This window comes from Girardinichthys multiradiatus, chromosome 20 (genome assembly GCF_021462225.1).
Source record: "Girardinichthys multiradiatus isolate DD_20200921_A chromosome 20, DD_fGirMul_XY1, whole genome shotgun sequence".
NCBI classification, from domain to species: domain Eukaryota; kingdom Metazoa; phylum Chordata; class Actinopteri; order Cyprinodontiformes; family Goodeidae; genus Girardinichthys; species Girardinichthys multiradiatus.
The window spans coordinates 221,133-446,150 of record NC_061812.1 but is presented as its reverse complement, the minus strand read 5'-3'; the positions used below and the strand labels follow the sequence as shown (position 1 = coordinate 446,150).

At 43.6% G+C, this 225,018-nt stretch overlaps 14 protein-coding genes and 4 long non-coding RNA genes across 46 annotated transcripts; 10 read left to right on the top strand and 8 right to left on the bottom strand.

Annotated features, from left to right (window-relative positions):
* Positions 1–1,272: 1,272 nt before the first annotated feature.
* On the bottom strand, positions 1,273–1,679 carry LOC124856605. The gene is made up of 3 exons (XR_007035377.1): positions 1,667–1,679; positions 1,482–1,532; positions 1,273–1,396 (listed from the first exon to the last, which is right to left on the bottom strand). It is a non-coding gene; the product is annotated as an uncharacterized LOC124856605 (long non-coding RNA).
* A 14,518-nt stretch (positions 1,680–16,197) lies between these two features.
* On the bottom strand, positions 16,198–41,509 carry LOC124857529 (protein FAM107B-like). Of its 4 annotated transcripts, none has more exons than XR_007035619.1 (6): positions 39,643–41,509; positions 25,869–25,944; positions 18,712–18,916; positions 17,636–17,795; positions 16,763–17,259; positions 16,198–16,663 (listed from the first exon to the last, which is right to left on the bottom strand). XR_007035619.1 is itself a non-coding variant. In XM_047348827.1 (6 exons), exons 1-5 carry the CDS (start codon positions 39,664–39,666, stop codon positions 17,435–17,437), a joined length of 537 nt encoding a protein of 178 aa, XP_047204783.1. In that variant the 5' UTR covers positions 39,667–41,509; the 3' UTR covers positions 16,198–17,259; positions 17,402–17,434. The 4 variants fall into 4 exon arrangements, 3 of the variants coding, with proteins under 3 accessions (XP_047204783.1, XP_047204781.1, XP_047204782.1); XM_047348827.1 differs by adding an exon at positions 17,402–17,506 and having other exon boundaries at positions 16,198–17,259; XM_047348825.1 differs by having other exon boundaries at positions 16,198–17,259.
* An 11,248-nt stretch (positions 41,510–52,757) lies between these two features.
* mkrn2 (makorin, ring finger protein, 2) lies at positions 52,758–57,616 on the bottom strand. 4 transcript variants are annotated; one of them, XM_047348623.1, is made up of 10 exons: positions 57,488–57,616; positions 56,564–56,692; positions 56,264–56,373; positions 55,819–55,977; positions 55,576–55,739; positions 55,425–55,490; positions 55,209–55,357; positions 53,391–53,501; positions 53,170–53,314; positions 52,758–53,088 (listed from the first exon to the last, which is right to left on the bottom strand). In XM_047348623.1, the coding sequence occupies exons 1-10, from the start codon at positions 57,511–57,513 to the stop codon at positions 52,921–52,923; spliced, it is 1,227 nt and encodes a 408-aa protein (XP_047204579.1). In that variant the 5' UTR covers positions 57,514–57,616; the 3' UTR covers positions 52,758–52,920. The 4 variants fall into 4 exon arrangements, with proteins under 4 accessions (XP_047204579.1, XP_047204581.1, XP_047204577.1 ...); XM_047348625.1 differs by having other exon boundaries at positions 55,819–55,953; XM_047348621.1 differs by lacking the exon at positions 57,488–57,616 and adding an exon at positions 56,858–56,953.
* On the top strand, positions 56,954–63,437 carry LOC124857385 (MKRN2 opposite strand protein-like). Of its 10 annotated transcripts, none has more exons than XM_047348628.1 (5): positions 56,954–57,345; positions 59,478–59,639; positions 59,953–60,002; positions 60,123–60,268; positions 62,907–63,437. In XM_047348628.1, the coding sequence occupies exons 1-5, from the start codon at positions 57,246–57,248 to the stop codon at positions 63,154–63,156; spliced, it is 708 nt and encodes a 235-aa protein (XP_047204584.1). In that variant the 5' UTR covers positions 56,954–57,245; the 3' UTR covers positions 63,157–63,437. The 10 variants fall into 10 exon arrangements, with proteins under 10 accessions (XP_047204584.1, XP_047204582.1, XP_047204590.1 ...); XM_047348626.1 differs by having other exon boundaries at positions 56,958–57,345; positions 59,325–59,639; XM_047348634.1 differs by having other exon boundaries at positions 56,964–57,345; positions 59,478–59,614; positions 60,100–60,268.
* Positions 63,438–68,248: 4,811 nt separating this feature from the next.
* tsen2 (TSEN2 tRNA splicing endonuclease subunit) lies at positions 68,249–75,542 on the top strand. 3 transcript variants are annotated; one of them, XM_047346898.1, is made up of 12 exons: positions 68,256–68,557; positions 70,586–70,652; positions 70,737–70,776; positions 70,857–71,105; positions 71,178–71,331; positions 71,408–71,482; positions 71,569–71,619; positions 71,701–71,845; positions 72,054–72,090; positions 72,618–72,729; positions 72,807–72,896; positions 74,960–75,542. In XM_047346898.1, exons 1-12 carry the CDS (start codon positions 68,387–68,389, stop codon positions 75,017–75,019), a joined length of 1,251 nt encoding a protein of 416 aa, XP_047202854.1. In that variant the 5' UTR covers positions 68,256–68,386; the 3' UTR covers positions 75,020–75,542. The 3 variants fall into 3 exon arrangements, with proteins under 3 accessions (XP_047202857.1, XP_047202856.1, XP_047202854.1); XM_047346900.1 differs by lacking the exon at positions 72,807–72,896 and having other exon boundaries at positions 68,250–68,557; XM_047346901.1 differs by lacking the exons at positions 72,618–72,729; positions 72,807–72,896 and having other exon boundaries at positions 68,249–68,557; positions 71,701–71,798.
* A 216-nt stretch (positions 75,543–75,758) lies between these two features.
* Positions 75,759–92,740, top strand: LOC124856472 (RNA-binding protein 39-like). 3 transcript variants are annotated; one of them, XM_047346895.1, is made up of 15 exons: positions 75,759–75,912; positions 80,985–81,042; positions 81,199–81,248; positions 81,673–81,849; positions 82,213–82,266; positions 82,337–82,454; positions 82,918–83,070; positions 83,197–83,340; positions 83,445–83,510; positions 83,678–83,882; positions 83,968–84,054; positions 86,840–86,951; positions 88,252–88,357; positions 90,821–90,899; positions 90,979–92,740. In XM_047346895.1, exons 2-15 carry the CDS (start codon positions 80,989–80,991, stop codon positions 91,080–91,082), a joined length of 1,509 nt encoding a protein of 502 aa, XP_047202851.1. In that variant the 5' UTR covers positions 75,759–75,912; positions 80,985–80,988; the 3' UTR covers positions 91,083–92,740. The 3 variants fall into 3 exon arrangements, with proteins under 3 accessions (XP_047202851.1, XP_047202853.1, XP_047202852.1); XM_047346897.1 differs by lacking the exon at positions 75,759–75,912 and adding an exon at positions 80,253–80,271; XM_047346896.1 differs by lacking the exon at positions 75,759–75,912 and adding an exon at positions 80,797–80,877.
* A 9,238-nt stretch (positions 92,741–101,978) lies between these two features.
* Positions 101,979–109,416, bottom strand: LOC124857292 (pyruvate dehydrogenase [acetyl-transferring]-phosphatase 1, mitochondrial-like). 4 transcript variants are annotated; one of them, XM_047348502.1, is made up of 6 exons: positions 107,206–109,416; positions 106,724–107,140; positions 105,826–105,926; positions 104,213–104,781; positions 103,144–103,363; positions 101,979–103,002 (listed from the first exon to the last, which is right to left on the bottom strand). In XM_047348502.1, exons 1-6 carry the CDS (start codon positions 107,395–107,397, stop codon positions 102,981–102,983), a joined length of 1,521 nt encoding a protein of 506 aa, XP_047204458.1. In that variant the 5' UTR covers positions 107,398–109,416; the 3' UTR covers positions 101,979–102,980. The 4 variants fall into 4 exon arrangements, with proteins under 4 accessions (XP_047204458.1, XP_047204456.1, XP_047204457.1 ...); XM_047348500.1 differs by having other exon boundaries at positions 101,979–103,363; positions 107,206–107,412; positions 108,344–109,416; XM_047348501.1 differs by having other exon boundaries at positions 101,979–103,363; positions 107,206–108,546; positions 108,659–109,416.
* On the top strand, positions 103,387–106,666 carry LOC124857294. Of its 3 annotated transcripts, XR_007035562.1 has the most exons (4): positions 103,387–104,008; positions 105,329–105,531; positions 105,824–106,048; positions 106,157–106,666. It is a non-coding gene; the product is annotated as an uncharacterized LOC124857294 (long non-coding RNA). The 3 variants fall into 3 exon arrangements; XR_007035561.1 differs by lacking the exon at positions 105,329–105,531 and having other exon boundaries at positions 103,395–104,008; XR_007035560.1 differs by lacking the exon at positions 103,387–104,008 and having other exon boundaries at positions 104,905–105,531.
* Positions 109,417–109,563: 147 nt separating the features above from the next.
* isy1 (ISY1 splicing factor homolog) lies at positions 109,564–113,883 on the top strand. The gene is made up of 11 exons (XM_047348504.1): positions 109,564–109,700; positions 109,987–110,009; positions 110,507–110,558; positions 110,650–110,715; positions 110,866–110,908; positions 110,990–111,102; positions 111,283–111,400; positions 111,468–111,590; positions 113,249–113,358; positions 113,481–113,570; positions 113,690–113,883. The coding sequence occupies exons 1-11, from the start codon at positions 109,698–109,700 to the stop codon at positions 113,795–113,797; spliced, it is 849 nt and encodes a 282-aa protein (XP_047204460.1). The 5' UTR covers positions 109,564–109,697; the 3' UTR covers positions 113,798–113,883.
* Positions 113,884–117,763: 3,880 nt separating this feature from the next.
* On the top strand, positions 117,764–124,957 carry LOC124857383 (trichohyalin-like). The gene has a single exon (XM_047348620.1). It carries the CDS (start codon positions 117,764–117,766, stop codon positions 124,955–124,957), a length of 7,194 nt encoding a protein of 2,397 aa, XP_047204576.1.
* On the top strand, positions 124,621–134,224 carry zgc:77375 (uncharacterized protein LOC402927 homolog). The gene is made up of 9 exons (XM_047348244.1): positions 124,621–125,387; positions 125,684–125,875; positions 125,979–126,091; positions 126,311–126,404; positions 127,130–127,163; positions 127,701–127,875; positions 127,959–128,135; positions 128,773–128,941; positions 133,719–134,224. Exons 1-9 carry the CDS (start codon positions 125,331–125,333, stop codon positions 133,899–133,901), a joined length of 1,194 nt encoding a protein of 397 aa, XP_047204200.1. The 5' UTR covers positions 124,621–125,330; the 3' UTR covers positions 133,902–134,224.
* Positions 134,225–141,396: 7,172 nt separating this feature from the next.
* Positions 141,397–147,607, bottom strand: LOC124857260. Its single transcript, XR_007035552.1, has 3 exons — positions 147,321–147,607; positions 146,228–146,320; positions 141,397–144,352 (listed from the first exon to the last, which is right to left on the bottom strand). It is a non-coding gene; the product is annotated as an uncharacterized LOC124857260 (long non-coding RNA).
* Positions 147,608–148,938: 1,331 nt separating this feature from the next.
* LOC124857395 lies at positions 148,939–154,745 on the bottom strand. Its single transcript, XR_007035581.1, has 3 exons — positions 153,519–154,745; positions 149,906–149,983; positions 148,939–148,978 (listed from the first exon to the last, which is right to left on the bottom strand). It is a non-coding gene; the product is annotated as an uncharacterized LOC124857395 (long non-coding RNA).
* A 4,580-nt stretch (positions 154,746–159,325) lies between these two features.
* pcif1 (phosphorylated CTD interacting factor 1) lies at positions 159,326–180,606 on the top strand. 3 transcript variants are annotated; one of them, XM_047347394.1, is made up of 16 exons: positions 159,326–159,902; positions 163,706–163,860; positions 164,002–164,126; positions 169,788–169,913; positions 169,990–170,123; positions 170,197–170,351; positions 170,441–170,588; positions 170,923–171,006; positions 171,096–171,195; positions 171,564–171,723; positions 171,803–171,972; positions 173,140–173,226; positions 173,312–173,496; positions 177,816–177,909; positions 178,020–178,195; positions 178,793–180,606. In XM_047347394.1, the coding sequence occupies exons 2-16, from the start codon at positions 163,734–163,736 to the stop codon at positions 179,115–179,117; spliced, it is 2,196 nt and encodes a 731-aa protein (XP_047203350.1). In that variant the 5' UTR covers positions 159,326–159,902; positions 163,706–163,733; the 3' UTR covers positions 179,118–180,606. The 3 variants fall into 3 exon arrangements, with proteins under 3 accessions (XP_047203350.1, XP_047203351.1, XP_047203349.1); XM_047347395.1 differs by having other exon boundaries at positions 159,326–160,036; XM_047347393.1 differs by having other exon boundaries at positions 159,326–160,535.
* A 3,285-nt stretch (positions 180,607–183,891) lies between these two features.
* On the top strand, positions 183,892–195,163 carry LOC124856287 (deoxynucleotidyltransferase terminal-interacting protein 1). Its single transcript, XM_047346599.1, has 13 exons — positions 183,892–184,247; positions 188,224–188,294; positions 188,389–188,485; positions 188,972–189,070; positions 189,150–189,209; positions 189,287–189,343; positions 189,623–189,678; positions 189,755–189,797; positions 189,994–190,052; positions 190,324–190,384; positions 190,481–190,552; positions 192,183–192,238; positions 194,942–195,163. The coding sequence occupies exons 1-13, from the start codon at positions 184,173–184,175 to the stop codon at positions 195,048–195,050; spliced, it is 915 nt and encodes a 304-aa protein (XP_047202555.1). The 5' UTR covers positions 183,892–184,172; the 3' UTR covers positions 195,051–195,163.
* Positions 195,164–205,417: 10,254 nt separating this feature from the next.
* On the bottom strand, positions 205,418–207,630 carry polr2j (RNA polymerase II subunit J). Its single transcript, XM_047347850.1, has 3 exons — positions 207,377–207,630; positions 205,677–205,785; positions 205,418–205,596 (listed from the first exon to the last, which is right to left on the bottom strand). The coding sequence occupies exons 1-3, from the start codon at positions 207,517–207,519 to the stop codon at positions 205,495–205,497; spliced, it is 354 nt and encodes a 117-aa protein (XP_047203806.1). The 5' UTR covers positions 207,520–207,630; the 3' UTR covers positions 205,418–205,494.
* Positions 207,631–208,057: 427 nt separating this feature from the next.
* On the top strand, positions 208,058–213,642 carry ube2c (ubiquitin-conjugating enzyme E2C). Of its 3 annotated transcripts, none has more exons than XM_047347846.1 (7): positions 208,058–208,218; positions 208,525–208,644; positions 209,297–209,324; positions 211,257–211,343; positions 211,430–211,634; positions 211,704–211,763; positions 213,518–213,642. In XM_047347846.1, exons 2-7 carry the CDS (start codon positions 208,538–208,540, stop codon positions 213,553–213,555), a joined length of 525 nt encoding a protein of 174 aa, XP_047203802.1. In that variant the 5' UTR covers positions 208,058–208,218; positions 208,525–208,537; the 3' UTR covers positions 213,556–213,642. The 3 variants fall into 3 exon arrangements, with proteins under 3 accessions (XP_047203802.1, XP_047203804.1, XP_047203805.1); XM_047347848.1 differs by having other exon boundaries at positions 208,060–208,218; positions 208,522–208,644; XM_047347849.1 differs by lacking the exon at positions 208,058–208,218 and adding an exon at positions 208,296–208,447.
* Positions 213,643–214,534: 892 nt separating this feature from the next.
* zgc:109913 (regulator of G-protein signaling 9-binding protein) lies at positions 214,535–216,954 on the bottom strand. The gene is made up of 4 exons (XM_047348706.1): positions 216,611–216,954; positions 216,326–216,529; positions 215,945–216,087; positions 214,535–215,875 (listed from the first exon to the last, which is right to left on the bottom strand). Exons 1-4 carry the CDS (start codon positions 216,813–216,815, stop codon positions 215,687–215,689), a joined length of 741 nt encoding a protein of 246 aa, XP_047204662.1. The 5' UTR covers positions 216,816–216,954; the 3' UTR covers positions 214,535–215,686.
* Positions 216,955–225,018: the final 8,064 nt, after the last annotated feature.

Below are 225,018 nucleotides of genomic sequence, written 5' to 3'. Positions count from 1 at the left end.
ATGTGGGCAGGGGGGGTGTGTCCAAGGGGCGTAACAGTGGATGTTGATTGGTTGTCGTCATTAGGGGCGATACCTTAAATGAGTCAATTAAAACACAGGGGTGTGTTTAAGGGTGTTACGGGGAAGGCCTTAAATGAGCCAATTAAAACACACAGGGGTGTGTTTAAGGGTGTTATTAATAATCTGTATGTTTTTTTCAGGCGTTAATACATCTAAAAAACAAAACAACAAAAAAAAAAGACATGCATCCTTTTATATTTTTAAAGGTATAATCAACTTAATGTTGACCTATCACATGAAATCCTAATAAAGGAACTGTGTAACCTGACAGAATTGTAAGTTAATTTTTGCTTTACAGCAGGACCTATTTGTTGAATATATGAGCCAGTCTAAATCCGTTCAAAATAGAAAAGACCTAAAAAAGTAAATAAAAAAAAATTGTGCTTCACTACATCGATGGAACGAGAAAAACCTTCAGCTTCTGCGTCAACATACTGGAAAAGCAGCTGAAAATAGGTAAGACGAATATCAGATTAACAGAAAAAAAAAAAGAACATCAGTATACTGTTTCCAAGTTACAAATTGACTAGCAATGATGTGTTTGTTTTTGAATCATGAGAGACTCCATTTTAGGAAAAAGGAATGATAATTTTAGTTACCTGTAGCTTTTCTAAAAAACATTTTTACTTTTTCATCTTAGAGTTACAGGGGGTTACAACTGTTAGGGGCGATGTCAGGAAGGGGCAGTTACGTCTGTTTCTTAGATAACATATCACCTTTGAACTCAAGAAGGGTTTTGGTCTTAAAAACATAGGCAGCTGAAATAGGTAAGACGAATATCAGATTAACAGAAAAAAAAAAGAACATCAGTATACTGTTTCCAAGTTACAAATTGACTACCAATGATGTGTTTGTTTTTTGAATCATGAGAGACTCCATTTTAGGAAAAAGGAATGATAATTTTAGTTACCTGTAGCTTTTCTAAAAAACATTTTTACTTTTTCATCTTAGAGTTACAGGGGGTTACAACTGTTAGGGGCGATGTCAGGAAGGGGCAGTTACGTCTGTTTCTTAGATAACATATCACCTTTGAACTCAAGAAGGGTTTTGGTCTTAAAAACATAGTCTTTGCAGTTGAGATAACACTGTCATGTTCTGGTATAAAATACTGTGTGTAAATGTTGGGGGCTCTGTTTCACTGGCTAACCTCAGTGTCAGGGTCTTCAAATTCAAGAAAAACTCGCAACTACATCTGAACTTTCTTCTAACACAGAAAGTTCAGATGTAGTTGCGAGTTTTTCTTGTTTGGAGATAATTCGCCTTCTCAATTTAGAGTGTCTATTCCAGCCGCTAAATCCTCCAACTTGATCATTCGGGTTTACCTCTCTCATCAAATCTATAAATTGAAACATTGTCAAGGGTTAACTATAATATATATATATATATATATATATATATTATTGAATTTAACATTTACTTACCATAATCTGATTGTGTCAAGATGAAATCATCAAGGTCATCAGCGGTGGGTTCTATGACAAAGAAACAAAAAAAAAAATATATATATATATATATATATATATATATATATATATATAAACAATATATATAAACAAAAAATTGAGAACATTCACATGCATTTAATGATACTTACTTACTTACTTACGTTTTAAGATGTCATTGTGCTTTTGTGAATTATCAGAAGAAGAAGCCACAATTTCCGGGTTTCCTGAAATATTTACCGACATTTTTTCTTGTCAGTACTGGTATTTTTCAATGTAACAAGTGTTATGGTTCAAAGACATTCAGCATTTGAAGACCCTGACACTGAGGTTAGCCAGTGAAACAGAGCCCCCAACATTTACACACAGTATTTTATACCAGAACATGACAGTGTTATCTCAACTGCAAAGACTATGTTTTTAAGACCAAAACCCTTCTTGAGTTCAAAGGTGATATGTTATCTAAGAAACAGACGTAACTGCCCCTTCCTGACATCGCCCCTAACAGTTGTAACCCCCTGTAACTCTAAGATGAAAAAGTAAAAATGTTTTTTAGAAAAGCTACAGGTAACTTAAATTATCATTCCTTTTTCCTAAAATGGAGTCTCTCATGATTCAAAAACAAACACATCATTGCTAGTCAATTTGTAACTTGGAAACAGTATACTGATGTTCTTTTTTTTTTTCTGTTAATCTGATATTCGTCTTACCTATTTTCAGCTGCTTTTCCAGTATGTTGACGCAGAAGCTGAAGGTTTTTCTCGTTCCATCGATGTAGTGAAGCACAATTTTTTTTTATTTACTTTTTTAGGTCTTTTCTATTTTGAACGGATTTAGACTGGCTCATATATTCAACAAATAGGTCCTGCTGTAAAGCAAAAATTAACTTACAATTCTGTCAGGTTACACAGTTCCTTTATTAGGATTTCATGTGATAGGTCAACATTAAGTTGATTATACCTTTAAAAATATAAAAGGATGCATGTCTTTTTTTTTTGTTGTTTTGTTTTTTAGATGTATTAACGCCTGAAAAAAACATACAGATTATTAATAACACCCTTAAACACACCCCTGTGTGTTTTAATTGGCTCATTTAAGGCCTTCCCCGTAACACCCTTAAACACACCCCTGTGTTTTAATTGACTCATTTAAGGTATCGCCCCTAATGACGACAACCAATCAACATCCACTGTTACGCCCCTTGGACACACCCCCCCTGCCCACATGGCAACCACATGGCGCCCATATGCCCCTCACCGGAAGTCCCGCCCTCACCGGAAGTCCCGCCCACCTGTCAAAATGTTTGATGGAAGGGTGCACTTAAATTCTCTCCCATGCTGCCTTGGTCCTCCTCAGGGGTGTCAGTATGGGCTGTCGTGCCCAATGTCCAGACTGACCGCAGTTGTAGCACACATCTCCCAGTGCCCTGCTGGCTCCACCCCGTCCTCTGGGTGCCCCACACCATCCACCATTGACCAACTGACCACCAACATGCCATCCGCCGACCGGGGCCTCTATACCTGTAATTATAAAAATAGATAGGGTGGAGGAAGGAGTAACCCAATCGAATTGAGGGACTGCAACGGGGGCGGATACTGATTTCTTATGGCCTTCCCTAGGGCTGATGACACACCCCTGACATTACAAACCCCAGGGGTGTGTCATCAGGATCCTTACTGCAATCAGCATTCTGTTCTATCTCCCTAACCACGAGGGACGCACACATCGTCCCAAAATTGCTCTAATGTCAACCAAGGCCAGTGTCATGCCAATAGGTGGCAACTTATCCACTAATGCCTGTACAAAGGGACATATTTTGTCATTCCAACTGATGAGGTCAACAACGGACATTGAAATCTGGATGGACCGCTCTGGCTACAAGTTGTTATGGTGTGTGTTCTTCCAGAATCTTGGAATGTAAATTTAAGAGAAAACAGATATCTATTCCACAACACCACCTACACTATTAGCAGGCAAAAGGAGAATAAATATAGATCTCCTTACCTTTTGTTTTGGGTCGACCCTGTGGTGTTGTAGAACGACGTCCACCTCGTAGTCAATTAATTATCCTTTAGTTAGTGCCAAATCCCTCTCCTTTTTTGCATTTTTTTTTCCTTTCAAACAAAACCACTTGCGAACACTATCTGTCTTGTTCTTTCCATCTTATGACAATTACTATGCTTTTTTCTAAAAGATATATTTAATGCGTTATCTCAGTCACTCACTCATTCAGTTCTGACCAACCTCCAAGACACCAGAACACATTCAACCCCCAAAAGCCTGTTTTTAGTGGCCAGTGTGTGTGTGTGTCTCACAGCTTATGGACTTAAACTATAAATCTTGTCTAATATTTGCCGGAGTGTTGTGTGTCCAGCTCATGCACTTTTCTAACCCTAACAAGTCTGTTGTTGGTTATTTCTCCAACTTAACAGCTCATGACCGGTCTTACAGTTATAATAACTGCTGTTCACAGCTCTTTAAGAAAAACATGTCAAACTCACAGAACTTTCTATATCTTACGGTGTTATCAGAATCAGAATCAGAAAAGCTTTATTGCCAAGTACATTTTTGGACATACAAGGAATTTGTTTTGGCGTAGTCGGTGCAATACAATACAAATTAAACAGTATAAACATATCTACAATATAATATAAATATATGTGCACAGTTTTAAGTGAGTGAGAGTAAATGTAGAGCAGTATAAGATGCAAGAGCAATACAACAGTGCAGGTGATCATTGTGCAAGTAAAGCAGGAGTCCAAGCTGAGCGTTAATGTAACTCATAGAGTTACAGGTTACAGGTGTCCTGTCAGCAAAAAAGGGGGGGTGTGGGGGAAAGGGGGAATGTCAGGGTGGTTTCCGGGCTTTGTTAACAAGGCTGGTGGCAGATGGGAAAAAACTGTTCTTGTGGCGTGAGGTTTTGGTCCGGATGGACCGCAGCCTCCTGCCAGAGGGGAGAGTCTCAAAGAGTCTGTGACCAGGGTGGGAGGGATCAGCCAGAATCTTCCCTGCCCGCTTCAGGGTCCTGGAGGTGTACAGTTCCTGGAGCGACAGTAGACTGCAGCCAATCACCTTCTCAGCAGACCGAATGACACGCTGCAGCCTGCCTTTATCCTTGGCTGTAGCAGCGGCGTACCAGATGGTGATGGAGGAGGTGAGGATGGACTCGATGATGGCTGTGTAGAAGTGCACCATCATAGTCTTTGGCAGGTTGAATTTCTTCAGCTGCCGCAGGAAGAACATCCTCTGCTGGGCTTTCTTGATGAGGGAGCTGATGTTTGGCTCCCACTTGAGATCCTGGGAGATGATGGTTCCCAGGAAGCGGAAAGATTCCACAGTGTCAATTGTGGAGTCACAGAGGGTGATGGGGGCAGGTGGGGCTGGGTTCTGCCTGAAGTCCACAACCATCTCCACTGTGTTTAGAGCGTTGAGCTCAAGGTTGTTCTGGCTGCACCAGTCCAACAGATGGTCCACCTCCCATCTGTACGCGGACTCGTCACTATCAGAGATGAGTCCGATCAGGGTGGTGTCGTCCGCAAACTTCAGAAGCTTGACAGACTGGTGACTGGAGGTGCAGCTGTTGGTGTACAGGGAGAAGAGCAGAGGAGAGAGAACACAGCCTTGGGGGGAACCGGTGCTGATGGTCAGGGAGTCAGAGACGTGCTTCCCCAGCCTCACGCGCTGCTTCCTGTCAGACAGGAAGTCAATGATCCACCTGCAGGTGGAGTCGGGCACACTCAGCTGGGAGAGCTTCTCCTGTAGCAGAACTGGGACGATGGTGTTGAAGGCAGAGCTGAAATCCACAAACAGGATCCTGGCGTAGGTTCCTGTGGAGTCCAGGTGCCGGAGGATGAAGTGAAGGGCTAGGTTGACTGCATCATCTACAGACCTGTTGGCTCTGTAGGCAAACTGCAGGGGGTCCAGGAGGGGGTCGGTGATGTCTTTTAGGTGTGAGAGCACAAGGCGCTCAAAGGACTTCATCACCACAGAGGTCAGGGCGACGGGTCTGAAGTCATTAAGCCCTGTGGTCCTTGGCTTCTTGGGAACAGGGACGATGGTGGAGGACTTGAAGCAGGCTGGCACATGACATGTCTTCAGTGAGGTGTTAAAAATGTCTGTGAAGACTGGAGACAGCTGATCAGCGCAGTGCTTCAGGCTGGCTGGTGAGACAGAATCCGGACCGGGGGTTCTGTCTCCTGAAGAGTTTGTTGACGTCCCTCTCCTGGATGGAAAGAGCCGTCCTCGGCGTGGGTAGGGGACTGGTGGGGGAGAACTTCAGGGTGGGGGTTGGAGGTGCCAAGGCCCCTCTTGAGGTTGGAGAGATGGGGGTGGTGGATTGTAGCTGCAGCTGTTGGGGGGCGTCGTGGGGGATGGTTGCAGGACTGTCCCTTTGTCTTTCAAAGCGGCAGTAGAACTCGTTCAGGTCGTTGGCGAGGCGTCGGTCGTTGATGGAGTGGGGGGCTTTCGGCTTGTAGTTGGTGATTTGCTTGAGCCCTTTCCAGACAGACGCAGAGTCGTTGGCTGAGAACTGATTTTGGAGCTTCTCAGAGTACAGTCGTTTGGCCTCTTTCACTGCCTTGCCAAACTTGTACTTTGCCTCTCTGTATATGTCTTTGTCCCCACTCCTGAAGGCCTCTTCCTTATCCAGTCTTAACCTTCTGAGTTTAGCTGTGAACCAGGGTTTGTCATTGTTGTAACTCACCCTGGTGCATGATGGTACACAGCTGTCCTCACAGAAGCTGATGTAGGAAGTCACAGCCTCTGTGTACTCGTCCAGACTGTTGGTAGTAGTCCTGAACACATCCCAGTCTGTACAGCCTAAACACGCCTGGAGATTCTCCACAGCCTCACTGCTCCACTTCCTTGTCGTCCTCACAACAGGTTTGCAGAGCTTTAGTTTCTGCCTGTATGCAGGAATCAGGTGGACCATGATGTGGTCGGATTGGCCCAGTGCAGCACGTGGGACGGCGTGATAAGCGTCTCTGATGGTGATGTAACAGTGATCCAGAATGTTGTCCTCTCTGGTCGGACATTTTATAAACTGTCTATATTTGAGGAGTTCGTGGGTCAGATTATCTTTGTTAAAGTCGTCAACGACGATTACTAAGGAGTCCGGGTTGGTCCGCTCCACACTCAGTATCTGGTCGGCAAGCATGCGCTGTGCGACCTGCACGTTAGCTTGCGGCGGGATGTAAACACCGACCAGGATGAACGAAGCGAACTCACGGGGGGAATAGAAAGGCTTACAGTTTATGATGAAGGATTCCAGGTCTGGAGAACAGTGCTGCTGAATCACTGTCACGTCGTTGCACCAACCACTGTTGAGGTAAAAACAGATTCCTCCACCTTTCGCTTTGCCGGAGGGTTCCGTGTCTCTGTCCGCTCTGTAGAGCTGGAATCCTGCCAGCTGTAGCGCAGAGTCCGGTATTAATCCACACAGCCACGTCTCCATGAAGCACAAAACTGCCGATGAATAAAAGTCCCTGTTTTTCCCCAACAGCAGTTGTAGTTCCTCCATTTTGTTGGGAAGTGAGCGCACGTTAGAGAGAAATATAACAGGTAACGGTGTTCGTAGTCCATGCTGGTGAAGACGTACCAGCACCCCAGCCCGTTTCCCTCTCTTCCGGCGTTTCACCGCGTGAACAAAGGTGAGCGCACCTTTAACCAGGATGTCCAAAAATTCCAGAGCAGTAGGCAGAAAAGTGGGAAATAACTCCTCTGGTGTAGTAGCCCTGATGTTCATGAGTTCTTCTCTGGTGAGAGAGCTCCGGGTACCATCACAGAAGACCGTTTTAAAGCAAAAAACAAAACAAAACAATGCGCACCAACACGCCGAGGCGACCATCTGCGGCGCCATCTTGTTATTTCCACCGCTTATATTGTTCCTTCTAAGTTTATGTGTTTATAATCTGAATTTTCACAGAGAAATATTTCGCTACTCATCAAAAGCAGCAATCAGCAGTCTATCCGTAAGATTTCCAGATAGAAAACTGCATTCAGTCACCTACTTATGAGAAAGCTGCTCTCCACAGCTGCTTCTCCAGTGATACACAAATTTTCACTCACTCCGCCTATTAATGTCTGTAGATTATTTCCTCTGCACACAGTTCATGAGTTTTTTACCAAAAAGCCTGGTCTTGCTGAATTTTAGGTCAGCTCACAGTTCATCACTTCACAGGACTTATTCTCAGACTATGTGTTTGTGCTTTTATTACGTCTGTAATCCGGTTTTACTGAGGCAGAACTCACGTAAAACATTCACACCCAAGTGTTTGTGTCTGATCTCAGTGTATTTACTTTTCTATAGAATTTGAGGTTTCTCAATTCCTCAGGCCTCAAACCTAGCTAACAGTAGACCTCCGTCGAGGACATACTCTGAACCGCCACGTTCGAGAAACTACTATACTTTCCACACAATACCACCACTAAGTCTTGTAATTCTCTTAAAACCACATCTTATTCACCAGTTTAAATCCTAGTCAACTTTTATGACAATCATTTTCTTAAGTTTTGGCTGACTCAGACTTACTTAGACATCAGACACAATATTAATTTAGCCTATCGAAAATCCAAAAGCAGAGTTTTGATTAAACAGGTTCTGCTTACCTGTTTTGTAGTTTTGGCTAGCCCTTGTCTGATGCCTGTTGGTCCTCGTCAGTGGTCCGAATTTCTTTCGCCTGTTGTTCCAAATCCCGGATGAGCCCCCAATTGTTGAAGCCGTCTCAGCTTCCCCGGGTCCGTTGATTTGGGTACAGGTTTCAAAGAGTGAAATAAACACAAGTACAATCTACTTATGTTCGCCTCTGCAGAGTGAGAGATGGAGACTCCAGCCAAGTATCTGTGAGCCCAACTCTGATCAACTCTTGCTTCCAGCTGGTTTTATTCAGTCTCAAGGGTGTGTTCAACATACCCTTCACTCCTTAAGGTTGACCCCCCTATTTCCACACATTCCAGTTACACACATAGATAGTTTATATTCTACAATTCCCCTTTTGAACTCTCATAAAAGAGTTCACAATCAAAAATGTCCTTCTAAAAATAAGTTGAAATTCTCGCTTGCATCACTGAAATGATGAAGCTGCGAACTCGTGGCTTGTCCAAAGTCCTGTGGTTTCAGACATCTGTTAACTCCAAACCGTTCAAGCCGATGAAGTCCTTCCAGCCAGTTTTTCCACTTCTGGACCATATCATGTGGAAAAGGACCATCCCAGCCAACATGTCTTATGCTTAGATCTTGTAGAATCCCCTTTGCGACCAAGGCAACTGGTGCCAAAAATCCAAGAGGATTGTAGATGGAACTTATGATGGACAAGACTCCTTGTCTTGTCAAAGGTCTATCTTTGAGGATGATCTTAAATTTCAGCAGGTCTGATTGTACACACCACTGTACTCCACAGGTAGATCATCATTATCCATATCCAGGTTCTTCACCTCAATGGATCTTTCATGCTGTGGTATTGCAGTAAGAACACTGCGTCGGTTACTTATCCATTTGAGAAGTTGAAATCCACCTTTCCAGCACAAAGCACGAAGTCCTTGATATAATGACACAGCTTCCTCTTCTGTACTCACAGAGACCAAACAGTCATCCACATAAAAGTTGTGAAGCACAGCATCTATGACATTTGGTGTAAATAGCTGTTGATTGTCCTCTGCACACCTTCTCAGTGCAAAACATGCAGAGTTTGGAGACGATGTAGCTCCAAAAAGGTGTGCAACCATTCGGTACTCCACCAGATGCTGCTCATACTCTCCATTTGGCCACCAGAGAAATCTCAACAGATCAGTCAATTGGTGGTACTTGGACCTGATGAAACATAGCCTCAATGTCCGCTGTGATAACAGCAGGTTCCTTTCTAAATCTGGTGATGACACCAACCAATGAACTGGTGAGGTTTGGACCTTGTAAGAGTTGAGTGTTTAAAGATTTTCCTCCAAATGTTGCACCACAATCAAACACGACTCTTATCTTTTTCTTATGAGGATGACATACTCCATGGTGTGGTATATATAAACCGTCCCGTCACACCATTCAAGATTTTCAACTGAGACTCTCTCAGCATAGCCCTTGGAAATTATATCATTCATGAAGTTGGTATAGTCAGAAAGAAATTGATGATTTTTGGTAAACTTCCTTCTGAGATTCAAAACAAGCTGTTCAGACACTTTCCTATTGTTGGACATTTTCAGATCTTTGTGTCTCAGAGTTAAAGCAATGGTGTAATGTCCATCTTTCAACTTAATTGATTCTGTAACCAGCTCCATGAACTGATTATCTTCTCTGGACCATCCAGGTTGTTCATCTTGAGAACATTCAGGAAAATCGACCTTCAGTTGTTGTTGCCACAAATTCTCAAGTTTTGACACAGAAATTCTGTCAACAGTAACAGTGGATTGTAGCTCTCTTGTGTCGACATCACAGTTCCCTCTAAGAGGTCCATTCACTGTCCATCCAGGAATAGTCTTAACTGCGTAAGGGCCTTCTTTTTGACTTCAGATGACATCCCATGGCTCCAGCGCTTTAGGCACATTGGTCCCAAAGAGCAAATCAACTTCTGAATTGATTTCAGTTATCTTCAAATTTTTCAGATGTGGCCATCTTTCGAGGTCTTCTTTGTGGGGGATGTTGCTGTAATGAACAGGCATGCTTCTCTGTGTGAATAAGTCAGGTAATTCACAAAAATGTCTTCATTCAGCCCAGCAATCTCCAAATTTGACACAATGTTGCTTCCAACCACCTTTTCTTGGCCCATCGTCCGTAAAAGGATGCTTGTATGTCTCCCAGTGACATATAATCTATTCATTAGTTCTTCAGTACAGAATGATGCAGAGCTTCCAGGATCTAAAAAAGCATATGTTATTGTCTTCTGGCTCTGTGTAGACTTCACTCTGACTGGTAAAATAGAGAGAGTACAGCCATGCTCACCGGCCCCAGTTAGACCACTGGATTAAGCAAAAAGGGAGGCACTTCCACCTGTTGTCTCCACTTCCTTCTTCTTATGGACTGGACCAGTTTCCTTTTCTTTGGAGAAGACATAAAGCATGGTGGGATGTCTAAGGTTACACACTTTACAGTAATGTCGCCTTTTACAGTCTTTGCTGATTTGCCCAGTGCATAAACAGCCAAAAACATAACTCATTTTCTTTCAGAAATGTCAATTTCTCCCCACGTGTCCTCCTTTCCAGTAGAGGGCATGTGTCCAAGGAATGTCCAGCTCCACAAAATAAACAACTCTTTATAACAGCTGTCTCCTGTCCTTTCTTTCTTCTGTCTATCTCCAACAATAGTAGCAAAACTCAGTCAGTCAGTCATTTTCTACCGCTTATTCCATAGTGGGTCACGGGGGAGCTGGTGCCTATCTCCAGCAGTCTATGGGCGAGAGGCAGGGTACACCCTGGACAGGTTGCCAGTCCATCGCAGGGCAACACACAAACAACCAAGCACACACTCATTCATACACCTAAGGGCAATTTAGAGAGACCAATTAACCTAACAGGCATGTCTTTGGACTGTGGGAGGAAGCCAGAGTACCCGGTGAGAACCCACGCATGCACGGGGAGAACATGCAAACTCCATGCAGAAAGACCCCTGGTTGGGAATTGAACCCAGGATCTTCTTGCTGCAAGGCAACAGTGCTACCAACTGCACCACCGTGCAGCCCCCAGTAGCAAAACTACTTCCTTTTATCTTTAATCGCTGCTGTGATTGATAAATTCCAACATCCTTCTTTGGTCTAGATAAAGAGTCTTGAACATCACCAAAAAGTGGATCACTGGTGATCATCACTTGCCTTTCTACAAACCGAACAATGTCACTGAAAGTTACTCTTCTTTTGAACTTCTCCTGTAAATCACACACATCATTTCTCCATCTGTCCCGCAGTTTAAAGGGCAGTTTTTTGATGATTGTTTGCATATTGGCAGAAACATCCATCTCATGCATACAGCCATTGTTTTCCATCACATTACAGCATTCCCTGAGCAAAAAGCTGAATGCTTGTAAAGCAGGCCATGACAAGACTTTATTCATGTATGCAGCAATTATCTTCAATAAACAACCAAAATGTTCATGAAGTAAAGATTTAGCTGTAGCATATCCATTATCACTAGGCATATGAACACAACTTCTTACTAGGTCATGAGGCTGACCTCTAGTGTATTGCTCCAAGAAGTATAAACAATCTTTGGCAATGTGCGCCTTTGTTTCAATGCTGTGTTCAAACGCTGTCATGAATGTCTTGAATTGGAGTGGATCACCATCGAATATTGGTATGTCCCTTTTTGGCAGAAAAAATAAAGATTGTTGATTTACAAGCAAGCTCGTAATTTCATTCTGCCTTTCCAACACACTTAACAGTTGTTTATTTTCATCAGCTGACAATGAATTTTTATGATGTGATGGTTGTGCATGTATTTGATGAAACATTTGTTGAGTTGGAACTTCAACTTGCGTTGTTTTTATCTTCACCTGGTCAAACAAAATCCAGACACATTGACTAACTTTTGTATCTTTAGGTCGTGCACCCAAATAAGAATAGGACTGAAAGGTTGGAGCTTTGCTATGACAGTCAGTTCTAGCTGCTGTAGGTACAAATGTATCTGCTTCAACATTTGAGATCTTTTATTTTCATGCTCAAAATATGAATTCATGCCATCAGACCTAATCTGTTCAGCACTAATTACTTGAGAACAGACAGAGCTCTGGAACACTTTAACTTTAGCCATCGAGGCTGCAATTTCAATCTCCAAATCCAGTTCTTTCTTTCTCCTGATCTGTTCTTTCTGCTCCTCTGAAGCATGTTTTTGTTTCAACAGCTTGTGTCGTTCCTTTAATGCAGCTATATCTGCTTCTGCTTTAACACGAGCTGAAGATGTAGAATACAGAGAGGACTTAATTCTTGATGAACGACTTCCTCTAGACCTTTTGCTGTCAACATTAGAAACACTGTCACTTGGCTTAACATCATCCTCAACATCACCATTTTCATCACACTCTAAATGCTGAAAAACTAAAGGTGCATTAATCTCTTTATTCACACAGGGTTCAAAACTGGTCAATTGAACCTGATCTAAAACAACTTCTTCACCTGTTTGAGCTGCATTATTGAGTTGTCCTGCACCTGAAAGCCATGTTTCAACTTCTTGAATAAATTCAGAATTATATTTACACAGGCTTGAAAACCACGTGTTTTGTTTTTCTTGTTCTTCAACAGGACACAGTGGAATAAACTCATACAGCTGTTTTGCATTCTCAAGCAATAATTTTAAATCATCACAATGAGACTGAACACTCTCCAGATTTCCCTCATTTTTCATAAGCTCTTTAATAATGTTTATTTCTCCTTTGATTTTATGAACCCTTGATTTGAGATCCATTTCAAGCTTCTCAATTTTATTTTGTAATCTTTAACAGTTCATTTTGATTGCCTTTTTTCATCTTTACCGCTTACAACGGAACTTGATTTAGATCCAGCTGACTCTATTTTCCGTTGTTTGTCTTTAACAATTCCTCTTCAGACTCAGTGCGTGTGTATTTGTCCATACCTCAGTTCCAGCGGACTTGATTGAGCTGCAGTGAATGAATCTCATTCAACTAACTGATGACGCTCCGCTCGATGCGTCATTACCGTTTCCAAACTGTTCCAAGCAGAAGCGAAGAATCCAGACTTGCCTTTGCAATAAGCCGCTCATTCATCATCTTGGGTGATGGTTTTAAAGAATTGTCCTTTTAGTTGTGATTATCTTGTAATCAGAAGAAAGGAGTGTAATGGAAAATTCTTTTTAAAATGCTCTGACCTCTGTGTTTTATTACTCAGAGGTGACTTTTCCTTTACCTCTCTCACCTATGACCTCTCTGGGTTCTAAATTCATTATCAGGGGTTTTATGGTTAACACTTCCTGAAGTGTGGTATCTCAAGGGATGGTAGATGGGTGCCCTCATAAATAACTTTGTTACCTCTGACCCGGGGTGGGGTCTAGGGGCTATATTTCCAAACTCTTTTTAAGTTGAGGTAACACCCACATACTGTTTAAATACTGTCTGTAAATTCTGTTCGGGGCTCTGCTTCACTGACTAAGCTCAGTGACAAGGTCTTCAAATGCTGATATGCCTTTGAATAAATTTATAAAGACAAAGTCCGGTCTTTTATCTTGTTAATGAGTTGTCTTCTCTCCCACTTTGATAAGAAAATCCACAACAAGAGCCAAACAGATTGGAGATTGAAGAAGAACATTTTACATATTCTTTTAATTTTGAAAGAAATTTAACAAAAAACTATTAAAAAGTTAATTATTAAGAATATTCTTGTCAAAGAACAAAATGTCATAAACAATTATATCATTGACTTTACAAATCTCTTTATATTAGTCATTATTCCAACCAAGGACTACCTCCGTTTCAACGTTATTCATCAAAAATATGGTATTGAATCCAATTAACAAAATCCATTCTTTCTCTGGGCATCTGGATTGATGCTAAATCTAAAACAAAACGAGCTCCTAGTTGTACATACCTATAATCAATAATCAAAGCAGTATTGAAAACATCCCAGTAAGGAATGAGGTAAAATACTTTGGAAATAACTAAAAATAGTAATGCAAATCACAATGGGTCAAAATCAGCTGTTCCTTGAGGCGCTGTCCGCCTGTTAACATAATGACAGACTGAGAGTGCCCCCTGCTGCTGGCTCATCGCTGGAACAAAAGCTGATTTTGACACAAAAACATTGAGAAAAGTTAGATTATTGTCAGATATACTTCCCTGACTTGTTTTGTATATTATACTTGACATTTCTAAGATTAAGTTAAAAAAAAAGAAAGAAATCTGCCTTCCTGAACAGTCTGGGTCAACTTCCTGTAGTCTAGGTCTACTTCCTATACAGTCTGGGTCAACTTCCTGTAGTCTGGGGGTATGTCCCAATTCAGGGGCTGGATCCTTGTGGGCTGAGTCCTTCGTCGGTCGCTAAAACCACGGAGGCCGGAAGTGAGCAGCTGCGAATTGGGACGGTCTAGCCTCACCGCCGGAAATGCTGGCAAGGCAACCCGGCAGTTACTACAGCAGGAGTGGAAAACTGTTGGAGCACGTTTGAAATTAAGTGATGTCTTGATAAATCAAGCAAATATTTCACGTCTACACAGTTATATTCCCGCACTAAAAACATTGTAGAAGTTCATTTTGCTGCTATGGTCCGCCATGGCTGCCCCTGCTTGACCAATCCGCTTCAACCCGTAATGAATCATTGGAAATGATGGACTGCGAAGGATACTCACAACCTATCCTTCAAATCGGGCAAAAGAAGGACACATTTGTCTGCTGCATTTGAAGGAGTCTCGGAAGGACATATGAATTGGGATAACCTTTGTCGCCGCACTGTGACGTAAACGGCCTACGAATACGGCATTCGAAGGATCCAGCCCCTGAATTGGGACATACCCTTTGTCTACTTCCTGTACAGTCTGGGTCTACTTCCTGTAGTCTGGGTCTACTTCCTGTACAGTCTGGGTCTACTTCCTGTACAGTCTGGGTCTACTTCCTGTACAGTCTGGGTCTACGTCCTTTTAGTCTGGGACTACTTCCTGTACAGTCTGGGTCTACTTCCTTTTAGTCTGGGACTACTTCCTGTAGAGTCTGGATCAAGTTCCTGTAGTCTAGGTCTACTTCCTGTACAGTCTAGGTCTACTTCCTGTACAGTCCGGGTCAAGTTCCTGTAGTCTAGGTCTACTTCCTGTACAGTCTGGGTCTACTTCCTTTTAGTCTGGGACTACTTCCTGTAGAGTCTGGATCAAGTTCCTGTAGTCTAGGTCTACTTCCTGTACAGTCTGGGTCTACTTCCTGTAGTCTGGGTCTTCTTCCTGTACAGTCTGGGTCTACTTCTTGTAGTCTGGGACTACTTCCTGTACAGTCTGGGTCAAGTTCCTGTAGTCTAGGTCTACTTCCTATAGTCTGGGACTACTTCCTGTAGAGTCTGGATCAAGTTCCTGTAGTCTAGGTCTACTTCCTGTACAGTCTGGGTCTACTTCCTGTAGTCTAGGTCTACTTCCTATAGTCTGGGACTACTTCCTGTAGAGTCTGGATCAAGTTCCTCTAGTCTAGGTCTACTTCCTGTACAGTCTGGGTCTACTTCCTGTAGTCTAGGTCTACTTCCTATAGTCTGGGACTACTTCCTGTAGAGTCTGGATCAAGTTCCTGTAGTCTAGGTCTACTTCCTGTACAGTCTGGGTCTACTTCTTGTAGTCTGGGACTACTTCCTGTACAGTCTGGGTCAAGTTCCTGTAGTCTAGGTCTACTTCCTATAGTCTGGGACTACTTCCTGTAGAGTCTGGATCAAGTTCTTGTAGTCTAGGTCTACTTCCTGTACAGTCTGGGTCTACTTCTTGTAGTCTGGGACTACTTCCTGTACAGTCTGGGTCAAGTTCCTGTAGTCTAGGTCTACTTCCTGTACAGTCTGGGTCAAGTTCCTGTAGTCTAGGTCTACTTCCTATAGTCTGGGACTACTTCCTGTAGAGTCTGGATCAAGTTCTTGTAGTCTAGGTCTACTTCCTGTACAGTCTGGGTCTACTTCTTGTAGTCTGGGACTACTTCCTGTACAGTCTGGGTCTACTTCCTGTCATCTTTTTGCGGTGTCTGAAAAAAGAAATAATTCGGACTGAAAGTGATTACAGCTTTTTATAAATGAAAACTTTCCGAACTCTGTCAGCAGCTTTAATAAAGATTTATTCAGGCATAACCTTAGTTAACAAAACCCTACTTTATATAATCTGAACACAATGTAACACACCTGTTAATCCTGCTGTACCGATGGTGCTCAGAGAAATGAAAGATCTGTGGAAAAACTCTGCAGATGTTCTCAGTCTAACAGGAAGGTTCTTGTCTCCACATTGAGCAGATCCCAGTTTCCTCAGGTCTCTTTAAGTTCATACACCCTCAACACAACACTGGAGATCCCAGCAGGCTGCTGCTGAGCGGACCAGATGTTAGCAGCTGTTCCTACAGGAACATAAATCTGATTTCTATTAAAGTCCCAGAACTTAGCTCTAAAGCATAGATCTCACATGATTACATGTTTAAAAATGTCTCTGTATCATTTAACAGCTGATTAACTCCTTTGATTTGAACATGTTTCTCGTTCTGCAGCAGGAGCCTCTACACAGAAGACAGGTTCCTGTTAGAAAAGGCACAAAGAAGAAGAAGTGTACTGATCAGAGGAGCAGAAGAACAACCTGCTGACGCTGTTTGATGATGTCAGTTTCAGGCGAAATACCTGAGGATCATCCTGACCAATAAGAGCAGATTTTCTGTCCACCTGATCAAAGTAGGAGGAACTATAAAACATCAAGTTGATGAAGAACAGCATTCAGGTCCATCATCCTCCTCCTCAGGTGGTTCTACCTGCTTACCCAGGTGCTGCTGTCTACAAGCTGACCATTAGGTGGCAGCAGCTGTCTTACACTGAAATCATCATCATGATTAGGAAACATTAGCATTAATCAGTTTTTCTATCAGAGCTGATTGATCAGTGATCAATGTGAGAAAGTTTCACAGCTGCTGCTGTCGCTTTCCTCCCAGAGTCTTAATAGGGACACTCTGCTTATGTCCTCAGAGCATCCTGTCCTCATTTTGTCCTTTGGACACTTTGTGTCTCCATCTCTACACCTCCTCGTCTGCATGGAAGGACGTCCGTCTCAGATTTTCTCTAACTTTAACAAACTCTGGAGCTCTCAGGTTCTCCTCCTGCTGCTGTTCCTGTTGACGGTCCAGCTGTGGACAGAGACAAAGGGACAGACAGGGAGTGAAGTCATCATAAACTGTCGTCTGTTAGGTGTCCCGGTACCTTCAGAATGAATTTCAGATAATTTCTCAGTTTATAAAACTGATATCACTCTATGTCCAAATTATTCACCAGAGCTCTTTGTCTCTGAACACGACAGCAGGTTCAAACTGATCCAGATGGTCTGAACCTGATCATCCAGTCAATGTTCCAGATCTGCATTAGCTTCCCTGCAGACTGATGACATTTTCAAATTCATGACACATCTTTTATTTATCTTCTATCTGAGATTTATGACTGAACTGAAGCAGGGCTCCTGTGCTCTCCTTCACAACTGGTCCAGTTCCCCTGGTTCTGAGCTCTCACCTCCTCCAGCTTCATGTGTCTCTTCAGCAGCTCGGCTTCCAGAGGGGAAATCTTCCTGCGAGCTTCTTCTTCCTGTTTCCTCTGTCGGATCAACTGATCCCTTTTCCTGGACTCCAGAACCCTCTGCAGCTCCGGTTTGGTCTCCACACCGCTGCCCCCGCTGCACAGAACACACACATCAGGTATGTTAGGGATATTTTGTGTTAAAGTTAATGTTTGAACCAGCAGGTTTTTCTTTACTGCAGTGTGAGGACATGATCACATGATCTGCTTAGTGATCCAGCTGCTCTATAATTGGTTAATAGTAATCAGACAGATTAGTGACTGGTTGTAGATCATACTGAGTCTGTGTGTGGTGCAGCTGCAGCCTGTTCTGAATAAACTTCATGTGGGACAGTTTGGGTCAGGGTAGCCGTCTGAATAGGAGCTCTACTCTGCTTTGTTTCTGAGAGGAGGTGAAAACTTTCCCACAAGCCTCAAACGTCTGTTGCTTAGCAACGACACTTACCAACAGCCTGAACAGAAAGAAAACAACAAAAACTCTCACTATGTGTCAGAGCTGCTCCCTGATTGGTCAGCTGCTGTCAGGTGGAGAATAATCAAAACCAATCAGTAGATTCCATCTGCAAAATTCTGACCCAGTTGGTTCTGGTCCCAGTCAGAGTTCCAGGCCTCCTACATGTTTTGTATCTGAAACTTCTAAGCATTTCCAGATTGTTTGATGATTTTCAGCCAGGTTTCACCTACAAAAACTGGTAAGTCCCCAAAATATCCCCAGTCATGAATAAAATGAGGTAAAGCAGCAGGGAACATGAGTCCAACCAGTTTGTACCTGCTGGTCTCACCTGAGTAACAGGGTCTATGAATATGTGCAGGGGCAACTTGGTCATACATCCGCTTGAAGCCTCCTTGTGTTGGATGCAGAAGAACCCGAAGCTGATTCTGTCTGAGGTGACAGTTAAACCCCACCTCTCCTTGCCTCTTTGTTACCACAACAATATGTCCTCTTGAAGACATGTTATTTCTGTTGCTAACTGTCCAACCCTGTCCCCTGCTTAGGATGGAGAACATCTTACCGTCTGCAGCTGCTCAGCAGCTCCCTGTGAAGCTCCTGGTGGCTTCTAGAAGCTTTGATGGGATTCACCAGCTTCTTGGGCTTGATCAGGTCCTCATCCTCATCTCCGTCCATATAATCGGGTGGGGGGATGTAGCTGGACGCCGGGGACGGCCTCCTATGGATATCATCGCAACGATGCCGCTGCAGGTCAGAGTTTGTTGAGGCTAAGAACACATGAAGAACATACAGTTGGACATCAGACATTCAGATATTTAATAAGGTGAGTTTTTCTGTCGGTCTCTTTGCTCCTGTCTCATTTATCAGCTTCTGACTGTCTCTGCAGGTCTACATCTTTCTGTCTTTGTGTGTGTCCTTCTGTCTCAGAGGAAGGGCAGCAGCTCCTTAGACACCTGATATTTTTCCTCAGATATTCTGGGAGACACAGATCAGATGTCCTCATTTGTCCAGAAACAAAGCTGCAACCAGAGACCAACATGCACGCTCTGAAGTTCCTCTCAGAAATGGAGACTGATATCAGCACTGATTTTCATGAGGGTCAGGATCCAGTTCAGCAGAGGTTCTGTTTCTGGATGGACAGGAAGCAAGCAGCCAGCCAACACTTCTGCACCTCTGATGATTTCAGGAAGCATCTCCATGATTTCTAAATATTCAAAACATTTAAATTCTCTGATATGAATTTAGTAAAGATGTAAAGAGAGAGGTTCTGATATTCCATCAGAGCTGAGCCTCTCCTAATCAGTACCTCTGACAGGTCTTAGATGTATAACTGATCCATGTCTTATGAAAACAGTGTGAAGTTTCTGTCTTAGCTTCTATGTAAGTAGATGCTCAGACTACAGCTCGGAAGGAAACATGAGTCTCTGAGACCAAGGAGCGCTGCAGGTTTAAACAGTTTCTTCACCTGCAGACAGTGCTCAGGGAATAAACCAACTCACAGACCCAGTTTTTTACATCCCAGAATGTAAAAGAACCAGAGAGCTGCAGGTCTGAACTGCTCCTGCAGCTTCTTCACTTGCCAGAGAACTCACAATAAGCACTCAGTTACATCCTGAACATCAGGACCCTGGAGAGCTGAAGGTTCAGTCCTGCAGCTTCTGAGGAGACTTACATAGAGTGGACTCCATCAGACTAACAGAACCTTAACAGAACACAGACCTCCCAGTTCATTAGAACCCTGCAGCATTGTATCCTCAAAGGTAACATCTCAGGTCCACCCCCAGGAGCTTCCATCTGGACCACTGAGGATGTTCAGGAGGTTTCAGATACACACGTTCGTGATGATCTGCGCGCACGGATTGCAGAAACGGAGCGCACAGTTTAGTAAAGCATGAGCACGGATTTCCACCTGCTTTGATTTTATTTACCCGCTGTTGGGACCACAGCCATGGATACAACATGAAAGATGCAGTACAAACGTTTCTGGAACTTTCAAAATGAATTGCATTTAACCTACTTCCAGCACATTTGGAAAAGTGGGGGTAGCAGCGGGACTTCCCATGATGCCATTGGCTGTATAAAAGCACTCCCTTTCCAATGGTCCTTTCTTTTCCACCTGGACTCCGTGTGAGGCTGGCAGGAGAGGCAGCGCGCTAATGTCTCTTTGCTGGCAAACAGACATAAACTCTTCAAACTGGATCCAAGGGTGTCATACGATCACGCGATCATATGGACAAGTTAAGTACGAGTGAATCACTGTTTGTGTTCCCGGTATTCATTCATAAAAAGGGGAAATTAATGTATAAGCATTGCTTTACTTTGTCTCTGAGGCCTGCAGAAGCAAACTGTGTTCCAGAGAATCTCCTGCAGAGACGTTGTCTCTACGAAGCAGAGTGGAGCGGTTTTCCCGGTCTGAGAGGAGGACAACAGGAGCCGCATCACCATGGTAACGTGCAGTTTGGGCGGCCCAATAGAGCGGCCGCCCAATCACTGCTCCGGAGGTTAGCTGGAAGCTAACACTCTGTTCACAGAGGTTTCTTCAAACTTCGTCATCGCCCAGACAACTCCTCAGCATGGTTCATACGAGGTTAGGGTTTGGGCAGAAAGATTTAGATTGAAATGATCTGAACGTTTTTCATTTTATGAAGTTTGGTTTTGTTTGTGTTGAACTCAGCTATCTTAGTGCTAGCAGGTTATCTGCAGCACACGAGTTCAGGTTGTGTTCTGTGTTGGTATGTTTTTAAAGTTACAAACTTTATTTAAAGGGTGATTTTAAACACAGAAGATTGATCAAAACGTGCCGTCCGCGCTTATACATTTTAACCATTTTATTAACGGTATTTTTTAAAGGTGTGTGTTTGATTCTGGTGGTAAGCTATCAGCTTCTTTTGTTAGCTTTCACTGCTAACAGCTAATGAAACACCATTAAGCCCCATTTCTCCAGAAAGATTTAGTTCTTTTCCAAAGTATTTCCTTGAATATTTGACCATTTCCTTAATAATATTTCTTTAAATATTATTTGAATAAATAAAAGCAACTAATGAGGCACCGTTGAGAATTAGTCATCCAGAAGGTTGGTTTTATTCAGCAAATCATTCTTTAAAACATTCTTTTATTAAAATAATATTTTATCTGATCTTACATTGTGAATGGTTGTCTAAACGTTTGCTGATTATTTTCTAAGTTGGTTCCAAGACTAACTTAACTTCATTTCCAGATTCTTCAAGATAATCCTTGGTGCTCAAACATAAACATTGCATGGTAATGTTGCATCACTCTTTTGGTCATAATTATCAATCATCTTTAATCAACTTGTTTATATTGTACATAGTCCATTAGTCTTCGTTATTCTTTAATTCTGCTTGATAGTTTAGTTGGATTGTTTTAGCATAGTAAAGAGTTTGTTGATTGAAATATGATTGACATTGAGTTGACTTATTTTTGTTAATAAATTCTTGTATTTTAAGAAATTGTGTGAATTTATTCCATATGTGTGCAGAGTTTATGCTGTTCAATAATGTCAGAGCTCGTCTCACACCTTTCTATTTTGTCCTAATACCATCACCTTACTGGGCTGGTATTCACAGGACAACCCTGAACAGACCCAAATATTATTTGATAAAATATTAAAATATTAATATTAAAATATTAATATTAAATATTAAATAATATTTTCAGATTCATGGTCACAACACCGCTGACACTTGCCAGGCCCCGTAGAATCTTCTGATCTTCTTATATCAGACAGATCTCCAGCTTTGTCAAGCTCTTCTGGGAATGTGTGGAGGACACGTAAACCACCTCTGAGTGCAGTATTGGCAAAATACCGGCTGCAAATGGCAATTAGCATTAGCTTGAGCTAGCTATTTATCACCTCTGCCAGTGACGTCAGTGATGCAATGCATGCTGGGAGGCGTAGTAAGAGCTTGTTTCCTGTCAAAATGGACGATGGCCGAACACCTACATTAATTCTAAGTAATATGAAGTGAGAGTGGACTCCATCAGAACCCCTCAGTCAGAACGTTTCAGTCAGAACTTCTGAGCCAGTTGTGCTCGGTCAGAACCCCTCAGTCAGAGTTTCTCATGCAGAACCTCTCAGCCAGAACTTGCATCAACATCAATCAATCAGCTTCACCAGGTCCTCCCACAGACTGAAGACCATCTGACTCAATGCAGCCAATAACAACATAATATTTGAGGATTATGGCGTCCCCTACTGGTGTCCGTCACACAAATTGTGTCTGTGTTACTGCAGCACAACCTACGGTTGCAGTTCCACAGGGTTCTGTTCTTAATGAGAGCTGATAGAATAAAGCTATACTGCAGAAACGTTTTACGGAAAAAAAATAACCCGAGTTATGACCCAGAGTTTTATGTGGTTCTAAACATTACAAACAAACTTGTTCAACTTGAAGACCAAAGTCAAAGAAAGCTCCACCCTCAGCACTGACTGTTTGTACCCAAACTCTGACAAGTTAATGAATCACAGCTGACCCAACCTGTCTGGGTCGGGTCACTTGTTGACTAGTTCTGATTGAAAAAAATCCATTTACTTCCCAGAACTGTTCAGTCTGAGGACTTCTGAAGAACCATTCTACAAGAACCAGACCACCACAGAACACAAGACCAGTAGAAAACACCAGACCAGAACCAGAACAGCACAGAACCAGAAAAATGCAGAATGTAAACAAGAAAAAGACAAAACTATCAGCACATTTATGACCAAACCAGAATTCTGTAACCAGAGAGTAATGGACCAGTTTTGAGACCAGAATCAAACCAGTTTAAAACTACAATTCTTAAACTAAACCACCAGACTGTTACCAGACTGGGATTAGACTGGGATCAAATGGGAATCACACTGGGACCAGACTGGGATCAGACCGGGATAAACTGGGACCAGACAGGGACCAGACTGAGATCAGTCTGGTCCTAAACTGTTACCAGACTGGGATCAAACTGGGATTAGACTGGGATCAGATGGGGATCACACTGGGACCAGATTGAGGTCAAACTGTTACCAGACTGGGATCAAACTGGGACCAGACAGGGACCAGACTGAGTTCAGTCTGATTCTAGACTGTTACCAGACTGGGATGAGACTGGGATTAGACTGGGATCAAATGGGAATCACACTGGGACCAGATTGAGGTCAAACTGGGACCAGACTGGGATTAGACTGGGATCAGACCGGGATAAACTGGGACCAGACAGGGACCAGACTGAGTTCAGTCTGGTTCTAGACTGTTACCAGACTGGGATCAGAATAGGATAGACTGGGATTAGATTGGGACCAGACCATGATTAGACTGGGACCAAATTGGGCTCAGACTAGGACCAGACTTGTCTTAGACTGAGACCAGACTGCCACTAGACTTGGACTGTCCCATCAGAATACGTCCATATTGCTGAATTGTTCTACATTTTCCATATTTAATCCCTGATTGGACGTCCCATTGCGAACACTGCGTCCAGCTCTTACTTTTTCTGCTGCAGAAGAGCTTCCTTCTGAGGTTCTCTGGGTTTCTCTGAGGTTTGACACCTTCAGGTTCTGACTCACATCCTGAATAAGTCGCTGCATTAAAACCTGAAGCAGATCTTTGCTGTCAGGACCAAAGATGAATGGTTTAGTTCTGTTCCTGCAGGTGAAAAGAACTGGACTTTATTCTGTTAGTTATTTAAATTAGTTTAGCTTCAGAACCACAATCGGTAGAAGACAGAAAACAACAGGAATTTTGCTTTGTCTCAGACTCTAACTGGAGACAACATGTAAAGGAACATGAGATCAGGAGGATCACAGTCCGCCTTACCAGACTTCACCATCGCTTCCCTGCCTGTGTGGGCCTGTGGGGTGCTGTTAGTTGTTCTCCACTCCATGAACCTGGTTCTTTCCTGGTTGTGATGGACTCTAGTCCTGCTGTTTTTCGGTCTGTGGTAATCTTCATCCTCTCTGCATCAGCAGCAGCAGCAGCTCCTCCTCATTCAGTCATGCTGAGCATAAAGCAGCAGTCACATGATCCTCTGAGCTCCTCCTCCTCATCATCTTCCTCCTCCTCCTCCTCATGGAGCAGCATCTCTCAAGCTTTTCCCACGCTGCTCCCCTTCTTTCAGCTGCTTTCATTGACATGAAACATAAAACTAAATAACAAGGTAGGATCCAAGGCTGAAGGTGCAGATTAAAGTGGTTCAGGTTCTGATCCAGAATCCATGTGAGTGAATTCCAGAAGCAGAGTTCCTGTCTGAAGCCCATTCCATATGTTCCCCTGTTGTGGAGTTGTGTTTATGCCTGATCCGAGTCCAGCAGCAGGATTATATTCTTAGAGGATCATCACCATCACAGAGCTGCCCAGAACCTCAGGAAGCAGAAAATGATCCAGATCTTCTCATTAACTGATCACTTCTCTGCTGGCAGCATGGTAAAGGGTTACCATGGAAACACAAAGCATCCCTGTGAAATGGTTCGTGACAGCTTCAGAAACATTGAGCTGCAGAACCTCTGAATGTTTCTGGTTTACATCCACAGCACCTTAAAGAAGTATTCACACCCCTTTAAGTTCCCCACAATTTTTGCAGTTCCAGCAGTGATGTTCTACACCACTGTGAAGGAACTTAATTATGTGGTTCTATTTGTATTCGGCCCACCTGAGTCAGAACAGGTCTGGACTTTGACTAGACCATTCTAACACATAAATCTGCTCTAAATTAAACCGTCCATTGTATCTCTGGCTGGATGTTCAGGGCGGTTGTCCTGCTTGAAAGTGAACCTCCACCCCAGTCTCAGGTCTTCTGCAGCCTTTAACTTCCATAATTGTCCTGAATTTAGCTCCATCCATCTTCACATCAACTCTGACCATCTTCTCTTTCCCTGCTGAAGAACACTTCCCCACATGACGCTGTGTTCAGAGTGATTTGCAGTTTTGGTTGTCTTCTGAATGTAAATCAAAACTTTCAGCTTTAGTCTCCTCTGAGCAGAGCACCTCCTTCCACGTGTTTACTGCTTTTCCTTCATGGCTTAGTAAAAGGTGTAGAGCTCCCCAAAGGAGAGCAAGAAGAGTAGGAACCACACCAAGTAGGAACCACAGTAAGTAGGAACCGAACACTGGTGGAACTACCCACCATAAAGCTTTCTATGTCTTCAAGAGAAGTGATGAAACATCTTATTACTTCAATTAAAATCATCCAGGAAACATCTAACCTCTCTTCATACATGGAAAATGAAGTGAAATCTGCTTCTTCCAAAATTAAAGCCTCTACTTGTAGCAACAAGGAGCTAGATCAGCAGGTACCTGAACACACCTGGGTTCAAAGCTGTGATGTCATTGGTGGGTGTGTCTTATTTAAACAGTCAGTGACCCGGCTGGACATGTATCTGCATTTGTTCTACAGTTCTGGATCACAACCATCAGTCTGAAGGTTTCGTCCAGATCATAACCTCTGTGGGCCTTATTCTCAGATAAAGTTCTGGTATTACAGTCAAAGAAAGGAAAATCTAAGATATGTTTGGAATGGGTTAAAAAATCCCAGAATTTTGACTGGGTCCAATCTGTTTATGGTTTACCGTTCCTCAGCACAGATCTTTTCCCCTATAAGAACCTCTGAGGATGGTTCAGCTTGAATTTTTTGACCGGGCCTGGAGGCTACTGTTAGAGCACATCTGTTACATCCTGTCCTGAACCGGGTTCTCTCTGCAGGACAGGAACCTGAAAGGGACAAACCTACCTCTGCCATTCGGCTGCTTTCTGTTCTTCACACACTCCTGCTTGGATAGAGGCTCGTGGTCGATGCTGTACGACTTCTGGAAGATAAAAGAAGAAGAAGAAAAGTCAGAAAATTAGATACAACATGGAATAAAACTGGATCAGAAACCATCAAGGCCCAGATGGACCAGGAACCACCATAGAGTCTATTCAGGCCCAGATGGATCAGGTACTGCCAGAGAGTCCAGGGCCCCGTTTCAGAAAGAGGGGTTAACATTTCCTGAGTAGACCTACTCTGCTCTGTGATACTCAGGGTTTTGGTTTCAGAACAGGTGGTAACATTTAGGTTTCTGAACTCCGAGTCAAGATAACCCTGAGTTCAGCACAAGCGAGTAAATAGGAAGCCCTTATCAATGGATGTCAGATAATATGATTCACCATGGCAATGGGAGGAAATAAGGACCCTAGAAGTGTGTATTTCTCTCTGATGGAATTAGAAATATTATTGACATATGGAGAACATCAGCACATATTTCAAAAGAAATGCAATATTGTTGTTGCTGCAAAAAAGCTAGAGTTAGCGTGGCAGAGACCAAGTCAATGAGTGAGTGTGATTTGATGGAGAATTAAAGTTGTATCCTCGATACTACACTTATTCAACGTCCAAATATAATAAACTGTGTGTGTGTGTGTGTGTGTGCAATAAATGTGTGTCTGGGTGCAGCCCAGCAGGCACAAAATGGACATGGCAGCAAATCAAGATGAAATATAAAAACCCAGTTAAATCAGCTCAGGTCCAGTTAGAAGCTATTGTTCTGTTTAGCCTTTACCAGCTGAATTACACAGCATTCACTGGATATGTCCAACATGTGTGTGTAAGAAGTTAAAGGCTGACTCATGACTTAATATGAAAAATAGTAGACATGCAACTGAAACTGAGATATTTTCTGTCCCTAAAGCTCCCTGTGAAACAGCTGTACAAGGTGTACTTTCAAGAAAACTTAGAAACATGTGGAATTAAAACGGAAGACCTAAAAATGCAGCTGCAGAAAACACAAAACAACTGCTGGAGCATCAGTTAAATGTGAGTGAAATGACCACAGAGGTGGAGGATTTTATTTGTTTGAACAAAATATCAACAACTGCTGGATTTACACTGGCAGGCAATAAAGAACGTTTAGTGAAATGAAAGGACTCACTGGTCAAAAGTTTTAGATACACTTTCTAACATATTGGGTCTCTTTATTTCTTGACTATATACATTGTAGATTCTCACCAAAGGCAACAAAACTATGAATGAAGACATGGAATTATGTAGTAAACTAAAAGTGTGAAATAACTAAACATTTTCATATTTTAGATTCTTCCAAATAGCCTCCCTTTGCTCTGATGACTGCTTTGCTCTTTTGGCGTTCTCTCCATGAGCTTCATGAAGTGGTCACCTGAAATGGTTTCACAAAGAGTCCTGAAACAACTTCCCAGATGTTCCTTGACATCTTAATATTTCAGTCATCACAGGAAGGGGCGGCTACTCTACGGAATCTAAAATATTAAACATAATTGAACTTATTTTACAATTTTTTGTTTGCTACAAAATTCCATGTGTGTTCATCCATTGTTTTGATGCCTTCAATGAGAATCTACGCACAATGTAGTCATGAACATAAAGAAAAGCATTAAATGAGAAAGAGATTCTAAATCCTTTGCCCAGTAATATATTTTTATCTAGCTATATTGTGGGTCTGTGATTGGGGGACACCATAAATCTGTACAGCAGAGTTCAGATTGGAAGCTACTTATAAATGTCAAAGCCACAAAGATCTACCGTCAGACGGGTGGAGGGGGTATAGGAGTGCTGGAGGCTTCTGTTAAAAATAAAATGTAACTAAGTTGAAGCTATTTGTGCCTGATGATAATAAAATAAAACAGAATTACATTACAATCGCTGTTGGAGATTGAACCTCAATGGCCAATCTGGCAGGCAGAGACATGAACCACTCTGCTAAGGAGGACATCTGATTTCACTGACTGTGACTGATATCATGGGAACCTCTGCTGTACAGGAACAGGTCCAGTGTAATTAACATTCCTGAGAGCACCACATACAGTTGCCTTTGAAGGATTTTCTGCACATACATTAGACATTTTTAATCTGTCCCTGCAGTTTTCCACTGTCCCTGTCTGCCTTAAGTCCTCCATCATCGTGCCTGTACCAAAGAGATCTGCTGTGACTGACTTGAATGATTACCGCCCAGTCGCACTAACCCGATTCATAATGAAATGCTTTGAGAAGATCATCCTGAAGCACATCAAGGATAGCCTTCCTGCTGGCCTGGACAAGCATCAGTTTGCCTATAGGAGGAACCGGTCCACAGAGGATGCTGTCTCCATTGCACTACATACAGCCCTGACACAGCTGCAGCATCCTGACACTGTGTAAATTGAGTCCAGGTTTGGTAACTGACCCCCCACAATCCACTGGGCAGTTTTCATCACCCGGGCCAAGTCATTTCTATCCTGGACTGTGCAGTGGCCGTACCACACGGTCATACTGAGGCAGAGGATGCTCTCAATCACAGCTATATATAAATATTTGAGCATCTGAGCAACAGGTCCAATCCTTTTCAGTTTCCTGAGGAAGAAGAGTCTTTGTTGGGCTTTCCTCATCAGAAAAGAGGTGTTCAGTGACCAGGTCAGGTCAGAGGTGATGTGGATACCCAGGAAGTTGATATTGTCCACACGCTCCACTATCTCCCCTTGAATGGTAATAGGTGCGTGCACTGTCTTTCTGGGACCTCCTATAATCCACTATGACCTCCTTGGTCTTACTGGTGTTGAGCACCAGGTTGTTCAATGAACACCACTGGGACAGGTGCTGGATCTCCTCTCTGTAGAAGGTCTCATCATTGTTCGTTATCAGACCCACTACGGTGGTATCATCAGCAAACATTAGGACCCTGTTAGAGGTGTGGATGGCTGTGCAGTCGAGGGTGAACAGTGTGAAGAGAGCTGGACTAAGCACACAACCCTGTGGTGTGCCTGTATTGAGGACCAGTGTGGACGATGTTCGGTTCCCTATTCTCACCACCTGAGGTCGCTTGGTGAGAAAGTCCCAGATCCAAACACACATTGATGATGAAAGTCCCAGGTCATGTGGCTTCACTATCAGCTTCTCCGGGATAATGGTATTAAATGCTGAACTGAAGTCGACGAATAACATCCTAAGTGTCAGGATGCTGCAGCTGTGTCAGGGCTGTATGTAGTGCAATGGAGACAGCATCCTCTGTGGACCGGTTCCTCCTATAGGCAAACTGATGCTTGTCCAGGCCAGCAGGAAGGCTATCCTTGATGTGCTTCAGGATGATCCTCTCAAAGCATTTCATTATGAATCGGGTTAGTGCGACTGGGCGGTAATCATTCAAGTCAGTCACAGCAGATCTCTTTGGTACAGGCACGATGATGGAGGACTTAAGGCAGACAGGGACAGTGGAAAACTGCAGGGACAGATTAAAAATGTCTAATGTATGTGCAGAAAATCCTTCAAAGGCAACTGTATGTGGTGCTCTCAGGAATGTTAATTACACTGGACCTGTTCCTGTACAGCAGAGGTTCCCATGATATCAGTCACAGTCAGTGAAATCAGATGTCCTCCTTAGCAGAGTGGTTCATGTCTCTGCCTGCCAGATTGGCCATTGAGGTTCAATCTCCAACAGCGATTGTAATGTAATTCTGTTTTATTTTATTATCATCAGGCACAAATAGCTTCAACTTAGTTACATTTTATTTTTAACAGAAGCCTCCAGCACTCCTATACCCCCTCCACCCGTCTGACGGTAGATCTTTGTGGCTTTTACATTTATAAGTAGCTTCCAATCTGAACTCTGCTGTACAGATTTATGGTGTCCCCCAATCACAGACCCACAATATAGCTACAGGGGTTGGACAATGAAACTGAAACAGCTGTTTAGTGTGGGAGGTTTCATGGCTAAATTGGACCAGCCTGGTAGCCAGTCTTCATTGATTGCACATTGCACCAGTAAGAGCAGAGTGTGAACGTTCAATTAGCAGGGTAAGAGCACAGTTTTGCTCAAAATATTGAAATGCACACAACATTATGGGTGACATACCAGAGTTCAAAAGAGGACAAATTGTTGGTGCACGTCTTGCTGGCTCATCTGTGACCAAGACAGCAAGTCTTTGTGATGTATCAAGAGCCACGGTATCCAGGGTAATGTCAGCATACCACCAAGAAGGACGAACCACATCCAACAGGATTAACTGTGGACGCAAGAGGAAGCTGTCTGAAAGGGATGTTCGGGTGCTAACCCGGATTGTATCCAAAAAACATAAAACCACGGCTGCCCAAATCACGGCAGAATTAAATGTGCACCTCAACTCTCCTGTTTCCACCAGAACTGTCCATCAGGAGCTCCACAGGGTCAATATACACGGTCGGGCTGCTATAGCCAAACCTTTGGTCACTCATGCCAATGCCAAACGTCGGTTTCAATGGTGCAAGGAGCGCAAATCTTGGGCTGTGGACAATGTGAAACATGTATTGTTCTCTGATGAGTCCACCTTTACTGTTTTCCCCACATCCTGGAGAGTTACGGTGTGGAGAAGCCCCAAAGAAGCGTACCACCCAGACTGTTGCATGCCCAGAGTGAAGCATGGGGGTGGATCAGTGATGGTTTGGGCTGCCATATCATGGCATTCCCTTGGCCCAATACTTGTGCTAGATGGGCGCGTCACTGCCAAGGACTACCGAACCATTCTTGAGGACCATGTGCATCCAATGGTTCAAACATTGTATCCTGAAGGCGGTGCCGTGTATCAGGATGACAATGCACCAATACACACAGCAAGACTGGTGAAAGATTGGTTTGATGAACATGAAAGTGAAGTTGAACATCTCCCATGGCCTGCACAGTCACCAGATCTAAATATTATTGAGCCACTTTGGGGTGTTTTGGAGGAGCGAGTCAGGAAACGTTTTCCTCCACCAGTATCACGTAGTGACCTGGCCACTAACCTGCAAGAAGAATGGCTTAAAATCCCTCTGACCACTGTGCAGGACTTGTATATGTCATTCCCAAGATTAATTGATGCTGTATTGGCTGCAAAAGGAGGCCCTACACCATACTAATAAATTACTGTGGTCTAAAACCAGGTGTTTCAGTTTCATTGTCCAACCCCTATAGATAAAAATACATTACTGGTCAAAAGATTTAGAATCGCTTTCTCATTTAATGCTTTTCTTTATGTTCATGACTACATTGTGCGTAGATTCTCATTGAAGGCATCAAAACAATGGATGAACACACATGGAATTTTGTAGCAAACAAAAAATTGTAAAATAAGTTCAATTATGTTTAATATTTTAGATTCCGTAGAGTAGCCGCCCCTTCCTGTGATGACTGAAATATTAAGATGTCAAGGAACATCTTGGAAGTTGTTTCAGGACTCTTTGTGAAACCATTTCAGGTGACCACTTCAGGAAGCTCATGGAGAGAACGCCAAAAGAGCAAAGCAGTCATCAGAGCAAAGGGAGGCTATTTGGAAGAATCTAAAATATGAAAATGTTTAGTTATTTCACATTTTTAGTTTACTACATAATTCCATGTCTTCATTCATAGTTTTGTTGCCTTTGGTGAGAATCTACAATGTATATAGTCAAGAAATAAAGAGACCCAATATGTTAGAAAGTGTATCTAAAACTTTTGACCAGTGAGTCCTTTCATTTCACTAAACGTTCTTTATTGCCTGCCAGTGTAAATCCAGCAGTTGTTGATATTTTGTTCAAACAAATAAAATCCTCCACCTCTGTGGTCATTTCACTCACATTTAACTGATGCTCCAGCAGTTGTTTTGTGTTTTCTGCAGCTGCATTTTTAGGTCTTCCGTTTTAATTCCACATGTTTCTAAGTTTTCTTGAAAGTACACCTTGTACAGCTGTTTCACAGGGAGCTTTAGGGACAGAAAATATCTCAGTTTCAGTTGCATGTCTACTATTTTTCATATTAAGTCATGAGTCAGCCTTTAACTTCTTACACACACATGTTGGACATATCCAGTGAATGCTGTGTAATTCAGCTGGTAAAGGCTAAACAGAACAATAGCTTCTAACTGGACCTGAGCTGATTTAACTGGGTTTTTATATTTCATCTTGATTTGCTGCCATGTCCATTTTGTGCCTGCTGGGCTGCACCCAGACACACATTTATTGCACACACACACACACACACACAGTTTATTACTTTTGGACGTTGAATAAGTGTAGTATCGAGGATACAACTTTAATTCTCCATCAAATCACACTCACTCATTGACTTGGTCTCAATGTAATGCCATCCAGGTTAAATGATTGACTAACCAGTTTCTTTTTTAAAGACTCCGGTCCAAAGACGACAACTTCTGTCTTGTCTGAATTTAGAAGCAGAAGATTTAAAGTCATCCAAGTTTTTATATCTCCAAGACATGCTTGTTGTCTATCTAACTGGTTGGGCTCATCAGGATTTATGGATAAGTAAAGCTGAGTATCATCAGTGTAACAGTGAAAATTTATCCTATCCTGCCTGATAATTTGACCTATTGGAAGCATATATTGTGATAGAAATTCTTTCAGTAGGCATTCCACAGAGTATGACCTTTGGTTTACCTCACTCCAGTGAACATCTGTATTAGAGGAGGAAGCTGTAAAAGCCATTATCAGAAGTTTAATGGTTAAGGGCATTTGTTACGGTGATGCCTCGGGGAGAGTAGATGGTTGGTCCTAGGTGACCTTGTCACCTATGAACCCGAGAAGGGTCTAGGGTCGTAAAACACAGACTCCTTGAAGTTGAGATAACACTGTCATTTTCTGGTATAAATACTGTGTGTAAATGGTGTTCGGGGCTCTGTTCAACTGACTTGCTTGGTGACAGAGTCATTCAAACGCTGATGCCTTTGAATAAAACTTATAAAAACAAAGTCCGGATTTTTTCTTCTTGTGAGTCAACTTCTCTCCACTTTGATAAGAAAATTCCACAACAATTTTGGCGTCACGAACAGGATCTAACGTGCCAGAGGAGACCGCAGGGGGGGGGGGGGCACGGACGCCTGGCCAGCCTGGAGACGTTGTCCTCAGTCCACCTACATATTACAGTAGTGGAGTCCGGGTGCCCGCCTGCGGCTTCTGGCCGATTGGATCCGAACTAATTGTCTACAAATATATCTGGGTGAGAAGTTGCTCTGTATGATATAATGTATATTATTTTTTATTACACATTAACCATGATCTCCTAATTAATTAATTAAGTTCTGGAGTTGCGAGAGGGAGGACATCAGTAAAGAGAATTGGCCCAAGTACTGAACCCTGTGGTACTCCACAATTAACCCTGGAGTTTAAAGATGATTTATCATTTACATGAACAAACTGGAATCTGTCAGACAGATAAGATTTAAACCAGCCTAGCGCTGTTCCCCTGATCCCTACAGCATATTCCAGCCTTTTTAGGAGAATATTATGGTCGACTGGATCAAATGCAGCACTGAGATCTAACAGAACCAGAACAGACACAAGTCCATTATCTGAGGTCATAAGAATATCATTAGTGACTTTCAGCAGAGCTGTTTCAGTGCTATGATGAGCTCTGAAACCTGACTGAAACTCTTCAAACAGGTCATTGCTGTGTAAATGTTCACACATTTGAGTTGCAACTATTTTCTCAAGTATTTTAGGTAAGAATGGAAGATTGGATATAGGTCTGTAATTTATCAAGTCATCTCGATCAAGCGAAGGTTTTTTATGTAAAGATTTAATTACAGCTACCTTAAAAGCCTGTGGTTCTGATCCATTTACTAAGGATAGATGAATCATATCTAAAATGGGGCTGGTAATCAGAGGGAACACTTCCTTAAATAATTTGGTTTGGTTTGGGTCTAACATACAAGTTGAAGGTTTAGATGAAGCTAATATTTCTGATAACTCAGGAAGCTCCACAGGATCAAAACAGTCCAAACACAGATCAGGTTCTACAGTTATTTCCAATGTTGTCTCACTTGCTGAGGATGAAGTAATCATCTTTGAGAGTATGTCAAAGATTTTATTTTTAATAGAATTAATTTTATTTAAGAAGAATCTCATAAAGTCATGACTGCTAAGAGCTAAGGGAATGGATGGCTCAACAGAGCTATGACTCTGTGTAAGTTTAGCAACTGTACTAAAGAGAAACCTAGGATTATTCTTGTTCTCTTCTATTAATGATGAGAAATAAGCTGTTCTAGCTTGGTGAAGTGTCTTTTTATACAAGAGTAGGCTATTTTACCAGATTAAGTAGGAATCCTCTAGGTGTGTAGAGCGCCATTTTCTCTCCAATTTTAACATTAATAACACTATGAACAAGAGAATCAATTTGTGAAGGGGAAGTAATAAAATTATTGCCCTCCACTGTGTTTTTCGTTGATAATGAGGAAATTAAAAGTGGAACAGATTCTTTAAAGGTTGTTACAGCATCGCCTGATAATGATCTACTATAATGAAATTTTCTTTCAGGTGTGGAGTACTCGTTTAATTAAACTCAAAGGTTATTAAGAAATGGTCAGACAGGACAGAGTTATGAGAAAATATTGTCATGTCTTTACACTCAATGCCATATGTCAGCACAAGGTCCAGAGAATGAAGACAAAGGTGGGTAGGTTTGTTAATGTTTTGATCAAAGCCAATTGAGTCTAAGATAGCATTAAACGCTATATTTAGGCTATCACTTTCAGCGTCTACATGAATGTTAAAATCCCCCACTATAATAACTTTATCTGTATTTAACACTAAATCAGATAAAAGGTCTGAAAACCGATCTAAAAATTGCGAGCAAGGGCCTGGTGGACGGTACAAAACAACAAACAGAAGAGGTTTTAGTGTTTTGCAATTTGGATGAGGAAAACTAAGGATTAAATATTCAAAAGAGTTGTAGCTATTGATTGGTCTGGGACTAATCAATAAATCGGACTGAAAGATGGTTGCTACTCCTCCTCCTCGCTCAGTATTTTCAGGAATGTGAAAATTTAAATAATTAGTAGGAGTTGACTCATTTATAGTAACATAATCCTCTTGCTGCAGCCAGGTTTCTGTGAGGCAAAATAAATCAATCTGATTGTCACAAATCAGGTCACTAACTAACAAAGTCTTTGAAGCCACATTTAATTGTTTTATTTTTCTTTTTAGTCTGAGTTGTGTTTATTTTTATGAGATTTTCATGATTTCCTCCATTTAGATTATTTTTTAATCTATTCAATTTTGGTCGTGGGCGAGACACTGTCTTAATAGGGTAATGGGTGGGTAGCAGTACAGAAGCTGCAGAGAGGAGTGTTAAACTACGACCCTGCTTCCTGGTCTGAACCCTGGGTTGTCAGAGGTTTGAAGAACTAATAAATTCGGCCAGATTCCTAGAAAGAAGAGGTGCTTCATCCAAAGTGGGATGGATGCCGTGTCTCTGGATCAGACCAGGTTTTCCCCAAAATGTTCACCAGTTATCAATGGAATGAGTGGTCCTAGGAAGCTTCACTGTGTTTCCTGATTGGAGCAGCAGCAGGGACAGGCTGGAGGGGAAAACCAGCGCACTCTGATCAGCTGTGAGTGACTGTATTGTTATGTGAGAACAGGAGACAGTAATATGATAATGTCAGGCAACTGCTCGATGGAGCTGGATTAAACTGTGTCACCAAAGCCCCTTTTGCACCGAAAACCATGGGATTTGCCTTACCCGGGTAATATGAATCCCAGGAAATTCTGCACTTTCTGTTTCCATTGATCAGGAAGACCAAGGACCATTTATTTAAATCTGCCTGATGACGTCTAGGGAAGTTGTGAAGAAAACTGCACCACACTTTATTTCTCAATATATAAACTTTAATGAATAAATTAAAACAACATCAAGCTGTTTGTATTGTAACATCTCAGTTGTTTCAAACATTTCTTCTCCCATGTTGCTGCAGACGAGTCGCTAATGGAGGCGGACCGAATTCGGAACCCAACCCCTAGTGTTACTAAACTAAACTGAAAACACAAATCCAAGCTGAAGAACCTTGACAGAACAGAAAGAGGAAACAAACATCCACAAGAACAGATAATGGGGCACAGAGGAACTGCAGAACGCTGACTGACAATAATCAGGTGTATCGTCAGGTGGAACTCCTGCGGAGCTAAACTGTGACTACAGGAGTTTGGCCCAGTTCAAAACAAGGTTCAAAGCTTTAACAAACTGGGAGGAAGAGTAGAAACCCCCAAAACCAGAGAAGTATAAACCCTCTGAAACAGCAGGATGTTAGAAGAGCTTCAGTTGGTTTCAGGATTAGTTCCCATTAAGGTGAAAGTCTGACATAGCTGCTAATTCCAGAAGATGAAGAACCAAACTGTAACCAGTTAGATGGGAAGAATCAGCATTCATCTCCAAACCAAGGTTGTGCAGACCTGGACCTTTAGGTAACACAATCATGAATACTTCAGATGTATTTCAGCTTCAGCACACTGGATTTAAACCATTAACACATTTCTGCTGAGCTTCGAGATGAGCTGAGGAGCAGATTCAACCATCTAAATCAGGTCTGTTGGAGCAGAGACACACAGGATCCACCTGAGGACCAGAAACAAGAAACACTGCTGTACACAGCATCTGTCTCACACCCAATGGGAAGCAGGAGGAGGAGGTCTACAGACAGTGGGGTACTTGTCACCATGCTGCAGCCTGATGAAATCGCTCCTAGCAACCAACAAAGGTCTATTCATGCAGATAGGGATGGGAGGAGGAGAGAGAGCTTGCTGGCCTAGAGTCAGACATAGAGATCAAGCTCTCAGAGCTGAACCATCAGACACCTTGAGATCTGTAAACCTCAACAGAAATTCATTATTTTAAGATGTTTCAGTTTTTCTGCTGAAAAACAGCTAAAACATCTCACCAGTTTCAGTGGTTTATTTCTTCACACACATGATGTTCTCCCAGATGCAATGTTATCAGCAGCAGTTCCCTGCATTTGAGGTAACCATTGCTAACAGATGAACATCTGCTCCTCTGTTGTGGCCACCAGGCAGATGGTCAGACTGACGGAGCCCAACATGAAACTAGACTGAAAATTAGTTCAAATAAGCACAAAAGATGTTGTGTTGTAATCCGAATGGTTCTGTGTCTGACCCAGAGTGAGCTAAGGCTGCAGTTTGTGTATCTGCAGAAGCCGGAAGTCTGAGCTGATAACAGCCTGACCCCTGCTGGACAAACCGCAGCATTACATCACTGCTGAGATTTATAGTTTCTGCTTCATGCAGACGAAGATCACCAAAATCACTTTAAAATATGGAAACATCAGGGTTTCATCCACAATGAACCCCTCTAAACTTATTTCCATCCAAACTGATGCAAGGTGGAATATCAGATTGGCTCAGAACCTCCACTGGGTCTCTGTGAGACCTGAACCCTGACTCCTCGTCACAGTCTGGACCGCCTCGGCTGGTTCTGTATTTTTAGCTGCAGGATTTTCTCAGCTCCTCCTAATCTGCTGCCAATCGTCACACAGACTTGAGGTTTCCAAGCAGGCGTGTTCCAGTGACCTGTGCCCCATCTGATCCTGGATCAGATCCCGTCTTCTCCAAGTTATGTAAACTCAGCTGGATATCAGGCCCGGAGCTCAGTTCACGAAGTTTTCTCAACGAGCAGGATCTGAGCTCTGATTGGTGGAACAGAGACACTGAGGCTCCACATTTAGCTCCTCTCTTTGATCTGATCTGGTGTTGGCCCATACTGGTTCTGAGCGACCTACACATTAACAGACCCGTTCGACCGACCATCTTAACTGTTTAACTGGAACCAGTTTGATCGAGAAACAATGCCTTGTAGTCATCTCCTGAGTTTCATCTAAAGGGGTTTCCACAGCGCCACCTGCTGTTTTTTCAACATCATGAATACGTCGCGGCTTCTGTGTGTTCTGGTTTTTTCAGACTGCAGGTTCTGCAATAAAAGACCCAATAAACCTGGCACATGGTCCATTTCAGCTTGTGCCTTCAGGTGGTAGTTACCTGCAGCCACCACCTCTAGCTACCTGGGTGGGATATACCTCTTTATAAAGCCGTCAGTCTGTTATTCCTGCTGTCGCTGACCTCTGACTCTGGAACATTCCTGCAGCTGATGAGAACACTGATCTAAAAATATTCAGAGTCCATGTGATCCCGTGTTACAGCTGCTCCACCTCTGTCTGTGCTCCTGTCAACTGCTTGCTCCCATGGAAACAACTACGCCCTGCTGGACAGGTGTGTCGCTCCTCATACTTCAAATATTTGGTCATGCTCGGGTTTCTGAGGGGAACACAAATTCTGCAGGCTGTTCAAGAATTTTACTGATGCCCAGAAGGAAAACTCAGACAGAAACACGATCCACTGGATCCGGCTGGACCCCCGCCCCCCAAGAGATGGTAAACACAGTCCTTTGATCAGTTTCAGATACAAGGCCCAGATCAGACTTGGGTTTTGGTTCTTCAGACCTTTAGTTCCGCGCAGATTAAACGTATTCAGTCAGTCTTCAACCCAGTCACAGCGTCCTCTACTGTCTGATTATCACTGAGGAAAGGTGCTACCAGCTTTGGGTCTTTTTAGTTCTTCTGCCTGGTTATTGATGTAACCATGACAACAAGAGTCACCTGGATGCAACCAGGTGCTTTCAGGAGGACTTGTACCTTCGCTTAGAACTTAATAAACTGGGTTCAGGGAACAGAACTTTTCAGACTCCATTTTATCCCAAAGATCTGATAGTTCCACGTGTTCCCAACAGAACCCTTGGTTCTCAGGCCACAGGTTTACTGGTGATTGCTAGAGTTTCATCCAGATGGAAAGCATCAGGTTCCAAGCTCCTGGTATTAGGGAGCTGTTGGATGGAGGGGCTGTGTCTGTAGTTCTGCTGCTGCAAGTTCAGGTTGCTGGAGGACAGACTGACCACCTTCTTCTGCACATGGTTCTGAACTGCGGCTCTGATTGTGAAAACCCACCATGTGGAACCTCAGAGACATCAGGATCTGTGACGTCAGACCAGGAAGCTCAAGCTAGATGTTTTATTTGTAACCATTCAGGCCACTGGTTGATGTGGAGATGTTTACTGGAGCACGCGATGAACCTCAATGACTGATAGATTCTGTTTGTGGAGCTCAGCATGATGAAGGACAAACAGCTTCATCTACAACAGGTACCAGAGCCTCTGGTTCTGTGGCTGCTGGTTTAAACCCGTGCGGAAGAACTGGCAGGATGTACCCCCTGGGTGAAATGGTGCAAACACGTGTTTAGAACCTATAAGACTGATGAAGAAAAGTCAAATCAGCCTGCATAGGCACATTCATGTCCAACCATATAGTACTGAGAATTATGGGAAACGTAGTCATTTTGTTTCCAATAATGCTCCTGTTTAATGGTTGGCCCCTCCAGGCTTCCACACATCAAGCTGAATAAGGAACGTTATATTTCTGTCTACTGTGACGGATCATCACAGTTTTTTATTTGGTCTCTGTGATCTGAGAACTCAAACTGGACAGAACCGTGTTCCTGCAGTCCTGATGGAGCTGATTTCATGCAGAAATAACCTGATTATGTGCTCGGTTCAGCAGGCTGCCTCACAGTAGAAACTGACAGACTGTTAATCAGATTCCTGATCTGTGCCGTGATCCACCTGAAGAGCCAAAGTTCAGTGTTTGGTTCAGATTCTACAGGCTGTAAATATTTGCTTAAAACAGAATCATGGACCAGCCTTAGACTGTTCAACAGAGAACCCTGAACAAGCCACACTCACCTTCTTTCCATAAGAAGCTCCCATTATTCCCACTGCAGCTACGTTTCCCAGCAGGAGTGACCTCCTCCTCTGATCCTTTCTTCTTATCTGCCTCTCTGCTCTGCAGCCTGGCAGACAAAGCTCTGGGTTCTGTTAGCTCCCCACTGAGTGAGGGGGCCCGCTGATCTTCATCTCAACAAGCAGCCGGGCTGAGCAGAGAGAGTGTGACTGTGAGGAGAAACAGGAGGAGGAGCAGGAGGCGCCCAGCCACCTGTTCCTGTCTGACTCTCAGCTGTGAGGAGTTAAGGTGCTCTGACCGGATTACAGTAATCACAGAAGACTGGAAGCCAGAGAGCAGAAACCTTCTTCACAAACACATTCCTGAAGGATTTTCATGCAGTTGCTCAGACCTTATCCAACCAGGATGAGGACAACTCCCATTGTTCCAGTTGACCCCGGACAAATCCTCCACTGGTTCCAAAGGACGGTCTTATTCCAACCTGGGAAACTGATCCGCTTCTCCTGGTCCAACGATTTGAACCAGCCCTGGTCTCTCCTGAGACGGGTTCATGCTGCTCATACTGGTAACCAGTGGCTGTAATTCTTCATGATGGCTCTGACTCCAATCAAGTCTGGGTTTCACCTTCATTAATGATTCTTGGTCTCCTGGATGTTTGATGTGTTTCTCACCTGGTTTAAAGAGGATGAAGAACCAACAGGTTCCTGCGAAACTGGGCCATCTGAACATAACGGAGGCCTGAAAGACCAAGTATTACTGCAGAGACTAACTTCGGTTCATGCAACCTGATCAGATCTTCAGGAACCAGAGGGTCGGTATTCCTGCAACCCAACAGGGGGCCTTATCCTGCTGGAAGAAGCCGTCAGAAAATTCTGGCTCAGTGACTGGACTCTGTCAGGAACCATGTTCAGGTAGGGGCTCCATGACAAAAACTGACACCTACAAGAATGTCGGACCTGAGGTCTCCCAGCAGAACTTTATCTAAACTGCCCTCACTGGATCACCTTGATGCCATTGTGCATCCTGGTGCCATGTCTTCTTTGGGAAACAGACGGACCGAGGGCCAATATCCATCAGACAAGGACACCTTCTTCCTTCGGTTCATCGCTCTGTGGTCCAGTTCTGATATTCCTACTGTAGGAGCTTTGGATAGTGGTCCCAGCTCAGCATAGACCATCTGAGCAGTTTGCAGGCCCAAACACAACAAATGTTTTGACATTTTTCCAAGACATTCCAGGGAAATATCTTCTCAGGAGACTCCAGGGTCTAGTTGGAGGCCTTCCTATGTCTGAAACGTCTGGTGGTTCTCAGAAGCAAGACTCTTAAATCCCCATTCTGTTCCTCAGGGAAGATCCAGGAGCCTCTTGGTTCTTTTTTTCTGTAGTTATGATCTGGTTGCTCTTATCCAAACAGTTCAGAACCATACAATGGGTTGCACCATTGCTCTCTGCTGTTGCTCTGTACTTCCTCAGGATGGAGTGAAGTTTCCTCAAACAGAAAACCCATTAATGACTTATGTTCTATTAAAACGTGATCTGTCTCTGCAAAAGAACCGGAGTGATGTGGAATGGACTCAGTTGGATTATTTTCTGTATCTCTGCAGCAGAACCTGGCCCGTCTCTGGCTGATTTCTGCTTGGAAACGAGGAAGGCTTCCGAACGTGGACCAGTAGCTGCAGTTTCTACAGAAGGGTCCTCAGGTTTAGCATCAACAGAATGGAGGGAGATGAATCACACCTGCATGTGTGCCTTCCTCCCTCCCTGTTGGTTGGAGTAAGGGGGAGTCAGGTTTAGCCTAAACTGGCTCAGTTATGGTTGAGGTGCAAACACACCCTCCATTTCTGCTACCTGTATGACCCCTTCTCTTTTCCAATGGTTATAATCAGTCTGACAGAGAGAGGTATACCCAATCCTTGTGGTTTTTAGTATAACAATGACCATCAGTGGGACCCTTTGTGAGGTTCCTTGAGACGACATTGTTGTAAATAAGCGCCGTTTAACTAAATAATCTGAACTGAAACTATCTATGTAGTTATGCTGCTATAGGCTTAGGCTGCTGGAGGACATAATGACCACTTTCACCCTCTTCGCTACATTCTCACACTACTCTCCAATTTTGCATTATTTGCTGTTATTTCAGCTTTTAACTTTGTTCTCTCTTTTCACTTCCTAGAAGCTACACCTGGCCTGGCTCTGTGTCTACCTGTGACACCTTTCTGGAGAGGGGCATCATCCGAGCTTCTGCTGGCAACAACTTAATGCTCACCTTCTACAGATGATCCACATGGCCCTGTCTTTCAGTGTTTAACCCTTTCTCTCTCCTAGACATGGCTACTGACTGAGCTTCTACTGTAACTAACTCTATGTGCTCTCTTTCAGACTCTAACCTTGAAAACTGGCTCAGAGTTTATCTGTTCTTTCTTTCTAGATGAAACGACTAAAGGAGCTACATCCATTAACATTTACTTTTCCTTCCCATAGAAAGTACTCCTGGATCAGTGCTTCTTTGTTCTCTTTGTGTCTCTGCTCTGTTCTCTCAAACCTCCAGTCGGTCGTGGCAGATGGCCGCTCACACTGAGCCTGGTTCTGGTTCTGCTGGAGGTTTCTTCCTGTTAAAAGGGAGTTTTTCCTCTCCACTGTCGCTACATGCATGCTCAGTATGAGGGATTGCTGCAAAGTCAACACCAGTGACTGTCCACTGTCTCTACATGCTCATCCAGGAGGAGTGAATGCTGCAAGTCACTGACTGGATGCAATCTGCTGGGTTTCCTTAGATAGAAAAACTTTTTATCCAATTTGAATAAATAACTGAATCTGACTGAACTGTTCAATGGTTACGATTAATTGGAATGTATGAACCTGACTGTTGTGAAGAACCTTGAGACGACATGTGTTGTGAATTGGTGCTATATAAATAAACTGAATTGAATTGAATTGAATGGAATTGAATGTGTGCTAAACTGCAAACCTTAGTGGACTGTAATGATGGCAAACTGGGTTCTGATTTATATCCCCAGTTCCAGTGAAGACGGTATGTTTTGTAAAACCAGAATTCAGTGACCTGCTAATCCTGTTCAACCTAAATGCAACTAAATCCACTACAAACACAAGATATTTAATGTTCAAACTAATAAACTTTATTGTTTTATTGCAAATATTCCCTTGTCTTAATTCCGCATATCTTAATTCTGTATTATTTATCTTAAAGTATGCTGTGCTAAAACTGGATCATCTGTGTTGTCATGGGAACGTTCAGTTTACAATTCACCACAGTCATCATAATCATTTTAATATTTATAAAGCGCTTCACAAACCAAGGAGTCATACAGGTGAATAACTGATAAAATAGAAATAAAAACAATTTAATACCAAAACCATAAGCAATAAAAGGCACAAAAGCCAACAGGACTGGCCTAATGCTCGTGCTCTCTGGAATTAAAAGCTAGGTTAAAAAGATGAGTTTTTAAAAGAGATTTAAAATCATTTAAAGGTCCAGCAGACTTCACAGAAAGAGGGAGACTTCCAGAACCTCCCCTGGTCACGAGCCGTGTCCAGAGAACATCTAGCTGGTCTCCAGACCTTAGAGATCTACTGGGGACATGTGGTAAAAACACATCATCAGACTCTGCATGCTCTATTAGTTCCTATAGGTGCATTTTGGTAGGACAGAGTCCTCCTTAGTGTCACTCTTTAAAGCGCCAGGGTTGACGTAAAGTCAGAGCAGCTCAGTTCTGTTAACAACACGACGTCTTATCCAGATCCATTTTATATCAGGAGACATTATTCTCCACGGTGGTGATTTTAAGCAGACTGAAGGGGAATATTTGGACATATGCGACCTGAGGAGTGATGCTGTGGGCCCTAAAAGCTTTTATAAGGCTGTAAACACAACTCTGCTTCAATGGAAGCAGCTATTCTGATCTGCACCTCATTAAATGACAGAGTATCGTAACCGTACGTGAAAATATTAATCTGAACAATGATCTTGTTGTTCCACTAAACCATGAAGTAATGCCTTCCTCCATCTTTAAATGTAGCACCTTCCAGGACCTGCCGCTCAGTAAATGCCTCCACTACAGCCAAACCATCTGTTCTCTGATAGGATGGTTACAGTAGGGATTGACATGACATTGACCAATGGTCTGAGAGGAAGAAAGTTCTGGTCAGAATCCGTACTCAAAGCTGAAACTTACCCGTTAGTTGGGAAACTTGAGCTCAGAGTTTTACTCGTAGTTTTTAGCTTTGTATCTATAAACACAGCTTCACAAAGAAAATGTGCAACTTGTGTAATTATTTTTTACAAATCTGCACAAAGCTGAAATTACCAGCGTTGTTTTTACAAAACTTTTGTTATTAAAGTTTCTATTATTAGTTTAGAACACAAACAAAAATAGAACATAACTAAAACATAACATCCAGGTCAGTGCACATGAAAAATAATACAAAAGAACTTTCAATGACGATTTGTACAAACATCCTCATCAGCAACAAAGACCTTCACAATGAACAAAAGTAGCCATTCACCAGTGTTTCCCAAGACGGCGGTCCATTAATGGTATTTAGTTGTCCCAGTGCAATAAGAGAGAAAACAGTCCCAGGACTTCTTGAGGTTTTCATGTCATTATTCAGCTTGGCCAGCATTTGTTCATATGACACTATTTCCAACATTAATTCAAACCAGCTTTTAATATTTGTGGCAGAGGCGGGTTTCTGTAGTCTGAAGACTACTCTGGCAGCCGCAACCATCCCCACCTGCATCACTGTGCTTTGGTGTTTGGATATATTAGGCATCGTTTGATCCCCTAATAAGCATAGTCTTGGTGACACAGGTATCCCCACACCAGCCATTTCCCAATAAGTCACAGTACTGTTTTACAGAAAGGAAAATGTCTTTAAATTCCCAAATTGCATGTATAAAGGTTCCTGGTTGTGTTTTACATTTCCAGCAAAGGTTATTGGTAAGTAGACCCATTCTATGAAGCCTAGATGGGGTCAAATAAAATCTATGCAATATCTTATAGTTTTAATTTCCCTTTAGACTCTTTAATATGGGCTGCACGGTGGCACAGTTGGTAGCACTGTTGCCTTGCAGCAAGAAGGTCCTGGGTTCAATTCCCAACCAGGGGTCTTTCTGCATGGAGTTTGCATGTTCTCCCTGTGCATGTGTGGGTTCTCACCGGGTACTCCAGCTTCCTCCCACAGTCCAAAGACATGACTGTTAGGTTAATTGGTCAATCTAAATTGCCCTTAGGTGAATGAATGAGTGTGTGCATGGTTGTTTGTGTGTTGCCCTGCAATGGACTGGTGACCTGTCCAGGGTGTACCCTGCCTCTCGCCCATAGACTGCTGGAGATAGGCACCAGCTCCCCTGTGACCCACTATGGAATAAGCGGTAGAAAATGACTGACTGACTGACTCTTTAATATATTTCCCATTATTTAATAGTATTCTCAGCCACTCATCATTAATAGTACACCCTCTGCCAGACAGTCCTCAGACCATTACATAAATCCTTTGGCATGCTGTTAAACAACTTATAAAATGTGGATGTTTTGTATTTGATTCGAGATGAGTCCATAGATTCCTGTATTTGGTTACCCATATGTATGAAATTATCTTTAACAATACAGTTTCTAATCTGTAGCTACAGTCATGGCCCTAAATGTTGGCACCCCTGAAATTCTTCAAGATAATAAAGTATTTCTCACAGAAAACGATGACAGTAACACATTTTTATTCCCTTTATGCGTTTTGACACTAACCCTAAAAAGGGAGGAAAAAGGGCAAATTGGACAGAATGTCACACCAAACTCCACAAATGGGCTGGACAAAATTATTGGCACCCTTTCAAAATTGTGGATAAATAAGATTGTTTCAAGCATGTGATGCTCCTTTAAACTTACCTGGGGCAAGTAACAGGTGTGGGCAATATAAAAATCATACCTGAAAGCAGATAAAAAGGAGAGAAGTTCACTTAGTCTTTGCATTGTGGGTCTGTGTGTGCCACACTAAGCGTGGACAACAGAAGAGAACTGTCTGAGGACTTGAGAACCAAAATCATGGAAAAAAAAAAACAAACTCAAGGTTACAGGTCCATCTCCAGGGATCTAGATTTGCCTTTGTCCACAGCGCAAAGAAGTTTGCTGCCCATTTCACTGTAGCTAATCTCCCTGGGCGTGGACGGAAGATAAAAATTGATGAAAGGTGTCAACGCCGGATAGTCTGGATGGTGGATAAGCAGCTCGAAACAAGTTCCAAAGATATTCAAGCTGTCCTGCAGGCTCAGGGAGCATCAGTGTCAGAACAAACTATCCGTCGACATTTAAATGAAATGAAACATTATGGCAGGAGACCCAGGAGGACCCCGCTGCTGACGCAGAGACATAAAAAAGCAAGACTACATTTTGCCAAAATGAACTTGAATAAGCCAAAGTCCTTCTGGGAAAACAACTTGTGGACAGATGAGACCAAGAAAGAGCTTTTTGGTAAAGCACATTATTCTACTGTTTACTGAAAACAGAATGAGGCCTAAAAAGAAAAGAACACAATACCTACAGTAAAATATGGTGGAGGTTCAATGATGTTTTGGGGTTGTTTTGCTGCCTCTGGCACTGGATGCCTTGAATGTGTGCAAGGCATCACGAAATCTGAGGATTACCAACGGATTTTGGGTCGCACTGTACAGCCCAGTGTCACAAAAGTGGGTTTGCGTCCGAGATCTTGGGTCTTCCAACAGGACAATGACCCCAAACATACGTCAAAAAGCACCCAGAAATGATGGCAACCAAGCGCTGGAAAGCTCTGAAGTGACCAGCAATGAGTCCAGATCTAAATCCCACTGAACACCTGTGGAGAGATCTTAAAATTGCTGTTGGGAAAATGTGCCCTTCCAGTAAGAGAGACCTGGAGCAGTTTGCAAAGGAAGAGATGTCCAACTTTCCGGCTGAGAGGTGTAAGAAGCTTATTGATGGTTATAGGAAGCGACTGATTTCAGTTATTTTTTCCAAAGGGTGTGCAACCAAATATTAAGTTAAGGGGGCCAATAATTTTGTCCAGCCCATTTGTTTGGTATGACATTCTGTCCAATTTGCTTTTTTCTTCCCTTTTTTGGTTTAGTTTATATACACACAAAGGGAATAAACATGTGTATAGCAAAACACGTGTTACTGTAATAATTTTCTGTGAGAAAAACTTCACTTTCTTGAAAAATTTCAGGGGTGCCAAAATTTAGAGCGATGACTGTATTTCCAGAAATCTGTTTTCTTAACATTATATCTGAGAATAAATTTTGAGAAAGACAGATAAACTCCATCTGTGTATAAATGACCTACATTATGTATTCCCTTCATCAGCCACTGTTTCCAGTAAACAGTTTTTTTACCGACACGGATAGAGGGATTAAACCATAGTGAGGAATACAGCTGTTTAAGATGAGATATCCTCCAGATCTTGTGCACCTCCCACCATACTGGTTTGGAGTGAGCTAATACTGGGTTTGTGAAGAGAGGTTGTCTGTTATCTACTGAACCATGAGAAAGGATGTCCATTGGTCTGAAAGGACTCACTATTTCTTCCTCAATGTTCATCCAGCTCAGCTTTGTTTCTTCCTTTCCACAGTATTTGACCAACCTGGACATTTCAATGCAAGATTGTATAATCTTACATTAGGGAGGACCATGCCCCCCATTTTCCTTGCACACCACATTTTCTTCATGCCAATTCTAGGTTTCTTTTTGTCCCAAAGGAAATCTTTAACACAAATTTCATATCGTTTGTAAACTTGGAGTGGGATTTCAACAGGCACCATCGAGGATACAAAATTAAACCATGGGGCTACCACCATTTTTATTACATTCACTTTTCCCCATAAAGAAAGCTTTGATTTTTCCAATTTGGCAAGATTTGTTTTTATCTTCAGTCAGTCATTTTCTACCGCTTATTCCATAGTGGGTCGCGGGGGGAGCTGGTGCCTATCTCCATGGTGGCGCAGTTGGTAGCACTGTTGCCTTGCAGCAAGAAGGTCCTGGGTTCGATTCCCAGCCTGGGGTCTTTCTGCATGGAGTTTGCATGTTCTCCCCGTGCATGCGTGGGTTCTCACCGGGTACTCCGGCTTCCTCCCACAGTCCAAAGACATGCCTGTTAGGTTAATTGGTAACTCTAAATTGACCTTAGGTGTATGAATGAGTGTGTGCATGGTTGTTTGTGTGTTGCCCTGTGATGGACTGGCGATCTGTCCAGGGTGTACCCCGCCTCTCGCCCATAGACTGCTGGAGATAGGCACCAGCTCCCCTGTGACCCACTATGGAATAAGCGGTAGAAAATGACTGACTGTTTTTATCTTCTGGAGAAGCGGTTCTATATTCAGGGGCATTATTTCTTCTAAATTCAAATGGAGTTGTATACCCAAATATTTCATACCTGAGGGCACCCATTTAAAACTAAATGGTGCGATATCTTTGGAGCTACATGTGTTGGATATTGGCATACAATCAGACTTGTTCCAATTGATCTTATATCCTGAAAATTTCGAATATTTTCCAGCACATTGTAACAGTGCTGGTATCGAGGAAATTGGATCTACTATAACAGCTAAGATGTCGTCCGCATACATGAGTAGTTTGTGCTCTCTTCTTGCTGCATGTATCCCTTTAATTCTTGGGTCGTCTCTTACTGCAACTGCTAATGGTTCCACAGCCAACGTAAAAAGTAGAAGAGTTGAAAAAAATTGGACTACCGACCATTTGTCATAACTGCTGCTCTTGGTTTAGAGTATAATATTTCCGCTCCACTTGGTCGAAGGCTTTCTCAGCATCTAGAGAGAAAGCTGCAACGGGGACTGATTACAGTGGTTCATGTGTGTTAGATGAGCAAGTATGGAAGTAAAATAGTCTCATTAGAATCAGACATTTTTTAGACATTGAATTTATAACACTGAATTTTTATCCTGTGCAATTATGTATGTGAATTTTTTTTGTACTTAAAATTAGCCAGCAAAAATTCACCTGCAAATGTGTTGACCTTCTCTCGATCGAGTTGAGCGTCTTCTAGCCAATCAGATTAAGTTTATTTGATCAGGTGACACACCATTGCCTTGGGCAGAGGAGAGTCTCTAAACAGTTTGCTGGATAGTGACTTAAATAAGATCAGTGATGAGATTTTTATGCCAAAAATATATTATTAGAAAACGCCAGGTAATTAACACCCATTTGAATCTCATCACTGATCTTATTTAAGTCACTATCCAGCAAACTGTTTAGAGACTCTCCTCTGCCCAAGGCAATGGTGTGTCACCTGATCAAATAAACTTAATCTGATTGGCTAGAAGACGCTCAACTCGATCGAGAGAAGGTCAACACATTTGCAGGTGAATTTTTGCTGGCTAATTTTAAGTACAAAAAAAATTCACATACATAATTGCACAGGATAAAAATTCAGTGTTATAAATTCAATGTCTAAAAAATGTCTGATTCTAATGAGACTATTTTACTTCCATAAGCAAGCCTCTGCAGATCTGCTCTTAATGAAGCCTACCCGATCTTCTTCTATTGTGTCTGGGAGTACCTTTTTTAATTGCGATGCTCTTGTCTTTGTTAGTATTTTACAGTCTACTCCTATCAGACGGATGGGCCTAAAGTTGGATGGATCTGAAACATCTCGTCTTTTTTTTAAAAATAAGTGAGATCAGAGCTTCATTAAAAGTACGCAGTAGAGAGCCTGATTCAAAAGCTTCTCTGTATACATCATGCAGCATTGGGACAAAGATGTCCATGTGCTTTTTATAATATTTAACTGGGAAGCCGTCCAGGCCTGATGACTTCCCAGTCTTCATAGACAAGATGATAGCTTTGATTTCCTCCAATGTGATAGGAGAATCCACCTTATAGATAGTAGGCAACTTCAGGGATGATAAAAAGGCATTTATTTCTTAAATGTCAGGGGTATCAGTAGATGTAGTTTTTTAGAAAACTCTTCAAAGATCTTATTTATATCTTTTGCCGAAGTGAATGTCTTACCATCTTTTATAATTAGTGGAATATTAGTGGAGTTTTCCTGTGTTTTAAGTCGTCTCACTAAAAAACTACCATTTTTTTATTCCCTCTCATAACATTTGAAATTGAGTCTGAATAAGGCATATTCAGCTTTATTATATAGATCATGTAACTGATATTTGACATTAAAAAATGTTTGATATAAACGATTCAAATAGTTTTTTGCTATTTTCTTTCTAGAGCACTAATTTCTTCCTCCAATTTGTTTCTTTCATGTTTTCTTTTTTCATTTTCGATGCATAAGCAATGAATTTTCCTCTTATGTATGATTTTGACGCTTCCCACACAGAGGCTATGTTATCTGTGGAACCAGTTTTAACTTAATAAAGATGTTCCAAAATAGAGTTACCAAATGCCTCATTTTGAAGTAACAGTATTAAATCTCCAGCGTACTTTCCGTTCTTTTTCTACATTGAAATCGACATGTAACTCCACTGTGCCATAGTCACCTATAATTGTTTCTATTTTGCAACCTCTTACTGACTCCACTAACTTATTACAAACTAATAAAACGTCTAGGATATATCTTGTGGCCGTGTGAGTAAAAAGTATATTCTCTCTCCCATGGATTGTTAATCTCCATATATCTACTAGATTGCAGACGTCTTTAGGTGATGTCCTCCATTGGGTGTGGGCTTATCAATGAATCTATTCATGACATGACCTGTTTTAAATCACCTCCCAGAATAATCTAACCTTCTGTATTACCCAACAAACTATTGATTTCATGAAGTAAGTCAGGTTCTTTCTGTTTAGGTGCATATATATCGCATGGGACATTATGAATCGTCCTTACTTATCATTTTGTTGTTTAAGCAATACAAAACTTCTATTCATACGGACAAGGATCAATACACCGTTTTGTTTGCTTGAATAGGAGCTGTGGTATACTTTGTCCACCCGATCTCTTTTAAATTTTGATGCTGTTATATGCAATTCTTGAATGAAAGTAATAATACACGGTGCAACTTAATCTGCCACTTACTAAAGTATACTTCAGTATAATCGTGACCTATAACACTTGTTAACTTTAATCAAACTCACCTGGTGGAAAAAAACAACATAAAACTAAACCTGGCAACAGGGAACATTTTGCCGTCTTTTAGTCCTTTTCTTAACTTGGTCCGTGAGATGCATTGAATATTGTCCTCAGGCAGCACAATGACCTAACTTCTTAAGTACAGAACCGACATGAGTTTTATCTTCTGTTCTTTGATTAATATACACCTCATATAATGACGCTTGTCCTCTACTTAGCTTGTTGCAAGAATTTCTCAGCCTCCGCGTTGTCTTGTATCGTCTTCCTCTCCCCCTTCCATGTGAAGATGAGCATTGCCGGGAACACCAGCCGGTGTTTCGCCTCCATCACCCGTAGGCGTTCCTTTGCAGCGTTGAAAGCTCTCCTCTTCTCCACAAGCTCCCTTGACGGGTCCTCGAAAAGAGGGAGTTTGCAGCCTTCCCACTCCAACCCACGTTCCTCTTTGACCATGTGCAGCACCTTGTCCCGAGCTGACGAGTGCAAAAACCGTATCAAGATGATTCAAGATGGTTTGTTCACATCTGGCTTGGGCACTAGCGAGCAGTGGGCCTGTTCCACTTCCAACTTGCTGCCTGCGAGGCCGAATCCTTGAGAAATGATCCTCTCCACGTTGCCTCTTTCTTCCTTGCCTTCTTTCAGCCCCACCATTCTAACATTATTCCTCCAACTTTGGTTCTGCAAGTTCTCCACCCGTTCCCAAAGTGTCACCAGTTTCTTGTTACATTTCTCCATCTGAGCACTTACATCTTCAACATTGGACACTCGCTGTTCCACTTCACCCAGCCTTATTTGAATATTTGCCACTGAGTCTTTAAGCTCTTTATTTGTCTCCTTGATCGAGACGACATCTACCACCACAACTTCTAACGCCGCGCTCATTTTTGTTATTTCTTCCATTAGGCTGAGATCTGTATGTTTCTCGTTTGTATCGCTTGGATCCCTCAGAGGGCTAGTAGAGACGCTTTCAAGTGTTAGGCTGGTCCTCGTTGCTAGCTTACTTCTTGTTGCTGCACCTTTGAAAAAGTTTAGCTTTAAATGCAGTAGAGATATTTATACTAAACAAACTCAGGTGTATATTCCAGATATAAATGAAAATAAAGGTAACTGGTTCCTGGAGCTCTCCTAGCTTGCTGCCATCTTCCTTGGCGGTCCCACATGACTCCCTCGTTTTTACGAAACTTTATTCACAACTACGCAGTCTGGTTTACAAGCACAAAATATTTATGAGTGGAATTTGTGCCCATAAAGATGTCCTGTTTGGTTTCCCTACAGAATGATCCTTCCAGATTTAGTGTTTGTTGCTCAGGTTGGAGTTTGAGATCTTTGAGAAGTTTAGAAATGGGGGTGTTGGGGGGGGGGGGGTAGGGGCGTGGGTAATGGACTGAACTTATATAGTACTCCACTCCATCCACCATTCAAAGTGCTTTACACTAGTCACAAATGCACACACATTTATACACCAGTATCCAGATAAGTATGCAAGTGCCTTGCCTAGGGCACATCAACATATAGCAGGAGAAAGCTGGATTTGAACCAACAACTTTAGTATTGCAAGACAAAGCCCAGTTCCCATGGTGGAAAATGCTGTTGTTGGGATACGGGTTAGGTTTAGGCATGTATTAGTAATGGATAGGTTTAGGGTTAGGGTTAGGCCATATAACTAAACGAAAAATGAATGGAAGTCACTGCAAAGTCCCCATAGGGATAGAAAAACCTGAGCTTCGTGTATGTGGGATTGTATAGCCATTGTTATGAGGACCAAAACATGACATCAGACCAACGCTTTCTGGCCAAATTAGCAGTTGTCAGGACATTTTGCCATGTCTTCACAATGCTAATTGTGTTAATGCTTAGGCCTAGGTCTAAGGTGTGAATTAAGTTTAGGGTTAGTTTAGGTTAGGTTGGGGCAAAAGGATCAATACAAAACGAACGCAACGTCCTCAATATATATATATATATATATATATATATATATATCAATATGTGTGTATGTGTGTGTAGCTCAGGTGTGTAAATAAACTCAGACCAGCTCAGCTTTTAATGGTCTCCGCTTTACTTTATACAGCATAAATAAAACCTCTGCTCCGTCTCAAACCTGCTCAGAGGTCACAAGGTCAAATCAGGAACAAACATGGCTGCCTGGCCCAGCCCGCACACAGGTTACCATGGAGACAGTAGGACGTGGCCATGTTTTTACTCCCCTGGGTTGGGCGGGGCCTCGGCTTCCTCGCCGCTCGGCGCTGACATCTGCATAAAGAGCTCTCGCAGCTCCGTAATGTCATCATCCAGGGTCAGCAGGGGCGGCGCCGAGCGCTGCTCGCGCTCTTCGATGAAGTCCCACAGACGGACACTGTTCATGAACTGAGCATAGAGAACAAAGGGTCAGAAACCACAAACCCCTCCAGCTCGTAGACACAACTAGCAATGGTAGCAGGTCCTGACCCGGACATTTCCCTCAGAGCTTAGCTGTTTCCGAGGCCGGTCCGGTTCCGCTCGTGTTCCATCTGGGAAGGCATGAAGATACAGACAGTTTCCTCCAAAGGGGCATGATCCGCGGCCCTCATCAAAGTACTTACAGGCCTTCTTACTGTGGACACAGGAATAGATTAAAGCTGCAATCCCATTGGCTGAGAGCAGGGGGCGGAGCTCAGACAGTCTCTTACCTGACACCTGACTTAAAGAGCTCGATCAGGTGATCCTTCTCTCCCTGATCCTCCACCCAGTACACCGAGGGGATGACGAACTCAGAGATGATCCTACATTCTGGACATGATCTGACACACAAGGAGAGACGGTCAGACCCAAAACATTGAGACCACCTAACAGAACCTTCACAGAACACCAGCAAAACACCTGAGCAGATCCTTTGACAGAACGTTTGCATAACCCCTTGACGTACCATCTACAAGAACCCGTGGGGTGGACTGGGGAGAAAAGGTGGCCTGGGTGTTCCTGGCAGACTGGCCCACTTTCAACTGCTGGGTTGAAATTTTAATGAAACATATTGATCTATAATTATATATACACACATAGTTACAATGCTAATGAGTTTATTCTCCGATGGCCAATAGGATTTATAGCAACAAAATATAAGCATTCATATTTAGTCTCAACCATAGCAAAGCCTTTCAACAGAATAACTTCCAAACATAACAAGTTGACAGAATAAAGGAGAAAAACTGGTTCAGTGTGACCTCTGCTCCACCATCATTAATCATCTCATTCTCCAGCATCTTCAGTACATCTGGCTTTCAGACGTGGAAAGAGTACAAATAAAAGTCAAGTTACCAGTGTAAAATGTTATTTAATCAAAGTAAAAAGTACCTCATCAAAGGTTTACTTGAAGTAAAAGTTATTTTTTTATGAGCAGAAGAAAGTTCCTCTCAAGCATTTCATTAAGGAAAAGATGAGATATCGGTCTTATTTTTAATTAAAGGAGCACCTTTTTAAACGAAAATGCAACAGATAAATGTATTTCTTCTGTCAGCCGCTATCTTTATGGTTCTCTGCAGCTGATCATCTCCTCCCTCTCAGCACCTTCTATGTGTCACCAAACCATCTGCACCCTTCACTACATCGATGAAGCTTCTCTGTGGTCTAGAACATAAACCAGATACTGTTCACTAATTGACTCCTACCTTTATTATCTCTCACCTTTACATTTCCTAGTTTGCTTTCGCTGCTCCATCTTCACATCTAACAGGATTTATTTGCTTATAGCAACATTAATAAGTCCCATTGATTGTGGCGAGCTAGAGCCACAGCACCACTACTGGGCCGAGGCGTTTCTGACTCATGACTGCTGAGCAATGAGCTCCTCTGAGGGTTTTGTTTTCGTAGGCCGGACTTGATGGGACCAGTTTTTCTGATTTCTGCTGCTCACTGCGAGCCGGCCGGCCCGGGAGCGCTCATTCATGTGTTTCCAGGTCCACTCCATGGCCGCGCGCTGAGCAGACCAGCCTAACTGGAGGGAGGAGAGGTAGTGAAGGTGCCGAGGCTTCGTGGCGCCACAAAACAAGAGCGTGCTGCGAGACTACAGGACCCAGCGCCATAGCACCTTCACGGGCTGAACCACCGGCCCACTAACCCGCAGGGGAAATCCCTGGCAGTCCCATAGGCCGGTCCACCCTTAAAGAACCCCATCAAAACATTTTTACAGAACCCCCAACAGAACTTACAACACCTCTACAAAATCCTTTCCAATAGAACCTCTACTGAGCCCCCCCGCCCAACCAAATCCAACAGAACCTCTACCTTCCCACAAAACTTCAACAGAATTTCCTCCAACAGAACTCATACAGAACCTACCAACAGAACTGAGAAAAATCCTTGACAGAACCTCTACAGAACCCCCTCACAGAAGATGTGCCGAAACCCCGACAGAACCTCCAAAGAAGCCTTTTTTCTCAGCTCTATTTTCCCCTCCTACGTGGTCTGAGATTCTGGTCCCAGACCCGTCTCCCAGGGTGGATCGAACTCACTTGATGATCTTGTTGCAGAAGGTTCTGGTTCCACGCCACTGTCTGATGCAGCTGAGACAGAAGATGTGGCAGCAGGAGGACAGGATGCCGAACCTTCGCTCCGACGGGACGGCCTTCTGGACCACAACCTCCATGCAGATGGAGCACACCTGGACAAGAAGGACAGTCAGGACGGCAATCGTCATGGTAACCAGCTCAGAGACTTACCACACCCACCTTGTTCTGGCTGAGCTGAGCTGCAAATGCCTTCTCCATGTCGGCCTCAAACGCCAGCAGACACATCTGAACACAGAAACACGGGCACACGGTGTTAGGTTCAGAACCATTCTGGACTCTGCGTTAACAGAACTCGGTCTTATTTACACACCTTCTCATGAGCTCTCCTCTGCTCAGGATCATGGGGGTGGAGCACCTGCAGCCCGCACACCTCACACAGGTCACCATGGAGATATGTGCAACTGTCTCCATAGTAACAGTGTCCGGCGACGGCATACGGACAGAGTTGATAGGCTCCACCCACAGCGTGAGGCTCTGCAAGGACAGGCAAACAGGAAGTCATCACATCTTAATGAGAACACCAGCAAATCAGACGGCTGTGTTCAGCACAGACCTGGTTCTGGAGCTGAACCATCCAACCCGGTTCTGATAGCATCCACGTAGGACTGTGGAGCTGCTGCTGCTCCCTCTGGTACCACCAAGTTCAAACTGTCCGACGGGCCCCCGAATGCCCGGTCACTGCCCAGAACTGAGGAACAGGAATGGGTTGTGGCTGTGTCACATGATCAGGTTCTATGTTAGTGTGCCGAAGGAACCAACTGAAACTGGACCGTGAGGTTCTAACAGCAACCAGGCTCAGCAGGGAAACTATGCTGACACACCCAGAGAGTAAACCTGAAGCAGCTCGCTGAGCACTTAGGTGTGGCTGGTTCTTCTGTCAGGTGTACCAGCAGCTTGTTGTAGTTCCCTGTGGATCCAGGTACAAGGCCCGCCCACCCAACATGCTGCGCTCACCTGGTCCACCTAGGCACAACTTTCCTTAATAGTGTGTTAATTACCTCTGTCCCTCAGGACCAACGTCTTCTTCCCTTCATCTCTGACCCCTCTGCCAACACCTGACAGGTCCTCTGAAGCTCCTCCTCTGGATGAAGGTTTCACGTGATCATATCTGTACACACAGCACACACCAGTCAACACTAACGGTGATGCAGGTGTTTTATTTACCTGCCAGGTTTAAACGTTAAAAGCCTGCCCTGTCAAGCTGACTGTTACCTGTTCGATAGGTGCCAGTGTTAGCTAGAGTGTTGGCTGTCAGGTGATGTTCCACCTGACAGGTAGAAGGTGGAGGGGTGCCTCACCTGCAGCGCTCTCCGTAGGCACACACTCCTCTCTGGTAGTACTTGCAGATGGTGGAGGGTTTGCTGTTGTTCAGGTCATGAGAGAACAGACAGTGGCTGCCCTCTCTGCAGACGCCATGGAGAAAATACCTGAAACACAGCACACCTGGAGACATGACTCGTCTGACATTCACCTGTTCAGTTTACTCAGGTGGGTTTGACCTGAGGTTTATGATCATCTCCTAGGAAGGTTGTGAATTATTTCTGCTCCTTTAACACATCCAGTTACCTTGATCCTCTAGAATTGATCTATACCTGAAGTTTTCACTTTCCAGAAAAATTCCTACAGATGTTTCATCTGGAGTTTTCCAGATGAAACATCTGCTCTTCATCTGTCTCTGTGCTAGGCTCCATCAGGACCAGATCAGGTCCAGATCAGGTCCCGGTCCTCTGAAGGAGCAGGGAAGGGTTCCAGCATCGGAGGTACCATCAAGCTTTGATGCGACTCAGGAGAATCAGAGTTCGGTTGGACTAAGAACGTCCTGGTTCTGATTTGTGGAAACACTTTCAATGTATGTGTACGGATGACGTCAATATGACTCTGACTCATTGGGCAGCAGAGGTTCGGACTGAAGTTGACCTGTTTGCAGTTATATTGGACCGAACCGGGTGAGATGAGGCAGGACTTCGCAGCACCGACCTGATGACAGCGTGCCCTGCCCGAAGCTACTGTTTCCATGGTAACGCCAGGACTGGACCACCTAACTGTTCGATCAGGCGGTTATCAGCGCGTGCTCGCACAGGTGAGCTTCCCTAGCAGCATATCTGTGACCTAGCGGAGCTAGCTAAAAACATTAGCTTTACGGCAGCGCGTGCCTGTCGGACGGACAGGTGAGGACAGGTGAGGACAGGTGAGGCACAGAGACACAGTAAGAGCGCGCTTACCTGCAAGTCACCTGTCTGGTGCTCATCTTCGCCGCGGACTCAGCTGCCGGAAGTCTCCTGCTGGTGTTCCTCTCTAAGGGCTCCCAGTGTGAGCACCAAACACAGCAGAAAGGTTCTGCAGCTCCAGAAAACAGCGCCACCCTGCGAAACCTCTGAGCCCAAACTGGGTTCTGATCTGGTTCTGGTCCTGTGGTTTTATATTTTTCTGTGTTGTAATGTATGAGAAGATTATTTTAATTATCCCAAAAGGACTTCTTTTCCTTTTATCCCTGACTCTCAGCAGTCGGACTGTCTGTGGTTCGGACCCAAATCCTGATCTGTGGGTTACTGTCATCGTGTCTCCTCACCGCAGTGAGGTTGGTTTTAGGTCGGATAATTTCGCCTCTCTCATGACCCCGCTCAGCTTTTCACCTGGCTGACTTTCACCTGTTCAGGGTTAGAATTACCGATTAGTGTTCCTAGAGTTCTGTGTGTTCCGGCTCTGGTTGGTTCTGCCCCAGCATTTGCAACATCTCCTCCAGGTCCTTTCGGACCAGAGGAACCTGAATAGCTATATTTCTGAGGTCAGAAGCGGTTTCATGTTTTTCAGGCATCATCAGTTTAACTGATGGTAAAATGTATTTGTATAAAAGTGACAGAAAAACGGATTAATTTCATAATAAACATATTGATAGACCATTCATGGATAAATATAATCTATCCAAATCCTGCTTTTTCTAACAGGGGGGCTGGTTCCCATCTCCAGCAGCTCTCCTGTCCATCACAGGACAGACAACAATGCACACAGGTGGACCTAACAGTCATTTTTTTGGACTGGGGGAGGAAGCAGGAGTACCAAGAGAGAAGCCACGGGGAGAACATGTAAACCACATGCATAAAGACCCCAGCTGGGATTCAAACCGAGGACTTCTTGCTGTGCTAATCATTGCGCTACATCAGTCCACCGGTCAAGCTTTCAGCCCTTTTTTCTCTTTGAACAAACATTTGAATCATTTAAAATAAGAAAACATGATTTATTTTCTGCTGATTGAAGAGCTGAAGAAGCCTTTAGGATGAGATGTGAAATGTCTTCTGGAAGCAACAGTTGCCTTCTACTGAAGCTCTAAGGATTGTTATGTCCTAGATGAATCTACAACAGTGTCAGCTTCCTGCTGTTTAAATGATGGCTGATCTGAGAGTTTTCAGTTCCTGCTTTGCTGCAGGAGGTTTAACAGATATTTGAAGATCTGTGTAGAACAGTCTGAACCACCTGTGAATCAGATCTCTGGCTGTAGGCTCAGGGTATTTCCTGGAAGCCCGTTCGGGTGTGCAGCTCACCTGCAGACAACGAGGATCATTTTAACTGTCGCTCTGACAATAAAATCTGAGATGATGAAAGACTAAGGAGGACACGGTGACATGTGTCCCCAGGTAAGGTCTGTCTTCGTCAGACTCACCTGAGCTCACTGATCAGATCTCTGTCTGATAGGTGAGATGGAAAAAATTCTGTGTGAGCCAATCAGGAGGCAGCTGCAGGACGCTCGTTAGTCTTTGTTTTCTAAGGCTTAGGTTTCAGGTCAGAGTTTTTCTGGTTCTTTGCATCAGAACCAGCACATATAAAACCCAATCTTCAGTCCTCAGGGTATTTCTAAATTTGAACAGGCTCAATTAGCTGGACTTCTTTATTTTGCTGAACACTTCCTGCTCTACCCTGGTTTCTATAACAATGCTGCATACACAGTCCAAAGGTCATCTGCTCCGACTGACTCAGCTCCAGGTGAAACAGGTCACATGACCACCTGTCACACAGCATAACACCTGATAGGCTAAAGCTAGGGTCTGTGATATCATCTTATAGGCTGTAACCAGGCAACCAGGAGAGGAGGAGGAGAGAAGAAACTAAAGAGAGGAGGAGGAACTCGAGTTAGACAGACTGACAGAGGAGATGGAGCAGAACGTCATCCACCTGAACCACTGTCAGAAGGAGATCTTCTGTTTCGCTGTTCCTCAGGTGTGTCCAAGCTGTGGGGAAGAGCTAAAGGGCCGCAGACTCCAAGAAGCGCCGGTGAGCCTGCCGTCCCCATTCACAGATGGACACAAGACCTCCTGCTGCCTGCTAGTGGCTCCTGCACACAACAACCAGGACAGGTAACAGCAGAGCACCTCTGCACAGGTACAGTCTGGTCAGCCTGCAGTCGCATGGTTCATTCCGCCAACTCTCTAGTTTTCCTGACTAAGTCCCAGTAGAACCAGTGTCAGCTTGGGTTGTGGAGGCAAGGGGTTGGAGGGTGATGAAGTTTCCTGTTAACGGTTTTATAACACCAGAAAGAATTGCCTGCTGGTTAGACACCTGAGCTCTTTACCTGAAAACATGACATTCTGCAGCAGGACACCATTTCTATGAGGGCAGGTCAGGAAACCAGTTTGAAGCAAGTATGAGCCAGTCTGACAGCAGTCTAACCAGTGTGTCCTATTCTGTCCCTCAGAGACTTCAGTGGGACGTCAGATCTGCACACTGGCATCTCCAACACTAAAGGTATGAACATGAGATACGAGCCGGGTCAAGATGAGGAGGCCTTCATGTCACTGGTCTGTGTCTCACCTGGGTCTGTCTCACCTGTATATTTATACAGGTGTTGTTTATAACTACACTCAGGATGGTGTGCAGCGAGATCAAAGTGGGTGGGGCCACTGTGTCAGCATCCCCCTAGTCCGACCCGACACGTTCCACATGTTGGCTCAATGGGACCAGTACCTGGAGCAGTTCTCTGAGGGATCCACATGGGATCCTGTGTGGCACAAGTATGTTCCACCTGATCCTCCAAATACACCTAAAGTACCTGTCGTCCTCTCTGACCCACCTGTTGTCCTCCCTGTCCCACCTTTCGTCCTCTCTGATTCACCAGTCGTCCTCTCCGACCCACTTGTCTTCCTCTCTGATTCACCTGTCTTCCTCTCTGACGCACCTGTCTTCCTCTCTGACCCACCTGTCTTCCTCTCTGACTCACCCGTCGTCCTCTATGACTCACCTGTCATCCTCTCTGACTCACCTGTCGTCCTCTCTGACCCACCTGTCTTCCTCTCTGATTCACCAGTCGTCCTCTATGACTCACCTGTCATCCTCTCTGACTCACCTGTCGTCCTCTCTGACCCACCTGTCTTCCTCTCTGATTCACCAATCTTCCTCTCTGACTCACCTGTCTTCCTCTCTAACTCACCCGTCGTCCTCTCTGATTCACCAATCTTCCTCTCCGACCCACTTGTCTTCCTCTCTGATTCACCTGTCTTCCTCTCTGACCCACCTGTCTTCCTCTCTGACTCACCTGTCTTCCTCTCTGACTCACCCGTCGTCCTCTATGACTCACCTGTCATCCTCTCTGACTCACCTGTCTTCCTCTATGACCCACCTGTCTTCCTCTCTGACTCACCTGTCGTCCTCTCTGACCCACCTGTCTTCCTCTCTGATTCACCAGTCGTCCTCTCTGACTCACCTGTCGTCCTCTCTGACTCACCCGTCATCCTCTATGACCCACCTGTCTTCCTCTCTGACTCACCTGTCATCCTCTCTGACCCACCTGTCTTCCTCTCTGATTCACCAGTCGTCCTCTCTGACCCACCTGTTGTCCTCTCTGACTCACCCGTCATCCTCTCTGACCCACCTGTCTTCCTCTCTGACTCACCTGTCATCCTCTCTGACCTACCTGTCTTCCTCTCTGACCCACCTGTCTTCCTCTCTGACCCACCTGTCTTCCTCTCTGACTCACCCGTCATCCTCTCTGACCCACCTGTCTTCCTCTCTGATTCACCTGTCATCCTCTCTGACTCACCTGTCTTCCTCTATGACCCACCTGTCTTCCTCTCTGACTCACCTGTCGTCCTCTCTGACCCACCTGTCTTCCTCTCTGATTCACCAGTCGTCCTCTCTGACTCACCTGTCGTCCTCTCTGACTCACCCGTCATCCTCTATGACCCACCTGTCTTCCTCTCTGACTCACCTGTCATCCTCTCTGACCCACCTGTCTTCCTCTCTGATTCACCAGTCGTCCTCTCTGACCCACCTGTTGTCCTCTCTGACTCACCCGTCATCCTCTCTGACCCACCTGTCTTCCTCTCTGACTCACCTGTCATCCTCTCTGACCTACCTGTCTTCCTCTCTGACCCACCTGTCTTCCTCTCTGACCCACCTGTCTTCCTCTCTGACTCACCCGTCATCCTCTCTGACCCACCTGTCTTCCTCTCTGACTCACCTGTCTTCCTCTCTGACCCACCCGTCATCCTACCTGACCCACCTGTCTTCCTCTCTGATTCACCAGTCGTCCTCTCCGACCCACCTGTCTTCCTCTCTGACCTACCCGTCTTCCTCTCTGACCCACCTGTCTTCCTCTCTGACTCACCCGTCGTCCTCTCTGATTCACCAGTCATCCTCTCTGACCTACCCGTCTTCCTCTCTGACCCACCTGTCTTCCTCTCTGACCCACCTGTCTTCCTCTCTGACTCACCTGTCTTCCTCTCTGACCCACCCGTCATCCTACCTGACCCACCTGTCTTCCTCTCTGATTCACCAGTCGTCCTCTCCGACCCACCTGTCTTCCTCTCTGACCTACCCGTCATCCTCTCTGACCCACCTGTCTTCCTCTCTGACTCACCTGTCTTCCTCTCTGACCCACCCGTCATCCTACCTGACCCACCTGTCTTCCTCTCTGATTCACCAGTCGTCCTCTCCGACCCACCTGTCTTCCTCTCTGACCTACCCGTCTTCCTCTCTGACCCACCTGTCTTCCTCTCTGACTCACCCGTCGTCCTCTCTGATTCACCAGTCATCCTCTCTGACCTACCCGTCTTCCTCTCTGACCCACCTGTCTTCCTCTCTGACCCACCTGTCTTCCTCTCTGACCCACCTGTCTTCCTCTCTGACTCACCTGTCTTCCTCTCTGACCCACCCGTCATCCTACCTGACCCACCTGTCTTCCTCTCTGATTCACCAGTCGTCCTCTCCGACCCACCTGTCTTCCTCTCTGACCTACCCGTCTTCCTCTCTGACCCACCTGTCTTCCTCTCTGACTCACCTGTCTTCCTCTCTGACCCACCCGTCATCCTACCTGACCCACCTGTCTTCCTCTCTGATTCACCAGTCGTCCTCTCCGACCCACCTGTCTTCCTCTCTGACCTACCCGTCTTCCTCTCTGACCCACCTGTCTTCCTCTCTGACTCACCCGTCGTCCTCTCTGATTCACCAGTCATCCTCTCTGACCTACCCGTCTTCCTCTCTGACCCACCTGTCTTCCTCTCTGACCTACCCGTCTTCCTCTCTGACCCACCTGTCTTCCTCTCTGACCCACCTGTCTTCCTCTCTGACCCACCTGTCTTCCTCTCTGACCCACCTGTCTTCCTCTCTGACTCACCAGTCGTCCTCACTAACCCACGTGTCTGTGTGTTTCAGGTTCCATGAGGATGATCACAACTGCTTCAGCTTCTGTCTTCAGTTTCTAAACAGCATCTTGGCCATGGAGGGTCGGAGCCTTTTGAGCCGAGAAGACTTTACCCGCAGCTTCATCCTGCCGAGGATGAGGAGGGTGTCCAAATACACCACGCTTATCCGGCACCTCCAGAAACACCAGTACTATATGGTGGACAGACAGGAGACAGAGACACAGGGAGAGAGACAGGACAAGTCAGCGCTCACAAGTTAAAACAGTATCACCTCAATTTTAACCATGCTTTCCTTTAACTTGAACCTGGTTAACCACAAATAAAGCAGTCTAACTAAAGTTAAACCACCCATACTACTTGTTAAACCAGTCTCAGTAACCAGTTACAGCAATTCTACCATTCAAGCCAGCTTTAGAAGCCTTACCAGAAAACCAATTTAACCACTGTAACCACAATCACCTCATCTGTTCGATCCAACCTGGTGTATTTATTTGTTTGTAAATAAAGAGGAATCAATAAAAATTTTCACTGGTCTGTCTGAGACTCGCCTGAGACTCGTCTATCTAAGACTTGTCTGTCTGAGACTCGTCTATCTGAGACTTGTCTATCTAAGACTTGTCTGTCTGAGACTCGTCTATCTAAGACTTGTCTGTCTGAGACTCGTCTATCTGAGACTCGTCTATCTAAGACTTGTCTGTCTGAGACTCGTCTATCTAAGACTTGTCTGTCTGAGACTCGTCTATCTAAGACTTGTCTGTCTGAGACTCAAGCGGTGGGTCTAAAGTGGTTGCAGAAACCACAACTGGTCACAGATTTCTGGATTGGTGGTCAGTGCAGACAGCTGGAGAGACTGGGAGAGGGAAATTTCAGGTGTGTGATTTCTATTTCTACTGGTTGCTGATTTGTTGGATTTCACTTGTGATATTTTGGTTCTGGGTAAACAGATTAATAAATTGATTGTTTGCTGGATTTAGTGAGGAGAAGAAAGCAGGAGATCCTCTAACGATCTCCTGCCTGCTTCTTCTAAATCCAAGCGACATGGAGTCAGCAGAAGGAGGAGGAGGAATGTAATGGTGGTCATTTGGAAGTAAATGAGGGGGAACACGTGGGGAAAGATAGTAAACTTCCTAGAATTCGTGAAAGGAAGAGGAAGAGGCGAGATGATTAGAGTTTGGAAGGAACCAACAATTAAGGCCGTCAGGAGGAAGTTATATAAAAAACATGTTGAATATTGTAGTAAGATTTCAGATGAAAAAGCAATAAAGAAACTGAAATTAAATATGCTAGATTGTTGAGAAATGGGAATTCACTGGTTGGTTGTAACGCAGAGGTTTAGCTATAAGAGTTGGAGCGAGGAAAAATGAAGGGTGCAAAGGAGTCATTGCAGAAAGTATAGACGGAAACCATGGCAGAGTATCAAGAGATTCCAAGAGATTTGTTCTTTGGGCTTATTAGATTCAACGTGAGGCAGTTTGGATCAAAGCCAATGATGTTTCAGCTGTCAGAAGTTTGGTCACATTACTAAAAGGTGGAAAAGAAAGACAGTATGTGCTCAGTGTGCCGGAGAACATGAGTATAGGAACTGGGGAGTTAGAGTCAAGATAATTTGGTAGAAGACTAACCCTAACCCGATGAAGAACATCATGTTGCATCTTGGAGATGTGAAGTATTGAAGAAACAGAGGCAGGTTATGGAAAAAAGTCACTTATTCACACAAAATGAAAATGATCTAACACAGGAAACAGAGTGACAAGTCATTGGAAGGGAAAGATCATTTAATCTCAAAGTGATTAAAAGAAAGATGGAGGGGGTCCCTTCTGACCACCTTCATGGAGATGAAACATTACCTCATCTCTACCTCGTGTCGGTAAGTCTGGTTCTGTTATTTAGATAGTCCCCTTACCTGAACCTAAGAGGCTCAGAGCCAGGGTCAACACAAGCTCTCTCTTAGAGACACTTTCTTCACTGTGTTGAAGACAGTTTCTGGATCAAAGCATGTTAGATGCTGCTGAGAGCTCCAGGAAGTAGTACCATGGTGGAGTTGTACATGCAAACATGGAGTTAAAGGAAAAAAATAAAGCTTTCAAATTGGTCAAAAGGTCTCATAATTATCAAAATATAATTGAGTACAAAAAAGCTCAAGCAAAAGTTGGACACTTGATAAAACAGGCAGAAGGAGCCTTGAAGGGATTGTTGTAGCACAGCAGCACTGAAACAGCAGGGATTCATGGATGGATTAAGGTAATGGGATCACCCTGTACTTAGTATAGAAAATCCAGGTGCAGTGACTAAGAATGAAAAGGCCAGATTACTAGTGAATGCCTCTGCTGTGATGCATAGTCCAAATAATTTGTGAGATGAAGCTACAAAAGGTAGAGAGAGGACTTAAGGAGGAAATGTTGTAAATAGAAAAGATCGAAAAGAATGATCCATTCTCAGTCAGAGAGATGAAAAGGGCTAGAGGCAAACATGGAATATGTAACATTATGTTGAATCATTTAAATGATGAAGCATTAAATGTTGCTATTAAATACACAAGGTCTGAGAGGAAAAGCATCCTCCAACTAGTTGGAAGGAAGAAATTAAAGGTGGAAAATTCCAGTAATCGTGAAAATGATAGGCTTTGACTTCTCATGTATGTAAACTGATGGAAAGAATGGGGAGTGAGAGATTAATGCAGCTTTTAGGAGCAAGACATGTAATAGCGTGTTGGCAGAGGAACTATGTGAGGAAGTTCAGGTCAACAAAAACACTGTTGAATGGGGTGAGAAAGGATAAATAAATAATTTGATAAGTTTTGGGAACTTATTCTTTGAGGATAATGAGGCTTTATAGAAATGAGGGGAACATATATTTCATATAGTTAAACTTCAAGATGAGTTTAAATTTTCAGCTGAGAAAATTAAAGCTTATCACAAATAAGAAAATATGCTAAACAGAAATTACGTGTGTATGAAAATGTTTAGAGAGGGATGAATGTTTTCATTTTATGGGAATATATTTTGATAAAAAGTCTACCATGGAAACATCATACAGGTAATACTATAGAGGAAAGTAAAAATATTATGAGGTGTTTGGCAGGAATCAAATAGGGCCACATTTCTATTCCATTAAGTATATTTCTGTCTCATTAATTGGGTCAAGACTAGATTCTAGGTGTATAATGTACAGCTGAGCTACTCAATGCAGCTTCAAGACTTTGTTTGGGAGCCGTTAAAACAGCTCCAATCTGTGCACAAGTTGCGTCCGGAGAAATCAGTTAATGGTCAATTATTGGCTTTATTGGAAATGTCATAATGGGACACATCTAGTCAGGAGAGTGTTAAGAGACTGTTAGGAGAGAGGAAGAGAATCAGATCGGATGGATCGGTGGTAACATGGCTAGAGGTTTATATGTCAAGGCCTTTAAGACCTACATGGACTTTTGGAGCTTTTAAGAAAAGAAACCAAACTACTGGTACTTGCCAAGAGTTGTATAATCATATCAAGAACAAATACAGTGATTATTTACCTGCAGATTTTTACAGATGGTTCAAATGATCCAAATACAGAAGCTAGCAGTGCAGCAGGCATGGCTCCAAGATTTAATGTTAAGTTTGAAAAAGAACCTTTAATTATCTGCAGTAGAACTGTGTGCGGTATTATTGGCGTTAGAATGGTCAGAAAAGTAGTGATTCGTTATCAACATGACTAAACAGTATTAAACCAGCTGAAATGATCAGAATGTTTAGGGAAATCATTTTACTCGTCTAAGGCTATAATCATGTGGATCCCTGCAGATGTGGGAATAATGGAAGAGCTGATGAGATGGCAAAATGTTGAAGGAAAGTTCAACCTGTCTGAATCTGTGGGTAACAGTGTAGTTAGGGGGCAAAGCATAAAGCTTCACAAGGAGGACATCTACATCCATCATAAGGCTGATAATACAAGGAGCAGAAGAACCAACAGCACAAAAGATTTTATAACTGGTCCCTGCAGCTTGAACGGACCTTCTAGATTATGAGGAAGCATTCTACTGGTCTTTATAATCAGTGTAGTGTTGATGTATTATTATAAAGCTCAAGGAACGTTTGTGAGATCAAGGGTCAGATGTACAGAAGAAGGAGACAAGAACATCTGTGGTCTGGAAACAAGAAAACAAGACAAAAAGAACCATAAATCCTTGTTGTTCCATCAACAAGAGTGATATGGTAAGATATCAGTGAGTGTGGTCTTAAAGTTATGGATTTAGATTGCATTAATGGAGCATTAAAAATTAACTGATTAATATCCTGAATCAAACATCATAGTTCATCTTTTTTCACCAGAGGGTGGCCTAAACCTGCTGCACATCTCTGACTTTGATGTAAGTAAGTTCCTTGTTAGATTGTCACAGTTCCATAAACTTATATTGTTATATTGGAAAATGATATACACACACAATTTCTTACTGCAATCCACAGTAATTGGCAAAATAGAAATGTATTACAATGCAACAAATCCTTATTTTTCAAGGACTGGTTTGAAAGAAATATTTGGTCCATTTAATGAATGATGGAGATGATTTACTGGATTATCAGTTTTTGCAACAAATACAAATTCAACCCTCCTGTTTTAGACTTTTATCATTTGATTAATGTGCTTCCCCAAAATGTTTAATTTCTGACTAGAAACATAATGGCCTACCATACCATACAACCACAGTTACCACATTATCCATTCAGGGGGTTCAGGTTTTACACAAAAAGTGTAATAACTTCTTTACTAGAAAATGTTTAACTGATCATTTATTTCCTGAGCAACAAAAAAATGATGATATCCCAAATAAATTAGATAATTTGATCCATGTATTTAACTTTCCATATAGCTCCTAAAGCAAACACACTTCAAAATTATAACTGACATATATTCATCTAAAGATTTACTTAGATAACAATTTAATATTGATGACAACACTTGCATGTTTTGGAAAAATGATATTGAAACATCTACTCTTATTTTGTTAAAAACCTCTGGAGTGATTTACAGACATGGTTGACCAGTAAATTTCAATTATTACCAATTTCTCTTCCCAGAAACGACACGACCTTTGGATTGTTACAAAAAACAAAGATGAAAAACTCTGTATTAATATTGTCTTGTGTTTTACCCACAGGAACAAAGTACAGAAATGTCCCCCTAACGTCATTCATTTGAAAAATGACCTTTACCTGAATGTAAAGGTCAATGTTTCCCATGACTGATGAACTTTGACCTCCTTGCACTGTTTATTTTTTGTTTGTTGGTATTTTGTTTCTTTTGCTTATATTTTTTAATTGCCCTGCTTCTCCTTAGGATGTGTGATGACTTTTATCTGTTTATTATAGAGACTGGGGGAGGAACTGATGACACACTGACGTTTCCAGCCGGATACAAACTCTGTGGCACCGCTTAGCTAACCACAGCAATTAAACTTCAGTCTTGATCCAACTCTGTCCGTCTGGACCTCATAGGCCGCCCGGAACCGGCAGCATGCAGGCGGAGTTCCGGCCACCCCGGAGGAGAACCCGGGTTTATGAGGACTACGAGGCTCCACTACCGTTAATCCGGAACCAGCAGGAGAGGAAGCATTACCGAGGAGAGCTGATCCACCAGCAGGTTCTGGTCTGCCATCCAGACCACATCCAGAGCATCTACAACCAGGTCTGAGTTGGTCCTGATCCAGTAAAACCGGGTCCGAGTTGGTTCTGATCCAGTAAAGTATAGGGTTAGGGTATTGTCTGCCTGCTTCACTGCTTTGAAACAGTGATTCCCAGATATTGGACCTGATCTTAACCATTGATGATGAATGATTCTTATTTCCTGCTGATTAAAAGCAGCTCAGCAGCTCCTAGCGCTGCAGGAACATCCTGAGAAACCAATCGGTCTCATCACATCCAAACCTTCTACTGATAATGAAGATTAAAGGTGAAGCAGGAGAACCCCTCTGGTTCTAACAGAACTATTCATGTTAGAATAAAGCACAGATCATTAAGGGATTTCTCCATCATCCTCCATGAAGTGACTGTAATCCAGTGGATCCATTTCATCCAGATTATGGATCTGTTGTCATCTCTGCTGATCAATAAATAAATAAGTGCAATAAGTCTGAGAGTTAAAGTCTCAGATGATATAAAATCATTTCTAGATGTGTGGAAAACTGCAGTCAGCCCATTTGGACCAGGATCTCCAGCCATCTTCAATCACATTGGACTCACAGTTGTCTTTAAAAACTGACCCAATATTATCTATAATATATTATTGTGATGAATTTAATGTTGACTGATATGTTTTCTGTTTATTTCTAACTCTGTAACAACTGTAAAATATTCCCTTCTGTAGATCTACACATCATAGAAGTGCCCAACCGTAAATCTGTTCTGGACTTTCAACAACTGTTTGGTTTCGTCCAATAAAGCTGTAGAACCTGGACACTTGTCCTCCTGATGTCCATTGAATTGTTGGACCAGATCTCCAGCCTGCCTTTCATCAGTATTAAGGCTGAAGTTACCATCTGTCACTAGATGATCAGTCTGATGCAAATCAGTAAACATTTATTAATATTATAGATTATTCTTCCAGGTTCAGAACCACTGCTGGTCCAAAGACCCGATTAATCTGACAGGACAGCAGAGTGACTTGTATCAGGACTGAACTGCACTTACTCTCCTTCACTGATTTGTCCACAAGGTGGCAGCAGCGTCACAACTGCAATAATGAGACTTCTAACATTTAAAGAAGCAAAAGGTGAACCAGAATAAAAGGCCTAGTTGGTTCTGTTCACCCGTTCCAGCAGGTACCGTTTATCCTGACTCTTGTTCTTTTTTCCTCCCTTCTTTTTGAAATGCGTCTCCTTTAGTCAGCAGAAATGTGGCGACCAGAAGCAGCTCTCTAATACATCTTCTCACCAGCATTCTGGACCTGGAAAATCTTGGACCAAAGTTTTCCTCTCCAGAACATCTCATCTTGTTAGATCTTCAGTAAACAGGATTTGCTCAACTTCACACATCAGTGATTTCTTGGTCTTCTTTGACTGACTAATCCTGCAGCATCTGACCAGCTATCTTCTGTTTGTAACCTTTGACCTTTGTGAGGCTGGCGATCATGGCTATATTTCCAGTTAGCTTGACATGTAGCTCCACCACCTTGTCACCTTGTTACTCATGTCTTGCATGAAGCGCTTGAAGAGCAGCCAGCGTGTCAGTAGCAGAAGGATTTTGAATGTTCTCCTTCGGATGGAGTGAGAGGAGGAATCTCTCTCCTACCGTCAGTGTTTTTTTTTCCTCCTTCACCGTTGTCCGTCTCTGATGCACAGTCTTCCCGATCGGATGACACAGAGGAATTCTCATTAGTTTTTAGTTTTCTTTCTTTCTTTCTGTTGTCCTTCCACATAATTAGCTGGAGGACTTGCGTTCTGAGGGTGGAAAGACCTTACAAATATCTGTAGAGGAACGCTACACCAGAACTTCTACAACCCGGGACTTCATGCTCGGACGTTCTGGGAGGAGGAAAGATTGTACAGGCAGTTTAATCTGCTGTTGTTCAGCATCTGTAGCTATGGTAACCCGGCAGGTTAGACCCCGGAGCAGCAAGTGGAGGTGGTCAACAATCCAGCATCCTGGTCTGCAGCAAGTTTGAACTGGTTTTTGCCCTGAGTATTGTCTCGCAGGCTAAATGGGATTGTCATTTCAGGGTTATTTTGGAAAAGGAGTTCTGTCCAGAGCCCGACCGAACCACAGCATCTCTGATCAATGGGAGCGTGAGTTTCCACCTGCACAATGACATCATCTTCAGTCCAGTCCGTGCTGCTCAGTGTTGTCACCTGACCCTGTTTTTGTTACAGAACACAAAGGATTGCTTCTACCTGTTGTCTCTCAGTCCAGGTAAGTGACATCACATCCTGTCTGCTTACACAGTGACATCACCTCCCGTTGGGATGATGTCACATGTTTGACCCTCACAGGTATGTAGAGCTGCTCAGGTGGGCGGAGGCGGATCTTTCCTCTCAGGGATTGGATGAAGAGGCTGTCAGTCAGACGCTGCTCGCTCTGACTGAGACAGTGGAGGATGTGAGGAGGGAGGAGGGAGGAGGAGAGGAGGCGGAGAAGGTGAATGGACCTAAAGAAGAGGTGCCAGGGGGAGGAGCCTGTGTCCAAATGAAGAGGCCGGGGGCGGAGTCAGAAGCACAGCCAGAGGCTAAGAGAAGTTGCAGGTAGAGTGGATCAATTCAGAACTCTGGTTCTGATGAAGAACCAAACTGAACCTGTTTTTTGTCAACATTCAGGCCCGCCCCACAGAACCTGAACCTTGAGTCTGGCTCAGAACTGGCCTCTGATTCCAGCTCAGACTCTGGCCCTGATCCAGCCTCTGACTCTGATCCTGGTTCTGGTCTTCTTGTTCCAAGTCCTGGTTATGTTCTGGTGGATTCTGGGAGTCAGGTGGGTCCTCACCTGAAACAGCTGCTGTTGTTTCTGAGCTGTTGTGATTTATTTGTTGTTGTTTCTTTGTTTACAGGAAGGAGGCGGAGTCAAGGAGGTGAGGCGGAGTCCTCTGGCTCTCACAGAGTACCTGCAGCTCAGCCTGGAGGAGGTAACACACCTGAGTCAGGACAGTTACTCTGGTTTCTTCTTACCTGCCTGTCTAGTTACCTGTCTGTTGACCTGTCTGATCTACAGGCCTTCTTCCTCGTCTACAGCCTCGGCGTCCTGTCTGTCTACCTGCAGCAGGTGAGTATGTCTCATCTGAATGTCTGATGCGTTGTTTCGAATGTGACTTCATCCTCTATGTCCTGTCCTCTGATTGGTCAGGAGCCCCTGTCTGTCGTTGAGGTGTGGAGGAAGTTCCGTTCGCTCCGTCCCAACTTTATCAGCTCGTATTGTGCATACCATCACTTCCGCAGCAAGGGGTGGGTCCCTAAAGGAGGAGGCGGGGCCAAGTACGGCGTTGATCTCAGTAAGACAAAAAGATCCAGTGAACTGTGACCTGTCAGTCAGTGTGCAGGTTAAAATGTGGAGCGTGCATCAGACTGGATCAGCAAATCAAACTGGTTACAGACCCTGAGAACAATCAGAACCAGTTTTAACCAGAATGTTTTTCAGTTCTCCCAGTGTTCTACTAGTTCTACTAGTCAGGTTTCTTCTCCCTTCTGGTTCTGTTTCAGTGCTCTACAGGAAGGGACCGCCTTTCTACCACGCCAGGTAACACACACACACCTTCCCCCTGTTGCTAGGTCACCTCTCTGTTTCCAGGTGAAGGTCAGACATATTCTACAGCAAAAGAGAACTTCGTTCTGTCTACCAGAACCATTCTGTTCTTGCAGCTCTGGGTTGGGGGTTCTTGCAGCTTGTTCTTGACGCAGAATCTGGACAGAACTTTTTTTATGAGTGGTTTCTGATAACGGTTATATACAAATACTACAGTAGGAATGACCTATAAGAACTTCCCAGATGTTCTGCACGTGAGTTCTTGTGAAGAATGAAAAGACAGAACTTTATGTTCTGTTAGAGTATGTTTTGGCCTTTAATCTGGGTCGGGGTCTTTACCTTTTCACTAACACATCCCTAACTTTAACTTCTCCTAGTCCAGCTCCTAGCATCTTCCCGTCTTCTCTTCGAAAGGAATGTTCTACAACCCCCATCTCTGTCCAGAACCAGTTGTCTTCTTGATGTTTGGGTCAACAAAGCTGTCTGCTGTTTCTCAGTTTGTCCCTGTCCTCTTCCCGTAGTTATTCGGTGGTTGTGGAGAGGACTGATGAAACATTGGGGGGCGCAGCACTGCGTCCATTTTCCTGGCGTTCTTTGGCGACTCTCAGCAGGATCACAGCCAGTGTCTCCAAGGTAACAGCTCCTCCTGTTGCTGCTACCTGATGCTGCTCTTCATCTCTTTGTGATAATGGACCCTGATTGGTTCTCAGGAGCTGATGTTGTGTTACATCATCTACCCAGCTGACCAGTCAGAGAATGACCTGGATTCACCTGTGTGCCTGAGCAGACTGAAGGTCCAGGTAACTACTTGTCGGAACACCGTGACCCATCACCATGGTTACAAACTGTAATAAACTACCAGCAAGCTCATATTTCTGGTTCAGTCCTGTTGAAGATCCCATTTTAACCATGGAGTCGCTGACTTTATTGAGTACTTCCCTCCTTTGCCAGAGGGAAGCAGGAGGCCATGCGTCCTCTAAGCTGCAGGAGTTTCATGTTCAGCTGATGTTGAGCTGTGTCTGAAGAAAGAGAGCCAGATGACTGAGCTAACAGACTCCAGAACCGTTGGCTAGTTCTTGTCTGTGAATCTCCAGCCATTGTTTGTTCCTCAATCTCTTGATCGGCGATCGTCCTAGCAGCTGCAGCTTGCTCCAGAGCCGGGGCTGCATGACTGTTTGCCAGAAGACGAGTCCTGTGGAGGGAGGGCAGCAGCACAGCGGAGAGCAAGGAGGATGGACCTGTAAGGTGTGCTCGTTAAATTTTCGGGCTAAGTCCACATTTTTCTCAGAAGTCCCAACTGCAGCTTTAAAGTGAAGCATGTGCAGTGCTCACACGAGCCCGCTGCTGAGATCTTGGAGACACACAATTGTGGCGTTGGTTAACCGTGACGCTGACTGACTGGGTAGCCATGAGTAGGGACACTGGGCTTTCACTTTCACCATAGATGTACAGGACTGTGCCACAGTTTTAGGCAGGTGTGATAAATGCTGTAAACAAATAATGCTTTGAGAAATATAAATGATGATTGATTATTTTTATCAATCTACAAAATGTTAAGTAAGTGAACCCAAACATAAAGCCAATGTCATGAAGAACTATCTTCAGCGTAAAGAAGAACAAGACTTACTGGAAATGATGGTTTGGCCCCACAGAGCCCTGATCTCAACATCATGGAGTGTCTGGGATGACATGAAGAGACAGAAGGATGTGAGGAAGCCTCCATCCACAGAAGATCTGTGGTTAGTTCTCCTACCAGCCGAGTTCCTTCACAAACTGTGTCCAGGTCTACCTAGAAGAACTGATGCTGTTTTGAAGGCAAAGGATGGTCACACCAAAGATGGATATGATTTAGATTTCTATTTTGTTCATTCACTGCATTTTGTTGATTGATGAAAATAAATGATTAATATTTCCATTTGTGAAAGATACTTTGTTTACAGCATTTTTTCACACCTGCCTAAAACTTTTGCACAGTACTGTATAACTACAACGCTCCCAAACATCGACACACCGACCCAACAAAATCTTACAGACTGGTTAGCAGGTGATGTGTTTAGTTTTAGGGTAGCTTGACTTGGCGTGGTGGCTAATTGCTAATCTAGTGCTGCTTGTTGACAGTCTAGTTCCTTATCGCCTCACTGTGTGATGGTGGAGTGGAAATGTGTAGCGCAGTGGCGAATGCAGTGAGGAGAGTAAGTACATCTGACTGTCATGGCTTCTTTAAACCCCGACCAAAATAGTCAATCCGACCAATCATGTCTTTCCCAATCTCCTCCCACATGGGCATGCAGAGACCCCCTTCTCCCTTTCTCTGCTCTTTTCTCTCCAATATAATCAAATGTTTGTGAAGGTGGGAAAAATGTTGGGATAAACACGCCGACTGACCCTTACGGACCGGTTAACATGGAAACTGACACTATGAACAGGTTACCATGGCAACTTGGTGGACACGGAGACCCATCAGTACACGTTGCTATGGTCACTACAGGACAGGTTACTATGGCAGCAAACTGAAGAGATCAGTGAGGTGCTGTAGTTTTTATCTCCAACCAGATTCTGACCTTAGAGGAGAACTTGGAACTCGAGGAACTTCTCTGTCAGCTGTCTGGATCACAGGTTTATATTGACAAGTGTCAGCCAAATACTGTAAAAACCACTCAATCACGTGATCAGTCGTGTGGAGAATTTATTCATCTTCTCTAATCATCATCAGTGCTCCTTGTAATGACCTGCAGGGCCTCCTGCTGGTGGAACTCCATACATCAGGGAGTTGGTTTTTTATTAAACATCAACCTGTATATGGATTGATTGATTGGTTGATTGATGAATTGAAGTCTATTTATAATGTTTTGTTTCTCTACAGGAACTGATTGTCAGCAGGTGGGTTTCCTCCCAAGAGCGAGCAGAGCAGGATGACATCTGATTGGCTGACAGGAGAGGCAGTTTGGTCTTTGGTTCGTTGGATGAAGAAAATGTGTTTCTGAGGACAAGAGTAGAGTGTGCAAAGGAGCTATTTCATGTAAAGGTGATGGGGATGATTCAGCAGAGGTCAGCATCAGAACTCTTCCTGATCTTCATGTCGGTGTGTTTGAATATGCCTCCTCTGAAGGTAACGCCTTCTAAAAACCCTCCTGATGATCACACCGCCATCAACCTGAGAACTTGTACCCAAACCAGGACCACATCCATATATGTTCTATTCTCACAGAACCTGTGTTCAGGAATCCAACTGGAGGAAATCAGTTCTCACCTGGTGGTTTCTTCAACAAAACACATAATGTTCTGTTTCCTCAATAAACCTCTGGATGCCTCAGCTGTGTAGCTGTCTGTACATGTGGTTACCATGGTTACAGCTGGTACTCTGTCAGTAAAAGGTTCAAGTTCATTATAAAAATGTTTAACATGTCTCATCATCTCTAAAAAGGAATAAAACCAGTTCAGCTTCAGTTTATGTCCTGTTGCCTTTGAGGTTAGAAATGACCTGAATTCGTAAAGTAAAAACGGAACCTTAAAAAGGGCCGATATTCTCCTACCAGAACTACACAGAGATGGTTCGAAGAAGTGAACCTCTTAATGTCTCACTTACAAACCTATATCTGAGTTATTGATCAATCTTAACTCTTTATAGAGACTCATAGCTGATATCAGGAAGTGAATTCAAATCTCGCATTATAGAAGTCTCGCGATAACTCAAGCGGTTGCCATTTAAAGCAGCAGTAGCGAGGCGCGATTCGCGCGAACCCCGGACAGAGGAGAGGAACTATTACTGGGATAAACGACAGCCGTTCACAGCCCACTGAGCTGCTCTACATCCAGGTAAACCTTCACCCTGCTGCCATTAAGAGCCACCGTCCTGCCGCGGAACATCCGCCGGGAGCGGAACCATGCTAGAGGCCTGCCTCGCTGTTTGTTAGCTGCTAGCTGCGGAGCCCTACAGCTTCTGATCTGGCTGAGCATGCGCGCAGCCCGGACGGAGCAGCACAACAGCCCGTGGCTGTTAACGGCTAACAGCTAGCTGGGGCAGATCATAGGGTGACTTCCAGATCAGAGTCCCGAGTCCTGATCTGGTCGGATCCCTTAAAAATGAACCCTCTCTGTCTGCTCATCCCGAACGTTTAAGCACTGGGATTCAGAACATCGAAAGTCTTGAAAGAACAGACAGAAAAGGTATCCAGTTAACGGTAGTTCATATCTTCCAGTTTGGTCCTGAAGCAGCACCAGTTTATGAGTCTGAGTGTTTAGATGAAGGTAAAAACATTAAACAGGAAGTTTACCAGCAGCCGCCCTCCAAAGTAGGCTCATTTCAAGTGCTTGCCTCCATGATCTGCTTCTTCCAGCCATGATTCATCTCACAGGACCATAGATAAGGGTTGGGGCATAGGAGCTCAGCTCATTCTTCACCACCACATACCTCCAAGCTCCGACCTGAAGCAGTTTATCTTTAGTCATGTCTGCGTTATTAAAGGGCTGATGGCTCAGTTCTCAGTAGAATCCCGTTAGGATGATCAGAGTCCAACAGAGGCTCAATAAGTCCACAGGTTTTAGCTTCCCTGAACTGCAGATTCATCCGAACAGGAAGTCCGAGATCTTCCTGTGTTACTTTCTCAAGTATAATTGGGTAAGTTGATTTAGATCCGGGAATTAGAAATGATCTTCCTCTTGGCTTCCAGTTTAGAAACCCGCCTGAATTCAGTGGCGGCATGTAATCCCCACAGTTTAATGAAAATCCCTCATTTATTATGCCAACACAACATGGACCACAGGTGTCCTGGACCCAGAGCAGAACCTCAGACTGAGCAGCAGAATATGTCATCAACCTGCACTTTAATTCTGATCCAGGATGTTCTAATCAGCTCATGGATCTGAAAGCAGTTTGGTTATAGATTATTGCTTCTCTCTAAATACTCATCCAGAAGTCATCTTTATTAAAACCTGAACTCTTGTTTTAATTTATTGCTGTTTCTTCTGATCAAAGTGCCCAGAGGAGTTTGATGAGAACTCATATGGTTCTGATTATTCAGCTAATTAAATATGATGAGTGTTTACAGCTGAAAATGGTGCAGCAGCTCGGCAGGTGTTACTGCTTCTTCCTGGTAATTCTGCTCTACCTGGACATGGGAACATAAAGCCTTTCTGTCCGAAAAACACCAAAGTTCAACATCTACTTCGTACACTGAAGGTATTGTGCGTGTTGGCAATCATCAGCACGCAAATGTTTGGTATCTGTCTGAACGCGTGGGAACGCTCGGCTCCGTTTCCCACGGATGAATACGCTCCACCCGCTGGGTACGTGGAGTCCGTCCGTTCTGGTAATCGTGTTTTGGATCAAGGAAAAGCGGTTGTCCTGTGTGTGGACAGAGGACGCCGCTGACACGTAATACATCCAAACGAGGACGTGTAATTTTTTCCTGCATGTTTCTCCTACTTTGTGGAGACGTACAAGTAAACCCCAGACCTGTAGCTCCACTGAAACATCAGGTAGGCATCGCTGTGCCACCTTCATCCCCTGATGCCTTTCCACCAGGAACACAAGGTCACATTAAGACAAACAGTTTGGCCAAATCACAAACATTCATCCTTCCTGCGATCTGCAACCACTCTACAGACCACCGTGACTCTGAAACAAAAAGAGACTAAATTATTTCAAACGGTAAATCACGTCCTTGGCATCCTTCGGAGGACACATAATCACACGGATCAGTTATATCTAAGCCTGAACTAATAGAGCATTTACTAACGGACTCAAATCTGGACCGTCTTTGCCTCACAGAAACATGGCTACGTCCCACAACTCCGTTATCTGTGTTTATTGTTCCTGGATATGAAACATATAGACGTGATAGAAGGAGAAGAGGGGTTTCATTTATTTGAAAGAGAAAGTAATGACATTTATATAAAAAACGATGTATTAGAATGTGTAGCATTTCTTGTGAAATGTCATTTGTTGTAATTGCTATCTATTGCACCCCAAACGCCACAAATACATTTTATTCAGAGTTATTTAAAATGTTTGAAGGAAAAGAGGTTGTACTTATGGGCGATTTTAATGTAAATTGGCTTGACAAATAATAAATCAACCAACCAGAATAACAAAAACTACTCAAACACTTATAGACCTTGTCTTTAAAAACAAACCAGAAAGAATAGGGAAAACATATAATTTAGTAACAGGATTATCAGACCATAGTTTCACACTAATTGCAAGAAAGTTAAATAAAAACAGATTTAGGGACCAAAATCAACCAAAAAAGAACCAAGAGATATCATTTATCTCAAAGAAGGATTTATCTCTATTGGAAAATGACATACAGCAAATTAACTGGAATAAAATAACAGAAAATCAATCATGTGAACAAGCCTGCAATGATCTAATATCAGCTATGAGAAATATTTTATTAAAGCATTTACCATGGTTTAATGCTGAACTCTGGGAATTAATAAAGAAAAGAGATGCAAAAAAGTTGTTCAAAACCAGATTAACAACTGATTATTTGATATATCGGAGTTAGAGAAATAAGGCCATAACATTGCTTAGAAAAACAAAGGCAAACTTTTTCCTCAACTTAATTAAAGATACAAAAGGAAATAGCAAATTGTTATGGAAAAATATTGATAAATTACTTAGAAAAAAGAAAAACAACAGCTATGACATACAGGTCAAAATAAATGACAATATTGAAAATGATACTGAAACCTTAGCAATATATTTTAATGAATATTTTATTAATTCTGTTGAGAAGCCGGCCCAGTTGTTCCCGACACATCACTCATTATTCTGTGATACATCCACCTTTAATCTGACACCTGTTAACAACGCAAAGGTGGAAAAGATTATTGGGCAACTTAATAATAGCAAAGCTAAAGACCTGCGTGGGTTGGATAGTGTGTTTCTAAAAACCCATTCAGAAAGTCCGATCCCAGTCCTGACAAAAATAATAAATTGGTCCATTAGAGATGGTATATTTCCTGATGCATTAAAATCTGGCGTTGTTATACCTGTATATAAGTCCGGAGACAAACGAGAGGTTACTAACTATCGGCCCATTACCATCCTCCCAACCATCTCCAAAGTCTACGGAAAGGTTGTGGCAGAGCAACTAATCCAACATCTTGAAACCAATGCTTATTTAAATCCTTTGCAATTTGGTTTTAGGAAAAAATATTCAACAGAGACTGATTGCTCCTACTTCCTTGAAGAAATGAAATCAAACCTAGACCAAGGAGGAGTAGTGGGAGCTGTCTTCCTAGACTTACGAAAGGCTTTTGATACTGTTTCCCACAGTATTTTATTAAGCAAACTATCAAACTATGGACTGTCCAACCAGACAATAAACTGGATAACATCACACCCGAGTGGCAGAAAACGATGTGTTCGAGTAAATCACACACTGTCCACCCTTAAAAATTGCACCATGGGAGTCCCACAGGGCTCTGTATTAGGGCCACTGTTTTTTAGTTTATACATCAACGATCTCCCCTTGGTATGTGACATCAACATCATCATGTATGCGGACGACACTGTTCTGTTCACTCATGGAAAAAATATAAGTGAAGTGGCTGAAAGATTAACGGGAATTAAAAAAAGTTTCTGCCTGGTTAAAAAGTTGTTGTCTCACCTTAAATGTAGAAAAGACTGCTGCAATATATTTTACAAATAGACATAAATCTTTAGATTATCCAGACATTTATTTAAATGGGAAAAAAATAATAAATGTTAACAGCTTCACTTATTTAGGTGTTACTCTGGATAAAACCTTGACTTTTAAAAATCATGTAAAACAATTTGTGCAACTCTTTCAAATTTACTCTGGCAAATTTTAGGTTCATCTGAGGATCCCTTAAAGGATTGAAGCATCACATATGTATTTAAATTCCATGATTTTTTCACGTATTCTGTATTGTGTGACTAGCTGGTCACAGGTATGCAAAACTGTCTTAAAGCCTCTTCAATCAACCTTCAAAAGTGCAATAAAAATTCCTGACAAGAAATGTAGACAGTATCACCACTGTCATATTCTTTCCAAATACAATTTTTAAAATTTTAACAAACTTTTTATGCAGGCAAACCTTTGCTTACTTTTTAAAATGATTCATGGTATTATTGCTCCTCCTCTATGAAGGTTTGTCACACTGAGCTCAGAAAAACAACTAGAGTAACAAGGGCGACCTCTAGAGGTGAGTGCAGCATTCCAAAATCTACCTTCTCTGTTGTTGCCATGACTCAGTGGAATACATTATAACATGTACAAGTTTCTCAATGTTTGCACGTTTGACAAAGAAATGGCTTTAATCAAGGCAGGTCTGCACTCATTAGTGATGAATGTGTTTAAATGAAAGTATAGTTGGTTTATTTGAAAGTATGTGAGAGTGTGAAAGTGTATGAACAAATAGGTATGTTTATTGTATAGGTGGAAGCGTGTGATAGAGAAATGATAAATCCCTGGAAGTCTTTAATAACTGGTGTAACTGAGGGCCGAGGTTTGTTACGATTGTATTGTATTAGTTTATGTTCACTGGTTCTCTTCTCTCATACATTTTCATTAAAAAAAACCAAAAAAAACCAGTTAGTTTTGATTAATATCAACCCTTTTAAGGGACTACAGGTGGAAATTAGCATCTTTTGCTATAACCTGGCACCATGCATATTTCCTGTTTTTAGGTACTGTCCCTGTACAAATTAAAAATCAATCAATCAAAATGTGACAGGATGGAAGAAGTGAGACTTCTTTGGTGCTTCAGGATTCAGCTGCTGAGGCAGAATAATCTTCTGTGTCTATAAAGGTGTGTGTCAGCTGACTGACTGATGGAGGTCGGTACTTGGACTGACCTATGAAACGTCTCAACTGCTCTGTGTGTGTGTGTGTGTGTGTGTGTGTGTGTGTGTGTAGCGACATGATGGCAGACGACCTGGACATCGAGGCGATGCTGGAGGCTCCGTACAGGAAGGTGAGACTCCTCCTTCCTCAGACACACCTTGCAGGACCACTTATCAGCCATCGGCTCCTCAGGTGTAAACTTCTGCAGGTGTGGAGTCGGGAGCTGATTCTGGTTCTGCTGCCACAGAGTGAAATTTATCAACAGCTGATGTTTTCTGTCTGTCAGGGGGACAGCAAGATCCAGAGCCCTGATGGACAGGAGGAGCACAGCAAGAGGTAACACCAGCTGTCCACCTGTGTGTCCAGATGTTTCTGCTAAGGAACAGACCTAGAACCAGTTTATTGGATTTAATGGAATAACAAGAGTTCTAATTAAAGTGATCCAGTGTCAACTGAGTCAGGTCCAGGTAGACTCTGAAACGGGTCTCTAACTATGAGTTGAAACTGAAGGAGCACTCCGATAGTTTCTGTTAAGCATGATGTCTAACAGAACTCAGTTAGGTTCTGCTGAGCTGCAGCTGAGCCACAGAACCATCTGCAGGTAACACATTTCAGGGTAACCTGCTGCATCAGTCAATCTAACCGTAATCTAGTTAGAACCACATTGTTCATTAACGCAAAGGTTCCTCTGGGTTCTGAGTAAATCCTGGCATGATGTCATATATTACCCCGATCTGATTGGCTGCCACCTGTCTGACAGGAAGAGACGCAGCCGGAGTCACAGCAGAGACAGGAAGCGCAGCCGCAGTCGGGAAAAGAAGAGAAGCCGGAGTCGTGATCGCAAACGCAGCCGCAGCCGAGACAGACGCAGGAGTCGCAGCCGGGAGCGCAGACGCAGCCGAGAGCGGGGAGGGCGCTACAAAGACCACCACAAGCAGTGAGTCACCGTCATGTTTGCAGTAATGTCTCCTAATGATCTAAATGGAAGTGATGATTGAAGACAGTGATGTCACTTCCTGGTTTATTTCATCATGGTTTCCTAAACGTGCTCATGAAGGAGAACAAACCTGCTCAGGATGTTCCTTTGGCTTCTGTTAAGAATAATGAGGTGACGTTAGAGCAAGCCGGAAGAAGAACAGAACCTGAGAACTAATCCAAGAAGATTTGTTGTCCGTCAGGAAATCCTCTCAAAACCTGTTCCTGATCAATGTCAGATGGTTCCTGATGTTTTATAGGTTCCTCAGCATCAGTCGATCCTTGTGAGCTGCAGCAGAAACCTGACTGACTGTTTGTGTTTCAGCCGCAGACGATCGAGGAGTAAGAGTCCAATCAAGAAGGAGAAAAGCCCTGCCAGGTGAGACTGGTGAATGGATGGGTGTCTCCTTGTTCACAGTCTGCTTAAACTCTGCTGTTGTTTTCTGCAGGCTGCCTTTAGATAACCTGACTCCAGAGGAGCGGGATGCTCGGACCGTGTTCTGCATGCAGCTTGCAGCCCGGATACGCCCACGGGACCTGGAGGAGTTCTTCTCTGCTGTGGGAAAGGTATGTCTGTCAGGTTGATGTCAGCTGGTCAGGAAACACATCACAGGGCTGCTGCCAAAGCTAAGGGTACTACTGGTGTCAGATCTTCAGAAGGCTGGATGGTTTCAGCACACTGCATCTACCTCCTGAACAGACCTACTGCTGTATTCACTGGCCCTCAGAAATCCAGGTGTTCCAGAAAGTTTCCATCCACCCTGAGCTTTGTTGGTGTACAGAACTAGAACAGTTTGATGGTAGGAGAACAGAGGGAGGGAATGTCTCTGAGACTCTGAAGGTACTGATCAGTTTCCTCTTTATAGTTAACATCTGCAGCAGGCAAACTCTGACCTCCTACCGTCCCATCGCTCCCACGCAGTGGGACAGCATCAAGTCCTGTAGAATTTGTGTGTATTGGGCTTCAGTTGACTGAGCGGTACAGGTGTTAGGTTACCATGGTCACGCATGCCTCGGCCCTTCCCCACAGGTTCGGGACGTGAGGATGATCTCTGACAGGAACTCGCGCAGGTCAAAGGGCATCGCCTACATTGAGTTTGTGGAAGCCAGCTCAGTTCCTCTGGCCATCGGCCTGACGGGACAACGGCTGCTGGGAGTTCCCATCATCGTTCAGGCCTCCCAGGTACTCGCATGTCACCTGTTCAGACACATGGGTGTTCACGTTAACGCAAGCCGACTTCAGAACCCCAGAAACGGACTACTGTGGCAGATTGAACAGGTGTGTGTGTGTGTGTGTGTGTGCGTGCAGGCAGAGAAGAACCGAGCTGCTGCTGCAGCTGCAGCCAACAACCTTCAGAAGGGGACGTTTGGACCAATGAGGCTGTATGTCGGCTCACTGCACTTCAATATCACTGAGGAGATGCTGCGAGGGATCTTCGAACCATTTGGACGGGTGGGACACACACACACACACACACACACACACACACAGTGATAAACACCTCCATCCAGATGGGAACCCCCTTTTATTTCTGATGGCTGGTTTCTTTTGGTCAGATTGAAAATATTCAGCTGATGATGGACAACGAGACGGGGAGATCTAAAGGCTACGGCTTCATCACTGTGAGTTTCTCCTTATCATCAATCAGTCCGATCAGTTTGTTTTCTCCTGATCGATAGAACATCAGAACCATGTGACAGGAGCCTGACTGTGTGACATCTTCAGCCTGTTAACATCAGCCACCAGTGGAGCAGGTGGAGTGCATCACAGATGTGTTTTCTGGTGTCAGTTTGCAGACGCAGAATGTGCTAAGAAAGCTCTGGAGCAGCTCAACGGCTTCGAGCTGGCGGGTCGGCCCATGAAGGTGGGTCATGTGACCGAGCGGACCGACGCCTCCATGGCTTCGTCCTTCCTGGACAACGATGAGCTAGAACGGTCAGGGGTCGACCTGGGAACCACAGGGAGACTGCAGCTGATGGCCCGGCTTGCTGAAGGTGAGGCCACGTCTCTTGTCACACCTGATGTGAATCTTGACAAGATCAGCTCTCACCTTGAACGTTCACCTATGTGTTTGTACAGGTACAGGTCTGCAGATCCCTCCTGCTGCTCAGCAGGCTCTACAGATGAGCGGAGCGATTGCTATTGGAGCGCTGGCTGCTGTGTCAGGTAACAAACCATCATCATCAGACAGTGACATCACCTCAGGTGGATAGGTCTCCATCCTGCAGCTCATACATAAAACGTTAATCTGTGAAAATATGCCGACGTCGGTTCAGGTGATCTGCAGGCGTTTTGATCAGGGTGAGTTTATTTGTGTGGAACATTTCAGTAACAAGACACCTCAAGTAGCTTCACATGAATAAAACGTAAGAGAAGAAAAATACATGGAGGAAAGTCCAGAGCAGAGGCAAGTAATAAAAAGATGGACCACAGAATAAAATGAATTAGTTTAAATAGAATAAAGAATCAAAGCAACTCTAAACTAATTGGTTTTAACCTTCATTTAAAAGAACCCAGAGATTCAGCATCTCTGCAGGTTTCTGGAAGTTTGTTCCAGTTTAGTGGAGCAGAAGAACTGAATGCTGCTTCTCCATGTTTGGTTCTGAGGATGCAGAGTAGGGCTGACACGATTCCTCAAATACCTCGCGTACCTCGATGGATTTGGCACATCATAACAGCGCATCCTCGATGCTGCAACACCTCCGCAGGAAACATCCGCTGCATACATCCAGCTCACCTGCAGGTTTATTTTCCCTTTGAATCGGATCGTTGGAGCCGCTTCTGACATGTTTTATACGTACAAGGAAAGACATGTTGGCTAACGTCATGTACTCGCTGGTTAAGAAGAGTAACGACATTATTCGCTGTCTGGCAAGAAGAAAGAACATGAAGCACTGCTGCTAGTAGTACTGAAGTAGTATTGAAGATAAAAGCACAGCGAGTTTGAGCTAAAAACCCTTTATTTGTTGATGTGCTTCAGCCTCATTTATGAGATATTTATTGCTGGTTAGTTATTAGTATGGTTTTCCTTTTTTATGGCTGGCACCAAACTTCTGCTTTGGAAGCCGTCATTTGTCTTTATTTTCTATTAGTATTTTTTTACAGCTTGCCGTCAAAATGTAATTTTTGCAAACACTGGACCAACATAATAATAATATAGTCTTAATTAAAACATGAATAAACGTTAAACGCTATTTACAATAACTCAACAAAATTCTGTTCTTTGTAGCCAAATTTCTAAACTCACCTAATTGCTAACATTACAAAGATTTACAAAGATCACATTTACTTTTATAATCTGTAAAAACTCTATGCAAGATTTAGATTGTTTTGTAATGCTAAAATACTTTTATTTAATGCAACTTTGAACCTCACATTTATACATAAAAAAATCAAGTAATTGAAGATTAAAATGCATTTATCACTTATGAACTTTTACTGCAGTAGCGTCATCAGTCGAGGTAAAATTCAATAAATGTACAAGTTTTATCATACTTTAAACTTAAAGTGTCTGTAAAAGGCAGCCAGTGTTTACTAATATGCCTCAATATTTTTTAAGTTAATGTGAAATGTTTTATTTCTTATCTGTTTTTGCACTTTAGAACAAGATTTTGTCATATTTTAGACTTGAAACTAAAAGGTGATGTTTGAATCTTGTTGCATTTTAAGTAATAAATGTTATTTCAAAATGAATTAAATTTTTACTTCATTTTCTATTTCATATATTTCTACTATCTAAAGTTGCTACAGCAAAACAGAATTTTTATTCGATTACTCAATCGTCAGAATTATCGATAGAATACTCGATTACTAAAATAATTGTTTACAACAGACCTAATGCAGAGTAGACTGGAACCAGAAGACCCGACTGGTCTGGAAGGTTGATACAACATCAATAGATCTTTAATGTATTTTGCAGCTTAGACATTCAGTGACTTAGAAACTAACAGAAGTATTTTAAAGTCTCTTCTCTGAGGTCCAGGGACCCAGTGGAAGGACTTTAGAACTGGGCTGATGTTCTCTGCTTTCTAGGTTCTAGTGAGGACTAGGCAGCAGCTCCTGGATCAGCTGCAGCTGTCTGATGGAGCTTTTAGGCAGACCTGTGGAGAACCTGTTGCAGTGATCAGTTCACTAAAGATGAACGCATGGATGAGTTTCTCCAGATCCTGCTGAGACATTAGTCCTTTAATCCTGGAGATGCTCTTCAGGTGATAGAAGGCCGACCTTGTTACTGTCTTTATGTTGTCCTGGAGGTTCTGGTCTGAGTCCATCACTACACCCAGATTTCAGCCCTGGTCCGTGGTTTCTAGCTTTAGAAACTGAAGCGGTGTTCTGACTCCTGATCGCTCCTCCTTTGGTCCAAAAATAATGCCTTCAGTCTAACCAACGTTTGAATGGGTTCATAGTCATCTGGTGACGTTGTAATGTAGGGCTGTGTTTTTTGCGTAATTATGGTAACTCTAATATTTTTTGTTTATTATGATCTGAGCTGGGGGGAGCTTGCAAATATTCAATAGGAGGGGTCCCAGGATGGAACCTTGGGGAACCCCACATGTGATTTTTGTTAGCTGTGATGTAAAGTTACCTATTGTTCCTGTCCTTCAAGTAAGACTCAAACCAGCCAAGTGCTGTACCAGAAAGCCCGGCCCAGTTCTCCAGGTGCACCAGTAATATACCATGGTCAACGGTGTCGATCATGGCCCAATAATACCAGAACTGTGGTTCTGCCGAAGTCCGCATTTATGCAGATGTCACTGAACATCTTGATAAGATTGGTCTGGATGCTGTGGTGAGCAGGAAGTCTGGCTGGAGGACATCAAGGCACCTGGTCGTTGTTAGGAAGGTATTTAACTGTTGAAACGGTAATCTGCAGGCGGCCAGATCAGGTGATCTGCAAGTGTTTTACCTGTCAAGGTGTCTCCTCTGATTTTTTTACCTGTTTGTTTTCCAGCTGCCATGAATCCAAGTCTCAACATGAACATGAACACTCCAGCTATGAATCTTCCGTCTCAGCCGCTCGCCACTCACTGCTTCCAGCTGTCCAACATGTTCAACCCCAACAGGTGAGCTCACACACCTGATGATCACCTCTGTAGCCTTATGGTTCTCTGTGTCTGCTATATGTATTACACATAATGTGAACATTGCTGAGCATGTATTGATGATCTGAGGGTTCTTGTCATCTTCCTAAATGGCCGCCATCATTATTGTTCTGCATGGGGTGGCAGGAGAAGCAGAGAGGAGAGACGCTGCTGTCTGGATGGTGAAGCTCCAAAGTTTGCCTGAAGAACATTTTGGGGTTTATGAGGAAGTTCTTGTCTCATTTATGGCAATAAGGAGGACCAGGACATTAATGTCCAGAACGGTGAAGTTAGTTTTAGGTTGGATGTTGGATCTTCGTGCTCCATGGATTCAGCGGGTCTTCCTCCAGTTTGATCCGATGCAGACAGTCTGATTACAGGCAGCTGCTCTCTGCCTGCTCCCTCCTCCTGCAGATGCTGGTTCTCTGAAGAACCGTCAATAGATGTCAGAACCAAACCCGCTGTTTCATGGTGGTTTGTGCGTTTGATCAGCTGGTTTATGACGTTATTAACTACAGCGCCCCCTACCTGCATGTCATTCAGAAAGCTGATGTGTCCTTGTTCTTTTCTTTCAGCCTTCAGGCTGGTTTATGATTAGTAAATAGTTCAATTATATTTGGGTTTGACCCGCTCCGGCCATTGTGGTCCTTAATATTATTGTAGTCGCTCTTGAGTTTTATTATCTTCTCCCTGAACGACCTCTTGGAAAACCTTCTCATTCCTCCTGGTCCCATCAGTGGTCAGCAGTCTGTTCACGTCACATGTGGTGGAGTGGAGCTGGGCTAAGTGGCGCCAGTGGAAAAGTCATATAATGTCCGTCCGGTCCTTTTTCTGCAATAAAGGAATGAGTTAAACATGGTGGACCACATGTTGCAGAGAAGGTTTGTGACCGAGGTCAGACCAAGGAGGATTGGTGCCGGTCATAAGCACAGCTGTTACCACTCTGTAACATAAGGAACAAATATATCTGATCTAAAGCTTTTGAACTGGACCTGAGGATTTGTTTAAGCTTTATACCAACAGTAAGCTACGTCCAGAGTCTGGAGGAGGTTCTTCTCCTCAGCCTTTTAGGAAGCTGAAGTTATGAGTCAGGACAGCTCAAACACTGAAACACAACCTGTGGTTTCTACAGTGTTGGTCCAGTCTGACCCGGACTCACCGTCACTGACCTGTTGCTGTGAATGGTTTCAGCTCAGAGCTGACAGGAAGTGATGACGATGAACCCTGAACACTGTGTTCCAGCTGGGTGTGTGTGTGTGACAGTGTGTGTGTTGTGTTTCAGTGAGAACGCTCCAGGCTGGGAGCTCGACATCCAGCACGATGTCATTGAAGAGTGCAACAAACACGGAGGAGTCGTCCACATCTACGTTGACAAGAACTCACCTGAGGTACACCTCTGCCCTCTGACCCGTATCGGCTTTGTCTCATAAATATTGGCCATAGTGTTGATGACAGGTTGACCTTGGAAACCAACAGCAGTCTGTTGGTTTGTCATAAAAGAAGCGGTAAAGTTTACGTTCAGTTATTTTAGAACAACCTTTTTAATGTACAAGATAATAATCAATAACAATACATAATAATGGTAATAGGCGGCTGACGGGTACCGTGAGGCCAACGTGCTGCGGCCCGAGTTGTGGCAGAGACAAAAACTCGGGCCTGGGAGGAGTTCGATGAGGCCATGGAGAAGGACTACCGGTTGGCCCCGAAGCGATTCTGGCAAACCGTCCGGCGCCTCAGGAGGGGGAAGCAGTGCTTCACCAACACTGTTTATAGTGTGAGGGGGGGACTGCTGACCTCGACTGAGGACATTATCAGGCGGTGGAAGGAGTACTTCGAGGATCTCCTCAATCCTGCCATCACGCATTCCCTGGTGGAAACAGAGGCTGGGGACTCGGGGTTGGACTCTTTCATCACCCAGGCTGAAGTCACCGAGGTGGTTAAAAAGCTCCGTGGTGGCAGGGCTTCGGGGGTGGATGAGATCCGCCCTGTGTACCTCAAGTCTCTGGATGTTGTAGGGCTGTCATGGTTGACACGCCTCTTCAACATCGCGTGGCGGTCGGGGACAGTGCCTTTGGATTGGCAGACTGGGGTGGTGGTCCCCCTTTATAAGAAGGGTGACCGGAGGGTGTGTTCCAACTACAGGGGGATCACACTCCTCAGCCTCCCTGGTAAGGCCTACACCAGGGTATTGGAGAGGAGAGTCCGACCGATAGTCGAATCTCGGCTTCAGGAGGAACAGTGTGGTTTTCGTCCCGGCCGTGGAACACTGGACCAGCTCTATACCCTCTACAGGGTACTCGAGGGTTCATGGGAGTTTGTCAACCGGTTCACATGTGTTTTGTGGACCTGGAGAAAGCATTCGACTGTGTCCCTCGTGATGCCCTGTGGGGGGTGCTCCAGGAGTATGGAGTCGGGGGCCCTTTATTAGGGGCCATCCGGTCCCTGTACGAGCGGAGCAGGAGTTTGGTCTGCATTGCCGGCACTAAGTCGGACCTGTTCCCAGTGCATGTTGGACTCCAGCAGGGCTGCCCTTTGTCACCGGTCCTGTTCATAACTTTTATGGACAGGATTTCTAGGTGCAGCCAAGGGCCAAAGGGGGTCTGGTTTGGGGACCAGTGGATTTTGTCTCTTCTTTTTGCAGATGACGTGGTCCTGCTGGCCCCCTCTAGCCAAGACCTACAGCATGCACTGGGGCGGTTCTCAGCCGAGTGTGAAGCGGCTGGGATGAGGATCAGCTCCTCCAAGTCCGAGGCCATGGTTCTCGACCGGAAAAGGGTGGCTTGTCCTCTTCAGGTTGGAGGGGAGTTCCTGCCTCAAGTGGAGGAGTTTAAGTATCTCGGGGTCTTGTTCACGAGTGAAGGAAGAATGGAGCAGGAGATCGACAGACGGATCGGTGCGGCTGCCACAGTAATGGGGGCGCTGTGCCGGTCCGTTGTGGTGAAGAGAGAGCTGAGCCGAAAAGCAAAGCTCTCGATTTACCGGTCGGTCTACGTTCCTACCCTCACCTATGGACATGAAGTTTGGGTCATGACCGAAAGAACAAGATCCCGGATACAAGCGGCTGAAATGAGCTTCCTCCGTAGGGTGGCCGGGCACTCCCTTAGAGATAGGGTGAGGAGCTCGGAGTAGAGCTGCTGCTCCTCCTCATTGAGAGGAGCCAGTTGAGGTGGCTCGGGCATCTAGACTGGATGCCTCCTGGACGCCTTCCTCAGGAGGTGTTCCAGGTACGTCCCACCGGGAGGAGGCCCAGGGGACGGCCCAGGACACGCTGGAGGGACTATGTCTCTCAGCTGGCCTGGGAACGCCTTGGGCTCCCCCTGGAGGAGCTGGAGGAGGTGTCTGGGGAGAGGGACGTCTGGGCGTCTCTGCTGAGTCTGCTGCCCCCGCGACCCGGTCCTGGATAAGCGGTAGACGACGAGTACGAATAATGATAATAAATAATAATGACAAAGTAAGTATTGGTCTCATTTACTGAACCCAGCTTGGTAGTAATGAGGGAAATCGTGTTTATTAATCTTGGTCACGGTGTCAACATAAAATGTTTCTGTTTGTGTATTTTATGAAAAAGGCAACGGCATCAAATTCATCTTTGCAGTATTATGTTTATATTCATTAACTATCTAATGTTAAACGGATGAGCCTTGTGCTCCTTAGCCTCTCAATACCACAGCAGAACCAGAACAGAACTGTCATCGGCGATGACACAGTTCTCCGATCCGGATCATCTCTTTAGTCCCCTGAAAACTGTCAGGCCCAAATCGGACCCATTCAGAGTTTTACGTCCTGTCAGAACCAGGCGTAGTGATACATTGTGTTAGTGTTGAGGATTTTTGACCTCTTACGTCTTTCAGGGGAATGTTTATGTGAAGTGCCCGTCCATCCCGTCTGCCATGGCTGCTGTTAACGCTCTGCACGGGAGATACTTTGGAGGTAAGATTTGCTGTCACATGACTGCTGCGGACCAATCAGAGAGAAGCTCTGACTAATCTGATCTCACCTGTGTTTTTAGGTAAAATGATCACGGCGGCGTACGTCCCCCTGCCTACTTACCACAGCCTGTTCCCAGAGTCTGTCACTGCCACGCAGCTGCTGGTTCCACCCCTGAGGCGGTGATCAACAACACTGCCTTCTGATTGGGCACTGGACATTAGATCCCGCCCTCTTTTTTAAATCCTAAGCTCCCATTGGACCAGTTATACTACAGCAGAGGGTGCTCTGTGTTGATTTTTTTTTTTTTTTTTTTTTTTTTTGGACATAAACAACTGGCTCTCCTCCTATTGGCTGCTTCCAAACACTGGTCACATGATCATGTAATGCAACACCATCTACTTCCTGATTCCTTAGTTTCATTGGTGTGAACTCCATGTGACCCCACCCCTCCAACTATTAGCTCTGTGAGCTTTGTGGGGGCATAGCAACAAGAAGCTGTCAGCTGATTGGTTGGCCTGAAGCTGTTTAATATTTAAGTGTTTTTCTAAAGCAAATTTGATTTTGTAAAGTTATTGATTAAAAATTATTTTCATGTCGCTCTGAAATATCGCAGCTTGTTTTTCTGGCTCTCGATTGGCTGGAAGCTGGTTACCTGGCGACACCATGAGCTGTAAGCTGTCTGAGCAGCAGATCAACTCTATGAACAGCTTCACAATGAAACATCTGGGGGGGGGGGGGTTAAACTTGCTGATCCATTTCAAGTCACATCAACTTCATGTTAAAAACAGCTTGACTGAAAGACTCGACCAGCTGGAGGAGCTGTAGATGTTTGGTCTCCAGAACGAAACAGAATTTTGAGCAGGATGTAAAATTTCCAGCTGAATCTTCTTACCACAGTGGATCAGGATGATCACTGAACAGAACTGCTCCTCTGACATAAGAAATGGTGTCTGGGTCCTCCCAGTCGGGACAGGTCCAACACCTGGCCGTCCAGGTGATGTGCTGATGTACCTTAAACAGACATTTAATTTCTGAGGGAAACGCATGATCTGATCAGAACCTCCACTTCAATGTGGATGGACCAGAATGAGACAGAAAATTATTTGTCCGAGATGGGAACTCTGCAGCAGCTGGAGGAAGAACCAAATATGGCTGCTGCTTCATTTCATACCTCAATAGCGGACCTATTAGCTTAGGAAATCACAAAGCTATTCTGGCTTGATAGTCAGCTGGTACAAACTGGCATCAGAACCATAATTAATGAGAATAGCCGTAAGTACAAAGTTTTCAGACAATATACAGTTCAATAAAAGTTTAAGCTTTTTTCTTTACCCTTTTTCCCCATAATTCACTGAGATGCAAGAACCAGCTGCTACACCATGTTAAGTAGAGCTACATCTCAAAAAGTTAGAACATTGTGGAAAAAGTTTGAAGTTTTGTGTCTCTTATTTCGGAAAGTAAAACTCATGTAGACTCATTTTTGGTTTTTTTTTTGGTTTTTTTGTAATTTTGATGATTATGGATCACAGAGAATAAAAACCCAACATTCAGTGTTTCAGAAAAATCATGTTAGACTGCTGTCCAGAAGACAACCAAGAGCCCCTTTTCCACTGAAAGCCTCAGTATTTGTTTTACCTGGGAAATAACAGGAATCATGGGGAATTCTGTACTTTCTGTTTCCATTGCTCAGGAAGGCCACGGCCCATTTCTTTAAATCAGGCTAATGACGTCTGGGGAGGTTGCAAGAAAAGCTGCAATACACCTTCAGTCCAGCAGATGGCATTACTCCTTGACTGTTTAAAAGACTGTTAGCTAATAAATCTTTTTTTCTTTCAACTGAAGAACTTATTTTTATTTTATTATCATCAGGTAAACACATATAAGACAACTACAGAAAATGTTTTTAGTAAAAAGTTTGTTAGAATAAAAAAAACTGATGGTCAGTCCAGATTATCATCATAAGCAAATATTTGTATAAAGTAGAAGATGCGTAGACAGTGAAGCAGACGATGGAAGGATACAAGGATGAAGAGGACCACTGAGCTTCTGGGAAACTGCATCCAAACCTGGAACTGTGGTCTCTCCTGCTGCAGAGTATTCTGCAAAAAACTATTGAATATAATAAATAGTTCACACTCCACTAAGTTAGGTTTACATGAAAAGACAGTCTTAGGGAAATGCATATTTTGTTTGTACAAGGAAAATTTAAAGAGCTCTGATCAGCGGTACTGCATTATTATCTGTCAGAACTGTGGTGAAACAGTTAATAATTAATGCCAACAACAACTTAAAATGCCCCAAATTTCCAGGGAAAAATATTCCATTTTATTTTCTGGTACTTGCGATTATTCACCACATTCCTACTAAACCCTTGATATTCACTTTTAGCCGCCACAAACGGATAACAGGTAGTGGGAAATCCCAGCGCCGGGCGAGATCAGGCAGTGGTTAGTGGGTAAGTCCCAGTCCAGCCACCTGGTTAGCTTAGCTTTACTTTAGTTTATCTTAGTTTAGCTTAATTTAGCTTAGCTTAGGTTAGCTTTAGTTTAGTTTAGCTTAGCTTAGGTTAGCTTTAGTTTAGCTTAGCTTCTTCGTTTACCTTAATTTAGATTTAGTTTAGCTTAGTTTATCTTAACTTAGCTTAGTTTAGCTTAGCAGCCAGACCAGCCTGTAAGCAGAGCTCTGCTGCTCTGAAAAATCCAAAATAACATTTGAGTGTAGGCTCATTCTGGATGAACTGACTGTACAGATGAAGTTTTGAGGTCTACTTTCTTGCTTAAACACATCTTAAAATTACTTTTTGTGACAAATTAATGGTATAAAAAAAATTCATTTGTTTAGTAATCTGCCATTAATGAAGCTGCTTGTGCCAAGCCTCACACACAACCTTTAATCTTTTAACAAATCCTGGAGAAAGCTGAAAAGACCATCTTCAGAGTTGGATCATTTACCTGTGAAAGTAAAGCCCCAGGAAAGTGAAATTACCCGGGGGAAATTTGTATCGATACGAGACCTGGGCTTTACAAAGCCTGCGGCTTTCTACAGGCATTGGAAAAGACGTTATTGAGAGGATGGTCAAGCAAAATCCATTTAAGACTTAGGAGGAGCTTCACAAGGAGTGGACCGAGCCTGGAGTAAGTGCATCCAGAACCACTATGCACAGACATATCCTACACATTGGCTACGAGCATCTTACCTGGGCTGAGTAGAAACTGAACCAGACTGTTACTCAGTGGTCCAAAGTCCTCTTTTCAGATTAAAGTAAATACAGCATTTCATTTGGAAATCAAGGTTCCAAACTCTGGAGGAAGAGTGGAGAGCCCCAGAATCCACAATGCTTATGGTCCAGTGTGAAGTTTCCACTGTTAGTAATAGTTTGGGGTGTCATGACATCTGCTGGCTCTGGTCCACTGGGTTTTCAGAAGTCTACAGTCAACGCAGCCATCTACCAGGACATTTTAGTTCACTTCATGCTTCCTTCTGCTGACCAGCTTTATGGAGATGCTGATTTCATTTTCCAGCCCACACTGCCAGAAGCTGGTCCAATGACCATGGTGATACTATGCTTGATTGACCAGCAAACTGGGCTGACCAGAACCCCACAGAGAATCTATGGAGTGTTGTCCAGAAGAAGATGAGACACCAGAAACAACAATGCAGGTGACCTGAAGGCCAATATTAAAGCAACCTGGGCTTCCTGAACACCTCAGCAGAATCACAGGCTGATCTCCTCCATTCCACACCGCATTGATACAGTAATTAATGCAATAACAATAATAATTGGAATCCTGAAATTGTTTTGTTTAAAATATTCTTTTTATTGGTCTGATGTAATATTCTGAGGTTCTGAGAGTCTGAATTTTGGGTTTTTATTCTCTGTAAGCCAGAATCATCAAAATAATTAGATTTAAAGCTTGAAATATTTCAGTTTCAGTCTCTGAAATGACAAAGAATCTTTAACTTTGTCACGATATTCTAATGGTTGTCTGGTCTGAGATGGAAGCAGTGGAGTCATCAACCAGTGAAAGGTTGAGATGGCCTGAAGCCTACAATTAGACCGTCTGTAAATTAGAAACATTAGAAACATGAAAAGGAAACAACCACAGAATGTGATGATATGATGAAGGCACCTCTGAGCAGAGGAGGGTGTTGGACTGTCACAGTGAGGTGATGAAGAGGTTTCCTCTGAAGGAAATGTTCCTGCAGCCCGAAGCTGGATTGATTAAAGCTGGTGCTCTTCAGGTTTACATGACTCAGAACTATGGTCCACCATGGCTTGAAGAGGTAGACCCTGAACGCTACCTGGAGGTTAGAAACACCATGTGACCATGGCTGACTGAGAAGGTGTTCCACTCCTACATAACTTTATAAGCTGGGGCAGCTTAGAAGGCCTCAGCCACTACGGACACCACAGCTCTGATCCAGGTCACTCAAAGGTTCAGCAACGTTATGGGGGAGAAACTCTGAAAGTTCACCTTGATTCTGAAAACAATCCCCACAGCAGTCCAAGTGTATCTCTACGGCGAGGCTGAGAAGACATTAGAACGAATGACTGGGGTCATGGATGATATGGAGAACCGAAGTAGATGAGACAACATTCACAGGGTATGGAAGGAAAACATGTTTCAAGGGATGGGATTGTTCCTGGATGGTGAACACATTTTTCTAGAAAGCAGCTATGGCCCTGACACATATGACGGCTTATTGTACTCCAGGTTATTGGCTAATATCTCTTCTATTCTGGGAAGGGATTTTAATTGTGTTTTGGCTCCAGTAAATAATCATAGCCCATCCAGTGCCCTACCTACCTATTCCTAAGAAATGAAAGACTTTTTCTGCTGTGTCCATCATTCCTTCTCAAGAACTGATTATAATATTTGCTTCAAAAGTAACTGTGGACAGGGCTAATGCCTGCTCTATTAACACGTGTTCCCTCTCAAAGCTTTCATCAGTTACTATCGCACTTTTACCACCTTCTTATGACCCCACATCCAGACGCTGGTGTCTAAATCCCTGTCTCCTTAGTAATCCTACATTCATAAAATATGTTGTAAAACAATTGGAACTGTTTATTTTTTATTAACAGCAGGAAGCAGGTAAAGATTTTTTGAGGGATGCCGTTAGATCAAACACAGCTTCAAAGAAAAGGTGTGCAATAGCGGACTTCATGCTCGGGCCAGAGGATGTACAGGGCTTGATGCCGTCTCTTACGGACAGAGCTGGCAAAGAACGTTTTGAAACTAAAATCATACGTAAAATAATGAAGGATTTTAATCAGGAACTCATCAGAGTCCCAGAACATCTCAGAACCAAGGAGACAGTTTCTTGGTGGAACAAACCTTCCCAGATTTTCTGAAGAATATAGAGAAGACTTGTGTAGACGGTGTACAGGGCAGGAGGTCCTGGAGCCCATCGAATGAGTGGGGAGGCTTCTGATCCTGATGGGTTTGGCCCTGAGAAGATAGCTGCAGTGACTCACCTGTCATCAGGAGAAGTAAAATACTATCAATGATGAGAGAAAATCAATCTGTCCACATGACTGTTCTATAAACTGGTTTCCTGAATGATTTCAACATTTCTTTGGTCAAATTGCAGCATTTACGCTGATCCAAACACATGGTAAAAAGTCAAGGTGAGGCAGTGATTAGCTGTGCCTCACCACAGATGGCGCTGTGGCACACGCTGACTGATGCAGGCTGTTGGAGCATGCCCCCTGCTGTCTCCCTTTCTATCAGCAACATACATGCTGGATTACACATGTACTAAACATGCTGACGTTCCACAGTCTGTCATATATTTAATGAATGTGTGACATATTTGATCTTTCTAATCGACCATTAATGAAAATGGACAGGGTGAAGCAAGGAGTACCGTGCTGCACTGATAGGGGGCAGTGCTGAGCCCCGTAGGCACAGAAGGCTAACAGCGTGTCGCTACGCAGAGGTCAGGTGTGTCAGGTTACAAGTCGTATTTAAATTAGGTCCCACTAAATAGAAGTTTACTTCTCAGAGCTGGAAAAGGATTTTTCTAAACTGGATCTTCAGTTGAAACAGGTTTTAGAGAGAGGAAGACCAACTGGAGCTGGAGGATCTGCTTCAAACTAGTGGGAGAAAGGAAGCCTGCTCTGGTCAACTAGAGGGGTCCACCTGAAACCAGTGTGGAGTTCACGGGTTTGACTTGGCTCTGGATGGGCAACACAGACTGAACATCAGTGGGAAGGTCAGGGAGAACCAGGAGATTTTAAAAGACTTGATTAATGCAGCCTGCTTCCAGAAGATCATACACTATTTCCAGTTTGCATAAAATAAGATCAACCAAAATAAAGAAGTCATTTTAAATAATCACATTTGACCTTAAATAAAACCTTCTTTTGTTGTTCTTGCAGTGGTTTTGTTGAACAGTATGGAGTCTATTAAAGCTTAATTAAAAACTTTTTAAATAATTAAATGTTTCAATTAAGTTCAAAATTTAAATATATGCCTTTATTTTGGGTTCATTGTACATCCGACTCCAGACGAGTTTGTGCCTCACCAGTCTTGAACCCCATTGCGCGTCATTGGATAGCAGGGTCGGTGGTGGGACCTCTTACTGAGACGCTTGTGAAAGAAACATTAAATCTGGCCCACATCTATCCGATTATAGAGAAAGAGGAGCCCTCAGATCAGTGTGCATCTTACAGGCCGATCGGCTCCTAGCTAAGAGGTCGGAGGAAGTGCTGCCTGTTCAGGTTGCGTCATATCACACAGGGTTTGTTAAAAATAGATGTTCTCATTCTTGTGTTCGGAGACTGCTGAATGTAATACATTTCTCTAGTAGTACAAGGCCCTTGCTGTTAGATTAGACGCTGAGAAAGGATTTCATAGTGTATAATGGGAGAACCTCTCTGATGTTCTCTCTAGGTTTGACTCAGGCCCGAGTTTTATTGGATCGACTAAACTTCTTACAGATCCCCTAATGCTAGACCTCATGGCTCTACATCTGACACCTTTGCCTTGAGAAGGGGTACATGCCAGGTACATGGGCTGCTCCTTCTCACCATTATTATTTGCGCTTGCATTGGACCCTTAGCCGACACAATTAGGAGCCATCAGATGTTTCATTGGGTGACAAGGAATAAAAAATTAGGCTTTATGCCGAAGATGTTTTGGTGTTTATTACTAACTCAGAGTCATTAGTCCATTTGGTCAAAGTTCGGGTTACAAAATAAATCATAGTAAGTCAGAGGCCTTGTCACTGGGAAGCTTTGGGGACCGGGCAACCCTGGGTCATTTCTGTTGTGACTATGAATCTGAGATTATTTAATATTAATATTTTAATATTTTATCAAATGATATTTGGGTCTGTTAAGGATTGTCCTGTGAATACCAGCCCAGTAAGGCGATGGTATTAGGACAAAATAGAAAGGTGTGAGATGAGCTCTGACATTATTGAACAGTATAAACTCTGCACATATATGGAATAAATTCACACAATTTATTAAAATACAAGAATTTATTAACAAAAATAAGTCAACTCAAAGTCAAACATATTTCAATCAACAAACTCTTTACTTTGCTAAAACAATCCAACTAAACTACCAAGCAGAATGAAAGAATAATGAAGACTAATGGACTATGTACAATATAAACTAGTTGATTAAAGATGATTGATAATTATGACCAAAAGAGTGATGCAACATTACCATGCAATGTTTATGTTTGAGAACCAAGGATTATCTTGAAGAATCTGGAAATGAAGTTAAGTTAGTCTTGGAACCAACTTAGACAATAATCAGCAACCGTTTAGACAACCATTCACAATGTAAGATCAGATCAAATATTATTTTAATAAAATAATGTTTTAAATAATGATTTGCTGAATAAAACCAACCTTCTGGATGAATAATTCTCAACGGTGTCTCATTAGCTGCCTTTATTTATTGAAATAATATTTAAAGAAATATTAAGGAAATATTTGCTATGAATCAGAAAAAGGCGGACCCAAGATTCAGCCAGACACAGTACTGAAAGTTTAAAAGGTTTATTCAGCCACAGGAAAACATCACTCAGGTAAAACTCCTCACAGCTTCCAAGAATCACTGAGGCAGAAAGAGGGATTAGTGACTTGTAGTCTCTCCAGATTTTGCAGGGATCAGAAAAGTCATTAACCTGCTTTTGTCTTGAGTGGAACTTGAAACCCAGAGGGGAAACCTCAGTGGGCGGCAGGCGGTGATCTCCACAGCACAGGTAAGAAGTGACTCCAGGCTGAATAATCTGAGGGCTAGGCTGGCTCAATAATCCAAGGACAGAAACAGGGTCAATGATTGGAACAAGAGGCGTCAGGCAAGGGGCAGGCAGAGGCATAAACCAGATGCAGGAAACAAGGTCGACAACCAAAATCCAAATAGTCCGACAGGGAGCAGTCAGAGGCATAAATCCAAAAGGCAAGGCAAGGTCAAGAACAATGATCAGACAGGAAGGAACGCTGGATATCTACTCACAAGATGGCTTTCAAAAATCTGGCACCGTCTGCTTGTCAGAGTCAGTATATATCAGGGAAGAAGACAGGTGCTTGGCTTTCCACAGATTGCACTACACTGCAGCAGCCACCAGGGGCATCTAATCTGCTGATTGCAGACAGAGAGACGGTAGAGCAGACATACCAGAATCATAACAGTTTGTAAAGAGCCAAATCTTTCTGGAGAAATGGGGCTTAATGGTGTTTACTTAGTTATCAGATTTAGTGAAATAATGTTTAGGGAAATATTATTTACTGGATTGAAAACTAAACCTTTCTGTTAAATGTTCCCTAGCAACAAGCACATGTTCTTAGCTGTTAACAGTTGAAGCTAACAAAAGAAGCTAATAGCTTAGCACCCGAATCAAACACATACCTTTAAAATACCAGGGTTAATAAAAGGGTTAAAATGCAGAAGCGCGGACGGCGCGTTATGATCAATCTTCTGTGTTTAAAATCACCCTTTAAATAAAGTTTGTCTTAACTTTAAAAACATACAAACACAAAACTGAGCACATGTGCTGCAGATAGCCAGTGTCGAGGTAGGAAAACTTTACTGGCCGTCAGTTAACTCTTACATTACTCCTCACCTCTCATCGACTCTTTTTATTTGGCACCCCAAAGGACAATCCTCAGTCAGAGATCAGTTGTACGTTTCCACAAGTTTATTAAAACCAATCTGAATTCATGCAGTACACATACACAATCAATCTGTCTGTGGATGTCTCCCCAGCAACAGTATCAAAGAAACAGAGATACATTTCATCATTTAATAAAGAATTGTTTCCCACACGTCTTCAGAAAGTTTCAGGGTGGAATAGTTATCAGAAGTTTCGGTCAGCACAGAGAGGAGTAGCATGCCTCCCCAGTTCACTGCCGGCTTCTCACGATACAGACAGAAAACACCTGCAACCTTTAACCTGGAATAATAAACACTCATTGTTATAATACTAGAGGCTACTGTTAAGGTTTTTTTAACTATCAAAAGCATAACTAAAAACTCCTAATAAAAATCAATCTTTAAACAGCAAAGTCCCAAATATATCTTAGCTTTAGCTACTAATGATAAGCCATTTATATTTCCACACCTGCTAGCACTAAAATAGCTGAGTTTCACACAAATAAAACCAAACTTCATAAAATGAAAAACATTTAGATCATTTCAATTTAAATCTTTCCCAGTGGGCCCACCACCTGCAGGGGGAACCGTGAGGGACCGGTGCAAAGAGGATGAGAGGGTCGCATCCCTGCGCCTTCGGGTTGGGGATAGGTCTCTGACTGTCGTCTCGGCCTACGGGCCGAGTGGTAGTGCAGAGTACCCAGCCTTCTTGGCGTCCCTGTCGGGGGTGCTGGATAGTGCCCCTCCTGGGGACTCCATTATTCTGCTGGGGGACTTCAACGCCCACGTGGAAAACGACAGTGACACCTGTAGAGGCGTGATCGGGAGGAATGGCCTCCCCGATCTGAATCCGAGTGGTGTTTTCTTATTGGACTTCTGTGCTAGTCATGGATTGTCCATAACGAACACCATGTTCAAACATAAGGGGCCCTAGGCAGGAGGTTGATGATCCACTTTGTTGTCATATCATCAGACCTTTGGCCGCTTCGAGTAAGAAGAAGGGCTGAGCGGTCCACTGATCACCACCTGGTGGTGAGTTGGATCCGCTGGAGGAGGAGAAAGCCGGACAGACTTGGCAGGCCCAAGCGCATGGTGAGGGTCTGCTGGGAACGTCTGGCAGAGCCCTTGGCCAGGGATGTATTCAACTCCCACCTCCGGGAGAGCTTCGACCAGATCCCGGGGGATGTTGGAGACATAGAGTCCGAGTGGACCATGTTCTCCGCATCCATTGTCGATGCTACTGCCCACAGCTGCGGCCGTAAGGTCTGCGGTGCCTGTCGTGGTGGCAATTCCAGAACCCGGTGGTGGACACCGGCAGTAAGGGATGCTGTCAAGCTGAAGAAGGAGTCCTATCGGCTGTTGTTGGCTTGTGGGACTCCTGAGGCGGCTGACGGGTACCGTGAGGCCAAGCGTGCCGCGGCCTGGGCTGTGGCCCAGGCAAAAACTCTTATGACATCCTTGGATCCAGTTTGAAGAGTTTGTCTGTTTGCCAGCTAAGACACATTAGCACGCTGGGTCTCTCTATCCAGGTCCCTGTGTGATCCGCGTAGAAGAGTCAGGATGTAGCAAGAACGGTGCTTTTATTTGGACAGTGACATCACAGGAAGTCCCCGGTTACCCTGTTTCCTGGCTGTGCCGGAAGTAGGTTAATGCAATTTATTTTGAAAGTTCCAGGAAAGTTTGTACTGGCCTTTCACGTTGTAACCATGGCTGTGGTCTCAACATTTCTCTGTCAGATGGTCACCTTCCAGCTTTACTTACCTTGGCATCAAAGAGCCGGATAAAGTCAGCTTAACACCGATCCTCGCAGCAGTTAAGAGATCTTAGATGGTGGTTACTTTCCCCCCTGTCATTGATGGTTGGATTAGATTAATAAAAACAAATATCCCCAGAATATTAGATCCAACGTTATATGGCATGGAAAGAGATCCAGACTCAATATGAAAACTTTACAATTACCAAAATGAATTGAAAATAATGCCTTTAATCTGCAGTTTGTTTCACACAGCAAGTTGTTTTTATTCCACTAGAGGGAGCAAGAGTGCCAACCTACCTACCTTAAAGGGAACCTATCATGCAAATTCACTTTTTGATCATTTTTATTCTTCCATTTGGGTCTCTAATGCTTCTACAAACAATCCAAACGCAAAAAAAAACCCCGTTCAGCCATTCCTGGCTATAAATGAAGGTTTTATGTTTCAAAAGCTGTGTAATTGTGACGTCACATTTACACCGGCAACCAGCATCGTTGCCTGAGTCCCACCCCTGACTAGCAGCTGAAGCGGAGCTCCACCCACTTGATTTCCAGTAGAGGACCACGTCTCGCCGGCTGGTTTTACCTTAGATGTTCTGTTGTTGGCTGCAAAGACCCACATGTGTCCATGCACGTTCTGTCGGATAACAGAGATTCATTCATTCATTTTATTTTAAGGCCAATGTTTCAGTCACATTGTTGAAGACAGAACTGGTTTGAAACCTCACATCAGAACATGTCAGGATTTTATAAGTTTCATTTTCACATGTACAAAAGGGGAAACTGAGGAGGAGAAATCTCATTATCAGAGGATTGTATGCGAAAGGTGTACTTAACATGTTTTGTGTAGGCCATAGACCTATCACAAATGTTCTAAAGTATACAGGTCACCTTTGAAGTTATGATCAGATACTAAATGCTGATGGTTCTGGTTTACTTCTTTAAAAAAAAAACTTTAGAACTTCTGTGTCTCTGACAAGTCTGTATCATGAAACTGTGGAAGACTTCAGAACCAGAGTTAGTGGACTGAATGAACCAGATCGCCTCCGGCCCAGAATAAGTCTCAGGCACAAAAACTGGGTTTTCCTTCATAATCCATGGAGCAGTTTCTCTCTCTACCCATTCACTCACTGGTACCAAGACTGCTGGGATTCCTCTGCCTGCTTCAGGATGGCCCACAGATTTAGTATGTAGATGTGACCAGTCCAGTTCATCAGAATGAGGCGAGTTCAGTTCTATAAACAGCAACAGGAAGCTTTATTGAACTTCAGTAGATGGACTTTGGACAACCTGCTGTTGAGTGACAGGTGACATCTTGCAGGTGACATCAGAGCTCATTTAGGTGGATAACTGTGATCGTGATGTCATCACGGTACCTGCGTACAAGATTTGCAGGCAGACTCAGCATCCTGGCCAGGCGGTTTGGGGCCACGGATCCATACCCGTCATCCCCCAGTGCATGGCGTAGCAGGTGGGTGGCGGCATTATGGTCCTCCAGGACCGCCTTGACACGGCCTCTCCTTTCCAGCAGGAGGCGCTGCAGGTTGCCCAGGGTTGTGTTAGCGCTGGGAATGATGGGCCTCTGCTGCAGAAGACCTGAAAAAGACCAGAACCAAAGCTCTTTAGCTCATGGCCAAATGAAGCTTTCTTTGGCTTCAATCAAAACAGGTTTATTACTCAACACTTTTTAACACAGTCCTCTTTAGTGGCATCAGTAGGCTGGAGGTGTGAAGAGCAGCTTCATTATGACCACCCAATAGACAGAGTTGAGTGGACAGCTTCTGTTTAATAATTATGTGGCAGCTCTGTCTGATGTAGGTCTGTCATTGTGGCGCTTAATGTTGTTGATCCATGGTGAGGTCTCCCTGGGAGGAGGTCTGTGCTGTGAGGTCCCTGCCTCCATGTACTTATCTAACTACCAGTGGTCAGGTATCTCCACCGCTATGTATCACACAGTAACGCTTATGTATGTTTTTCACCTATGGGAAGAAGTTCTTATGAACTAGTTAAATAAATATATAATACATATGTTTTTCTGTTTGCTTTTTATTTAGAAATGGTAAATGGCCTGCACTTGTTTGGTGCTTTATCTAGTCCGAGGACCTCAGAGCGCATCAGTCATCCACTGACAGTGGATCAAGGACACAATGACTGAGACAGTCAGAGCAGGGGTTTGAACCAGCAACCCAGCAATTACAGGACGAATCCCCACCACCGCCACCACTTTCAACCCACAAAGAGGTAATCTATAGCTGCATAAATTACCACCTGCTTTGAAGTTGGAAGCTAATTAGCTGCTTTAGAACCGATGATTTTCCTTTGTCTGCTACTCTAGTCACTCAGTGTTAAATGCAGAATTAAACTGTAGAGAGAAAATAGGTTTTCATATTTATGACGATAGATCACTCTGAACACTAAAATCAACCAGTCCAGATGTTTCCTGACCTGCCTGATGTTCTCCAACCATCTGGATGACCGTCTGTCGGTGCATCAGCTCCCACAGTCCATCTGTTGCCAGAACCAGGAACTTGTCTGCAGGTCTGATGATGTGTCGAGTGACCTCAGGCCGGGCGCTTAGATAGGGTGGGGTCAGGTAATGAGGTGGCAGTGTCCGCACCGACTCACTAACAGCAGACAGAATGTCCAGACGCGTGTCGTAGAGTCGATTCAGCATCTCTGCACTCCATTTGAAGCGAACATCTCCAAATGCCCTGAAGGGCAGTAGCAGACCCAGCAGCCGGTCATGACGAACCACTGTCCTCCTCTCTGAAGCCGGGTGCTCCCCCAGAATCCTCTGCAGCTCTTCAGGGTTCTGAGCATTGTGGTCGTTGGTGAGGTTGAGCGCCGACCAGCGCCCGTCCTGTTCCTGGACACCAAGGACAGCCCGACTGTCACCCAGGTTGGCCACATGCAGGACGCCGTTGGAGATGTGGATAACACAAGCAGTGGAGCCTGACAGTGCCACTCGGAGAGGAGAGGACTGAGATAAGCCCTCCACAGGGATAGATACCCGTCTGTGGACGAACAGAAGAAAAGTTGTTAACGTGATGGAAAAAAATTTAGTTGGGCTTGTTTTCTATTTCTAAAGAAGAACCCAAAAGCTGGGCTGCAGAACCCTGGGAGGACCTGATTAGTAGACAGTAGGTACTCTGATGTACGTTCCTTGTTGACAGGTCTATCCAAAGCAACAAGAAGGAGCGACAGTCAGTGCCTTGCAGGAAAGCCTCGGCTTGAGCTGCATCTCAAATGTTATCAGGAGCAAAGCATTGGTTGAACTGTGGTCTGAAGCAGCATTAACCGAATATTTTCTATTTTTGTCCATTTTTTTTAACGGTAAAAAACAATCTGAAGGCCATCTGTCATTTTGATAGATTGCAATTCACACGCCTGACCACTTCGTGGCGTGTTAGCATATTAATTAGCTGTTTGCTACTGCAGGGGCACTGCAGCGGAGTGATTGCCGGGATCAGGAAACCCCTCGTTTGGAGAGTCTTGCTGACTTCTGATCAGTTCATTTGAGAAATTTCAGAACTTTGACTGAAGTGGCCCTTGTATTTCCAGTCTCTAGGGTGGCAGCAGAGTGCATTCAGGCTCCACAACCACATCAAAACAGTCATGAGATGTCGTCTGTCCGAGGCAAAAGTCCAAAACCTCATGACAACCTCTGCAGCAATCCCCCTCCAGACAAGCGGCTACATAATTCAGGTCCATGGGGAGCAGGAAGAAGTTGTGAGACTGTGCGTTCAGGTCACAGCAGGTCGACTGTTAGTATTTTAAATGCAATCATTTAATTTCATTGTTTATATGTAGTTACTGGGACCACAGTCAGTGTTTTTTGTCACTGCGGAGAAAAACTTAGATGCATTTATCTGGTTGATGTGGAATCTCTGTTCAGCTTGGTCTGACTGAATATGAATTAAAATGAATGAAAATAAATGCTATTGAATGTTTAATTATTATCACTTTGAAAAACAAAGTGACATTTACTGATCTTCTAGAGCTGTTGTTCATTGATGTAGGACATAACCAAGTCTCTGATGATTCTGTGACTAACAGACCTGGGTGAAGACAAGGACAGGTGGACCTGGGCCTCCACCGACATGTCGTAGTCTAAACGTTGGAACGCATCCATCAGCGCTGATGTCACTCTGCCATCATCCTGCAGTCAGTCAGAGGGAATACAGGAAATCATGTCATCACACATGAAACCTGACTGAAACGGCGGAGCCTGACTAAGGTCTGGTGCAGCTGATGGGTAATAAGGAGTCCTGCTGCTCTCAGGTTAGGAATAGGATTATCTGTCGGGATCAGATTGACTGCTCTGGACTGATATTTGTTGTCACGGCATTGGCCCTTAACCTTTAATCCAATTACCTGTTTCTCCTTCAGGCACTATTAAACTCGAAGAAAACTACGCTTTTCCTTTCTCCATGCTGAACCAGACGCAGTGTCATGAGTAACCAGGAAGGACATTATGGATAAACTGAGAGCAACGTCAGATTAGTTCAAAGCTGTAGTGAGAGTAAATGAGGTGAAAGATGTAACAGGTACTGCCATCTAGTGTTCATCTCAGGACCAGCAACCATCTCACATAACTAACTACGTATATACAAACTGTCTGGACCAGCAGGTAACCTTACCTTTACATGCAAAAGAGGTAGGTTTAGGTCCAAGGTTGTGACAGCAAGCCAATCTGATTCATCTGTCTTTATTCACCTTTCACCATTCCTTAGCCACTTTTTATCTGTCCTTATTTATCTTTAAGGTGTCCTTAATCACCTTTCCTCAGCTTTCACTGCTCCTGATTCATCTATGGTCGGGCAACTTCCACCTGTCCTTTTTCCATTTTCACCTTTCCTGAATCATCTTTCACATTCGTGACCAGCAGCCAGTTCTTGCTGTATAAAGAATGATCTAACAACTCAAACTCTGTGCTGTATCTGTTAACCAGATTACCTCCTTGTCCTCCTCTTCATCTTCATTCAGCCTCTCCTGCCAGTAGTTTCTGAAGCTGTGGAAGGAGATGGTGCCCCCATCAGGACAGCTGTGATGATCCTGAGGGTGTTTATGCCATTCCAGTAGGGGTGGTACTGCCCGGTCCTCCTCCACGGCACGGTCCAGTTCCTGCAGCATCCTCAACGGCAGCATGGCCACGGTGATGTAGTAGAAGAGTCTCTGGCTGATGGCCTGAGCACACGATGGACCTGCGTGACCATCAAACACACCAAAAAGAACCCCACCTCGACCCAGCAGGCAGGTGGCGCTGCTCCGACGATCCTCGCTGGGATGGTTGGATGGAAGTGTGTTGCTATGGAAACCCAGGACGCCATGGGAGGCAGGGCCTCTGGGGAGGGTGTGGCTGTGTTCATTGGCCTGGTAAGAGATGACCAACGTGAACAAATCTGCAGAAGGATCTCTGAATGTTGTAACTTTCTCACCTTTAAGGTTCTATTAGTCTGAGTTAAACTCAGCTGCCCCGTCTCCTGCCCTGCCTGGTGCCACCTGCTCCAGCTGCCTGCTGGGTAATGCAATCTAGAAAGTTCAGACAGAGGTGGAGGGGAGGCCAGATAGCGAGATTGTTGGATCTCCAACCAACAGGGTCCAATTAGGGTACCTTTTCTTCTCAGCATAATTGGTTACAGAACCTGCAGCAGCAGCACAGGAAGAACCTTGAGAAGAATTAGGATGAAGATAAGCTGGTGGTGCACAGGAGGAGAATTTTGTCTGAGGGCTTTGAACCAATTTTACCGTAGCTTCCTCCAATTAGAACCTAATTCAGGTGGAATCGGTTTGGATGAGTTGATGGTCATGACGACTTTACTAAGATTACAACCAAATAAGAATGCTAGCTAACTCAATTTTTATTTTTGTTTGTCTGTAACTTAAGGTACTGCCACCTTGTGGTTACAGCAATACATTACAGGTTATAAAAAATAAGTCAGTTTTTGATCAAGTAAAATCACAACTGCATGAAATTCAAAAATCAAATCTCGTTTCTAGCCCCAGGTTCCGTCTACACGACCTCCTCCTTTCACCTGAACAGCATCACCAACATCATGGACATGCTGTTCCAGAACGAAACCTGAAAAAAAGTCAATGTATTTAATTCTTATTATATTTCTCTATAAGGACAGATTACCAAACATGTTCCCCTGCACCTTTTTACAGGTAACTCTGAGGCTGCTTGTTCCTCAGCTTTTACTGTCCTTCTTACAAACCGGTCCACTGACTAACGACACAAGCCGATCCAAAACATTTAGCTGATACTCGGATCCAAACTGCGGACCAGCTTTATTCAGAACCTATACCAGTTTAAAGAATAGATTCCCAGTAGGACTAGTGTCAGTGTGAGTTAATGGTATCATGATGTTGCAAGTATTCTACGAAGGTAGAGCCCCCTCCCCCGAGGTGGAAAAAAAAATATATATATATATATACAAGAATATTTACAGGTTGTTCCAGTATTGCATATGATTTTGCTATATAAGCAGGCCAGGAACAGACTGATTTTACTGAAGTGGACAGGGATGAGACACAGCAAGAACAGAGTCACCTAGGTTTATGAGAGACATTTACCAATGTTCTGATAGATCCTCCTGGGTCGACTCCTCTGCTGGCCAAATTCAGTGGATCAAAACAAGACAGAGAGGCTGAACTGAAGTGAACTCATGAGGGTCGGACCTTATACGGTTGGCCTCTCTATTTCCTTCTGTTGCCTCTGTGGTCTTCTCCACAAGGAGCCTTTGAGGAGCTGGGTCCTACCAGGAGAATTTTCACGCCTGGACAGGTACAAGTCGGGCCTTTAGGATCTTCTAGCTGTCTCCTTTTGGCTGTGATGCACAGTTTAGTCTCCACCTGTTGATGGAGTTGTGTAGGCAGTTCTTTACTCACCGGTGTTACACTTAGATCTGTTCAGACTGTATTTGAAGATCAGCCACTTCCTCAAACAGAATCTCTTGTTTTCATGCTTGAATCCTCCGTCAGAGTCCAAATCAGAACAGGAGCTCCCAGTGACTGTGGTTACAGGTTACTTCCTGCTTCCTACAGATGGCTAGGTAACCTTCGACAGCGTTTATCTCAGTAATCAGTCACCCATAAACCATCTGTAGATTTACTCAGACAGCAGAACATCTCTCTGTTCAGCCACTTGGGTGATGAAATCTGGTGTAAACCTGAAGACTTCAATCTGTCACTGAGTCTGTCCAGGTCTTTGTCATGTTGACATAAGAAACTTGATTCATACTGACGCTTCAGGTCAAAGGTCTTCTATTTGTAGATCAATAAAGGTGACCGTGTCAGTGTGGTCCAACTGAACCTTATCCAGGTCAGCAGAAAGGTTCTGAGCAGTTCAGGTTTACATTAGTCCATGTCAGGTCTGAACTAATCCAAGTCAGAGATTCTAATGAGGTTTAAGCTACTGGTTCAATCCATGTGGAGTTCCTACCAGTCCACCTTCCCACAGGTGATCCCAAGCCTCTGTTCAGAGCTTCAACGGGTGTGTCTGATCCAGAGATACACACTTTGGATGGAACAGCTCTTCTGACAGAATTTATTAGTTCTCCTAAACTCTGGCAACCAGGGTCCAGACCAGTTAGCATGGTCATAGTGCAACTTCTGTACTGTTACCCACCAATTACCCCATGGTTGCTCAATTATTTTTAAACTTTTAAAGATTTATTTGAACCATGTTTTATAACCCTAACCCTATACTGAAAATGGATAAGAAAGTAGATTGTGCAAAGAAACACGATTTTCTATTTGATTTGATTTGATTTTGTGTGAAATAGCCTGCAGTAGATTATTTGTCCGGTAGGAGGCAGTGTTACATGTGAGCAGGCCGGAAACGGAAGTAGCAGCAGTGTTACTTGGTGGGGCAGCGTGTGTTGCTTTGTTGTTTTAGCTCCATCATCGCTGGAAAAGAGCTGCAGACATGGTGAGACTTTCAGATGTTTCTGACTTGCTGTAGGCTGTTATGCTGGTTCCGGACAGGCCCATTTATTGTTTAGATAGGAACCGGTTCTGTTCCAGAGAATCTTAGAGAGTCTGGTGTGAAGCTGCTGCACTGGGAGTAAGCCAGTTAAACTGGTGTTAAAATGATGTTTAATGAGCTTTTCCCTCAGTCCGGTGCAGCAGCCTCGCACACTGATTGGTCAACTGATCGGAACCAATCACATGTACGGATGAAGTGGGTAATCGGTGTGTTCTGGTTCTGTCTGCAGGCGAGGAACGCCGAGAAGGCCATGTGAGTATTTGTTCCAGTCTAGTCCACCATTAGGCACCTGCTCAGGTGTTCCTGCTCACCTGCTCAGGTGTTCCTGCTCACCTGCTCAGGTGTTCCTGCTCACCTGCTCAGGTGTTCCTGCTCACCTGCTCAGGTGTTCCTGCTCACCTGCTCTGGTGTTCCTGCTCACCTGCTCTGGTGTTCCTGCTCACCTGCTCAGGTGTTCCTGCTCACCTGCTCAGGTGTTTGTCAGACTTCACAGCAGCTGATCACGTGATCAAGTAGCTGATTCTGACAGCAGAGAGCTTTTATTGAACTGGATCGGATGAGGAATGCTCCTGAAGAACAGTTCAGAACATTAAATCAGTTCTCTGAAGACCAACACAGTTCCAGCTGGATCGGACCGTTGTCAGAACACCTGAACTCACCTGACCTGAACATCCTCTGAGTTTCTGCTGTTCTGTTAGAATAAACTCTGCTTCCCATGGGTTACCATCTCCCTCTACTTTGTCTTTCAGGACAGCTCTGGCCCGCTTCAGGCAGGCTCAGCTGGAGGAGGGGAAAGTCAAGGTCCGGTTCTGCTTGGTTCTTTAAACTGTATGTATCTGACCCATCTGTCTGGGTGTGAACCTGTCTGTGTCTTTGACCCGTCTCTCTGCAGGAGAGGAGACCTTTTTTGGCCTCAGAGTGCAGCGAGCTTCCTAAAGCTGAAAAATGGAGACGACAGGTACCAACAGAACACCCTGTAGTACTCTGTAGTATCTTGTAGTGCCCTATCTTACCCTCTAACACTCTTAGGTTCTGTTATACTTTGTTGTACCCTGTAGCTCCAGGAAGTGCTCTGTGGTATCAGTACCCAAAATGCTTTCTGTTTCAGATTATCAGTGAGATCTCAAAGAAGGTCGCTCAGATCCAGAACGGTGAGTTCAGGCCCGGTTTACTTTTTCTGACACGCTGTCACCCTCTCTGACCCGTCTCTCTCCCTCTGACCCGTCTTCCAGCCGGCCTCGGGGAGTTCCGGATTCGGGATCTTAATGATGAGATCAATAAGCTGCTCAGGGAGAAAGGTCACTGGGAGGTTCGGATCAAAGAGCTTGGAGGACCTGACTACCGGGTAATCAATAACTAATAACTGACTCTTCATAATTGATGGTTACCATGGAGACCAGGCACCTGCTTGAGCTGGTAACCAGTATGTCTGCCACATTGATTTGGGCGGTGCTGTCTCACCCTACATCACATGTCATCCTGCCTTTACTGATGGGTCCAGTCTGATCGACTGTGTCTGTTGCAGCGTTTCGGTCCGAAGATGTTGGACCACGAGGGGAAAGAGGTTCCGGGGAACCGGGGATATAAGTACTTTGGAGCAGCAAGAGACCTGCCTGGAGTCAGGGAGCTGTTCGAGAAAGATCGTATGTACCTTTTTGTTTCCATGGTAACTCTCAGATAATTGGTTCTGACTGCTCATGTGATCCACAGCTACCCCAGCACAAAGGAAGACAAGAGGGGAACTAATGAAGGATGTGGACGCAGAGTACTATGGCTACAGAGATGAAGACGACGGCGTGCTGCTTCCTCTGGAGGCGCAGTACGAGAAGGAAGGTGAGTTCCCACCTGAACCTCGGCATTTTTCATACTTTGTCGCCTGACAACCTAGAATTAAAATGGATTATTTGGGAGTTTGCAGCGTCTCATTAACTGGACATTCCTACAACTTCGAACATGTTCTTTAATTGTGAAGCAAAGAACAAATAGGATAAAAAACAGAAAACGTCAGGGTGCATAACTGTTCACCCCCTAAAGTCAGTACTGTAGAGCAATTCCAGCTGTTAGTCTCTGGATCAGCCTCTATGAGCTCGCCTCGTCTTCCCACTGGGATTTCTGCCCATTCCTGAAGGAAAAACTGCTCCAGCTCCTTCATGTTGGATGATCTTCAAGTCTAACCATAGATTCTCTATTAGACTGAGGTCTGGACTTTGACTAGGTCATTTCAAGGTTTCCCTTTGAACCTCGCTTTAACAGTACGCTTCGGGTCATTGTCCAGCTGGAAGGAGAACCTCCGACCCAGTCTCAGATCACAGGCTGACTGGCAGGTTTTGCTCCAGAACATCCCTGTATATAGCACCATCCATCTTTCTCTGGACTCGGACCAGTTTCCCAGTCATATCCCCACAGCATGAAGCTGCCACCACCATGCTTCACTGTATGGGATGGTGTTGCTGGGGTGATGGGATGTGTTGGGTTTGGGCCAGATAGTCTCATCTGACCAGAGCTCCTTCCTCCTGGGGAGTCGCCTACGTGCCTTTTGGCAAACTCAAAACCTGCCTTCTTATTTTTAAGTGAAGACTTGCCCGGTCTGCGAGTTCTGGTGGGTGGCCTTCTCTTGGCAGGTTTGTTGCGGTACCATGTGCTTTCCATTTGAAGATGATGGTTCTCATGGAGCTCCAGAGGAATATCAAAGATCTGCATGTTTTTTTTAATAACCCCACCAATTGAATTGTTTGGCCACCATGATGTATCCTTCATTTGACATATAAAAAGAGAAGCCTTCAGAGAACACCTTCCCCACTGTCAGACGTGGTGGAAACCTAATCACTTCAGGTACACTTGGCTGTGGGCACCAGTGGACATTTCAGCATGACTACGAAACAAAACAGCAAAGTTGGTGAAGAAAGAGTTGGCGGACAGAAATATTTACGTGTTGCAGCGGCCTGAGAGGCCGTGGAGGGAGCTAAAGATCAGGGTGATGGCAAGGAGAGCCTCCGACCTATAAGAGTCGGAGCACATCGTTGAAGATCAATGAATTGGAAAAAAGCTGGTCGGCAATTATAGGAAGCGTCTGATTGTGGTAAAAGCCAAAAAAGGCTTTTCTATTGAGCATTGAGAGCGTGTGAATAATTTGGTTCAAATGTAAATAACAGCTGAGAAACTATTTTTTTTCCCACAATGATGCTTCTTCATCATCTTATCTTCTGGGAGACACCCGGGTTTTTCCCAATCAGGAAAAAACAATAAAGGTAACTTCAAGTCAAAATGTGCCAGGGGTATGAATACTTTCAGGCTTCACTCATTTGACCCCAGTGAAGGTCATCACATAAAATAAGATTAAACACATTTAAATCACAGGTTGGGATGTAAGAAAACCAGGGGGTGAATACTTTTGTAATGGTGTGTGTGTGTGTGTGTGTGTGTGTGTGTGTGTGTGTGTGTGTGTGTGTGTGTGTGTGTGTGTGTGTGTGTGTGTGTGTGTGTGTGTGTAGCCGTGTTGGAGGCGGTGCAGAAGTGGAAGACAGAGAAGGGGTCTCGTCTGCAGCAGCAGCAACAGGAGGAGGAAGAGGAGGAGAGCATCTACACCGTCCACAACGAGGAGGTAAACTTCAACTGACCCGACCCCAGCCTCCCGGAATGGACCTGTGGTTCTGACAGGAGGTTCTTCTGCCTGTCTTTTGGTTCTGGAAGATACAGATGTGTTTGTTTTCTTTCACTGGTCAGGTTGAGGATGAGGACAGTCGGGAGGAGATGGAGGGAGAGGAGGGAGGAGTCGGCTTCATCGCTCATGTTCCGGTTCCGTCTCAGAGAGAGGTGAGACTCAGTTCTCCTCCTGTTCCAGCATGATGTAATCACAGGTTCTGAACTGGGTTTTAATGAGAATCCAGACACTAGTTCTGAATCTCCTCTGATCCAACCCGTCTGTCTCTCAGGTGGAAGAGGCTCTGGTCCGGAGGAAGAAGATGGAGTTGTTGCAGCGTTACGCCAGCGAGACTCTTCAGGCTCAGAGTCAAGAAGCCAGAACTCTGCTGGGTATCTGATCCGGCTGGTTCTGTCCCGTCTGTGTAAATAACAGTTGTTGTTTTCAGGTTTTTCTATGTTTTTCTCATTAAATCTTTGAAGCTCAGCTCTTTGTCTCTTTGTTTGTTGGGTTCTGATTTGATGATGAATCTAAACTTGGGTCCGCTGGTGGACAGAACCTGCTGATCCAAACATGCCTGAGAGAGGTGCCTTTTGACCTGATGTTTTTTTTTTATTTACTGAAACAGTTCAGGAACATAACTAGAAGTTGCTGGTACGTCCTGGTGACCTCCTGATGGATCTGAGCCTCCTCATCTGGTTCCTTACGTGGTGCCCAAGGTACTTATTCAGGTTCTTCCTCAGGGGGTTCCTCAGATGGACCTTTTTATGTCATGAGGGTTAACCTTTAACCTTTGAACAGCTTCACACACCTGGATGTCAGATGTTCCTTTTCTGGATCCAATATTAGCTCCTACTCCTCAAAAGAACCTGATCCAATGGACTAGTCTCACTCACCACTACAGAACCTAAAGTCTCACTCCCTCCTCTGTGGTCTTCTGACCACTTATAAGACGCTTCTGGAGAGATATCCGTTCTCTCGTTGCAGTTTTAACTGACCGGGACGATCATGTGGTTCTGATTTGGACTCGGTGGTGGAATAGACTTGCTCTCATATTGGACTTTGGGAGAACATGTGTGTTAGAATCTGTCCCAGCAACAGGTCACAGGTCACCAAATCGGTCTAGTCCTGATCTGCATTTAGGACAGAATTAAAACTGAATATTTTCAAAGCAAAACAAAAGATCAAATCTGAACTGGAGAAGAAATTGTCCACAAACCAACCTGGTTCGGAATGGACCAGGACCAGAATCTACGCAGCTGCTCCTTGAATGTGTCTCATTCCTGTCATCGTTCTGATATCTGTGACTTTAGGGACAAAGACAACTTTCCAACATCAACCTTCAGGACGGCTTCACCCTGTAAAGCTGAACAGCTACTGTGGTCCAGATGTGGAGGTTCAGTGAAATTTGGTGCCGATGAGCTGAGTTCTGTGTTTCATTATAATAAGTCTCTAGAACCACATGTTCCCCCTACCTGGAAAGATGCTGCTGATGTTCCTGTCCTGTTGGTGGTTCAGACCAGAAGCTCTAATCCCAGACTTTTGGGCCCCATACCGTCTCCATCCAGACCTCCTAGAGGAGTGGAGGCAACACTGCTAGACCTGCTTTTTCAACACTTGGATGTTAATGGGACACATGCCAAGGTTTTATCTGCTGATGAGACCACTTATCAACCCTACATGAACCACAGTTTGGTTTCATTAACAGTCTCCTGGGTTGGATGCTGGAGGTTTTAATTAACGGCACACAGAGAGGCAGAGCAACAGTTGTTTCTGGTACACCTCAGGGCTGTGTGCTGTCACCTATACAGTTCACTATACTAACGTGTGTCAGAGCAGACATGAAAACAGATTCATCATAAAGTATGCTGATGATTTCACCTTCAGGAGAATGAAAGCAGCCATGGTCTGGTGACCAATGACCTCACTCCATGGTGGGAGGAGACTTACCTCCAGCTGAACGTTGATGAGACCAAAGACATGATCACTGATTTTAGTAGGAAACATCACAAGCATGAAGTCACTTTGTTTAAAGGTCAGGACGTTAAGAGTGTGCAACCTACCCAATGTTGTAGATGATAAACTGAACTTTGCAGCCAGCTGTGAGGCAGTGTCCAAAAAGGCTCATCAGCGCCTCTTCTGCTCACACATTAAAACTACAACTCCCATCCCCTCTAAATAAAACTACAACTCCCATCCCCATCCATAAATGTAAAACCAGATTTACTAAAACCAGCTGGTGGTGAAATAATTTTAAATGGATTTTATATTTTATTTAACTTTAGTATTTATTATACAATAATTTTTAGTCATATTTTATTTAGTTGTTACTTGTTTTTACCAAAGTCTTGTTTTATTATTTTTCTTTTTCTAGATTCATTTATTAGTTGGTCTTGATTATTACGGCTTGCCCTCCTCTTCTCTGTCCTTTGATTTGAGCATTTTGAGTACTACTATATTTTCTGGTTCTGGTTCTGGTTCTGTTGAGATTTTTTTCTCTCCAGTATCTGTGTGTGCATGTGTGTATTTCAAACCCTACAAAACAAATTTACCTTCCGGTATAAATAAAGGAACCTTGAATCTTTAATTGCACCCACCAACTCTTCCTCCTTTCGTCTTGTTCCAACTGAGAACTTAACTGTTGTCTATATCAGTTCAATCCATTTATTGGGGCTCTATGTGACGGACCAACACAAAGTACTGCAGAACCAGGATGTGGAAGGAAAATTATTCACAGTGTTCAACTTTTTTACAGTAAAGATCTGAAAAGTGTGGCAAGCTGGCGTTCCAGGACCTTACAATAACATCATGGAGCACAAAAACTTACCGGTGTCTAGAGAAGATCGATACCATTTAGGCTAAAATCCAGAATAAGGACATGTGATTGCTCCTCTGGTTCTGATACCCTTTTCCTACCAATCAAAGGCCGCTGTGTCAGACAACTCTGGATCCCACCCAGCACCAACCACAGTTGGTACTGTCCAACTGCTATGCATCTCCTTCAGAGGATGACCCAGGACATGAGGTATCTCCGTCCCAGGAGCCATTCCCCAGATCAACACAGAGAGACGAACCAAATACAACATCGTCCAGCTTCAGGGCCGTGATCCGTGTCCCGTCACATGCTTCTGCTTTGAGAAGCACTGAGGCCTTCGGGTGACCCGAGTCTGCTCAGAACCTCACCAACAACAGAATACTCAGCCCACTTCGGAGCTTAAATAGAAAATATAGACGTAATTTATCTCCATGCCAACATAGAAACCTAATGACCTCAGAGTCGCTGTTGGCAGGTTGGTTGATGCTGACCTGCTCATCAGAACCTTTTCTCCATCTTTTAGATCCAAACATCCTTTATTAAAATGTGTTCAACTCTTTTAAACATGAACTCTTGTCTTCAGACGGGCCTTTCCCTGCTGCCTCCATGTTTAATCCTTTTAGGCCCGTTTATAAGCTGCTGTTTTAAGTCCAGCTTAGAGAAGCTGGTTCTGAATCAACTAAATTCTAGAGTCGTTCTAGGTAAACACCATCTGGTTTTAGATCCAATCACAGTTCAGAAACATAACTTGGATCAGAACAAACCTTCAGTACTGGTATTACTGGGCATCAGCGCAGCTTTCAATACAGTTGACCAAACCGTCCTACCCGATGGGCTCAGACAGACTGGACTTTCTGCAACCGTCCTGAAATGGTCCAGCTCACATCTCTCTCAGTACAGGAAACTGTCCATCAGAATTTTATGATTCAAACTACGGTGTTCCACAAAAACACTGCTCTGAGATCCATCTGGGACCAGAATGCTCAGGAAGAACCAGTGAAAGGACAGAACCAGAACACTGAGATGATGGCCACATCTGAATCTGCTGTCACCGAGTTCTGCTGGGCTTTGACCCAACAGAAGAGCGTCTCTGTCCTCGTCTTGTTGTGTGAGTGTGGTTGCTGATTGGTTGATTAGAGACACCACTCTGCAGCACGTGATTGGCTGATTAACGACTGCATGTTGCACGTGTCATCATGTGAGGAGAGAACTGCAGTCAGCTACATTGAATCTACAGCTCAGCTCCAGGTTCTGTTCAACGCTCTGAGTTCTGCTCCTGCCTTGGCAGAGTTCTGATTTTGAACCCACTTCTCTTAGAGACCTCTGTCCCAGTTTGTTGCTACAGGCTCAGAACAGGTTATTTAGGTTCTGTTTCCAAACTGAAACCTCATACTTACCTCATCTTTTTGTTACCATAAGGACAGAACCAGAACCCTGAGAAGACTGCCCCATAGTGAGAGGACAGAGACATGACTGTGGTAATGTCTGGAGATGTTTAACACCACCCTGCAGGCTCTGATTTATACAAACTACAAACAAAATAAGAACAAGATGTCTCCGAAAATCTCTGAAGCTCAGGAACGTCGGTCTCAAGCTGACGAACGTCTGTCTGAAACTGAGGAACGTCGGTCTGAAGCTGAGGAACATCGGTCTGAAACTGAGGAACGTCGGTCTGAAGCTGAGGAACGTCGGTCTCAAGCTGACGAACGTCGGTCTGAAACTGAGGAACGTCGGTCTCAGGCTGACAAACGTCGGTCTGAAACTGAGGAACGTCGGTCTGAAGCTGAGGAACGTCGGTCTCAGGCTGACGAACGTCGGTCTCAGGCCGAGGAACGTCGGTCTGAAGCTGAGGAACGTCGGTCTCAAGCTGACGAACGTCGGTCTGAAACTGAGGAACGTCGGTCTCAGGCTGACGAACGTCGGTCTCAAGCTGACGAACGTCGGTCTGAAACTGAGGAACGTCGGTCTGAAGCTGAGGAACGTCGGTCTGAAGCTGAGGAACGTCGGTCTCAAGCTGACGAACGTCGGTCTGAAACTGAGGAACGTCGGTCTGAAGCTGAGGAACGTCAGTCTCAGGCTGAGGAACGTCGGTCTCAGGCTGAAAAATGTCGGTCTCAGGCTGACGAACGTCGGTCTCAGGCTGAGGAAAGTCGGTCTGAAGCTGAGGAACGTCGGTCTCAGGCTGAGGAAAGTCGGTCTGAAGCTGAGGAACGTCGGTCTCAAGCTGAGGAACGTCGGTCTCAAGCTGACGAACGTCGGTCTGAAACTGAGGAACGTCGGTCTCAGGCTGACGAACGTCGGTCTCAAGCTGACGAACGTCGGTCTGAAACTGAGGAACGTCGGTCTGAAGTTGAGGAACGTCGGTCTGAAGCTGAGGAAAGTCGGTCTGAAACTGAGGAACATCGGTCTGAAGCTGAGGAACGTCGGTCTCAGGCCGAGGAACGTCGGTCTGAAGCTGAGGAATGTCGGTCTGAAACTGAGGAACGTCGGTCTGAAGTTGAGGAACGTCGGTCTGAAGCTGAGGAACCTCAGTCTCAGGCTGAGGAACGTCAGTCTCAGGCTGAGGAACGTCAGTCTCAGGCTGACGAACGTCGGTCTCAGGCTGAGGAAAGTCGGTCTGAAACTGAGGAACATCGGTCTGAAGCTGAGGAACGTCGGTCTCAGGCCGAGGAACGTCGGTCTGAAGCTGAGGAATGTCGGTCTGAAACTGAGGAACGTCGGTCTGAAGCTGAGGAACGTCGGTCTCAAGCTGACGAACGTCGGTCTGAAACTGAGGAACGTCGGTCTCAGGCTGACAAACGTCGGTCTGAAACTGAGGAACGTCGGTCTGAAGCTGAGGAACGTCGGTCTCAGGCTGAGGAACGTCGGTCTGAAACTGAGGAACGTCGGTCTGAAGCTGAGGAACGTCGGTCTCAGGCCGAGGAACGTCGGTCTCAAGCTGAGGAACGTCGGTCTGAAACTGAGGAACGTCGGTCTCAAGCTGAGGAACGTCGGTCTGAAGCTGAGGAACGTCGGTCTCAAGCTGACGAACGTCGGTCTGAAACTGAGGAACGTCGGTCTCAGGCTGAGGAACGTTGGTCTGAAGCTGAGGAACGTCGGTCTCAGGCTGAGGAACGTCGGTGTAAAGCTGAGGAACGTCGGTCTAAACCTGAGGAACATCAGTCTCAGTCTGACAAACGTCGGTCTAAAGCTGAGGAACCTCAGTCTCAGGCTGAGGAACGTCAGTCTCAGGCTGAGGAACGTCGGTCTCAGTCTGACGGACGTCGGTCTGAAACTGAGGAACGTCGGTCTCAGGCCAAGGAACGTTGGTCTAAAGCTGAGAAACATCAGTCTCAGGCTGAGGAATGTCGGTCTCAGGCTGAGGAACGTCAGTCTAAAGCTGAGGAACCTCAGTCTCAGGCTGAGGAACGTCGGTCTCAGGCTGAGGAACATCAGTCTCAGGCTGAGGAACGTCGGTCTCAGGCTGAGGAACGTCGGTCTCAGGCTGAGGAACGTCGGTCTGAAACTGAGGAACGTCGGTCTCAGGCTGAGGAACGTCGGTCTGAAGCTGAGGAACGTCGGTCTAAAGCTGAGGAACCTCAGTCTCAGGCTGAGGAACGTCAGTCTCAGGCTGAGGAACGTCAGTCTCAGGCTGAGGAACATCTGTCTCAGGCTGAGGAACGTCGGTCTCAGGCTGAGGAACGTCGGTCTCAGGCTGAGGAACGTCGGTGTAAAGCTGAGGAACGTCGGTCTAAAGCTGAGGAACATCAGTCTCAGTCTGACAAACGTCGGTCTAAAGCTGAGGAACCTCAGTCTCAGGCTGAGGAACGTCAGTCTCAGGCTGAGGAACGTCGGTCTCAGGCTGAGGAACGTCGGTCTCTGTCTGACGAACGTCGGTCTGAAACTGAGGAACATCAGTCTCAGTCTGACGAACGTCGGTCTGAAACTGAGGAACGTTGGTCTCAGGCTGAGGAACGTCAGTCTCAGGCTGAGGAACGTCGGTCTCAGGCTGAGGAACGTCGGTCTCTGTCTGACGAACGTCGGTCTGAAACTGAGGAACATCAGTCTCAGGCTGAGGAAAGTCGGTCTCAGGCTGAGGAATGTCGGTCTCAGGCTGACGAACGTCGGTCTCAGGCTGAGGAAAGTCGGTCTGAAGCTGAGGAACGTCGGTCTCAGGCTGAGGAAAGTCGATCTGAAGCTGAGGAACGTCGGTCTCAAGCTGAGGAACGTCGGTCTCAAGCTGACGAACGTCGGTCTGAATCTGAGGAACGTCGGTCTCAGGCTGACGAACGTCGGTCTCAAGCTGACGAACGTCGGTCTGAAACTGAGGAACGTCGGTCTGAAGTTGAGGAACGTCGGTCTCAGGCTGAGGAAAGTCGGTCTGAAACTGAGGAACATCGGTCTGAAGCTGAGGAACGTCGGTCTCAGGCCGAGGAACGTCGGTCTGAAGCTGAGGAATGTCGGTCTGAAACTGAGGAACGTCGGTCTGAAGTTGAGGAACGTCGGTCTGAAGCTGAGGAACCTCAGTCTCAGGCTGAGGAACGTCAGTCTCAGGCTGAGGAACGTCAGTCTCAGGCTGACGAACGTCGGTCTCAGGCTGACGAACGTCGGTCTGAAACTGAGGAACATCGGTCTGAAGCTGAGGAACGTCGGTCTCAGGCCGAGGAACGTCGGTCTGAAGCTGAGGAATGTCGGTCTGAAACTGAGGAACGTCGGTCTGAAGCTGAGGAACGTCGGTCTCAAGCTGACGAACGTCGGTCTGAAACTGAGGAACGTCGGTCTCAGGCTGACAAACGTCGGTCTGAAACTGAGGAACGTCGGTCTGAAGCTGAGGAACGTCGGTCTCAGGCTGACGAACGTCGGTCTGAAACTGAGGAACGTCGGTCTGAAGCTGAGGAACGTCGGTCTCAGGCCGAGGAACGTCGGTCTCAAGCTGACGAACGTCGGTGTGAAACTGAGGAACGTCGGTCTGAAGCTGAGGAACGTCGGTCTGAAGCTGAGGAACGTCGGTCTCAAGCTGACGAACGTCGGTCTGAAACTGAGGAACGTCGGTCTCAGGCTGAGGAACGTGGGTCTGAAGCTGAGGAACGTCGGTCTCAGGCTGAGGAACGTCGGTGTAAAGCTGAGGAACGTCGGTCTAAACCTGAGGAACATCAGTCTCAGTCTGACAAACGTCGGTCTAAAGCTGAGGAACCTCAGTCTCAGGCTGAGGAACGTCGGTCTCAGGCTGAGGAACGTCGGTCTCAGTCTGACGGACGTCGGTCTGAAACTGAGGAACGTCGGTCTCAGGCCAAGGAACGTTGGTCTAAAGCTGAGAAACATCAGTCTCAGGCTGAGGAATGTCGGTCTCAGGCTGAGGAACGTCAGTCTAAAGCTGAGGAACCTCAGTCTCAGGCTGAGGAACGTCGGTCTAAAGCTGAGGAACATCAGTCTCAGGCTGAGGAACGTCGGTCTCAGGCTGAGGAACGTCGGTCTCAGGCTGAGGAACGTCGGTCTGAAGCTGAGGAACGTCGGTCTCAGGCTGAGGAACGTCGGTGTAAAGCTGAGGAACGTCGGTCTAAAGCTGAGGAACCTCAGTCTCAGGCTGAGGAACGTCAGTCTCAGGCTGAGGAACGTCAGTCTCAGGCTGAGGAACATCAGTCTCAGGCTGAGGAACGTCGGTCTCAGGCTGAGGAACGTCGGTCTCAGGCTGAGGAACGTCGGTGTAAAGCTGAGGAACGTCGGTCTAAAGCTGAGGAACATCAGTCTCAGTCTGACAAACGTCGGTCTAAAGCTGAGGAACCTCAGTCTCAGGCTGAGGAACGTCAGTCTCAGGCTGAGGAACGTCGGTCTCAGGCTGAGGAACGTCGGTCTCTGTCTGACGAACGTCGGTCTGAAACTGAGGAACATCAGTCTCAGTCTGACGAACGTCGGTCTGAAACTGAGGAACGTTGGTCTCAGGCTGAGGAACGTCAGTCTCAGGCTGAGGAACGTCGGTCTCAGGCTGAGGAACGTCGGTCTCAGGCTGACGAACGTCGGTCTGAAACTGAGGAACATCAGTCTCAGTCTGACGAACGTCGGTCTAAAGCTGAGGAACATCAGTCTCAGTCTGACAAACGTCGGTCTAAAGCTGAGGAACCTCAGTCTCAGGCTGAGGAACGTCAGTCTCAGGCTGAGGAACGTCGGTCTCAGGCTGAGGAACGTCGGTCTCAGTCTGACGAACGTCGGTCTGAAACTGAGGAACGTTGGTCTCAGGCTGAGGAACGTCGGTCTAAATCTGAGGAACATCAGTCTCAGGCTGAGGAACGTCGGTCTCAGGCTGAGGAACGTCGGTCTAAAGCTGAGGAACATCAGTCTCAGTCTGACAAACGTCGGTCTAATGCTGAGGAACGTCGGTCTAAAGCTGAGGAACGTCAGTCTCAGGCTGAGGAACATCAGTCTCAGGCTGAGGAACGTCGGTCTCAGGCTGAGGAACGTCGGTCTCAGGCTGAGGAACATCAGTCTCAGGCTGAGGAACATCAGTCTCAGGCTGAGGAACGTCGGTCTCAGGCTGAGGAACATCAGTCTCAGGCTGAGGAACATCGGTCTCAAAATGAAGAACGTCGGTCTCAGGCTGAGGAACGTCGGTCTCAGGCTGAGGAACGTCGGTGTAAAGCTGAGGATCGTCGGTCTAAAGCTGAGGAACATCAGTCTCAGTCTGACAAACGTCGGTCTAAAGCTGAGGAACCTCAGTCTCAGGCTGAGGAACGTCAGTCTCAGGCTGAGGAACGTCGGTCTCAGTCTGACGAACGTCGGTCTGAAACTGAGGAACATCAGTCTCAGTCTGACGAACGTCGGTCTAAAGCTGAGGAACGTCAGTCTCAGGCTGAGGAACGTCGGTCTCAGGCTGAGGAACGTCGGTCTCAGGCTGAGGAACGTCGGTCTGAAACTGAGGAACATCAGTCTCAGTCTGACGAACGTCGGTCTGAAACTGAGGAACGTTGGTCTCAGGCTGAGGAACGTCAGTCTCAGGCTGAGGAACGTCGGTCTCAGGCTGAGGAACGTCGGTCTCTGTCTGACGAACGTCGGTCTGAAACTGAGGAACATCAGTCTCAGTCTGACGAACGTCGGTCTAAAGCTGAGGAACATCAGTCTCAGTCTGACAAACGTCGGTCTAAAGCTGAGGAACCTCAGTCTCAGGCTGAGGAACGTCAGTCTCAGGCTGAGGAACGTCGGTCTCAGGCTGAGGAACGTCGGTCTCAGTCTGACGAACGTCGGTCTGAAACTGAGGAACGTTGGTCTCAGGCTGAGGAACGTCGGTCTAAATCTGAGGAACATCAGTCTCAGGCTGAGGAACGTCGGTCTCAGGCTGAGGAACGTCGGTCTAAAGCTGAGGAACATCAGTCTCAGTCTGACAAACGTCGGTCTAAAGCTGAGGAACGTCGGTCTAAAGCTGAGGAACGTCAGTCTCAGGCTGAGGAACATCAGTCTCAGGCTGAGGAACGTCGGTCTCAGGCTGAGGAACATCAGTCTCAGGCTGAGGAACATCAGTCTCAGGCTGAGGAACGTCGGTCTCAGGCTGAGGAACATCAGTCTCAGGCTGAGGAACATCGGTCTCAAAATGAAGAACGTCGGTCTCAGGCTGAGGAACGTCGGTCTCAGGCTGAGGAACGTCGGTGTAAAGCTGAGGATCGTCGGTCTAAAGCTGAGGAACATCAGTCTCAGTCTGACAAACGTCGGTCTAAAGCTGAGGAACCTCAGTCTCAGGCTGAGGAACGTCAGTCTCAGGCTGAGGAACGTCGGTCTCAGTCTGACGAACGTCGGTCTGAAACTGAGGAACATCAGTCTCAGTCTGACAAACGTCGGTCTAAAGCTGAGGAACCTCAGTCTCAGGCTGAGGAACGTCAGTCTCAGGCTGAGGAACGTCGGTCTCAGTCTGACGAACGTCGGTCTGAAACTGAGGAACGTCGGTCTCAGGCTGAGGAACGTCGGTCTAAAGCTGAGGAACATCAGTCTCAGGCTGAGGAACGTCGGTCTCAGGCTGAGGAACGTCGGTCTAAAGCTGAGGAACATCAGTCTCAGTCTGACAAATGCGGTCTAAAGCTGAGGAACGTCGGTCTAAAGCTGAGGAACGTCAGTCTCAGGCTGAGGAACATCAGTCTCAGGCTGAGGAACGTCGGTCTCAGGCTGAGGAACATCAGTCTCAGGCTGAGGAACATCAGTCTCAGGCTGAGGAACGTCGGTCTCAGGCTGAGGAACATCAGTCTCAGGCTGAGGAACATCGGTCTCAAAATGAAGAACGTCGGTCTCAGGCTGAGGAACGTCGGTCTCAGGCTGAGGAACGTCGGTGTAAAGCTGAGGATCGTCGGTCTAAAGCTGAGGAACATCAGTCTCAGGCTGAGGAACGTCGGTCTCAGGCTGAGGAACATCAGTCTCAGGCTGAGGAACATCAGTCTCAGGCTGAGGAACGTCGGTCTCAGGCCGAGGATCGTCGGTCTCAGGCTGAGGAACGTCTGTCTCAAAATGAAGAACGTCGGTCTCAGTCCGAGGATCGTCGGTCTCAGGCTGAAGAACGTCGGTGTAAAGCCGAGGAACGTCGGTCTCAGGCTGAGGAACGTCGGTCTAAAGCTGAGGAACATCAGTCTCAGGCTGAGGAACGTCGGTCTCAGGCTGAAGAACGTCGGTCTCAAAATGAAGAACCTCGGTCTGAGGCTAAGGAACGTCTTTCTGAGGCTGAGGAACGTCTGTCTGAAGCTCAGGAACCCTGCTCTGGAAGCTGCTTGTCTGGTGTTGCTTAAACTTCATTAATCTGAAACTAAACACCAGCCAGGGTCAACATCAGGCTCCAAGTCTGGTTCTCGAGGTTCTGCTCAAACTCTTGCATATTCACAGTAGCCCTCTGTGTTTCAGACACAGCTTCAGGTTTCATTTGAACAGATCCAAATGGATCAGAATCTGTTGGTTATTATTGGTGGAGGTTCCCCATGTAAAGATAACAGAGGCCACACGGATCCAATGACACCTGGAGCTGAAGAGAACATCAGAGTCATTCAGCCTGGCTTTAAACAATCGGAGCTGAGTGTGGTTCTCCCATCATCATGTAGCCCCGCCCCCCAGTGACATCACAGTCCTGTGGTCTTATAGCAGCAGCAGCAGTCGGCTTGAGGGTCAGACAGGCATCATGTGGAGCCGAGGTCTCCTGCAGCAGGTTGTCCGACACGCGTCCAACATCAGGCAGGTCAGTGAGACAAAGTCCTCTTCCTTCCTTCCTTCCTTCCTTCCTTCCTAACAGATCTGTTCTGTTGGTATGAAGGTCCTCAATGGGGACATGAAGACAGAGAGGATCTTTGGACCTGTGTAGGACAAAGATCCTTCCTGCAGGTTTAGCAGCTGTGAGTTAAGCTGTTTCTAGATTATTCATGATGATTGGACATTTCAACCTGCAGTCAATCAATCAATCAATCAAGTGTATTCTAATCCACTTTCACAGTTCAACTGCCCACATCACCTGTCTTTCCCCTGTCTGCCCATCAGGCGGGTGTCCTCTTTGACGTTGATGGCGTCCTCCTCCGGGGTGGATCGGTGATCCCGGCTGCTCCACGAGCTCTCAGGAAACTCGTGGACCGGAACAATAAATTCCTGTTTCCTGTTGTTTTCGTCACCAACGCAGGAAGCTGTCTGAGACACCACAAGGCACAGCAGCTGTCTCACCTGCTGGACCTGCAGGTAGGAGGGGCGGGGTTTATTTGATTTGCTTTCCAGTGACACAGCATCCTTGTTGTTACTGTCATGTGACTGGATCAGAACAAGTCATGTACTTTCTCTGCAGATAACACCTGAGCAGGTGGTTCTGTCGCATAGTCCTCTGCAAATGATGAAGAGTTTCCACAATAAATGTGTGCTGGTCTCGGGACAGGGACCAGTGACCCAGATTGCCCACATGTATCCTTTACCAGTCAAATTGCATGTTTGGCCATTTTTCTTTTTTTTGTTGTCAGAATTACACAAACTGAAGAAACTAAATTGTTCAGTTTTACTAAGTTCAGACTAAAATTGTTTCAAGCTTTTCAGTAGCAAATGGATCAGAACACAGAGACATTTGGTGATTAGATGTTAGTTTCTGACCCATATGTTTTGGACTCCTGACCCGGTATTTCTCAGTTTGGGTTTCCAGAAGATAGTTACAATCGAGCAGCTATCAGAACAGCATCCTCTGCTGGACATGGTGGACCACAGCAGGAGACCTACAAGCACCGTGAGTCCTGAATAACCGGAGCGGTTCAGTAGAACTTTTAGCTCATGTTTATCCTGTTTCCAGCTGATGTGTGACGTCATCACTCTGTTTTCTCAGATTCTGACAAACATGGTTTTTATGGTTGGATTCATAAAAACAATATTTTCAATAGTATCACCTGAATATTTAAATATTTTATTCAGGGACCGTCTCAGATATATACTGCCATCCAGTGGCTAAAGCGCAGATAACAGCCATGTCAGATACATATATAACCAGTGGAAACGCCTCCTGTCCCAGTACCACCACTATATTCTTATTTCTTACATGAGATCAATTTTAATTAACACTAAAACTGTGGTTTAAACATGTTTAGACTGAAAGTCTTGCTGATTTGGAAACTAAATAAAACTACAACATTTTACAAATAAAATCCCTCAACCCAACCAGATTTCTTCTTCATCACAACCTTATCAGTGCTCTTCTTCTTCATATCTTTAATAACACTGCTGCTCTCAATGGAGAACCTTCCACTAAAATAGTTTGACTTATTTAAGACTTAGTCTTATTTAAACAGATTTAACATTTTGACATTTAACAACAGACAGTGTAAGTTTGGACTGACTTTCTAGTTTTAGTTTCATCAACTTAAGAGCCGTTTTCAGTGATTAGTTACCGATCCATATGATCTGTGCTTCCTGTTTATGATCAGTCTGGCTGATTTATGTTTGTTCGGTTTGTTTCAGCCCTGTTCTTCACAGATGCTCCCCCAGATACAAGGTAATACAACCATCGCTCAACAACTGATCACAGTTTCAGGTTTCCTTTTCTCAGTTTATCAGTTGCACGTTCTGGACAAACTGAGTTAAACACTCACTCCCCATCAGAAAATAAATGCACATGGCTCTGGGACAGAGGAAACTGTGACCATGTGACACCTAACGAGGTTAACCATCAGCAGGTCTGTAGGATGACCGTCTAAACGGATCATTTGTCTGCGTAAAAATGTGGAGCAAATACTCTGGGGACAAATACTTCAACTATTTGATAAGAATGTTTCTGAACTGAATGAATCTTGCAGGCGGGATTTAACTCAACCTGCTGCTGTTTCACGTTGGAGCCACCATGGGAGCTAGTGCTTTAATGACTCCTGCCATGATAGTGTAATGGATTAATGACAGCTCACATCTTCACAGGACAGAACCAGCTCCATGTGGGAAACACCAGAAGCAGTTTGAAGAAGAGCCTGTTTTTGTCCCAATATAACACAAGTATTTATTTGAGAGTTTGAAGCTATCTTTACATGTGTTGCCATAGCGATCATCCTGTTGGGGGAGCCAGTCAGATGGGAGACAAACCTTCAGCTACTCATTGATGTGCTCCTATCCAATGGTAGACCTGGTTGTGTGTATGGCACTCAGATGTTGGCTCAGATGCCTGTTCTGGCCTGTAACATGGACTTGTTGTGGATGGCTGATGCCCCATCACCACGGTAACAACCGGCAACCACATCCTTAAGATATGGGCGGGGCAAGAGAGCATGTAACCAATTATGATCCCGATGTGTGGCTTCAGGTTTGGTCACGGGATATTTCTGCTTTGTCTGGAGTCCGTCTACAAGATGTTGACAGGTCGGGATCTGGAGTATGCGGCGGTGCTGGGAAAACCCAGTCTGCTTACATACCAGTATGCTGAGCAGCTGCTGCATCAGCAGAACCAAAACCACAAGCTGTCTACAATCTACGCTGTTGGGTAACCATTTTGTCTGCAACACCACTTGTAACCCTTTTTTGGAACCCACCTCTGAATCAGCCTCTGAACCTGTCTCCGTAACCCTTCTTCAAATCCAGAACTGTAACCAGTCTCTGTAATCCGTCTCCTAACCCGTCTCTGTAACCCGTCTTCAGAACCCATCTCTGTAACCAGTCTCTGAACCTATCTAACCAAACCAAAGACTATCCATGCAGTTAGCAAACTCTAGTATATGGAACACCATCATAATCCTGTTTGTTACATGGTCGTAGCACTGTTTTGTAATGGAAAACAAAACCAAAGACTTTGTGCTGTCAGAACACTTTCTGTAACCCAGATCTGTGACACTGTCCATAGCTCTGTCTAAAGCTCTCTCTGAAAGCCTGTCTAACTATCCCAAATGTGCTGTTAAATGACCAAACCTTCTGTGCACCATGTGGACTAATCCACCTGTTCCATCAAAACCTCTAAAGCATTTGCTGCCTTTGTAGAACTTGTAAGATAGAGAGTCCAGTGTTTGTTGACTTCTGGCTTTAGATTCTACAAAATGTAACTCAACTGAAGGCACATTAACTTTCAATAACAGTACTCTCTAGATTACTTTCCATAAAAAATGGACCCTGTTCTTGTCTTCTAGAGACAACTTGATGACGGACATCTATGGTGCCAACCTTTATAACCGCTACCTGGCCAAGCATCACACTAAAATGATGAGCGGCACCAAACTGGTTGCCCAGGGAACAGGAACCCAGACAATGATGGCGGAGGAAGAACTGGCGTTTGCTGCTCAGTGTCGCTCCATCCTGGTAAGTAGAAACCTCAAAGTTCATTAGAGTTCTTTATGTTCTACAGTTGGGATGGATGTATACTATCATACAAAACATGATATTAGCCTTCTTTTTCTTTTGGCTTTTTCCTTTCAGGGGTCATCACAGCCAGTCATCTGTCAACATCTAACCCCATCTTCTGCTTCTTCTTCTCCCATACTCACTCCCTGTCCTCTTTCAGTCCATCCATGAATCTCCTCTTTGCTCTTCTTCTGGCCCTCCTGCCTGGCAGTTCCAGCATCAGCATTCTTCTACCTATGAACTCACTATCCCTCCTCTGTACATGTCCAAACCATCTCACTCTGGCCTCTCTGACTTTACCTCGAACACATCTAACATGTCCTCATTCCTGACCCTGTCCCTCCTCGTCACTCCCAAAGAGAACCTCAACATTTTTATCTCTGCTACCTCCAGCTCTGCCTCCTGTCTCTTCCTCAGGTCCTCTGTCTCTAAACCAAACATTGTTGGTCTCACCACCATCTTCTACACCTTTCCTTTCATTCTCGCTGAAACTCTTATCACACAATACACCTGACACTTTTCTCCACCCGCTCCAACCTGCTCGGACACATTTCTTCACCTCTTTTCCACACTCGCCGTTGCTCTGGACCATTGATCCTAATAACTTAAAAGTCCTTCCCCTTCTTTATCTCTGTTCCCTGTAACATCTTGGGTCCCTCTCATTCACACACATGTATTCTGTCTTGTTCAATCTAACCTTCATTCATCTCCTTTCCAGGACAAACCTCCATCTCTCTAGATTTCCCCCACCTGTTCCCTGCTCTCACCTTAGATCACAATGTCATCTGCAAACATCATTGTCCATGGAAATTCCTGTCTAACCACAGCTGTCAATCTGTCCATCACCACAGCAAACAAGAAGGAGCTCAGAGCCGATCCCTGATGCAGTCCCTCTTCTACCTTAAACTCCTCTGTCACACCTCCAGCACACCTCACCACTGTCTCACAGCTCTCATACATGTCCTGCTCCACTCTGACATACTTCTCTGCTACTCCAGATGTCGTCATACATCAGCTCCTCTCTCAGCACCCTGTCATGAGCTTTCTATAGATACACAAAAACACAATGCAGCTCTCTCTGACCTTCTGTGCTTCTCTACCAACATCCACAATGCAAATATTGGACCTGTAGTACTTTTTCTTGGCATGAAATAATTCCGCTGCTCACAGATCCTCACCTCTGACCTCAGTCTAGCTTTCACTACTCTTTCCCATAACTTCATTGTATGAATCATCAATTTCATTCCTAAGTAGTTGCCACATTTCTACACATCTCCATTGCTCTTGAAAATTGGTACCAGCATACTTCTCCTTCGTTCCTCAGGTATCTTCTCGCTCAGTAAGATCTCATTGAACACACCAGTCAAAAACCTACTACTGTTTCTCCTAGACACTTCCATACCCTGCCTTGTTCTCCCTCATTGTCCTTCAGAGTCCACCTTCCATCTTCCCATCACACTTGTTGCACCTGTCAGCAGTGGGGGTTCTAGACCGAACTTACCAGGGGGGGCAGGGTGGGGCCAGTGGTTTTTCATGGGGGCACAGAACTAAAAAACAGGGCAATATTTCATCATTTCATACATTAAGGAAGCCACAAAGAGACTTGCGGCCCAGGAGCTGCAGGTAGCAGACCCCTGATCTAGCAGATGAAAACTGTGATCCTATATCCATATGGCTAAAAGTACAACGCCTTAAATTTTAAACAGCTGATAGAATCCACAAAATGTGTTTTTATGCTGATGGTGTGTTGCTCTTTCTGGAAAATGCAAACCCCTCTCTAAGAAAGACAATAATCCTAATAAATAAGTTCTCAACAATATCAGATTCCTCCAGTAATTGGTACAAATTAAATGCCCTTTCCGTCTCCTCTAAGATTCATCTCTCCCCTTTTCAGAATGGAAACACCAGGTACCTGGGTATCAACTGGCTTAATGAGCTGACGCAATTAAATTTGATCCCATTGCTCAAATTAATGGAAGAGAAGAAGAGTTGCAATTAAAATGATGATCTTCCCTAAAATAAAATAGATCTTTTCAATGATCCCAGTTAGACCAAACTTAGATTCTATCATATCCGCATTTTATGGGCATCTAAGCCTCCACACGTAAGTTTAAAGACTTTACAAAAGGCTAAACGTTTAGAAGGATTGGAGCTCTGAATTCTTTATAAATATTACCTGGAACTTAGACTACAATATATCTTGAAATGAATTTGGAAAACTTTATCAGATCTTCTATAGATAGAAATCGAATTGAACAAACAAAATTTGGATCTCATATATTCCATTTATCTTTGATTAAGCAGCAAAGCTGTTTTAAAAGCATCAAAATGTAGAAAAAACCAACAGAACAACCTTGAATTTGGTTTCCAATGATTCAATACATCGGGTGCCGGGAGTATGGAGATGCTGGTGCCCCCCAGGGTTGAGGGATGCTTGGGCCACATCACAGAGTGGCAAGCACCCATCTGGTGGCCTAAGGCCTACAGAGGTCTGTTGGGCTGGTTGAGGGCCCCAGGGACTGTGCTGGGTTCTGTTGGGTATCCCTCCATTTAGACCTCTGAGAGACTGGCCTCCCGGGTAATAGGTGTCCTACCTACTGTGGTCCCTCTGGGTTCTGACGTCTGTGTTGAGCTGTTGCCTGCCCAACGTGTAGGGAGCTACAGGGGTCTCTCCTGCTTGGTGCCAGGTGTTGGTGCGGGCCCTGGGCCGCCGGGGGGACCCGGTTCCTGGGTTTGGCCTGCATGGCTGGGGGTGGTGGTGTGGCTGGGTTGGGGGGCTCAAAGCCCCGTGTCTCGCTCTGTGCCTCTTTGGCCTGGGGGCTGCTGCTCCTGTGCCTCACCGACAACCTACTTCTGTGCGTGTATATGGCTTCCCTGGGGTGATGCTTTATGTTTAGCTGCCTGAGACTGCTGCTGCCTCCTGGAGCCAGGTCTACATATCCTTTGTTGCTCTTAGGTGCTGTGGTTTGCAGACCTTCTACCGTTCTTGCCACACCTACAAATGTACACTACTAGATGACAAACTCTCACTTAAACACATCCACTCAACACAAACACGCTTTTGTTTTCTACACATATGCCTACCCACCATCACACATACGCACGTGCGCACACACACACACACACACACACACAATTACCGCAAATGGCTGAAGGTCATACAAACACAGGTTACCATAACATCAATGTGGCCTGCCTACTTTGAGGAACGTCTGGATTGAATCTGGAATTAATTAAGTTAATCACACAATTAAGATGCTGTCAGCTCAGTCAGTCTTTTTTTGTACCGCTTATTCCATAGTGGGTCGTGGGGGAGCTGGTGCCTATCTCCAGCAGTCTATGGGCGAGGGTTCACCCTGGACAGGTCGCCAGTCCATCGCAGGGCAACACACAAACAACCATGCACACACTCATTCATACAGCTAAGGGCAATTTAGAGAGACCAGTTAACCTAACAGGCATGTCTTTGGATCATTGGGAGGAAGCCAGAGAGAACCATACATGCTGGGGGAGAACATGCAAACTCCATGCAACCTTCTGCTCCATACAGTATGCCTGAAAGGCCACAACATGTTTAAAAAAATAAATAAATAAAACACAGCAAAGAGTATGTGTGGAGTTCCTCAGGGCTCAATTCTCAGGAATATTTTATTCAACATCTAATGATCCCACTAACTCAAGATATGGCATATATTTCTACCACAACTTGACCATGGTCCACTGCAGTCATTAAGTCGGTGTTTTCATAATGTTCTCAGCTTCATGTAGAAAAGATAGAAGTCATTGTTTTTGATCCCAAAAATGTGAGGTTAGAGATGAGAACTCAACTGACTCTATAGCGCTAAAGACTAGAGAGCAGGCAAAAAGCCTAGGTGTCGCATGGACTCAGACTTGAATCAATTTTTAAATGCACCATCAATCAATTGGTCTACTGCCATCTAAAACATCACCAGAATAAAGGGTTTCCTGTCTAAACAGGAAACAGAAAAAAATGCTGCATGCTTTTTTTTTACCATGTTAGATCACTGCAACAGCGTCTATAATTGTCCCTGTGTCAAAGTCCTGACCAACACAAGGATATGATCCATAAATTGATTATATCAGAACCAGCACTGGCTCCTTGTATGTGAAAGAAATGTTGTTATTGGTCTATAAGAAACTAAATAAGAAACTAAAAATGCATTTCAGGTTAGGTATGGACCATGCAGACCCATCAGCTCTCCTGAGGCCTGCTTTCTCTGTTTTCCCAGAGATGTTCAGAAAATGTTCGTTCCTTTAAATCCGCACTGAAAATATTTTTTTCCTGCAGCTTACCCATAAAGGCCAAGGATTGTTGTATCATTTATATTATGCTTAGCCTTTTATTTGTTGTAAATCTGTTATTTTATAAAATTTTCATTAATTTCTTTCTATAGTTTTACTTATAGTTTTAATACATATTTTTATATTGTGTAACTGTTCTTATCTCTGTTTCTTTATTTTCCTGTTACAAACTTTGAATTAAACTTTAAACTAAAAATCCTACCTTACAGGTCCATACAATACCATGGTGTACCGGACCTAACTTTAACAGACGTTAACTTAGCAGAATTTACCTTTTTGAACATTATCTTTGCTGGGCTCTCTTTACGTCAATTTCTCTTATTTTGACTTGCCTACATGAAGGTAGAAAGTAATATATGACCCCAGTAAAAATGAGATGTTGATGTTAAAATGATCCTCTACCTGTTCCTAGGTGTGCACAGGTGTGTATAACCCTGACTCTCCACTGCCTGGTGATCAGAATGTCTCAGACATGATGTTCCATGGTTGCAAACACCGGAAACTGGACCCGGATCTGCTGGAACCGAGCCATGTGGTGGAGGACGTGGAGGCTGCTGTAGACTTGATGCTGCAGCAGGAGAGTTCCAACACCTGACACATCTGACTGACCACTGATGGATACCTGATACATCTGACTTACACCTAACGTGATTTAGACGGGACACCTGGCTCACACCTGGCTCGCTGTCTCATAGCTGCGGAGGATGTCGCTGTTTTAAATCAGTAAAGATCTGCAGGTGGGACTCAGTCTGATCTCAAACCGTGAAGCTGTACACCTTTGATCTTCACAGGTTTTAATGTGTTAAGCTTGAAAATGTTGGTTGTTAGCAGGTAAATCTGGGTCAAGCATGAAGAGCTGTGTTGCTTCATTTCTTTACGGTGACCGTCAGAAAACTAAAATAAACGCTAAAAGCTAAAGTTTTTCTGAGCCTCATTGTTTTCATACCATATCCAAGCAGGTACCTGGGACTGTACCTGGAAAGGTGTGTGTCTGAGGCAGGAGTGAGCCTCTAAAATACAGAGGACAGATCTCAGCTGTGTCACAACAAAGTTATTTAGATCATTCCATATCTTCCTTTTAATAGGTAATAGGTGTTTATTACGACATTCCAGCGGCATAATTGATTGAGCTGTAAATTAACTGAATTTGCATTCATATAAAACGTCTGCCTTTGATGAGATTAAAATGTTTTCAGATCCTTTCATAAACCCTGAAGCAGTAGCTTTGGGTTTGAGCTCACTCAGAGGAATGATGGGCGACCAGCAGCAAATTCTCAGGCTGAGACACATTCAGGTAAATGAACAATCTGGGAATAGAAATTGGGCTTTTTAATGGTTCTGTAATGGCAGATGGTGTTGGTTCATGGGTTGGGGAGTATGGTCCTTTTAGTTTGCAGGTGCTGAGCTGTGATTGGTGGGGCAGATGACCAGCTGGCCATGAACTGGTAATTCAATTATTGGTGCCATCATGTCCTGAAAAATCTTTAGGAGTTCTGTTCCTTTCCACTGGGAATGTCTTCTGGTTTATTCTGTCTGCTTGTTATTGGGGAAGTTTGGTTTGTCAAATTGCTACTAGCTGTTGAACAGGATATCTTCATCATCGGACATCAGGAATTTAAATAATGGAAATACAGAAAGTCCTGCAGTTTTCAGCAGAATAGTAAATCTTTATGGAGGACCGATCCTGCCATACCTAAGAATAAATACAGAAAAAAATAAATGAATCAATAAGATTACTGGGCCAAAAAGTAGCTAGAAATATGAATGTGTGCACCATTAAATGCAACAAAATAATAAAAAGAAGAGATTTATTAAATTATTTATATATATATATTTTCTTTTTTTTTTAATCTACTATTTTTATTTAAACCACTAATTTTCAAATCATATTTTTTAACTATATTTTTCCTTTGTTTATTTAATACAAGTTGATTTCTTGCTGTTTACTTCTTTCAAATTTATTACCACTCAAATATATTTAAAACGTTTTTCTTTTTTTTAATTAAAAATATATTATTTTTCAAAGTAACTTACTGTCCTTTTATTTCTTCAGCACTGATAGATTTTCCCCTCTAATATACCCCTGTTGTATTTTTTTACTCAACGGATTTCCCTGAGCCCATTTATTTCCATCTTTCTGTTTTACATTACTTGGTCGCCATTTTGTCTTTTCCTCCTCAACATGAGGAAGAAATGTAAATACGAACGGGGCGGGACTGAGACAGAGGGGGCGGTCTTTGGACCAGCGTCACCACCTCAGCTTCTCTCCTATTGGCTGAGATCCAGCCTCTGGGAAGTAGCTGCTGAGCCTACTAACTAGGAACAATAATAATAGAAATATAGACTTTATTGATCTCACAATAGAGAAATGATTGTCCGCATTTAACCCATCCCCTACGGAGTAGTGTGCGGCGCCCAGGGAGCATTCAGGGGTTAAAGGTCTTGCTCTTGGGCCTAGAATGGCAGGCTGTAGGATTGGAACCAGGGTACTTGTGGCCTCTCCAGGCCCTGCTCTATAACCACAGCCACCAGAGAGCTGAAAACCATCGGAGCAAAAGGGACATACAAGCAAAAACGAATAATAGAAAACCTTCCTCTACGTCCCTTGTGTACAATTCAGATTATTTACTGTTTTTTCTCCCTCGATGTTCCTTAACGGCTCTGTATGAAGACCACTCATGTTGTAAAACATTATTATGGGCCTACCTTGGTTGCCATGTTTGGCTCAAAGGAGTCATATCCCTCAATTAAGTGCACAGAAAGAAGCTAGAAGCTCTCACAGCGTGGGGGTGGGGGAAGTAAATACAGATGTTTAGAGCTGGATGTTGATGTAAGTCTGCCAGTGGCTGTCAGCTTTTCTAGGTTTTATAATGGACATTTGTGTTCAGTCTAAATTTCCTTATAGATCTGGTTTCCCCTTGTTTATGTTCTCCAGTTTAGTCTCATTGTTTTCTTGCTTCAAATCATTTAGATATGTTGTGGTTACCTATCTGTACTACCTGCTCATTTGTGTTTATTAGTCATTCCCCCTCAGTTAGCTTGATCTTCCTGTGCTACCAGCTGTTCCAGATTCCTTCTGATTAGCTCCATTTTATTGGTCCATAATCCACTCCCCTCAGCATTTATGTCTTCCTGTTTTCATTCCAACGGATTCTCTCCTGACATTCCCCAGTTCTACTTCTCTGAGTTCCTGTCTGTTACCTTGTCTTAGTTCCAGTTTGTAAGTTTATTGTTTTCTATTATTATTAAAAATCATATCTTTACTCACCATGCGGCCCCCATCCTCCTGTATGCAGTTTGGTCCTACTTCACCTCCACACATCATGACAACTTCATCTTTCTTTTACAGCTGCTCTGCTCTCCAACACGCTCTATAGTAACAGCCAGTAGCAATTTCCTCATTTAAATAGGGTGGTCAGCGCCTCCTTTGCACCTGTTATCCATTGTGCACGCAGTTGTCATGGAAATTTTTAGTGCCTTGCTTGATTTGCTCCTTGATTCTCTACAGGAACTGACAAAAGTATTAGAACCCCTCAGTGTTGATCCATTCTTCTCTTATTTAGTCTTAGAGTAATGGTTTCTCAGCCTTCTGCTTGCAGCTGGGTGAGATAATATGTACGCCACACTGTTAAGATTATGTCTAGGACAACAGGTCTCATGAGAGTTACCTTGAAAACTGTTGTAGCTTCTAGGAGAACCTTTGCTTTGTCCAGGCAGAACGATTTGGCAGCACTACTGAGCGCATCTCCAATGCTGTAAAATCCTTCTCTCTTGCAAGATTAAAATAAAGCTGATTCTAAGTGACAATCATCAATCTTTGTCTTGGTAAAAACTAATTTTTCTACAACACAGTCTTTGTAGATCACCTGCAACACACCCACTTATTGCACGTGCAATTTTATTTTTACACAAGCAATTTAGCCCTCCCTATGTGGAATCTTTGAAGATCAGACCCTCGCTGTTTTAAGGTCCACACCCCTTTTTAATTCTGTGTGTCCATTGTGCTTTAATATTACATTACTGCTGATCTCTGATAATTGGCTAAATGTTTGAGCTTCTTGTGATCTGATTAGCTGAATCTGTGACAGCTGTGGATGAAAGCCTGACTGTCAGGTTTTTAACAACACAGAGCTGGTTGTTGAAGCACTGAATGTGCTTCAGCTTCAGTTATCAGGGCCGGGTGTGTGAATGTGAGTGAGAAATCCTGAAACCCGTGTTTCAATTATTCTGAGTTATTTTATTATTAAAGACTGACAAACAGTTCAGGAGCCAAAGGGAGTTAGGGTTACAGGAGGCAGGAGCATCTAGAGAGCTTCATGAATGGACTGACAGTGTTATCAGGCAGCAATTGGAGCAGCTGACAGTCAGAGCAGTGAGTCCAGCTCAGCAGACACAGAGGAGGTCCCAGAGACACATCAGATTAACACTGGTGGAGTTAGAAAGGCCTCTGGTTTGGTGCTTTCATGATGCTGGGTGCCATTCAAAGCCCTTTTACAGCAGAGAAACTTTAATCTAGCCGCACTCAACATTCATACCGATACACAGATCAGTAGGTAACTCTGGGTTAAGTGCCTATTACAGTTTGCATAATAATCTATGAAGGGTTTAAAATAGATTAAAACAACTTTAAGTGACCTCTATGAGAAAGGTTTATTTTATTTTACATCCCTTATTAGAGCTGGGAGGCATGGAGGAGCTTTGTTTTCCTAAAGACATTGTTACCTTAGTAACAATGTCACAAACTCAAAATATTCATTTGTTTATTGCTTAAATCTTTAATTATGTATACACCTAACAGGGCCATTACTGGATCCAGGAGGAGTCACGTGTTAATAATTTCAGGTAATGTTTTAAATATTTTGGTCTAATAAGTGACTGTATGTCCAAAACATTTGCAACAATGAAGCAGGAGCCTGGCCACAAAGATTACACATCGAGTTTACTCCAAGAAAGATCTTGGACAGCTTCAATTTGGACAAATGTAACCAGTGTAGCAGTACTTTAAATGGTAGTAGACCATGTCTACAACAGATAGAAGTGGTGTGAACCTGTTCCTGTGCTTTAGGCCACTGATTCTCAGTCATGTTAACATCTAGTTCATTGCACCAAACATCCTTCAGGTGCTCCAGTGTGGCTGTAGTCTAATTGTGAGAGTTTATAGTAGATCTTGGAAATAGGGCCTTTCCTTAATGGATGTGGTAGAAACAGATAATCGGAAGCAGTTCTGTGTATTTGGAAGTTGTAAAAATCTTTGCTCTCTATGTTGAACGTTTGCTGAAGCCATTGCTATACAGTAGTGTGAAAAAGTATTTGCCCCCTTCCTGATTACTTATTTTTTGCATGTTTGTCACACTTAGGTGTTGCAGATCGTCAAACAAATTTAAATATTAGTCAAAGACAACACAAGTAAACATAAAATGCTGTTTTGACATGAAAGTTTTTATTATTAAGGGAGAAAGAAATCCAAACCTACATCTGATATTACTTTGATGGTATAATGGGGATGATTTCCCTGACAAGCATGGCTGCCCCTCCACTTCTTGGTGTAAAATCACAGTGATACACTTCGATTCATCTGCCACACAACCTCTAATGGTCCTGATATCTAAAATGAGTTTCCTGCTAAAGTCCCTTAAAAATCAATGAAACACATCACCAAATGAGGACTTAAAGTCTTTATTAATTTCACTAACTTATTACTTTTCTTGATGTTAAAGATTTGCAACCTAGTCAATAGTCATTTTAAAAGACAGCCTCCAAAACTAGTTTCTTGTAGCAAAAGTGCAGGTGAGAACAGAAACAAACCCACTACTGAACTAATCCCTGTTCCCTCCCAATGGGACTTGGACAGAGAACCCTCAACACAGAAGAAGAAAGTATCCGTCTTTACTTCAGTGAGATACGTGAACATCTGACTTGGCACTAAGCTTCTTTAAAGTTACTTCAGGCATTTGCAGACTGATTTGAGACTGCTAAACTAGTTATCTGTTATTCTGATTATGTTTGCATTAAGATATAATAAAACAAATATTTCCATGGGGCTGTACAGTGGTGCAGTTGGTAGCACTGTTGCCTTGCAGCAAAAGGTCCTCGTTTCGATTCCTGGTCGGGTTTGCATGCTCTCCCCGTGCATGTGTGGATCCTCCGGCTTCTTCTTAGGCGTGAATGGGTGTGTGTTTAATTTTTTGTCCTGTGTGTTGCCCTGAGATGGACTGGCGACCTGTCCAGGGTGTACCCCACCTCTCGCCCATAGACCGCTGGAGCTAGGAACCAGCTCCCCTGCAACCCAGTGTGGAAGAAGCGGGTATAGAAAATGAATGGATGAATAAATATTTCCACATATTATCTTAAAGTGACAGTTTTCCATTTAGCCAAGAGAGAGAGAGAGAGAGAGAAAATTACAACCTGTTAAACCCATGTAGTAAAGGATATTTAAGAAAAAAAGGTTAAAACTGTGGAAATTATTTTTTGCATAAATTCCAGTTCGACCAGCAACAAAGTCAATAGTCTATATTTCAAACTGCAAGGGGATTTTAATTGCAAAATAAGATGCTGCTACTCTTACAGTATGAACATTGTCTTAAACTGAATTTTGATAGGTTTTGATGTAAATTGCTCTGACATAATGTCTGTAGTAATCAGATGTTAGATTTATATGGATTTATCGGATTTTACCTTTATGTTTCACTGTTGCATGATTCCTCATGTGGTTAGTCACATAATGCCTTTCTGCTGTCTTGTATGAGCAGAAGGGACAGAAAAACAAGGGTCCGTTTGAGAGGCAGAGGTTCCTCGCCGTTATTTACATTGGACTTTAAAAAAATTACTGGTGTAAATTAGGCACAAATTACTGACATTGAGAAGTGTGGAAATATAAATGGCTTATCATTAGTAGCTAAAGCTAAGATATATTTGGGACTTTGCTGCTTATAGATTGATTTTTATTAGGAGTTTTTAGTTATGCTTTTGATAGAACAAACCTTAACAGTAGCCTCTAGTATTATAACAATGAGTGTTTATTATTCCAGGTTAAAGGTTGCAAGTGTTTTTTGTCTGTATCGTGAGAAGCCGGCAGTGTATTAGGGAGGCATGGTAACTCCTCTCTGTGCTGACCGAAACTTCTGATAACTATTCCACCCTGAAACTTTCTGAAGACGGGTGGGAAACAATTCTTTCAGTCTGGGTCAGTATGTGACATAATCATGAGGAAGACTGCTGACTAGACAGGTGTCCAGAAGACAGTAATGGACACCCTCGAGAAGGAGTGGAACCTACAAAAGGTCATTGCCAAAGAAGCTGTTTGTTCACAGGCTGCTGTATCCAAGCACACTGTAAACCCCAATTCACTCAACTCAACTCAAAATATTTTAGGAAACAGCTTGCACACAAAAATTTTAGTTTAGTGCAGTACAGTAACATAAAAGTTATGAGTACACCAAACACAAAATCATCATGTCACATGATCTTTATCTGACTGGAAATGTATGTCAACTCAACATAACTATTTTTAATTACAGAACAAAATAATTTGTGCTTTTTGAGCATTTAAATCTTTGTCACATCAACAGGAAATGTTTAGTTCTCTCAAACCTCCAGTCGGTCGTGGCAGATGGCCGCTCACACTGAGCCTGGTTCTGGTTCTGCTGGAGGTTTCTTCCTGTTAAAAGGGAGTTTTTCCTCTCCACTGTCGCTACATGCATGCTCAGTATGAGGGATTGCTGCAAAGTCAACACCAGTGACTGTCCACTGTCTCTACATGCTCATCCAGGAGGAGTGAATGCTGCAAGTCACTGACTGGATGCAATCTGCTGGGTTTCCTTAGATAGAAAAACGTTTTATCCAATTTGAATAAATAACTGAATCTGACTGAACTGTTCAATAGTTATGATTAACTGGAATGTATAAACCTGACTGGGAACCTGGATGATTGGACTGAACTGACTTTGTGAAGAGCCTTGATACGACAAGTTGTGATATGGAGCTATATAAATAAACTGGATTGAAATGAATTGAATAGTTCATATGACATAAAAATTACACTTTCACTAAGTGTTTATTGAACACAAACAAAATTATGTGTAATAAACTAATATTTTACGTACATAAATTGTTATTTTTAGGTTAAATGAACACAAAATTTTTCATTGTTCAGCTAAATCCAAATTTGCTCACTCTACTCAAAATAATTTTGGAAACAGCTTGCACACAAAACCTTTGAGTACGGTAACATGAAAGTTATGAATGCAACCAACACAAATTAAATGTTTAATGTGACCCTTGTCTGACGGAGATTTCTGTCAGCTCAACAGTTTTTTTCAGTCAAATGATAAAATAGTTTTTGTTTTACTAACATTGTAATAGTATGTCATTTAAGTGGGAATATCTAGTGGACATAACACAAACCTTTTGAGCCATTATATATAAATGTATTAATATCTCTTCAACACAAACACATTGATTTCACTAAACAGAATTCTTATAGTCAGCCTAACATTAATATATTCAGTCTGCAACAAGTATTTATTTTTGTGCAATTAACAATATTTTGCTCTATGATGACACATTTGGGATTGTACCTTTGAACCAAATTGTTCATGTTGTTTAAGGCATTTTATTGTGTACGTTAAGCTTAAAAAGTTTTGGTTTTACAACGCAATCAAATCAGTGTTCTAGACACAAAAGAAAATGCTACAAAATAACTTTTTTTGTTATGCTCAACGTAATATTACAATTAAGTCAATCTTACACATTTAGTTGAACTTGTTTAGAGGATGTTTTCTGCCATTTGGACCCATGTCTTTTTAGTAGAGTTACATAAAAACTATTCAATTGTTTTAAAAAGTTTTACAATTAATTTATGACCAATATATTTCATGCTTTCTACACTAAATATCTAATATTTACACCGGAACTATTAATGGTTTTTGAGGACACAAAATGTTTGTGTTTTTAACCTAAACTTTATTTAATGAAGTGTAAAAACTATTATAGGCAATTTAACAACTCAAATTCAAATGTATATACTCAAACCTTAATGTGAACTACTGTTCTGAACATACACCAACTACTAAAAGCATTATGTTAATACTGCTAGCAATTCACTTATCTAAAGTAACTCTTAAAACATTTTGGAAACACCTCAAAATTAAATATATATTACAGAAATGGACACATTAACAGTTATATAGAAGGAAATAAATTGTTATATATCAGAACATTTAGTTGTTTATACAAACTCCCATGTTATCTCTACATTCTCACTACTAATCTATAATTATGTAATAAAAATAAAAAAAAACATTAGGTCACTATATTCTAAATTGTATCTATTTTATTTAGCAGATTGTAACAACAATATAACACCTCAATGATGGAAATAAACAACAAACATAAATATCTGTGCGCTCTGCTTAAAAAAAGCTAAACAATAAATATAAGTTTCTAATTAAAACAAACCTAAAAAATAGAAAATATAGAAAAAAGAAAATTATGGCACAATATGGGACAAATTCCTAAGCGAAGGCGCTCAAGTTGACCAGCGCTAGTATTCTCTTTTTTTTTTGGTAATTAAGAAAGTATGATTGTTTTGTGTATTAATTAGTCTAACCAAGGACAACTAAAAAAGGATGAGTCCTTGCATTGACCAGGCTTGGGAGATAATTAAACTATTATGACCACCATTTTACACCAAAACATTTAGCAAAATCTGACTTTAATTAGTATAACAAAAAAATACTACCTGTTTGCATCTGATGTAATCAACACCCAGAATGCATTGTGCCATCCAAATTCTCTCCATCTTTTTCTTGGAAGCTAGCAACCAATTGGAGACCAAACAGCCAATCAGGTTTACCTTCTCTGAGCCGGTGATCGACTGATTTTTGCGGCACACTGTAAAGCTGTGACAAGTTGAGCGAGAACGGAGTTAAAAGTAGACTCTCAGAGTTAGAAGTCAGCGAGCACGGAGAAGGAGTTCTGCACAGGCACTGAGTGGCAAGTGCAGAAATAGAGTTTAGCAAACAACTCATTTTTGTTAGCTCAAATGTATATTTTCTCTTCACAATACAATATGTGCTTTTACAAAAGTGTGCGCGCTAATGAATGTGTCACACATATTGGGCCATAGAAAATAAGACCCGTTTGTCTGAAACAATTACCCAACTTAAGCTGGTCAGAACACACATGTACGGATACATAATGCCTACTGTGGGTCTTCATTAGTCTGCAACAGATGAACATTACTATCCACCAAGCCACATATCTGCTAAAATCTGCAGTCACTTTGTTTCTCTGATGGACAAATTATGTAAAGTAACACTCAAACACTTCCTACTTGCTTATTTAAAGGATCAACTGGATTGGTTAAGGTGTCTTGAAGACCTTTCGTCCCTCATCAGAAGAGCTTCTTTTGCTTGACTGAATGGTAGCTGTTTAGTTTTAATTAGGTACAAGTAACCATGATCCATCCAAATGGTTTGTTAGTGCTTCTGGCTGTTTTAACTAGTCATTGGAAAACCATAGGATCAGGTGGTCTAAATGACCATCTATTGCCAACTGTGAGCATTTACAAGAGTTTCTTTGCAAACAATGACTATGGAAACAAGGATTGTGTTGTTAAATGGGGGATAAGTGGGCCTTTTGTTTGTTGCTTTGAACTTTTGCTGTATAACCATGACCTGGGTCACTTCTAACCTCAACAGACCTTTAATTCATTTGTGACACTGCCTTTGTACATTACAGCTTATGTTTTAAAGACAGTGTCTTTGGTTTGGGTTTTTCGCCATCTACATTCAGGAGGACTTTCTTAATAAACTCAAATGTGTAGGTCATTGCTTTTGGATATTTAGCCTGGATAACATTAAGCAAGCCATATAAATGCATTATTGCATCTGGCCAGCATTTAGTCCCTTGCAAAACAACCTGCTCCTGGAGAAAGACCTTGACTTCTTGAGGATGGAATGGCACCGTGTTCATATCCTCGCTGTCACCAATAATGGACACAATGGCAGCAGATTTCTTAATGGTAGACCCTTGGTCTTCACCCTCCTGAAAAATATTATACATTTACAATTACATTTCTCTAATGGATGTCATCTGATCTTTGTGTGTTTATCAGCTCACAAGTCTGTCACAGAAAACAATATTTGTGTTCTAGACATTATTTCATTGTTTTATGTTACTAAAGTATCAGTAGAGTGTCCATAACTAAACATTAGTCATAAAAATGAAAGCCAAATAAACGTGTTTTTTGAGTTTTCTGAGCTATCAGAATACCCAAAAGGACCCAAACATATAGATGGGAAGAGCATTATGCAAACCTCTCGTGAAAATCTCTAGTGATAGCTGTGATGAAATAAAGCCTTGTCAGAACCATTTTAAAAAAACATTTTTAATAGCAACACTCATTGAACTCTTTTATATCACAAATTTACATAGAGTAAAACTTATTTGATCTTGTTAATCTCTGGATTTCGTTGTCTTTGTTCAAATGATTTTATCTTAAATCGTCAAATACAGTTAGGCTTGTGTGTGGCTCATTACAACAATTCAAAATTTGTAGACCATTCACATTTCAATCTAAAAAAAGAAATCCCCCATACATCCCAGAGAACTGGAATGTTTTCAGAACATCCACTGATGTGACAAAAGTTTGCTTCTGTTCAACTTATGAATTCAATTCAGTTCATTTATATATCGCCAATTCACAACACATGTCGTCTCAAGGTTCTTCACAACAGTCAGGTTCATACATTCCAATTAATCGTAATCATTGAACAGTTCAGTCAGATTCAGTTATTTATTCAAATTGGATAAAAAGTTTTTCTATCTAAGGAAACCCAGCAGATTGCATCCAGTCAGTGACTTGCAGCATTCACTCCTCCTGGATGAGCATGTAGAGACAGTAGACAGTCACTGGTGTTGACTTTGCAGCAATCCCTCATACTGAGCATGCATGTAGTGACAGTGGAGAGGAAAAACTCCCTTTTAACAGGAAGAAACCTCCAGCAGAACCAGAACCAGGCTCAGTGTGAGCGGCCATCTGCCACAACCGACTGGAGGTTTGAGAGAACAGAGCAGAGACACAAAGAGAACAAAGAAGCACTGATCCAGGAGTACTTTCTATGGGAAGGAAAAGTAAATGTTAATGGATGTAGCTCCTTTAGTCGTTTCATCTAGAAAGAAAGAACAGATAAACTCTGATCCAGTTTTCAAGGTTAGAGTCTGAAAGAGATCACATAGAGTTAGTTACAGTAGAAGCTCAGTCAGTAGCCATGTCTAGGAGAGAGAAAGGGTTAAACACTAAAAGACAGGGCTATGTGGATCATTGGTAGAAGGTGAGCATTAAGTTGTTGCCAGCAGAAGCTCGGACGATTCCCCTCTCCAGAAAGGTGTCACAGGTAGACACAGAGTCAGGCCAGGTGTAGCTTCTAGGAAGAGAAAAGAGAGAACAAAGTTAAAAGCTGAAATAACAGCAAATAATGCAAAATTGGAGAGTAGTATGAGAATGAACAATTCAGAAGTCAGTCACTCAGTAGGTTTCAGAAATAAATGAAAAAAACATCTAGATCTACTCAAGTCTTTGTTCAAATGTTACCAAAACCAACTAAAATTCTCTATATGGTAGATTTAGTGTCAAAGGATTTTCAGAAAGGGTTAATCTGCAGTTAAATTTTAATATCTTGTTATGGTTTGTACAATATGCACAACATTTTCTTTTTTATTCTGTGTTGCTTCGAACATGAAAACAATACTTGATAATAAACTCAAAATCAGCGTCACTGTTAGATCCTAATCACTTGAAGTTTACTTACATTGTGTATTTGCACTAACCTGTATGAAAAGGTTTTTTGGGTTTCATACATTTTCAGATAAATGCTAATCCTACTATTGCTTGTTCAAGTAAATAGTATATTAGTTCACCTTACAGGTGTAGAAGAGCTCTGTGTCATCTTGAAGATGCAGTGGTAGACACCGAAGAGATGCAACCCGGTCAACAATGATGTTTTGTGTTTGCTGTAGTGAAAAACATGGAAAAGACAATGAAATGCTAAAATACCAACCCTTTTTTAAAAACTTTTCTACGTATCTATACACAGTATGTGACAGAATGAAGTAGACCCCTGCCATTTTTGGAAATATTTGGTTTGATCTTTTCATGCAACACTACTAAAAAAGTGACACTTTACATAATAGCAAACTAGTGAATGTTCAGCTTGTATAACAGTACTGTCCCCTCAAAATAACAACACACAGACATTAATCTCCAAATCGCTGGCAAGTGTTAATGTTACAAGGTCTCAGTTGTGAATGGGGAGCAGGTGTGTTACATTTAGTGTCATCACCCTCACACTCCCTCATACTGGTCACTGGAAGTTCAACATGGCACCTCGTACCACAGAACTCGGAGGATCTGGAAAAAAAAAAGAATTGTTGCTCTAGATAAAGAGCACACCGCATCAAATTGGTCTGCATGGCTGTTGTCCCAGAAGGAAGCCTCTCCTTTGCAGACTAAGGACATGGAGTACTAGAACCATGTCCTGTGGTCTGATGAGACAGATAAACTTATTTACTTCAGATGGTGTAAAACGTGTGTGGTGGCAACTAGGTGAGGAGTACAAAGACAAGTGCATCTTGCCTATAGTAAAGCAGGAGCTACATGAGTGCATCTGTCACAGGGGAGCTGCAGTTCATTTAGGGAACCATGAATGCCAACATGTACTGTGACATACTGCGGCAAAACAGGATCCCTTACATTTGGAGACTGGGCCGCAGGGCAGTATTCCAACATGATAACGATCCCAATCACACCTCCACAGCCTTGCTCAAGAAGCTGAGGGTAAAGGTGATGGACTGGCCAAGCATGTTTCCAGATCTAAAGCCTATTAAGCATCTGTGGGGCATCCTCAAATGGAAATGGAAGGCGTGAAAGGTCCCCAACCCTCCACCAGCTCTGTTATGTAGTTATGGAGAACTGCAATTATTAGGATCTACTTAATACTTGACAAAGATTTACCTCAGAGTATGTCTTTAAAACTGATGAGATCTTCTGGGAACTGATCGGATTTCCCCTGCATCCCTCAGGCTAAAGCCAGCAAACTGTTTGTGTGACTGTCCAATGAAGCATACAGTTCAGTCTTTAGCTTCTGGTTGGTGATTCACTGATATTCTGTACAGACCTGATGAAAACAAAGTGGCCTCAATCAATTCAATTCAATTCAATTCAATTCAAAAATACTTTATTAATCCCAAAGGGAAATTAAATGTTGTTGTAGCTCATATTATGAAGGTTTCTTCAAAGAGACGTTGTAGATGCTGATGGCTGTGGGCAGGAAGGATCTCCTGTAGTGCTCCGTCTTACAGCAGATCTGAAGAAGTGTCTGACTGAAGACACTCTGTTGTTGTAGGACAGTCTCATGAAGAGGATGCTCAGGGTTCTCCATAATGTTCTTCATTTCATGAAGAATCCTTCTTTCCACAATGATCTCCAGAGGTTCCAGAGGAGTCCCCAGAACAGAACCAGCCTTCTTTATCAGCTTGTTGAGCTTTTTTAAGTCCCTGGTTCTGATGCTGCTTCCCCAGCAGATGATGGAGAAGAGATCAGACTTTCCACAACAGACTTATAGAAGATATGCAGCATCTTGCTGCAAACACTGAAGGTCCTAAGCTTCCTCAAGAAGTACAGTCTGCTCTGTCCCTTCTTGTAGATGGCTTCACAGTTGCATCTCCACTCTAGTCTGTTGTCCAGGTGAACACCGAGGTATTTATACTCCTCCACCACCTCCACTTCTTCTCCCCTGATAGAAATAGTTTTTGACTTATTCCTGTTTCTCTTAAAATCTACAATCATCTCCTTTATTTTAGTCACGTTCAAAATGAGATGATTGTTTCCACACCATGCCACAAAGTGGTCCACCACCTTCCTGTACTCAGCTTCTTGTCCATCTATGATCCACCAACGACTGCAGAATCATCCGAGTATTTCTGCAGATGACAGGAGTCTGTCTTGTACTGGAGGTCTGAGGTGTACAGAGTGAAAAGGAATGGTGAGAGTACAGTCCCCTGTGGTGCTCCTGTGCTGCTGACTACCTGGTTAGACTCACAACCCTTCAGTCTCACAAACTGTGGTCTGTTTGTCAGGTAGTCTTTAATCCAGGAGATTGTTGAGGCCTCCACCTGAGTCTTCTGGAGTTTCTGACAAAGAAAACCAGGTTGGATTGTATTAAATGTTCTGGAGAAATCAAAGAACATGATCCTCACAGTGCTGCTGGCTTTGTCCAGATGACAGTGGGTTTGTTGAAGCAGGTGTATGATGGCATCTTCAACTCCAACTCCACAGAGATAAGCAAACTGAAGGAGGTCCTGATGGTTTACTGTTTGCTTACTCAGGTGGGCCAACAGGAGTCTCTCTGGGCCCTTCATGATGTGGGATGTCAGGGCAACAGGTCTATAGTCATTGAGGACTGATGGGTGAGTTTTCTTTGGTACCGGAACAAGACAGGAGGTCTTCCACAACACCGGAACCTTCTTCTGGGCCAGGCTAAGGTTGAAGAGGTGCTGCAGAATCCCACAGAGCTGCTCTGCACAGGCCTTCAGGACTCTAGGGCTGACATGATCTGGACCTGCAGCCTTATTCTGATTCAGTCTCTCCAGTTGTCTCATTCATCATTCCCCCTTTAAATCAAAAACATATAATTTAAATGAACACACACATTATGTAGTGCTCGAGACCAGTTTTTGAAGCTCTGAGACGGATTTAAATAATGTGAATAAGCATATTATGACAAGTAAACTGAATTCAACCATGTTCTACAGCTTTATGTACCTGGTGTTCCTGGAGAAGAGCTGGCCATCTTTCTTGAAGATGCTGCACAGAAGGACTTGAATTTACAATCTCAAGCCTTCTTGCAGCAAAGGTCTTGCTCATGTTCATACCTGTCAGTGTGAAATCAATGTCTTCATCCATTTTGTTCAACATGTCCAATCTGAAGACTTCCAAAGTATCCAGTGTTTCCCCCTTAGGAAGTTGTGGCAGATACTTAACTTCTGTATGTCAAGGCCGCTTAAGGGAAGCACGTGGTGAAGCTGCATCAGGATTGGCTCTGCTCCTCCTATCACTGTTTATTTTGACCTCTAGGCATCCAGATTTGCATAGGTTGCGTCTGTAATTTTTTATTTTGTTTAAAAGGCTGTGCTTCCAGCCATTTTTGGAACCAGTTTCCTCTAAACATAGATGTTTTTCCACCACTACTGTAAAAAAATCCTAGCTGAAACAGTGAAGACAGTAGTTCAGAGAAGCTGTTGCAATGGTCGCTTGCACTTCTACCACTTCATTTTTTGGACCACTGCAAAAGCTAAATGGATTGTTTGGTGTGTTTCATCATCCATATGATGTAAAGGCAGGAAGAGAATGACTGAGCCAGTGAAAACCAAAAAGTACCTGATGATCATTATGCACTCAAACAAATGTGACCATGTGTAGCTTTAACTACCACAGTCAAAACATTGTCACATATGTGACACAGACCATGTCTACTCTAACATAGTCTTTAAATATAATGTTCAGGAATCGAAACACTCTGATGTAACTGCTTCACTTACCATTAGATTATGTATGCTCAATCTGGGAAGCAGTTTATCTTTCTAATGGACGAAGGGTGAAAACACATTCAGTCCTTTCTGCAAAGAAAGAAAAGGTGCACTTTAAAAACTCATGTATGTCAGCCAATTGAAAAGTAGTTACAGCCCCTAATGTGCTGGATGTCTTTCAAAATACACCTGAATATTTTATTTAACAAAAAACTCATTATGGTTTAATACTTTTGTGTGTGGATTTACAATTCTTAAAATGTGTTTCAAATAAGATTTACTTTGACTGACATCATATAGTCCACATTTGACAGGTTTAGGTACAATGTGTTTTAATTGTACCTGGTCCGATTTAAAACTGACATCTCCCTTTGTTGCATTTTGAATAATACCGTAAGGCTGTAAAAAAACAATTCAAGCGAGGTTTAGATAACATCAATGCTATGCAATTTAAGGTTTCTTAAACCTCACCCAGTGAAACACACTAACAAAATTAATTTAATTAGGTAACATCAGGCAATAACATCTAAACCATTAAGCCTTCAGGCATTTTGGTTTAAACAGTAAACAAATACAACATTTATTGTCACAAAAACAGTAAAGGTGTAACTTTAATGTTATTTGTATTTAACTTATTGTTATAGAAACATGTTTTGCATGAATTGTGTCCAAAAACTGTTTAAATACAATATAATATTATCTATGGGGTTCATTAATAGTGATACATTACTCTGCGTAACGTTATACATTTTGTGAATGTTTAGAGCCATGAATGGTTCTTTAGACTGAGTAAAAGTAGCATTTCTGGAGTTTCAACCAAAATATGAGGTAATTAATGGGTAGTCTATAGTAAGGTGTCTAATAACGATGTGGCTGCATTATGAAGCAGAAAATGTAACGTTAAGCCTTCTGAGAGTTACAGTTACCTATATTAATCACCTCCTGGCATGGCTGCCATTCTCAGCAGGAATGCTAAACGCTGCACAAGTGTTCACACAAAGTATCTGTAACTTATCCGTTCTTTTAAATTCGTGTTGTTGAAAGCTACATGTTTCTCAGGTTAATGTTACATGGTTCAGGTGCATTTATATTGTTTCTTGCTAACATTAGCTGGCTCAAGAGCCCGAATTACCGAATTGTAGCGTTACTTACTCATTTTCACAATATAACGTTACCGTTTAAAAAATAATTAACAGTAGCGTGTCTTGTAGTTTTTAACAGTCTCGTCAGTCTAACGTTATGTCAAGTTTAAACTTAACGTTACTTTCAAGGGTCAACAGGACGTTTACATTCACTTGCTAGCTAACCACTTCTGACAACATATTCGCCAGTTATCTCGTCAAATGAAACTAACGTTAGTTTATAGTCAAGAACCTTAGTTTAGCCCATAGGTTTAGTTTACAGAATAACCAAATACATTATTTTAGATGATAGTGTTCAGTTAGCCTTGATTGGCTGTCAGCGGCAGGATCAGACCAATCGTCATCAGACTCCTCTGTTACCTATTGGTGCCCGCATGAAAATATAACTTTAGATAAATGCGCGGGATTTCTTTCAAAATAACCTTTTTCTTTCATACGTTTTATGCTATTTCCCTTTACTATAACTATTACCAAAAAATAAATAAATAAGCCATAACATTATAAACACTGACAGGTGAAGTGAATTACACTGATAATCTTGTTATCAGAATCCGATTGGCAGCAAAAGAGAAACCTTTTGTTTTTCACGCAGACAATACTTCTGAAATGGCAGCCAGAGGGATACTGGAGGGATCCTGGCAATCCAATAAAGCCTTGCTAAAGACCTGCCTATTAAATGTCTTAAAGTGACTCCTCACTGAAATCTACAAAGTCTGTTTCCAAACCACACAGTAATACAGAAATTAAACAAAATTTATGATGTCATTATCTCAGTTTAAACATTAAAATAATTTATATCTCAGAATGAAAAGTCTTTGAGGAAAGCTTTTAGCAGTAGCATCAACATGGGGATCAAAGCAGTCTGACAATATCCAAATATATGAAGTTATCCACTGTCAACACCTTTACAACCGTTTAAATTGTTGGTTTTGGACTAGATTGTGACTTAGAATTTTATTTTTCAGTTTTGTTTTTGATACAGTGATGTGCATTAACACTCATAACGCTAGGCCAGAAAGTCATCCCCTTAGGCATTGATCCTATTCCTCCTCTTTCAGAAGGCTAACAGGAATCATCAGGACACTTAAGATGTTGTCTGTTTTTATACTTACTGAGTTACTGTCCACTGTGTGGCGGCCTTCAGGTAAGGCTCTAAACATTTCATGTGCAGGGTGTGTGGGGTCTGCAGAGATTTTAGCAGCTCTTTTCCTGACCCTGGACTTGTATAAGTAAATACTGGATGGAGGGAAGGTCAGCTCTGATTATTCGTTGCAGTCTGGACCTGTCTTGTTTTGTGGATGATCCAAACCACACTGAGATGGATGAAGACAGGACAGACTGAATGATGGCAGTGTAGAAGATGACCAGCAGCTCCTGTGGAAGGTTGAACTTCTTGAGTTGCCTCAGGAAGTACAGTCTCTGCTGGGCCTTCTTTCGAACAGTGTCTATGAAGACCATATCAGGTCAGGTGGTGCCTAGGAACCTGAAGAGGTCCACAGCAGACACAGTGTTGTTGAGGATGGTGAGGGGTGTGTGTGGGGGTGGTGTTCCCCGAAAGTCTACCAGCATCTTCACAGTCTTAGGATGAACTCAACCAAAGAAGATAATTTTACTAGTTTACTAGTTTTAACATAAAACTTTTAAATTGTATTGTTAATATCACTGCACACATGGGTTTTGTTTCTACTGAAAAGGTTTAAGTTACACAAACAAAGAAATGGAAGTTGTACTCTTCCATTAAATGTAACGTTGGTGTGGCAGATCTTTAATACATTATGTGTACTAAAAAATAATAAGTTGGAAAAAGACAACCCATGAAACTGTCATTTTTATGTTAAGACAGTAAATATTTTTTGTGTTCAGCATAACACTCAAACTCTTGTAGTAATCATATGTTTTTGTTATGTTCAGTGAACATTATTTTTTCCCGTTCTTTAACAGTAAAGTTATTACTTGTCACATGAACGTAAAAACATTCAGTTCATATAATTACAACATTTTTATTTGTTAATTCAACTAGAAAACTATGCTAAGTGCACAGTCTTTCTGATGTTATTTGGCCAAAAACTAATTAGGGTATCTTGCCTTAAAATCTTATACTAAAACTGACTCAAAAATCCTAAATTGTTGACTTAACACAAAAAAATTATGTCAACTTCACAAGAGATGGGTATTTGAGTCAAGTAAACATAAAATATTTATGTCACGTTGACAGTCTTGAACATTTGTGTTGACTTCACAATAAAATTTTATGTCATGGATGAATTGGGGTTTACAGTGCATATTCATAGACAATTGAGTGGAAGGAAAAAGTGTTGCAGCAAAAGGTGCACCACCAACAGGGATTACTGCAGCCTTTAGAGGATTGTCAAGCAAAATCCACTCAAGAATGTGGGGGAGCTTCTAAAGGAGTGGACTTAGGGTGGAGTCAGCACATCAAGAACTGCTACGCACTGACGCAACATGGGCTACAAGTGTCTTACCTGGACGGAAGAGAACCAGATAGTTGCTCAGTGGTCCAAAGTCCACTTTTCAGATTAAATTAAAGTTCTGATTTTATTTGGAAATCAAGGTCTCTGAGTCTGCAGGAAGAGCGGAGAGGCCAGAATCCACGTTGCTTGACATCCAGTGTGAATTTCTACAGTCAGGGAAGATTTGGGGTGCCTTGTCATCTGCTGGTTTTGGTCCAATGGGTTTTCTGAAGTCCACAGTCAATGCAGCCATCTACCAGGAAATTTAGAGCATTTTGTGAAAGCTTAATGGAGATGCTGATTTTAGTTTCCAGCAGGACTTGGTACCGGCCCACCAAGGTACCAAAAGCCTGTTCAGTGACGATGGTGATACCGTGCTTGATTGGCCAGCAAACTGGGCTGACCAGAACCCCACAGAGAATCTATGGAGTATTGTCCAGAGGAAGATGAGAGACACCAGAATCAACAATGTAGATGACCCGAAGGCCACTGTTAAAGCAACCTGGGCTTCCAGAACATCCCAACAGAACCACAGACTGATCTCCTTCAAGCCACGCCACACTGATGCAGTATTTCATGAAAACGGAACCAAGACCAGGTACTGAGAACATTTTCAGAAGCCTGACATTTGTTTAAAATATCATTTTTATTAATCATATGTAATATTTTAATTTTCTGAGACAGAATTTAGTCATTGGGCTTGTGTACCCAACAATCTAGCTGCGAAGACATCTGAACTCTTAACCTCCATCCAGTGCTGCTCATGCTGCCTGCAGGCCTAGCAGAGGACATCAGTGTTGGTGTTACAGTAAAAAAAGTGTTATGGGGCAGTAAGGAGACAATCTGTTCTAACTCCTTATAGGTTTAATCATCTATATCCTGCAGTAACTCTCGTTTGTGCTCAAGGTTGGCTTGATAACGGATTTAGGTGTTTATTACTTAGTGTGTGAATCACTGATTGTAGCTGTGTTTGATGTTTAATACACTCTAATTTAATTTACAATTTGTGCAACAAGCACATTAAGCGTCAGATTGTGACTTTTAAATGATCTGTGTTAATTCTCTACCAGTTCAGTGACTGAAATCCAGTTTAACCCGATTCTTGAGTTTACTTCGCTCTGGTTCTTCTTGTATTATTTTTGGCGGTTGGCAAATAACTTGAAGATGTGCATTACCGCCACCGACTGGTATGGAGTGTAGATCTTCATGGTTTTAAATCTTATTTACTTTTACAACAATCAAATTCTATTTATTAATTTAGTTTTTTTGAAAAATCTAACTATAATTTCAATATGTTTGCTACCTAAACTTCTTTGCAAAGTATCTCTCAAAATAAAATGTTCTTTAATACCTACAAATTCTCTCCTTAAAATTGTTCTTTCTTGTTCATATTTCTGACACTTCAATATTACATGTTCTATTGTTTCCTCCTCTCCACAATAATCACATTTTCCTGTATTATGTTTCTGTATCTTAAACAATGTAGAATTAATTCCTTTATGTCCTATTCTTAATCTTGTAATTAATCTTTCCTCTTTTCTGCTCCTTCTTCCTGTTCTTACTTCTCCTATTATCTTGTTGATTCTATAAAACCATTTTCCTTTCTTTTCTTCATCCCACCTTTTTTGCAACTCTTTCCTGATTCTCTGTTTAATTATATTTCTTGCCTCTGACCTACTAATATTTATTATAAAACTAATGTTGTTTTGTGTTGCCTTCTTTGCCATCCTGTCCACCATCTCATTCCCTCCAACTCCTACATGTTCTGGTACCCATAAAAACACTAATATTAATCCCAACCTTTATCTTCTGAATAAAGTATGTTTTATTTCCAACAAAATGTCTGGTCTACCATCTGAATGATTTATGTTTTATAGTTATTAATGCTGAACTTGAGTCTAAACAAACGATTGTTTTTAATGGTTTTATATCCTCCACCCACTGCAATATTGCTAATAATGCTCCTGAATATATTGATAATCTATTTGTAATTCTTTTTCCTACTTTTATTTTAAATTCTGGTATTATAAATGCTATTCCTATTTTTTCATCTGTTTTTGATGTGTCTGTGTAAATCTGGACATTATGATAGTAATTGTTTATATATTCTTGTATTAAACTTGAATCTAAAATACATTTCTTATCCTTTTTCTTTTCCATCAACACCATATCCATCACTGCTTCTGGTAACAGCCACGGTGGCACTACTGGCAAAGGCAACATTGAACTTATTTATTTTTCATATATTTAAAATTCTTCTGCTATATTATTGATAATCCAACCAAAACTCTTGTTTTTTTTCTTTTTCCCAGCATGGTTTTAAATATCACGTGTGGGATGATCCAGATTATTGCTTTGTAAGTTTATCCAGTAATTTATTGCTAACTGTTTCCTTCTTAGATCTAATGGCATCTCTCCCATCTCTACCTGAAGTGGTGCTGTTGGACTGGTTCTGATTGGTCCTGTACTAATTCTTAAAGCTTGATGTTGTATATTGTCTAATTTTATAAGATGAGTGTTTGCTGCTGATCCATAAATTATATTTCCACAATCAATATCTGATCTAATTAATCCTGTATAAATTCTTTTTAATGATGTTCGATCTGTTCCCCAATCAATACCAGCCATACATCTCATAATGTTTAATATTTTTTTGCATTTATCTATGATTCTTTCTATATGTACTTTCCATATAATTTTTTCATCAAACCATATACCTAAAAATTTTATATTTTTTACTTGTTCTAAAACTTGATTGTATAATTTTAGTTTTATATTTTCTCTTTTCCTTTTCTGTGTAAACACCATAATTTATTTTTTTCCACTGAGAATTTAAATCCCCATTGATCTATTCTAATAATCTCATCCTGTATTTTATTTTCAATAAGTTTGATATTACGACCCCTTTTCCATATATCTCCATCATCTGCAAATAGTGAGCAACCGACTTCCTTACCAATATTTTTAAATACATCATTTATCATTACAGAAAACAATAACGGACTTATAATACTTCCTTGAGGAGTACCATTATCTATTATATATTTACCTGACAATTCTCGACCAATTCTTACTTGTATTTTTCTATTTGATAAAAAATCTTTAATCCAGTTAAACATTTTTCCAGTAATACCCATTTTATTTAATTTAATTAATAATCCTTCAACCCACATCATGTCATAAGCTTTTTCTATATCATAAAATACAGCTACTACATTTTCTTTGTTTATTTGTGCTCTCCTAATTTCATATTCTAAACATAATGCAGAGTCATTTGTGCTTCTCCCTTTTCCAAACCCATTTTGATTTCTAGATATATATCCATAAATATTTAAATAATATGTTAATCTATTATTAATCATTTTTTCCATTATTTTACATATATTTGATGTTAATGCGATCGGTCTATAATTTTCTGGTTTTGTGTTATCTTTTCCTGGTTTAACTATTGGAATAATTATTGCTTCCTTCCAGCTCTGTGGCAGCTCTCCCTCCTCCCAGACTTTATTGTATAATTATAATATTTTATCATTAAGATGTTCTATCATCGTATAGTAAATTTGATCTTTTCCAGGTGATGTATTTTTTGTTTTCCTGGTAACAAAGTTAAATTCTCCTTTTGTAAATGGTTCATTTATTAATTTATTTGTATCTACATTATTTTGCATTAATTCTTTATATTTCATCTTTGTGATTTCCCTACCTTTCTTTCCTTCTTCACTAATATTACTTGAACTATTAATTTTACTAAATATTTTAGCTAATATTTCTGCTTTTTCTTTATCTTCCGTTATAGTTGTATTATCTATTTTTAATATAAGATATCCATATTCTTTTCTAATACCTTTCATTCTTTTAATCGTTTTCCAAATTTGATCAATTTTTGTTTCTCTCCCTACGGTATTACAAAAGTTTCTCCAATATTCTCTTTTTGCATTCTTAATAATCTTTCTTACCTTTGCCTGCTTTCTTTTGTACTCAATGAGATTCTGATAAATTGAGTTACTTTTTAATGTTTTAAATGCTTTATTTCTTAATTTTATTACTTCATTACAATCTTTTGTCCACCATGGCACAATTTTTTAATCGTTCTTTCTTCCTCCTTTTTTTATTGATTCTTCTGCAGCCTGTAAGATTTTTTTTACAGATATATTTAAACTATTTATATCAATTGACTCATCTATTTCTTCCAATTTCTTTTGACTTAAATATTTAAATATTTCCCAATCAGCCTTATTAAAGTTTTTACATTAATTCTTGTTCCTCTTCCATCATTTATACATACCAAATTTTTTATTTCCATTATTTCTTCAATAACTTGTCCATTTTTATCATTACATTTTCCCCATAATGTGCTGTTAGCATTAAAATCTCCACACCAGATTACTTTTCCTTCTAAGTATCCCATTAATTCATCCATCAACTCGAATGATAATATTTTACATGGATTATAAAAATTATTATCTTACATTTTTCTTTTTTATTGTAAATTTCAACTACTATGTATTCTAAATTTTTACCTTTTCCTAATATCTGATATTGTATCCCTTCTTTTATAAATATTCCACATCCTCCTCCACTTCCTTCTCGTCTATCCCTTCTGATAATATTGTATCTTTAAACACAACATCTAGGTTTGGTTTTATCCATGTCTCCTGTATACATATAATTTCTGGTTTTTCTTCTATTCCATCTATATACCATTTAAATTCCTGTCCATTAGCGATTAATCTTCTTTCATTCCACTGTAATATTATCATATATTTCTATCAGCTGGGTTCCTCCTTGCCTCCCATCTGTTTCCAACATTTTATTAATATTTTCCCAAGATCCTTCTTTAAATCCTAAGAACTTTTCTGCTCCTCTGACTATTATTTTAATCTTTTCTGTTTTGTGTTTAGCCTGTTCAGTGCAGTTAATGACATAAGCTATGAATAATATCAGTTTTTCCAGACATTGTAACATTTTCCTCTGATTCTACTTTTCTTTGTTGATAATCTTGAATCCTAATTTGACCTTCATCCCTTGTTCTTTCATTCTGGACATTTTTAACTGCTTCAGCATAGCTTATGTTTTTAATCATTTTAATTTGCTGAATTTCTTTTGCTTTCTTCCTTACCTCACATCCTCTGAATGTAACTCTATGTTTCCCTCCACAATTGCAACATTTTTCCTGCACTTCTTCCCCACAATCTTCAATTCTGTGATCTTCTCCACACTTTGGACATCTTTGTTAACCTTTTCATACAGCTGCTATATGACCATATCTCTGACATTTATAACATCTTAGTGGTGGAGGAATGAAAGGCCTCACAGGAAAACTCAGATATCCTATTTTAACATTTTGTGGCAACACCTTTTCTTCAAAGTCTATTAAAATTGACAGGCTTCCTACTCTTTCTCCATTTACATTTTTAGTCAATCTTTTGAGATTTTTTATCTTTGCACCAACAATGCTTTTTTAAATTTGTCTATATCTTCCTCCAGAGGAATGCCATAAATTACCCCCCAAATAATTTTATCTTTTTATAATCTTCCTCTCTGTCACCGTTTTCTTGCAAATGTTTTCAACTTGTAAAGCCTTTCTTCTTTGTTACACCAGTAAATATATATATTTCCATCTTTCAAGACCTTCACCATTTCAACATCTCCTATCTATCTCCTATCTTTTTTTTTATTTCTCTAGATAGTGAAATAGGACTCAGGTTCTCTTTTTCTTCTTCATTTTTTATCTTTAATATTATTTTACATTCTTCCCTTCCAATTTTCCTCCTAACTTCTCTCTCTTCTTCAGAACTGTTTTCTTCCAGCTCTCTTTTACTCCTTTGGCTGTCTAACATCTTTCCTTCTTCTGCTTTACTTCTTCCTCGTCCTCTCCCTCTACTTACTGGCGTCCATTCATTAAAGTCCATATTGTCCTCCTGTGTGTCCATTCTGAACCATTCACACACCAGTTTAAGCCTTTTACCGCCACTTCCAAAACTGAATAATCTCTCAGTATCTATCTGCTCGATACTGTTAATAAAATTTAATCCCGGCAGCGATTCCGGGCAGTAAAGTGAGGTGATGTCGCGGTTTTTCCAACCTGTCTTTTAACCACGCTATAAAGAAACAGGCCTTTTAATTCCACCACTCCACCCGATACATCTGCTTATGTAACTGAGTAGATGTGGCGCACGACTGTTCTTCTTTCGCTCTGGTTTAAACATTTTGAGCTATTTAACATGGCGCCGGGAAGCAGACACGTCGACACCGGAAGTGGGTCAGCCGCCGCGCCTGCGCAGTGGCTGTGCCAGGTTCCCTGTAAAGATGTCTGAGCAGGCGGGGAGGGAGCGGAGCGGACCACTCGAAACCAGCGCGGAGAAGCCTCAACGGTCTGCTGTTTCACCGCCCAGGGTAAGAGCAGCAGAGCCCGTATGGCTCGTCCGAACACACCGACAGTCGGCGGAAGGTTTCGTATTGCGGATGGACGAGGTTCCGGGGCTGCGGAGCCGAAGGGTCGACATTCTGGAGATGACATGTTGGTAAAGGCGCGTATAGCTGTAGCAGGGGCGTGTCCGCCATCTTTTAAAAGAGATGGATCTTAGCAGCAGCGAGTCGGAACTCAGAGCCCGACAAAACCTTTTATTATCCACCGTCACAGGGGCTGCGGGGTCAGGCCGCCGTGTTAACGGGGAATTGTCACACTTTCAGGCGGTCCGGGTGCTCCGGAGAATTGTTGTAATCACCGCGGTCTCCGAGAAAGGAGCGCGGGCTTCGAGCAGCAGCCGCAGCCTTTTGTTGTCCTCCTCCCCCTCCTCCCTGTTTGCTCTGGCTCACAGCGCGCATGCGTGTAACCATGGCGCTCATTCCTGCGTTTGAGAAGAAAAACAACCGAAAATCTTAAAACCGAAAGCTAGTCGATCTGATCACATCAGCTCTTGGTCGACCAGGTTTTATGTTTAAAGGGAGGATTCTTTCTTTTAGCCCTCCAGACAGACAGTGAATGTTCCAGACACAGGTAGTCCGGATCAGTCCATCAGAGCTATGGTGAAAACAACACACACCTGTCATTTTACCTGTACATTCAGCAGTCCTTAGGCAGACTTCAGGGAGTCAGTGGGAAGAGTATTCTTCTGGTAATAGGAAAGTTGTGAGTTTAATCTATGACCTACCATCTGAAGATCCTGTTAATGACATAGGTCTCAAGCTCCAATTATCCTAACCAAATTCAAATGGCTGAATGATCTTATCAGCGTGTCATTAAGTGTTGTAGAGGCCAGCTAATGACCTTATTTTATTCAGGTGTGTTGAAGCAGAGACATGTTTGGTTACATATAAGTTTCACCTCATTTTTATCTGTTTACAGAGTGTACATATTTGTTGTAACTCTATTTTAGATATATAGGTCCTTCTCAAAATATTAGCATATTGTGATAAAGTTCATTATTTTCTATAATGTCATGATGAAAATTTAACATTCATATATTTTAGATTCATTGCACACTAACTGAAATATTTCAGGTCTTTTATTGTCTTAATATGGATGATTTTGGCATACAGCTCATGAAAACCCTAAATTCATATCTCACAAAATTAGCATATTTCATCCGACCAATAAAAGAAAAGTGTTTTTAATACAAAAAACGTCAACCTTCAAATAATCATGTACAGTTATGCACTCAATACTTGGTCGGGAATCCTTTGGCAGAAAGTGACTGCTTCAATGCGGCGTGGCATGGAGGCAATCAGCCTGTGGCACTGCTGAGGTCTTATGGAGGCCCAGGATGCTTCGATAGCGGCCTTTAGCTCATCCAGAGTGTTGGGTCTTGAGTCTCTCAACGTTCTCTTCACAATATCCCACAGATTCTCTATGGGGTTCAGGTCAGGAGAGTTGGCAGGCCAATTGAGCACAGTGATACCATGGTCAGTAAACCATTTACCAGTGGTTTTGGCACTGTGAGCAGGTGCCAGGTCGTGCTGAAAAATGAAATCTTCATCTCCATAAAGCTTTTCAGCAGATGGAAGCATGAAGTGCTCCAAAATCTCCTGATAGCTAGCTGCATTGACCCTGCCCTTGATAAAACACAGTGGACCAACACCAGCAGCTGACACGGCACCCCAGACCATCACTGACTGTGGGTACTTGACACTGGACTTCTGGCATTTTGGCATTTCCTTCTCCCCAGTCTTCCTCCAGACTCTGGCACCTTGATTTCCGAATGACATGCAGAATTTGCTTTCATCCGAAAAAAAGTACTTTGGACCACTGAGCAACAGTCCAGTGCTGCTTCTCTGTAGCCCAGGTCAGGCGCTTCTGCCGCTGTTTCTGGTTCAAAAGTGGCTTGACCTGGGGAATGCTGCACCTGTAGCCCATTTCCTGCACACGCCTGTGCACGGTGGCTCTGGATGTTTCTACTCCAGACTCAGTCCACTGCTTCCTGCAGGTCCCCCAAGGTCTGGAATCGGCCCTTCTCCACAATCTTCCTCAGGGTCCGGTCACCTCTTCTCGTTGTGCAGCGTTTTCTGCCACACTTTTTCCTTCCCACAGACTTCCCACTGAGGATGCCTTGATACAGCACTCTGGGAACAGCCTATTCGTTCAGAAATGTCTTTCTGTGTCTTACCCTCTTGCTTGAGGGTGTCAATAGTGGCCTTCTGGACAGCAGTCAGGTCGGCAGTCTTACCCATGATTGGGGTTTTGAGTGATGAACCAGGCTGGGAGTTTTAAAGGCCTCAGGAATCTTTTGCAGGTGTTTAGAGTTAACTCGTTGATTCAGATGATTAGGTTCATAGCTCGTTTAGAGACCCTTTTAATGATATGCTAATTTTGTGAGATAGGAATTTAGGGTTTTCATGAGCTGTATGCCAAAATCATCCGTATTAAGACAATAAAAGACCTGAAATATTTCAGTTAGTGTGCAATGAATCTAAAATATATGAATGTTACATTTTCATCATGACATTATGGAAAATAATGAACTTTATCACAATATGCTAATATTTTGAGAAGGACCTGTATGTTGCTGCTTTGGTTGCACTATTTACAGGTTTTTTAAAAACTAATTTCTTTAAATTATCTTCCTAGGTGTCCACCTTTCATTCTGTCTTGCTGTTATGACAATTAGCTTTCCCTCTTGGGGGATGAATAGTCTAATCTCTTATGTTAAGGTGCAGGACACTGTTCCTCGAGGATTGGGTTTTGAGTCCTCTGGGGTAAAAATGTTTGTTTGGGTGAAGCTGAGCACCATGAGGAAATATTCACACTTCCCCTTTCTTCTATAAGTCACCTATGGTGAGAATGAGGCCAGATTTAATGTTTTTAAAAGAGACTTTGATTAGACTTTCCTGGCCAGTACCAATTTCAGGCTTTCTTTGAGAAAACTCAGAAATTGGAAAAAAACTTGCTGCTGGTTCTTTGCTACAGGCAGTAGTTTCAAAGGAAAGCAGGATAAGGAATTACAAGCTCACCTGTACTTCTGCACCAAAGCATCTGTCTCTAACCTTCTATCTGATGTTTTTTTTTTTTTTTTACTAAACTCAACCAAAAGTCTGCTGCTGCTGTTCACCAATCAGAGCTGATCAAGGAAAATTTGGCCGATGGATCATACATCTTTATGATCGTAATATAGTATAATAAAGCTTAATTAAAACAGTGTTATAATAGTTGATGATTAGTCGGCCTGCGCTCAGCCTTTAAACATCAAGTGTTTGACAGCAGCTGAAACTCATCTGAGTGAATATTGCAAACACTAAAAAATGAACAGATGTAAATATATGCAACAACAATAATAACATAACAAAATAATACAATAATGAAATAAATCTTAGCTTGGTATAAATATTGGTCTGTCCATTCCTTGCACAGCAAACGTTTGAAGTGAAACTCTTAGCAGTTGATCGAACACATTTCAAATACCACGTAAATTGTATTAATATTATAACTGCTTTTGTTTTGTGTGTATATTGGTTGCAAATTTCTTTAGTAGGTGTTACCCAAGACCGCCACACAATTACTGTAAGGTATGGCAACAGCAGTGATGAATGCAAAGTAAACAGAGTTTTATGATGCAGCATATATTTTGTTTTTCCCAGAACTTCAACAGAACTTTGGGTTTAATACTTGCGACGGTTTGAACAATTTTGTCTGTCCAATATTTGACCTTTCAGAGCAGGACCTCATCAGTCTGTTGTTCTGAAACCCTGCTTCTTCCTGCCAGGTCCACATGACTGTGACGAGCAGCTGAAATGTCCAGTAACAGCCAGGGATCTATGAAGGGGGAGGCGGCCACCGTGGCTCCTCCTTCTGGGTCTGCCTCCTCTCAGGGACCGCCTCTTTCTCCATCCACCACCTCCAAATCACCTGAGCTTCCAGGTACATCAGCCGGTCTCTCCGTCTCACTTTACCAGTGTCATTTTATCACTTGTCTCCTGTCTTCTTCTGACTTCTCTCACCTGCCTTCTTGTACCACCTGCCTCTGTCTCCCTCTCAAACGTCTCACCTGTATCCCGACAGATGAGTTGGTCCAGGCCGGATGGTCCAAGTGTTGGTCTCGGAGGGAGAACCGGCCGTACTACTTTAACCGATTCACCAATCAGAGCCTGTGGGAGGTGCCTGTGTTGGGTCAGCATGATGTCATTGTGAGTTTTCTGTTTACACCAGTGGTTCACAGACTTTTTTGACTCGTGACCCTGAGCCATTTTGCTATGCCACGGGTACCCTGTCCAGTGTTTTTCCCTAGCATTCTTGTCTTGGTGGGGATTAGTTAATTTAAAAAATATATACAGTACTTGTCAAGCGTTTTAGAACGCCTTTCTCACTACAATTACCGTATTTTCCGCACTATAAGGCGCACTTAAAAACCTTTAATTTTTTCAAAAAATGACAGTGCGCCTTGTAATCCGGAGCGCCTTATATATGGATCAATTGGTTAATTGGTTGATCCATACTGGTTGTACACGGCGCTCTGTCAAAATGTTTCAGTACGACTGGTAAACTACAAAGCCGCACCGCTTGCAGCATTACGGCTACCGTAGTCAGGGGCGTCGCCGAAGTAATAGCGGTAAACACCTGTACTGTGCTTACTCCTAGTCCAACACCACTTGTGTGTGTATAACGTTTGAATGTACTGTTGCAGGAATTGCCTGAACTATATGTGATTAGAAGCTCAGTGTGTGGGGTGTATGTTTCGTGTGTGTATGGAAGATGCTGACATTACTCCTCCGGACAGAGGTGGCGCTGTGTGCTGCCGTAGCTGAGAATCAAGAGTGAAGGAGTGACGTCGGTATTATTGTGTGTGTGGGGTGGGTAGAGACGGCGACCGGAGCAGCGATGTATGAGTCTGTAAGCCCTGTGTTTTTACGTGCTGCAAAGTCATTAAAAAGAACCCCGAATCTCGTCAACAACTCAGTATTTTGATGCTGTTTCTTCATGTTCAACTCAGCAACGTATGAGTGAGGGAGTTAACCCCGAGGAAATTAGTAACTTCGGCCCTGGAGAAAGCGTCTCCCCTGTGTCATCAGACTACGGTCAGGGGACAGAAACAGGAAAGGTTAACAGTACTAACGTTTGATTTAGTGCATCAAACTGTTTCTTTTACGTGTTTATTGAATCTCACGTTTTAACTAACGTTTGATTTCAACTTCAACTTCATAGACTCCAATGCATTCCTAACGTGCGGTTGGCTCTATTCAATAGATTTCTATGTAGAGGAGACCTTACCATGAGAGTGAATGGAGTTATCAGAACGCTGGTTTGTAGTGTATTAATAAAGTTTGACTGACTGACTTTGTTGACATTCTCTTTAGCTCCATCTAGTGGATGCATAACGCAACCCCAGTCAAACGTTTGACTGCAGTAGCTTCTATTCTATGCGCCTTATAATCCGGTGCGCCTTATAGTGCGGAAAATACGGTATTTGAATTGTAGATTCTCATCAAAGGCAACAACACTATCACTGAACCCACATGTAGTCAACAAAAAGTGTGAAATAACTCTAAACATTTTCATATTGTAGATTCTTCCAAACAGCCTCCCTTTGCTCTGATGACTGCTTCGCCCTCTGGGCGTTCTCTCCATGAACTTCATGAGGTGGTCACCTGGAATGGTTTTTCAAGGAGTCCAGATGTTCATTGAGAAACGGCCAGAGGTTAATATTTCAGTCATCACAGCAATGGGCGGCTGCTTTAAGGAATCTAAAATATAAAACATATTTACAGTTCTTTTACCAAGTTTTGTTTGCTACATAACACCGTATGGGTTCACAGCTCACAGCTTTGATGCCTTCAGTGAGAATCTACGTCCAATGGAAACAGTCATAAACATAGGGCTGGGCGATAAAACGATAGAGAGATATATCGTGAAATAACTTTTCAGAGAAAGAACTATGAAACATGGTCGATAGACTTTTCAATAGATGGCGTTCATCCAGGTTTTGACAGACAACACGGATAGCCAGTGATAATAAGAGCTGGACCAAATCATGTGGCTGAAATACAGAGACTCAAAGTTACGTTGACGCAGACAGCACAGTAGCCGCCAGACGTGCTAATGTTTGTGCAGCTGTAGTCTCTTACTTCAGGTAACAGATAGGACTGACATCACTGAAAAAAATGAGAAAAGAAATGTGTGCCTCAAAAGACGGAAAACACAGTGAACGACATCATTGACAAGAAGGGTCTGAGCGGTTTAGTCATGTGGCTATTCCGGCTATTTAAAATCAGACAAAAACAAACAAAGTATCCAACAAAGGTGGGGAGTACCACCAATCTGTTTTACCTCCTGAACCAGTGCCACACTGGAGCAGGTGAGAAATGAGAAAGGTGTTCTAAAACATCCTAGATCTGAATGAATGAAATATTCTCATTGAATTCTTTGTTCTGTATAAAGTTGAATGTGCTGACAACAAAATCACACAAAAATCATCAATGGAAATCAAATTTATGAACCAATGGAGGCCTGGATTTAGAGTCACACACAAAATTAAAGTGGAAAAACTCACTACAGGCTGATCCAACTTAGATGTAATGTCCTTAAAACAAGTCAAAATGAGGCTCAGTATTGTGTGTGACCTCCACGTGTCTTTATGACCTCCCTACAACGCCTGGAGATGCTCCTGATGAGACGGTGGATGGTCTCCTGAGGGATCTCCTCCCAGACCTGGACTAAAGCATCCACCAACTCCTGGACAGTCTGTGGTGCAACGTGACGTTGGTGGATGGAGCGAGACATGATGTCCCAGATGTGCTCATTTGGATTCAGGTCTGGGGAACGTACGGGCCAGTCCATAGCTTCAATGTCTTCATCTTGCAGGAACTGCTGACACACTCCAGCCACATGAGGAATTGCTGCCATCAGAATGAAATTCTGCGCTTTTAAAAACCGCAGATATCCTTACCTGCTTTCCAGGTTTTAGCGGCACGTTTTTCTGTCCGCTGTCAGGAGAGCAAATTCACCTGCGTGCGAGCGCACAACATAAACCTGATTTTGTAATAACAAAAACTAGGAATGTTTTGACTAAGTCTCCAATAAACAGACATTTAAACCTGAAAAATCAGCAACAGAACATTTAAGAAAAATAATATTCAGGCTAACTATATCATTTCTACTTAGTTTTCATCATTTAATGAGACACCTGATTGATGAGCTTTGATAGGTCGGCGGGTAGCAGAGCGTCATGCAGGTGAACAGCAATGACAGTCTAGTCTTTCCCACCTGTAGATGTTTTATTGTGCCTTTTTTGTTCTCTTGGTTGGTAAAAGCTTGGCGTTTTTTGCACCTGGGTTGTAATAATTTTTGGATGTCTGATCCTTTATCTCTTAACTGATGATATTTACCTAATCTCGGAAATAAAATTTTAAATGTTTCCACATCCCCCCCTGCAATGCGCTCACGTACCACTTAGGGGTATGAGTGCCCCCGGTTAGGAATCAAAGGTTTACACCACCAGTCAGTCAACCAACCAGTCAGTCAACCCAGCAACCAGTTAGTCATCCAGTCAACCAACCAGTCAGTCAACCAACCAGTCAGTCAACCAACCAGTCAGTCAACCAACCAGTCAGTCAACCAACCAGTCAGTCAACCCAGCAACCAGTTAGTCATCCAGTCAGCCAACCAGTCAGTCAACCCAGCAACCAGTTAGTCATCCAGTCAACCAACCAGTCAACCCAGCAACCAGTTACTCATCCAGTCAACCAACCAGTCAGTCAACCCAGCAACCAGTTAGTCATCCAGTCAACCAACCAGTCAGTCAACCCAGCAACCAGTTAGTCATCCAGTCAACCAACCAGTCAACCCAGCAACCAGTTAGTCACCCAGTCAACCAACCAGTCAGTCAACCCAGCAACCAGTTAGTCATCCAGTCAACCAACCAGTCAACCCAGCAACCAGTTAGTCATCCAGTCAACCAACCAGTCAGTCAACCCAGCAACCAGTTAGTCATCCAGTCAACCAACCAGTCAACCCAGCAACCAGTTACTCATCCAGTCAACCAACCAGTCAGTCAACCCAGCAACCAGTTAGTCAGCCAGTCAACCAACCAGTCAACCCAGCAACCAGTTACTCATCCAGTCAACCAGCCAGTCAACCCAGCAACCAGTTAGTCATCCAGTCAACCAGCCAGTCAACCCAGCAACCAGTTAGTCATCCAGTCAACCAGCCAGTCAACCCAGCAACCAGTTACTCATCCAGTCAACCAGCCAGTCAACCCAGCAACCAGTTAGTCAGCCAGTCAACCAGCCAGTCAACCAGTCAGTCAACCCAGCAACCAGTTAGTCATCCAGTCAACCAGCCAGTCAACCCAGCAACCAGTTAGTCATCCAGTCAACCAGCCAGTCAACCCAGCAACCAGTTACTCATCCAGTCAACCAGTCAGTCAACCCAGCAACCAGTTAGTCATCCAGTCAACCAGCCAGTCAACCCAGCAACCAGTTAGTCATCCAGTCAACCAGTCAGTCAACCCAGCAACCAGTTAGTCATCCAGTCAACCAACCAGTCAACCCAGCAACCAGTTAGTTATCCAGTCAACCAGTCAGTCAACCCAGCAACCAGTTACTCATCCAGTCAACCAGCCAGTCAACCCAGCAACCAGTTAGTCATCCAGTCAACCAGCCAGTCAACCCAGCAACCAGTTAGTCATCCAGTCAACCAGTCGGTCAACCCAGCAACCAGTTACTCATCCAGTCAACCAGTCAGTCAACCCAGCAACCAGTTAGTCATCCAGTCAACCAACCAGTCAACCCAGCAACCAGTTAGTCATCCAGTCAACCAGCCAGTCAACCCAGCAACCAGTTAGTCATCCAGTCAACCAGCCAGTCAACCCAGCAACCAGTTACTCATCCAGTCAACCAGTCAGTCAACCCAGCAACCAGTTACTCATCCAGTCAACAAGCCAGTCAACCCAGCAACCAGTTACTCATCCAGTCAACCAGTCAGTCAACCCAGCAACCAGTTAGTCATCCAGTCAACCAGCCAGTCAACCCAGCAACCTTGTTAGTCATCCAGTCAACCAGCCAGTCAACCCAGCAACCAGTTAGTCATCCAGTCAACCAACCAGTCAACCCAGCAACCAGTTAGTCATCCAGTCAACCAACCAGTCAACCCAGCAACCAGTTACTCATCCAGTCAACCAGCCAGTCAACCCAGCAACCAGTTACTCATCCAGTCAACCAACCAGTCAACCCAGCAACCAGTTACTCATCCAGTCAACCAGCCAGTCAACCCAGCAACCAGTTAGTCATCCAGTCAACCAACCAGTCAACCCAGCAACCAGTTAGTCATCCAGTCAACCAACCAGTCAACCCAGCAACCAGTTAGTCATCCAGTCAACCAACCAGTCAACCCAGCAACCAGTTACTCATCCAGTCAACCAACCAGTCAACCCAGCAACCAGTTACTCATCCAGTCAACCAGTCAGTCAACCCAGCAACCAGTTACTCATCCAGTCAACCAGCCAGTCAACCCAGCAACCAGTTAGTCATCCAGTCAACCAGCCAGTCAACCCAGCAACCAGTTAGTCATCCAGTCAACCAACCAGTCAACCCAGCAACCAGTTAGTCATCCAGTCAACCAGCCAGTCAACCCAGCAACCAGTTACTCATCCAGTCAACCAGTCAGTCAACCCAGCAACCAGTTACTCATCCAGTCAACCAGTCAGTCAACCCAGCAACCAGTTAGTCATCCAGTCAACCCAGCAACCAGTTAGTCATCCAGTCAACCAGCCAGTCAACCCAGCAACCAGTTAGTCATCCAGTCAACCAGCCAATTAGCTGCAGGAGCTGATGGATGTATCAATCTGTTTGCAGTCTGATCCGCTGGGTCTCAACGCAGCTCCTGCAGAGGGTGGAGATGGTAACCTTGGAAACGGCCAGAGGAAGAGGAGGAGCTCTGAAGAGCAGGGAGCAGGACCTAACAGTTTTAAACGAACCAAGGTTAAAAAGCAGTCATATTTGGTCATGTGATCAGTGTGGCCGATGTGCAGTGGCTGATGGGTAGTGCTGTTTACAGGTGGAACCAACTACGCCCATCTCTCCCAGCACGCCGGGAGTCAAACCATGGAGCTCTGCCCCAGATGAGAAGCAGGTTCCAACAACTACTCCCACAACTCCCAGTCCAGCCCCTGCCCCATACAGACCAGCTGTGTGAGTACTGAGGACCTGCCCTCCTCACCCCCTGCAGAAGGATTCATTGATTACATGTTGATTGTTGTTTCAGGATCTACTGGGATCTTGATGTTCAGACCAATGCTGTGATCAGAGAACGCTCAGCAGCCAATCATCTGCCGTCGCACCCTGAGATCGAGCTGCAGCGCGCGCAGCTGGTCACCAAGCTGAGGCAACACTACCATGAACTGTGCCACCAGAGAGAAGGTAAGAACTCTTTTGAGAACTTATGCTGAACACCCAGCAGCGTCTGATCTCGTGGAGAACTGATCATATGGTCTGTGGGTCCGACTCAGGTATCGATCCACCCCGGGAGTCCTTCAATCGATGGCTGCTGGAGAGGAAAGTGATCGATAAAGGTCTTGACCCATTATTGCCGAGCGAATGTGAGCCCGCTGTCTCTCCGTCAATGTTCCGGGAAGTCATGAACGACATTCCCATAAGGTATGCCAGGCTCAGCATTGAAAGGGAACCAGAGTACTGATCCATCTTAAGGGTTAAGTTTGGGATCAGATGTCGGTTAGTTAACCTGGACTCTGGGTTTTCAGATGAAGTGCTCTTCATCATTCAGTAGATAACGAGGAGATATCTGAAAGATCCAGAGGTATCTAACGTTGCTATGCCTTCAAAACTCTCAGAACATTTTAATGTTTAATTTAGCTTCAGTTTAGAGCGGGGAATATAACCGACGTCCAGCTGATGTTCAGAATTATTGTCTGTCGAAGGTGGACCACCTGATTGATCCGGTATTGATTACATGTTGCTTTATGTTGGTCAGGTTGTCCCGTATCAAGTACAAGGAGGAGGCTCGGAAGCTCCTGTTTAAATACGCTGAGGCTGCCAAGAGGATGATAGACTCCAGGTGAGCCACAGTTGACCAATCACAGGGATGAATGTCACTGAGGTCCGCTGCCAGTGGGTGTGGCTAACGTTGCCCTTTGACCTATGTAGAAATGCAAGCCCAGAGAGCAGGAAGGTGGTGAAGTGGAACGCTGAGGACACCATGAACTGGCTGCGCAGGGATCACTCCGCCAGCAAAGAAGACTATATGGTAACACTTTAGCATGTTTGTGTCATGTGACTTTCCTGACTGCTTCATTAGTGGAAAAGGTCCCATCACTAACCAATCAGGAGCTGAGCTCAGCTGGAGGCCTCCTTGTGTCTTCATGTTTGATAGAAACAGAAAAGTTTCCACAGATGACCTAAACTTCATAACAATTCAACGTTGTGAAAGGTGAGAACCATCAGGCCCCGTCCCCTGACTGGTTCAGAATGTTGGTTCTATGAAACCATCAGCAACCTGTTGGAGAGGAGGAGCTCTGATTTACCTGCTGTGTTAAATGCTGCTGATGTTAGGAAGAGACGGGCATTCTCACCTGTCATCTGTCACCTCTTACCTTATCTGCCATGTATCTGCAGGACCGCCTAGAACACCTGAGGCAGCAGTGTGGGCCTCATGTCACTGCTGTCGCCAAAGACTCTGTGGAAGGAATCTGCTCCAAGATCTACCAGCTTTCAGCCGAGTACAGCCGTCGCCTAAGACAGACACACCTGAGCCTGCTGCAGGACCCCTCCACAGGTATACTCACACACCTGCAGTGCTGTGTATTATCCTGTCACTGCTGATCACCTGTGTACCTGTTGTTGTTGTTTTACAGAGACGTGTGCGTCGCCACCTCAGTCGCGGCTTGTCTACTGTTACCCAGTTCGCCTTGCGATCCCCACACCCGCCCTGCCCCGGGTGGAGCTGCACTTTGAGAACGATGTGGCGTGTCTTCGCTTCAAAGGAGAGATGGTCAAAGTCAACAGAGGACACTTCAGCAAGCTGGTCAGTTCTGTAATTTGAATGCTACCAGGAACAGACCTCAGCAGTATTCCCATACTCTGCTGTTCTTGGTGATTCGTGTTATTCGTGCCGTGTGTGCTCTAGCGGTAAAATACAACTCACTACCAGGTTCTGATCAGTTGACAGCTTGGGTCCTCTCTCTACCTGAGTATCTGAGGTCTAATGATACGATTACACAATCTATCATCAACCTTTGGGCCAAGGTGGTCTGTTACCACATTGAGATGGTACTCTCAATGTGGTATGTGCGACGTGATGGACCACAAACGTCCGGTGATTTGTTCTGTTTAGCAGACTTGGACTCCCCCAGTTACAATAGTTTACAGAGCTTTTTTCTACAGAAGCCAGACTACTTCGCTTCCTCCATTCAAATATTCTGTTTAGTTTATTGTATCAATGCAAAAATAAAATACTTTTTTTGACGTACAAAAACTCACAATTTGTGCCCCGTGTCAGATGTTTGGACACCGCTGCTTTCAGGTGTTGGAAAGGAGGGTCTGACTGGTTGTCAAAACTCTGATTCAGGAGGACAAGATCTTTAATCTCCTGGACTTTTGAATGGGTCCTGTTAGCTTGTGGATCTGGAAACAACCCTGGAAGTATTTTGTGTGGGTCTCTGCAGGAAAACGGGATACTTTTTAAGGGTTATCCTGTCCTCATAGAACTAGAGAAAGCTCTGTACAAACTTATGTGTTGGTCTCTGCAAGGGCTGCCCCTTGTCCTTAATCCTCTTTGTGGGGTTCATGAACAGGATATCAAGGGTGTTTGGAAACCTCAGTGTCTCATCTTGAGGGGTTTGAGTAGAGTCTCTGCTCCTCAACGTCAAAGAAGTCAGTTGAGGTGCTTCGTCTAATAGAGATGTCTCCTGGACTCCTCTTTATGAAGGTATCCCATTTGGGAGATGACCCAGAACATGACGACAGGACCTTTTATCCCTTCTGGTCCAGGAAGACATTTAGATGCCCAAATTGAATTGGAGAATGTTGCAGGGGAGAGGGATGTCTGGGGTCACTCCTGGACCCCCAAGATGACAGGAGGATTGATTACTGTGGTAATCTGATTGCATTCCAGCTGATTGAAGTCCGTCTCCACCCTACTCTGTCTCTACCTGTCCTCACCTGGCTCACCTCTCCCACCTGTCTGTTGCAGGAGCTGTTGTACAGGTACAGCTGCATTGATGACCCTCGGTTTGAGAAGTTCCTTGCCAGAGTTTGGTGCCTCCTAAAGAGATACCAGGTCAGCTGACCCTTTGTTTGCCGGTGCGGTTTCAGTATCTGTGTCTTCAGTGATGACTTGGTTGACCAGGTGTATGTGTCTCCAGGCGATGTTTGGCAGTGGCGCTAATGAAGGGTTCGGTCTACAGGGAGCGCTGCCGGTGACTGTGTTCGAGGCGTTAAATCGACAGTTTGGAGTCACCTTCGAGTGTTTTGCCTCGCCGCTTAACTGCTACTTTAAACAGTTCTGCTCGGCCTTCCCCGACATTGATGGCTTCTTCGGATCCAGAGGGTGAGACTGTATCTGGGCTCAGGTTATGGGGTCAGGTGATGGGGCAAGGCTCACTAAGAGTCAAGGGGTGTTTTCACACCTTAGTCTTTAGGCTCTTTTGTTATTAGACACAGTTTTTTTGTTTTTGGTCCCTAAGGAAATACCTGACATGTTTCAGTGGAAAACTTCCATCTTCATCGGAGTTGCATTAGATGGTATGTGACATGTCAAAATCAGCTGTTGTTCCCTGAGCCTGTTAATATGATGACAGGCTGACAGCGCCCCCTGCTGCTGGCTTATCGCTGGAGGATGTCATTTCAGGTAAGGGAAAGCTGAAAGGCCCCTTCGTTCCAGTTCTGGTAACAGATGAGGAAGAAAGGAAAGGAGAAGAAAAATTCATCCACATTAAAAAAGTAGAACAGAGAAGACAGGTAAACAGTAAAAAGAAAACCAGGGACAACAGAAAGCAAAAGGACATCACCGAGTGCATTCACTAGACTCAAAAACAACAAATACGCAGACCATTCCTACTCAGACAACTCCTGGTGCACCCGAAAGACCAGGTGGACTAAGACTACAAATGCAATGTAACATGAGTCTCATACCGCCATCTCACCAAGGAGTGACATGGTATCCTGCAACAAAACGTACATAGGAGGAACAGGATGGACCTTCGCCACAAGGATAAAAGAAAATCAAAAAGAATGTGAAAAAGAAACGGGACGGCGACCAACATGGTCAGGAAAATAAACATCTTAAAAACTTACGATCAGCGATGGACAGCTGCAGATGGGAAAACTATAGGTTACTTGTGTCACCCCGGTTCTCACAGTACTCCAATGTCTCACTATGGTATAGACCCCTTGCAGTATTCCTCAGAAGCACCTGTCTTAATACGCCAATCCTGATTGGCTGGTGATCTTGATGCATGCATCACCTTTCCTATAAGTAGCGTCCGCCACAATGCAGTGCCATTCGAATTAAGCACCTCTTGTCGCTCATCCCAGCAAGAAGGGTTGTCTGGTGAGACATCTCACTCATGCTACTTTAAGAACCAGAGTTACGCAAGTAACCTATAGTTCTCATTCATAGCATTCGTTTTGATGTCTCACTATGGGATATAGAGACTCCTGTTTGCCAGACAGCTTATCTCCTGCAACCAGGGTTAGGGTTGGGTTAGGGTTAGGGTTAGGGTTAACCCTAACCCACTGAGCCGTGCGCTCCTTGTTCCAGTAGGGACCCAGAACTCAAAACAGCTGAGGCCACACTTGGAACAGCAACGTCCAACTCATAAAACCGTGCAAAAGCCAGTTGTGAGGACCAGCTCGCTGCTGCACATATGTCCTGAATGGACACCCCTTTAAAGGGGGCCCAGGACGCAGCCATGCCACGGAGCCCCCAGGAGCTGATAAATCTCCGCCAACCAGTGCATCGCTGGCCGGTGTTGAGCTATCAAGATCAGCATGTGGCGGTGTTCCCTCACTCTGACTAGAATGGGTGCAATCAGAGGCAGGGGGAGGGCAAACGCAGGGCCAGGACTGCGCAAGCTCATCCATGCCTAGTTGGTTGCCCTGATCGCGCATTGAGAAGAGCAGCAGACACCAAGCATTCTCGGCGGCGGTCAAGACAGCTCCATCGTTGCCCATCCGAAGCGGAACTACAGCTGTTCCACTATGGCTGGATGCAGAGTTTACTCCCCATATAACGGAGCACCCCTAGACAGCATACCTGCTCCGTGGTTCAGAGCTCCTGGAACATTGTTAGCTCGGAGCAACAGGAGCTGCTCCATGTGATCAGTCTATGTGCAACCGACGGGAACACAGTCCCCCCTGATTGTTGATATAAGCCACCGCAGGGGTGTTGTCGGTCCTCACAAGGACGTGCTGACCGCTGAGGAACAGGAGAAAGCGCTACATCGTGAGGAACACTGCAAAGGGCTCCAGATAATTTATGTGGGACTCCTGGAGGCTATGGCACCAGATACCTCTTACACATACCGTCCCTCGTGAATTCCTACCCATCCAGTTAGGCTCACGTCCGTCATGACCACCTTCTGTGATACGATGGGACCCAGCGGAACCCCCTACGCCAGAAAACCTAGGCAGAGCCATGGGTGCAGCGCCCCATCACACTCGGCTCTGACCCTCGCCCTCTGTGCGCCATCACACACAAGGTGTAGCTTGAGCACGGCCACCCAGCGCTGAAACTCCCTCGTGCAAGCAGCCGAGGGGAACAACTAGGATGGCAGAAACCATCAATCCCAACAACCAAAGGCACAGCCTGAAAGGGACCGAATTGAGCTGGCCTGCTGTCTTAGTGGGGATATTGCTGCTTCTGTCCAGCGCATAAACACCCTTGGGCTCAGAGACAGGCCAAAGGGGAGCACTGTGTATTCGTAGCAGACGCCCTGAAAAGCAAATTTCAGATATTGCTTGTGCAGTGGGTACACCGGAATATGGAAATACCCGTTCTTCAGGTCGACCGAGGTGAATCAATTGCCCAGGCAAGCCAAACACAAAAGGGATGCGTGTGAGTGCATCCTGAATTTGTATTTTCTGAAATAACCGTTCAGAGCCCTGAGATCCAGGATCGGTCAAATCCCTCCCCCCGTCCATTTAGGGATCTGAAAATACCTGGAATAGAAGCTGCTGTTTTTCTGCTCCTTGGGAACAGGGCTGACATCTCCTTTTCTCAGCAGCGTGGAGATTTCCTGCAGCACACAGATTCTCCCTGAGCTTGAGTGCACAGTATGCCCGAGAAACGAGGGGGAATGGCGGCGAACCGAAGCCTGTATACCTGTTATTGTTCGCCTAAACGCAGGCTGACACCGTGACAGAAACCTCCATTCTCAAATGTTGACTCCTGGAGGCCCCCGGTGGTAGAGCAGAGGCGTCATCAACGGGACGGCACTACGCATGCCCGGGGAGATTGAGCTGTTATGGAGTCGGTCACAGTTTGCTGCCTGGGAGTGGGTGCCCCATCCCAAAGCAGGGTTGATAGACCCATTTATTCACTCTTTTTAATGTTGTTCTCTGCGCCCTCGACCTTAGATCTTAGATGGGTCAGAGTAACATGTTGTATATTTATTCTGAACGTGTGTGTGTGGTTATGTGACCTGTTGGTGGGACAGAACCAGTTGTCCCCGCAGTCGAAGCCTTTCCGGGTTAACCCTGTCTTCCTCCCTGGCCGGACGGGGCGGCTGGAGAAGGCTAGGGGATCTTGAAAGGAGGGGACCGTGGCAAAACCCGGTTGTAGCTCTGCCTTAGGGTCACCTGAAGAGGAGGCTCGGTCTTCCTGAGTAGGCAGAATCGGAGTGCCTCGTCCTCTTTCTTCCGAGCCTCGCACCCCTGTTGCATAGAGGCTAAAGCGGAACTGAAGATGCCTTCCGGCACAATCAGCATGTCCAGAATGTCCTCCATCTCCCGGTCTGACAAGTGGGTCAGGTTTAGCCACCTTGCTCTTTCCTGCAACACCATCATCCTCATTGATCTCCCAGTGGGCTGGACTGTGCAGCACTGGACACGGATGCAGATATCTGTGACCGCGGTGATCTCATCCCACACGTCAGGGTCTGGCTTAGGCGTCCATGTCCTCGCACAGCTCTGCTCGGTATGCGGAAAGCATGAAGGGCGCATTGAGCCCGAGACATGTCGAGCACACCTGGTATGGGTCCTTCCTCGAAATTTTGTTCCCGCAGAGGCGAGCCTACGAGCCAATGCCTCCTCTGTTGTGAGGGGAAATCGAACAGAGGTGACTGGTGTCTCAGTGGATATTAGATGCTAATACTGGAATGGCGAAAGTTGCTCCAGACTATGGTGAAGGTTGCAGTGGTGCTTCTGAGGAATCCTGCAGTGGGCGTATCCCATAGTGAGACATCGAAACGAATGATATGAATGAGAACCACATTATGAATTGGGAGGGGGCGAAGGTCATCTGCATGTAAAACAACAGCGTTGGATCATGGAGGCGGTGGAGATTTGAAAGCGAGTCCACACAGTTAAGAACCGGGACGAGGGGGCCTGCCAGCTTTCATTCACCTGGAATGACATCCTTCAATGAGCAGCAGGGGGCGCTGTCAGCCGGTCCATTATATTACAGGCTGACAGCCTCAAGGAACAACAGCTGATTTTCTAGTGACAGTTTTAGTTTCCATTGAAACATGTCAGGTACCAAAGAATTGTGTATCTAACAACAAAGGAAACTTAAAGACTATTTTGTCTACAGTCACCATGAACTTTATTGGAATGTCTTCACACCTGTTCCAGTGTTTCTGTGAATGTCAGCAGATTTCCCATGGTGCTGATGTTCTGTAACCAGTCCTAATAACTGGTGTGTTTCAGGCCCTTCCTGTCCTTCAGTCCAGTGAGCGGCTCATTTGAAGCCAATCCCCCGTTCTGTGAGGAGCTGATGGACGCCATGGTGACCCACATTGAGGTGCAAACCAGTTCATACTATCCTGTTCCTTTCTGGGTTTTAATGGTGTGTCAGATTATACTTGTCTGCTCTGGACCGTGGCGTCCTGACCCGTTTTCTTTCTCTGTCAGGAACTGTTGGATCAGTCTTCCGAGCCTCTATCCTTTATCGTCTTCGTTCCTGAGTGGCGTGACCCGGTGACTCCAGCTCTGACCCGGATGGAGGCTAGTCGATTTTTGCGACACCAGCTGAACATACCGGCCTATGAACACGAGTACCGCTCTGGGAGTCAGCACATCTGCAAGCGGTACCGGTTCTACAGTTGTACCACAGCAATACTGTGTTCTGGTTCTGTTCTAAACTGACAGATCCAGGTTGTCTTTGTGGAGCCAGTTGTTGAGCTCTTCACAGACGATTAACACATGAAGTATACAGTTGAGTTCGAAATTATTCATACCCCTGGCAGATATTTATTTTAAAGTATTATTTTATTTTACCGACGTGTTTCTTCTAACTGGAAAGTATTTTAAGGTTTAGAGGGCCCAGTCCAAGTCCTGACCTAAATCTGATAGACAATCTGTGGAGGAAGCTAAAGATTAGGGTGATGGTAAGGGATTTGGAGTTCATCATCAAAGATAAATCATCAGAACCCCAGAGAAGGTGCGAAAAGTATACATCTTTTAAATGTAATAAATGCTGATAGTCCTTTCACATTGTTTTATCTTTATGAGATGCTCATGTCTCATTTCTATCAGCAACAAACTTGTTGGTTGAATGAAAATAATTAGAAATCTGCCGGGCGTGTGAATACTCTTGGACTAAACTGTATGTTCTCGCTGCAGGATTTAGTTTGTGATTTTTCATAATGTATGCACTGACCCGTTGTAAACGATTCTGTTTTCAGGGATGAGATGTACTACCGGGCCGTTCATGGTACTGCCATGCTCTTCCTCCAGAATGACGCAGGATTTGTGAAGTGGGCTCCGACACCAGAACGTCTGGCTGAGCTGACAACGGCGTACCGCCCGTCTCTGTCCCGCACTTCCTCGCTGCCCTCCCCTGGCCCTGCCCAATCGGCTGCTGGAGACAGAGACTCCACCCCTAAGGCCTCTGATAGGACACCGAGTGGGATGATGTCACCTGGCGGCCATGACAACAATAACAACAACAATGGCAGCAGCAGCAGCAGCAGTAGCAGCAGCCCTCAGGACAAGCTCACTGCTATGTAGAGGGGCGTGGTCACTGCAGACCACGCCCCTCTACGTAATGTAAATCTGTGTTTATGAACGTCACTTGGTCCTCTCAAATTGTCCCTCACCAGCACCTGTAGCACATCCTCACCTCTTAACGATAATCTACCACCACCATCGGGGGCAGCGGAGCCTCATTTAAACTTCACTACGTCTTTTTAGTTAGTTGGCTGCTCTGATTGGTTGAAGATCACCTGAAGCTGAGTGATGTCAGCGAGTATAGATAATAGGAAGCACTTGATGAACTGCTTCAGAGGTCCAGCAATAAAAGCCCACCTGTGAGGAGTCCCCTGATTTGTCCCTTCTTCCCTGAGGCTGGTGATTGGTTCTCATGGCAGCTGTCATTTCTGGGACTTCTTTATTTGAGTCTTATCTCCTCTTCAGGAAGGAGAAGGTAGAATCCAAGCTGGATTGTGATTGGTGAGCAGGAGCAGAGGGGGACATCAGTCTAAAATGTAACGAGTCATTTGGGTTTCTCCTGCCTGTCATCAGAATCCCTAACCATACCGTTCTTATAATCAGAACTATTGGGTCTTCCGGTCCCAACCCTCTTGACCATTAGATGGATTCTGACATTTACTCTCAGTTTACAAAAATCCAAACTTTCTGTGGTGTTTTCAGTCTTTAAGAGCTTCAGTCCGACCCAGATATTTTCAGATCAGTTTAGTCCCATTTGTTCCAGTTGAATCAAGTACACTCTTCTCTAATCTAGTTCAGTCCAGTTCAGATTATCTGATTTAGTCTGTGTTTTATTTCTTTGATCCAGTGGAATCTGGTTCAAAACCAGTCTGATCTAGTTTAATTTGGTTAGACCAGATCGGATCTGGTACATGTTTGTTAGATCCAGTCCAGTCTCGCCTAATTGGAACCAGTCAGATCCAGTCTGAATGGGTTAGGGTTCTGTAGGGATGGGTTATTTTGGGTTGATCAGGTCTCGTCTGGGTTGATCTGGATGGGAACCAGTTTGATTTGTTTGAAGCCAGTTTGTCTGGCTGTTGTTTCCATCTTTAATAGGCATCTTCAGTGCTCTCTGATTGGCTGGTGGTGGACCTATCAGGCGCCTGTCTGTGTGTAGATACTGTACAGCTGGACTGATGTGAGGTTTGTTGATGTTTGTTTTGCTGTTGAACAGTTTTTATTTGGTCTAATTTAACCTTTTTAAAGAGATGAAATGTGTTTGTGTGTTTTCATTCTCACAGTTTGTTTTAACCAAACCAAAGTGTAATATGATGTATATGAGTGTGTACAGTAGAGCTGTGTATGACTGACAGCAGGGATCCTCTGACTCTGTGCATGAAATCGCTGGACTCTGAACGTTTGATACTTGGAGGTGGCAGAAGTTCAGACCTCGACTTGGAGTCTGCTCCACCGTCCTTTCAGCTTCATTGTAAATTCAGTTTGTCCTTCATACTGCCTGCAGATAACCTGCAGCTTCTCTCCTAGTAAAAATATATCCAGCCAGAACAAATCAGTCACCTGGTCCTTCTGTACACACACACCTCAGTCACATGATCACAGCCTGACGGTAGGGTCAGCTTTACTTCTTGACGGACCTGAATATCAGGAAACGAGAACCAAAGCAATGAGACTTTATTTGCTGTGATCTCATTGATCTTGGCGTGGTGTCCCTTAGTGATGGCAGCAGCTGGACAGGGTGACCACTGCTTCATCTGCAGTAAGGAGGTAGCTAAAGCAGTCTGTGGTGGAGAAGGAGCTGGAGCTCTGGATTTACTGCTCCATTCCAACTCTCCCAGATGGACTTCAGGAAGCATCCTGACTGAACAAACAACTCTGGATCCAAGCAGCTGACGTGGGGTGCCTGGGCTCTGCCTCGGAGATCAAGTGAGGAGCTCTGTCATCCCTGGGGTCAGAGGGCAGCTGCTGATCAGGATGATTCTGTACCACTCTGGAGGTTTTCTAGGCCTGTTCTCCCAGTGGGAGGACACCGAGAACTGTCAGAAGGGATTATAACCTGATCAAAATCTTTAAAATGGTGAAAAGTTCCCAGTTCTTCAAGCTGCTGTATCAGAAAAAGTTACTTTTAAAAAGACACAAAACATTAAAGCTCTGGCTGTTCATCAGTTTATTCAACATTTCAGACCAAGAACCTAAAAAATAAGTGTCAAAGAAAAGGAGTTGGTGGTGAATAGTCCAGCAAGGCTCGATGCAAGTAGGTTGCTCCATGTGGTGAAGATGGCTTCCTGAAGGCTTTCCACAACCTGGAGCCTCCCTCGCTGCGCGTCACCAAACATTTTCACTGGCATTTAGATGAGGGGAACGTTATTCTCTTGGAAGAAGTCCTTCATCAGATGGATGCTGGAAACTGTTGCCTTGTTCTGCTGAAAGATGGTCACCACCACATTGATCCTCAACTGAGCAACCTGAAGCTCTATTGTTCCATTAAAGTAATAGAACAGATCTCCACTAGGATCTCCTTGATGAGATGGAAACATTGGAAGCCATCAGAGCTATCTAGATGTTTGTTTTTTTACTCGTCAGAGAATATAACGTTTTTTCCCAGCTTTCACTCACGTTTGGTGCTCCAGGTGGAAGGAGATGTGCTGCAAAGATGTTTTTTATTTGTCTATTCCTTGTTTGATGGTTACTGGGGTGGAGTTAGCAGCATTTAGGGCCTTCATCTGAGTCAAGGGCTTAACGTTTGTCTTTATGGATCTACCGGGTCAGCACAGGAGGAACTGAAGAGAGGGACATGGGTTTCCTCCTGGACCTGTGACCTTCGCTACAATGGATGGATGGATGTTAAAAACAGGTCACAGAAACAAGTCTGATCCAAGTTTTCCATCCAGAGGACTACAAATTGAGTTAAAACTGATGAGACCTGACTGAACATCCATAATTAAGTTAATACACACTAAGATGATCTATAATGTAAATAACACATGAATGTGTTAATGAGAAGAGCTTTCTGCCATCCACAGGTGGAGGTAAAGTTTTTAACTCCACCCCATTCTGAACAGGTGCTGCTGCTGTAAACATTTCAAGTCTCCTTCATATCTTCTGCTAAACTCTGTGTGATGCAGTTCTTCTACAGGTCCTTCTCAAAATATTAGCATATTGTGATAAAGTTCATTATTTTCCATAATGTCATGATGAAAATGTAACATTCATATATTTTAGATTCATTGCACACTAACTGAAATATTTCAGGTCTTTTATTGTCTTAATATGGATGATTTTGGCAAACAGCTCATGAAAACCCAAAATTCCTATCTGACAAAATTAGCATATCATTAAAAGGGTCTCTAAACGAGCTATGAACCTAATCATCTGAATCAACGAGTTAACTCTAAACACCTGCAAAAGATTCCTGAGGCCTTTAAAACTCCCAGCCTGGTTCATCACTCAAAACCCCAATCATGGGTAAGACTGCCGACCTGACTGCTGTCCAGAAGGCCACTATTGACACCCTCAAGCAAGAGGGTAAGACACAGAAAGACATTTCTGAACGAATAGGCTGTTCCCAGAGTGCTGTATCAAGGCACCTCAGTGGGAAGTCTGTGGGAAGGAAAAAGTGTGGCAGAAAACGCTGCACAACGAGAAGAGGTGACCGGACCCTGAGGAAGATTGTGGAGAAGGGCCGATTCCAGACCTTGGGGGACCTGCGGAAGCAGTGGACTGAGTCTGGAGTAGAAACATCCAGAGCCACCGTGCACAGGCGTGTGCAGGAAATGGTCTACAGGTGCCGCATTCCCCAGGTCAAGCCACTTTTGAACCAGAAACAGCGGCAGAAGCGCCTGACCTGGGCTACAGAGAAGCAGCACTGGACTGTTGCTCAGTGGTCCAAAGTACTTTTTTCGGATGAAAGCAAATTCTGCATGTCATTCGGAAATCAAGGTGCCAGAGTCTGGAGGAAGACTGGGGAGAAGGAAATGCCAAAATGCCAGAAGTCCAGTGTCAAGTACCCACAGTCAGTGATGGTCTGGGGTGCCGTGTCAGCTGCTGGTGTTGGTCCACTGTGTTTTATCAAGGGCAGGGTCAATGCAGCTAGCTATCAGGAGATTTTGGAGCACTTCATGCTTCCATCTGCTGAAAAGCTTTATGGAGATGAAGATTTATTTTTCAGCACGACCTGGCACCTGCTCACAGTGCCAAAACCACTGGTAAATGGTTTACTGACCATGGTATCACTGTGCTCAATTGGCCTGCCAACTCTCCTGACCTGAACCCCATAGAGAATCTGTGGGATATTGTGAAGAGAACGTTGAGAGACTCAAGACCCAACACTCTGGATGAGCTAAAGGCCGCTATCGAAGCATCCTGGACCTCCATAAGACCTCAGCAGTAGCCACAGGCTGATTGCCTCCATGCCACGCCGCATTGAAGCAGTCATTTCTGCCAAAGGATTCCCGACCAAGTATTGAGTGCATAACTGTACATGATTATTTGAAGGTTGATGTTTTTTGTATTAAAAACACTTTTCTTTTATTGGTCGGATGAAATATGCTAATTTTGTGAGATAGGAATTTTGGGTTTTCATGAGCTGTATGCCAAAATCATCCGTATTAAGACAATAAAAGACCTGAAATATTTCAGTTAGTGTGCAATGAATCTAAAATATATGAATGTTAAATTTTCATCATGACATTATGGAAAATAATAAACTTTATCACAATATGCTAATATTTTGAGAAGGACCTGTATATCCATCTGAAGTAACAGAGCTGTAAAATATGCTGCTGATTCGTCTCAAACCGAACTTTTATTTTGAAACCTGGAGCCGGAATCTGGTGCCCGGAAACTAGCTTCACTTAAACGGAAGTGCTAGCCGTGCAACTTCCTGGAAATAAATATCAAACCTTAGATCGATCTTTGATCGCCAGCTGATTTGAAAATCAACGTTTAATTGCTGTACCGATCACAGAACCGAACCGATATCGGAAATCTCTTAAGCACGTTAAGCACCGTCGGTATCCGCTACTTTAGCCACCGTTAGCCTAGCACGGTTAGCTCGGATCAGTCCGGAGCTGACTGGACCGAAACGAACCGCTGCAGAACCTTAGCGCAACGTTCAGGATGGGAGCCCACCGCAGCGAGGGAGGCCGGGAGTGGCTGGAGCAAGTCGGAGCAGAAAACCCGGACCAGAACCCGGTAAGAAATCATGAGAGAGCCGCAGCTAGCGGTTGCTAACAAGGAAGCTACCATTTTATTTAAATGTACTTTACATTTTTTAACTTTTATTATTTAAAGTTTTATCAACATTTATCTTACTTAGAAAACAACTCAAGTTGTATGTTAGTTAAATATATGTTACAGGGTTTTTATTTTTGTTTTAATTTAGGATTTATGGTATTTTTAAAAATATTTTATTAAAACTATTTTTGTGTGTTTTATTTGAACATTTTCCTTAATTCCTTATAATCTTCTGCTTTCTTTTGTAATTTTGCTGTTTTTTTCTGTTTTGGTTTTCTTTTTATTTATGTGTAGGTTTATGTCAGCTTTGTTTTCTTTTTAACATTTACGTTTATTTTAGTTTTTTACTGGATTTATTAAAACAAACTAAAGTAAAGCAAACTAACCAAGTTTGTTAAAAATGTATCTTTAAGATGTTAACTAATAACTAAATTCAAAACTCTTTTATTAATTTAACTATTTTTATTAGTTTTATCAGTGCACAGCACTTCGGTCAACAGTGTTTTTAAAGTGCTTTATAAATAAAGTTGTATAACTCTTGACCTTTTTAAAATTCTGAGGTTTTACAGATTTATTGAGCAATAGGTAAATATTTTAAAACAATCAAATATTGGTAGTTTTTTTTATACGTGCCCAGATGTGAGAATTATGAGCTTCGTTTGATCAACAGAACAAAGTGTGCTTTTAAAATGTTATCTCGAGTTCTCATGGTTCTGAGAGGAAACGTCTGGGTCTAGACCTTCAGACCATGTTTCCTGGTTTTTGCTGAATTCGGTAGCAAAGATTAAAAACCCTGAAGCTCAAAATGATTCATTCTTCTGGCAGATTTAGATTTCCAATGATGTTCATTTGTTCAGGATCAGGAAATGCAACAGACTTCTCTTAGAAGATGAAACGATGTAACAGTATCATTTCTTTAAAAATGTCATTTATCTGTTTTTGTTTACATTTTTCTCACTATAGCCATGCCAAAGTTATTTGTCCCTTATCTGCATGTTTCCTCTGGTCTTCTAGTGATTTACAGGTCCTTCTCAAAATATTAGCATATTGTTATAAAGTTCATTATTTTCCATAATGTCATGATGAAAATGTAACATTCATATATTTTAGATTCATTGCACACTAACTGAAATATTTCAGGTCTTTTATTGTCTTAATACGGATGATTTTGGCATACAGCTCATGAAAACCCAAAATTCCTATCTCACAAAATTAGCATATTATTAAAAGGGTCTCTAAACGAGCTATGAACCTAATCATCTGAATCAACCAGTTAACTCTAAACACCTGCAAAAGATTCCTGAGGCCTTTAAAACTCCCAGCCTGGTTCATCACTCAAAACCCCAATCATGGGTAAGACTGCCGACCTGACTGCTGTCCAGAAGGCCACTATTGACATCCTCAAGCAAGAGGGTAAGACACAGAAAGAAATTTCTGAACGAATAGGCTGTTCCCAGAGTGCTGTATCAAGGCACCTCAGTGGGAAGTCTGTGGGAAGGAAAAAGTGTGGCAGAAAACGCTGCACAACGAGAAGAGGTGACCGGACCCTGAGGAAGATTGTGGAGAAGGGCCGATTCCAGACCTTGGGGGACCTGTGGAAGCAGTGGACTGAGTCTGGAGTAGAAACATCCAGAGCCACCGTGCACAGGCGTGTGCAGGAAATGGGCTACAGGTGCCGCATTCCCCAGGTCAAGCCACTTTTGAACCAGAAACAGCAGCAGAAGCAGCCTGACCTGGGCTACAGAGAAGCAGCACTGGACTGTTGCTCAGTGGTCCAAAGTACTTTTTTCGGATGAAAGCAAATTCTGCATGTCATTCAGGAAATCAAGGTACCAGAGTCTGGAGGAAGACTGGGGAGAAGGAAATGCCAAAATGCCAGAAGTCCAGTGTCAAGTACCCACAGTCAGTGATGGTCTGGGGTGCCGTGTCAGCTGCTGGTGTTGGTCCACTGTGTTTTATCAAGGGCAGGGTCAATGCAGCTAGCTATCAGGAGATTTTGGAGCACTTCATGCTTCCATCTGCTGAAAAGCTTTATGGAGATGAAGATTTCATTTTTCAGCACGACCTGGCACCTGCTCACAGTGCCAAAACCACTGGTAAATGGTTTACTGACCATGGTATCACTGTGCTCAATTGGCCTGCCAACTCTCCTGACCTGAACCCCATAGAGAATCTGTGGGATATTGTGAAGAGAACGTTGAGAGACTCAAGACCCAACACTCTGGATGAGCTAAAGGCCGCTATCGAAGCATCCTGGGCCTCCATAAGACCTCAGCAGTGCCACAGGCTGATTGCCTCCATGCCACGCCGCATTGAAGCAGTCATTTCTGCAAAAGGATTCCCGACCAAGTATTGAGTGCATAACTGTACATGATTATTTGAAGGTTGACGTTTTTTGTATTAAAAACACTTTTCTTTTATTGGTCGGATGAAATATGCTAATTTTGTGAGATAGGAATTTTGGGTTTTCATGAGCTGTATGCCACAATCATCCGTATTAAGACAATAAAAGACCTGAAATATTTCAGTTAGTGTGCAATGAATCTAAATTATATGAATGTTAAATTTTCATCATTACATTATGGAAAATAATGAACTTTATCACAATATGCTAATATTTTGAGAAGGACCTGTACCTCTGGTGATGAGCTTCAGGTCCATAGCCCTAAATCAGCTGTGTCCCTAGTCAGGCTTTAAGGGCTGATGTCCTGCACGTTCTAGATGTTCACCTGAATCAGGTGAACGGCTCAGAGCTGGGTGACCTGCTGTAATTTAACCATTTCAATTGGTTGTGTTGGAGCAAGGACACCAGCCTTTGAGGACTAGAGCCTGATTCTCTATCTCAGTGTTTGTCCTTCTTGGCCTTTTGGACACACTGTCCTGTTTGTGTTCGGGGGTTCCTTTCTGCCACCCTCCGGACCTTAACCTAGAGGAATGAGGCGTTAACAGACGTCCGAAGCACTGAAGCCTCTATCACTGCACTGACTTCTGGTTCAGTTCAGGATACAGTTTAAACTGCTGCTGGTTGGCCTTGCACCGCCCTACCTAGCTGAACTTCAGCTAGAGCCTTACGGTCTGCTGGAGGTACCTCGCTCTAGGTGTAAGCAGTGGGGGACCGGTTGTTTCCAGTGGTCGGCCCAACATCCTGGTCTATAAGTTGAGCGCCATCTCTCACCTGGTTTTATTCAAAGCTAAACTTAAGACCTAATTATTTAAAAAGGCTTTTGGCATTTGATTTTTAGTGTTTTAAATGTTGTTGCCCTGCAATGGACTGGTGACCTGTCCAGGGTGAACCCCGCCTCTCGCCCATAGACTGCTGGAGATAGGAACCAGCTCCCCCGTGACCCACTATGGAATAAGTGGTAGAAAATGACTGACTGTTTTAAATGTTCTTTTAATGTGTTTGTATTTCTAGTTTTTACTTGTTTTCTAGTGTTCTGTATTTATCGGTTTTATTTTGTAGAGGATCTTGATCAATGCAAGGCGTTGTTGGAAGATGATATATAAATATAGTTTGACTGACTGATTGACCAGGGTTGAGAACCACTGCTCTATCTGCCAAGGGTATGAATAATTCTGAGCTGTATATAGTTGAATTCGTGTCTGGGCCGGGTTCAGTCTAAATGCCATCAAGCACGCAAGCAGGTGTTGCTGGTCCAGCAATGCATGTCCAAAAGAACATAGACTGCTGGTTCTGAAAGTGAAATGGACTTTTCTAAGGATAGAAAAACTTTATTACAAAGGTAATTAGTTAAGAACAAGATGACGCTTCACATTTAAACATCTGATGGCAACAAGAAAGATGATGTTTGGTGAGAATCTAAAATCAAGACTGAAAAGTTTCTCCACAGAACCTTTTTTGGGGATTTTAGAGGTAAAGGTGATGATATCGGACTCACTGAACCACTGAGTGTTTCTGATCATCTGTGTGTAGAAGCCGTGGAACCTGATGATCAAACACAGACACGTTCAGAGACGAGGACGCCGCTCACACACCGCTGTCAGGTCAGTGCGACTGGATACTGGCTCTGTTGGTTATACTGGCTCCAGTTCTAACCCAGTCCAGTCTAATCACAATCCTTCTCCCACCTGTGAGCAGCTACACAGATCCTCAGGTGTCCATGGACCTGCTGAGGGCAGTACTTCAGCCCAGCTTCAATGATGACATCATGGCTGTGTTCAGGAAGTACCAGAAGGTCTGAGATCACACTGATGGGGCAGCCCGCATATGTCCTGTTTCCACTAGTACCTAATCTAGTCGGGTCGGGTCAGATTAACATGATTTGATACATTTTCCATTACAATTGAGTAACATCTCAATAAGGGCGGGATCATTAATAGCAAGGTGGCCCCACAATCCAAACTGATGTGATTTAGAAACACTGTCAGACTCTGAGTTAAAGAACAGAACCAGAGAAGGTTCTGGGCAGCAAGACTTGAAGCACTGTGGGTCAGAACAGGAGAGAGAGGGAAGCCATGTTGTATCAAACTAGAGGAGCAACTAACGCTACCTAATGCTAGCTGCTATAATAGAGCTCATAGACGGGTAATACAGCATAAATAGATTTAACTGTTACTAATGGAAAAGTGAGTCGACCCACAGCGACCCGCTCTGAGTAGGGACTGGTGGAAAAGGGGCAGTACAGGCAGGTGTTGGGTCTGATCAGGTGTTTGTGTTGCAGTTCTTTGAGAAGGCAGCAGAGAACGTGAAGGAGAACATGGGTGAAGATGTACAGACGGATCAGTTGATCAGGGAGGCCTGCCGGAATGTTCTGGAACATGTGAGGTCACTTCCTGTTTTGTCTCTTAATGCTTCCTGTAGCTACCTGCACTTACCTGGTTTTGTCATGTCTTCACCAGGCCAAACAGCTGTTTCCAGAGGTGGAGGGGAAAAGAACGGGATCAGAGGTCACTATGAAGGTACACGCCTTATGGCTGACCAATCAGAACATGCTGTGACCTAACTTGGTTCTGACCCGGTTTTCTTTGTCATCCAGAGATCCAGAGCAGTTGATGAAGACTTTATTCTCAGAGGAAGCCCGCTCCCCAAAAAGGTAACATGTGACTCAGGTATGAATGATTCAGTTGGAATGAGGTGTGACTTGGTATGACTCAGGTGTGAGTGTCATCGAATTTGAGTCACAGGAACTCAATTTCTCAAGTATGATGGAGGTATGAGTCTTGTGTAACTCATGTGGAAGGACTTGGGTATGTTGGTGTGGTTCAGGTATGACTTGGATGTGATTCTCAGCTGTGGTTGCTGACCTGACTATTTAATGTACTTGTTACCTCAGTGTGATTGATGAATCTGTCTGACGGTTCTGTGTCCTCAGAGGAAAAGTCGTCCAGGTCCCGTCATCTCCTCTGACCGACCTATGACCTACTCTCTGTGAGTACCCACCAGGTGACATCATTAGTGTCCAGGTAGATCGTAGCACCTGATCAGTTTGTGTTTTTGTCATCAGAGTAAAGCCAAAGGCTGAGCCTGTAAAGAGGGAGGGGCCAAAGGTGAGTCTGTTCTGGAAGCTTGATCTTTAAAGGTACACTGCTGCCACCTGGTGGTCAGGTTAGAAACAGGAGCCATCTCAGAACTTCTTAAAACTGTATTTCTATCAATAAATAAAATTACCAGTCAGTGTTTTCTAGCTGACATATTAAAACTACCTTCACCTGTCCAAAGTTCATGTATGTGTGTGTTTTTCAGTGGGATCCATCCAGGCTCAACGACAGCAGCACGTTTGTTCTCGGCTCCAGAGCCAACAAGTGAGTCCCAGCACCGAAGACACCTGCTAATCTGTCAGAAACAGATTTTAAAGATAGAAAAAAATGTGATGTTATCATGATGTCATCATGATGACATCATGATGTCATCTTGTCCACCTGTGATCAGACCAGCTGATCAGTAATCTTAGCAGGTGGGCTTTGACAAACTCATCTTCATCTGAGAACATTCAGTCTTGGACTAATAGTAACTTCTAAGGATGTTAGTGCTGGAACAGGAAGTGAGTCATCAGCTGCTGTGATGTCATCACAGGGCGTTGGGGATGGGCGGGACCAGAGGACGGATCTACATAAAGCACGCCGACCTGTTCAAGGTAAATCCACCTGACATTTCCTGTCACATGGTGAACTGTCTGTAGGTGTGTGGGTTACCTGAGGGGGGCGCTGTACTCATTAAGTCTGTGTTTCAGTACGCTGCTGATGCCAAGGATAAGCAGTGGCTGGCAGAGAGACACCACATGAGGGCGACAGGAGGGAAGATGGTGAGAAATTCTGTCGGTAATAAAATACTTACAGGGAAATGGATCAGAACCCATCACGCAAATCAGATATAAGGCCCAGTTCAAACCTGTTGCTAACATGCGTCCATTGTGATCCGATTGTTTGGACTACATTGAATCCGGTCGTGAACTCGCTTCAAATGTCTTTAGTTTGGTACTCTGAACCCAATCCGTCTTAGGTGACACTGAACCATCTTTGTGTTCAGAATGTTTAAGTTCATTCTTTCACCAATGAGGATTTTCTTGATCTGCTGAAGGTCCTGTCACTTCTACGCCTGAAAGCCATTAGGTGTTTTCCTTGCGGTACTGTCTTGGTTCTGCTGCTGTTTCCTGTCTTATATGACATGTTGGGATGCATTCACACCTGCCACTTTCGGTCCACTTTAAACGGAACGGAGTTCGTTTTCTCCCCGTGGTCCAGATCAAACAACCAGACAGAGACCCACTTTTTCAGGTGGTTTTGATTCGCTTTCAAATGGACTCTGGTACAGTTCACTTCTGGTGTGAATACCAACCGACCCCGATCCGACCCAACTGCAGAGAACATTCGTCTCTTTGGACTGAACGGACCAGTGTAGCTGGTAGGAAGGTGTCACTGTACTGAAATCATACCTGATCAGCTGTCTGTTGCTTAGCAACGCTGCTACCAGCATGTTGTGGGTCAGAACACGCTGAGCACGTCGTCGTCTTCAGTGATTTTACTGCTGTAATAACGGCACAAACATGCAGAACCAAATGCAGCAAACAGAACTTCTAGGATAGTTTTCCTCCATTATCGGGTCTGTAATGGAGGAACAACTGGGCCAAAGGACTTTACTGGTGTGAAAACTCCACCAATGAGCTGCTAGTCTGGAGCTGAAGGAACCACAGTAAGCAGATTTGGATCCTAAATATAAATGCATGAATAAATTATTCATACCCCCGGCAGACTTAGACAAAGTTGTTTTAATTCCAGGTAGATTGTCTCCAGTAGGACATGAGAGGAGCGTCTCTCAGGAGACAATAAAACAAGGAAAAATGTAAAAATAATTACTTTAACTTTTATTATAAAATGGCCTGTGAAATTATTTCTACCCTTCATCAGTAATGAATGAAAAACTCTTATTTTATTATCAAACCCTTGTAACTGCTGAGGAGCTTTCTCCACATCAAGGTGTTCTGATGATCCATATTTACTGATTAGCTCCAAGTCTGAGGTTGGAAGTCCTCCTTACCACGACCCTCATATTTAGCTCCCTCCACAGATTCTCTACCAGATTCAGGTCTGAACTCCGGCTAGGCGGTCCAGAACATTAATCTCACTTGCAGTCAGAACCATGTTGGTCATATTAAGGGATGACCTTTAGCTGAAATCTAGAAAGGTTTCATAGATAAACATCACAAAGAGAAAATAATCATTAAAACATAAAATTACAAGATACATATAATTAGAACAAATAAAAAGAATCTCCCAGGGGGGGTATGGATAATTAGCCTTCAACCGTACAATCAGATCTGCCAGGACGCATGTTAATAACTGGGCCTAAAAGCAAACCTCTGATTCCATCGAAGGTTCCACAGAAATACTGATCTCTGCAGCTTGTTCCTGACCCGGTCTATGTTCCTGTTTCAGGCCTACCTGCTGATTGAGGAGGACATCCAGGATCTGTCCCGCAGTGATGAGTACCGGTGAGCCTCAACCATCAAGCTCCTTTAGAGGCTTCATCTAGGAGAGAAAGACAGCTAAGCAGATAAACTCTGATCCAGTTTTCAAGGATAGAGTCTGAAAGAGAGCACATAGAGTTAGTTACAGTAGAAGCTCAGTCAGTAGCCATGTCTAGGAGAGAGAAAGGGTTAAACACTAAAAGACAGGGCCATGTGGATCATCTGTAGAAGGTGAGCATTAAGTTGTTGCCAGCAGAAGCTTGGATGATTCCCCTCTCCAGAAAGGTGTCACAGGTAGACACAGAGTCAGGCCAGGTGTAGCTTCTAGGAAGAGAAAAGAGAGAACAAAGTTAAAAGCTGAAATAACAGCAAATAATGCAAAATTGGAGAGTAGTGTGAGAATGTAGCGAAGAGGATGAAAGTGGTCATCAGAGGTCAATTTAATGCCATCCAGGTTAAGTGATTGACTAAGCAGTTTCTTTTTTAAAGACTCCGGTCCAAAGACGACAACTTCTGTCTTGTCTGAATTTAGAAGCAGAAAATTTAAAGTCATTCAAGTTTTTATATCTTCAAGACATGCTTGTAGTCTATCTAACTGGTTGGACTCATCAGGATTTATGGATAAGTAAAGCTGAGTATCATCAGCGTAACAGTGAAAATTTATTCTATGCTGCCTGATAATTTGACCTATTGGAAGCATATATATAGTAAAGAGAATTGGACCAAGTACTGAACCCTGTGGTACTCCACAATTAACCCTGGAGTTTAAAGATGATTTATCATTTACATGAACAAACTGGAATCTGTCAGACAGATAAGATTTAAACCAGCCTAGTGCTGTTCCCCTGATCCCTACAGCATATTCCAACCTTTCTAAGAGAATATTATGATCGACTGGATCAAATGCAGCACTGAGATCTAACAGAACCAGAACAGACACAAGTCCATTATCTGAGGCCATAAGAATATCATTAGTGACTTTCAGCAGAGCTGTTTCAGTGCTATGATGAGCTCTGAAACCTGACTGAAACTCTTCAAACAGGTCATTGCTGTATAAATGTTCACACATTTGATTAGCAACTATTTTCTCAAGAATTTTAGATAAGAATGGAAGATTGGATATAGGTCTGTAATTTATTAAATCATCTCGATCAAGCGAAGGTTTCTTAAGTAAAGGTTTAATTACAGCTACCTTAAAAGCTGTGGTTCTGATCCATTTACTAAAGATAGATTAATCATATCTAAAATGGGGCTGGTAATCAGAGGGAACACTTCCTTAAATAATTTGGTTGGGTTTGGGTCTAACATATAAGTTGAAGGTTTAGATGAAGCTAATATTTCTGATAACTCAGGAAGCTTCACAGGATCAAAACAGTCCAAACACAAATCAGGTTCTGCAGTTATTTCCAATGTTGTCTCACCTGCTGAGGATGAAGTAATCATCTTCAGGAGTATGTCAAAGATTTTATTTTTAATAGAATCAATTTTATTTAAGAAGAATCCCATAAAGTCATGACTGCTAAGAGCTAAGGGAATGGATGGCTCAACAGAGCTATGACTCTGTGTAAGTTTAGCAACTGTACTAAAGAGAAACCTAGGATTATTCTTGTTCTCTTCTATTAATGATGAGATATAAGCTGTTCTAGCTTGGTGAAGTGTCTTTTTATACAACAGTAGGCTATTTTTCCAGATTAAGTAGGAATCCTCTAGGTGTGTAGAGCGCCATTTTCTCTCCAATTTTCTAACATTGTTCTTTAAAGTACGCAGCTCTGAATTAAACCAGGGAGCTAGCCTCCTATTAATGATTACCTTCTTTTTCAAGGGGGCTGCATTGTCTAATGCATCACGTAATAATGAAGAAACACTATGAACAAGAGAATCAATTTGTGAAGGGGCAGAAACAAAATTATTGCCCTCCATTGTGCTTTTCAGTGATAATAAGGAAATTAAAAGTGGAACAGATTATTTAAAGGTTGTTACAGCATCGTCTGATAATGATCTACTATAATAACATTTTCTTTCAGGTGTGGAGTACTTGGTTAAATTAAACTCAAAGGTTATTAAGAAATGGTCAGACAGGACAGGGTTATGAGAGAATATTGTTATGTCTTTACACTCAATGCCATATGTCAGCACAAGGTCCAGAGAATGAAGACAAAGGTGGGTAGGTTTGTTAATGTTTTGAGCAAAGCCAATTGAGTCTAAGATAGCATTAAACGCTATATTTAGGCTATCACTTTCAGTGTCAACATGAATGTTAAAATCCCCCACTATAATAACTTTATCTGTATTTAACACTAAATCAGATAAAAGGTCTGAAAATGTATCTAAAAATTGAGAACTGGTCAGGTGTGTAGGGAAATTAGAACTGATAAGAGAAACCAGGTATGATCTGGCTCAGAACAATAGAACAAAGGTCCTCAGGACCACCATCAAAACACCAGGTTCTAAAGGACAACTCAGTAAACTGGATAAGAGCCAAACTGATCAGGTGGACCAGTAAGCTCTGCTTACTCATCAGCTCTAAACTGATCACATGTCCTGAGGGTGTGAGGAGTCTGTTCTTCCTGTTTTAAGCTCCAGTCCCTCCATGACAGCTGGTGAGCCTCAGTTAGTTTGTGTCCCTTCAGTCCGGTGTTTGTTCTGATCACCTTATCTGATCCGCTTTTAGCTGTGTGGGACTGTCAGGATGTGGTTACCATGGAAACGTGTGTGTATGTTTCTCAGGGACTGTCCAGATGTGAGGATGGATGAGCTGAAGCCATTCAGTGTTCCTCTATGGATGGTGGAGAAGATGCAGCGAGCCATGGAGGCACAGAGAGACAACGACCCCTGAAGGTCACGTGACGATGAGCCCCTAATCATGTGACCTTTTGTATTGGATGTTTTGGTTTTGTTTTTTCTGCTGTAATAAAAAAAAAGAAAAGAATAAATTCTGCTTGTGAATGATGTTTGTATTCTGTTCCTTAGCTTCACCACTCCCAAAGGCGGTGACATCACTTCCTGTGATCAGCTGATCAGTGATTGATGTGAAACTGTTGGGGTCTCTGAGCTGCAGCGTCCATTTTCTTCACAGTGCAAAGTAGCATCATGAGGATCCAGACGGTTCTAGTTCATTTCCATGTGTTAAAAACCTGCTTCGGACCGACACAATTACCTGGCCTGATGGGTTTTACATTTAGACACATTACCGGTCAAAGGTTTTAGATACACTTTCTCACTTAATGGGTCTCTTTATTTTCATGACTGTTTACATTGTAGATTCTCATCAAAGGAAACAAAAAGCATGAAATAACTAAACATTTTAATATTTTAGATTCTTCCAATAACATCCCTTTGCCCTGATTACTGCTTTGCTCTCTTGATTCAATTCAAAAATACTTTATTAATCCCAAAGGGAAATTAAATATTGTTATAGCTCATTATGAAGGTTTCTTCAAAGAGTCGTTGTAGATGCTGATGGCTGTGGGCAGGAAGGATCTCCTGTAGCGCTCCGTCTTACAGCAGATCTGAAGAAGCCTCTGACTGAAGACACTCTGTTGTTGTAGGACAGTCTGATGAAGAGGATGCTCAGGGTTCTCCATAATGTTCTTCATTTTATGAAGAATCCTTCTTTCCACAATGATCTCCAGAGGTTCCAGAGGAGTCCCAAGAACAGAACCAGCCTTTTTTATCAGCTTGTTGAGCTTTTTTAAGTCCCTGGTTCTGATGCTGCTTCCCCAACAGATGATGGAGAAGAGATCAGACTCTCCACAACAGACTTATAGAAGATCTGCAGCATCTTGCTGCAAACACCAAAGGACCTAAGCTTCCTCAAGAAGTACAGTCTGCTCTGTCCCTTCTTGTAGACGGCTTCACAGTTGCATCTCCACTCTAGTCTGTTGTCCAGGTGAACACCGAGGTATTTATACTCCTCCACATCCTCCACTTCTTCTCCCATGATAGAAATAGTTTTGAACTTATTCCTGTTTCTCTTAAAATCTACAATCATCTCCTTTGTTTTAGTTACATTCAAAATGAGATGATTGTTTCCACACCATGCCACAAAGAGGTCCACCACCTTCCTGTACTCAGCTTCTTCTCCATCTCTGATCCACCAACAACTCCAGAATCATCCGAGTATTTCTGCAGATGACAGGAGTCTGTCTTGTACTGGAAGTCTGAGGTGTACAGAGTGAAAAGGAATGGTGAGAGTACCGTCCCCTGTGGTGCTCCTGTGCTGCTGACTACCTGGTTAGACTCACAACCCTTCAGTCTCACAAACTGTGGTCTGTTTGTCAGGTAGTCTTTGATCCAGGAGATTGTTGAGGCCTCCACCTGAGTCTTCTGGAGTTTCTGACAAAGCAAATCAGGTTGGATTGTATTAAATGTTCTGGAGAAATCAAAGAACATGATCCTCACAGTGCTGCTGGCTTTGTCCAGATGACAGTGGGTTTGTTGAAGTAGATGTTTGATAGCATCTTCAACTCCCAACTCCACAGCGATAAGCAAACTGAAGGGGGTCCTGATGGTTTACTGTTTGCTTACTCAGGTGGGCCAACAAGAGTCTCTCTAGGACCTTCATGATGTGAGATGTCAGGGCAACAGGTCTATAGTCATTGAGGACTGATGGGTGAGTTTTCTTTGGTACCGGAACAAGACAGGAGGTCTTCCACAACACCGGAACCTTCTTCTGGGCCAGGCTAAGGTTGAAGAGGTGCTGCAGAATCCCACAGAGCTGCTCTGCACAGGCCTTCAGGACTCTAGGGCTGACATGATCTGGACCTGCAGCCTTATTCTGATTCAGTCTCTCCAGTTGTCTCTTCACCTGACTTCTTGAGACACACAGGTGGAAGGGGAAAGCAAAGGAAGCATCAACATCTTCTGATATGGTTGAAGGCAAACATGTAGAAGCAGAAGGTCCATGGCTGAGGTGGAAGATAAAACATTTGAGGTGTTACTGGACAGCTGTGGGTCCTGTGAAGCATGGTTAAAATCACCAGAAATTGCCACAAAAGCATTGGGGTTTTGTGTCTGTAGCTTAGCAACAACTGAGCTGATGGCATCACATGCAGTGTCAGCAACAGCGGAAGGTGGAACGTAAACTGTTGCCAAAATAACACTGGTGAACTCTCTGGGTAAATAATATGGACGAAAACTTACTGCCAACAGTTCAATATCTGGACTGCAGAGATGACACTTCACAGTAACATGTCCTGGATTACACCATCTGTTGTTCACAAGTACTGCCAGTCCACCTCCTTTACATTTGCCGCTCCTCTTTAAATCTCTGTCTGCTCGTATGGTTAAAAAGCCTGGCAGAGAGACGCTGGAGTCAGGGATATGATCCTGCAGCCATGTCTCAGTAAAACACATGATACTGCATGCCTGGTACTCTGGCTGGGTCCTTTGTAGGGCTTGGAGTTCATCCAACTTGTTTCCCAACGATCTCACATTGCCCATCAAAATCGACGGAAGAGATGGTTTGAACTTCCTCCTTCTCTCTCTTCTCTTAGCTCCTGCTCTGCATCCACGGCGTCTCCTTTTCAACTCATCAGGGATTTGGGGTTATAGTTGAAGTATTATTTGAGCTTTTGAGATATTATTTAGCTGCTCCCGGTTGTAAGAAACAACCTTGTTGCCATGGAAATGCATCAAATGTCCAAAAATAGAAAGGTATTAGGAAAATACTCCAAGCTGCACAGCATCTGACACCAGAGAGGACAGTTGTCCAAAAAAAATCAACTGTATCCACCACAAGAGGAATAGTTCCCAAAAAAGAATAAATCAGAATAAAAAGTAACAGAGCTACTCCAACCTGCTGCCACCTTGAGCGGCGCAATTCTCTCCATGAGCTCACCTGAAATGGTTAGTCACAGTAGAAGCTCAGTCAGTAGCCATGTCTAGGAGAGAGAAAGGGTTAAACACTAAAAGACAGGGCCATGTGGATCATCTGTAGAAGGTGAGCATTAAGTTGTTGCCAGCAGAAGCTCGGATGATGCCCCTCTCCAGAAAGGTGTCACAGGTAGACACAGAGCCAGGCCAGGTGTAGCTTCTAGGAAGAGAAAAGAGAGAACAAAGTTAAAAACTGAAATAACAGCAAATAATGCAAAATTGGAGAGTAGTGTGAGAATGTAGTGAAGAGGATGAAAGTGGTCGTTATGTCCTCCAGCAGCCTAAGCCTATAGCAGCATAACTACAGAGATAGTTCAGGATAAACTAAGCCACTCTAACTATAAGCTTTATCAAAAAGGAAAGTTTTAAGCCTAGCCTTAAAAGTAGACAGGGTGTCTGCCTCACGGACTAAAACTGGGAGCTGGTTCCACAGGAGAGGAGCCTGATAACTAAAGGATCTGCCTCCCATTCTACTTCTAGAGACTCTAGGAACCACCAGTAAACCTGCAGTCTGAGAACAAAGTGCTCTGCTAGGAACATATGGACCAATCAGATCTCTGATGTATGATGGAGCTAGATCATTAAGGGCTTTATATGTGAGGAGGAGAATTTTAAATTCTATTCTGGATTTAACAGGGAGCCAATGAAGGGAAGCTAAAATAGGAGAAATATGATCTCTCTTTTTAATTTCCATCAGAACTCTTGCTGCAGCATTTTGAATCAGCTGAAGGTTTTTAACTGCATTTTGTGGACATCCTGATAGTAAAGAATTACAATAGTCCAGCCTTGAAGTAACAAATGCATGGACTAGTTTTTCAGCGTCACTCCTGGACAGGATATTTCTAATTTTGGCAATGTTCCGGAGGTTAAAGAAGGAAATCCTAGAAACCTGTTTAATATGGGATTTAAATTACATGTCCTGGTCAAAAATAACACCAAGGTTTTTTACTTTATTATCAGAGGTTAATTTAATGCCATCCAGGTTAAGTGATTGACTAAGCAGTTTATTTTTTAAAGACTCCGGTCCAAAGACGACAACTTCTGTCTTGTCTGAATTTAGAAGCAGAAAATTTAAAGTCATCCAAGTTTTTATATCTTCAAGACATGCTTGTAGTCTATCTAACTGGTTGGGTTCATCAGGATTTATGGATAAGTAAAGCTGAGTATCATCAGCGTAACAGTGAAAATGTATCCTATGCTGCCTGATAATTTGACGTATTGGAAGCATATATATAGTAAAGAGAATTGGCCCAAGTACTGAACCCTGTGGTACTCCACAATTAACCCTGGAGTTTAAAGATGATTTATCATTTACATGAACAAAAAACACGGTAAAAACACAGACCTCCAGGGCTGCTCTGGGTTTTTCAGATCATTATCTAATCCACCTCATCCCAACCTACAGACAGAGACTAAGAGCTTCCAAACCCAAGGTTCACACTGTTAAGAAGTGGACTGAGGAATCAAAGCAGATGCTACAGGCCTGCTTTGAATGCACAGACTGGACTGTTTTTGAAACCTCAGCCACTGACTTAAACCAACTAACTGATGTGGCGACATCATACATCAGTTTCTGTGAGGACATGTATGTGCAGACCAAGACCTTCTGCACCTTTGGGAACAACAAGCCATGGTTTACTCCACACCTCAGGAATCTGCGCAGGGAAAAGGAAGAAGCTCACAGCAGTGGAGATTGGGCGCGGTACAGGCAGACCAGGAACAAACTAACAAAGGAGATCAAAGCAGCTAAGAGAAGCTACAGTGAGAAGCTGAAGAACATCCTTTCTACTGGTGATGGTTCAGCTGTATGGACCGGTCTGAGAAACCTGACTGCCTATAGGAGCCCCCCCACCCATCCTGAACAGAGTCGTCTCCTGGCCAACCGTCTGAATGGCTTCTACTGCAGACATGACAAGAAGCCATTCACACCTCAAACCATCTCCTCCACACCCCATTCAGGAACAAGTTCTTCCCACAAAGCTACCAACCCCCTACCATCAGATCTTCTACCTGCACTAAAGATCTCTGAGGAAGATGTAAACAGGCTCTTTCAGCGCATGAAAACAAAGAAAGCTGAAGGACCTGATAACGTCTCCCCATCATGTCTGAAAGGTGATGCTGTTAACTTAGGTCTACACTTCATCCTGCAACACCTCGACCACCCAGGGACGTACGCCAGGATCCTGTTTGTAGACTTCAGCTCCTCCTTCAACTCCATCATACCAGACATCCTCCACCAGAAGCTCACACAGCTCAACGTCCCAGCCTCCACCTGTCAGTGGATCAACAGCTTCCTGATGGACCGACAGCAGCAGGTGAGACTGGGGAGCATCTTCTCCTGATCCAGATCAATAAGTACTGGTGCCCCCCAGGGCTGTGTTCTATCTCCACTCCTCTTCTCTCTGTACACAAATGACTGCACCTCATCGGACTCGTCCGTGAAACTCCTGAAGCTTGGAGATGACACCACTGTCATTGGACTGATCCAGGACGGTGATGAGTCTGCATACAGATAGCAGGTGGATCGGCTGGTACACTGGTGCGGTCAGAACTACCTTGAACTCAACCCACTCAAGACTGTGGAAATGGTGGTGGACCTTCGAAGAACACCACCCCCATACAACCCCCTCACCATCCTCAACAACACTGTATCGGCCGTGGACCACTTCAGGTTCTTAGGAACCACCATTTCTGAGGACCTGAGATGGTCTTCACACATAGACACTGTTCGAAAGAAGGCCCAGCAGAGACTGTACTTCCTGAGGCAACTCAAGAAGTTCAACCTTCCACAGGAGACTGTGGAAGGTTGAACTTCTACACTGCCATCATTCAGTCTGTCCTGTCTTCATCCATCTCAGTGTGGTTTGGATCATCCACAAAACAGGACAGGTCCAGACTGCAACGAATAATCAGGACTGCAGAGAGAATAATCAGAGCTGACCTTCCCTCCATCCAGGACTTATACAGGTCTAGGGTCAGGAAAAGAGCTGCTAAAATCTCTGCAGACCCCACACACCCTGCACATAAACTGTTCAGAGCTTTACCTTCAGGTGGCGCTACAGAGCACTGTTTACTAAAACCAGCCGCCACAAAGACAGTTTCTTCCCCCAGGCTGTTTCTCTGATGAACATTCAATAGAGTACAAAACAACAGCATACAGATGTTACAAATGCACTTTTTTATTATATATGTGTATATTGTAAATTGTAAATATGTATATTCTGTAATACAAAAACAGAACAAAAGAGCAAAGTATACCGGAGTCAAATTCCTTGTTTGTATGTACGAACTTGGCAATAAAGCTGATTCTGATTCTGAAACTGGAATCTGTCAGACAGATAAGATTTAAACCAGCCTAGTGCTGGTTTAAGGTTTAATTACAGCTACCTTAAAAGCTTGTGGTTCTGATCCATTTACTAAAGATAGATTAATCATATCTAAAATGGGGCTGGTAATCAGAGGGAACACTTCCTTAAATAATTTGGTTGGGATTGGGTCTAACATACAAGTTGAAGGTTTAGATGAAGCTAATATTTCTGATAACTCAGGAAGCTCCACAGGATCAAAACAGTCCAAACACAGATCAGGTTCTACAGTTATTTCCAATGTTGTCTCACTTGCTGAGGATGAAGTAATCATCTTCAGGAGTATGTCAAAGATTTCATTTTTAATATAATCAATTTTATTTAAGAAGAATCCCATAAAGTCATGGCTGCTAAGAGCTAAGGGAATGGATGGCTCAACAGAGCTATGACTCTGTGTAAGTTTAGCAACTGTACTAAAGAGAAACCTAGGATTATTCTTGTTCTCTTCTATTAATGATGAGAAATAAGCTGTTCTAGTTTGGTGAAGTGTCTTTTTATACAACAGTAGGCTATTTTTCCAGATTAAGTAGGGATCCTCTAAGTGTGTAGAGCACCATTTTCTCTCCAATTTTCTAACATTGTGCTTTAAAGTACGCAGCTCTGAATTAAACCAGGGAGCTAGCCTCCTATTAATGATTACCTTTTTTTTCAAGGGGGCTGCATTGTCTAATGCATCACGCAATGATGAAGTAACACTATGAATAAAAGAATCAATTTGTCAAGGGGCAGAAACAGAATTATTGCCCTCCACTGTGTTTTTCTGTGATAATGAGGAAATTAAAAGTGGAACAGATTCTTTAAAGGTTGTTACAGCATCGCCTGATAATGATCTACTATAATAACATTTTCTTTCAGGTGTGGAGTACTTGGTTAAATTAAACTCAAAGGTTATTAAGAAATGGTCAGACAGGACAGGGTTATGAGAGAATATTGTTATGTCTTTATACTCAATGCCATATGTCAGCACAAGGTCCAGAGAATGAAGACAAAGGTGGGTAGGTTTGTTAATGTTTTGAGCAAAGCCAATTGAGTCTAAGATAGCATTAAATGCTATATTTAGGCTATCACTTTCAGTGTCAGCATGAATGTTAAAATCCCCCCCTATAATAACTTTATCTGTATTTAACACTAAATCAGATAAAAGGTCTGAAAACTGATCTAAAAATTGAGAGTAAGGGCCTGGTGGACGGTACAAAACAACAAACAGAAGTGGTTTTAGTGCTTTGCAATTTGGATGAGGAAAACTAAGGATTAAATATTAAAAAGAGTTGTAGCTATTGATTGGTCTGGGACTAATCAATAAATTGGACTGAAAGATGGTTGCTACTCCTCCTCCTCGTCCAGTATTTCGAGGAATGTGAAAATTTAATTAATTAGTAGGAGTTGACTCATTTATAGTAACATAATCATCTTGCTGCAGCCAGGTTTCTGTGAGGTAAAATAAATCAATCTGATTGTCACAAATCAGGTCACTAACTAGCAAAGTCTTTGAAGAGAGATCTTATGTTCAATAAGCCACATTTAATTGTTTTATTTTTCTTTTTAGTCTGAGTTGTGTTTATTTTTATTAGATTTTCTTGATTTCCTCTTTTTAGATTATTTTTTAATCTATTCAATTTTGGCCGTGGGCGAGACACTGTCTTAATAGGGTAATGGGTGGGTAGCAGTACAGAAGCTGCAGAGAGGAGTGTTAAACTACGACCCTGCTTCCTGGTCTGAACCCTGGGTTGTCAGAGTTTTAGAGAACTAATAAATTCAGCCAGATTCCTAGAAAGAAGAGCTGCTCCATCCAAAGTGGGATGGGCCTTCAGGGTGCTATGTTTATGTTACTGTGCTATTTTTTACATTTTAATGTAAACTTGCTTAATTCTGCAATATTTCTCCGAAAACCGTGTTAGTGCTGCCCTCTGTATGGAAGCAAATTGTTACCATATTTAAAATGAAAAAGCATTTCCAGAAATACTTTTTCATTTTAAGAATGTGGCTGCACTATTTGACCCATAAATAAAATTAGTAATCAATCATCCTATTTGCATTTTCTTCTTCATGACTGCACATTTTATGCCATAATCAAAAAGAGAACAAAGCAGACATTGCTTTTTCGTTTTCTGCCCGCAAAGTTCTGCCCAGAACTAGAAAATGAAAAAGCATTCCGAGCTGCGGGCGCAGAAGAGTGACGTCAGCAGCCGTTCTTCCTCAGCTCCCTGCTGACCGAGCTACCCATCTTGTTCAGTAGGGGGCGCTGTGCACGTCTGCATTGCATTACATTGCAAACGTGCCGAGAAATTGATTGAATTGCAGCAGGACCGAGCTCAATTTGTGGCAGTGGCAGGAAGAACTGGTAGTTCTGGTGGCAGGAAGAACTGGTAGTTCTGGTGGCAGGAAGAACTGGTAGTTCTGGTGGCATCCTTGTGGCCTGAGACATCCAGCGTGTTTTTAAGCATTTATTTATAATTTTCTGAGAGTGATAATTCAGAATAGCCGCTCGTGCTCTATAATAAACCGTCTGTTTGTGCAATAAATCTTCGTCATCCTTTCAACACGTCACACAAACACATAGTGCTATTTATTTTCCATGTCAAGTAAATACAATCACCTTATGTTATGGGTCTAAAGCTGTTTATTAAATAATAATCAATAATGAAATCATTATTTAAAGGTAACAGGCTATAACAATAATGACAACCCATTTGCCGATAATCAGCATCAGCTTCCACAAAAACAGCAGCAACCGCCTTGGCAAGTTTTTACGGCCGGTCTGGCACTTTCTGGCATCCTCGCAGAATCCCTGCCACCCTGCGGCAGCTTCGGTGGCACTTTACGGACAGACCACGAAAATGAAAAAGCATTTCTGGAAATGCTTTTTCATTTGAAATATGGTAACGATTTGCTTCCATGCCCTCTGTGGGTTGCACAGTTGCTCCTGCAGTTGAAGTTTCCTATTGGATGAAATGGTCCAGCTTGGTCCATGTCTACGTCACAGCACCACGTTCAGGTATAAACCCACCTCACTCAGACCCTGTAGTGAGTCAAAAGTTGGACCTGCCAGCATTGATCGTAGCGTTTTATGCTTTACACCTGTGATCATTTGCTTTACTGGAGATAATATAAATCTACATGTAAACTTTCTGAAAGTTTGTTACAGCTTTGAACGTTAGCCCATGTTAAGCTATGATGCTGCTAACATTAGCCACGCAGAAACTGGACCCGTTTTGTCCTCCACTGCCTCGGCAGCGCCAGATTCGGGACGCAGCCCTTAGAAGACAGCGTCACACCTAGCAACGGGGTCAACCACACCTAGCAACGGGGTCAACCACACCTAGCAACGGGGTCAACCACACCTCCTCAATAAGAGGAGTTTCTCCTCCTCAGAAGCAAACTGAATCACTGAAGTTCAGGCTCCTTGGCAGGAAGTTTGGGCTGTTAGCAGCTCTGTGAGAGACTCGGAGGATCTTTGGGGATACGAGTCCTGAACATGTAAGAAACCCCTAAAAAGGTCTCAATGAACTTATTTCAAAGATGGAAAGACATTTTTATTGAAATCTTTTAACACAAGGATCATTTAGGGATTAAATCACTTTCTGTAAATAACAGTAAGAACATTTAATGAGGTGTTCTTTCAGGGGTACCACAGCTTGGACTGAATGTTCTCCATCACGTCAGGCTAAATGAACAGTGATGTCATCACCGGTCCAACCATCTGCTGCAGATAAACAGGAAGTTCTGATCAGATGGGGTGAATCAGTTGATTTCCAGCAAGTGGAACCAAAGAAAAGTAGATACCCTGAACTCTCGTTTAACAGTGACTATTTATTTAACGGTTCCAGCCCAGGCAGGTTCTCCAGAATGTTCTGCTATCTGTTCCTTGTCTTTAAATTCTGCAGATATCTGTACCTCTGAAGACAGTTCTCTGGTTCTAACACAAATGAGTGGATACATCAGCAATAACCTGACCCTCATGCTCTACAGGATATGACATCGCATTTTTATTAGAAAAACACAAACAGAAAGGAAGCTGTGAGGTCATCACAGTGGGAGGGGTCACTCTATTCCTTCCTGTTTGTCTTTGATGGCGACTCTGAAACGTTCCTCCAACAGCGACAGCTCGCTGATCAGGTCTGTGATGGCGTTGGTGAACGCTTCCTGGGGAGGACATGACATCACTTCCAGTTAGACATGACCTGCTGTCAACATTAATGTATTTTAACTGCTGTGTGTGTTACCTGTGGACTGTAGTCAGGTGTGGTCTGGACTCGGATGACGATCTTGTGTTCCAGAGGATGAGGAACTTTGTAACCAGCAAACAGAACCTGAGGATCCTTCAGAAGCTGACTGGAACACACACACACACACACACACACACCTGGTCAGTAGGACAAACTGGGATTCTACCTGTTGGAGCTAAAGTCCTGAATGCTGTCTGTCAAGGGATGGAACTAAAGAACCAGTCATCAGAATCTCATCCAGGTACCAGACGTGGACTAATACGGAGTGAAAATGCAGCCAAACGACCACTGGGAACTCTTCTTCTGCTTCTATGGTGGTTGTCAAACAACTTCTAGGTACATTAGTGCCACCTTCCAGAGAGGAGTATGACTCTGTGGTAACCTCTGGTATTCTCTACGCTGCCGTCTGCTGGGCCCCAGGCAGCACAGAGCGGGATAGGAAGAGATTGAACAAGCTGGTTAGGAGGACCAGCTCTGTCCTGGGCGACCTTCTTGACTCTGTGGAGGTGGTGGGTGAGAGGAGGATGCCAGCCAAGCTCACATCCATCATGGACATAACCTCTGACCCACTGCACCGGACTGTAGAGGAGCTGAGCAGCTCCTTCGGGGGCCGACTGAGACGCCCTCAGTGCAGGAAGCACCATCACAGGTCCTCCATCGCCACCACAGGTCCTCCATCGCCACCACAGGTCCTCCATCGCCATCACAGGTCCTCCATCGCCATCACAGGTCCTCCACAAGTCCTCCATCGCCACCACAGGTCCTCCACAGGTCCTCCATCGCCACCACTGTCACACTGTTCAGTTCTACTGTATAATAACTAGTGCAACAACCTCTGTACCTGTAATCATTGTCACAAATGATTGCCACTTTCTACTGTACATAAATAATTTTATTTTTATTTTATTCTATTATTACTACTTGTTTTTGCACATCTATCTTGTTCTTCTTTGATTGCACATTTTTCCATAACTATCTGCACCCTACTTGTGTGTTACTAAGAGTTACGGCTGTAACAAGTTCATTTTTCAGTTGTGAGGTCAATAAAGCCCATCTTACCAGAACCATCACATTACTCACACACTTTATCAACAAGAACTAAATCCCCTGATCTTCTTGGAGGTAATTCCATTATCCTTAAATTAAACTGCCTCTAATGTAAATGAATGACTAATGTTTCTCTCTCATGTATTTATGCTGTTTCCATTTGTCTGCAATAATCTCTGTATCCTGTCGCGTCTATTTATTATGTTAAGCTATTTAATCGTGTGACTAAATCTCATCCTAGGTTATAACAGCCTCTTCTTTCTTTATTTCTATCACATTTTCATTTTCTTTTAAATGTTGTAATAATATCTGGCCTTGACTTCTCGCCATTTCTTCTTAACTGCTCTCCAAACTCCGTTTTGCTCATTTTCACATTCACCTCTAGATTTTTCTTTGCTGTAAATTTTGCTAATTTGTCAGCCAACTGAACATGTGCAGGAAGGAACCCACATGAACTTTATCACAGGGACATCTGGATCAGTAAGGAACACATGAAGGTTCGGTGGTGTGGGTGAGCTGGACCCCAACCACCCGCTCTGATAATGTCCTTCAGCCTGTTGAATGTTGTCTGTATGGTTCTGTGTTGTATCAGCATTGGATGTTGCTGGGTCAGACTAGGTCAGGGTTCTACGGTGTTGTGTGAGTCTTACGCTCGGATGATGTTGCCCAGCGTGTGGTCCTCCTTGTTCAGCGTGAACAAACAGGCGTTGGGAACTTTTGTGTCTTTGCTGATGCTGATCTTTTTCTCTCCCTCAAACAGCAGAAATGACTCAAAGGCTGGAGGAGCGTTCATCTTTCCGTCCGAACCGAAGCTGGAGCAGAATTACCACCAAGAAATTGGGGAAACACTTCCGCTCAAACACTTTTCTGTTTGTTTGGAGCCGGTTTGTGAACCAGCTTCAGGGCCCACTACCGGCGCCTGCCGGACAGGCTGTGGAACTGCAAGTGAAAATCACAAGCATAAACCAACAGTATTTCAGTAAATTAAAATCTAAATTATGACGCTGTGAAGAATCAGCTGGTAAAATGAGAGGCAGATTTAATCTATTAATATCAAAATAATGTAATATTCTGAATGAAATTAGGGACAGTTTAGGCATTTACTCAATGAATCAGCTAAAATTATTTAGAAAACGGAATTTATTGACTGCAGAGCGAATAGGAAAACCTCGTAGAAAATCAAAATAAACGCGACTGTTTGCTTGCTTGTTAGAATTTTAAGATTATAATTTTTAACCTCGTATCTGTGACGTCCGCATTAACTGTACCTTACGCAGTTTCCGGTTTAATTTAATCGCAGTGCGATTTGTTCTATAACCAGTTGTCTGATTGGAACATTGTGCGTCTTGTGGTTTTGAAAGTCGGGCGCTGATTGGCTGTTTGTAAAGAAAAGTCGGTTTAAACTGAGGGGCGGGAGAAAGTTCAGTTTGTACTCCGAACCGGCACCAGCTCTATTCGGACTGAGACCGAACTAACACCTAACTTGTACCTGGTGAGTCTTGCAGGTGGACAGGCCAGCTAGCTAATCTGTTTACATGTTGATGTCACGTGTTGTTTATTTCTGTGACCGTCGAGACAAACAGGCTAACGGCTGTTAGCATGTAGCTAAAATAAGTTTAACGAATTCATCTGGGTTCTGACCCGTAGCCCGCAGGTACCAGCGGGCCGTGAGGATAAGGGTTCCGCTCCTGTTCTGTTCGAGAGTTTTAACCGGGTCTAAGGTGGCTTATTTCCCACCGTCTTGAAGAGCGTTCGACCTGTTCGGTTCGGTTTGTTTTATTCTCTCTGTCCCCAGCAGCAACCGGACCGCCATGGCCTCCCAGAACATGGACCCCGCAGCGGCTGCAGCTTCATCCACAGCTGCCCTGAAGGGGAGTGATAGCGCCAGCAGCGCGACCAGAGGCTCGGTGACCAAGCGGTGAGTCCCGAAACGGAACATCACAGGACCGGTCCAGTTACGGGAGATATACTGTCCTCTGGTTATCTGAAGCGTTATTTAACTATGTTTATTCTGAAATTTAGCATCACTCTGTTACCATGGTAAAAGATAAACAAGACCTGCACAGAACCGGTTCAGAGTCTGACATAAAACTGACTTTAAACTAATCAAAACCGACGTGGCAGAACCCATCCGAACCTGCAGCAGACCTGGCAGCTTTTGATTTCCGAGTCACTTGATCCAGTACCTGTGTAAGTCTGGTATGAACTGGTCCATAATTCAGGTGTTGCCTGAGTTTGATGGGCTGTCTTGTGTACCGATTAGTGATTGGTCAGTTTCAGATGTTTCAAGGTTAAAGGTTGGTCCATCAGTCTTCTCAGCTGGTGATTGTCTCACAGTGGGAAGCTGCTGACCCAAACAACAAACCAATCAGGAATCATATTGTAAGCATCATCCTTTCTGCAAGTAGGACCTAGTCTCGGTCCAAGTGCAGGTCCGGCCCTCAGTATGGACTCGGCTCTGAAATGCAAGGTTCCTGCAGGGTTTTAGTCCTGCAAATAACTGAGTGAAACAGCTGGAAACATCATCATTCCTCTGGGATCAGGCTTTCTAACTCTGTGTGTGTCTACAGGCTGCAGCAGGAGCTGATGACCCTCATGGTGAGTTCACCTTCTGATTGCTTTCTGTGTTTCCTGTCGGGATGTCGTCTGGGTGGGAAACGTGACGAAAACGTAGAGGGAACATGATCAGTAGAACTACTGACTGCTTTAATCAACTTCTACAGCAATAAGAATAATCACTCCTTTATTCTTTCTGTATGTTTATCTGTGTATTTATATCATTCTGAAAATGTCTTTCTATCTCCATCTACGAGATTCTGAATTTTCATGTCAACCTCAAGAAGCTCTGGAGAGTCTGTGTGTAATCGGTATCATCGGTCTGGATGAGGTGATTCTGAACGTTCTCCAACTGCTTTTATTGAAAGAAAAACTGTTCCAACGAGGAATGAGTTTAAAATCTCTGCTCAGCTTCTGTTTTTCTTCAACAAACGAGGAGTTCTGGAGGTGTCCAGTTCAGCCCAGAACATTAACATCTCTGGCAAGTTTAGACTGAAAGCAGTATTTAAATTTTACAACATGTTTCTCCTGGTAGAAGGCATCCCACCCAGAGTCCAGGCTCGGATTCAGTTTATTTCTATAGCACCAATTCACAACACAGGTCGTCTCAAGGCTCGTCACGAAGGCATGACACACAGGCACCATTACTAGGCATTGAGTCAGAAAGTTAGAAGACTGGTTCTTAAAGGCCAATAAAGTTCTAGGAGTAGAAGAATGTGTTGCTTCTACAGTTTCACTTGAATATAAGTGGTAAAATAATATATAATGCAAGGATTTCAATATTCCTTTACGGTAACTTTGTGGGGCGACAGTGGTAGAGGTTCGTCCTGTAACTGGTGGGTTGCCGGTTCGAACCTCAGCTCTTGTCTCTCAGTCGTTGTGTCCTTGGGCAAAACACTTCACCTGCCTTGCCTGGAGGTCGGAGGGTGCCGATTGTATGGCAGCCTCACTTCTGTCAGCTGTGGCTACAATGTAATCTACCACTGTCAGTGGGTGGATGAATGGATGGATGACTGGTTGTAGTGTGGAGAGCTTTGGGGTCTCCAGGGACTTGATAAAGCTCTGTACGGGTCCATTTACCATTTATTAGTGGAGTTTATGAAGGGTTCTGAATCTGAATTCCTGGACATGTTAGCATTAGGCTAAAATAGGCTATGCTAGTGTTTTTATTCTTCATCACTAGTGTTGATGTCTCACCTGCTCCCTTATGAACAAATATTCATTTACACATTTTGCTGCATCGGCAGCCAGAGCTTCCTGGTGTTTTATCTTCTCTGGCCGTCGCTGCCAGCTGTGACAGACGGCCTCAGAAGAAGAAAGGAGGAGGCATCTGGGAACTTCAGGCAGATAATGGAGTGAGCCGCATGGATTGTTTCTTTTAAAAAATCAAGCACGACCAGAACCAAACATTACAAACCGACACGAAAAACATGAACACCTTCTGAATTATGAAGCATTAAATAATGATGTCATCGGAGCGCCTTGGTGTTCATGTGTTGGTTCCTGAAACAGAACATTTTGTTCTGTTTCAGGCACCTCAGACATGCCCTGATTAGAGCTGCATGAGATAGAAGATGGATGCTCTGCTCCCACGATGCTGTCAGGAATGTTCCTTGCAGAAGGAATTGGATCAGAATTTGTCAGATGTTGGAGGATGAAATCAGGTCTCCACCAGATAATCCAGAATGAATTTATATGACCTGACCCGTTTCTCTGATTAAAAACATTGCAGCTCCAACAGAACCAACTTGACTCAGGGACCAAACATTAGGGTTGAAGTAGAAGCAGGCTTTGATTAAACTGGTGAAGGGATAGCTGCAGACTGGACACCAGTTCACTCTGAGCATGCTCCACTCAGGTTAATTACTCATTTGTGGTCTGATGGTCAGTTCAGTTCTGCTGAATAGCAGTCGGTGCTGTGAGGTTCTTGCTGTGCCTGCCAGGTCATGTGACCAGTGTGTGTTCCTGCTGCAGATGTCAGGTGATAAGGGCATCTCGGCGTTTCCTGAATCAGATAATCTCTTTAAATGGGTTGGAACCATCGATGGAGCTCAAGGGACGGTACGCACCCAAACCATATCTCACCTGTCTCTCATTCTCACGGTCTGGGGGTCCATGGATTTCAGGCTACTCTCTCTCCCCTTTAGGTGTATGAAGGGCTGCGGTACCGACTGTCCCTGGATTTTCCGGCCGGGTATCCATATCAGGCCCCACGTGTGAAGTTTGTGACTCCATGCTTTCATCCCAACGTGGACAATCAGGGATTTATCTGTCTGGACATCTTGAAGGAAAAGTGGTCTGCTCTGTATGATGTTCGCTCCATTCTCCTGTCCATCCAGAGCCTGCTGGGAGGTAACTGCTCAAACAGATCCAGTTCTGATGATTCTTCAGCGTGTCACTTATTCGCTGTGTTCTCCTCAGAACCCAACAACGACAGTCCTCTGAACATGGCCGCAGCAGATATGTGGGAGAACCAAGATGGTAAGCAGCTCAGAACCTCCCCAAACCTCTGAGACAGTGAAGTTGAAGTGGACGGTACCAAACATGTTCTGATCCATTAGTGACTAGGGTTGTACTGATGCTAAAATTTTAACTTGGTACCATTTTTGAGACCGCTGCAAATTATTTTTTGAAGGAACATAGTTCTTTCTAGTAAAGAGAAAAATATGATTAAGTACAATATGACAATATTTAAATTTCCTTTTTATCAGAGAAACCGATAAGTACAGAACAATTCAGCCTCCATTCAGGAAAAGATATGATATAAATGTGACTTCCCTGGTTGTAAAACCGTAAACAGGATTTGACTTAGTATAAGTGTTAATATTCTTAATGAAGTATGTACCTTTGATTTAGTTGTGTAATTATTGGCTTATCTTTAGTGAGCCATGGTGTGTTTCCATTCAATCTGATGCTGATACAAATAAATGTTACTGCTGAGGGACAAATAAAGGTTCATTCTTAATATTTTTGTGTCTTAAGGATTATATTTCCTCAATAAAAGACAGCAAGAATAAAAAAAAACATTAAAAACGTGTATTTTAAACATTTTAATTTAGTGTTGAAACAATCTGAAACCTCTGGGATGTTGTTTATGGTGGACTTCAGTTGAATCCTTTTCAATTTTCCTTTGTATTTCTTCCGATGTTCTTCACTTGATGTGGACCATGTTCCGTCTGTTAAGTTAAAAAAAAAAAAAAAAGACCGGACCGTTTCGTGGTTCTGAACTCCACGGGTAGCTCAGTCCAACAGAACCCCATCATTGGTCTGTCTGAGTCCTTGAAGCTAATATTTACACAGATAGCGTTGGCTTATGTCATCCAGGAGGTTTACTCCTTCACTGCTGCAGATACTGAAGCTTTACTGACCTTTTTAAGTTTCCCTCAAACATCAGGGTTGTAGCGTTACCGCAGCTAGCATGTAGTGTTTGCATGTAGCATTATGCAGCTAGCATGTAGCATTAGCATTTAGTGTTAGCACAGCTAGCATGTAGCGTCTGCTTGTAGCATTAGCGCAGCTGGCATGTAGTGTTTGCATGTAGCATTATGCAGCTAGCATGTAGCAATAGCATTTAGTGTTAGCGCAGCTAGCATTTAGTGTTAGCGCAGCTAGCATGTAGCGTCTGCTTGTAGCATTAGCGTAGCTGGCATGTAGTGTTTGCATGTAGCGTTTAGTGCAGTTAGCTTTTAGCATTAGCCTGTAGTGTTAGCTTGTAATATTAGCGCAGGAAGCTTGTAGCATTATTGTTAGTGCAGCTAGCTTGTAGCATTGGTCGGTATGTCGTATATCTCATGTCAGTCTGCCTCTTTGGGAAAGTATCTCTGAACAACGCTTTGTGTTTGCCTTAGGGTTAGGGCTAGCATGTTTCCTCTGGCTGTAGTGGCCATGTTACCAGAGGTTTAACTTCCAGCTGCAGTTCAGGGAGGAGAGGGACTCAGGGTCTTTATTATTGCAATGTTTTTTATATGGATTATATGTATATTTTAATTATTTTGACAAACATATTGGTGACCCAATGTTAATATTTATCAAGTCAGCACTATAGGCTGAACAGGACCAGTAACTCTGTAGCCAGCCAAAGCACAGCCAGTCTGATCAGAGTTTCAGGTATCAGCTCTCTCCACCACATTCAGCTTTTTATTCTAACAGCTGAACTCAATTAAAGGTCCACATTTAATACGAGCTGTGTGCAGGGGATGATTGGAGCTGCAGCCTGACTGTTGTTTCTCTTGCAGCCTTCCGAGCTCACCTCCACGCCACATTCCAGAAGTGAAGCAGCTCCTCCTTTCTTCCTACTGCCTGATTGTATCATATTTTTATGTTTGTTCGCCATACTGTGTTAATAAAGTTCTTAATTCAACCCTGACTCTGTGTGTAATTAGCCAGTAGATAAGGTGGTGCTGACAGGTGAATATGTTTCTCGGATGAATTATTTTATTTCTGGAAACATTGCACTGCTCAGACTTTCAGAGAAACCAGTATATGTTCATGTGGCCAATTGGGAGATATTTGCTATCTGCAGGATAAGCTTCAGCAGAACATGACCCTCAGAAGGCGACTGTGGCTCAGTAGGAAGAGTAGTCGTCTTGCAATCAGAAGGTTGTGGGTGCGATTCCAGCTTCCTCCTGCCATATGTCAATGTGCCCCTGGGCAAGGCACTTAACCTCAAGTTGCCTACTGATCTGCGTATCGGTGTATGAATGTGTGAGCGTTAGTGAGTGTGATTGGGTGAATGTGGCTCTAGTGTAAAGTGCTTTGATTGGTCTGTATGACTGGAAAAGCACTATATAAGTTAATTTATCATTTAGAAGTTGGTTCCCTTCAGGCGTTTCCTTCAACCTTTTCATATTTCCTGTGCCCTTCCTTCCCTTCTTCCTTGTGCACTTCTTTCTGTCCTTTTGTTTGTTTCCTTGTTTTGATTCTTTCCTCCTTCTAAGTGTCCTTCTTTCCATCCTCATACTTTGTCTTTTGTTGTGTGTGTGTGTCCTACTTCTTTCTTGTGTACTTTCTCTCTCATGTCCTTTTCTTACCATTGTCCCTTCCTTCTTGCACCTTTTCATTCTCATGTCCTACCCCCATTTCTCTCTTCTATTCAACCATTGCTCCTTCCTTGTGTCTTTCCCTCCTTTGGTCCCCCTTCCTGTGTTCCAGGTTTTTATTTTCCATCATTTCAGAAAGTGAAAGTGTTATATTACATAGATCCAACACGCATACCGTTAAATATTCCAAGCCTTTATTTCTTGTAATTCTGATGATTCTGAGAATCAAAACCCAACATTCAGTGTCTCAATATCAGAATATTACATAAAACCAATAAAGGATATTTTAAACGGGAATGTCAGAATTCTAAATATGTTCATTTCTATGCTCTCGGTACCTGGTCTGGGCTTCTGTTGCTTGAATTACAGCATCAGTGCGGGATGGCATGAAGATCAGCCTGTGGTTCTACTGAGGTGTTCTGGACGCTTCGGTTGCTTTGATAGCTGCCTTCAGGTCATCTCTATTGTTGGTTTTGGTGTCTCATCTTCCTCTTGACAGAACTCTATACATTCTGTATGGAGATCTTGATGGACCATTGCGTATGCTGGTCCATGGCCATTGGACCAGCTTTTGGCACCTTTTGGCAGTGTGGGCCGGTACAAAGTCCTGCTGGAAACTGAAATCATACAGCTTGTCAGTAGAATGAAGCATGAAGTGCTCTGGAATGTCCTGGTAAATGGCTGTGGACTAAAGAAAACAGTGGACCAGAACCAGCAGATGATATGGCACTCCAAATCATTGACTGTAGAAACTTCACACTGGACTTCAAGCAACATGGATTCTGGACCTCTTCATTCTTCCTCATTCTGAGACCTTGATTTCCAAATGAAATGAAAACTTTAATCTCAAAAGAGGTCTTTGGACCACTGAGCAACAGTTCTCCTCAGTCCAGGTAAGATGCTTGTAGCCCACGTGTAGGAACCATCTGTGCTTAGTGGTTCTGGATGCGCTGACTCCAGCGTCAGTCCACCACTTAAGAAGCTCCACCAAAGTCTTGAAATGATGTTGCTTGACGATCCACTTGAGGCTGCGGTTATCCCTGTTCCTGAGGCACCTTTTCATACTACATTTTTCCTTTCACTCAACTTCCTATGAGTATACTATAACTTTTTCACAATATTCACATTTTTTCAGACACATCATTTTTGGTTTTCATTCTCTGTAAGCTGTACCCATCCAGACAGACGGATTCATAGATAGTCATTTCTAGCTTATCTTGGAAGTTGACTCTGGAAATGTAGAGAATTTTTACATGAAAAAAACTTAGTTAAATTCACTTGGATTACATTACTGATGTTATTTGCTGCAGGGGAACCGGTTCTGTTTTCTTTGGTAAAGGGGAACCAATCTTGAAGTGTTTGTGCCTATCCAACACAACTAAGTCTGCAGCATTTCCCCGGGCAGCAGGCGGACATGTTGTTTCTATTTCTACTGTTGGAGATCACCTCAACCTCCATAATGTCCTCCAGGCTGTCCTCTGGATCATCTGGGTCGCTGAGAACTTCGGCCCAGGCTGGCTGGGTTGCCTCCACTGACCAGAAAGCTACTGGAACCTGCAGAACAAGTTAACGTTAAACACGGTTCTGGTGCTCCAGAGGCTCTAACAGGAGGTTGTAACTCACCCTCTGCTGTAGCTCACTTAGCAGGGACTCCAGTCCTGCAATATGATCGGTCAGTTTAGGACTCGGCCCTTCCTCTAAAACCAGCCAGGGTATCTGGACCAGAGCCACACGGGCTGCCAGACCCACCAGACCATCGGTACATCCTGAGTGGTGGTGGGGGGGGCAGAGAGACACGTAAGGTCAGACAGGCTGCAGAGATTGAGATGATGTTTTAGTTAAAGAAATTTTTCTGAAGCAGTAAATGCTTCAGTCTGCCCTCTGGAGGAAAACCCTGCAGCTGCTGAAGGTGTCCTCAGAACTCTGAACTGTCCCTTTATCAGCTCCTAGAAGGTAAATGTACCTAGGCCAATCACAAACTGCAGGGCAGAGCCAACAACCTACCTGTGTTTACCAATGAGCATCTGTTTGAACGTTGAGTCAGAGGAAACTGACCAATCAGATCTTTGGCCTTTTGGAGCTCACACAGGAAGTTCTCCACTACAGACAGGAAGAGGACCCAGAGACGCTCTGAAGCTTGTCTGTCCTCCACAGCTATTGGGGCGGAGTCGCAAGCTGACAGCAGGCGAAGCAGGCGATGAGACAAGCCTGCATTGGGACAGGTGAGAGACAAACAAACAGGTTGAAATCAGACAGGTAACAGACAAATGAGAGACAGACTGGTGTTACCTGAGCAGATCCGGTGAGCCAGTGCTCTCGTCTCGCCGATTTCTTCCCGTAGGTAGCTGTTATCGGCTGTACTTCCAAGCGACGCCACCAATTGTTGGAAACAGGAAGTGACTCGACTCAGAGCGTTCTGAGCGCGCTCACACTCTTTCTGGTATCTCTGTCGCCCAGCTGTGAGCTCATCCACTGAACGACGCCACCGACTCATGATGTAACCACCTGACTGGAAGAGATAGCTTGATGTACCTGTGACCTCCTGACCAATTAGAGCTCAGCACCTGTCTTTGCCTGTGATAACATCAGAATGTTTGCAGATAGTAACGCACAGTAAGATGCTGGCGCTTTAAATTGTGTGAGATTTCATTTATAGTGATCATATGATCTTTAATCAGCGGGTGGAACCTTCAGAGAACATCCTACCAATAATAGCCTAAGGAAAACAGTGAGGAACCAGGTGAAAAGCAGAATTAAATCCACATTCAGTTAAAGAATGCTTTATTAACCCCAAAGGGAAATTAATGTTGTTGTGACTCATTATGCAGGTTTCCTCAAAGACTTGTTGCAGATGCTGATGACTGTTGTCAGGAAGGATCTCTTGCAGAGGTCACCAGAACTAAAGAGCCCTTTGTATACAGTCTGATGAAGAGGATGCTCAGGGTTCTCCATAATGTTCTTCATTTCATGAAGAATCCTTCTTTCCACAATGATCTCCAGAGGTTCTAGAGGAGTCCCCAGAACAGAACCAGCCTTTTTTATCAGCTTGTTGAGGTTTTTTAAGTCCCTGGTTCTGATGCTGTTTCCCCAGCAGATGATGGAGAAGAGATCAGACTCTCCACAACAGACTTATAGAAGATATGCAGCATCTTGCTGCAAACACTGAAGGTCCTAAGCTTCCTCAAGAAGTACAGTCTGCTCTGTCCCTTCTTTTAGACGGCTTCACAGTTGCATCTCCACTCTAGTCTGTTGTCCAGGTGAACATCGAGGTATTTATACTCCTCCACCACCTCCACTTCTTCTCCCATGATAGAAATAGTTTTTGACTTATTCCTGTGTCTCTTAAAATCTACAATCATCTCCTTTGTTTTAGTCACATTCAAAATGAGATGATTGTTTCCACACCATGCCACAAAGTGGTCCACCACCTTCCTGTAGTCAGTTTCTTGTCCATCTCTGATCCACCAACAACTGCAGAATCATGAGTATTTCTGCAGATGACAGGAGTCTGTCTTGTACTGAAAGTCTGGCGCCCATGCTCAGGGCCACTCCAATTCCATCGATGGGCGCGCTTGCATGCTGGCGGACATCATAGCAAGTAGTTAATGCTAAAGATGTCTCTGTCCCTGTGGCGCTAGGCCCGCCTCCTACAGATGACCTGGCGGGGAAATTTGCCTTGGTGCAACCCAAGCCAACAACACCCGGTCCGGCCCTGTTTCCCAGTGGTAACGGTGTACCCATCAGGCTCCTTACTGTGTTGAAAGTGAAAGTGGAGACTGGAACCTTTATCCTGACCTGATCTATCAAATCGGGAGAAAATTCGACAGAGCAGTTGTGGATATTTTCGTGACACGGGAGAAGGCACAGTGTGGTTCTCACTAAACCCACAGGAGGATCCACCATAAGGCCTTTGCACACAGTCCATGGCCAAAGATGCTCTTTTACGCTTTCCCTCCGGTGCCGCTGATCCCACGGACCCTGGATCAGGTGCGAGACTAACAGCTTTTTAGCAATTCTTATTACAGCAAGTGCTGTCAGGCCGCCCATGGCAGCTGCCATTGAGGGAGGATGCACTCCTCTGAGCAGAAAGGGGGGTACCCAGAGATAGGCCAGTGTCTCTGGATCTGGCCTTTGAACAGGAGCGCTTGGAGAAGCCTGCCCTCCCGCGGGAGGTCATGCGCAAAATTCAGCGAGCATGGGCTGCTTCTACTTCAGCTTCAATTAAACTTCTGTCATTTAAAACAGCTCTGCTGTTATTGCTCTGACATCTCCAAAGAGAGTGAGTGATTATTATTTGCTCTCTCTGTTGCACCTTCCTGTCTCAGAATACAGGCCATCTGCAGCTCAGTAGAGCTGCATCCTAATCTTGCTTTTACTCCCAAAAGATCACAAGCTCATTTAGGTCCAGAGTGATAACTCTGAATGGCTTCTGTTCCACTCATAACTCTGAGGAGAAAGCCACATTGTATCTTCTCTGTCCCATGTGCGTGCTCTCATTTTATGTGGCATATACGGCTACGCTGCGATGCACCTAGGATCTGTTTGTGGATTACAGAAAGAACTTTGCAGGACAGCCGCTGTCTGCTCAGCACCTTTCACACTGGTTATGTGAGGCTGTTTCACATGCTTATGCTTTTTCTGGACTGGATCTTTCAGAGAAGCTCAGACTGGGGGGATTCCATTCTCCAAAACTCTATAGAGGAATGACAGTAGGGGACATTTGCACAGCAGCTTCCTGGTCATCAACTACTGCTTTCAATCCATCTGGCAAATGTCCGCTCTCTAAGTAACAAGATGGACGAGCTGCTTCTTCTCACCGGTAAAAACACGGACCTCCGTGGATCAGCGGTTCTCTGCGTCACCGAGACATGGCTGAGTGAAAACATCCCGGACCGAGCACTGTTGATGCCGGACTTCCAGCTGATCAGAGCGGATCGCAGCGTGGAGCTATCGGGGAAGAAGCGAGGAGGCGGAATCTGCTTTTATATAAATGAAGGTTGATGCAGAGATATAAAAGTTCTGGAAAAACATGTAGTCCTGATCTGGAGTCATTTTCCATAAACTGTAAACCGTTTTATTCACTGAGAGAGTTTTCCTCGTTTATAATAATCGGCTCATATTTTCCACCGCATGGCTGAACTTCTGCTGCTGAAAAACATCTTGCTGAGCTGATTACAGACCTGGAGAAAAAATACATGGACTCTTTCATCATAATACTGGGAGATTTTAACAGAGCAAACCTCTCCAATGAACTCCCCAAATACAGACAGCATATTAAGTGTCCCACCAGAGATAAAAACACACTGGACCATTGTTACACAGCTTTAAAGGACTCATATCATGCTGTTACCAGGGCTGCTCTGGGTTTTTCAGATCATTATCTAATCCACCTCATCCCAACCTACAGACAGAGACTAAGAGCTTCCAAACCCAAGGTTCACACTGTTAAGAAGTGGACTGAGGAATCAAAGCAGATGCTACAGGCCTGCTTTGATTGTACAGACTGGACTGTTTTTGAAACTTCAACCACTGACTTAAACCAACTAACTGATGTGGTGACATCATACATCAGTTTCTGTGAGGACATGTGTGTGCAGACCAAGACCTTCTGCACCTTTGGGAACAACAAGCCATGGTTTACTCCACACCTCAGGAATCTCTGCAGGGAAAAGGAAGAAGCTCACAGCAGTGGAGATTGGGTGCGGTACAGGCAGGCCAGGAACAGACTAACAAAGGAGATCAAAGCAGCCAAGAGAAGCTACAGTGAGAAGCTGAAGAACATCCTTTCTACTGGTGATGGTTCAGCTGTATGGACCGGTCTGAGAAACCTGACTGCCTACAGGAGCCCCTCCACCCATCCTGAACAGAGGATGGCTTCTACTGCAGACATGATAAGAAGCCATTCATGCCTCAAACTATCTCCTCCACACCCCATTCAGGAACAAGTTCTTCCCACAAAGCAACCAACCCCCTACCTTCAGATCCTCTGCCTGCACTAAAGATCTCCGAGGAAGATGTAAACAGCCTCTTTCAGCGCATGAAAACAAAGAAAGCTGAAGGACCTGATAACGTCTCCCCATCATGCCTGAAAGCTTGTGCTAATCAACTCGCTCCGATCTTCACAAGGATCTTCAACAAATCACTGGAGAAATGTGAGGTCCCCTCCTGCCTCAAACGATCCACCATAATCCCGGTTCCCAAGAAACCCACCATCCTAGGATTAAATGACTACAGGCCTGTAGCCCTGACGTCTGTGGTCATGAAGTCCTTTGAGCGGCTGGTGTTGAAGCACCTGAAAGACATCACAGGCCCCCTGCTGGACCTCCTGCAATTTGCTAACTGAGCAAACAGGTCGGCAGATGATGCTGTTAACTTAGGTCTACACTTCATCCTGCAACACCTCGACCACCCAGGGACGTACACCAGGATCCTGTTTGTAGACTTCAGCTCGGCCTTCAACACCATCATACCAGACATCCTCCACCAGAAGCTCACCCAGCTCAACGTCCCAGCCTCCACCTGTCAGTGGATCAACAGCTTCCTGACGGACCGACAGCAGCAGGTGAGACTGGGGAGCATCTTCTCCTGATCCAGATCAATAAGTACTGGTGCCCCCCAGGGGTGTGTTCTATCCCCACTCCTCTTCTCTCTGTACACAAATGACTGCACCTCATCGGACTCGTCCGTGAAACTCCTGAAGTTTGCAGATGACACCACTGTCATTGGACTGATCCAGGACGGTGATGAGTCTGCATACAGACAGCAGGTGGATCGGCTGGTCCACTGATGTGGTCAGAACTACCTGGAACTGAACCCACTCAAGACTGTGGAAATGGTGGTGGACTTTCGGAGAACACCACCCCCATACACCCCCCTCACCATCCTCAACAACACTGTATCGACCATGGACCACTTCAGGTTCTTAGGAACCACCATCTCTGAGGACCTGAGATGGTCTTCACACATAGACACTGTTCAGAAGAAGGCCCAGCAGAGACTGTACTTCCTGAGGCAACTCAAGAAGTTCAACCTTCCACAGGAGACTGTGGAAGGTTGAACTTCTACACTGCCATCATTCAGTCTGTCCTGTCTTCATCCATCTCAGTGTGGTTTGGTTCATCCACAAAACAGGACAGGTCCAGACTGCAACGAATAATCAGGAATGCAGAGAGAATGATCAGGGCTGACCTTCCCTCCATCCAGGACTTATACAGGTCTAGGGTCAAGAAAAGAGCTGCTAAAATCTCTGCAGACCCCACACACCCTGCACATAAACTGTTTAGAGTTTTACCTTCAGGTGGCGCTACAGAGCACTGTTCACTAAAACCAGCCGCCACAGAGACAGTTTCTTCCTCCAGGCTGTTTCTCTGTTGAAAATTCAATAGAGTACAGAACAACAGCATACAGATGTTGCAAATGCACCTTTGTATATTTGTATATTTAAGGACATAAAGATATATGCATAAATATATCTTATAATGCGCTAAAAAACAAAACCCAGAGGGAAAAGTGTACCGGAGTCAAATTCCTTGTTTGTATGTACGTACTTAGCAATAAAGCTGATTCTGATCTCTGTGTTTATTTATTACGTTTTACCTCCAGGACGTTTCCGCTTTCCCATGTCTGATTCATTTCTCCAAGTTCGGACAGAATGATTAATATTTCACTGGGCTTTTATATCGGCTAACTCTTTTGCCTGCAGGCACAAAGTGAGATCATATTTATCTTCCAGCCCCGGTTCATGACCTATGTTATCATTGTCACTATGGCTCAATTACCATCAAGCCTCCCTCTTAACATCATGCAGGATTCAATAGCTAATTGGTTTCCTCCTCCACCTGAGGAGTTGTTGACCTGCTCTGCTCCTTGTTATGCTGTCATAGATTGTCCCTATTCACAGCAGCAGGTCTTTTATCCCAGCCTCCGCCCTAAACAGAGATCATTCTCCTCTCTGTCACTCAGTAGGGCAATGTAATTACGCATGCGGAGGGCTGGGTTTTTGGAGCTATTCTGGCCTAGCAGATGTTTATTCTTGTGGTTCAGATGGACCCAGTGAGGCATAGACCACATCCTTTAAACCCACTAGCTTTAGCCTTTAAGGGTGAAGCCTTTACGAAATAGAACATTGGTTACGTATTGTAACCCGTTTCTGAGTATAGGCGCTGTCCTTGAAGCTCTGGGCCTCAGTGGTTCCTGAATGGCTGGAGAAAAAACACAATGTGGGAGCCAATTACCCAGTCAGAGTGCAATTTATACAGACCAGGGTGAGGCCACAATTGTTTTTAGTGCTCTCATGCATAGGGATGAATCCTCTAACGCCTATAGTGATAGAATTTGGGGTTAGGATATGTAATCAACTTTCTTTTCATTATGGGCTGTCTCTGAAAGAGGGGTTTATATTCCGAACAGAGAAAAACAAGACTGTGATCTGATTTGCCAAGACAAAGTCTTGCTTTGGGATAATCCATCTCATTTGCTTTTGCTGCTGCTATTTAAATCTCTGTGTGCTTAAAGAGTTAGAAAGCCAAGCAGAGAGATGCTGGAGTTGGGGATATGATCTTGCTGCCATGTTTCTTTTATGATCAATGGAAGGTGGTTTGAACTTCCTTCTTCTCTCTCTTCTTTATGCCCATACTCTGCATCCATGACGTCTCCTTTTCAGCTCATCTGGGATTTTGGGTTGTAGTTAATGTATTATTAGAAATGTTGATCAGCTGGTCCTGGTTGAAAAATAAAATCCAACATTGTTGATATGGTTATGCATCATACCAACTGTTCAAAAGTAAAAGAAATACATAAATTACCACATGGCATACAGCTATGTAACAACGGCAACTTCACACTGTCTTCTCATCCAGTACACAGAGCATAGACACAGCAACATAATAACAACAAACTTCACTGCTAAATACTTGTTGGAAAGGCAGTGAGTTTTTTAGCTCTGAGATGTGTTTAGTTCATGGTAAAGTGTAGTAATGTATCAAACATTTTGGTCCATCTAATTGTCTGTACAACTTCCCATATCCACTAGGAGAGGCTACTATTCACCTGTATCATCCTGTGGTACCAGTCCTATGAGCCAATCTAGCTGGGGTTATACTTTAGATGATTGGACAGCCTCCATGCTTGAGGAGATGAACCCACAGCCTACTCCTCAACCAGTGCAGCAACCTGCAGAGGGCGCTAGTGGATCATCATCTTGCTCAAAACACTTTGGACCATGGAAAGTCATATCTATTACTCAGTCACCACTTTTGGATCCATGTCAACCTCTCTATCCCTATACTGCTGGAGGTCAGTATTATGGGAACTACCCTCCTCCAGTTCCTCCTAGACTCCAACTCCTCCAATGTGATACTGCGCAGACATTTGACACCACTCATGGTCATCCGTGGTTGCAAAGTCTGAATCCTACAGCTCAGTCCACCTACAGCAGGGAAGCTAGTACAACTGATAAGTTGTAGGTTTAATGGCTGGACAAATCTTAAAGGAGCAGGCAATAGCAGCATCACATCCACCCCCAAGAGTAATGAGCAGTAGAAAATCTGAGACCCCTAGTGCTAAACACTGGTAAGTGCACCCTTTAGTTTTGACCTGCTCTACACTTCAATCAGTCCGATGTGAAACTGGGTCATGTAATCAGCATTAGCAGCTCAAGATGTGTGCGTAGCTGATGAAATGTAACTTTAACATTATTAAAGCTGGATGGATAATTATCATGCATTTTCCCACTATATAAGTGTAATGTGTAGCTTGGTTTTTATAGGAGTCATGACTCTTTAAGCTTGGGTTATGTTAAGTTAGTCATCTTTCATAGAATGTAAATGTTTATATATGCCAAGTAGTTTCATTAGTACTGCATAGATTATATTTCTACTTTTGTTTTATTTCTTTTATAAACCACACACACATACATATCCCAATATATCTAAATATGAGGGCTGCTGTATGTCATCTGTTCAATGATTAAAGGAACCTAAAGTTATTCAAGCATTCTGTCTGTGCTCCTTACCAGCACCCCGGGCTGAAATCAGCATCAGAACTAGCACCTATACGGTCCTTAATTCGAAAAGACACTGCTATCAAACAAAATTAGTTAGGAATCAAATCTGTAATGCCAGCAAAAGGCCACTAATTATGGAGGACCGATCCTGACAAAATTAAAAATAAAAGCAGAAATATATATGTTTTGTTTTTCCTTTTCCTTACACATGCCTTTGTTCTTTTGACATTTCCTCGTCTCTCTTCCTTTACCGTATGAATTTCTGCTTCATTATGCAAATGAGGAGGGCTGCCTTCTTCTCTCCAGCTCCTCTCCTATTGGTCAATATACAGGAAGGAGGAGGATCCATGTGCAGGCCGAGGGTGTGTCCCAATTCAGGGGCTGGATCCTTCCAAGTCCGTACTTGTGGGCTGATTACATCACAGCGTGGCGCGTAAGGTCTGTCAGATGCTGCCGACAAATGTGTCCTTCTTTTGCCCGATTTGAAGGATGCGTTGTGAGTATCCTTCACGGTCCATCTTTTCCCATGATTCATTGCGGGTCGAAGCGGTTTGGTCAAACAGGGGCAGCCATGGCAAACCACATTGGCAAAAGCTGTGAGTAAACTGTGAAAAATTACACTTTCTGTGACACAAATTAACTTCTACAATGTTTTTAGTGCGGGAATATAACTATGTAGACGTGAAATATCTGC

Excerpts from the sequence above, each read along its gene's own strand:
- LOC124857529 (XM_047348825.1), bottom strand. The coding sequence starts at position 39,666 with ATGGGAGCTTCTTATGGAAAGAAG. Across the intron at positions 25,945-39,642 it reads GAGCTTCTTATGGAAAGAAG|AAGTCGTACAGCATCGACCA; the intron begins GTGAGTGTGGCT and ends TTTATCTTCCAG. Across the intron at positions 17,796-18,711 it reads CTGCTGAGCAGCTGCAGACG|CGGGGGCAGCGGTGTGGAGA; the intron begins GTAAGATGTTCT and ends TGTTCTGTGCAG.
- mkrn2 (XM_047348621.1), bottom strand. The coding sequence starts at position 56,934 with ATGAAGAGCAGATGTTTCATCTGGAAAACTCCAGATGAAACATCTGTA. Across the intron at positions 55,358-55,424 it reads CTCAGCTCAGCCAGAACAAG|GTGTGCTCCATCTGCATGGA; the intron begins GTGGGTGTGGTA and ends CTTCTTGTCCAG. Across the intron at positions 53,315-53,390 it reads CTCTTTAAGTCAGGTGTCAG|TAAGAAGGCCTGTAAGTACT; the intron begins GTAAGAGACTGT and ends CTGTGTCCACAG.
- LOC124857385 (XM_047348626.1), top strand. The coding sequence starts at position 57,246 with ATGACAGCGTGCCCTGCCCGAAGCTACTGTTTCCATGGTAACGCCAGG. Across the intron at positions 59,640-59,952 it reads AGCAGAGCACCTCTGCACAG|AGACTTCAGTGGGACGTCAG; the intron begins GTACAGTCTGGT and ends TCTGTCCCTCAG. Across the intron at positions 60,003-60,122 it reads TGGCATCTCCAACACTAAAG|GATGGTGTGCAGCGAGATCA; the intron begins GTATGAACATGA and ends AACTACACTCAG.
- tsen2 (XM_047346898.1), top strand. The coding sequence starts at position 68,387 with ATGCAGGCGGAGTTCCGGCCACCCCGGAGGAGAACCCGGGTTTATGAG. Across the intron at positions 71,332-71,407 it reads TGGTGGATTCTGGGAGTCAG|GAAGGAGGCGGAGTCAAGGA; the intron begins GTGGGTCCTCAC and ends CTTTGTTTACAG. Across the intron at positions 72,730-72,806 it reads TCACAGCCAGTGTCTCCAAG|GAGCTGATGTTGTGTTACAT; the intron begins GTAACAGCTCCT and ends ATTGGTTCTCAG.
- LOC124856472 (XM_047346895.1), top strand. The coding sequence starts at position 80,989 with ATGATGGCAGACGACCTGGACATCGAGGCGATGCTGGAGGCTCCGTAC. Across the intron at positions 81,850-82,212 it reads TACAAAGACCACCACAAGCA|CCGCAGACGATCGAGGAGTA; the intron begins GTGAGTCACCGT and ends TTTGTGTTTCAG. Across the intron at positions 83,511-83,677 it reads AAGGCTACGGCTTCATCACT|TTTGCAGACGCAGAATGTGC; the intron begins GTGAGTTTCTCC and ends TTCTGGTGTCAG.
- LOC124857292 (XM_047348499.1), bottom strand. The coding sequence starts at position 107,397 with ATGCTGAGAAGAAAAGGTACCCTAATTGGACCCTGTTGGTTGGAGATC. Across the intron at positions 107,141-107,205 it reads AGACTAATAGAACCTTAAAG|GCCAATGAACACAGCCACAC; the intron begins GTGAGAAAGTTA and ends ATCTCTTACCAG. Across the intron at positions 104,782-105,825 it reads CTGTCCTTGTCTTCACCCAG|ACGGGTATCTATCCCTGTGG; the intron begins GTCTGTTAGTCA and ends GTTCGTCCACAG.
- isy1 (XM_047348504.1), top strand. Across the intron at positions 111,591-113,248 it reads GGCGCAGTACGAGAAGGAAG|CCGTGTTGGAGGCGGTGCAG; the intron begins GTGAGTTCCCAC and ends GTGTGTGTGTAG. Across the intron at positions 113,359-113,480 it reads ACACCGTCCACAACGAGGAG|GTTGAGGATGAGGACAGTCG; the intron begins GTAAACTTCAAC and ends TTCACTGGTCAG.
- LOC124857383 (XM_047348620.1), top strand. The coding sequence starts at position 117,764 with ATGTCTCCGAAAATCTCTGAAGCTCAGGAACGTCGGTCTCAAGCTGAC.
- zgc:77375 (XM_047348244.1), top strand. The coding sequence starts at position 125,331 with ATGTGGAGCCGAGGTCTCCTGCAGCAGGTTGTCCGACACGCGTCCAAC. Across the intron at positions 125,876-125,978 it reads CTCACCTGCTGGACCTGCAG|ATAACACCTGAGCAGGTGGT; the intron begins GTAGGAGGGGCG and ends CTTTCTCTGCAG. Across the intron at positions 127,876-127,958 it reads GCTGATGCCCCATCACCACG|GTTTGGTCACGGGATATTTC; the intron begins GTAACAACCGGC and ends GTGTGGCTTCAG.
- pcif1 (XM_047347394.1), top strand. The coding sequence starts at position 163,734 with ATGTCCAGTAACAGCCAGGGATCTATGAAGGGGGAGGCGGCCACCGTG. Across the intron at positions 173,227-173,311 it reads GCCTCCTAAAGAGATACCAG|GCGATGTTTGGCAGTGGCGC; the intron begins GTCAGCTGACCC and ends ATGTGTCTCCAG. Across the intron at positions 177,910-178,019 it reads CCATGGTGACCCACATTGAG|GAACTGTTGGATCAGTCTTC; the intron begins GTGCAAACCAGT and ends TTTCTCTGTCAG.
- LOC124856287 (XM_047346599.1), top strand. The coding sequence starts at position 184,173 with ATGGGAGCCCACCGCAGCGAGGGAGGCCGGGAGTGGCTGGAGCAAGTC. Across the intron at positions 188,295-188,388 it reads CGCTCACACACCGCTGTCAG|CTACACAGATCCTCAGGTGT; the intron begins GTCAGTGCGACT and ends ACCTGTGAGCAG. Across the intron at positions 190,385-190,480 it reads AGCACGCCGACCTGTTCAAG|TACGCTGCTGATGCCAAGGA; the intron begins GTAAATCCACCT and ends TCTGTGTTTCAG.
- polr2j (XM_047347850.1), bottom strand. The coding sequence starts at position 207,519 with ATGAACGCTCCTCCAGCCTTTGAGTCATTTCTGCTGTTTGAGGGAGAG. Across the intron at positions 205,786-207,376 it reads CTGGGCAACATCATCCGAGC|TCAGCTTCTGAAGGATCCTC; the intron begins GTAAGACTCACA and ends TGTGTGTTCCAG. Across the intron at positions 205,597-205,676 it reads CACCTGACTACAGTCCACAG|GAAGCGTTCACCAACGCCAT; the intron begins GTAACACACACA and ends TGTCCTCCCCAG.
- ube2c (XM_047347846.1), top strand. The coding sequence starts at position 208,538 with ATGGCCTCCCAGAACATGGACCCCGCAGCGGCTGCAGCTTCATCCACA. Across the intron at positions 208,645-209,296 it reads AGAGGCTCGGTGACCAAGCG|GCTGCAGCAGGAGCTGATGA; the intron begins GTGAGTCCCGAA and ends GTGTGTCTACAG. Across the intron at positions 211,344-211,429 it reads TCGATGGAGCTCAAGGGACG|GTGTATGAAGGGCTGCGGTA; the intron begins GTACGCACCCAA and ends TCTCCCCTTTAG.
- zgc:109913 (XM_047348706.1), bottom strand. The coding sequence starts at position 216,815 with ATGAGTCGGTGGCGTCGTTCAGTGGATGAGCTCACAGCTGGGCGACAG. Across the intron at positions 216,530-216,610 it reads GGCTCACCGGATCTGCTCAG|GCTTGTCTCATCGCCTGCTT; the intron begins GTAACACCAGTC and ends GTCCCAATGCAG. Across the intron at positions 216,088-216,325 it reads ATGCTCATTGGTAAACACAG|GATGTACCGATGGTCTGGTG; the intron begins GTAGGTTGTTGG and ends ACCACCACTCAG.